Source organism: Pieris napi, chromosome 11 (assembly GCF_905475465.1).
Source record: "Pieris napi chromosome 11, ilPieNapi1.2, whole genome shotgun sequence".
Classification (NCBI taxonomy): Eukaryota; Metazoa; Arthropoda; class Insecta; order Lepidoptera; family Pieridae; genus Pieris; species Pieris napi.
This window is the reverse complement of record NC_062244.1, coordinates 3,593,721-3,825,060: the sequence shown is the minus strand read 5'-3', so window position 1 is coordinate 3,825,060 and position 231,340 is coordinate 3,593,721. Positions and strand designations below refer to the sequence as shown.

The following is a 231,340-nucleotide window of genomic DNA, read 5'->3' as shown; positions in this document are numbered from 1 at the left end:
ATTTAGCTCTTACCACTGACCGTGCGGGTAGGGTAGGGCGGGGCTAGTTGAGCAATTTTTCACTTGCTTGGATATAGCTCTTCAATGATAAGTCTCAATGAGTTGTTATGTGTCCTGATGGATTAGTAATTTATCCCTTAACAAAAGTGTCCATAGTATTTTTTTGTAACAAGTCCAATATAATAGCTACAGATGTTTAAATGCAGAAAGTCAAGTATGCTCAATGTACCCCATAGGTGGGGTAAGTTGAGCAAGGGTATGGGGCAAGTTGAGCATAAGAATGTCTAGGCCAAACCATGGGTTCTATGTTAACTTCAGATGAAATAAAATATGTGTTAGACAGTCGGCTTTTTATTTATAGTCTTTTATTGACAGAACAACAAAATTTAAATAAATTTTCTTTGTATAATTAACCGAAACTAGAATCAACAAAACATGAGCATCCATATCAGCTATCCATTACTTCCGATAATTTCTAAAAAAGATTACCAAGGCTGGTGGGTTCTGGTTTCTTTATGGATAGCTACGATTTTTTTGTTTTTAAAACATTCTTTTCCGGAAATCTTTTTTGCAATTCAGCTTGGTGGAATTTCAGCACACTCTAAGGCAAGGCGACGGACGTCTTTTGGAGAAAAATGCCATTTGTAGCAAGAACTTTTTCAACAGTTCTCTTGTGAGAGAGGATATACTTCCCTCGGTGTTGTATAGCCCATAAATGAATCATCACCTTCATTTAATTTATTTAATTGACTTTTAATACCGAATTTTTTAGCGGCGGTATTCACACTTTTTCCCTCATCGTGGACAGCCTTTGCAGCATTATTTAAGTATTCAGTAGTGTAAGAAAATCTTGTAGTCTTCCTCTTGTAAGTCCGCATCCAAACAAAAAATAAAAGATTCATTACTCATCAGTTGTTTAAGTCGTAGAGTTAGTTGAGCTATAGTTGCTATGCTATAGTTGCTAACCTAACCTAACCTAACCTAACCCAACCCGGAATTTCAAGAGAAAAGCAGGATTGTAAATAAATGCCTAGAATTAGACCCAACACCTATTTACAAATCAAAAATACAATAATCTTCTGAAAGATTAACACTCTCCTGATTGAAAACAGAGAACATTTGACAAAGACAGACGAAAACTTGCGATAAACAATGTTTTTACTTTTTGGTCACAAAATGAACAAAACGCCGTGACACTTCACTCACTCGTCGAGGTGCCACTAGCTATCGTGCGATGATTACCTCTCCTACGACTCCTTCTTTTCGCTATTTGATACTCCCGCGTAAGGTGAATAGTTTCCGAGATATTTCGATTGCCCAACTTGCCCCTATGCTCAACTAGCCTCGCTCTACCCTATTTCACGGGCTGTTGTCGATCAATACAGGAACAAACTTTCTCAGTCGAAACTCAGCAGTCTAGGACTGGTGTCCACTAAATCTAACCCCAATTTAACCCCAAAGAGCGGCTACTTTCTTCTACTCTACCGCTTCTCTGTCCCTTAAGCCTCAAACACTTGCCTATACTATTATAAAAACCTTTATAATACATGCATGGTAGTGCAATATTTCGCTTGTGAAATCTCTGTGTATCTCCATCCTTACCCATTTATTATCACTATCTACTTAAAAATATATTTTAAATTCAAAAATATCTTTATATAAAACCAGAAAAGGTCTTTTTTTATTCATAGTAATCAAGCAAAAACAATTAAATAGCATTAAGTCGTAAATTACGAAAAAGGCAATAATCGTTTAAATAGTCATTATTTAAGATGCTCTGCCCACATGTTATTTCCTTGTTAATCTATTGATTTCTCTTTGAATAAAATTTGATAATGTTTATTGTTTAATTTGAATCAAACCGCTCAAAAAATACGTTTGTAAGTGACTTTAACCTTTATCTATGGCATCACATGTTTTTGAACGAAGTTTAATCAATCACTCGCTATAGCCAATGGAAAGTTAGACAGTAGTAAACAGCTGATTTTGTTGACTTTGTCAATATTTAAATATCTCTGTCGGAGTTTACATGTTACATGACAAACTAATGTCTAAACCTTGTGATTTTTTTAGAAATGTATTGACGGATAATGAACAACGCAAATTCTAATTACAATTTAACATAAAACACCACATATCAATCCGCCCATTCCACAAAAATGTCCACTAGTAAATTAGATGCAGTTTACCGTAGTATACTTATCACAAAATTTTTCACTAAAGGTTGGGGAAAACCAGAAAACCTTCGTAGGTAAGCTTCTTAAGCTAAGATACTTGTATGAAACTTCCTATATAGATGTTTATAGAATATACTAGACTTATCTAAAGTTAAGAATATGTTAAGGCAAAAATAATTTAAAACTTTTATTTTTAGGTTATTTGAGTTTAGAAAAGTTGTCTCCAATCGAGATGAATGCTTTAAATTGGTAGAAAAAGATTACCCTGTAACAATTACCAAGGTTTGTTTAAATATTGTGTTATATAATAAGATGAATAGTGTCAATTTAGCTTATGTTCTAAAAATTTATATATTTATAAGAAATATATTTTTTTTCACTTTCATCTTTTCTATTATATTATTAATACAATTTATTTTCAGGAACAAACCCTGTCAGATTGTCGTCTTCTGGAGGGCTACTTTGTTACTCCAATGGAAAGATATTTACCTGGTATAGTCCCAAAAATTGCACAAAAGGCACATTTTCAAATGTTATTACCTAATCATTGGCCAGAATCCTCATGCAAACCTGTCTGTTTACATCTTGCTGGTACTGGTGACCATGTAAGTATTTTTGAAGTTATTCTTTTCAACAGTGGTAAGTTCAACTTTATGAAAATAGGATAACCATTTGCTTCTGAGTTGTAATGAAGACTTATCATATTACTTATAATATACCTTATACACTACTATACTATCTTATATTAACAATTATTACAGTATTTCTGGAGAAGAAGAAATTTAATGGTCAAACCATTGCTAAAAGAAGCCGGCATTGGTGGTATCATATTAGAAAATCCATTTTATGGCCTCCGCAAACCAACTGATCAAGTGTAAGCTATAATTTTCCTTACTAGCATACTTTGTACCCTTTTTTATAAATTGTTTATTTTTATCAATTGTTTTTGTTGTATTATTTCTGTTTTCTTAATTTAATTCTAATAATACTAATATCTACTCAAAATATGGGATGTACAGTTTATTCAAGGACCAATGTAAATTAAATATTGTATTTTTGCATATATTATTATATATACTAAAATTGTGAATAAACAGAAAGGCCCACCCTTATTAGCAATATTGATTTATTATTTTGAATTCTCGTGAATTACTATGACGTCTTTACTGCTTGTATTAAGGTGTATTGTGCAAGGCATGTAAATTACACTGATACCAAAAATGAAAGAATTGAATAGTTTAGATCACTAACCCAACCAATTCACCTTTATATTATTATACTCCAGGATGATATGCCACCCACGTTGGACTTTGGTTTACCGTCTAAGCAATATAAACGTTGTGCATTGTAAAATATACCTAAACCCGAACACATAAAGACGTTATTGCAATTTATTTTACAACCAGCTAATTAATAGTAATAATCAGTGGCGCTATTACCTTTTAAGGTCTGGGCCTCAGATTTCTGTATCTGTTTCATGATTATTTGTTAATCTAATACGCAAGTAGGTGATGGTGGTGCGTCTGACGCACGCCGTCGACTTTTTGGGTCTAAGGCAAGCCGGTTTCCTTCACCGTTCGATCGAATGTTAAATGCGCACATCGAAAGCACCATTGGTGCACAACCGGGGCTAGAACCTACGACCTCAGGGATGAGAGCCAACACGCTACACGCAAGCCGCACGCTAAAGCCACTAGGCCAACACTGCTCTACTAGTACTACTACTACTACTACTAGCTAATTACATGTAGGATTTGTAGAAAAACAATGTATTGGGATTTAATTAAGTTTTTTTAATACTTCTCCTTTTCAATGTGTGACTTCCAGGCGTTCCTCCTTACATAATGTGTCGGACATTTTCGTGATGGGCGGTTGTTTAATTCTTGAGTCGTTGGTTCTTTTTCATTGGTGTGAGCGTAATGGTCTGGGCCCGCTTGGAGTCACCGGATTATCTATGGGTGGACATGTTGGTATTTCACTTATCTTAAAATTGTAATTAAATCTCTATGGTGCTGGATATTATTTTATGTTTTATTTTAATAAAACAATAACGACTAGTTAGACCTAACGAAAGTTTAAGTTTAGAGACAAAAAAAACGAGTCCAGTGGGAATCGAAATTACTCCACATATATGGCGGATAAAGTATCAATCCCGTGAGATATATATTTTCGCAATCGAAGTTGCGGAAATACAAGCTAGTATACATTATACAGGATTATTGGTAATTTGTCGAATTCCCGTAAAGAGGTGATAGGGGCGACTATTTGTGATATACATATATGCAGTATGCAAAAGTGAACCATTTTTGAGTTATCGTGTTTTTAGTTTTTCTCGAAATTTATAAAAAATGTAACATAAAATTTATTTCAATTAAAATATTAATTTAAATCTAATTTTGGTTTAATAATTTATTATATAATTAACGAGAGAGTATAAATCGCGCTTAGGCGCTCTCGTCATTAAAAAGTCGCACGCATTTGTTTCTACAGGTATTTACAGTTTTGTTATTGATTTCTGTACAATTTCAGATGGCCTCTCTGGCTGCTACAAATTGGCCGAAACCACTAGTATTAGTTCCTTGTTTATCGTGGTCTACCGCCTCTGCTGTGTTTTTACAGGTTTGAAATCTAAATGAATATAACAGATAATAATGATTGATTTTGACTTTGGATTCACAAGAACTGTATTAATGCTCAATACGCCATTTTTCATTAAAATGTTTAATATCTTGCTTAGACCGGTACAACCATAGTGCAGCAAAGATAATGATAGTAAATCTTTTATCTACAAATAAAATAGGCATGTAAATGTCATATTAATTAACATTATCGTCATCATATTAGTAAGAACAGTTAAGTTATTTATAATTTTTGATAAAACTTATGGTTTAAATACTGTCCTACAATATAAAGACATCTTGCCTTTAAATATTTAATGACCTCCCCCTTGAAAGCATCACACGGCAGTGATCTATAACTTCTAGGAATGTGATTGAATAGTTTGATAGGTATGGCGTAACAAATTTTTAAATACAAGAATTAATTGTTTCGTTCACTATTTTGCTATATTTCCTTCAATTCAGGGTGTAATGTCACATTCAATTAATTGGGATTTACTCGAAGACCAATATTTATCTGATGGTACATACAGGGAAAAGCTATCAAAAATGGTTACTATTGTAGACGAGGCCTTTTTGGCGGGAAAGAAGTTTGCTCAAACATACTCACAAAGAATTGACACACAGTCAGAAGACCCAATAGTAAAAACGGTTAATCTGGACCCAAATTATCCTGTCGATATAACGTTTAAAGAAAATACCATTTCTAAAATTAAAGAAAAAAGGAAAGTGCCTATAGAAAACGAGTCTTTTGCTCAAAAAGAGAATTTAAATGAAAAGTTAAAAATATTGTTAGAAGAGGAGAAAATTAGTCAGAAACTTTATGATAAGTTGACGTCGGATGAGAAATTTGAGTTGGACTCCCAGGATATTGAGATTATAAATAAATTGACTGAAGCTAAAATAAGGGAGGTACTCTTGAAATGTAAAGTTGGTAAGTGTTATTCGTTTGTTTGATTTGGCTTATTAATAGTCACACCAACATAAGAAGAAAAAAGAAACAAATACACTACAACTAGAACTTTAGTTCCTATTATCGATAGGTGCGGACAGCGTGCACAAACATATTGCTTATAATTAATAACATAGATAAATATAAAAAAAAATTACAATATTTTCTTGAAAATCGTAACAAATGTGTTTTAATGTGTTTATCACATGAAACATTAACGGATTGAGCTACAAATGGAACGTTTTTCGATTTAATGAATTCTTCCAGCACGCAGATATATTTTTTGTTTTATGACCCGAAAACTGCTATGTATCGCTACTAGTTGAGTTGGGAAATAAATTACAAAAATAATTAATACCATTAAACAAAACGGTATTTGTCGTCATATAAAATATACTTTTTTTTTAATTTCAGAAACCAAATGCGATGTTCCTAAACCTAATTCTACAGACTCGGAAACAGAGTCAAAAATTTTAACTAGCAACACTGTATCTAAAGAAATCATAGATAAACCAAAGCCGGAGAAAAAATCATGGAACGTATCTGATCTTACCTCGGATCTATGGGTTAATCTGCCTTTCATGAAATCAAGTGGGAAAAAGATAGATATTGGAAAAATACATTGGAGGGACAGAGAGGCACTTCAATTTATGAGAGGGATAATGGATGAATGTACGCACTTAAGCAATTTCTCTGTGCCCTTTGACACTTCGCTGATTATAGGTGAGTGAAGTAAGAAACGTTTCTCTCTGTAAATGCTATCTTCTAGAACAGATTCATCATCAATGCTTATACAGACCCTTGTGGGTCTTAGCCTCTAAAGTACACTTCGCCATCGCAATCTATCCAGTGCTTCCCCCGTACAATTGCGAACCCCTTTTGTTTCGAGGTCCTTGACAACTCCATCCCACCAACGGTTGTGAGTTCAGTAAGGACCTTGGGGTTCTGTTGGTCGCCATTCGGTGCTCATGTCCCAGCCACTTGAGCCTGTTGTACATTATGAATTGGACGATGTTGGCGTCAAAGATGTTATAAAGTTCTTCGTTGTAGCGAATACGCCAAACACCGTCGTCGCAAACAGGATCAAAGATTCTTCGAATAATCTTCCGCTATGTCGCCAGGATTTCTTATTTTGAAAAAGTCACATCAATAATTAAATTTATATTATTACATTAATAGTTAAAAAGGCGTACACTACCTTTCCGTACACGTTTCAGCTGTGTGCGCAAAACACGACGCGTACGTACCGAGAGAGGACGTTGGTGCCTTAGAGGAGATCTGGCCAGGGGTGGAAGTGCGTTATGTGGACGCAGGACACGTTTCCGCCTACATCCTGCATCAATCGTTATTCAGGTAAATTATAATCTTTAATCAAGGTTTGTAAAAATTGTCTCTTAACAAAATTTGATATAAATATATATAAAGTATTTTTGACAAGTATCGCGAGGCTTTTTTACGATAAGACTGCTAACACGTAGACATAAGACTTCCGTATACTGGAACGTCAGTCAAACTTAAATCTAGTTTCAAGAGCTGTCATACTATTTTTTTCTGTAGTAATTTTGACATTTCTATGGTTTATACAAACATGACTTCCCAGAATTGCTTAAAATATTTAACTTAAATTTTCACGATTAAATTCGTCATACTCAGCGTTTGTAAATTATGGGATTTTGGTACAACCTATGCTCAAATTTAGATTGTATTGTAAATTAATGTATACGTTTGGGGATAATCCCCAAACGCGTATTTTCGAAGGATGAATAAACAAATCGAATGGATTTTTAATACATATAAAAACGCACACACCTTCACACATACACATTATCAATTATTAGTATTTAATGCTCGTGTAAAATTGAATTTAGATGTATAAATTTATAATTTATTTAAAAAGCTCTGGATTATTAATAAACTTTAAACACTTAAACAAATATCTAATAGTGATGTGTTTTCCTCAGATCATGTATACGGGAGGCATTCGAACGGTCAAAGAAGAAATGGAAAGATGGACAACATATCGAATGAGACTAAATACTAATAAAAAAAAATAGGTGCAATTTTACAGCAATAATTAGATTTTATGGGTAGTGATACTTTTGTGATTCGAACTTTCGTCAATAAGTGCCATATGGCTATCATTTTTGACAATAAAACATAATATGTTTACCCCTTTATCTGTTTCGATTTAAGTATAGTTTAGATTGGTTAAATGTTGATAGATTTCTAGTCTTGTTGCAATGCCCCTAAATTTTTCTACGTTATTTACCTGCAGTACAAAGTTCATAGTTTGTGCGTTTAGATAATGTTACCGTGTTGTTTTGTTAACGTATTTATGTAAATAAGAAATTTATCTCTATTGAGAATGTAAAGTGTATTTTTATATTTAATAAATATACATTTTTATTTTTATATGTTTTATTTAGTAACAGAAATAGTACCCAGATCCAAAGTTGACACTTGACGTACGGGATTCAGACTTCTCTTACATCAATCAAAATTAAATATAATTTCAGGCATTGTCATACCATTTCTGTAAGAAGTTTGACATTTGATAACATTCAAGACGAGATGATCAGTATAATTATAAATTCCGCCTAAAGCTATTTGGGATAAATTTTTACACACCAAGTGCAGACCATGAGTCATTCTTATACCATGCTATACAAATAAAACACGTAATTTAAAAAAGGTTTTATTCAATTCACATAGGGCCATACCAAACATTAATTAGACATGAATTATTTAGAAACAAAATTTTCTATACAAAGGATATTCTTCACGAAGAGCTTGGTACATTATATTATAACAAATAACATCGAGATTTATTTTTGAATTTCAATAAACATTTTACAATAGCTTTAAAATACAGTATACAATGCACTATGCATGTTTCAAAAATTGCTTAATACTATTTTGATTCATAATATAACTATTTACATTAAAACAAAGTTTGACGGCCATTCTATCGGCGGAAAATATATATATTATATATAGGTGGCCCATAAGTCAAGCCTCGATATCGAGTGATAGGTGAAACAAAGAAAAGTAATAAAAAGAAAATTACTTTTATAAAAGCCATTCAAAGAAGTAAAAAACATTTTATGCACCAACTATTCGACCTATTCTAACAATTCCAACTATTCGACCGTGTTAATCAGTCAATGTTGGCAAGTGAAATTAAAAGATGGCGTAATTAGTTTTGAATTCCAAAAAAAAATACACTTCAATATTTATTTGTAAGTACAAACAAAGAAAATAGATTTTTTAAATTAATTTTCTGGGGTTAATTTAGCCTCTGTCACGCCTCATCACCCGACTTTGGCTTGACGTTTTTAATGGTACACCTATAGTCAGGTAAAATCATTGACGAAAATCTGAAGATAATTAGTTAACTTGCTCAGAATTGAAGGAGATATTAGTTGATCGCACTATAGGGTGGACCTGGATTAAAATTGAAATTTGCCTTTTCAGGAAATTTTCTTGTACAGGATTTTAGGCGATGTAAGAATCGAACTATATAAAGCATATAATCTCTGGCATTTCAGCTTTGTTCCTCTGTAATTTGCTTCAAATACTAAATAATGCAGTTGGGATCGCTATTAAAAGTAACAGGCTAACCCTAACCCAAAATGCCCTATATGTATTTAGAGGGAGTCGTTTTATTTATTAATAAATCGTTCAATATATAATTTGAATACATTGTTTCGAAGACGGGTCGACTGCAATGTTTTTGGATTTTCCACTAGTTAGAGAACTTTTCAGCAGGCTGAAATGTGATTTCTGACCGTTTCAGGAGAGGGTCAATCACATATTAGAAAATTGTAATTTACAGAATGTTACCCTTGTTTTCAGGAGGCCGAAACATTTTTTCATGCAGTTTCAGAACAAGTGTAGTCGAGTGGTACACTTTTCAGGAAACCCGTTTTCAGGCGTTTTTAGGCCTGGAAGACGGAATATTCTAGGCCGAATAATCTAGACGTGGGACACGGACGGTATGATAAGCGAGAGAGAGGGAAGATCGGAACCCTTCTCGAAGCTAGGCCTAGCACTCTACAACGCCGTACGACAGAGCAATGGGCGAAAGATATAGCGAGTACGCACGTTCTAGAATTGTGCAATCGCTACTCAGTAGCGCTCCCGCCTAGAGAGTTCGCAAACATCGTACAAGACTATTCCCAGGGATATATAAGCGAGCCAAAACGCGACCAATTAGTTCCTACCACTCTCCAGCTGTCGGGGGTACTGCACGACATCGCCTTCGCCCTAAACAAGAAGGAGGAGGCGGCTGCAGTATTCCTCGACATGGAGAAGGCCTTCGACAGGGTCTGGCCCGCTGTTGGCCTTAAGGGCCTTTACAGCTCAGCTCGGGCTGTTTTGGCGAGCGTAGCTCGGCCTGAATGGGCGATTAGCACAGGGCGTCTCCTGTGAGACTCGAACCTCGGCTTGAGCCGTCGCGGGGTGGTCAATCGCCTGAAGGGCAGGACGGAAGCTCACTGGAGTGAGCGAAGTACGCAGTAAAGGTCCTCGCCTTCCCCGGTGAAGGCGGTTTTTTACCCTAATCTGTGTCTGACAACTTTGATTATTATTATTGGCCGCGCGGGCGGCTTTTAATTTATTGTTAGCTACGGTAATTGGATCATCCGGATCCGTTAGTGTGTGTCGAGGGTCTCCTACGAGCCTTTTTGTCGGGAAGGTGAGGGCCGCACCAACCAGTTCCTGTATTTATAGCAACCAGAATTTGGAATAAACAAGTTTCGTGACATTTCTTGTACTCGTTCCACGACCGAACCCGAATCGACCACAGAGTCAAACGGCAGTCATAGCAACGAGTGTCAAAGATTTCTTTAATATTTATAGTCATTGAGTTAATATTTAAAATTATGATAAATAACGTTTAATAATAATAATGACTATCGACTTTACCATCGACCATTGAATAGTGGTTACGAAATAAACCATTCGTATTGACTTTGACGCTATTCATTTAATATGACAATAATGACAATGGCAGCTGACATTAACACCATTGATTCAACATACTATAAAATTACTACACACTGCAAATTGTCTGTTAATTTGTAGATATTAACTGATTTGACTTTGAAGTTATTAAATAATGAAAATGGCAGCTGATACCAGCGCCATTACTCCGACATAATATATAATAACGACTATAGCCTGCGCCATGGGCGAAAATTAAAAAAATATATATATATATATAATAACGATAACAATGATAGTAATAATTCCATTAAAATTAATGAAATTCTGTAAAAACTTAATCTAATAGTTGAAAGATATAATTTAACAAATAAAACACGTAATTAAAAAAAGGTTTTATTCAATTCACATAAGGCCGTACCAGACATTAGATATGAATTATTTAGAAAAAAAAATCTATACAAAGTACTGTTCACTAAAAGCTACATTATACAAATAAAATCAAGACTTATTTTTGACTTTCAATAAATTTTTTACAATAGCTTTAAAATAAAGCATACAATGCACTATGCTTGTTTCTAAAATTGCTTAATACTACTTTGACTCAAAATATAACTATTTACATTAAAACAAAGTTTGACAGCCATTCTATCGGCGGAATAAATATATATATATAGGTGACCCATAAGCCAAGCCCCGATATCGGGTGATAGGTGAAACAAAGAAAATTAATAAAAAAACTTACTTTTATAAAAGCCATTCAAAGAAGTAAAAACATATTTATGCACCATGACATGTTTTTTCTATTCCAACTATACGACCGTGTTTACGCTATTTTTCATTTTGTTGGCAAGTGAAATTAAAAGATCGCGTATTTAGTTTTGAATTTCTAAAACATAAACATACAATATTCTTTCGTAAGTACAAATTAAGAAAATATTGTTTTTTATTAATGTTCCGGGGTTAGGTTAGACCTTGTCACTCCCCATCACACGACTTTGGCTTGACGTTTATTAATGGTACACCCTGTATACACCTATAGTAAGGTAAAATCATTGGCGGGAATCTATAGATAATTAGATAACTTCCTCAGAATATTGAAGGAGCTAGATATTTTTTGAGAGAACTATACCATAAATATAATCTGTAGCATTTCAGCCTCATTACTCTGTAATTTGCGACAATTACTAAATAGTGCAGTTGGGATCGCTATTAAAAGTAACAGGCTACCGGCGCTGAAATGCTCTAATAAATGATGTATTATGTATTCAGAGGGAGCCGTTGAATGTACTAATAAATCATTCTATATATATATATATATACTTTTAATATATATAAGAATATAGCTATTTTATTGGTATTTTGCGAATTAAAACGGAATTATAATGCAGCCAGCTGACTCTAAAATACGAAAATTACTAAAATATATATACATTTTCTAAAGTAACTGTTACTTATTCTACAATATCTTTTTTAAAAACAAATCTCACTTACCACGTAATTTCAATTATTATCTCTATAAGAAAATGATCTTGATGTTTCAAACTTGAACTCAATATTGAAATTACGTAGTAGGCTTACCGTAATTTATTATTACTGTAAATAAAACTGAAGAATAAAAGTGTGTACTGTATGACAATAATACTCATTAAATCCTACAAATGTGAATGGAAAATTCAAATACAATGGTTAAACATTGCGTAGTACTTATAAATGTAATTATTGTATACCATAAAAAAAGCCACTCTATCGTTGTAATTGATGAGAAGACCCCAATAATATATTGTTTAATTTGGCTTAAATATTTAACTAACACATGAAATTATTAACCCGTTTAGACTTAAATTATTTATATGTTTTGTTTAAGTAACTTTTATGTTAATAGCTGTTAAAAAATTATTTCATATCTTAATTTCTTTGTTCTCGTATAAAAATGTCGGATTAAAATTTACCCACACTCCACCTTCTCACCCGTAACCAGATGGGGCAGGCAATTGTGTATTTTATTGGTCATTTTCAGCCAAGCCTTCGAAACCAAGCCTTACTTTCGCCAACACAGAGACAACAGCCTCTTCATTTTAATGATTATTTATTTCGGCCCAGAGAGCGAGAATAATCAATTTTTTCATAATGAATAATGCTTTTACTATATAAATCGGACAAAACTATTATTGTTCCCATCACTTTTTGAGCAGAAGATTCTTGAAGTCGTGATTAGAGAGCGGTCGTTTATCGCCATTGGCTGAGCCATTGCTATTACTTGTCGATGCCTTTAGAAGCACGCTGGGTATGAAACTGCTGAGCTGTGTCCGTCTCCTGTAAAAGATGTTTTTTGTCAAAAAATATCAGTTCAACAAAACATTTTCTAGTGAAAGAATGAATAAATACACTTTTTTTTTTTAACTTTGTGCATTTGTTTACACTTCGTTGCAAGAAATACAGTTCAATTAAATAAAAAGGAGTAAGCAATAGCGTTATCGCTTTCAAGCGATTTCTTTCTTGTAACCACTTTAAAAATTTAATTAATCCGGTCTGAAGGACCAAAAACATTAATAGTAAATATTTATGCAATAGCAATTACAATGAGAAAAACTTGTATAGTCTCATAGTCCAATGAAACAAACATCTCTATGAAGATGATCAAGAAACAACTCTATGAGTACCTAATATGTATGACTAGCTGCCCCCGCCAACTTCTCTTCTTTTTTTTTTAAAGATGTTTTACAAAAAACTTTCTCAGAGTTCAAGTAATAAATTAAAAAAAATAGTGGAATTGGTCGAGCCGCCTTCAAGTTTAGCGCTTTACAACATATGGCGATTCATTTTTATTTAAATAGATTGTGTTCTGTAAAGTCAAGTAGGTATTCCGTACCTACCAATCCCAAAACCATTGCTTCGCGAGTCAATACTACTCATATTACACACCGAGGATGCATAGATATAAATGTATAACTATGCATTTTAATGCATATTTCATCTATATCAAATAAAGATTATATAGATAAAAATACATACATTCCTCCTCCCGTATCTCGTTTGGGCAAGCCAAGACTCGCTTGTCCTGCGTCTTTCTTTGGCGGAGGTGCGCTTATAGCGACATCTATCTTCCGATCGGCGACTAGTAGACCATTTGTCTTGTCCAACGCAGTGGTTGCTGATGCCTCATCTTCATATTCTATGTATGCAAGGCCTTTGGGTTTTCCATCTCTGGAAATAAATAATATATTTTTATATCAATAACAATACACAGTCATCCATTGCTTTTAATTTACCTTATATTACTTCTGATTATAATTCAGACGAACTCATAAAATTCGCACTTGTATAATGAAAACACGTGTTTTAAATGTAGAAACTCAAAGCATGTGGATAAATATAAATACACAGTAAACAGAGGCGACGTGCGTGCCAACATTCGCCACTAACTTCATTCTGTTAATTTTGTGTCACGGTACGCGCGCATCGTAAAATTTCACTCTCATAAATTTTTCATAACGCGCCTAAAGTATAACTTCAAAAATTCTATAAATTCTTAGAAAAACCACACATGGGTGTTGGGTTATGAAAGGCAACTTTTGGATAGAATGTGTCCGTATCCTTAATAATCTGCTTTTACATATATGTACTTACTTGAAAGTGACGACTCGTACGTCCTTTAGAGCACCGTGTTTATCAAATATCTCAGTAAGAGCCTCTTTAGTGCAATGGGAAAATGGTAAATTCTTTACAAACAACTTATTCCTCTCAACATCGGTGGGATATTTGAATGTGGGTGTATTTTTCGTCGCCGTATACCGCGAAAGAAACATCGGTCTACCGTTTAACGGTACACGGTCATGTTTTACTGCTTCGTCTACTGATTCCTGTAAAATAATATCATAATTCATAATATATTTATTATTACTGAAATAATAAAAAACAGAATGTGGACCTGGTTGTCACCCGATGGAAAATCAAAAAACCAAATTGACTTTATACTGACCAACAAACATAAATTCTTTCCAAGCATAAATGTCATCAATAACCTAAATTTTAACACCAACCACCGCATGGTCAGAGCTGAGTTAAACTCATCCCAACCCAAGAACCCCAGACCAAAAATAAGTCGAGAAAATATAAAAATTAACAAACATCTGATAGGAGAAATAGCCAACTCACTAAACTCGAAACTTAAAGACTACAAATATGAAACAAAAGACGCCGACACACAGGAGAAATACAATTGGTTGGAAAATAAAATTGTAACCACTACTAAAGAACATAGCAAAAGGAAAGAGAACCTATACAACAGGATGACAGAAAAAACCGTCAACCTCCTTAACCAAAGAGCAGTGCTAATAAGTGCGAAAAATACTGGTAAAAATAGAAAAGAAATTGCAAGAATTAGTAAAGAAATAAAAGAAAACATTAGGAAAGACAGGAGACAACATCGTATGGAAACAATAGAGAGACATATTAGACAGACAGGAGGAATAAAGAAGGCGTACAAAGAATTAACTAACAAGAAAGAATGGATTGTTAAGATGGAAGATAGAAGAGGAGCGAAGAAAATTGGTAGACAAGAAATACTCAAAATCGCTACTGACTACTACACCGAACTATACAAAAATAACACAAATAAAAGAGAAATAGACTTACCAGAGTACGAAACGGTACCTTACATCATGCAGGAAGAAACTGAAAAAGCTATTGACACACAGAAAAATTATAAAACTCCAGGGCCAGATGGCATAACCAATGAAATACTAAAGCAAACGAAGGTAGCAGTGGCACCGATACTTACAGAAATTTTCAACTACGTGATAAACACAGAAATCATCCCAAAACAGTGGACTGAATCCATCATAATCCTTATATTCAAGAAAGGGAATCACTGCGATATTGGAAACTATAGACCCATCAGTCTAATGTCTAACATTTACAAGATTTTTGCAAAGATTATTTTGGAAAGAATAGGAAGGAAATTAGATGAGCAACAACCCATTGAACAGGCAGGATTCCGTAAAGATTTCTCGGTGTTAGACCACATCCACACTGTAAGACAAATTATAGAAAAATACAATGAGTACCAGCTTGTATACTACATAGCTTTTATTGATTACAGTAAGGCTTTTGATTCTTTGATACACTTAAAAATCTGGGAAGCCTTAAAGGAACTGGGTATAGAGCACAAATATATAAGAATTATAAAAAACATTTATAAACACAGTTCGGCTTGTATCCGCCTAGAAAAAGAAGGAAATAAATTTCAAATACAAAAAGGCGTGAGACAGGGTGACCCCCTTTCACCAACACTCTTTCTGGCCGTAATAGAAATGATCTTCAGGAATCTGGAATGGAGGGACATGGGTATAACTATTAATGGCCGCGCGCTAACGCACCTACGATTCGCTGATGATATCGTATTATTTGCAAAAACACCAGCTGATCTAAACAAGATGATAAATGATCTAGCATCGGAAAGTGCAAAGGCCGGATTGAAGCTAAACCCGGAAAAAACAAAAATCATGACCAATGGCAACAAAGACCCTGTAATAGTGGAGCAGAACCAAATCTCCTACGTGGAAGAATATTTATACCTCGGTCAACTGATGTCTCCACACGATAACGGAAACAAAGAAGTCGAAAGAAGAGTTGCAAACAGCTGGAAAAAATATTGGAGCCTAAAAGAAGTGATGAAAGACAAGACCCTACACAATTCAACGAAAAGCAAATTATTTAACACATGCATCCTGCCAGTGCTGGCTTACGGGAGCGAAACATGGGCTTTAACAAAAAACGTAACAAATAAACTCTCCGTATGTCAACATGCCATGGAAAGGAGCATGACTGGGATCAAAAGAAAAGACAAAGTAAGGAGTAGCAACATCAGAGGAAAGACTAAGGTACAGGACATAACTTTGAAAATAAGAAGACAAAAGTGGAAATGGGCAGGCCACATGATCAGGGGAAAGGACAAATGGAGTAAAATAATCACACAATGGTACCCAAGAGATGGAAAGAGAAAGAGAGGTAGACCACAAAAAAGGTGGGACGACGACATTATACAAGTCGCGGGAACAACATGGGGTAGAGTGGCCATAGAAAGGCCAGAATGGAGAAGGTTGGAGGAGGCCTTTGCCATCTGGCAAACGGACAAGCAAAAGTGGAAGAAAAGTACAATATACGAAAAATAAAGAAAAATACTGGCATGTCCGAATAGAGGCTATAATAATAATAATAATAAATAAAAATATGCAGTACAATAATTTTGTGACAAAGTATTTAATTGTCACACGGGTGGTCTGGATTCAATTTCCGAAAAAGGAATAATAGTTCCGAATCGGCAAACGCTGATAACCAACTTTTGGTAGGGGAGCCCACGAGGGGATTTCGGGATTTACTAAAGCGCGGCAGATTAATATATATACCTTGTACCCGGTTAAGTACCTCCACAAAATATGAGGCCCATATATAAGGCCGCCCGTGAAGGAGACAGGATCAGATTAGTAAAAAAAAATTTACCATCAGAAATTCCCGAGCGCGTCAGATTAAGGTAGGGTGAGTTAATTACTTCCTAAAAAGTGTATATTCCACTAATCTGACAATTTGAGAGTGACGGAAAAAAAGGGGAGGGCAACAAAGTTGTAAAAAAAAACCTCATCTCGACATTCTCGAGCGTAGCTAATTTTTTTTTTATTTTGAAGGAAATAATTCAAGAATAATGAAAAATATATAATCTGACGTTTTCCGCAAGCCGAAATAATAAAAATTCGTCGATAAAGTTAAATGCGTGCAGCTGCGTGATGCCTACATTTCCTTAAACGGATCGGAATCTACTAAACAGTGTTCTAAATATTTCCCTCAAAATTACATTTCCTGTGAATTTGAACCGATTCGGACCGATAGATTTTGAGAAATTTTGAAAAATCTTAAAAAAATAAGAAATATTTTTTTTAAAGTGGTTTCTTTATCGATCAACTTCAAAAACTAATCCGTCTTTGAGCTTGAAAAACCACGTCGATCGCCACCAAGCTGGTCAAAAGCGGTTGATTCGTTCGAGAGATATCGTGAACGAAAGAAACCCGAAAAAGTGTTTTTTCCGGATTACTCCGAAATTTGTGGTTTGATCAATTAAAATTGCAAAATTACTTATGAGGATGATAAAACTGCGTCGAATGCCGCCAACCGTGTGAAAATTGCTTGATCCATTCAAAAGTTATTGCGGTTTGAAAATTCCAAAAATAGTGTTCTATGAAACTTTTATCAGACTTTCGAGCTGGGAGAGCTCAAATGCATAGAAATGTTATTTCTTTGAACTCAGCGAGCTCAAAATATCAATTTTAAGCGCCCAGGAATGGAATTAGCGGGAAGTTGCAGGGATGGCCCTTTAGGTGAACCGTTATTCTAAAAAAAAATTGTCAGATCAGGCGAATCCCTCTAGATAATCGTCAGATTATGAGACAGTACGTTTAGAACATAAAGATGAACCACATATACCTTAATCTGACGCGCTTGAGTATTTCAAAATTGCGATTTTTTTTTTGCAAATTATCAAAATGGCCGTGGGTTTGCGTCCCATCGAAATCGTCAGATTAGTGAATGAGAGCTTTTTTTTGGTGCACTTAACACTCCCTTAGAAAATCTGACGCGCTCGATAATTTTTATTTTTTTTTCATTTTCAACCCTTAAATACAACCACCCGCATCATGCAAACGATCAGATTAACATACGTACATTATTAAAAATACGTAGGGCATTGATGCTATCAATATCTGACGCGCTCGAGGATGTCCATGCAACAGTTGTTTTTTACATATTTAACAATCTATAGCCGCTTCCCCCACCGATGAAAAGGTATATATCATTTAACATTTTTTTCTTCTTATTATCTAAGCTTTGCATCCCAATAGGTCTCTACGACGCTCGAGTAAATCCCCATTTAGCATCGTGGGCTCCCCTACCATTACTTATAAATACAGACGAAGAACCATCTTTTCCCAAGTCCAAGTTTTTAAAGCAAAAAGTCCCCAATTGACTTTTTGCTTTAAAAAAAAGGTTTAAACATTCTCGACGGACTTTTTTAATTACATACTAGACTTTTTATACTTTTACACTTAAACATATATAAAATAATAAATATTTTATATGAAAGGAAAAATTAAACTAATTAACTCACCGGTGTCTCATACTGGCAGTAACATATAGATCCACCGAAAGCTTTGACTCCAGCTCTTACCCTCATTGACACAATTTTACCAAACTCAGATAACTTTTCACGTAGGATTTTTTCGTCTACCCTACAACAGAGTAATATATTATTAAATTATTTTAGAGAAAAAAGTAGCGTAGAATTCACGACTTAGAACTGATATTTAAAAATTACACAAATCAAGTGTAGAAATTATACAATTTAACATTTGAAACTGCGAACTATACAGTAGTGAATTTATTTCAAATTATTATAGATTTCATTGATTAGCAAGACTTTTCAGAAAAATATACATATTCAAAAAGCCAGACAAATTCAAATTTTGCTTACGAAAACAGCAAAACAAATATTCCTTCAATATTAAAACATAAAAATTTAATTTTATAATTTTGAAATTAAATTAAATGCTACCGTTAGATTAATAACTAATAATTAATGTATTTTTAATTCTTCTCTAAAATGAATGCAAAAAAATTTACGATAATTTTTGCCTGAAATTATACTTGTACGTACTTGAACTCGAGATTGCTAACAAATAGAGTACAAGCCTCTCTCGTACCAAACCGGTTCGTCTCGCTCGTACTTTCTTTACGTTGACGTTTATTATCACCTGCAAATAAATATATTTTTTAATAATATTTCTGTCTTTTTTATACTCTGGTAAAAGTATTAAAATAAATTGATGATTGAATTACGAATTACTGTAGTTCAATTATAATACAGTCATGTTTTACAATACCACCTGTATTATATGTTTAATGCTTTCAAAGTTTTGTGTAATTAGGGGACTCGACTCTCGACCTCGAGGTCATGGGTTCGAACTCCGATGTAATTAATGGATTATGCTATATACAACTGTTTGTCCATACAATGAAATAAGAAACCAGGTTGCAACACACAAAATAATGTACTACCTTCATCTTCATCATCGTGACGTCTTTTCGTCCCGCTCCCCCTATCTTTATTTCCTTCGCTCACTTCCACTTCCATATCTCCTTCTCTTTTCCTCTTCACGTCACTACCCTCAGGTGTTTCCCCTGACTTTCTTTTGCCTTGAGCGTTGGTCTGCTTTCTTTTGTCTATCTTTCCTTTTTTGTTTTGTGCCTGTTTTCCTTTTTGTTTTTGACCTGTCATTTTTTCTTTCATCGCTTGATAGTTGTCCCGCCATTCTTTAACTTTAGCCTGCAACAATTTCGTCATAGATTGAGTTAAATAAATTTTATTTCCCGTCTATATCAAAAATATTTAAACGTCTTTGAAATATTTATTTTCTATACAGACAGACACACTCGCTACCACTGTCAGAGAGAAGATAGTATATTTTATGTTACATTAAAAATTAGGTACTGTAAAAAAAAATATTATGTAAATACTGCTTAAGTATTACGTAAGGGGGGAGAGGGGGTGTTTGATTTTCTTATTTGGTGATTACGTCAACAGTAATTATTTACTTTTTTTATACATATTACCCACACATTTTCTATGCTTGAAAACGAAATGCATTTTTGAAGACTCATACAAAAAATTCATATGTATATGTACTATTATTTTTGAGAGGTTTGCTTACTTTTGCTGACAAGAAGGGGGGAATAAATTGCAGTAAATCTGCTCACGTACATAGACGGGAAAACACCTTTGACACAAATATATTAAATGTTGACACATAATAAACAGCCATGGGTATCCATCGGCTGCGGTAATTGCTTTTTATATTTAGTGTCTTTTAAAAAAAGGATTAAATATTCACAGATATTACCTGACACAGCTCAGAGCATTCTAACATAGTCTGTAGCTCGCCAATATCCCTTTCAAAGTCTGTCCACAGACGAACCAGAGTCGGTGGATAATCTGTGACACTTCGTAACGCTCGCCGATGTAATTCGCGCAACCTTCTCTCGTTGGCCGGGGGCTCTCGGCACTTTTCCAAGTGAATTAACGCTTCCCAATATTTGGATAGGGTTTTATTTTCACCATACTCTGGAAAAGAAAATACTAGAGTCAAATACTTATTCATTCATAACAATTGTTTAAATCTATCGGTAATAATGCTGCTTGCTTATAGAAACTATTTATGTATCATAATGCAGTCAATATGATTCCGAATAAATTAAAAATCTTATAAACAACTTTAAATATGAAAAAATTGCAATTCCTTAACCATACTTAGATTTATACAAAATATTATAAATAAAAAGCTGTAAAGACCTCGAAACGTCTTTATAATTCTAAACACTTGTTAAATAGTGACTTTATTAATGACAATACTCACTAAATATTTCTTCAAATATCTCCTTCCCTTGCTTTGGGTCTTTCATTCTCTTGTATTCGAGTCTAGCCCAGAACAATGGTATTTCACAATCATTGGCTTCATCGCCCCAAGCCTAAAAATATATAAATTTGATTTGTTGGTCATTTGTCACTTTGACAATTTACTCTATAAATAGACAGTCACTCTTGATGAAAAGATCATTTTTACGAAACTAATTTAAAAAAAGAATATTTAAAGTTCGAATTAAAACACGATGATTATAAGTGGAAAAATAGGGGCCTCATAGCCTAGCGGTCTTATTAAGTGGCAGCGAGGGTAAGTTTTAATTTAATTTAAATTTGTTCTCGGCCTTTTTTTTTTATAGAACGGGGGGCAAACGGGCAGGAGGCTCACCCGATGTAAAGTGATACCGCCGCCCATGGACACTCTCAATGCCAGAGGGCTCGCGAGTGCGTTGCCGGCCTTTTAAGAATTGGTACGCTCTTTTCTTGAAGGACCCTAAGTCGAATTGGTTCGGAAATACTTCAGTGGGCAGCTGGTTCGACATAGTGGTGGTGCGCGGCAAAAACTGCCTTGAAAAACGCTCAGTTGTGGAACGGCGGACGGCCTTTGGGAGGGTTGTGCGGTACCGGGCGAGTGCCTAAACCGTACATGGAGGACACGGTCTAATTTCTAAAGACAAGCACGAATTATAAAAAATCCTATACTTGACGCTGGCTAATGCACAAATCGTGCCAGAGACATAAAAGAAAAAAAAAGTGGAAAAATTACACAAACACATGAAAATGTTCTTTCAAAAATATAACCAATTAAACTGTCAATTGTCAGTTTTAACAACCACCTGTCAATATTCGAGTTACTTCTACTAGTATCACCTCATACCTCAGCCAATGAATCCCAGGCGAGTCGAAACGTAGACCTTAGTTTTTCTACTTCCGGTTCATTGTCGAAGGCAGTCTTCCGCCGTGTATATTCGCAGTAACTTAACCATAGGGACTCAGCTTGTTTGTACGAATCCATTCCTTTTGATAAAGCCGTTTCGAATATAGTTTTTACCTAAGAAAATTAATTATATTTATGATGAACAATATAGTAATGAGGGGTATAAAATCAAACACGCCACTGTCCAGACATTGTATCTAGGTCATTCAGAGAAATGTTGGCTAGGCAACATTGTATTAGGTTATGTATTAAAATGTTTGTTTTTAATATTAAGGAGGGTATTTTAAACTAAAATCAATAAGTAATCTCTATGCTCAACTAATATAAATTCGATAAAAACTCCATAAACCAATATGACAGTGGCGACTTTGCATCTCACATCGGACAGTGGTGAATCTGCATCAAACTTATATAGGACAGTGGTGAATCTGCGTCTAAGGGAAAGGACATTAGCATATTTGCTTCTAAGCATGTTATTAACCGGTATAATGTACAGTGAAGAAAAAAAACAAAGGTGATAAGAGTAAAAAGTCACTATAATTATCTAAAAGTTAAATTCGTAAGTCAGATTCGGGCACTGCCACTTCACAGACTTCTTCACCCTCTTCGGTTTCATTGCTCTCATTTTCTGCTCGTATGATCACCTGTTTGTAAAAATTTAAATCATCCCTAGACTTCCAATTCTCGCCACAATGTTTTTTTAGTAGAGCGTCAACATCTTTGATTTTATCTTTCTTTACTACAACTTTGTTTTTTTCTATGGAATCCGGGTTTAAATCAATAAATGTTTTTCCTCTCTTCAGAACTGACTTATAACTTCCAATATCAGCGCAGTAGTTGGGCTCACCTTTTACATAAACATCATTGCTTCTGTTTCGTTTTAAGAAAAATCTTTTACATTGATTGAATTGGAAATGCCAGTTTCCTGGTGGACGAATTACATTTCCGAGAGCTGTTTTCCAATCTTTTACATTGTTTAATAACATAACAGTTCCATATTTTTCAAATACTTCTACATATTCCACAGGTTTTAAAATAGTCTCCATACGTTTAATTTCTTTTTCAATAAGACCGAAAACTCTATCTGGTGGAATGAATGAATGACCGGGAATGGGGAAAACTAGCTCGACAGTTTTAATATGGAGCGGTGCCTGAGTCAACCATTTAGCGCACATACCAATCATAATGCTGTTTTTGTTCTGTGCCCCACATCCATCAGCCACCAATCTAATTGTTTTAACATTTTCATTGTACACTGTATTTTGAAGCGTATTGTAGACTGCCGACGCTATTTCATTTGCGCCTTTACGGTATTCATCTTCGGTCCAGGTATACAGCGTAACATTGTTCCTGTTTAAGGTATTTTCCGGCACCGACTTGACTATTCCAAAATTATAAATGTATAATTGGCGACTGTAATACGCCACTTGATCTGATAATTTAGGTAATACTTGATTTTTCTGGCAATCAAAAGAAAACGTAACTAAATCATCTCTTTTTTCTTTTAGTAGTCGATAAAATGCTCTGGCCTTCAGCATGTGAACCCTTTTCTCAGTCATTAAGTTTACTTTTTCACTTGGATCTGTTGATTTTTTTATGCGTTCAAGTAGCTCATTGCATTTAGAACATGTATCTGTTCGGGGACTTCCAAATCCAAGATTGTAGAACCTATTGAAAATTGATCTAAAGTAACATTCACGTACTTGGAGTTCATTGATCTCATTATACATTCTCCACATTTTCCGTATGTTTAGAGTTGATGGCAGATACTTTCTTAAAACGGTAGATCTGCAATAATGTGATTCCAAACACTTAAACGATTCTATGAATCTTTTAACTGCACTCAATTTCTGAGTATTTTTCGCTGATGTATGATCTCCACCCCTTTTTTCTTGAACTACGGATCCTGTGCGGACAAATGTTCGAGATACTTTTCGTATTCTGTGCTCGGTAATTCCCAAAATTTTAATAAAAGCTTTTTGGCAAACTCTTATTAACTGCACTGAATTTCTCTTTCGTACACATAATTTTGTTATGTGTTGCGTCGGCTGCCGTTGTCCAACTCTTGGCCGGCGTCTCTTGACCTTTGACACACGGCAGTGTTTTAATAAAAATGCATCCTGGTCCTTTTTACTCTTTGACCTATAAAATTCTTCATGGAATTTATGTATATCCAACATCGTTAATTTGCAACACTTAAATTGTTTGTTTTCGGCATCATGATTACAGCGAGGCTGACTCGGGGGCATTTTTGCAGAGTACCTACAAAAATAAAGAACTGATACACAAGTGTATTCTCAACATTAACTTCTATCAAAGATACCTTAATACCTATTCATTAAATACACTACATGATGGGGTTAAGTGAAAAAAAGTTATTTACTTTTAAGTACAAAAATATAAAAACAGCAAATTCGAGCCGGAATCGCGCACGAAGCTTAAAACATACAAGACCTAAGATTTCTCATGTTAGCTAAACACCAACCAACTAAAAAAACAAATCTAGTCAATATTTTATCGAAACATCTTTTTGCGCTGATTGTACAATCATGTGTAAAGTTGCCGTTGTAAGGATTCAAAATGCTTACCTTTCAACCTTCACCCTGGCTCGTTTCCACGTCTCTGGTGCTCTTTTCTTCTTCCTAGCGCGTTCTGGAGTCACTTCCACTACATTTTCTTCCATGTTTAATAAGTTTTATTTAAATATTCACTTTTAAAACGCAAAATAGTTAGACGCAGATTCACAAAGAAATCACAGCAACAGCCATCTTGATGGCGGATTTTAGCGGTCTGTGATTGGCTAAAATGGACAATGGCGCGTTTGAACTTGATTAGTTTGGGACAATGGTGTTTTTGCTTCTTAGCTCAATTTTAAAACGCTATTTTATATGGGACAGTGGGAACATTGCGTCTAAACTGGAACGCGTACTGAATTAGTTTCAACAAGTTCTACTATATGGCATTCATACTTAAGTTTTCATACAAAATGGACAGTGGCGGATTTGCTTTTATACCCCTAAGTTAAGGTAAACCAATAATTTTGGTTTTACGGAAGTCGAAAATCGAGTAAAAAGTTACATAAATTTTTGATTTTTTCGAACATATATATATGTTTATTGACGGAATATATGAACTTCCTAATCACAATTAACCTACCTCATCAAACTCCTTATTCTCATGTTCAGCCTGCTGCATCTTTAGCACCCAGAAGGTTGATTTCCGAGGACATCTCCGCGTGCACGAGTCTAGCACGCGATGTATCGTATCACGTGACGATGTACGTTGCACGTGACGTGCGTACGCGAGTAGCAGATCGTGTGATTGAGACGACGTAAGGCATTCTGTAGTCGCGCGATCGTATAACACCTAATGAAAAAGATTCGTAATAAGACTCTTACATTAAATTTTTAGGTGTTAAGTTAAATAAAGCAAAATCGACGGCATTACGGCGACAAATATACGTCATAATTATAATCGAAATAGAAATTAGTCTATAATAATAAAACTTCCCACAATATCTAATATATAAAAGAAAGTCGTGTTAGTTACACTATTTATATAACTTAAGAACGGCTAAACCGATTTGGCTAAAAATTAGGGAGGAATCTGGGAGGTTACTTTTTATCCTGTTAGGACGTAACACAAAACGTGGTATAACAAAACGCAACAAACAGAAAAACTAAAAATGTATAAGTTAAAACATCAGTCTAGCAGCCACTTAAAATGGTATACCGTATAACAAAACGCAACAGACAACTAAACGTAATGTTATCTTTTACTTTTGGTTAAGTATGATTAAAAATTTGGTAATTAGAAGTATCGAAGTTGATCGGTTGATGCGTTTATTTCGACTTTTTTAGCGTATCGTGCCGATATTATCATTCACAATACCCAATACGATCGAATCTTTCCCGACAAAGCCGTAATGCAATAAATGGGTGAACCGATTTTGATGAGTGTTTAAGTGGATTCGAGAATAGTTCCTAGTATATATATACAATTAGATATTTTTTGTTTGTGTTTTTATTTTGAAATTTTGTATTTAAGATGTGTGTACAGGACAAACTCTGTCCTGCTAGTTAATATACACAAATTCTAAAATAAAATTTTACGGGTAGGTTTAAATTAAGAAGTATTTATTTAAATCTGTTTTCGAAAATTAATAGTAAATTCCCATTAATTTTGATATAAATATAATATATATTTTAAAATTTGCAATCAGCTAGCAGTCGAACCGGTTATAATTATTGTGTCGTGCGACTCTAAGGACTCCAATAGATTTTTCTTTTTATGAACGCATATAACAATTGTTTTTTTGATAATGGTCATCAGTATAAATATATATTTTTAGTTCTGTTGTATACAATACCAACCTTAAGTATACCGTTACTGTCGCATTCCGAATACTTTTCGTTTTGAGCCAAGTCCTTCACTGTATCTATGTACTCCTGGTACATTTTGTATTTTTCTTCAACATCCCTAGAATTTTTTTTAGTTTTTATTAGGAATAATAATATGTTTTATTAAAAAATATAATTCGAATCGAAACATACTTTATTCTGATGATAAAATAAAAATAATTTAATGATTAGGTACCATAGAATCTAACGAAGCTACTTTGTCTTATATTAATTCATTAATTATTTCTAAAAACTAAATCAGTTTAACTTTCAGGCAGCACTGGAATTTTTTACACAGACACTTTTTGGGTCACCGAGCCACAGCCACATAGCAGAGCAAGTGAGTGAAATCAGTTTAATTGTACTCTGATATGATAAGTGTACTTTAGTTAAAAAACACTGATTTAATTTTTAAAAGATAGGGGTAGGCAACAACTCAAAGCACAATTTTTCTTGCATTTACATAGTAGTAAAAATACATCAACTTACTCAATAACCAATAATTTATCTTCAAATCCACTTATTTTCTGCAAATATTCAACAGCCACTTCGTGGTTCTTTTTTATCTGAAATAAAACTATGTTAATAAAAATGCAATTAGTAATTAAGGCAAAAGGTAAATATTCTTAAATATACTACAAACCAATAGATTAAACAATAAATAAAATAATAATTAAATAACTTTTATTCACAAAACATTTATCATATTATTTATTTATGAATATTATCCTTAGTTTGTGTTATTTAGTCTATAATAAGTCAGTATGTTAATAGTCTGATGGCATTTATGATGCTGGAATAAAGGAATTCAGTTCATAATTTTTTCCTGGCACTTCATTTTGTTAATATAACCTTCTGTCCTGACTTGGTACCGACAACCTGGCAGTTTATAATGTGTTTTGCTTTATCATAAATTCTAATTCTGACAAAACAATAGTTCAATTAGGTTAGGAAACACAGACAACTAATCATCTATGATAAAACACAATCAATGGTCACAGATGATTTTAAAGATATGTATTAGGTACTGTACTGTAAAGTTAAAACAACAGCAATTCATAAGACTACCTATAATATTGAGGGATATAAGTATATGAAGTGATGCTTGTACAACTCACTCCTTATAAAAATTTAAAATCTATAAGAAAATGACAAAAACTCCAACAATTGAATCAATTGTGCATACAAAATAATGGAATAGATATTATTGACGCAAATAATATGAGAATGTTTATACCTTATCCACATACTCCTGATCGTATAATTGTAGTGCTAGTTCTTCCATTGTCTGCAACACTTCCTCTCCTCTGATAAGTGGTCGCGACAATATCTCTTCCAAGCACCATAGTACACGCTTCTTTTGTGTTTCATACTCTGAATCATCTTCACTGCACACAAACATACACTTTATTCCTCACAAATATATAATAATTTGTTTACATTAGAGAAGGTTTGAAAATGCAAGTCCTTTAATTGTAACAAATTCACCTTGGAAATGGTCAAGCAAATACAATATTAAGCTTTTAAATTAAAAGTTAGTTATGATAATAGGCTTAGAATGTGATAAAATAATGACATACTTGTTTTACTATGAAGCTAGTTACTAAATATGTACTTTAAATTAGCTTACCTCATGGCTTCAAGTTGTGCTTTTTCCATCTCATACCGGGCATCCCAAAAGGCTTTGCCTGAAAGTGGATCAGCACCTGCACGTCGTAACACTTCTTCAAGTTGCCCGCGCACTTCTGTTACGTCATTAATGCTTAATGACCATGAGTACCATTCACTTAAAATAGATATAGCTGAAACAGTTTTAAATAGTTTTCTTAATTGTCCTAAAAACATGTTTGAACTATCAGTATACTTTAGTAGTGATAAAATGACTTGTAGAAATTAGATGTCTTTCTAATAAAATAAATTTTACAGATCAAATAAACTTTTTCTCCAATACTTAATACTGAAGTAATTTTTATTATTTGATTATATTGTAAGTGTTCTAATTTAAACTTGTTTCAATGTAGAGTTAATATGAATGTGACTACTTACAATAACAATCAAGGGTAGCTAGTTTGAAAAGATTAACTATTTCTGCCTGAGCTTCACTTGTATGGGCTAGTGATTCCTCTGTTTGAATTCTCAGAAGCCAATGTTCTGGTCGAAGCACTAAAGTATTTTGAAGTCTATCAAATGCAGCTCTCCAACGATCTAAGTCTGATAGGCGCCTGTTAATAAATTTGTCAACATTTACTGTCATGAAATTATATTTTCAACAGCATGACTGTATTCAAAAAAATAACTTTTTATAAAAGTATTATCATTTATCATTAAACTGCATACCATAATGCCTGTATTAAACTTATGTGGTCATCATAATTATAATGGTCTTCTTCTATTCTCCTTTCCAATTCATTTACTTTCTCCATTGCATCTTCAACTTCATCATCATCGTCATCCTACAAAAACATGAGTAATGACTGCACTGGACAGTTTGAGAGGTCTCTAAATAAATAACAGTTACAGATATATTAAATTGTTGTTTATCAAACATAATAGATAGACAACTACAAGGCAGATCACCTTTATATAAATATATTTAAAAGGGTTAGTACATAGCGATTAGATTCCTAAATATATAACAAAGACTGAATCGAATAGGAATTACTCAGGACCAAAATCACTTATTAATAATTTACCAAAGAATTATTTAAATGTATAAAAAGATAATAAGAAATGCTTACGTCTGAGTCGTCAGAATCTTGGTCACCGTCTTCTTCTTCGACAACCACTTCAATTTCATCCTCTCCTTCTGATCCATTACGAACTTCATCTTCTACAATTGCCATATTTCCTAGGAGTTAAATTTTAATGAATGAGTTTGTTATTTTGATAACACACTAAAATTACAAAATGTTTTCGTTATGGCATGCTATGGCGGCGGAAGTGTTAACCACAGATAATACGCACAGATCTAGTGCCGTAATACATTGCACAACGCACAGATATCTAATATCACAACTAATATAACAATCGAATATCTTGGGGTCTGGGGATTGCACGCCAAAATTTAGGAGGAAACCAAATGTTTTTTAAGGGGGTTAAGAACCAGGATTTTTTTAAGGGGATGGATTTATTTACAGAGTTTTTTAGGGCTACTTTTTTCAGACTTTTTTTTTGAAACGCACTTTTCTATACACTTTCTATTAAGCCTCGAACATAACCAACAAACTATACTCCAAGCGTGGCTAAATCTAAATTTAAAAAAAGAAAAGATTAGCATATTAGTATATGAAATAAGACAAAACCTAAAGAATATAAGGTTTTAATAAGCTAAATTAACAGTAAAATATTTTGGTTACATTTTGATACATTGACAAAAGTTAGTGTCTAAACAGATTGACAATGTCATCAGTTTATAATAGTATCATGTAAGAAGTTTACAACAAAGAAGTTTACAATTTACATCAGTATATTTATTAGGTCATTAATTATTATATGTAAATGTGTAAAATGCAAGAACAGTACTCCATGTGGAGCCAGATTTGTAATTTATAGTTTAAGTGATGGCCCGAAGTATTTCACTTCGGCTACTTTTATACCTAAACATTTCATCTGGAATGCCACAGAGGGAGAAAGATATTATAAGTTTGATGGTTTTGGAACTGTGCCCTTATCCGTCACATTTTTAGCTATAATCCATTTCAGCTGCTCAAATCTGTCATAGCTTTGGTTGGACTGGTGTTATGGCAGTCGCAGTTCGGACTAAGTCTCAACTCTTATAACCTTACTCCTCAATTGGGCAGGCATGTTCATATGGACATGATATGCTTTCTACAGAACAGCAACAGAGAAGAGCAGCCTTTATGTCCTATAATTCCAGCACAAGGGTTGGGCGTAAATAAAATAAACAATTTTCAATATATTTTTACTATAAAAAATATGATTACATACGTAGTTTTACATTATATTTCATTATTAATAATCATTACAATTTTTACTATATTGTTATGTATTGTGACATTAATTTTTCGTTGATATTCATCGATCTAAGAATTTTATAACTTTGGCACCAATTACGTCTAAGATTTATCTGAACATTCTCTATGTATAAGTCTATAGATCATATTATATAAAACAGCATTAACAAACATCAGAGGCTATACCATGGCCACTATTGGCCCTATCAAGGTGTGTATATCAATGTACAAAGTCAAGTATTCAGGCCGTATTCAACAACGTCAATCTCGAAATTCAAGAGCTCTAGTTTTCAAGTGACTCTATTTTTTCTCCATGAAATTTGACATGTTTGACACCACCCAAGACGAGATGCGACTAAATTACGAATTAATTAGAATAGGGTCATTTTTCTTGACGTTGTTCTTAATAAATGATAAACAGAGTCAAGTCCTAAGTTCTATAAATGCACCACATGGAAAACTATTAATAATCCTAAAATATTACTAATGTAGAATACAAATATTATACTATGCCTGCTCTGTGTCACATTATTCGCCAAAAGTTAAGTACCTACAATTAGATCCCAAAAAAAAAAATCATTCAGACTTCTCAATTCTCTTTAAGCGTGACACGTTGAACGACACGTAAAATTTAGAAATAATCTGGGACAATACACACATTCAGTCAAATAGTTAAAATACAATAAAATAATACTTGAATAAATCATACTGAGATAGATAGATGGCACTAAAATGAGAATAAAAACATTTCGAGAAAATTCTTCGGAGTCAGATCAAATATTTCCTGTAAAATTAAATCTGTTTTTACATGACATTAAGAAACCAGACGTCGTCTGTCGCTAATAAAACCTTAATCTAAAGTATGTAATACACTATTTAATACGTATAAACACAAAGGTGCAATATAATTTCTTATAATTAGGAACCTATTTTTGAGGCTAGAATAACAAAATTATATGTATGTAAATAAAGTTTATAAGTGTAAGTAAGGTACGGGAGTGTTCAAGAATTACGTGCGAATTTTGGGGGGTCCATTTGTAAAACGTTACGATACGGGGCGGGGATTGAATTACGCGTTATTGTTAATATTATTTTCGACATTACAGTACTTTACACCATATAATGGTAAACTTTTAGGTTAAAGAGTCACTAGGTGGTCACGAAACGTGCATGTAATATGGGGGGGATCAATAATCTCCAAAAATTGCGTGACGTAATTGAACGCTCCTTAACTTTCCGTAGAAAATTATTCCTTTTTCAATTGAATTATGTTTCTTGTTTCATTCTAATATGAAATCATAATTTGTATGTGAAGAATGACTATTATTTATAATAATTATAACTTTTATATAGTCATCATCAAAGTTTACATAAATTTTTTTTTTCAAAAATCATATTAATTTGTTGATGCGTTTTTAAAGAGTAGAAAAAGAAGTCGTATATAATATATTTTTGGCATTCTAACCTCGCTTATCTATAAATCTCTAATATATTTATTGATTTATATTCAAAGTTAAGTGGAGGTTACACAGTACGGGATGGCGCGTAATATTGAATTGACGACGTCACACGAATCAATCAGCCGGACAGCCATACCATTGTCCAACTAGAAATTAGAAAACTTACTAGAAAAAATATAAGACTTACTTATTTAAATTGTTAGCATCCTTGACAATATTATGATAAACATATTATCATACAATTAAAGTTAATCTAAATAAAAATATTTTATTTTTGATCATTATAATTTTGTGTGTTTCATTAGTAGTAAATGTTACGTCTATGTCTAAATTACCACACTTAGTTTTACCCAATGTAAAGACCAACGTCAAACTTCAATTGTGTCTGACAAGCTGTCAAGCAAATTTTCTATTTGAAGTTTGACAGTGACCAATCACAAGTATGACTTTAGATATCCATCAAAATAAGGGCCTAAACTATCAACCGAATCAGTTCGAAAAAAGCCAGCCGCGTTCCATTTTCAACAAAAATTAAACTAGAGAATTTAATGTCTATGGATTCTTTGTCTATGTTTATGGACGATATCTATACCTGTGCGTGGAGCGTGCACTATGCAGTTGTCGTACTGGCAGCTTGCAGTTGCATTTGACGCTGCATTTGATCAAGCATCTCTTGCATTCGACGCAACTCCGCTTCCTAAACAGCCATAAGCAACAAACATGATTTTCATGTGAATATGTTTATATTTATATACAAATGACACGATGTACTGTATGTACATAATGTATGTCTAAAATGTTAATATGTGCACAAGCTCAAATATGCTACAATATTGTTTTATTTGTATGTGCTGTTAGGATGCCATTGAATACAAAAAAATATGAAATCATTTAACACCCGCTATTTAAAAGTTTTGTTATCAAATATTTTTTATTAGTTACATATGTATATAAATTTAACTCCATTCAAAAATTGCTAGAAACAATGAGTAAATGATAAGAAAATAATATTTTAAGTATTAAAATTTGTATTTTTAAATATTTCAGATTCAAGGAAAATACTACTCTTTTAATAATACTACTTTGAAATCCTTTAAAAAAATTGAGCTTTTTACCTTTTCACGGAGTACTTTGTCGCGTCCAGAACCATCATCAGTTGAACCATTTGCCAAGTCGTTTGAGTTGTCGCTAAGTCCACTCTCGGTTGATCTATAATCAGTTATTAGTAAATAACGCTCATATTATAAATGAACCCAAAGGGTTTTTGTATTTTTATATATAACCAGACCATAAAGTCAAAACTATATTTCTATTAGTCGCGGACAGAAGACTGGTCCATGCCATACAAAAAGGACTATCTTGCTAAAAAATTGCCAATAAAACAGACACATATACAGAGTAAACTCTTTATAACGTCATTCGTTATATATATTTTTTATTATAGAACAGGGGGCAAACGGGTAGAAGGCTCATCTGATGTTAAGTGATGCCGCCGCCCATGGACACTCAATACCATAGGGCTCGCGGGTGCGTTGCCGGCCTTTTAAGAATTGGTACGCTCTTTTCTTGAAGGTCCCTAAGTCTACTTGGTTCGGTTATAACAAAAAATTACGTAAAAATTAGTTAAATTTATTTGATTTAATCCAATACCCATACCTTCCTTCCCTATAACGAACCCTCTCTATACCGAATAAAAAAGGTCGTTCCCTTGAAATTCGTTATAAAGAGTTGACACTGTTTGTCTCATGCCCATGTTAGACAACTTTTGCTATTTATACAAAAATTCATTGCAGTATAGGATTTACCAACCCCCGTTACTATATACAAGCAGTGTATATTTTTAGAGTACCTTGTTTGACAGTTGCCTTTTTGACATAATTTTTTTTAGTATTATATGCGTATAACTTACGTATGTCTTTTTGGTACTTGTCCGTTCCTGGCCAACCTCTCTGAGCGATAGTTCTCGTAATGAACCTCTTGAGTTACTTCTTGCAAGTCTTGCATATGGGTTCTGTAAATATAAGTATGTATTGGTTTAAAAGCACGAAAACGTAATTGAAAAAGAAAATCCTCAGTTACAGATCCGACAAAAAGGTATCATAGACAATTTGTAATCTTTGCGCTTAGTCTGTAAATAAAGTATGTTAAGCGCATAACTTCCGAACGACTACTTTGTCAAAACAAGGTTTGTAAGACAATATTTTTTTGATATAAATATTTTATTAATACTTCTTTATCAATAAGTGAGTAAGTGAATAAGGCAGAAGACAGAGATTTTCAATATATTAACAAAATAGTGGATTTAACGCCCACCTAAAACCATATTTTTTTTATAAATTTGATCAGTATATTGCCATTTTTTTTTTAAAATATCATGTCTTTGTTACCAGCTTACATAAGCATAGTCCGTAGTTTGATGAAGTCGCAATGTTCCGGGTTCTCAACTTCGACCACGCCCCACGGGTAGAGACGGCCTCTAACACGGCGTCCGCGTACTTCCAGTTGCTGTCCAGCGCCGCATACAGCGAACGGAACAGCCGCTTTAAGCTGACGAACCTACACACAGTATGAATGAAAATAATATAGAAAATCAATATAAATATTTAACAATATAAAACACTTTAAAAAACGCAATTTTTTAGTTTTAGACTATTTTCTAGTTTACTTAATCAACAAAAAATAATTTATGTATATTGATAACTGTGTACAATGTCAACATTAAAAGAAAATAGAAAGTCTAGTTTTACATTTACTGTAAATTAATAAATTATAAGTAGATATTATAGACGTTGTCCTGTAAAAAATATCAAACTTAAAAAAAAAAACAATTAAAAAACATCTAATTGTAAATAATTGTAACTATTTTCGAATCCTCTTAAACACTCATCAAAATCGGTTCACCAATTTATTGCATTACGGCTTTGTCGGGAAGGGTTCGATCGTATTGGTTGCGGCATTGATAATATCAGCATTATAGCGAAAAGAACTGGCAAATAACACTCCATCGCGGTTTTTAATCTAAAGTACTACACATAAATTTAACGTATGCAAACAAGAATTTAATATATAATTTACATAACTTTCAAATGCACAAAACGCCGAGTTATGTTAATAACGTAATAAATTGCGTTTATATCCGTTAAAAAAGATATATATTTTATTTAAATTGTTCATTCAAATACACAAAAACTTAAACCTACATCGTCGAGGTACGAACAAAGATATTAGCAGTATTGCGTTTATTGTACAGTCTGCTCTCGATCTGAAACTCGTTAATGTGAATCTCTCGATAATTTGTAATTTACTTCCGGTCCCTAGAAAAATACTCGATAAATTGAATAAAATCAATTTTAATTGGTCCTCTTGGTAATTTGAAGTTGAAAAAATTGTATCTTGCTTGCTACTATAATTTAAAGTCCCGGCTCTGTTTTTTTAAATTCTTTGGACGAAGATAGACTGAAGTCGCTAACTCGAAAAAACGGACTTCTTTTCGAAATAAAAAATTGTCAATTATTTTATTTAATTTTTCTAAATTATTGTAAATAATAATAAAATATAAATCACGAATTTTGATCAAACTTTTATTCACTTGAATCCCCCTCCCCCTCGTAGTTATTTAAACGCTTGTACTGTTGGTAATTTAAGTTTATCTCTGGTTTTGAGTTTCAAATTATCGAGAGTCGACTTTATCTGTTTAATATTGTTTAACTACCCACAAGATTTAAGTTTTACCTGCTCTTTGTAATCTTCATCTTCATCGCTATCGCAATCTGGCAAAGGATATATCTTAATACCCTCTCTTTCTATTTCCTCCATCACCTGTTGAAAGAAATATAAATGCACCCTTTCCGTCTCGACACGCTTAGTATTAAGTCAAACTACCGAAAATATCATTCTTATATGTAACAGATATTATTAAGTGTTGATGAAAAAAGTTTTTAGTCAAAGTAAATTTTTTCACCTTATAAAATTTGCCTACAACTAAACCATTCTTGAAATTTCTTTTGAAGCTATTATAGTACATTATTGACAAATCAAAAACATGTTAATAGATATAATTTTGCTTAACGCAAGAACTGAAAGATTTGCATAATATATTTTAATTTCTTACATTGTTTAAAAGAAAATGATACACCTTGTTTAACTTAGCTTATACATATATAAAGAGATAATAATGGGATAGGATTTTAATTATTAAAGTCATTGCAGTAACATTTTCCTATAGAAAATATAAAGTCTACTAGTATTCTGTGAAACAATAACATTAATTAATTTTTACCCTGGACTTAAGCCTCTGAACTTCTTTCTTAGTAAGACAATCTGCCTTTGCAATCACGGGTACAATGTTCACCTTGTTATGCAATTGTTTCATAAATTCAATGTCCAACGGTTTCAGTCTGAAAATAATTAAGGTATGTACAAAACTATGGTACTTTTTAAAAACAGTTTTTTTTTCCCATTTTAACGATTTTATTTTAATGAGCATATTAAAAGTCAAAAATCATGTATTCATGTAGGTAACACAATGTACACTTATGAACGTCAAAAAAGAAATATATACATATTAAATTTTACATTTACTTTATTTTTAAGCATAGTGATTATATTAAGATAAATTAATTGCTACTAAGTTTACAGTTGTTATTATTACTATTTTTTTTTTAAATTAATATTCCTCATTATTACAATAATTTAATGTTTTTAAATTTTTTATTAAGGTGTTGATCTTATGACCCATCAATTAACACAAATTATTGTTATTTGATCCATTGAGGTGCATTTTATAATCAATTCAACCTTGACTACCTTTAATTGCAACATTAATTAATTTTAAATTGAATATAAGAACTGTTTGACATGCATATCTTGTTACTGTCTAAACAATTTACACTAAATTGAAGTCTCAATTATTGAACACTAATATAATATAAATATATGATATGCATTACCCATGTCCGAATGGAGATATAAAGTAGAAACAACAATGAATTCTGTTGTCTACAATGTTACGTCGATTGAGACCGCTCTCATCACGAAGGAACCTCTCAAATTGCTCATCAATGTATTGTATAATTGACTGTAAAGATGCACTTGAATTAGTTTTGTTCAGCAATATACCTAATTAAAATATTATTTAGAGAATCTTTAATGTAAACATTTTCTTTTTATGAAAACTGACAAATTAGCTCCCTCTTTTAAACATTTATAAGTGTTATATATTTTCCTTACATCATAATAATAGTATATCTTTTTAAAGTTTGGAAAAAGTTGTGTCTGACTTAGGATGTTTTTTTTTTACATTTTAATTGTTAATTAAAGTTATAATTTATTTAAACAGCATTTTAGCTAATTGTATGTCTAAACCATTCTGGTTTCCACTGGAACGCAAAAAAGGATCATCAAAATAGGTCCTGCTGTTTAGGATAAGTTTAATTACAAATAAAACTTACTTTGAAGCAGTCTGTATTATCAATGGCATCTCCATATCCTGGAGTATCAACAACAGTCAATCGCAGTTTCACACCACGCTCTTCAATCTCAACTGTAGATGCATCAAGTTTTACAGTCTGATTCAATTTCTCTGCAAAAGATATATTTAAAAAATAAAATAATGCTTAATTATTGTTGTAAGATAGGCTGTTTCTGTTCTCAGCTTGAGTAGATTAGCTTATATAAACAGAAAAATCATTATAGTAAATATGTTACATGTTTTGATTATGATTAGCTATAATTTGAATCATCAATGAGTATTTTATTTTAAATAACTGTGGACAATCAGGTAATAATTCTGTTGGATAAAAAACATAATGAAAGGGCAATAGAATAATCTTTTATTACATAAAATTCTTTAAAAAATCATGCAATGTTTATGTAATGGAATGTTCTTATGCAACAATAATTCTTGTTACAAGTTGATTTAACAGAAAAAACATGTTTTAACTATAGTTACAAAACGATAAACATCTTAACATGCATTCCTACCAATACTTGGATTTTAATCTCATAGCAGTTCATGGACCAAAGTTTTTATTGTATATTTAAGTTCCTATAAACTTATCCTGGCATAACAAGTGTAAAATCTCTGTATCATGTTTGGTATTACACTACTTAGCCTTAAGCTAAAGGTGTGCTAAGTTTTGTAAAACCCTAAGCTAAGCTAAGTTATGCAATAGTAGTAGAGGTAAGAAGCTTAGCTATGTAATTTAGTTTACTTTATAAATCATATGTTAAAAGATTTAATATTTTATGAATTTGTTGTACAGTGGTACCTCGACATACAAGTTTAATTTGTTCCGTAAACCTTAGGATGCAAAGTTATAAAAATAAATGCGATAATCTTTTGTAAATGTACAAAAAGCAAAAAACACGAATTTAACATATCAAAAATGCTTCAAAACCATGAAAGCAAAGAAGCAGACTGAGGTAAGAGAAACTGCTAGTGTAGTGTGAGATTCCTCGTTTCTCAAATCTGGCTCTCATCTCAAAGTAAAATATTGCTTGTTCGCCGGCTTGTATATCAAAACACCTGTATATTGAGGTACCACAATACTTATGTCCATTAGTGAAAAACTAATTGCTGGTACATAAAATAGTGTACTAAATGTAATAACAATTGTCCACAAAATATATTTAAGTCCATAACATCATTAGAAACACTGTTAATGGTATTATTATAAGATATTGTTATTATCTTCTATTTGTATTTTAACAATACCATCACTGTTAATTAGTTAACTTAAACAGTTTTTCTGTTATTAAGGGTGAAATTCCAAATTGAGACTTAGTAGTAAATGACTCCAAAAATTATTGGATTTGACAAACAGGAGTCATATTTACCACTAACTATTAACGCTGAATCTCACCCTCAGAGAAAAAGTAAATGCTGTTCACATGCAAAGCCTGTACCTGTAGCATCTGGAATAACTCTCTCGGGATATAGGTCAGTTAAAAACAGAGAGTTCACAAGAGTTGATTTTCCCAACCCACTCTCCCCTACAACCATCAGTGTGAACTCAAAACCTTTTTTTACAGATTTCCGATGGACCTGATTAGGCAAATTGGCAAATCCAACATACCCAGGAGTCTCAAGGTTTGAAAACTGTAAAAATATTAATTGTTAAAAAACTATAAACATAAATAAGCAAAAAATAAAGAGAAATAGTGTAAAAAACCAGACGTGGTATAACAGGAAATAATTAAAACTTTAGAGTACATTACCAGGACTGATAAGCCCTTCATACAATGGAATAACTAGTGATAATGGGAGTTAGTTCAGTTAATCAAACTGAGACAATAAAATTATTGTCATACTATAAATATTCAGTTGGTACGCGTAAACATTTGACACACATCCGCTAACTGTATCGAGATCCATTTCACCAGTGGCATGCATATTATAGTTACGTATAGTACTAGTTACTTGGTCAATGAGTATTAAGTAGGTAAGTAGCAAACAACAGTGAGTCATACATATCGATGTTAACAACACTTTTAAACAAAATTATATAAAACCCTAATTTTCTACGTAATATGAACAATGCAGTAACACAATATTGTTATGAAAATAAAAGTTAAAAAACAAAATCACAATGACTTACATTCTTCGCCGTATCACTCGACATATTTAAATAAGTCCACTTCCTTTTTAAATCAATTTGACCTTACTATAAAGTAGCCCGTGAATTAATAAGAATACTTAAATTATTCATATGCTATGCTTTACAAGATTAACAAAACAAGCGGATTCGGCAACCCACAACTACAATCCGCAGCCGATTACAATTCACAACCGATTTACATGGGATGGACGACAGACGAGTGACGACAGCAGTCAGCGTTGAACGGAGTGCGGGCACAGATTTTGTTTAAACTTTGAATATAAATTTTAGTTTTTGTATATCAATACATCTGTATTTTGTCTGTGGATTAATTAAATCTGTCACTCTATGCATTCGGCCACTATTCGATCCAGTGATGCCAGCTTGGGGGTTTTCCTTCCAAAATTAAGGGAATCAAGGGGTATTTAGGAAGTACATTAATTAAAAAAAAAATTTTTTTTAAATGTCACATTTCTATACAATTTATATAAAACCTCAAACTTAAGCAATTATACAATCCAAGCGTGGCTATAACTTAAATATCAAAAAGACCTTCGAATTTGGCGGGCGCAGTTTTTGTTTGAATTTGTTGTAAAATAATATTTTTAATCAATTAGGTGATCAGAATAGTTCAAACTTGTATATATTTGTAGTTTGTATTATTATTTATATTTTCTTCTACTTTCTTCGAGTTGGGGTAAGCTTTTCGGATTTTTATGAACGAGCCTCCGGACCCGGGGGGCACGGCGCCCCCCGCGGTTGCATTTATCACGATTTCTAACGAATCCGGTATGGATTCTGACTGCTCTTTGGTTTCTAAAAGGAAGCTGAAGCGCAGCCATCTCCACAAAGTTTGTAAACATTGCAACAAAAAAAAACGAAAAAGTAGTACTGAAAGTAGTAAACACTCAGACTGTCAATGTAAAGATGTATTTCCTGAGAGCACTGTTAATTTGCCTGCTATTCCTTGCACTGATACTACTTCAATGCCTGTTCCTCCCACCAGCAATTCTCCTAAAACCCCCACACAAATTGGTAGGGCTAGTTATGATGCCAATGACCATGGCCCGTTTGTGGTACATGTGCAGAAAATACAACGTGATGATAATGATAGTACAACTTTACACCCAGTTGTGTTTGGCAGATTTTTAAAAAATTATCTTTTTAAAAATATTGTAAATGGAAGCTTAAAACGTATTGGTAGAAATAAAATGACACTATCTTTTCATAATTACACAGACGCTAACAGCTTTATCACTTCAAACTGCTTACCTGCTAACAACATGAAGGCTTTTATCCCAACTTTTAATATTACAAGGATGGGTTTAGTTAAGGGAGTCCCAACCGAGTGGTCTCCTGAGGATATTATGGAGAACACTAACGTACCCATTGGGTGTGGAGAAATTCTGAAACTCAGGCGACTTAACTATAAAGTCATGGTAAACAACACACCTACATGGAAACCTTCGCAAACAGTTGTGTTTACATTTGATGGACAAGTTTTGCCTAAACGTGTATTTATGTGTTACAACTCTATGCCCGTTAATTTATATATATATCCGACTATTCAATGTTTTAATTGCTGCCGCTTTGGGCACACTAAGGTCCAATGCAGGTCAAAGCCTAGGTGTTACAAGTGTGGTCAGGGCCACACTGGAAATACTTGTAATGTGGAGGAAGACCACGGTTCTTGCTGCTCATGCTCTGGGCTGCACTTTGCTTCAAGCAAAAAGTGCCCAGAGTATGTGAGACAAACCAACATTAAACTATCAATGGCAGAGAATAGCCTGTCCTATGTTGAAGCATCAAAACTACATCCCCCCATATCTAAGTCATTTGCAGATATAGTATCCTCTATCCCAAATAAATCTCTTCCTGGTGGAAATACAGTTTTGCCTGGTTCACCACCTACACGTACACTATCTTACAAAAAAACTTTTTTTACTAAACCTAGAACCCCTCCTCAACAAAGTAAAGGTTACGATCATGTTGCACATGAGTCTCTTGTAAGAGACTATAATATGCCAGAGCCATCTAATGGTTGTGCATATCCATCATCCTCTAATGTAAACTCACAGACAATAGCAGAGCTAATTACTACATTAATCAAATTACTTTCACAACCCAATTTATCTATACCGTCCCACGCTGCTAATTTAATTCATACCTACACTCATATTAATAATGGCCAACATGGACAGGCTAGTTCAATGGAACTGCCGCAGTATAATTAACAAAAAACATGAAATTATACATATTATAAATACTTTTAATCCTTTTATTTTTTCTCTATCTGAAACCTGGTTAAAGCCAGATCATGTATTTAAAATCCCTGGTTATTTATGCTTAAGAGAAGACAGGGCTGATGGGTATGGTGGTGTATGCCTGCTCATCAGAAACTCTAGCACCTTTTCTTCCTTCCCTCTTCCTTCACATAGTGACAGCTTTTCTATTATTGCAGCTATTGTTGATGATATCTGTTTTGTCTCTATCTATGTCCCTCACCCCTCCTTGCAAATTTTCAATGAAATTAAAAACTTAATTTCAGTGCTTCCTCAGCCTTTCATGATTCTGGGTGATTTCAACTCTCATCACACATCTTGGGGTAGCTCGGTTTCTAATAGTTATGGGTATGCATTATTGGATATCTTAGACATGTATAACCTGTGCATTTTAAACTCGGGTTCTCCTACTCGCCTCACAAAACCTGGTGAAGCAATTAGTGCCATTGACCTGTCCATTTGTACTCCCAATTTAGCATCTTCTCTATCTTGGTCTACTTTGTGTTCATCTTACAATAGTGATCATTATCCAATAATCATTTCATTTCCCTGTAAAAAAAATAGTAACATGTTTATTCATAACTCTCGCCTCAAACACAAAATCATTGACTCTAAATGGAGTCAATACACTTTATTAGTAGAAGAGAAAATTAATACTTGCTCAGAAATTAATGTCACAGATAGTAATTATTTCAAAACTATTTTATTAGAATCAGCTGATAATGTTTTTCCAAAGAAAAAGCCGCGTAGTAATAAGTTGCCATCTCCACCATGGTGGGATGAAGAGTGTACCACAAGTATTAAAAAACGCAAGGCAGCTGAGTATAATTATCGCAATGATATGTCTATGGAAAACTACGAGACCTTAATGAATGTGATGAAAGAAGTTAAAAAGCTATTTAAAAAAAAGAAATCTGAGGGGTGGAGGAAATATTGTAGCACCTTATCACCTGGAACACATTCAACTGTCATTTGGCGAAATATCAAAAGATTTAGGTCAGCTGTCAATCCTTCTAACACGTCGTTACTTCCTATAGAGTTAGCTGATCAATTCCTTGATCGCTTGGCTCCTCCTTCTGCTCCACTTAGAGATTTTATCCACTCTTCTAAACAAAATAACTCTGATGCCGCCCCTTCCTCTCTAAATCTACCTTTCACGTTAGTGGAATTAAAAGGTGTATTAAATTACGTCAGTGACAGTGCACCTGGGGAAGATGGGATCCCATATTCATTTCTGTCTCACCTTGGTGAAAATGGATTAAATTTCTTTTTAAATTTAATAAATAAAGTTCTATTGACAAATGACATACCGCCATCTTGGCGAAGTCAAATAGTGCTGCCATTTTTAAAACCGTCTAAGGTACGATCTGATATTAAATCATATCGTCCGATTGTCTTGTCATCGGTGATAACAAAAGTTGTTGAACATTTAATTAAAAATCGGCTTGAATGGTATATAGAAAATAACGAATATCTGTCCCCAACTCAGTTTGGATTTCGAAAAGGTAAAAGTGTATGTGACAATTTAGGCATATTAGTTACGGACATTCGTAATGCTTTCACAGATAAAAAGTCAGTAGTCGCTGCTTTCTTGGATATTAATTCGGCTTATGATAACGTTTTGTTACATATTCTTAAAAGTAAATTAAATAAATTAAAGGTTCCTTATTTTTTAACTAATTTCATTGTAAATCTTCTTTCGGAGAGGAAAATTATTTTAGATGTTGGCGGCCCTTATATGCCTAGTAGGCTGGTATGGAGGGGCTTGCCACAAGGGTCTGTTCTGAGCCCTTTATTGTACAATATTTATACATATGACCTAGAAGATTCAATTGGAGATTCAGTTAGTTTATTACAATATGCCGATGACTTAGTTATTTATGCCTCTGATATGTGTGTAAGTATTGCTGAACAACATGTTTCCTCCTCTTTATCTTTGCTAAAATCCTGGATGGATGCAAATGGCCTAGATCTGTCTCCCTCAAAAAGTTCCGTTGTACTTTTCACTAAATCCCGTTCTCCTCGCTCACCTACTATAACATATGATCGTCATATATTACCAGTTTATAATCAAGTAAAGTTCTTAGGAGTTATACTTGATTCTAAACTAACAGGTCAACCACACTGCGAATTTGTAGTTGGTAAATGTGAGCGACACTTGAACATGCTGAGATGTCTCAGTGGAGTTTGGTGGGGTGCTCACCCAGCCACATTGAGGTTGGTGTATAATGCTGTTATTAGAAGTGTACTGGATTTTGGGACCTTTTTCTTAGATCCAGGTAATGTAGCTGGCTTTAGAAAACTAGACCTCATACAGTCTAGGGCTTTAAGGATTGTTTCTGGTGCCATGAAATCAAGCCCGGTTAATGCTTTGCAAATAGAATGTTGTGACCCTCCATTAAACTTAAGACGTCAATATCTGTCAGATAGATTCATTTTTAGAATTGTCCAGTTCCATCATCCCCTCATCTCCAAACTGGAGTCTCTTTCTCTAAAATTACCCTCTTCACATAAACCTATACCTTGTCTATTAAAAAGCTTCCTGAAATTCAAACAATTACAAGCCCCAACTCATTCCTTTAATGTACTTCCTCTATTTAGCTCTTCTTATGATTCTCTTCTTCTTTCTCCAGAGATTTGCTTTTCTCTTGGCATTGAAAAATCTGATTTTAATGCCAATGCAATTTTTAATTGCAATGTCAATAGCAAATGGCCTAACTGGCATCAAATGTACACAGATTCATCTAAACACTCCAATGGGTGTGTTGGTGTTGGAGTGTTTCACAAACAATACAACATAGTTCAGAAAATTAAATTACCTCCGGAATCATCGGTCTTTACCGGTGAATGTTTTGGACTACTAAAAGCTCTTGAATATGTGTTGTGTTTCAAACTCAAAAAAACCGTTATATTTACCGATTCCTTAAGTGCTTTACAGAGCTTAGCAAAATTTTCACTAAAACTTAACCCATTTTTTCATGTAATATTTGAATGTAAGAGAAAGCTGTTGCACTGCCAATTACACAACTATTTAGTTTCATTCTGTTGGATACCTAGTCACTGTGGTATCTCTGGAAATGTAAAAGCTGACAGTTTGGCTAACAGTGCTACTGAGACCGGTGACGTACACCCGTACAAGAATTTTGGCCATGATCTTGCTGCTTTGCCCGGCATATATCTCCACAAATCGTGGAATATGTGTTGGGAAGAGAAAGGCCGGATTAAGGGTCGTTTCTTGTATGCTATACAGTCTTCCGTTCCCAGGAAGCCATGGTTTGCCAAATTGTCGCTTGGTAAAACCACCACTTCTACTATAATCCGTATGCGTCTGGGACATAACAGCCTTCCAGTTCATTTGCACAAACTTGGTATCGTAACTAGTACCGCCTGTGAGTGTGGCGAGAGCTATTCTGACCTGAATCATGTTTTCTTTTCTTGTCCTAAATATGACCATTCTTCCTTATACACTTCTTTAGTATCTCTCTCTGTTCCCCTTCCTACCAATATTTCTTTACTTCTTCGAGATTTAAATCCCCTTGTATATAGTATTATAAGTATATTTATTGTAAATAATAACATTAAACTATAATTTTGATTAATTTTTCCCCTTATGTAACTATTCTGATTTTGTTGTAAATTTAATGCGTTTTCAATCATCTATGTTATGTCGCGATTAGTTTCCTTCGTTTTTTATTATTCATAAACTGTAAATAATTAAAACAGCGACTTATAAAAATCTTATACCTACTTGACACTGGCTAATGCACAAACCGTGCCAGAGCCATAAAGGAAAAAAAAAAAAAAAAAAAAAAATATCAAAAGGAAAAAGCGCGGGAAACTTCGTTCATGGTAGACGTATTTTTCACGGTGTTGAATATTTTATTTAATTTTACTAGTTAAAACGCAGAGGATAAGCTGGTAGTTTTAATTTTTGTATTATATGTAATCTTTATATCATATTTGTGTATAGTGTCATCGTGTAGTCGGTAAGTTTTTGTAATTTCTGTAAATATTGTATGAACAAGCCCCCCGATCTAGGTCGGGGGGATGATGGCCTTGTTGGCTTGAATCTCCCTGTGGGATCAAATGTATCTGTTGGTTCACAAGATGAATTTGACAAAATGGATACCGATTGTTCGGTATCATCTCAAACAGGTGAAGGAAGTCGTAAACGAACACGTTATTTGCGCCTTTGTCGGCAATGTACGAAAATTAAGAAAAAGAAAGGTAGTAGTTCTAGCGGTGATTACTGTCAGTGCGAAAGCTTATGCAATGTAGAAGATGAGTCAATTTTAATTAAAAAGGTTACTTCAAAACCTATATCTCAATCCACGTCATCTCCACACTTGCAAAATAATAATAATTCACATAGCACACCCTCTCGACCATCAACATCTTACACGGAAAATTCAAATATCTCTCAAGACTCTAACGCGGGAAATTCAAACAACACCACAACTTCAGTAACCAATACGGACCCCCGTTCGATTGGCCGTACTGAATATGTTTCTACCGATGTTTCCCCTTATTTTATACATGTTCAACGTATTCAAAGTTCACCTGACGACGGGACCATTCTCCATCCAATAACATTTGGCAATTTTTTAAAGCAGAACAAATTTAATAATATTATTCCCGGAAGTGTAAAGCGTATAGGAAGAAACAGGTGCGTAGTTGGCTTTTCCGATTATAAAGACGCCAATAATTTTCTTAACTGCAATCTTTTGGAAACGAAAAAGTTAAAAGCCTTCATTCCCACTTTCAGCGTAACAAGAATGGGTCTAGTTCGCGGGGTCCCAGTAGATTGGAGTGTAGAGGAAGTTCAACAAAATGTATCCGTACCTATAGGCTGCGGCAAAATACTTAAAATAAGACGTTTGAATCGCAAGGTAAAAATTAATGACTCGGTTTCTTGGAAACCCTCTGAATCAGTTGTAATAACATTTGATGGGCAAGTTTTACCAAAAAGGGTTTTCATGTGCTATAATGCTCTTCCAGTAGAAATATATATTTATCCTACCATACAATGCTATAAATGCTGCCGTTATGGTCATACCAAAGTTCAATGTCGTTCTAAGACTCCAATATGTTATAAATGTGGAGGTCAACATGCAGGTGTATCATGTGACAGGTCAGATAAAGATCCTCTGTACTGTGTAATGTGTGAAGTCGAAGGGTCCCATTCAGCGATAGATAAGTCATGTCCAGAATTTGTGAGACAGACAGAAATCAAAGTTAAAATGGCTCAGAGCTGCATGTCTTATGCCGAAGCCAGTAAATATTTTTCTTCTATTAAGCCTTCATACGCAGATGCATTAAGTTCAACAATTCCGGAAGTACCAAAACCCGTATCTTCCGCAGCGAAGTCTGTATCTCGTAATAATTATACTAATGCCTCAAATAAAAAGACAATATTCTTAAAACCTCGCTCTCCTCGTAAACCACAACATGGTTATGATCGTGTTGCTCATTATAATGTTTTAAAAGATTTCCAAGTTCCAGAGCCTAAAAATGGCAGTGCTCTGGTTGGACACAAAAATAAAGAAGAAGAAAAATCTGATGTATTAGAAATGATACTAGCATTATTAACTAGTTTAATAAACTCAAACTTATTGAAACCGTCCCACGTTGCCTCTATTAATGAAAAAATTAAATCAGTTAATGTTATTAAAAATAATGGATTCCAAGATAATTCAATGGAATTGCAGGAGTGTTGTTCCAAAGAAACATGATTTGATATACTTGATAAATAAACATTCTCCCGTTGTTGTTGCGTTATCTGAAACGTGGTTGAAGCCAGGGTACCTATTAAGGATCCCAGGATATACCTGCTTGCGTGATGATAGATTTGATGGCCATGGTGGCGTAGCGTTACTTGTCAGGAACTCAATTAATTTTTCTGAAATAGCGTTTTCTTCATTAATCTCTAATGATGCCATTAATATTGTCGGCATAAAAATTGATAATATTTCTATAGTTTCCATTTACCTAGCTCGTTCCTCTTTTGTTATTCTCAATAGCGTTAATAATTTACTTTCTTCACTTAGTCGTCCATTCCTTCTATTGGGTGACTTTAACTCTCATCACCAAATGTTTGGTTGTGGCACTACTGACTCCAATGGTGTACGTTTAGTTGAAATATTAGATTTACATAATTTGTGTTTACTTAATACTGGCTCACCAACCAGACGTACAAAGCCTAATGAAAAGCTTAGCGCGGTTGACTTATCAATTTGTACTCCAGATCTTGCTTCTTCTCGTTCTTGGTACACTTCATCATCTGCTTTTGGCAGTGATCATTTCCCGATTATCATATCCTCACCTATTAGACGCTCTCCTTATCAAAAACGACAACCTCGTGTGAAATATAAATTAAATAATGCTGATTGGCTTGCATTTAAAATCCTTGTCGAATCTAAAATAAATGATTTGCCTGAATTAGTTAGCGGTGGTGAGACCAATTCCTCCAAAGCTTTGGCTACATGTTTAATAGAATCTGCCGATCAGATTTTTTCTGTCAAACGAAATCCGTCTAATAAGATTCCTTTTCCTCCATGGTGGGATAGAGAATGTATGGTTGCTGTAAGCAGAAGAAAGGAAGCTGAGAGAGTCTATGCTGAGGACATGTCCAATGAAAATTTAGATATTCTCAATGAAGTTATTAGTACCACACGTAAATTCCTCAGAGATAAAAAGCAGGCAGGCTGGAAAAATTTTTGTACTTCTTTATCTCCTTCTACGTGCCCTTCAGAAGTTTGGACAAGTATTAAACGTTTTCGATCTGCTTTCAAAGAATCTTTATCATCGTCTTCACTTCCCCCTTTTTTAACAAATGCCTTTTTAGACAGATTAGCTCCTCCATCAGCTGCTGAATCGATCTACTTTCCTTTGGAATCGTCTTTGATAGATGACACTTCCTCTTTAAACTCTCCTTTTTCATTACATGAATTGAAAGGTGTGCTTTCACATGTTAAAGATTCATCTCCTGGTCAGGATGGTATTATGTACTCATTTTTATCTCATCTTGGTGATACTGCCTTAATGTATTTTTTAAATTTAATAAACTCCGTCATGGTCACAGGTAATATTCCTGAAACATGGAAGTCTCAAGAAGTTATAGCGATTAAAAAACCTAACAAACCTACCAATGATGTTGCCTCATATAGGCCTATTGCGTTGTCCTCCGTTTTAACTAAAATTGCTGAACATCTTGTGAAGAATCGTTTGGAATGGTTTATAGAAAACAATAATTTAATAGCCAATAGTCAATACGGTTTTCGGAAGTCAAAATCTACAATAGACAATTTAGCTATATTGACCACAGATATTCGCATAGCTTTTTCGCGTGATGAAGATATTGTTGCTGCCTTTTTGGACATCTCTGCCGCCTATGATAATGTGAACATTTCTATTCTACAACGCAAGTTATTAGAGCTACAGGTTCCTACGTTATTAATACGTTTTATCATCAATTTACTATCATGTAGATACATATCATTAATCGTTCAGAAATATGATAATATTACCGAGTTAAAGCGTACAGTTTTTAAAGGCCTTCCCCAAGGTTCGGTACTAAGCCCACTTTTATATAATATTTACACGTATGATTTAGAATTATCTATAAATTCCCATATAAATGTGCTACAATATGCAGATGATCTTCTTTTTTATTCCGTTGATAAATCTGTGGTTAAGGCTTGCAATTCCATGTCTAGTTCACTTAATTGTCTTAATATCTGGTTAGTTAAAAATGGCCTAGATCTATCAGTTTCCAAAAGTTCTATAGTCGTATTTTCCAAAAAACGCACAACTCCTATAATAAATGTGACCTTCAATGGTCAATCTTTGCCACTCCAAACAAAAATTAAATTTTTAGGAGTTATATTGGATTCAAAATTGTCTGGACTTGCCCATTATGAACATGTTGTTATGAAATGTGCACAGCTGCTTAACATCATGAAATGCCTTTCAGGTGTATGGTGGGGTGCTCATCCGTTTTCTATGAAACTTGTGTATAACGCTCTTATAAGATCTGTTTTAGATTATGGCACATTTCTCTTAGATGGAGGAAGTGTCTTGGGAAGTAAAAAACTTGATGTCATTCAGTCAAAAGCTTTGAGAATTGTGACAGGAGTAATGAAATCAAGCCCATCCAATGCTTTACAAGTAGAATGCTGCGATCCTCCTTTAAAATTAAGAAGGCAATTTTTAAGTGATCGATTCTTGTTCAAATCTATGCAGTTTTCTAACCACCCTCTATATGGAAGGCTGCATGAATTGAACAATATTATTTATACATCCCGTTACTGGCGTCACAAATCATTACCATGTCTAATAATAAGCTTTCGTAAATTTTTAACATTACACAGCCGCATTCATCGATCTCCATCATTACCCATATTTATGACACAATTCAATTCTTTAATTCTTGATCCGGATATAAGATATAATATAGGCGTCCGTAAGCAAGATATTCTGGAAACAAATATTCGTTTCATGAGTAGCGTTGAGGAACAAAATTGGGAAGGTTGGGATTATATTTTTACAGATGCCTCTAAAATCTCTGTTGATAATTGTGTTGGAGTTGGTCTAATTCATTGGCAACATAAAATAATTCAAAAGATTAAACTTCCTCCTGAATCCTCGGTTTTTACTGGAGAGTGTTTTGCTCTTTTAAAAGCTTTAGAACTAGTTATTTTATTAAAATCTAAAAGTACAATCATATTTTCAGACTCAAAAAGTGCACTACAATCTCTTGAAAAATTTCCTTTCCAAATGAAACTTTGTTATCCTATTATTTGCGAAATACGTGATAAGCTTTTAATATGTTCTCAAAGAAATTACACCGTTATCTTTGCATGGATTCCAAGTCACAGTGGAATTAAAGGAAACGAGAAAGCCGATGAGCTTGCTAAAGAAGCTATAAAGGATGGAGACATAGTCCCATACATTAATTATTGTCATGATTTAGCTGCTCTTCCGAAAACCCATCTTTGGAAGTCATGGAATGATGTTTGGTTGAGAAGCAGCAAGTTCAAAGGCAAACATTATGCTGAAATTCAACCCAGGATCCCCAGTAGACCATGGTTCTTTGAGGTTAAAAGTTCTAAAACTGTCACTTCTATCATTTCCAGAATGCGTTTAGGACATGTTTGTACACCTCATCATTTAGCAAGGCTTCGTATTATTGATAGTAATATTTGTGAGTGTGGAGAAGATATTGGTGACCTTGACCATATTTTCTTCTCTTGTTCCCAATATGACCGTACCTCCTTTCTGAATTCTTTACAATCACTTCATGTTCCGTTTCCGACTAAAATCTCCTGCCTTTTGCTTTATCCTTTATTGTATTATAATGTATTAGCTTCTTTCATAATCTATAATAATATTAAGATGTAATATGTTTATGTACATATTTTATTTTTAACCAGCTTATCCCTTTATTTCCTTCTGATGTCTTTGTTTATTTTTTTTCGCGTGTAGTTTCCCAACCTTTTACTTGAAACTGGCATAAAGTTGAAGCTGTTGCCATAATATAAAAAAAAAAAAAAAAAAAATATCAAAAGACTAGCCATAATCTACCTATATGCGCGGCGCCTGTCTATAGGTGGAACAGTACTCCATGTGTAACTTGCACGTTTTGAGACATAAATGCGTGGCGTAATAAAAACCTTTGTTTCGGCAAATAATAAATATTTATGAGTGCTAAAACATTTCAAAAACTTGTGTACATGTTATAAGGGCTGTTCTTTTTTCTATGGTTAGTATCTTTAGTTGGTCTGTGATATAGAGTCTGTCTGTCTTTAATCTTTACTTTTGCCTTTGATAGTCTGATAACTGATCTTTCATCTTACATCTTTGTCAAAATATACTTCCTTAGTTGTAAATAAAAAAATATTTTGAATATTCTTATTGAATTCAAGAATTTTAAACGTACTTTTTATTTTTTTAATATTAATGCCTTAACCATGGCTACCTCTAGCGATACTTCTGAACATAATGTTAAATCTAGACGTCCTGCAGGTAGGTAACAAAAATGATAGACACACCTTACCCTTGGCGTTATTGATCAGATTTTTGATAGTTAAACTTCTTTATAGAGTCCGCATTTAAGCAGCAACGTCTACCGGCTTGGCAACCAATTTTAACAGCCGGGACTGTTTTGCCAACTTTCTTTGTTATTGGAATAGCCTTTATCCCAGTGGGAATTGGATTACTTTACTTTTCTGATGAGGTAAGCTATATAAATAAAGTAATTGCTTTAAATGTTTATATTCAATCTTCAGGCTATTTCTTTCATCTTGTATACTGCTTTGTTGTTTGTTTTACAGGTTGATGATAAACATTAATATTACTGTATCTTTTGAACTATTTTATTATGTTTAGGTTAAAGAACATGTAATTGATTATACATATTGTATGAAAGAAGATGCTGTCAACGAAACCTGCGCTAAATTTATCAAAGACACTAAAATGTTGGAACCGTGTGTATGTCAAATAAATTTTAATCTTACTGAAGATTTTAAGGGAGATGTCTACTTTTATTATGGACTAAGTAACTACTACCAAAACCATAGAAGATATGTCAAATCTAGGTTTGTAAACTTTTCTATGTATATTAATGTAGCTGTTCAATGTTACTCATTACTCATGTAGATCATCCACGCAAAGTCCCTGCTTACTTTCACAGACAACATAAGTGACGAACTGGTTATTTCTTCGGAGCAAGCAATTATCAATACCTATATTTGTAACTAATTAAATGTAATATTTATATGTGGGGTTAATATATTATTCAAAATTTAATACCATAAAAATGGTTTATCTATACTTAACAGAGATGATAGCCAACTTCTGGGCCACCTAGCACTGACACCATCCTCCGACTGTGACCCTTTTTCATATGCAGAAGAAGAAGGTAAAATGAAACCGATAGCACCTTGTGGAGCTATAGCAAATTCTTTATTTAATGGTAAGTAGTAAATTCTGTTGCCATCATGGTTTAATGCTGTGTTTTTCCAAAAAGGTCCTGGATTCAATTTCTGGAGAAACAAACTATTTTAGGTTGAATAAAGCCATACACAATGTGAATATTGTATTAACTTTTATGTTTTGTCCATATGGTAAATGATTATCTTATACTTAAAAGTGAAACATGATCAAACAAGTAATATTAGTTTTTTTTTGCTCATATTGCTTGCTGTCAAAACATTGTACAGTACTGTAAAAATATGCTAAGTTAGAACAAAGGGTAATTCAATTAGGGTCCATGTTAAATAAGATACAGTATAATTAATTCTCTGGACAAGCATAATATTATCATAATCATTATTCAACTCATATATAAACAGCACAGCACAGCTGTGATTCACATGACCTCAGTTGGGTCAGGTTGAGAGTCGTAAAGTTAAGCCCCTAGGCCAATACTGCCCTTTCATTAAACCTATGTAATTTCAGATAGTCTACGAGTGTATTCTCAGGAGATAAATAAGATGGTTGAAGTGCCAGTCTTAAACACGGGTATAGCATGGACATCAGACAAGGACATCAAGTTTAGAAATCCATCAGGAGATCTTAAAACAGGTTTATTACCAACTAAATCAATCAAATGCAATTGAAATGAAAAACCGCAATTACACATTAAATAAACCTGCATTAACAGAAATAATCATTTCTTGCATTTCCCCTTGCCGTAATTGATCACTATTTTGTTGCGGTGTTCTTTTTAACTAATGATGTTTAATTAATTTACTTTTTGTTGTGTAAAAGTTGCTGACATTACAATAGATTTTGAGACAGTTAAATTTCAAAATTGCATGTAAGTAAGGAAATGTTCACATATAAATTGCCTAGAAAACCTTTAACTCTTTTTCTAGCTTTCGCCAACTTCACAAAGCCAGTTAACTGGCGGAAACCAGTCTGGATGTTGGATCCCAACAACACAGATAATAATGGATTCCAGGTTAGAACCTTTTTCATTAATAGCCTTAATATGTCATAGTATTTTTAAAACATAAATGTATGTTTGCTTCAAAATCCAATATATATATATATATATATATCAATAACAAAATGGTTTTTAAATGTATTGAAAAATGGTTAATATAAAATCAATCAATCTCATTGCACTTTTAACTAATTAACGTCCCTTTCTGTCAAATTGTGTTAATGCTGTTATGAGAAGTGACATAGATGACTAATTCATTATTTTTAAGACTTAATTGGCATTTATAGTATACTAGCTAAAAAACCCCGGCTTCGCCCGGGAGTTGATATGAGATGACGTGGTAGAGTCGAAATAAAAAAAATAAACTATGACGTAAAAAGTAAAAAAAAAAAGTTTATTGAAAACGTTTTCTCATTATTTACAATACTTGTTTATAAACAACATTTTTCATTTTATTGTCCGGAGTATATATACATAAATTTTTCGGATTTCCTACTCTTGAGCAAGCTACATATAGCTGACCGTGAGAGAACCAGGATTCTTTGAGGTTAATGCCACAATATTTTAAAGTTTGTCCTTGCGCTTTGTTAATTGTAAAACTAAAGGCTAATTTTATTGGAAACTGCAGTCTTTTAAATTGAAATGGCAATTCCGAAGAGATCAGAGGTATTCTAGGTATAAATACTGTCTGTCCTTTGGTCTTTCCAGAAATAAGTTCAGCTTCAATGATATTATTCGATAGCTGTTTTACGATCATTCTAGTTCCATTACATAATTTTGGGGAGTTGAGATTTCTGAGTAGTATGATTGGAGTTCCAATTTTCAGACGAAGGCAGTGTAATGGCATTCCTGGTACTTGTAAAGAGTTTAGAAATTCAGTGGGGAAGTTGACACTTTCTTCAATGGATACCATCGTGTCGATCGATTTATATATTTTCTCTTCACCAGGTATTTTCTTTAGAATATTAAAATTGATATCGTCAACAATATTATTTTTAGTGGCCAAAGTTGCTCTTTGAAATAACCACTCTGCATTAGTATAGTTCTGAATAATATTTGGATAAATTTTGTCGATTAGTTCGTCTTCAGTAGTGGCTATATTACAGAAATCACTATTAAGTTCAATGAGGCCGGTCGTTTGGTCAGTAGGATATGTACCTTCGCCGATTTGTAAAAGTATTTTAGCAAATTGTGCTGTTGTTTCATCTCTTGATAATTCAACTCTCATGTTTTTTGTTAATTGCAGTATTTGTACTTGTGGCCAGAGATGTGATTTTTTCAAGCATGCATTGATCTCGTCTGCTGATGTTGACTTGGGAATAACTGGAAGTGTTTGTCGAAAATCTCCTGAGAGTATGAGTAGAGCTCTTCCCATTATTTCAGAGTTTTTTCGCAATTCTTGTTCCTTATATCTTTAGAAACACGCCCTTTAGATTAAAACGGGAACTTTATAGCTTCTGTAGCGGTAGCGTATGTAGTAAAAGCGCGAAATTTAAAAACCTAAATTTTTAAATATTTTGAGAACTAATTTGGATAACTAAAATTATGTCGCTTTAACTCCAAAATATAAGTTAGCTAATGACGTATAAATACACAAAATTTAATAACTTTTTTATAGCAACAAATTAAATTTAAGACTTTATTGAAATTGGAATTTTAAATTTCGTGTCACTACTACACATGCTACAATTGCTCGCAACGCTTTTGGAAATGCAACCCAAACAATCGTTGTCCTGAATGAAGTTCAAATATTCGATAACAGATGGCGCCACTATACTTAATTTCCAAGTTGTAGGGTTGGAAAGTTCCTTATATCTTTAGAAACACGCCCTTTAGATTAAAACGGGAACTTTCTAGCTTCTGTAGCGGTAGCGTATGTAGTAAAGGCGCGAAATTTAAAAACCTAAATTTTTAAATATTTTGAGAACTAATTTGGATAACTAAAATTATGTCGCTTTAACTCCAAAATATACGTTAAATAATGACGTATAAATACACAAAATTTAACAAATTTATTATAGTAACAAATGAAATTTAAGATTTTATTGAAATTGGAATTTTAAATTTCGCGCCACTACTACACATGCTGCAATGGCTCACAACTATGGAGACTATACACTATGACTATTGGAGTGTATAGTCTCCATAGTTGTCTTGAACGAAGTTCAAATATTCGATAACAGATGGCGCCACTGCACTTAATTTCCAAGTTGAAGGGTCGGAAAGTCCCTTATATCTTTAAAAACATGCCCTTTAGATTAAAACGGGAACTTTCTTGTTCGAGGGGGGATAAAGGGCTATCACACCACATAAGTCCCTTTATCGTGTCGGGACTCCTTTTTAAGTTTTATCGGCACGCACATTTTATCGACTTAGTTTTATTATATATATATATATATAGATATAGTATATAGAAAGTACGACAGTTTGTTACGATGGTAATAATGTTATTCCATTTAAAAAAATGGTAACCATGGTAACAGATATACTATTTTATATCCACACTTTATAATAAGGGCGTATATAATAATAATTTATAGACTCCTGATGTTTTGAGAATTTCAGGAGCCTGTGATTTCCTAGTTACTGTATTGCTATATTTAAATATGATTTTTTATTTAAAATGTGCATTCTTATACAAGTTCAAGTAATTAGCAATTTCGTTAAATAACAATACGTGGTCAAACCACAAATTAATATAAAAGATATTTGTTTGAGACATTTTGTTAGAGCTTAGTACTACTACTACTAACTAGTAGCAGTAATTTTATTGAGCAGTGTTGGCCTAGTGGCTTTAGCGTGCGACTCTCATCCCTGAGGTCGTAAGTTCGATCCCCGGCTGAGCACCAATGGACTTTCTTTCTATGTGCGCATTTAACATTCGCTCGAACGGTGAAGGAAAACATCGTGACGAAACCAACATGTCTTAGACCCAAAAAGTGTGTCTCAGGAAAAGGAGGTTGATCACCTACTTGCCTATTAGATTGAAAAATGTTCATGAAACAGATTCAGAAATCTGAGGCCGAGACCTAAAGAGGTTGTAGCGTCACTGATTTATTTTAGTAGTAGTAATTATTTATTATATTATAGAATGAAGACTTGATAGTTTGGATGCGAACCGCGGCCTTACCAACATTCAGAAAACTCTACCGACGCGTTGATCATACTCGGGCTGGCTTTATTATTGGACTGGCTAAAGGACCATATACGCTGCAAATTGATTACAGTAAGTAATTTATTAATCTATTATTTTAATAATATTTTTTAAATAATAATAAACTTTATTCACAAATAAATATGGTTGCGACAAAATTGTTCTGTCGCTAGTCCTCACACTTGTTAGTGCCTTGATAGATTACAGCTATTTCGTGGTATATATTTTTGTTTTGTTTATAAGTGTACCTAATACTGTAATCAATTTTGATGGGATTTAAAAAAAATCCAATGTTCTACATGAATTCCATTTATTTCTTTCATAGTTTATAGACTAGTAGGTGATCAGCCTGACATATCGATTTTTGAGTCTATTTCGATATTTTTATGGAATTGAAAATGCTTGTTATTAATTAACTATTGATTACTTAAGATGTCATGTGGAAGGTGTAACGGTTGCAGCTCCTTACAAACATTGTGTAAAACAAAAAACTTGGCGATTAAAAATAGTGGCGTAGAGTTTATTGGCAGTTCTTCTCTTCCGTTCTACGTCTTTGATTTAAGAACTGGCAGTGAATGTAAAATTAGAAGCATTTAATTTATAAGTGTACATTGTGTTACTTATATGAATATACATGTTTAAATTTTTTAATTTTTGTAGTATTATCATCAATTGGGGCTAAAGATCACCTTATCTATAAAACAAATCTGACACCAATCTTAGGCCAAGATCAAACGCTGTAATTTTATTAAAAAACTAAAAAAAAGATGTTTCACTAAAATGTTTATAATACATTTTCACTTATTAATTTCAGATTATCCAGTAACAGATTTCGATGGAACAAAAACATTTATAATATCGACGACCTCTCTCCTTGGTGGCAAGAATCCTTTCCTTGGTGTCGCGTATGTTGTGGTCGGCTCTTTGTGTCTTCTGCTGGGAATTGTTCTGCTGGTTATTCACGTTCGCTGTTCTAAGAGGTAAGTTAAACCATATTTTGAGTACTGTCAAACTATTAAAATTTTAAAGAAAAAACTTTTTAACCGGATTAAAGTTATGTGTTATTATAAATTTACCATTATTTAACATAATTTTAAATTTAACCGACGTTTTGCGTGCATTACAGCGTGCGTGGTCAAAAGGTGTTGCATGTCAAAAAGTATCACGGCTGTAGAAAAAGTTGCATTATCTATATTTATTTCCCCGGAGTTGGAGGGTTTTCTGCCAAAACCATCTTTTAGTCGATACCATAACTTTAATCCGGTTAAAAAGTTTTTTTTTAAATGTGTAAAGGTTATGTCAATAAAAGACAATACTATGTACTAAAATTTTGCAAAATTCTATGGAATCAATTCTGTGATTGTACAATATATATTACTACATTCCTTTACAGTTGAAATATAATTGCCTTTAATGTTGCTTAACTTCGAGTTCAATATAGAGTATCCCTAACGCAATATAATATTTAGTCTAAATTAATTAACTTAAAAAGCAGTGTTGGCCTATTGGCTTCGGGATGCGACTCTCATCCCTGAGGTCGTAGGTTCATGAACCGATAGACTTTATGTCCATCTAAACCTCGCTTGTGAAGGAAAATATCGTGTGACAGAAGGCTGATCACCTACTTATGTATGAAATAAAAATGATCAAAGAAACCAATGCAATCTGTGATTGGGTTGGATTATTATTACAATAACTATTGGCAAACGTTTCTTGTTGAAGGCATTCACAATATCTTAATACATTATTAGATATATAAAATAAATATTAACGATTGTAAATAAACGAAAATATCTTTTTTCGCTTAGCTCTTTTTAACTTAAATTCTGTGGAATAAACACTTAAATAAATAAAATGAATAATACAATTATACTGTGTTAGTTTGAAGCGAAATTTGGACTGAAAATATCTATTTTCGCTAAAACATTTATTTAGCTATATCGCAGAGAACTAGAATTACTTGAAGTCTTAATTGATAAGATTGAATTAATTTTAAATTTACGATATATGTATGTTAAAAAATGAAGACTTTCTAGTTTGGAGTTTAAAATTCTATATTATTTGCATTTTCATTTCAACATGTTCGATGACGCTCACTTTTGACAAAAATTCTGACCTACATTTTCAGACTTAACTAACTCTTTAAACATTCACCTTAAGGCCGATTTACATTATCTTAGTGTTTAGGAGAGTGCTTTAGGATAGTACTTTAGTTGAAACATGTAAACGCTACGCTAAAGAACTTGCCTTTCAAGTTGTATTATATGAAGATGTGTATTTCGGTTACGAAGCTTATTCTCTGATTGGTTAATGATTGAATTAAGGAACGTAAAGAATCAAATGAATTACTCTGAGTACTACTACACTTCCAATTTATTTATTAAATCCAAACAGGGCAATTTTCGCATGCCCCCAAAAGTGGGGAGTAGGGGAGACCCACATGACTGGCCCCACACCAAAATCTCTGCTATTCAGAGTAGACAAAACCCACTAAAACCACCAAGGGTGGTTTCTAATAGGCCGCGTTAGGCTCTGGGGTCGTTCTCCTTATACCGGACCCAGGCCCAACGATCTGGGAAATAATTTATTTTGAATATGTGTAATCATACAGATATCCACAATCATTTTCTCAAACTTACTATGTGGAAGCTGGACCGTCTTTGCAAAATCCAGGTCTGACGTCGTAAGTCCCAAAACGTCCATTTAGTATGATTCTATTATAGAGGTATTTAAGTAAAAAAAAGGGTGCGTGTACTTATGTACGCGCGTAAGAAGTTATACTTCTTTGGCATTATTCAAAATAGTTTTTGATTGCATGCAAATAATTAATTACAATTCAAAAATCTAAGACTGGAAAAGGAGTCATTATAGTCAATAAAGTTCAGTTTACATTTGAAAAATTAAATAAATAAATATTTATTATTATTCTCTTACATTCAGTGTAACATAAATTCTATTATTATTCGAATGTTTTTTTTTTAATTATGTCCAATGCCGTAGCATCTTCCGTGGGCAACTTCATTCTATTAATTTTGTGTCACGGTGCGCGCGCATCGTAGAATTTCACTCTCATAAATTTTTCATAACGCGCCTAAAGAAGTATAACTTCAAAAAATATTTGTAGGAGGTAGAATTTGAGAAAAGTTGTCCATTTATTAAAAGTATTGCAAGAGCGATAATGATAATAGTTAATCTAATTAGATGTTATTTCTGATTAACGCGAGTATATCCATTTCAAACTAGCTTGTTTCACGGATATGTCAAAACAAACTACGGGTGAGATATTTAAATAATATTACGTTTATTTATTTGTTAAAAAGGTTTTGTCAAATTAAAAAACCCTCAAACATTAACTCCCTCATTAATAATTTACTAAAATTGCACCATTTTAAAGAAGGTACTCGGTCTCACTATCTATCTCTTTTAATCTTAACGTAAATACACTTTGACAAAACTATAAGTGAAATAAGACTTATAGTTTTTATGATTAACGAGGTTAGTAAAGCTTGGATATGCTCGCGTGTTCCATGGAACTCTTTATTACTGACATTACGTAGCATTCAAGTATTACGTTACGCAATTTTTGGAGATTATTGACACACCCCCCATGTAACGCGCCGTAACGTTTACGTACAGTACTGTACCCAAGTAGTAAAACGTTTCGTGACCACCTAGTGACTCTTTATACCTAAAAGTTACCATTATGTGGTGTAAAGTACTGGAAGGTCGATAATTATATAAACGATAACGCGTAATTCAATCCCCAGCATCGTAACGTTTTACAAGAGGAACACCACACACACACACACACACATACACCCCCCCCCCCCCCCCCCCCCCCAAATTCGTTACATAATACTTAAACGCTCCCTTAAGTGTATTTTAGCTTATATAGATATAATTAAGTAAAGTTAACGTAATATTTATTAGTGTTAATTCATAATGGTTTTCGCAAAGCAGTATCTTGCAGTTATTTTACTTAAAGTTATTAATAAATTCTATACACTAGTTACATTAATAGTAGCTTTAATTACTTAATACCATTTGGTTTGATCACTTTTAACATCACTTCCATATTATTTTAATAAAATTATTTATAATATTTATCAGTTTATTTTTTTTTTCAGTACCACGGAGATGATCAACGTAAACCCAAGAACACCTTACTCTTAATTTAATACAAGTATGCAATAAACAGTTAAAATGTATACTTTTTATTAAAATTATAGAGCATTAGAGGCTTGACAATTACTATTCAAGTCCTAGAGGTTAGCGGTCATATTATTTACTATCATTGTAGCTCTATATATTATCATGTATCTTTTATACTAGACGCGCCTTACCTTTCGAAAAATACATCGTTGTCGTCGAGTGGGTTGCAAAGTATGTTACTCATTTCTATCTTGATGAGCCTATTAAAAATTCCGACGACAAAATATGTGAATTAATTGTCTTGTCAACAAAAAGTTTTTATCTCACAGCTCGCAATGATACTGGCGACCTATAAAAAAAAAGAACTAAAGAAAATTATTGCGTCATTTTTAATTAATTCATTTTTATATTACTTGTATGTATACACTATGCAGAAGAAAGTGCGATTTCAAAATATAATAAACTTTCCTTTGGTGGAATTGATCGCTTTCTCCCCTTGTACGATGAATTATTTTTGATAGAACAATGAAAACATCGTGAATTTATTCCTACAAATGACTTCAATAGGTAAATAGGAAAGGTCTACAGTTTTTTCTGTTTAGAGATATTGAATTAACTTGATATATTTATTGGCAAAGATTATTCTTACATATATTGCACAGTAGAGGCACCTTAGTACTAGTGCAATGTATAACATTAAGCTAAATAAAAAAAATATTCACTATTTGCTTCATTCACATTGTTTTTAGCTCCCTCTATGTAAGAATCCTAAAAATTAAAGATTATATAATAAATGCACCTCTCAGATATTATCTCACTTTACATTTTGAATAATTTAGTCAAAATCTGGTCATCTCAAGGTGTCGGTTTTGTGTTAGTACCACGATGTCATTCTAAAATGCTCGTTTTCCTATGTTCCCCTTCTTTTCGTTGTCCCTCAAAGCTAAAAGGTAACACGAAATTATTTTTTAGAGGTTTAAAATATTAGCCTTTAGCTTATCGGCTTGAGACACGTCATACTTCAAACAGTTTATGGTACGAAAATAGGACAGTTAAATATTTACTTCAATTGACCAAGTAAGACAATTTACTCCAAATTGGCAGATTATTGGATCGGAAAGAGAAAATAAAATACTCGCATTTAAACTCGTTTAATAATGTTGACTTAAACTTTCTAAAACAATGAAAACCCTTAATATAGGTATACAGGCAGTCCTCGACTTCGTCGTTTTTATTTACGTCGAACAATGTTTTGACACTATTCCTCGGGCATACGTCATTTGTTTCGATTTCCGGCATAGGAGAATTCACTTGTCTTGTGCAATTTTGGAGAATGCCATGAAAATGTTTGAAGAAAATGATCCTAATTTTGAGAGAACTTTCAACGTTAATAACACAATTTGTGCAGCCTATCGGCTATCAATGTTACCAGGATCTGTATGATAGCAAGAAGAAAGAAACAATCTAGAATTGATAGTTTCTTTAAGCCAAAAGTTTGTTATAAAGTTTTTTTTTTCGAGTCCGTGTGGCACCTAACTCTTGCGTTTTACATGTAAACATACGAAAAATATGTCTCGACTTACGTCGTTTCGATTTACGTCGCGTATTTCGAGAACCTAACATGCCGAAAGTACTAGGACTGCCTGTACTTTCATAAACATATTTTTGTTTTAGATATGAATCTGTCTGAAAATAATCAATGTTAATAGGCGATAATTTGACATGTAAAATAACTCAGAATAACGTTGATTATTAATATTAACATGATAATTAATAACTAGCTCTTATGGTTTTAAGTCTATGTTGTCTTCAATAGTATTCATAAATAAATTATTTATTAAAACTTATATTAGTTAAGTTGTCGAACTATTACGGATATGATTTTTATTCTAAAACTGTTACGTTTTAATTTGTTTTGTTATTAATTTTTATTATTAGGTTAAGTTTCTGTATTACGTTTCAGTTGTTTCTCTGGAGCCGAATTCAGGATTGTCTATTAATTGTGATTACTCTATTATATTATCTCTGTTTTAATGTTCTTAGCTGAATGGTACATAATGAACATACCTAAACATGTTTTTAAATTGTTTCGGTAGTTAGCACATTCAATTAATTCCCTTATAAAGATGACTGAAATGTTCTTTCAACTAAATTATGTACTTATCATGCGCTGGTTACACGGGCTATTTTAGTAGATGTAATAGAATTAATGTTTACTATGAAATGAACATGAATATATTGAATAAAGAAAATATCGGTATGCGGAATTTTGGTACTCTCTTTTGTGCATTTAAAAACACGCCTTAACTCAATCTAATAAGGACAAATGCATTATCAGCTATAGATATTTAAAACATTATTATTACAAAAATTCTTAGTGATATTTCGTATATGAAACCTATGAAGTGCCTTATATTTAGCTAAGCATTTAAAAACAGTATTCAAAAGTTTTAGGTTATTCTTGAATTGTATGATAAATCAGAAACATGTCGCAAATTTGTCAATGTCAAAATACTTAAGAACAAATTGGATTGACAGATGCTAAGAATACGTTTGATGATGGCAGTCAATCATAGACACAATAATATTTCTGCCATTTTGCCATATTGGGTTGAAAGGGGTTCAAGTATTACGTAAACACTATAGGGGGAGGGGGGTGTTTGCATTTCTTATTTGGTGATTACGTCAACAGTATTTATTTACTTTTTTACACATATTACACACACTGTCTATGCTTGAAAAAGAAATGCATTTTCGAGGAATCCTACAAAAAAATAATACGTTTATGTACTATTATTTTTGAGAGCTTTGCTTACTTTTGCTGACAAGAGGGGAGAGGGGGGGGGGGATTGCAGTAAATCTGCTTACGTAATACTTGAAAGGGGAATACCTCAAACGGGAGTTTCATAAGTACTAATAGCTTATAAAAACTTACTACCCGCCCGTCTTTACTTTAACTATGATTTTTCTATGAGAATGTATTGATGATTTACTAATATAGAATTTTATCACAAGTATTAATGTAATCTTTTGCACGCCTTTTAATATTTCATAAAGTTGCGTTGATCGATGTTTAGATAAGAATGTTATCTTCATTTGTTTGTTGGCAGAATGTAACATTCCAATTTGTTCATTTATTTTTTAACAGTCATTATTTGTGTAATTGTGATTAGAACTTTAATAAATGTATTAGAACTAACATTGTTTTTTTTAACATCCACTATAGGGTTTTTAGATAAGAGCCATCTAGTAACGACATATGACAAAAATTATTATGTACGTTATATGAAACATTATGGTTTTTGTCCTGGGAGACATTTAGGACTACATGAATAAGGTTTTCGATACCAATTCGACTACACCAAATCCCTAATAATACCGGTCACCTACTCGACCGTGGGTTCACGGACCCAGTTCTACTTTAGTTCATCAGCTCTACGGATGTCTCCATTACGAGTAAAGAGACATAGTGTTGAACAGGATGTGTCTACGTAACATCAATAAAACTTAGAGCGATAACAATTACATTTTCTTTGAAAAACAGTTGGTGTATGGCATTTCATGTTTTACGGAATTCGAATTGGATTCGATTGATTCAAACGACATGCTTTATTCTTCATCTATTGTGAAGTTTTTCTTTATATTGATGATGATTTAATTGTGTATAATTTGATTCTATATTTAATTGTGTTTTTAAAACCCTCTGTATTGGATATTAAAATAATTATTGTGAAATTGGAATGTTCATGCAACGCACATCAAAGTTTGCGGTCTCGGCTCATTAAAGATGGTAATTATCTTTGATAACACTGATTTACAGCTTAAGATATATAATTGACGTAGCTTATTTGTCCGATTCACTTCTGCAAAACCATACAATAACAGTATGATAAAATTTCGTAGTTATAGTTATGTAACTTACGTAGATACATTTTCTCGGCATTTATGAAAGTTTTCAAGGATTAGGATTTTTTATAATTCGTGCTTGTCTTTAGAAATTCGACCGTGTCCTCCATGTACGGTTTAAGCACTCGCCCGGTACCGCACAACCCTCCCAAAGGCCGAGAACAAATTTAAATTAAATTAAAACTTGCCCTCGAACCGGGAATCGAACCCGGTACCCCTCACCTAGCTTCCACTTAATAACACCGCTAGGCTATGAGGCCCCTACACTGATTTTCAAGTGACCTACACTATCTCGGAGTAAAGTATAGATATTTTCTAAAATTGAGAATAATGATCCCTTATTTTACAAAATAATCCGCTATCTTCATACTCGGTTTTTAGGATTACCTAAAACGACATATTCTGCATTGTATTGTCAAGAGTTACATCTATAATACAAATACCTTTTTAAATCAATGCCAATATTACAGAAGCATGGTAATTATATAGCTACAATTTATCTTGCCAACTCGAGTCTGACGTATCGATGTAGGATTTTAAAGTCGGGAATTAATAGTTATAAAAAGAAAAAAATCATCATTATTATTAAAGCCTCATCATTATCATCAACATCATTACTTTAATCTAAATAGACCCAATTTACAACAACTTTAAGTTGCTGGCACCAACTACACTGATTTTCAAGTGACCTACACTATCTTGGAGTGTAGTATAAGTATCTTCTAAAATTGAGAAGAATGATTGAAGTCAAAAGCAAGGGCAGGTCCAGGTGGTCTCGGTCACTAATTTTCATTTAATACTGATAAAATAATAAAGTCTACCCCCCTAATTCATCGTAAGTTTTTCTTAAATTTTACTTGAAACGTATTACGTAAGGCACGAATAGACTTAAAATAGTTTAGGTGAAGTCAACATTCAATCTGCAGTTAGTGAAAACAATATATGCCTGAAGTATATCTAATATAAAAAAAATCGGTTGTCTGTAAAGTCGATTTACTGACGATAGTTGAACGTGACAACGTCATAAAAAAATATTGATGCATGGTTGCATTTTTTTTTAAATTAAATTTTATTTGTTTGATAGGTATTTTGTAAGGATATAGAGAAGGAGGTAAATGGAAATAACAATTGAATTGATCAAGTTATATTTATTTGTACGCATAAATACAATTATGTCAATTTTAAATGGAACGCCTCAGAGCGAGGTAACGCCTCAGAGCGAGGTAACGCCTCAGAGCAAGGTAACGCCGCATGAGTCATGTTTTTTCGTGCGTGCAGCCGGCTCCATCGATTTATAAGACGTTGTCACGTCAAAAACTAATAAAAAATAAATTAATAATTATAAGGAAATAGCTAAAAAGTCACATCACAGGAGACCGAAGAGCTGGCAGCTACGTCGGACAAAGAATTAGTCAAGCTATTCAAAGTGGGAACGCTGCCAGTATCTTCGAAACCTTGCCTAAATGGACTCCTTTTAATAATATATTTTATATATGATATAACATCTTGAACAAATGTCCTTGCGCAGGCAAGGCGAATTTTAGGTATAAGGGGGAGTGGGACGGGGGGGCGAGAGAGTGACGTGTCGATCGCGTGATTGGGTCCCGCGCTGCGCATACTTTCCCCCACTCCCTTGTTTAATGCTCAAGAAGTTTGCCGGTATCTGTATTATATTATATTTTGTAAGGTTTTTAATTTTAGATTCAAAGAATGATATTTTAGAAATGTCATGAACAGGTAACGTAATTATTATTTGATAATTTATCTGATTAAATTTATTAGGTTACGCAGATACGATAACATTAATAAAAACGACATTGAAGAGTCATAAATCGATATGTTAATCTTGCTATTGGAATTATAAGTAATCAACCATTTTTAAGAAGTTGGTACTATGGGCTGCTGGGCTGTGCTGTTTTTAGTGGTAGTACCAGTCTTTGGACAAAATGACTTGTATAAACTAAATATCATTCATTACAATGATTTTCACGCACAGTAAGTATATTTTTTTATATGTATTATAATCATCATTATTTTCAACTATAGAATAAATAATTAATATCATTACAATTATATTGGCTCGATATATTATATACGCTAATCTGTACATTTGTACTATTTAAAAGGGGTTTAAAAGTGTAAATATGTTAAAATCAATGTGTACGTTGTTCGAAAAAAATATTATTTATTTTCTTAGTTTCGTGAGGAATCGAATTCGGTTCAAAGATACTTTATTTATCAAAATATTACCGAGAAAATTTAGGGTCCTAGGTTAGTTATGTACATCGGATTATGAAATTATTTAAAAATAAACTAAATAAAATAAATTCTAGCAATATGTACAATATTTTTTATTAATCCAAATATATCAAATATAGGTAGTTCGTTATTGGTTTTTAGGCCCATATTTTGAAATAAACAACAGTCTAAACTGACAAACTCCAGAAAATGCCCTTAAGGTTTGATTAAATTTAAGTTCAAATAACTAAGTAGTCGTAAAGCAATCTTTATAGGTAAACTCAAACTCAAAATAACTTTATTCATATAGGTAACTAAGTACACTTATGAACGTCAACAGAAAAGATAAATTGATTCTAAATTTACATTTAGTACCAGTTCGCAAGTTAAGGGCGTAGAGCGGCAAGAAGAACTGCCCTGCGATTCTGTAACTCACTTCACGAACTCACACAGCGGTTTTCGCATCGGTGGTCGCTCTCAAATCAGTCATGAAGCAGTCATTTTATGATTTGCCATTTTGATAAACAATAAACTACAAGCTCCCACCTTTTCAGAATGCCAAATCATAAAATGACTGTTTCACGACTGATTTGAGAGCGACCGCCGATGCGAAATCCGCTGTGTGAGTTCGTGAAGTGAGTTACAGAATGACAGGGCTGGGCATGAAACTCTCCGCCACTGTTTTCAATCGTCAAATTTTGAGTCATACAAATTGTTTGAACTGGACTAAATCAATCCCAAGGATTAGGATCATTTAATTAATCGTCAAATTTATAAAAAGCTTTATTGATTAATTTACGTTTAAAGAGAGTTTTGATTTTAATCAGTGATAATTATCTAATTTTGAGTATGTTGTAAAAACGAATACAATTTCCATATAAGGAGTGGTTTATCTTCTGGAGCCTGGTCGGTTGCTTAGATTAGTTCTGTTTTCGAGTATTATACTGGTAAAAGTCACCATTTGTTTTAAAATCGTTTATATTTTTTTGTACATACAACAGGCTTCAAGAGTATAATATGGGTTTAAATGTTGTTTCCAGCTTTGATGAAATATCCCAATCAGGTGGAACTTGCAATGCTGCAGCACCATGCTTGGGCGGGATTTCTCGACTTGCCACAGCTATAAAGCAAGCTCTGGAAGATGAACCTGACTCTCTGGTACTTAATGGAGGAGACACCTTTCAAGGGACCGTATGGTACAATATTATGAGATGGAACGCTTCGCAACACTTCATGAATTTACTACCTAAACATGATGCACACGTGAGTTCATTGCATTTTTGCACGTTTTTGTTTAGACACTCCAAAATCGAGTACACAAAAATGTGGTTGAAAAGATTTTCAACTTTTTGATGGTGTCTTCACGACCTAATATCATTTAGGGGATTTTTTGTATCTTAAAAGTGACGTTGGACCGTGTTGTATGAAAAAAAATCAAATTTACCCGTTTAGATGTTACAATTGTGTTTGTTATTATAAATTACATTGGTAAAAGGAAAAAAAGTTGGAAAGTAGTTGAAGTTTAAAAAAAATATGTTAACGGTCTCCGAGATGGATGAGGTTTCGGTGGTTGTTCGACCAAGTTTTGACGAATACCCTGGACAAGTGATAAATAAAAAATAGCCGAAAAAAGATGGCTGCGTTTGGACTTGGTCTCCAATTTTTATACAACACGATTTGCCTTGTAAAAACGGTAGACGTTAGAATCTCTGTTGGGATGGTATGTTAAGATATATAAGTTTTGTAACAAATCAGTGTAGGTATGTTTGAATCAGTACAAAATAACGATAACCCTTTTGTAACAGAATCTGTCGCACAACACATCCTTTTCGGTATTCTAGCACTCTCTAGCAATCTCCTCTAATATTTTTGATCCATCAAACGTTGGACTTTGATTTTAAGACTATGACGGGCACAAATTTCCAGGTTTTAGGTAATCACGAATTCGACCATGGCATAGAAGGATTGCTGCCATATTTGGAGCGTTTAGAATCAGATATGTTGGGCGCCAACGTTAACACAACGTTGGAGCCAGAGTTGGGGCAATACGTGAAGAACTATGTCATCGTAGAAAGGAATAATCGCAAAATTGGTATCATCGGTGTTTTATTGACTGCTGTAAGTTAAAAAATTTGTCAATTGTAATAAGATATTACGGTCTTTGTGTTGGTACTGTGTGAATGATAAGGGACAGCTAATTTTGGATTTAACGGTGTGAATATTTTGGTCCCATACAATTGTGTAATAATATAAAATATTACGAAATATTTTATTTTTTCGATTATCACTAGTATTTCGAACCCCAGCTGTGTGCAACTCTTGCACTTAGGTGGTGTTCAAGTATAACGTTAGAAGATTTACTTACTTACTATTTAACCCCCCCTTCCTCTTGTCAGGAAAAGTAAGCAAAGCACTCAAAAATAATAGTACATAAACGTATTGATTTTTGTAGGAATCCTTGAAAATGCATTTCGTTTTCAATCATAATTCATAGACAATGTGTGGGTAATATGACGTAAAAAAGTTAAGAAAGAAAGAAAGAATAAAAAAGAAAGAAAATCAAAGACCCCCTCCCCCTATAGTGCTTACATAATATTAATTTAACAGCCCCTTACGGTACAGAAGCTTTTTGTGTCTGACTGGGTCTAAGACTGCGGTTTCCTTACAATGTTTACCTTCACGGTAGGAGGAAGTGTTTTTTGGTCACATAGGAAGAAAAACTATTGAACGCATGACTGAAGAGAGAATCGCACACTCAAGTTTCGCCCATAACTTCTCTCATACTAACTACGAGCTTTGTTTCTAGAGCTAACTAATTAAATTATAGTACTAACTTTTATATCTTTACAGTTTACAGCTGATACTGGTAGGGTGGTAGTAGAAGATGAACTAGAAGCGATAAACCGAGAAGCAGCGATCCTGGCGGAACAAAATGTTGATATTATTATTGTTCTTTCTCATATGGGATATTCCATGGATCAGTAAGTTTTTTGCTTATAACGAAGCGTATTAATCGCAAAATTATCTAATCTTAATCATTATTTCGTGCATATCAACGCAATGATGCGTTTAAAATAATTACTTGATAATATTATGTATTAAAATATATATTCTGCCGATAATTATCTTGAGGGCCGAGTGAAGGTCCGTAGGAGTATGAGGAGGAAGAGGAGGTTTCGGAGGTTCTATATAGGGACCGTAATTAAAAATAAATCAGATTCAATTTTTCGGTAGATCACGAAGTTCAGTTAATGTTCTCCGCCTCAGTATGTCCTGGATAAAAATTTCACTGCCAAGTCGGAGATTGATGTTCCGCTTCAGCTATTAATTTATCGCTACATAGGTCCTCTGGTTTGGGTCTCCTTAGGGCCCTTAGAGGAGTGAGCGGGCTTATACATTTGTTAGCGTTAAATTTATGTATATAGTTAATGAATCTTTAACCCGTTTATTCTAGGGAACTAGCGGCTAAGATGTCACCAGAAGTGGATGTAATAGTGGGAGCTCATAGTCACACACTTTTATTTACCGGTGACGCTCCCTTTGGTACACCTGGCGGAGATTATCCTACTGTCGTCACGCAGGATAGCGGACATCAGGTATAGAAGTATGCTCATAGAAATGTGCGCAGGAAGCCATCATGTTCACCAGCATATCTTAGACCCAAAACTCGACAACAAGGCATCAGCCGTTAGGCCTAGTTATTTAAATTAAAAATCCTGTTACGGACATGGAATAAAAACACATTTAAAGAACTCATTCATTATATTTTTTGCCAACTTGAAAAAAATTATTGGATGATAAAGAACCACGATATAAAAATATGTATAGATACATAAAGATATTGTGTTGCAGATACTTATAGTGCAAGCGTCTGCCTATACGCGCTACTTGGGTGACATAACGCTTTTCTTCAATGATCAAGGAAAAATTGTCTCTTGGAATGGTCAACCTATATACTTGGGGACTTCCATTATTAAGGGTTAGACAATAATACTTACAATGCCTTTATTATATCTGATTGCTTCTAATGTTCCAAAATGGTCAACATAATACTATGTTTTGTAATTTTTCTGGTAAATTTTATGATTTCTCTTCCTCTTTAGTAATATAATAAATAATCTCTTAAATAGTACGGAATCAATATCGTTAAAAATCACGTCAGTTTACCAACGAAGTTAAAAGCTTCGCCACTAGATGGCACTGAATTCAAAATTACATTACTACTGAATTTTTATATGGTTCCTTATTATGTTTCCAGATGCCCGCATGGAAGCAGAATTAGACAAGTGGCGATCTGAGTTGTATCCGATTAGTAGGGAAGTCTTGGGGCGATCTCTGGTTCCTCTTCGACGCAACTCGTGCTACGGGGGAGAGTGCAACCTCGGCAGTTGGGTCTGCGATGCCTTTTTAGACCAGGTATTTTACTTGTACATGGTTTTCAATATATATATAATAAAAATGGTCTTCGTTTGAGGCTCCTTCACGCCTAAATCACTGATCGTATCGACGTGAAACTACTGCCATTCGATGCGAAATTTTTCCTCGATGGTTTTTTTATTGCTGTTTTACTTTTATGAAAATTTATACATACGGACTTCACCGCGGAAACATTCGGGGAGGCTTCCTAGAACCTCAAAACGTCAACATCTGTTAAAAACTCGATTTTCGAAAATTTTCAATTTTCTTAGCGGGAAGTTAAAAAGTAGACTAATAAAAATATGAAAAGAATAATAATAATGAAACATACAAACACAGCAAAACGTTCGGAAACGGCTAGTTATGTACAATAATAAAACAGTTTAAGTATTAAAAATGCTGAATACTCTAAAATAAAACTCAAACTCTATCAATTATAAAACATGGGCACCACTTAAGGTGACGAGAACAGTTTTAACGTCATCTAGGCTATTAAGATATGCCAAAATCAATATTGTTTTGGAAATAATATACTTATTTTAAAGTTTTTTGAGAAAAAAATTTTTTTAACTGATACGCACAAAAACCACTGGTACCGTGTCAAAGTTGTTCAGGATCCTTTGGTAGAATTCTCATTTTATTTATTTCATAATATTATTTTAATTGAACGCGTAAAGATTCGTATTCAGGGTGCTATTAAATAAAAAGCTTCAATGTAGCAAATTAGAAATGTATTTATGGCCCAAGACACCGACAGGCTTAGACAAGATCCTAAATTAGGTATATATACATATTATATATTTTTGTCTTCACTAAGATATCATTAAAAATTACAATCGAGCCTAGTATAAAACTATTAAGTAATTTACATAAGAATATTTAAGCCAAAGCTTCAAATAACAGTCAAACTTACAGTCTAGTGAGGCGAAGGCACTACCACTGTTTTATAGCACTTACCACTAACGTGCACTAAAGGCCGATTTACGTTATCTTAGTGTTTAGGAGAGTGCTTTAGGATAGTACTTTAGTTGAAACATGTAAACGCTACTTGCTTTAGTAAACGCTACGCTAAAGAACTTGCCTTTCAAGTTGTACTAAAGCACTCTCCTAAACACTAAGATAATGTAAATCGGCCTTAACACTGATTCAAATAGTCTTTTCCTTTTCAACCTTCTGATGAGGCCAGTGGTGCTAGAAGTTGAATATCCTCGATATTAATAGAGCTCAAGCAATATTTTTAATAATTCTGTCGACGCTACGAAATTAATGACTTTATCGTAAAATACAATTATAAACTTCAAATTAGTTATTATCTGGAAAAATAAATTCGATATACAAGTAGTACGTTTAGAATTAAATTATATATAATGATATATACAACATTAATATAATGATTCTTTATCAGATGTTGCCGCTTGCGCAAGGTGCAAATTGGAACTTCGCGCATCTCTGCTTGCTATCTTCCGGAGGTCTTAGAGCGAACATAAACTCTGGAGGTATTTCTTTATCGTATCAGCATCTTTAGCGGTGACGTTAATCCGTAAATATTAACAATCTTATAATGTAATATATCACGTGTTTTAATGTAATATATTTTCGTAGATGTCACCACTGAGGGACTCCTCATGGCGTTGCCTTTTGAAAACAAATTACAATCGTTTGAGCTGAAAGGGAAATACTTGTTAGAGGCCTTGGAATACTCTGTATCCGCTGTACAAACGAACCCTAATAGTTTTTACAGCTATAGAATGCTACAGATTGGTGGTAAGACATATAACACATATGTTGAGAGTAAACCGCGGGTCAGTATATTTAATTAAATACTAATACAGTGGCGATACAACCTTATATGAGTGTTAAGATAACTCATGTTTGATAATTATTCAGCGTCTTGTGTCTGGCTCGTGGTAAAGTTAGTTTCTCGATGTTCTTTCACAGCGTGAGCAAGAATTAATTGCGCACATACAAAAATCCAATCATAATCATTCACCTTAGGTTTGCGAAATACATTCAACGCATCAGCACCAAGTGGTTCTCGTCTGATATCCTCAAGAGTTCGTTGTATAAACTGTGAGGTTCCGAAGTATAGTCCAGTCGACCCTGAAGCCACTTACCGAGTGATAACTCAAGACTACCTTGGTAACGGTGGCGGTGGATATTCAGTAAGTATTTTTTATATAACAGACTTACTTAGACTATTTGGCCAACCGAATAAATAATATATAAATCGCATTACTTGTTCATAACAATAAAGTATAAGCCTGAAGGAAGAAGAAAAGAAAATAAACTTTATAATAGCTGTTCTGCCCGCTTTACTCAAACTTAATATCTTTATTCATATAGGTCAAACAAGTACACTTATGAAGGTAAAAAAGGAGTTAAATTAATAATTGTAAATTTACATTTACTACCAGCCCTGCGATTCTGTAACTCACTTTTCGAACTCACACAGCGGTTTACGCATCGGCGGTCGCTCTCAAACCAGTCGTGAAGCAGTCATTTTATGATTTGGCATTCTAATAAACAATAAACTACAAGCTCTCACCTTTTCAGAATGCCAAATCATAAAATGACTGCTTCACGACTGATTTGAGAGCGACCGCCGATGCGAAAACCGCTGTGTGAGTTCGAAGTCAAGGGCGTAGAGCGGGCAAGAAGAACTGGCAAGAAACTTTTCGCCACTGTTTTTAGTCGCTAAGTTTTGTGTCATACAAATTGTTTGAACTGGAGCAAAATCCCAAGAATTAGGATCATACTGTATCTTTAATCAAACGTCACTAAAATATAATGACTCGAGGTTAAAATCCGTTCATTTAAAACGGTGTATATTAATAATTTTATCCCTTCAGGCAATAACCAACAACAGAGAAAATATAGAGGATTATGGTTACGACTATGTCGCTCTACAGGATTTCATTCGAAAAACGAAAATTTTCTTCCAAGGTAACGACGAGCGAATAAAAATGATTTATAATAATTAATATTGTAATTGATATTTATGTGTACATTAAAATATGTCAAATATATTAATAAGCTAACTTTAGTTATACAGAAGCAATAATAAATATAATAATAAAAGATGACTTTAGTGTTTTATTTTTCCCAATTACAATCTACCCTACTATAAAAGGCAATGAAAGTATTTCATCGAAGTGCTTACCTAGTGGAATTCCTATGCTAGAGGAATTTCACGATAAATGCCATATGAGAGAACCGATCGTTTGGTAGGGTCCTCTGCCACGAGGCGTAAAACAAATTAAATTATAATATTGTAGGTGATTAGTTTACGTGTCGTAATGAAACAGTGATGTGTTCTGACAAGAACAGGTCAAGAGTTATAGACAGAGTCGTGTGTTCTGAAAAGAACAGTTTTCATCGTTGTCGTAAGATACGATAATGTGTTCTGAAAATAACAGTTTATTAGCGTTATCGAAAGACTACGATATCGAAGTGTTCTGAGAAGAACACGTTCGTACGCTTCGACGGCTGCGCGCAGAAAAGGTTCAACTTTTTGCCGCGCCGCGTTTTTATCGCCTGCCCTGTACCTGCGCAACCCTCCGCATTTTGGCACCAATGTTAATACTAGTAGTAAGTGTAGGATAATTTTTGGGTATAAATGAATATAGTTTTGAAAATAAAATATCATTCCATCTTCACCTCTTCTCTACAAACAATTAGGGAGTTTTATTTTAACACAACCAAATAACTCTAAAGTAACATCCCTAAAATATCATCTGTCTTGTTATCGTTACTGTCTATTAGTAAAACGGTAACAGTGTTGAATACCACCGCACTTTTTTGACGATACTAATTATTTAGGAGTCTCCGGGGACCTTCATTGGAACACCTCCAAGTGAGTTTTGCTACGGAAACGCGTCTAAAACATTCACGTGAAAATAAAAAAGAAACGGATTTCTAAAGGAACTTTTGCACTGTAAAACTGTTTACACACTAGTCTAGCAAAATTCACATTCAAAATGGCCGTTTACGTTTATAAAATAAATAGGGATGTGAAAAATAATCGATTTCTTTCAAAGTGAAAATCGATTTTTGTATTCGATTTTAATATTAAAAATAATTTAAAATCAATCATAGTTGATCAGTTTCAGTTGAACAGTTATTTTAAAAATAAATATTAATATACTAACCTAACCTAACCGATCTAAATAATAATTGGGTTTTTGGACAGCTCCGGCGCTACGGGAAATGCAGCCCCTCCACCCTTGCGTACCAAAGCACAGGGATTTTATTCAAGCCTCCGATTATTTATATACACTCTAGGGGTAAGGCAGACAAGACCACGTGGATAGTGGGGTGCTCTGATTCGGTTTTGGGTACTTTTTGGATATCAAAGTAAACACTTTATTCTAGTAAAAATTAAATAACACAGAAAGTTGCAAACAATGAAATACAAGTACTAATTATAATCTATCAACACGAAATTAGGTTAATTTCAATGTTGATTATTCTATAACTTTAAATTTCAAAAATGAGGAAATAATCGATAAATAAATAAAACGATTATTAACAATCGATAAATTAAAAACACGATTTTTTTAAGTGAACGTCACATCACTTATAACGGATTGTTTACAAATTTTAATACATTACACAAAACTTTAAATTTTTTATAAAAATATTTAGCCGCGTTTCCGTAGCAAAACTCACTTGGAGGTGTTCCAATGAAGGTCCCCAGACACTCCTAGATAATTAGTATCGTCAAAAAAGTGCGGTGGTATTCAACACCCAACCCAAAATGTATCTAAATTGTGATTTTATTAATTTATATTGTAGTGTTTGTCTGTTAGACATTTTTTTTTGCATGCTGTACTCCATATTTCAATTAGATATATGAAATGTGGCTTGACTAAACAATTATAAATTAAATGACGTACAGATTGCGGAATGCATTTTGATATTGACCAAAATCTGCCTACAAGTGATTTTAGTTTGGTAATTATGTGTGATATATGAAAGTTCCACTTTAAATATGTATCCATTCTAAGACCAAGATATTTCTCCCATTTTTGTTAGTGATTTCAATTTAAATGAGATAAACACCAGTACTTAATTAATCGTTTGTTATCTATGTTATAGAAAAAATAAGAACCAAATCTTTATGACAATTAGTGCTTTTATAAGAACTAAAGTAAATTAAGGTGTCGCGTGGCAACGTCAGTTAAAGGTTAAATTACATTTTAAGTGGACTATATGTGTATAGTATGAAATATATACCAAATATATAAATACAATTTAGATACCCGGTTCTGCAGCAACCTATGTGGTGCCACGACACTTGTAAGCAATCTCCATTCTGGCTTGGCATTCCCTCCACAAGACGTGTAAAATAAAAAACAAGAAAATGTTTTCAAAATTTTTATTTATTCCAATAATACAATAATATAATATTTTTACAACACTTATTAACTAACAGATTACTGTCCGTAAAGAGCAGGCACGAAGGTTTCGAAAATGTATCTAAAGTTAAAGTCGAAGTTGGCATATGCGTTTGCAACAGCCTGGAAAGTTCTGTTTTCCCAAAGGTCGTTGTACATTTTCTTTCCTTCGGCACTTTTCAACGAATTAACAGCGGTTGAGAATACAGTGTTTTCTGACATTTTCTTCGTGTATAAAGCCGCCAATTCCGATTTTGGTAGAATATCGACAACATCAGCAAGGAAGTCGGCCAGGGTGGTGCCACTCGGTGTGACATCTTGACGGGTACTTGCAGACTGCTTCTTAATTTCAAGATCTCCGACTGCGGTCACGTTTGTGTTTAAAAGATCTGCAAGAAAGGATTTTTTTGTATTTCGAACGACGCAGTTCACCAAGTCATTATGTGAAAATGTTTTTCCATTAACAGATAAAGACAAAGAGAATTGAAGTAAATAAAAATATGATATTTAATATAGGATACATACGTGTCAGATATTCGAATCTGTCAATGTAGTAGGGAACATAGACGTCGTGTCTCTTCCAGTAGGCATCAAGCTGAAAATATATACATAGTGTTGTTAAGAAAATACTTCTTGGGTTATAAGTTTTAAGATCCAATACTACACAGATGAAGTTACTCTTAATTATTATATTAATGCATACTAACTGTTTGGAAAACTTGAAGCTTGCGCAAGTCTTGGTAGAGCTGGATGAAAACTGTGTTGTCAAGGGTGTCCAAGCTAGTCTTGAAAGCATTGTTTTGTTTGTAGGCCTCAAGTAAGCCGTTGATAGTGTCTCCTGCCTTTGCAATGACGATTTCAAAAAATTCGTCAAATTGAGTTTGGAATGATGTGTACAGTGGTACGTTTTGTCCATACAGAGCAGGCGCTAGTTCTTCAATAACGTATTTAAGATCAAAGTCATATTTGGTCCTTAGTTCATCGACGAGGTTCAACCACTCGGTGTCGGTCCAGAGAGCATTATACACTTCTTTGAAGTCATCACTTCTCAGACCTTCAATGGCGTTTTTGAATATTGCGTTGTTTTCCATTTTTTCGTTGAAGAGAGATTGAAGCTGTCTGATTGGGAGAAGACTGACGGTGTCAGCCAAAAATGTGTGCATGGTTCTTCCTGTCATTGGGTGACGACGGGATCTGTGGGATTCTTCGGTTGGAATAATCTCATTACAGCCAATAGCGTGGTCGTTCTTAGCGAAGAATTCTGAAATTTACCAAAATACCATTAATTCACCATACTACAAACACAAAATAAAGTAAATGTAAATTTTGAGTTGAATCAAAAGGCGGATCAGAAATGGCTTGAGCAATATTTTCTTGGAGCAAGTCTGAAATCTATAAATGATTGTTTGCTATAAAGTTTTAATTCATAGACGAGACCAAATCTCTCTTGATATAAAATGATCTCTTAATATACTGATGTTAAGTTTATAACACTAACACTTTGTAGTAGGTACTTACCCGTGAGGAAGTCAGTACGATCAGCCCAGTATGCAACAAAGATGCCATGTCTTTTCAAGAATCTATCAACCTGGAAGAAGATTCGTAAATTAATAAGTAAATAGAGAAATATATTAATATTATTACTTTATATATAAGTATTAAAAGGTAAGCTAACGACTACTATTTAACTTATGACGCAACTCACCTTTGCAAAAGCAGGACTAGCCGCGTTCATTCTTGGGTAGTGGTCAATTAGCTTAGTCTTTGACAAGGCATCTAAGCTTTTCCTGAATTCAGGGAATGACTTGTAACCCCCAAGTTGACGCAGCCAGTGTGGTGATTCCATGTTAACAATGATGTCTACGAATTCGTCAAATTGAATTTGGAATGTCACCTGGATAGGGTCGTTTTGACCAAGTAGAGATAAAGCCAACTCTTCAAATACATATTTTAGGTCAAAATGATAATCAGCCAAAGTATCGCTAACTTTAAGGAATGCTTGGTTCTTCCAGAGAGCCTTGTAGAGTGTCAAAAAACGATCGCTTTTGAGTCCTTCGATGGCAGTTCTGAATAATTCGTTCTTGGCCATTTTTTCGTTGAAAGCAGCACGGAGTTGTCTAATAGGAAGCATGCTCACGGTATCCGCAAGGGCTGTTTTCATTGTGGTGCCTGTCATGGGGTGACGACGAATTCTGTGGTGGAAATCCACACCGGGGATACCGGCTGTGTCGTTTGCGTGCAACTTTTCTAAAAATTAAAAAACCACTAATGTTCAGTTTCGCTCAAACTCAAAGATCTCGTAAAGCTTAAAAATTTAATAAAAATTATATTACTTGATATGCTGGCTACGGAACATTTATACACGATGACGTTATTATGTGTAAATAAATTAATAAAATATTGAGTAGGAACTTACGGATTATCCATTGTAAATTATCGACATAGTAGTCAACGTCGATCGTGAGGGTGTCTAAATATTCAATAATCTGCAAGAAGTATTCAAGTTATATTATAACATGGTAATAGGTACTTGTGCATATATATATTTTATTCTTTCCACACACATATATTTATACACAAGACTCACTATCGGTGATTTTACAGTCTCCTTTACTGCTTGGAGCTATGGCGTGTTATTTATAAGAATTAGAAAAACGGTAACGGTCTTCTTTTGACTGACATTTTAAATTTGGAGGTTGAAAGGAGTTGTGCAATGTCCAAATCGAATCAGTTATACTTAAAAATATTTATTTCAAACAATTTTGAGGATAGTATATTATATATGTAGAAGGTACTCACGTCTTGTACTTCGGACTCCTTTTTTAAATCAGCGAACATCTGTTTCAAGTCCAGCTCACCCAAATTGTTCAACATTTCGATGTATTCTGGGTTAGGAGTGTATCCCTGACCCTGTTGTCGTCTCCAATGGGCACCTTCCAAAGCATTGCTAATGTCCATAAAGTGTTTAAAGTGGTCTTGGAACGTCTCAAAAAGACGAGGCTTAGCGCTCCCCAAAGCCGCGAGGGCTAATAAGACTACAATAGCTTTCATTTTTTGGTCTTAATTGATGTTTGCCCACTAGTGTCGAGTTTATATATTCATAAGTTATCAATAAAACAATCAGATCTTATCATTTTCAAATCATTAATTAGTATTTTTGCGCGATATTTCTATGACTTATCATGGCAAGCCATGACTTATCATATTTATTAAAAGTCATCTTAACTACCTTATTTTGTTGATTAATTGTTATTGTATCGAAACGCTATTATAAGATCTTAATGATAAGGTAGGTGTTAAAAATAGATGTTTTTCTTATGATGAAGCTGTCCATTCGGTTACCGTTTTAGAACATCTGTCATCTGTCGTATGCTACGTGCCCAGCCCATCTTCATTTAAGTGGTAGGGCATGCTGCTCAGCATACATTATTTTTGTTTTTCTGCAGATACATTCACTGTTCTGTTTGTCTCTATCGCTCGCGAACGTATTTGCCGTTCGTTTTGTTTTGGAAAATCCAATTTTGTGCCTCATATGTGAGGCAAGACAGCAAGCACGAATCCACCACCTTTTTCTTTAGTTTAACTTACCTTTGACTCATTCGAGGATTTCTTTTAAGCTCCAAAACTTCTACCAAGTTAGTCCTTTATCATTTTTTGTGATTTGGCGTTACAGAAAATAATACTATAAGGTCTTGAAAACTTAGATAGTCTTTTTGGATTCCTTTCCTTTCCCACTCTAGTTTTTTCATAATAACGGACGGCTTTAAATATCTTGGGCGATAAGGGAACTCCTTGTTTTACTCCTGTCCTGATACGAAATTTTGGTCCAAGTCTATCTAGTTTACTTTACTGGTACTCTTCTCATATATAATATGTATTACACGGTACGGTACCTATTAGAAATCCTTTTTTTCTAATAGGTACCGTGTAATAGCCCTCCTATTACATATTCCGTTAGATATTGCAGATGTTTTAGAGAGGTTGGGGCTGCGAGTACCAATTAACCGTATAGCATCTATATAATCTAATCTATATTAGATATCTGCCGCGAGCCTATATCTCTATCACACTTAATAATTTTGCAGTGGAGACATATTCAGTTTAACACCGACCGAGTTCACAACAGTGGCATTTCCCATTATTTGTATTACTTTACTGACTTACTGTCCTATAACCGATAGAGGGGGCAGAGAGCTTCCACAGCGAGTCTCTATCGCGTTCGGTGTTGTGCCTCGTACTTCCCCTCGCTCCAAGTATTTTCGGCTCTCTGTGCCTCATATGCAACTGTACAACGCTGGATTGCTGGGGGCGGCCACGATTCCGCTTTCCTGCGGGTTCCAATCAAGTGCTTGTGGATATGATGTTCCCTTCGGAGTGTATGGAATATCCATTTCGCAAATTCGCAATGAAAAAGGAGTGGCGAGAGTAAACAGACTTGACGTAATCATCGTTCTGTTTGTAGGTTTCAACTAAGCCGTTGAGAGTGTCTCCCGCGTTAGCAATGTTAATTTCAAAAATTCGTCAAACTGGGTTTGAAATGATGTGTACAGTGGTACGTTTAGTTCATACAGAGCAGGAGCTAGGTCTTCAATAACGTATTTAAGATCAAAGTCATATTTGGTCTTCAGTTCATCGACGAGGTTCAACCACTCGGTGTCGGTCCAGAGAGCATTCTACAATTCTTTGAAGTCATTACTTCTCAGACCTTCAATGGCGTTTTAAATATTGTGTTGTTTTCCATTTATGTATTTTGATTTTGTGATAAGATACACATTACACCTAGTCATTAATTATTATCGATACTCACCACACCTGTTGAGTGCGAATTTCCTTACATGTCTTATATTTCTTTTATGTTTATTAGGAGTTACTGATAACACATGGTTTGTTTATGATTCTGATTACTACGAGAACAAACTTTATTAGATAAAAGCTTTTTTTTTTTCATTATTTAGAATCTAAATCAGCACAACATCACTTAGACTCAAAAATGGGTTTTCTTTCGATAATTATTTACATATAGGTTTGTGCTTATGGATGGTTAACATACAATAATAATAATAATAAAAACTTTATTTATGACAAAAGGGTTGTGACAGAATTCATATATCTTTAGTCCCCACAACGAGATTAAGTGGCAGTAGTATCATAAACAAAAAGTCCCTGTAATAATGATGACTGCGATATTTATCGTACGGAAAAAAAACATAATCAAACGATTATATCGTCAGATACCTTTTTAATCGGGCCAATCCGTGGTAAGATTTATCTCCCTACATAGTGTCATTTGTTTTATTAGATGTAATAATTACCTTGATAAATTTTATTTCAGATTTTAATTTGTCATTATCAACTAATTATCTTAAAGCGCATTAATATCAGATGTGATAATATTTTGGACACATATGGGCAGACTTGATATCCTTGGCAGACTTGATCCTATATATAAGTTGTCCCAAACGTGCTAATATATTTAAACTATACTCTTTAGATACATTGAAAAAAACTAAAAAATCTTAAAGAAGACGATGTTTTGTAGCACTAGCTTATAAATTACACATTTTACGATTTGGCATCCTGATAAACAATAAACTACAAACTCCCTCCTTGTCTGAATGCCAAATCGTAAAATGACTGCTTTACGACTGATTTGAGCGCGACCGCCGCCTTGAAAACCGCTGTGGGAGTTCGAAAAGTGAGTTACAGAATCGCAAGGCTGGCCCGAATATCCAAACGTCAACTATGGGAGCTATGCAATAAAACACGGTACCAAGAATTTTTGGGAAAAAATGTAAATGCGAATGCAAGAACTGAATTTTTAAAGACATATTGCATCCAAGTAGATGACTCGACAGAAGCAGTTCTTCTATCGGGTAGGTTACATGTGTTATTTATCAGGCTTTTTTATTGCCAAGAAATATGTAAAAGATTTACATATGCATTGGTAGGTTCTTGTTTCATTCTAAATACATGTACCAACGTTTACAAATACAGCTGTGGCAACTATAAGAAAACAATACTAGTGCAAACAAATAATGCTATTGTGTCGAAATTAGACACGCAATCTGAATTCTAACTACATATTTTGATTTAACGTATCCATATGTATGTATGCAGTGGCGTAGCTACCTAGGGGCTAGGCGGGGCAGTGCCCCGGGGCCCTCAAGCTCAGGGGGCCCTCGAATCCTCACCAGAAATCTCGATCGTTCTGAACTTTTGGAAATTTCTCCCACTTTCAAAATAAATATGACAGGTTGCAACCCCACTTTAATCAAGACATTAATTTCAGAGAAATTCAAAAGTTATACCTAGGAAATTCCCCTTAATTCTTTCTCTAGGTTGGCAGTGTTTTCAATTTGACGGATAGTGATATGTGCATTTTATTATTCATCGATGTGCGTTTCATTGTGAATTGGAGGTAATGGTAGGGGAGCCCACGATGCTAAATGAGGATTTACTCGAGCGTCGTAGAGACCTATTGGGATGCAAAGCTTAGATAATAAGAAGAAAAAAATGTTATATCATATATACCTTTTCATCGGTGGGGGAAGCGGCTATAGATTGTTAAATATGTAAAAAAAAACTGTTGCATGGACATCCTCGAGCGCGTCAGATATTGATAGCATCAATGCCCTACGTATTTTTAATAATGTACGTATGTTAATCTGATCGTTTGCATGATACGGGTGGTTGTATTTAAGGGTTGAAAATGAAAAAAAAATAAAAATTATCGAGCGCGTCAGATTTTCTAAGGGAGTGTTAAGTGCGCCAAAAAAAAGCTCTCATGCACTAATCTGACGATTTCGATGGGACGCAAACCCACGGCCATCTTCATAATTTGCAAAAAAAAAATCCCAATTTTGAAATACTCAAGCGCGTCAGATTAAGATATATGTGGTTCATCTTTATGTTCTAAACGTACTGTCTCATAATCTGACGATTATCTAGAAGGATTCGCCTGATCTGACAAAAAAAATTTAGAAAAACGGTTCACCTAAAGGGCCATCCCTGCAACTTCCCGCTAATTCCATTCCTGGGCGCTTAAAATTGATATTTTGAGCTCGCTGAGTTCAAAGAAATAATATTTCTATGCATTTGAGCTCTCCCAGCTCGAAAGTCTGATAGAAGTTTCATAGAACACTATTTTTGGAATTTTCAAACCGCAATAACTTTTGAATGGATCAAGCAATTTTCACGCGGTTGGCGGCATTCGACGCAGTTTTATCATCCTCATAAGTAATTTTCACAAATTTCGGAGTAATCACGAAAAAACACTTTTTCGGGTTTCTTTCGTTCATGATATCTCTCGTACGAATCAACCGCTTTTGACCAGCTTGGTGGCGATCGACGTGGTTTTTCAAGCTCAAAGGCGGATTAGTTTTTGAAGTTGATCGATAAAGAAACCACTTAAAAAAAAAATATTTCTTATTTTTTTTAAATTTTACAAAATTTCTCAAAATCTATCGGTCCGAATCGGTTCAAATTCACAGGAAATGTAATTTTGAGGGAAATATTTAGAACGCCGTTTAGTAGATTCCGATCGGTTTAAGGAAATGTAGGCATCACGCAGCTGCTCGCATTTAACTTTATCGACGCTTTTTTGTTATTTCGGCTTGCGGAAATCGTCAGATTATATATTTTTCATTATTCTTGAATTATTTCCTTCAAAATAAAAAAAAAATTAGCTACGCTCGAGAATGTCGAGATGACGTTATTTTTTTACAACTTTGTTGCCCTCCCCTTTTTTTACATCACTCTCAAATTGTCAGATTAGTGGAATATACACTTTTTAGGATGTAATTAACTCACCCTACCTTAATCTGACGCGCTCGGGAATTTCTGATGGTCAATTTTTTTTTACTAATCTGATCCTGTCTCCTTCACGGGCGGCCTTATATATGGGCCTCATATTTTGTGGAGGTACTTAACCGGGTACAAGGTCCCCCTATATATTAATCTGCCGCGCTTTAGTAAATCCCGAAATCCCCTCTTGGGCTCCCCTACCATAAGATTTTTTTTGAGAACGGTTAAAACATTCATGCTGTATCAGGAGTAAGTAAGCTAATGTCAATAAACTTTTTTGTACTGGTTAATATAGTGGATCAATTTTATTTGATTTTACCACGCATATTGATGTCCGTTAAAGTCAATAAATCGTGTCAAATCTAAACATTTCGGCTATATACAGCTCATTGTATAACGCGAATTAGATAACAATTGAAAACAAAACCGCATCAAGCCTGGATTTAATCGAAGTCATTGATACTTTTGCGAAAACTAAAGCTAGGAAAAAATTGGAAAATATAATTGTTATTTAGTCAGTTGGTAGGCCCGACCTTTATATAATAAACCCTTGAATCTTCTCTATTTCCTTTTATTCGCCAAAAATACACCAATAATTAATTGTAATTTATTTTGTTACTGTTTAATATTTTTATTACCTGCCCTGCACAAATAGAGCTTAAGTAGCTTAGCATTTTTAAAGTATTTGTATATTTCACATTTTTGTTTGATAAAACCTAATCAGTTAACATAGCAGTGGGGCCCCATTTTTTAATTTGCCCCAGGGCCCTTGGTCACCTAGCTACGCCACTGTATGTATGTCCACCAGTATATTATGTTTCTATTAAAATCAGTATTTGACAGACAGGTAAATGGTCCACACTGTTGCATAAGAAATGTCTCCGAACGAAAAATTTTACGGAAAACGCACTGGCACTCGCGATTATATAAAATTTAAGCATAACGCACTCTTTGATTAAGCACAACGATTAGGATACAACTAATATATAATTAGTATACACGCGCACTTAACTGACGTCACTCAGACTCCGCTGTCGTCCTTGTCTGCTGCCGGTATTTGACGTCTGTATAAAGACATCCTTAAGGCATTCTGGTGCCTTGGTTAATCCTCTGATGGTGGCACTTCTTGTAGGCTAATCCACTGATGGTGGCACTTCTTGTAGGCCAATAATCAATGCAATAAGCATTACGATGATGCTTATGGTGCTCAAATGGTATCGAACCTCTTCCACCGACGCTTGGTTTACGCCTCACTAGGACGTCTGGGCGATCACAATCTCCTAAGATTTGGTTGAGCTAGATCCCACGTTTATGATATAATTTTAAATTCACTAAAGTGTCTGCATGATATAGATTCTTCAGTTAGACTACACATTTTTACTCACTAATTAAGCATGCCTATCATTTTCAATATTCCCTATTCCATATTAGGAATGGCACGCGACGCGACTCGACGGTTTGCACCGAGCAATTTTATCGGTTTCTTATTACGATACCGTTCTTTATATTACCACTTAAACACTTTTGGCATGGTCGGCATGTAAGGTTCAGGGATATGAGTAATTAAACAAACGAATGCTCGAATAATACTGACTATATATTCGAGTAAATGTTCCTTAAATACTAGATACAGATCTATTGACTATAGATTATGTAGAGCTGACACCACATGACATCGAAGTTTCAGATTTGTTAATGAAATTGAAACTTATTCTTGTTTTATGCTGTATCAAAAAGCAACCGTTTGTTATATACCCAAAGTGAATTACAGTCAATAACGACCGCAGAAGAAATGTCATGAACGACTAGGCTCTGCAGTATCTTAACATTCAACGGTTTAAATCATTTGAAGTAAATTAAGTTTCTTTATCAGCAATGCCAACTTTAAATGCATATAACATGATGCATATAGGTTTACTTATTCCTCCTTAAAACCTAAACTTGCGAATGCTTGCTTCCTTTTTTATTTTAAATCTCTAAGCAAAAAAAATTAAATAATATTAATACCTCAAAATTTACAGTCTCGTTGTTCTATAGGGTCATCTTACCAGGTCGTCTTTATCACCTTTGCAACCTTGCTCACTTATCACAAATACCATCAGCACCCATGACTGAAGTAATCTAATTGATTATAAATTTGCTGTAGAGGACTCGTTTGTTGTTCTTATGTTAAGATATAGAAATCGAAGCAAAATCAATTATATTTTAACGGGCAAAATGCACAGACTAGGACAGTGCACAAATGACCAGTCCTTCAGTTCTGGATATTTATTTTTTTACCGTTCCCAGTTTGATAAAGGCCGTATTACGACCTGTCGCTTAGCTTTATCTTAATTTCTGTACATGTTTTAAAAGCAATCCCTGAACTTATTTGAATAATCCAGCAACAAAATATAGGTATCTATATTTTCATTCCATTTCATTATTAATGGTAATCATTAATAGATTTACAAATAAACGACTATTCAACAGTCACATAGCAATTTCACTGTTAATAATAATATTAAATGCATTTCACTATGTCAAAGTGCCAAATGGCGCCAATGTCGGCTGCCATTATCACCATGTCGCATTGCTCACAACATCAAATTGAGTGGTAAAAAAAATTGACCTACAAATCAACGACTATTTGAAGCATTTTATTATTACTTCAATACCCATGAAACTGAAAGATTTTAAACTCACAACATCATTTGAGTCACTCGCTGCCACAACCGCCGTTCGAACCTACTTCTGATTTGTAAGGGCTATTTGATCTAGTTCTTAGGGTAGGAAATTAAACACTCCAATGATGACTTGATTCACTATAATTCACACACTGATTTTACGTAAACTGTATGACTTGAAACTTGAATAAAGGAATTGCCCGTGCGCATGCAACCTCTTTTATAAGCTATTCCCTACTCCGACCCGACCACCCTACTTCGGGCGTGACTAACTATTGCACATGCGCACTTGTAGCAAGATTCTTAAGAATATGTTTCATAAAAATGTTTAGAATTAAATTATATAAATATTAAAAGCTAACACTTGTAAGCAATCTCCATTCTTGGCTTGGCATTCCCTCCACAAGACGTGTAAAATAAACAAACAAGAAAATGTTTTTAAAAAATTTATTTATTCCAATAATACAATATTTTTACAACACTTATTAACTAACAGATTACTGTCCGTAAAGAGCAGGCACGAAGGTTTCGAAAATGTATCTAAAGTTAAAGTCGAAGTTGGCGTATGCGTTTGCAACAGCCTGGAAAGTTCTGTTTTCCCAAAGGTCGTTGTACATTTTCTTTCCTTCGGCACTTTTCAACGAATTAACAGCGGTCGAGAATACAGTGTTTTCTGACATTTTCTTCGTGTATAAAGCCGCCAATTCCGATTTTGGTAGAATATCGACAACATCAGCAAGGAAGTCGGCCAGGGTGGTGCCACTCGGTGTGACATCTTGACGGGTACTTGCAGACTGCTTCTTAATTTCAAGATCTCCGACTGCGGTCACGTTTGTGTTTAAACGATCTGCAAGAAAGGATTTTTAGTACTTCGAACAACGCAGTTCACCAAGTCATTATGTGAAAATGTTTTTCCATTAACAGATAAAGACAAAGAGAATTGAAGTAAATAAAAATATGGTATTTAATATAAGATACATACATGTCAGATATTCGAATCTGTCGATGTAGTAGGGAACATAGACGTCGTTGCGCTTCAAGTAGGCATCAAGCTGAAAATATATACATAGTGTTATTAAGAAAATACTTCTTGGGTTATATGTTTTAGGATCCAATGCTACACAAATGAAGTAACTCTTAATTATTACATTAACGCATACTAACTGTTTCGAAAACTTGAAGCTTGCGCAAGTCTTGGTAGAGCTGGATGAAAACTGTGTTGTCAAGGGTGTCCAAGCTAGTCTTGAAGGCACCGTTTTGTTTGTAGGCCTCAAGTAAGCCGTTGATAGTGTCTCCTGCCTTTGCAATGACGATTTCAAAAAATTCGTCAAATTGAGTTTGGAATGATGTGTACAGTGGTACGTTTTGTCCATACAGAGCAGGCGCCAGTTCTTCAATAACGTATTTAAGATCAAAGTCATATTTGGTCCTCAGCTCATCGACGAGGTTCAACCACTCGGTGTCGCTCCAGAGAGCATTATACACTTCTTTGAAGTCATCACTTCTCAGACCTTCAATGGCTTTTTTGAATATTGCGTTGTTTTCCATTTTTTCGTTGAAGAGAGATTGAAGCTGTCTGATTGGGAGAAGACTGACGGTGTCAGCCAAAAATGTGTGCATGGTTGTTCCTGTCAATGGGTGACGGCGGGATCTGTGGGATTCTTGGGTTGGAATAATCTCATTACAGCCAATAGCGTGGTCGTTCTTAGCGAAGTATTCTGAAATTTACAAAAATACCATTAATTCACCATACTACAAACACAAAATAAAGTAAATGTAAGTTTTGAGTTTAATCAAAAGGCGGATCAGAAATGGCTTGAGCAATATTTTCTTAGAAATGATTGTTTGCTATGAAGTTTTAATTCTTAGTCGAGACTTACCAAATCTCTCTTGATATAAAACAAATTATCTCTTAATATATTAATGGTAAGTTTAAAACACTAACACTTTGTAGCACTTACCCGTGAGGAAATCAGTACGATCAGCCCAGTATGCAACAAAGATGCCATGTCTTTTCAAGAATCTATCAACCTGGAAGAAGATTCGTAAATTAATAAGTAAATAGAGCAATATATTAATATTATTACTTTATATATAAGTATTAAAAGGTAAGCTAACGACTACTATTTAACTTATGACGCAACTCACCTTTGCAAAAGCAGGACTAGCCGCGTTCATTCTTGGGTAGTGGTCAATTAGCTTAGTCTTTGACAAGGCATCTAAGCTTTTCCTGAATTCAGGGAATGACTTGTAACCCCCAAGTTGACGCAGCCAGTGTGGTGATTCCATGTTAACAATGATGTCTACGAATTCGTCAAATTGAATTTGGAATGTCACCTGGATAGGGTCGTTTTGGCCAAGTAGAGATAAAGCCAACTCTTCAAATACATATTTTAGGTCAAAATGATAATCAGCCAAAGTATCGCTAACTTTAAGGAATGCTTGGTTCTTCCAGAGAGCCTTGTAGAGTGACAAAAAACGATCGCTTTTGAGTCCTTCGATGGCAGTTCTGAATAATTCGTTCTTGGCCATTTTTTCGTTGAAAGTAGCACGGAGTTGTCTAATAGGAAGCATGCTCACGGTATCCGCAAGGGATGTTATCATTGTGGTGCCTGTCATGGGGTGACGACGAGTTCTGTGGTGGAAATCCACACCGGGGATACCGGCTGTGTCGTTTGCGTGCAACTTTTCTAGAAATTAAAAAAAATCATTAATGTTCAGTTTCACTCAAACTCAAATATCTCGTAAAGCTTAAAAAACTTAATAAAAATTATATTACTTGATATGCTGGCCACGGAACATTTATACACGATGACGTTATCATGCTTAAATAAATTAATAAAATATTGAGTAGGAACTTACGGATAATCCATTGTAAATTATCGACGTAGTAGTCAACGTCGATCGTGAGGTTGTCTAAATATTCAATGATCTGTAAGTATTCAGTTATATTATAACATGGTAATATCAAAGAAATATTTTGTAAATTTGACCTGTGCATATATATTTTATTTGTGAACTCCTTTCCACACACATACGAGCCCATTACGTTATGGTAATCAATCAAAATCAAAATACGTTTATTCAATTTAGATGCGTCTTAGGGCATGCTTATGAATGTCAAAAAAATTACAAAATTCGTGAAAGAGCAAGACTACGCCATCCGTTCGCAAAACTACCAGGAGGCCTTGTTCTGAGAAGAACGGGCAAGAAACTCTAACTCTAGGTAAGTAAGTTTAGTTTAGTTTAGTTAAGTTTAGTTTAGTTTAAGTTTAGTGATACACAAGACTCACTATCGGTTATTCTACAGTAATATATTCGGTGATTCTACAGTCTCCTTTGCTGCTTGGAGCTATGGCGTGTTATTTATAAGAATTAGAAAAACGGTAACTGAACCGTCTTCTTTTGACTGTCATTTTAAATTTGGAGGTTGAAAGGAGTTGTGCAATGTCCAAATCAAATCAGTTATACTTAAAAAATATTTATTGCAAACAATTTTGAGGATAATATATATATGTAGAAGGTACTCACGTCTTGTACTTCGGACTCCTTTTTTAAATCAGCGAACATCTGTTTGAAGTCCACCTCACCCAACTTGTTCAACATTTCGATGTATTCTGGGTTAGGAGTGTATCCCTGACCCTGTTGTCGTCTCCAATGGGCACCTTCCAAAGCATTGTTTATGTCCATAAAGTGTTTAAAGTGGTCTTGGAACGTCTCAAAAAGACGAGGCTTAGCGCTCCCCAAAGCCGCAAGGGCTAATAAGACTACAATAGCTTTCATTTTTTGGTCTTAATTGATGTTTGCCCACTAGTGTCGAGTTTATATATTCAAAAGTTATCAAAAAACAATCAGATCTTATCATTTTCAAATCATTAATTAGTATTTTTGCGCGATATTTCTATGACTTATCATGGCAAGCCATGACGTTTCATATTTATTAAAAGTCATCTTAACTACCTTATTTTGTTGATTAATTGTTATTTTATCGAAACGCTATAATCCATTCGGTTACCGTTTAAGACCATCTGTCATCTGTCCGTATAATGAGCCCATTTCCATTTAAGTGGTAGGGCATGCTGCTCAGCATACATTATTTTTATTTTTTCTGCAGATATATTCACTGTTCTGTTTGTCGCGTTATTTAATTCCAAGTATACTTCTCTCTATCGCTCGCTGGCACGAACGTATTTGCCGTTCGTTTTGTTTTGGAAAATCCAATTTAGTGCTCCATATGGAAGGCCAGACAGCAAGCACGAATCCACCACCTTTTCCTTTAGTTGACCTTTACTCATTCGAGGATTTCTTTTAAGCTCCAATACTTCTTCCAGGTTAGTCCTATAACATTTCTTGTGATTTGTCTGTTACTGTAAATCTCAATGGTCTTGAAAACGTAGGTATAGTTTTTTTGTATTCCTTTCCTTTCCCGCTCTAGTTCTTTTATAGTAACGGACGGCTATAGATATCTTGGGCGATAAGGGAACTCCTTGTCTTACTCCTGCCCTAATACATAATTTTGGTCCAAGTCCATCTAGTTTTTCATTACTGGAACTCTTCTCATATTTTTGAATGAATATGCTGCTTCAATATGCTCATTAAATTACTGTCGTCTTCATCCGGTGCGTCACATATGTACATAGACTTGAATAATTATTGATATATATTATAATTTAAACATTTCAGAATTATGAGATACATGAGTGTGTGTTCAATCTGTTACTATATCCCTATATAATTTTCAATTTGTTTTATACATCTTTTTGATTAGAAACCCTACCCTGAAATGACCCTTTATCTTCCCTGTGTAGCATAGGATTTGATCTTCCATCATCTCCTGTCCATCCCGCTGGTTTCACAGATAACCCTATAATATTATAATTAATATTGGATGATGAGTGTTTTAATAGTTAATAGATCCGTTATTAATAGTGTTTTAATAACGTATCAAACGTTGTGGTGAAAATTATGATTTGCGTTGTAGTCAGTTTATAGTCATTTTTGTCGCAGTGGCTAGCCTTGTTGTGAGAGGTGGATAAGGGCGTAATTGTTATTTTGCAATGTTTTGAACTAAATTTGTATGAAAATTACAGTTCCTGACGACAGTCGGTAGCCTAGGCCCAAAAGGCGTGAGTCGGGAATGTATCATATTTCAAACCCCAGCTGGGTATCGATAGATTTACCCTCGTATGGCATCTTTAGGAAATTTCACCCCCTTAATCATAGTACGCATGATAAGATACACAAGCTAAGTTTTAGATTGCCAATACTTTACTCAGCTCCCTAGCTGGACAAGGAGGGCTATTACACGGTACCTATTAGAAATCCTTGCGGTAAGGTTACAAATTGCTGATGTGTTAAAGAGGTTGGGTATGCGAGTACCGATTAACAGTATGGCATCTTTAACCCAATATCTATAATCTAATCTACATGTAATGATTTAAGAATAAGTTAAAACTCTCAATGAATGTCTTAAGCCTTGTATATTCCTTGTTTTTTATAGCTACAAGTTTGTTTGTCGTTCTCCTAATTTATAAATTTTGTGCTGTCATGTTTTGTTTTGTCTTTTTTATCAGTGAAACTATTTATGGATATGTCCAATGTGTTTATTTTATGTTTTACTTTTATTTTATTTTTACTATATAGAGATGTATTTGTTTAGTTTCCTTAATAAATAAATAATCTATATTAGATATCTGCCGCGGGCCTATATCTCTATCACGCTTAATAATTTTACAGTGAAGACATATTCAGTTTAACACTGACTGAGTTCACAAGAGTGGCATTTCCCATTATTTGTATTACTTCACTGACTTAGTGACCCATAGATGAGGCAGAGGGCGTCCACAGCGAGTCTCTATCGCGTTCGGTCTTGTGCCTCGTACTTCCCCTTGCTTCAAGTATTTCCGGCTCTCTGTGCCTCATATGCAACGGTGCAACGCCAGGATTGCTGGGGGCGGCCACGATTCCGCTTTCCTTGCGGGTTCCAATCAAGCGCTTGAGGAGATGATGTTCCCTTCGGAGTGTATGGAATATCCATTTCGCAAATTCGCAATGAAAAAGCAGTGGCGAGAGTAAACAGACTTGACGTAATCATCGTTCTGTTTGTAGGTCTCAACTAAGCCATTGAGAGTGTCTCCTGCGTTAGCAATGATAATTTCAAAAATTCGTCAAACTGAGTTTGAATATGATGTGTACAGTGGTACGTTTTGTTCATACAGAGCAGGCGCTAGTTCTTCAATAACGTATTTAAGATCAAAGTTACATTCAGTCTTCAGTTCATCGACGAGGTTTATCCACTCGGTGTCGGTCCAGAGAGCATTCTACGATTCTTTGAAGTCGTTACTTCTCAGACCTTCAATGGCGTTTTAAATATTGTGTTGTTTTCCATTTATGTATTTTGATTTTGTGATAAGATACACATTACACCTAGTCATTAATTATTATCGATACTCATCACACCTGTTGAGTGCGAATTTCGTTACATGTCTTATATTTCTTATATGTTTATTAGGAGTTACTGATAACACATGGTTTGTTTATGATTCTGATTGCTACGAGAACAAACTTTATTAGATAAAAGCTTTTTTTTTTCATTATTTAGAATCTAAATCAGCACAACATCACTTAGACTCAAAAATGGGTTAACTTGTGATAATTATTTACCATTTAGGTTTGTGCCTATGGATGGTTAACATACAATAATAATAATAAAAACTTTATTTATGATAAAAGGGTTGTGACAGAATTCATATATCTCTAGTCCCCACAACGAGATTAAGTGGCAGTAGTATCATAAACAAAAAGTCCCTGTAATAATGATGACTGCGATATTTATCGTACGGAAAAAAAACATAATCAAACGATTATATCGTCAGATACCTTTTTAATCGGGCCAATCCGTGGTAAGATTTATCTCCCTACATAGTGTCATTTGTTTTATCAGATGTAATAATTACCTTGATAAATTTTATTTCAGATTTTAATTTGTGATTATCAACTAATTATTTTGGACACATCTGGGCAGACTTGATATCCTTGGCAGACTTGATCCTATATATAAGTTGTCCCAACGTGCAAAATATTTAAACTATACTCTTTAGACACATTGAAAAAAACTAAAAAATCTTAAAGAAGACGATGTTTTGCAGCACTAGCTTATAAAATACACATTTTACGATTTGGCATTCTGATAAACAATAAACTACAACTGCCTTGGTTAATCCTCTGATGGTGGCACTTCTTGTAGCCTAATCCACTGATGGTGGCACTTCTTGTAGGCTAATCCACTAATGGTGGCACTTCTTGTAGGCGCCGTAAAGTATTTTTAATAGCCCCAAAACAATAATCAATGCAATAAGCATTACGATGATGCTTATGGTGCTCAAATGGAATCGCACCTCTTCCACCGACGCTTGGTTTACGCCTCACTAGGACGTCTGGGCGATCACAATCTCCTAAGATTTGGTTGAGCTAGATCCCACGTTTATGATATAATTTTAAATTCACTAAAGTATCTGCACGATATAGATTCTTCAGTTAGACTACACATTTTTACTCACTAATTAAGCATGCCTATCATTTTCAATATTCCCTATTCCATATTAGGAATGGCACGCGACGCGACTCGACGGTTTGCACCGAGCAATTTTATCGGTTTCTTATTACGATACCGTTCTTTATATTACCACTTAAACACTTTTGGCATGGTCGCCATGTAAAGTTCGGGGAGATGAGTAATTAAACAAACGAATGCTCGAATAATACTGACTATATATTTGAGTAAATGTTCCTTAAATATTAGATACAGATCTATAGACTATAGATTATTTAGAGCTGACACCACATGACATCGAAGTTTCAGATTTGTTAATGATATTGAAACTTATTCTTGTTTTATGCTGTATCAAAAAGCAACCGTTTGTTATATACCCAAAGTGAATTACAGTCAATAACGACCGCAGAAGAAATGTCATGAACGCGAAGTTCTGATAAACATTAAACTACAAGCTCCCACCTTTTCAGAATGCCAAATCATAAAATGACTGCTTCACGACTGATTTGAGAGCGACCGCCGATGCGAAAACCGCTGTGTGAGTTCGAAAAGTGAGGTATAGAATCGCAAGGCTGTATCTTAACATTCAGCAGAGTTTAATTCATTTGAGTAAATTAAGTATCTTAATCAGCAATGCCAACTTTAAATGCTCCCATAAAACATAATGCATATAAAATTAAACTACGGTTTACTTATTCCTACATAAAACTTAACTTGCGAATGCTTGCTTCCTTTTTTATTTTAAATCTCTAAGCAAAAAAAATTAAATAATATTAATACCTCTAAATTTACAGTCTCGTTGTTCTATAGGGTCATCTTACCAGGTCATCTTTATCACCTTTGCAACCTTGCTCACTTATCACAAATACCATCAGCACCCATGACTGAAGTAATCTAATCTACTATATAAAAATAAGTCGGGTTTTCCTGCCTGACGCTATAACTCCAGAACGCAGGAACCGATTTCCACGGTTTTGCATTCGTTGGAAAGGTCTCGGGCTCCGTGAGGTCTTATAGCAAAGAAAATTCAGGGAAAATTTCAACAGAAAAGCGGGATAACCAAACGAAATGTTACATAAAACGAAGCCATCTGGTGGCGAAACGGAGTTCGCCGAGTTTGCTAGTTGATTATAAATTTGCTGTAGAGGACTCGTTTGTTGTTCTTATGTTAAGATATAGAAAATCAAAGCAAAATCAATTATATTTTAACGGGCAAAATGCACAGCCTAGGACAGTGCACAAATGACCAGTCCTACAGTTCTGGATATTTATTTTTTTACCGTTCCCAGTTTGATAAAGGCCGTATTACGACCTGTCGCTTAGCTTTATCTTAATTTCTGTACATGTTTTAAAAGCAATCCCTGAACTTATTTGAATAATACAGCAACAAAATATAGGTATCTATATTTTCATTCCATTCCATTATTAATGTTAATCATTAATAGATTTACAAATATACGACTATTCATAGCAAATTCACTGTTAATAATAATATTCAATGCATTTCACTATGTCAAAGTGCCAAATGGCGCCAAAGTCGGCTGCCATTATCACCATGTCGCATTGCTCACAACATAAAATTCATAACTATTAATACCTGCGGTTTATACGAGTGGTAAAAAAAATTGACCTACAAATCAACGACTATTTGAAGCATTTTATTATTACTTCAATACCCATGAAACTGAAAGATTTTAAACTCTTCTTCTCCTTCTTCACTTTAATTAATCAATGTTAAACTCATCATTTAACACTCGCTGCCACAACCGCCGTTCGAACCTACTTCTGATTTGTAAGGGCTATTTGATCTAGTTCTTAGGGTAGGAAATTAAACACTCCAATGATGACTTGATTCACTATAATTCACACACTGATTTTACGTAAACTGTATGACTTGAAACTTGAATAAAGGAATTGCCCGTGCGCATGCAACCTCTTTTATAAGCTACTAGCCGTTTCGCGCCCGCTTTGCTGGACGAATTAAAATAAATTTTATGTTTCATTATTTTATTTTTTTTCATATTTTTATTATTCTTCTTTTTAACTTCCCGCTAAGAAAATTGAAATATTTCGAAAATCGAGTTTTTAACAGATGTTGACGTTTAGAGGTTCTAGGAAGCCTCTTTTGTTTTTATTAGCGGGAAAAATTTTCATCAAAGTAAAACAGAAATAAAAAAATGAAGGAACGTTGGAATTAATTAATAATTATTAATTAATAAATAGCCATAAACCATCTAGGAAAAATTTCGCATCGAATGGTGGTAGTTTCATGTCGATACGATCAGTGGTTTAGGCGTGATTGAGCCTCAAACGAAGACCATTTTCATTATATATATATAAGATTCCCTACTCCGACCCGACCACCCTACTTCGGGCAGTTGTTCGAGTCAATTCGTAAACAACCGAAAGAGTCAAATGAGTAACTATTGCACATGCGCACTTGTAGCAAGATTCTTAAGAATATGTTTCATAAAAATGTTTAGAATTAAATTATATAAATATTAAAAGCTAACACTTGTAAGCAATCTCCATTCTGGCTTGGCATTCCCTCCACAAGACGTGTAAAATAAACAAACAAGAAAATGTTTTCAAAATTTTTATTTATTCCAATATTACAATATTTTTACAACACTTATTAACTAACAGATTACTGTCCGTAAAGAGCAGGCACGAAGGTTTCGAAAATGTATCTAAAGTTAAAGTCGAAGTTGGCGTATGCGTTTGCAACAGCCTGGAAAGTTCTGTTTTCCCAAAGGTCGTTGTACATTTTCTTTCCTTCGGCACTTGTCAACGAATTAACAGCGTTCGAGAATACAGTGTTTTCTGACATTTTCTTCGTGTATAAAGCCGCCAATTCCGATTTTGGTAGAATATCGACAACGTCAGCAAGGAAGTCTGCCAGGGTGGTGCCACTCGGTGTGACATCTTGACGGGTACTTGCAGACTGCTTCTTAATTTCAAGATCTCCGACTGCGGTCACGTTTGTGTTTAAACGATCTGCAAGAAAGGATTTTTAGTACTTCGAACAACGCAGTTCACCAAGTCATTATGTGAAAATGTTTTTCCATTAACAGATAAAGACAAAGAGAATTGAAGTAAATAAAAATATGGTATTTAATATAAGATACATACATGTCAGATATTCGAATCTGTCGATGTAGTAGGGAACATAGACGTCGTTGCGCTTCAAGTAGGCATCAAGCTGAAAATATATACATAGTGTTATTAAGAAAATACTTCTTGGGTTATATGTCTTAGGATCCAATGCTACACAAATGAAGTAACTCTTAATTATTATATTAACGCATACTAACTGTTTCGAAAACTAGAAGCTTGCGCAAGTCTTGGTAGAGCTGGATGAAAACTGTGTTGTCAAGGGTGTCCAAGCTAGTCTTGAAGGCACCGTTTTGTTTGTAGGCCTCAAGTAAGCCGTTGATAGTGTCTCCTGCCTTTGCAATGACGATTTCAAAAAATTCGTCAAATTGAGTTTGGAATGATGTGTACAGTGGTACGTTTTGTCCATACAGAGCAGGAGCTAGTTCTTCAATAACGTATTTAAGATCAAAGTCATATTTGGTCCTCAGCTCATCGACGAGGTTCAACCACTCGGTGTCGCTCCAGAGAGCATTATACACTTCTTTGAAGTCATCACTTCTCAGACCTTCAATGGCTTTTTTGAATATTGCGTTGTTTTCCATTTTTTCGTTGAAGAGAGATTGAAGCTGTCTGATTGGGAGAAGACTGACGGTGTCAGCCAAAAATGTGTGCATGGTTGTTCCTGTCAATGGGTGACGGCGGGATCTGTGGGATTCTTGGGTTGGAATAATCTCATTACAGCCAATAGCGTGGTCGTTCTTAGCGAAGTATTCTGAAATTTACAAAAATACCATTAATTCACCATACTACAAACACAAAATAAAGTAAATGTAAGTTTTGAGTTTAATCAAAAGGCGGATCAGAAATGGCTTGAGCAATATTTTCTTAGAAATGATTGTTTGCTATGAAGTTTTAATTCATAGTCGAGACTTACCAAATCTCTCTTGATATAAAACAAATTATCTCTTAATATATTAATGGTAAGTTTAAAACACTAACACTTTGTAGCACTTACCCGTGAGGAAATCAGTACGATCAGCCCAGTATGCAACAAAGATGCCATGTCTTTTCAAGAATCTATCAACCTGGAAGAAGATTCGTAAATTAATAAGTAAATAGAGAAATATATTAATATTATTACTTTATATATAAGTATTAAAAGGTAAGCTAACGACTACTATTTAACTTATGACGCAACTCACCTTTGCAAAAGCAGGACTAGCCGCGTTCATTCTTGGGTAGTGGTCAATTAGCTTAGTCTTTGACAAGGCATCTAAGCTTTTCCTGAATTCAGGGAATGACTTGTAACCCCCAAGTTGACGCAGCCAGTGTGGTGATTCCATGTTAACAATGATGTCTACGAATTCGTCAAATTGAATTTGGAATGTCACCTGGATAGGGTCGTTTTGACCAAGTAGAGATAAAGCCAACTCTTCAAATACATATTTTAGGTCAAAATGATAATCAGCCAAAGTATCGCTAACTTTAAGGAATGCTTGGTTCTTCCAGAGAGCCTTGTAGAGTGTCAAAAAACGATCGCTTTTGAGTCCTTCGATGGCAGTTCTGAATAATTCGTTCTTGGCCATTTTTTCGTTGAAAGTAGCACGGAGTTGTCTAATAGGAAGCATGCTCACGGTATCCGCAAGGGATGTTATCATTGTGGTGCCTGTCATGGGGTGACGACGAGTTCTGTGGTGGAAATCCACACCGGGGATACCGGCTGTGTCGTTTGCGTGCAACTTTTCTAGAAATTAAAAAATATCATTAATGTTCAGTTTCACTCAAACTCAAATATCTCGTAAAGCTTAAAAAACTTAATAAAAATTATATTACTTGATATGCTGGCCACGGAACATTTATACACGATGACGTTATCATGCGTAAATAAATTAATAAAATATTGAGTAGGAACTTACGGATAATCCATTGTAAATTATCGACGTAGTAGTCAACGTCGATCGTGAGGTTGTCTAAATATTCAATGATCTGTAAGTATTCAGTTATATTATAACATGGTAATATCAAAGAAATATTTTGTAAATTTGACCTGTGCATATATATTTTATTTGTGAACTCCTTTCCACACACATACGAGCCCATTACGTTATGGTAATCAATCAAAATCAAAATCAAAATACGTTTATTCAATTTAGATGCGTCTTAGGGCATGCTTATGAATGTCAAAAAAATTACAAAATTCGCGAAAGAGCAAGACTACGCCATCCGTTCGCAAAACTACCAGGAGGCCTTGTTCTGAGAAGAACGGGCAAGAAACTCTAACTCTAGGTAAGTAAGTTTAGTTTAGTTAAGTTTAGTTTAAGTTTAGTGATACACAAGACTCACTATCGGTTATTCTACAGTAATATATTCGGTGATTCTACAGTCTCCTTTGCTGCTTGGAGCTATGGCGTGTTATTTATAAGAATTAGAAAAACGGTAACTGAACCGTCTTCTTTTGACTGTCATTTTAAATTTGGAGGTTGAAAGGAGTTGTGCAATGTCCAAATCAAATCAGTTATACTTAAAAAATATTTATTGCAAACAATTTTGAGGATAATATATATATATGTAGAAGGTACTCACGTCTTGTACTTCGGACTCCTTTTTTAAATCAGCGAACATCTGTTTGAAGTCCACCTCACCCAACTTGTTCAACATTTCGATGTATTCTGGGTTAGGAGTGTATCCCTGACCCTGTTGTCGTCTCCAATGGGCACCTTCCAAAGCATTGTTTATGTCCATAAAGTGTTTAAAGTGGTCTTGGAATGTCTCAAAAAGACGAGGCTTAGCGCTCCCCAAAGCCGCGAGGGCTAATAAGACTACAATAGCTTTCATTTTTTGGTCTTAATTGATGTTTGCCCACTAGTGTCGAGTTTATATATTCAAAAGTTATCAAAAAAACAATCAGATCTTATCATTTTCAAATCATTAATTAGTATTTTTGCGCGATATTTCTATGACTTATCATGGTAAGCCATGACGTTTCATATTTATTAAAAGTCATCTTAACTACCTTATTTTGTTGATTAATTGTTATTTTATCGAAACGCTATTATCCATTCGGTTACCGTTTAAGACCATCTGGCATCTGTCCGTATAATGAGCCCATTTCCATTTAAGTGGTAGGGCATGCGCGTTTTGTTTTGGAAAATCCAATTTGTGCTCCATATGTAAGGCAAGCGCGAATCCACCACCTTTTTCTTTAGTTGACCTTTACTCATTCGAGGATTTCTTTTAAGCTCCAATACTTCTTCCAGGTTAGTCCTATAACATTTCTTGTGATTTGTCTGTTACTGTAACTAATACTATATGGTCTTGTAAACGTAGGTATGTTTTTTTGTATTCCTTTCCTTTCCCACTCTAGTTCTTTCATAGTAACGGACGGCTATAAATATATTTTCGATTCACCCCAAAATTTGGGATTTCTTGCTTTTCTTATATATAGTTGAATAATTTGGTTATGAAGCTTATAATATGATATTTATTCAAATTTTTAAGACTTAATTCAATCAATTTTTGTTTTATAGTGCTTTTCATGAAAGAAGTCCCGCGGTGATTTTTGGAACTAAATTTGACAGGTCGGCAATGTTGTCATTCGTCGATGTTATCAAGTTCGTTTGTTGTGGTAGATTTTTGTGAATTTTTAACTAGCTTAGTGCATTTTAAAGATTGATTACTATGCCAAAAGTTGTAAAAAGTTCGGCTCGAGAAATTATATTAAAGGTAAAAGAGTTCTGTGAAGCGGAACATAAGAATCAAGGTGTTTTAATACCACTAAACAATGTTCGGAAGAGAGTTGCCGCCATAACAGATTCTTTTTAGAGTTGCCATTTAATAATTTTTTGCTGTATTGATGGGACATTTATGATATAAATTCGGTTTGGCGACAAAATTGAATAAATACATAACGTGATGAAACTAGGTAACTGAAATTAAAACATATATTACATATTACATAAGCATTATAAACTTAAAGTTACTATTATTTTTAATTGTTCATAATTTAATTGCAGGTGTGTCAGAGAAAACTGTAACAAAAATTACAACGAAGGTATAATAGCGGCGTGTACTTCGAAAAAAATTGTAACCCAACAATTTTGCAATAAAACTGAATAAAAAATTGTATTGCTTTTCTTTACCCTATTTTCTCATCTTTTCCCTGTAAGTAGTTGGAACACCGCTAATATAAGTAAATAAAAATATACTTTTACATAACAGAAATATTGTTTCATCGAAGTATGCAGAAAATAATATTATATTTTGATAAATTACATCTGCTAAATGTAAATAAAATTGGTAAATTTTTTACTCATAAATGGCAACATTACATTATGCGATTGCAGCGCCGCGTCTGGGGGACTTCTTTCATGAAAAGGACTATATACATCTTTTTGATTACCTACCCTGAAATGACCCTTTATCTTCCCTGTGTAGCATAGGATTTGATTTTTATCTTCCATCATCTCCTGTCCATCCTGCTGGTTTCACAGATAACCCTGTAATATTATAATTAATATTGGATGATGAGTGTTTTAATAGTTAATAGATCCGTTATTAATAGTGTTTTAATAACGAATCAGACGTTGTGGTGAAAATTATGATTTGCGTTGTAGTCAGTTTATAGTCATTTTTTGTCGCAGTGGCTAGCCTTGTTGTGAGAGGTGGATAAGGGCGTAATTGTTATTTTGCAATGTTTTGAACTAAATATGTATGAAAATTACAGTTCCTGACGACAGTCGGTAGCCTAGGCCCAAAAGGCGTGAGTCATGAATGTATCATATTTCAAACCCCAGCTGGGTATCGATAGATTTACCCTCGTATGGCATCTTTAGGAAATTTCACCCCCTTAATCATAGTACGCATGATAAGATACACAAGCTAAGTTTTAGATTGCCAATACTTTACTCAGCTCCCTAGCTGGACAAGGAGGGCTATTACACGGTACCTATTAGAAATCCTTGCGGTAAGGTTACAAATTGCTGATGTGTTAAAGAGGTTGGGTATGCGAGTACCGATTAACAGTATGGCATCTTTAACCTAATATCTATAATCTAATCTACATGTAATCATTTAAGAATAAGTTAAAACTCTCAATGAATGTCTTAAGACTTGTATATTCCTTGTTTTTTATAGCTACAAGTTTGTTTGTCGTTCTCCTAATTTATAAATTTTGTGCTGTCATGTTTTGTTTTGTCTTTTTTATCAGTGAAACTATTTATGGATAGGTATGTCCAATGTGTTTATTTTATGTTTTACTTTTATTTATTTTTACTATATAGAGATGTATTTGTTTAGTTTCCTTAATAAATAAATAATCTATATTAGATATCTGCCGCGGGCTATATCTCTATCACGCTTAATAATTTTACAGTGAAGACATATTCAGTTTAACACTGCCTGAGTTCACAAGAGTGGCATTTCCCATTATTTGTATTACTTCACTGACTTAATGACCCATAGGGGAAAAGCCGGATAGTTGCCCCACTTTTCGAAAAAGCTTTATATTTTTTAAATATGAACATGCTGAAAATTAATTAGTATGTATCTCGCAAGTTAGGTCTTTTATCTTCTATAAAAGCCTATTTTTGTATACATAATTAACAATGGTTCTGAATAAATACTGTTTTATTTCACCTCTCAGAAAAGGGATAGTTGCCTACTGTGGCGGATAGTAGCCTAGCGTAGAAAATGCTTCGGGGGATACTTGCCTCGTGCGTTTTTATTTTGGATAGCAATAAATTTATATCAATTAGAGCAATCTTTATTATTTATTTAACAGTCTTTATAATTTACTGAGATCTTTTATTAAGTACAATTTGAAATATTAAGAAACAATAGTAATTTTTCTCCTTTTTCACTGGAAGTAACTGATTTAACTGCTTTAGCACCGTTCTTAGCTAATACTTTACCAATTTTATTATTGAGTTGAACACCGCTTTCATCCATGTTAAATATTTTATCTGGGTTGTCCAGCAAATTATTCTCAGTTAAAATAGTTGTCAAGGGTTTGAAAAAAATTTGCAACTTCTGTTCTGTTGAGACCCTTCGCTCTTTCAATTGATAAACCCTCAGCTTGTCTCAAAGTTATATCAGGATTTTAGCCATTGAGGTCCAGCCATTTTACTCTCATTAATAAAGTTGTGCTTTCATCCCAACTTTGTCTCAATTTTTCGAAGGCAAGTGCTAAGCTTTTTTCTGTCCAGTTGATGTTGATGAGGCATTTTGCTTATCTATAATAAATATATAAAACTGTGAAGTAGATATTTATTTAATTTACAACAAGTTCGAGACAAAGTAAATTCGAATAAACATCAAAAAAATAAAATCCGTCTTTGCTTGTTAAGAAATTTTTAGTCACTCTAGGGGCAACTATCCGCGACAGTAAGTAGGGCGACTATCCTTTTTGATGCGGATACCTGCCCTTTTTATTTGCGAAATGAATAAAAATTATTTAGCAATAAAACATGATAAACAGTGTAATTTAAACTCTAATGCATCCAAAGAAACAAAAACTTGACTGAAACCACGATCAGTAATAAAAATATTAAATAGAAATTACTTACCAATATAAATATAATGCCCGTCAAAGTTTCGCCGCGGAAGATTTTTGCTTACAGGGACAAAACACTTGGGCCTATTCCGATGGCTTACTTGGCATTTAGGCCTGAGAGGCAGTCACTACTTATTGTAGTAAAGCGCCAATACAAATTATAATCTTAACATAGTTTTTTAAACACCGGGGCATGTATCCGACCGAGGCAACTATCCGGCTTTTACCCTTGATGGGGCAGGGGGCTTCCACAGCGAGTCTCTATCGCGTTCGGTCTTGTGCCTCGTACTTCCCCTTGCTTCAAGTATTTCCGGCTCTCTGTGCCTCATATGCAACGGTGCAACGCCAGGATTGCTGGAGGCGGCCACGATTCCGCTTTCCTTGCGGGTTCCAATCAAGCGCTTGAGGATATGATGTTCCCTTCGGAGTGTATGGAATATCCATTTCGCAAATTCGCAATGAAAAAGCAGTGGCGAGAGGAAACAGATTTGACGTAATCATCGTTCTGTTTGTAGGTCTTAGCAATGATAATTTAAAAAATTCGTCAAACTGAGTTTGGATATGATGTGTACAGTGGTACGTTTTGTTCATACAGAGCAAGAGCTATACATAACTAATCTAAATCAGCACAACATCACTTAGACTCAAAAATTTGTTTACTTGTGATAATTTGCATTTAGGTAAATTTGGATGGTTAACATAAAATAATGACTTTATATCCACGAATCATTTCAGGGCCACAAAATTCACAATATTTAGTTGTTGCGAGAAGGGAATGCAATCGCGAGATTTCAATCCCGCGAGATCTTGAACCATATTTTGCGATATCAATCCCCAAGCTTAATATGACGATCTCGTAGGATTAACGAAATTAAGTAGCAGTAGTAACAAAAATCCCTGTAATAATGATGACTGGGAACATTTGAAAGGTGATATTTATCGTACGGAAAAAATTAAAATATAATGAAACGATTATTTCTTCAGATACCCTTTTAATCGGGCCAATCTGTGGTAAAATATAATATCTTCCTCTACATAGTGTCATTTGTTTTATCAGATGTAATAATTACCGTGATAAATTTTACTTAAGATTTTAATTTGTGATTATCAACTAATAAAAAACCGAAATATCTCTTGAGATATGATAATACCTGATAATATTATGGACACATATGGGCAAACTTTATAGCTATATAAGTTGTCCCAAATATGCTTATATATATTTCAACTATACTCTTAAGACACATTGAAAAAAAAACAAAAAAAACTTTAAGAAGACGATGTTTTCCATAAGCACTAGCTTATAAATTACATATATTTCTTTTTAATTTATCGTCGACGATATTACTTTAAGTAGGTAGTATTAAAATTTCTATATTAACCATGACAAAAATAAACTAACTGACCTAGTTAAAAAATAAATTGCAGTTTTATTAAAATTTAGTAATGATTTGCTTTACCTAGTCAAAATTGGGGGATAACAAAAAGTCTAAGTGAAACTGTACCTGATAGTGTGATATCGGCGTTATTTTAGGGTTTGTAAAGGTAACTGTTACCTTTAAAAAAACTCAAAGAGAAGAAGGTCATTGACAAGTTAAACTTTGTTCTTTTAATATAGGTATAGCACATAAATATTAATACAGCTGTATTAATATTTATGTTAAAAAAAACACCATTTCATGAAAAAGTGGGCCACTTGATGAAAGAATAATTTATAAATAGAAAATGACGAAACAACAACTCTAGGCTTTCGTGAACCGAGGCCTTCATAAATCCTCGGCATATTCTGGCCTGAATCTCCAAACCTCAACTATGGGAGCTATGCAATAAGATGCCAATTGACAGGCCTATAAAACGACGAAAGTGGGTGGGCCGGGCCATACGCTCCGGATAGTTCTGTTATACGAGTTCTTGGATTCAAGTTTTAAAAAAAACTTAAACAGATCAAAGTCGCAATGCCAGGCAAGCTTTCGACCGGAAACCTCAAGGCAAAGAAACGTGGCCGCCCAAAGCAGACCTGGCAACGTAGCATCATTGCGAAGGAGGCTGTAATGGCGTGGAGTGAAGTAGCATTGCTGTAGTCCACTTGCTGCTATATATTTTTGCCATAGTTGCAATGTCTTAGTGAAATCTAGCAACATGCTCATCAGCATTGCCCTATATTCGCATCGTCCAGGCACGACCTGGAGCAACAAATGCAGATGACTGTAGACCGTAACGGCCTACAGGACATGTTAATAAAGCACAGATCGTGCCTGGAACGGTTCTGCGAAAAAATTGTTAAATATATTAAGGCGGCAAACAAAACTGAAAGAACGGGTCTCGCGAGGAATTGCGCCCCGGCTCGCCCATGAATCTTGTAAACAAAAATATTACAGATGTAGCCGGGGCGTATTTCGCGAAACGTGTGATGTGAAGTTTAGAGATAGAAAAAGTCCCTGGACACTGTGGCAGGGGAGTAGAATAGGTATTATGTATTTAAAAAAAAATATACAAATATATTGAAAAAGTTAAAAAAAAAAACATGCTCATCAGACACGGCACTAAGATTTTTTGGGAAAAAAATGTAAATGCAAATGCAAGAACGGAATTTTAAAGACATTGCATCCAAGTAGATGATTCGACAAAAGCAGTTCTTCTATCAGCTAGGTATGTGTTATTTATCAGGCTTTTTATTGCCAAAAAAATGTAAAAGATTTTCATATGCATTGGTAGCTTCTTGTTTCTTTCTAAATACATGTTGGTACATTTACAAATACCGCTGTGGCAACTATAAGAAAACAATTCTAGTGCAAACAAAAAATGCTATTGTGTCGAATTGGACATGCAATCTGAATTCTAACTACATATTTGGATTTAACGTCCGTATGTATGTATTGGACATACCACCATCATATTATATTTGTATTAAAATCAGTCTTTGACGAAATTAAACTCACACAGTATTAGGGTACGCAAAGACATTATTTACAAGCATGCTCCCAACCTTACTTACACATTCTTAAAAGGCAGGCAAAACACTTTAGAGCCTTCTGGCAATGTGAGTGTCCATGGGCGTATCGTATGTTGAGTATCACTTAAAATCCGACGAGCCGCCTGCCCGTGTCCCCGTTATATAAAAATGCTACGGCATCGGCGATTCGACTAGTCTGTGACTGTTTTATTTCACGTGCCAATTAATGATTATTTATAAGTTATTTTACCATCACTCTTTTAAAAGCCATGTTTCATACGGATTTAACTCAACAACACTGTATTTTTCATACTGTCAAATGCTGATATCCTAAGAGCCCAGGGCTCTTTGCTTAGGCCAGACCTTCGTCATTTTATAAAAGCTGAAAGTTCTTCTGTGCGTGTCCCCTATACAGGTAAGAACGACCAGAGACTTCAGAGTTTGGGTAGTGGTTACTTTGGCAGATAACAGGTAGTAAAGGTGTATAAAATAGTACCTTAAATCCCTTAAAGTATAAAGCTCAATTTTTTTTATATTTTATTAGGGATAACTTTATAAACATCGTCATACATTGCCGGACACTTATGACAGTTGCTTCCCCCTGCCAGACACCCCTAAACATTAATTAATTATAATTATACTTTCGTTAGAGTATAAAAGCTAAATTTTATATATGTTACCTGCCGGACAGTTTCAATGGTTTTTACACCCTGCCAGACACATTGTAAGTCCAGTAGGTCCGAGCGCGAGCGCTTAGTCTTTACTACCTGTTATCTGCCAAAGTATCCACTACCCAAACTCTATAGTCTCTGGTCGTTCTGACCTGTATAGGGGACACGCACAGAAGAACTTTCAGCTTTTATAAAATGACGAAGGTCTGGCAGTCCTGGGCTCTTGATCTATAAGTTTTTTCAGGCAGACCAGTGGCTAAGCTTCGGCATTTCGATTTGCATTAGGGTTAAATTGTAAATTTAAACACACCTACAATATTTAATCTAAATACTGTTGTGGATTTTGTATCGTCATGTTTGTTACAATGATAATAAAACTAAAGTTGTGATATCGCTTCCTAATTAAATAATACAAGATAGTAATTTGTAAATTTTTTATTCAACAAAACATAATATATATAGAAAGAACATCATATTTAGTAGTCAAGTAACTAAATATAATTTATCAGACACACTAATAGAAATACCAAACTTATTTAAATAAGATTTTCACCACAAGTGACGTCACTGACAGCTGTCAAACTTCCCGGTTGATATTTCTGATGCAGACGCTCTGATATTTTAAGTACGTAAATTACATAACAAAACAAAAAACTTAATAGCGTAATGTACGAAGAATCGATGTCTATATTTCATCATTAATTATAAATATATTTGTTTTATGATTGCTATATGAAAATGGAATTGTGTTAGTACTCAGAGGACATAATATTCCTGAAGGTATCTTTAGAGATGTTACAAATTCATGTATCGGGAACCAGGAACTATTAAACTTTGGCGGAATCCATTTCAATATTATACAGCTCTTGTAACTAGATTTGAGTATGAGTGACGAACAAGAATACGTTCTTTCCGAGTTATAGTCAAGACGTCGTTATACTCCCGTGCGTCAAAAACCATAGACAACCTTATTTGTCCATAGACTTCGGGCCAACGACAACACACACAATTTTTCTTACCAAAACTTAACATACTGTCTTCCAAAAATCTATGCACACTATTTTATAATACTCTATGGAGGAATTCGTGATTATGCCTTTGGATATTTACTGTATACAATATTGGGATATTCATCTATATTCGATAACGGTATTTTTCTAATATATGAAGATTTATTAAAGGCCTCTCTATATATTCTTATTAACAATTTAAGGCAAGCAAGTCTCGTTATTCATTAATTATTGCACTCTACATTACTAATTACTTCGCATACAAGTACGCAATTGTATATCTCATTTAGGCTGTAGTTTTAATTGATACAGGACTATACATATATATATATTGTATAGTATAGTTATAATAATTTGTATAGTAACGTTCCTATCTACACAAAAACAATAGCTAAATATAAACATACATTCCCAGTTCCCAGATTTTTATGTTAGCATTGCGCTAATTCTACTCTCTGTACCGGAACAAAAGGCAGGTGTTGGTTAAATTCGTGAATATCCGTTATAAATTCTGTGTCATTCTCCGATGTGTCACCGACCGGTTGTGACGCATCTAAGTATTCCAGGGTACTCTCCTTGACATTACTTTCAGTAATATTACCGTCTTTGTTGGGGAGATGGCCCATTACCTGTAAATGATAATTTTGTACACCTCTGTATAGTATTGCGACATAATACGTAAGAACCTTGTCTGTTACCATGGTGACCATTTTTAAGGAGAAACAACCTCGATAAGTTATGTTTAGGTCAATTTTCTAATTCACGACTGACTTTCTCTAGAAAATTCTTAATTAAAATAATAAGTGGCTTTTTGTATTAATTCTTATATAATACAAAAATATGAGTTTCAAATTAATTTGATATCGTATCGTATCATCGCCCTGATTACAATTTATTTTTAAACTCTTTACAGATGATGAATTGATATGTAGATGTAGAGATATAAGGTTTTATACAAAATACTCACAAAAATCCACATTTCCTTTATAAAGATAAACATTTGATTTAACACATTAGGTTGGAATCATAGTAAAATGTAGCATATATCGAGTGATATGTTCGACACAGAATTTAACTAAGTTTTTTTTTTAAATAAAATACAAACGAGCCTATGGGACGCCCAAAGTCATCGCACCCATTTCATAGGCACCCATTTTTAGTGGGTGTGTTGACGGCCTTTGAGAGAGTATATAAATTACAGAAACGGAGCGATTTAACCTAAGATTTACTTTTCTTTAAATAAAATATCGGCAAGAACTCACTTGAACAGACAACTTTCTAAATTGTGATCGGTTGCCCGTTGAGAAATTGTTTTCGATCCAGCTCTTGATATCCGATACCTTGACTTTCTCGATGGCGTCAGCCTGTGAATCAAGGATTAGATAAATCTTGGGATAATCTTCAATTCGAGGATTATTTGACAGATTATGGAAGTTTCATCTCAATTTTAGTTGAAATGTTGATCTATCACTAACAATTTAAACATTACCTAAGCCTAGCTTAAACTTCTCACAAATTTTATCGTAAGTAAATAAATTAGTTGTAAGAATTTACATCTCTCAGCGAAATCTCTTCTACTTTTATCGTAAACAAAGACGGAATTATCTGACTCAGTCTAAATTTTTTGCTAATTTTAATGTTTAATCGTTTCATAAGATTGCAAGTATATATATACTAGCCGTTTCGCGCCCGCTTTGCTGGACGATTTTATTTTTTTTCATATTTTTATTATTCTTCTTTTTAACTTCCCGCTAAGAAAATTGAAATATTTCGAAAATCGAGTTTTTAACAGATGTTGACGTTTTGCGGTTCTAGGAAGCCTCTTTTGTTTTTATTAGCGGGAAAAATTTTCATAAAAGTAAAACAGAAATAAAAAAATGAAGGAACGTTGGAATTAAAAAAATAAATAGCCATAAACCATCTAGGAAAAATTTCGCATCGAATGGTGGTAGTTTCATGTCGATACGATCAGTGGTTTAAGCGTGAAAGAGCCTCAAACGAACACCATTTTCTTTTTATATATATAGATTAAGTTTTAGAAGCTCAAAGAGGCGACATTACTAGGATAAATGTGACAAGTCTAATCATATTAGGGCGGAAATCATACTTTTAGCAACTCAATGTAAACCAGAGATTAGCTTGTTCGAGAAACAATCGGCCTTGATCGGCTTTACAAAAACACACATTTTTTTTTAATTTATAAAAAAAATTATTTTCACTTATTCTGATTACACTATAATATGCTTATAAAACCAGTAGTTTTTAAAGCAGCAAAAAAGAAAGCTGACTCCGTTTTTATCGAACAATTCCTGAATCGAATTTATTGCATTTATTATTACGTACACGTATACGTATACGTGCTTACTTGACGCACACACTACGAAATTTTTATAGAAAAAAAGCGCCATACTTAATTCCCGTGATTATATCGCTGAAACAATAAGGCAATATATTACAGACATTCATATAAAACTTACCTCACTAAATAATCGCTGAAACCGGTATTCACCGCCAATGATTTCTCTCCAATTCCTTTCCACCTAAAATTAATGTTAAATATACTTAAAATACATTTAATTTCTACATATTATCATAAATCAATTTTATTTTTTTTTAAACGCGGCAACTGTTATGACTACAAGCCTTAAATCAAGAATCTACGTATATAGAAATATATACATAACGCTGTACTAGACTATTAATGAATTAAATATCAAAACTTTTTATTATTTAATTTAAATCATGAGATTTAAATATAAAATTTGAAATAAAAGGTCTACAACGCACTTGCGAGCCTTCTGGCAATGTGTGTGTCGATGGAGGTATCACTTATCAGGTGAGTGTCCCTGCCGTTTGCCCCGTTATTTAAAAATATATATTTTACCTCCTCCTTGAGTTCGTAGTCAGTCGTATGTTTGAGTTGGACCAGCGATTGTTTGACAGCGGACAGTGTCTTATCGCTTAACTTCCTCATGTCTCGGCTGAATTTCTTGAGGAACACCTCTACCCGAGTGTCAACGTGTGCCACACTGCCATATATATAAATAAGTAATGTTAAGAATATCTGAACACCAATGAACTTGAGCTCCCATGCTTGGAAGAAATACGTCTTCATATTCAAAGATTATACAATTGCAAAAATATCACATATATATATATATATAAAGAATCTAAACGGACACTATATTTTTTGATTTATTTAAAATAAAAAAAAAAAACAATATAACAAATACACCTATGTGTATAACGGATGTGCTAATAATATTGAAAGGTGCAATGAAAAATTAAATAATTCCACATTTGTCAAATATTAGCGTGTGCTTGTGTACCTGAATTTATCCCTCTGCGCATTGACTGTGACGGAGTAGCCAAGAACTCCGAAAGTGTACCGCAACATGCAGAACACGCTGTAACCCAACTGCTCTTTTGTGCGTAGGACATCGAAAACCGGCTCTTCCATCAGCATCTAACCAAAATAATTTAATGACTATAACGTATAATTATTCAGGTATGTAATAAAAATTAACTATTTTATTTTTGAAGTTATACTTCTTTAGGCGCGTTATGAAAAATTTATGAGAGTGTAATTTTACGATGCGCGCGCACCGTGACACAAAATTAACAGAATGAAGTTGCCCACGGAAGATGCTACTGCATTGGACATAATTTAAAAACAACATTCGAATAATAATAGAATTTATGTTACACATAATGTAAGAGAATAATAATAAATATTTATTTATTAAATTTTTCAAAAGTAAACTGAACTTTATTGACTATAATGACTCCTTTTCCAGTCTTTGATTATTTAATTGTAATTAATTATTTGCATGCAATCAAAAACTATTTTTAATAATGCTAAAGAAGTATAACTTCTTACGCGCGTACATAAGTACACGCACCCTTTTTTTTATACAAATTCACGACCACAACCGTTGAATGGCATCTGAAATGTCCATATAAAAATAATAAATACTTCTTCATCGCAAAGCTTAATTTTCTGCATGTATTTGTATCTGTACGTACGTACGCAACGTACAACATACCTCAATTAGTAAAAATGTTTTGACACGTTCATACGTTTGTAAGGTGACATTAGAGGAATAAGGACAAAATATTGATAGATATTTGAGAGACGTTACCATAAGCACTTCAAGCGTGGCAGTATCTTTGATGTTAGCCGCAGCACCCTGGTAGTAATTAGTTACTATACTATTGGTAGAGGCCGGATTTAGACTCATCACTCGGATCACTCGCTCGCCGAGTGGTAATTCGTGGACTTTAATCTGAAAAAACAAATTGTATATTGTAAAAGGAAAAATAATAATAAATTTCTATAATTTTTTTAATAGCCTTCCAACCACGCGACAAGGCAGATCTGTCACCGTGCAGCTAAAAAAATTTTTTTAATATATAATAGGGGGGCAAACAAGCTTGCGGGACGACCAAAAAGGGCAGTCTACGCAGCCCATAGACACCCATTTTTAGTGGGTGCGTTGCCGGCCTTTGAGGGAGGAATAGATTGGCTTTTTGAACATTTGGAGGTCGTATTTCTGAGGGAAGACGGGGGGTCTTCCCTCAGTCTTCCCTCAAGAAGGAGTCGATTCCACAGTTCGTTAGTTCGCAAAAGAAAATGCCTTGTGAAACGGACTGTGGAAGACCTCCAACCATCAACATTGTGTCTATTCTCTCTTTTCTTAAAAAGGGACTCTGTTCCTTAGACTTACATTGAAGTTTTATATACATCAATAGAAATGTTTTACTTAAAATCAACTAGTTACAATTTAAAGAAGAGTTTTGTAATGAGGCAAGGTCGAGAACTGATTCCAGGAAATCTGAATTTAACTAAAAAAGTCAGTGTTCCCTATATACTACAGGCTAAGATTTGCGACTTCTAAACAGGTCCTAGGAAAATACCTTGGAGTACTTTTTTTATGTTTGTACCGAGAAAAAAAGTTAGTTGGAAGCCTTCTAATGAAACGGGGTCTAATGTACAGTGTTTGTTTTCAAAGATACAATGTTATTTCTGAATAAAAAGAATAATAATAACTTCAGTCCATGTATGTACTGTATGAGTCTTAGATCTTAGTAAAGAAGACGTAAAAAACTAAAACTTACTTCTGGTAGTTCTTTTTGGGGCAGACCCTCCCATTTTATATTTTGAAGAACATTTTCCGATATTTTAATAGCATCGGTCCACGCCAAATTACCTTGCATTAGCACCTGAAACGAAATGTACATATTATATATTTTTTATTATTTCATATTCATCACAGTAAGGGAGCGTTCAAGTATTACGTAACGAATTTTGGGAGGGGGGGTCACCTTTTGTAAAACGTTACGATGCGGCGCGGGGATTGAATTGCGCGTTATTGTTAATATTACTTTCGACGTTCCAGTACTTGACAGCACATAATGGTAGCTATAAAGAGTCACTTTACTATTGGGTACAGAAAAACGTTACGGCGCGTTACACGGGTTCAATAATCTCCAAAAATTGCGTAACATAATACTTGAACGTTCCCTAAGTACACTTATGAATATCAAAAAAACAAATTTTCTAAATTTAAATTTTCCAGTTCTAAAATCAATTTACAAGGGCGTAGAACGGACGAGAAGAACTGGCAAGAAACTCTCCGTTACTTTTTTTACAAGATACTTAAATCATAATCCTCTAGTCCGTCGTTAATCTGACAAACATAATAAATACCTGTACGTATAACTTGTCTAGCAACCTATCAGTGAAGTCTTTAAGGTCATCCAAGGTTATATTTTGTATGACGATTGCCTTCTCCCGTGGTGAGACGTATGGTTCCAACAACACGTTCATTCTAACGTCCCTAAAACAACGTATATTTTTGAAGTGAAACTTCTTTATCGGCGTTGGAAAAAAAATTACACACATTTGTCACATTTTTCGGTTACGCGCCATCTTTTTCTTGTCCCTACCACGGTTGATCCGAAGAGATTCGAAGCCATTAGTAACAAAAATATATAATAACGATAACAATGATAGTAATACTAATAATTCTATCACAATTAATGAAATTCTGTAATAATCTTAGTACTACATAGTAGTACAGTAATAAGTTAAAATGAAATAATTGTATTTGTATTCATGTCTATGATAATAAAAGACTTTTGTTAAACTTTATCTAATTTAACTTTGTTTAACCAATTTCTGTAAAGTTGCATATAGTAGATCATTTTTCGAAAAATAAGGTCATAAAGAAGTTTCACTTCTTACGTGTGTACATCTAGTACACGCACACATTTTTTTTTCTCTTTCTATCTCTATGAAATACAACAGGCTACTAAAGATGGAATAAATAAGGATTATTTGAAACTGCAAATGTTCTTAAACAATATTACTTCTTAAATTTTACATATGTATATAGGGAATAGTGATAGTATATACTAGTTTTTGTAAAAAAACTCAAAAGCGACAGCCCAAAGACCCTTATATGCTATAAAAAATAAACGTTTTATTATCTATTTATAAATAAAACTTACTTTGCCAACTTGTGAGGTTTAATGAGTACGTTGTGATACGTACGCGCACGTACTTCACGCACGGCCTCGAACAACTCTAACGTTAAATTATTCGTATTCGTACGCATTTCACGAGTCACTAGTTCGACGAGAAGCTAGAATATTTCGAAAAAATATATAATAAGCCGAATTAAGTAAATTGCATTGACCTTTGCTTGTTGCTACCTTTATGGATTTTTAAATAAATCGTGTATAATACTTACATGTAAATTCTGACTGTAACCATTGACTTTTAGCATTAGGCCTTTGTCTCCAACATATAAGGAATGGGAGAGATCCGCCATGTTGGCAGGGTACACTTCTTCCTGTTAAATTTAAAATTACCAACTCATGAAAGTATTTTAGGCAAAGCTGTTAAAAATAAAGAAGTGCAAGGGTGCGACAATAGTACATATATACCATAACAATAATTTTAAAAAAAATTTTCTTTCATTGAAACGTTTTTTAAATACTTGTCGTTTTTATAAGGGGTTAGTCTTTTAATAAAGCCCCTTTTATATGAAAAAAAATACATTATATGTATGTGTATACTTTTAATAGTAACATAGGCATAAGACATATAATTTTCTTACCTTAAGGCCTTGTTGCAAAACATCAGTCCAAAGATCTAGAAGGCACGATCTGGAATTAATTCACTAAAAGGTTTTAATGTCGCCTCATTTTTTTTTTATTTTTTTATTTATTAACATTTCGTTGCAGAAACATAATTATATGAAAAGGAGGGCAACTGGCAGCCTTATCGCTTTCGAGCGATCTCTTCCAGGCAACCACTATGTTTTTTTTTATTATTTTACATTCTATTTATTTTAATATGTACCGCTAATCTATATCAATCGCTGAAATTTTCTAACTAAGACATTCCATGACTACAAACTAAACTAATGTAACTCATAAATTGATACATATTGTTAGCTTTTAATACTTTTTTAATTAAATTGGAATCATTTTTAGTTTTAGTTGTTATTACACATGCGCACGGGCAATTCCTTTGTTCAAGTTTGATGTTATAGAGTTTACGTAAAATCAATGAAGTGAATTATAGTGAATCAAGTCATCGTTGGAGTGTTTAATTTCCTACCCTAAGAACTAGATCAAATACAACAATATATACTAAGAATAAGTCATGAATTTTTTTTAATTTAAAAAACGAAAACAATGTTTATTTTCCAAAAATCATCAGCCTACCCAACGACTCTTCCCAAGGTTTTAGATATCCTTAATGTGTAAATTTAAATGAATAAATAGATGAATAAACTCACTCCCTCGGCGACTTCAAGCTGAGTGGCGTAATAAAGTAGAAATAGAGAAGTGCAGTCGGAAACCGGAACTTGAAATCCGGTTTGTACCATAACTCCATATGTCTGTTTTTACGTATTAAGTTGGGCTGGTCCAATCTGAAAGATATTAAACAATTAATTATTAATTAAATTTTTGATGTTATACTTCTTTAGTTGCGTTATGAAAAATTTATGAGAGTGAAATTTTACGATGCGCGCGCACCGGGACACAAAATTAACAGAATGAAGTTGCCCACGGAAGATGCTACGGCATTGGACAAAATTTAAAAACAATATTCGAATAATAATAGAATTTATGTAACACTTAATGTAAGGGAATAATAATAAATATTTAATTTTTCAAATGTAAACTGAACTTTATTGACTTTAATGACTCCTTTTCCAGTCTTTGATTATTTAATTGTAATTAATTATTTGCATGCAATCAAAAACTATTTTTAATAATGCCAAAGAAGTATACTTCTTACGCGCGTACATAAGTACACGCACCCTTTTTTTTATTAATAATTAATTAATCTTAATGCGCCTTTTAAAATTAAAATATATTTTGTATCATATTGTTATGGTTGGTGGAGTCAGTTTCCGCACTAGTACATAATCGGTCCGTTGTGCGTATTTTTACGTTTTACATAGATTTAAAAAATTTGATATTTGAATTTTAAATTAAGTTTTATTATTTCATAATTTTCTCTTTACTTCAAAATACCTCTTAACGTGCGTTGCAAGAGAGCGTACATGTGCTTTATGTTTGTAAGTTTTTCTTGTATATTTTGCAAGTACCAAAAACTTATTTATTTACAGAACTAACGTAACATCTAATAGCCATGCGATTATAATTATAGTATATCTTATTATATCACATATAAAGCACTTCCTGAACTTCTTAATCTGTGTGAATAAATACCAAATAAATTCAAAAGTATCGTAAATTACCTAAACTCCTGTACAGTAGCTATCAGATCACCTTCCTTAAGAATTTTAGAAGTTGTCGTAGTGGCTTCTATCTTCTTATTTATATCCTTTATGGAGCTTGTCATCAAATTAATTCCTAATCGTTCAGCTTCTTCTAAATAAGGCAACGCTGGCGGTACTAAGTTAAAGTTGTTAGTTATGTAAATGTTTTTATCGGGCAGATGGAACTGCTTAAACGGCTTAACTGTTTGCCATCGGTGCATCCAGGTTGATGGGATTTCTGAAATTGATTAAACAGTGTCCTATAGGTAAACAAACTAATTAAAAAAAAAAACGCGTGGCACTCGGGGACTACCGCGGTAAAGCTATTGCATAGCATTTTTTATCAAATTTAGCAATTATAGTTATTTATTTATGCAGTATTTTTTTTCTTAGATATTAATTCAATCTACCACTCCACCAGACTCAGACTAACACGCCTATATAGTCTGTCCCGCTCTAACGCGTACCGGCTGCACCAGCCGCGCTTAAGCTACATCACCGATCTCTTTAGAGAGATGTGAATACGCAGTATGCTTTCTGTCCCGCTCTAATGCGTATTGGCCGCACCTGTATTTTGCATCGTGTGTTAGGTTTATTTTCGTTACGGAATTTCTTGATTCGGTCGCCGCGATAAAAGCTATGCAATAGCTTTAAAGACACCTACATTGCCACCATCTTGGCGAAAGTGGTGATATTGACTTTAAAAAAACTGAAATTCAGTATTTATTTTATTTACTTTAAAATATGAAGTAAACAAGTAAAACATCTGAATCTTTGTAAGGTATCAAAAGATAGTCTAAGTAAAAAAAACATATTGAGGCGAAACGAAGTTGGAGAGGCCATTAGAATAATATTATAGTAACGTAAGCTTGTCTAAAATCTAAGAAGCATCTGTTGTCGCCATTACACGCAAATTATTAATTACATTAGTAAATTAGCAAATTATAAACTTACCTTTCCTTTTATATTCCGTGCCGAACCACTTCTCTTTGGCATCGTATGGAATGGGTGTCGAGTGTTTGTTCGACAAAATCATTACATTAGCTTTGTCCGGTGTCATACATTCCAATAATTCTGTTATACCCTAAAAATCAATTAAAATCTGTATTTTCGTACTACACCATTAATTTTGTGTCGAGCAAACATACAAATTAATACTTCAGTAGATCAAACAACATTAGAAATGCATATTTAACCCGTAGGCCCTTCTCCCATTACGATACTTGTAGGGTACGATACTCGAGTATAATACTAGTTGGATACATGTTCGCTACGCGACGCTCGCATATTATGCTACTGAAAAATTACTAAATTCATCATTTGTGCAAACTTGTTTTTTGTAGACGGACGTTATGTCGAGCGACTCCAGTGACGAAGAAGCTCTTGCAGTTTTTCTGTTTTATAGAAATAGAAGACGTCAACGCAAGAGTAGAAAATACTGGATTCATCCATATATTGAAAGAAACATAAATTGTAGAGTTTTTGTAGCCGCACAAGAACTACAACATGATGATAAGAAATTTTTATCTTTCTACCGAATGACTAAAGAGACCTACTTGCATCTTGTTAGATTATTAAAACCAGCTATACATCAACGAAATACTAAATTTAGAGAATGTGTCAGTGCGGAAGAAAGGATTTTGATAACCCTAAGGTAAATAATACTTCATTGTGACATATGTAGGTAATTAAATGTTTATTAAATTTTAATATGTAAGTACTTTATAATTATTACTTATTCTTCATCTTCCTGTGATAATAACATAGGTATTGATTCATAATAAAGACTGGCAGTATTTGATTGTACTACATTCAGACTTTCGTTTATGGTAATTGGCGTACTTATTACCTCGGCAGCACTCATCGGTGAAGGAGTAGAATAAAGTGTGATGGGACTATTCATATTTTCACTACTTTGGTCCATTATATCGTCTATCAATGCAAGCACTCTTCTCTTAAACAGTCTTCTTTGACTATCAGTCATTTTGTTCACGTCCGATAGTAAACTCAGTAAGAACATTTTGTTTGAATTTTCAGTACTGTCACAGTTTTCTAGAATTTTAGATTGTTTAAATTTAAAATAAGCTGAAATGTCTTGCTCGGCTTGAGTTTCTTCCAGCTTCTTCCGTTTTTTTTTATTATTTGTTGATGGTGGTGGTAATTGCTGTTGCGAGATTGGTTGAGTGCTTGTACTAGTAGAAGGAAGAGATGATTGCTGTTGCGAGATTGGTTGAGTGTTTGTACTAGTAGAAGGAAGAGATGATTGCTGTTGCGAGATTGGTTGAGTGTTTGTACTAGTAGAAGGAAGAGATGATTGCTGTTGCGAGATTGGTTGAGTGCTTGTACTAGTAGAAGGAAGAGATGATTGCTGTTGCGAGATTGGTTGAGTGTTTGTACTAGTAGAAGGAAGAGATGATTGCTGTTGCGAGATTGGTTGAGTGCTTGTAGGTACATTTTCTGTGAACTGTGTTTGTTCACATAGTTCAAGATCAGGTGTCTGTGGTTCTATCGTCTCTTTCAAATTTCCTGATGGTTTTCCTGCTGTTTTTATGAAGGGTACAGTAAATTGCATATAGTCTGCTAAGTAGTATGGTTTTTTTTGTGCAGTACCTGCTCCACTTTTGGCCGGTTTCAAGTGGCGAACAAAAACACTACGTAGATTTTTCCACTTTTCTTTAGCTTCTGATCCTGAAAATAACCTTAATATTAATTGTTTTTCAGATATTTGGGGTCAGGTTGTACGTTTGTAAGCCTAGGATTGTATTTTGCAAGAGGAGATAATACAATTTGCAAGGTCATAGCTGAAATGACAGTTATAATATGGGAGATATTAAATGGAGACTATATGCCATTACCAGATGTGCAACATTGGAAAGACATTGCTGCTCGTTTTGATCGCCTCTGGAATTTACCCAACTGCTTAGGGGCATGTGATGGTAAACACATCAGAATAGAAAAATTACCTGATTCAGGATCAAGTAATTTTAATTACAAATCCTACCATTCGATAGTATTAATGGCATGTTGTGATTCCGATGGATTATTTACTGTTATCGAGACTGGCTATGCGGGTAGGAACAGCGACGGTGGAATTTTCAGTGCTTCCAGGATCAAACGTTGGATAGAACATGGACGTCTTAATATTCCTTTACCTTCCAAACTTCCTAATGACCAATCTAACTATGAATTTCCATACTATTTTATTGGGGATGAGGCATTTCCCCTTCTATCTTACTTGATGAGACCATATCCCCAAAGAACCTTGAATGACTTGAGAAGGGTATTTAACTACAGACTAAGCCGAGGGAGGAATACAATTGAATGTGCTTTTGGGATGATGGCTGAAAAATTTCAAGTATTAAGTACTGCTATAAGATGTCATACAATAGAAAAAGTATCAAATATAATAAAAGCAGTGTGTATTTTACACAACTATGTTCGAAAACGTGAGGGTATTCTATATAGTCCAAGGGAGTTTATACAAAACAGATCGGTCACTATTCCCGTTACAACGACAATACAACCTCATAATATAGAAATAACGGCAAATATGTCACCACATAATCAACGAAATTATTTAGCAAACTACTTTATATCTGAGCAAGGTTCATTGCCTTGGCAATACCAATCCTGTTTGCAGAATACAATGTAACATTGATAATAATAAACTATGTATGTGTACAAAAAAATCCAACCTGTTATTTGAAATTTGTTCCCAATTTCTGCCCAAGTCTTGTCTATTATATTTTTTCGCATGTATTCAGGTAGTTTATAGTTATATAAACAAGCATGTTTTTCAATTTCTTGTACAAACTTAATATTTGTTTCTTGCTCCGCCGCCATCTTGTCGAAACGCGCGAGACGCGACGCACAAGCGACCAACACGGCGGGTATCGCGAGACTAGTCGCGAACGCGTAGAATACCAGTATCGTAATGTGAGAGTGTCCATATAAATGTATGTGAGATACTTCGCGGCGACTAGTCTCCGAGACTAGAGTCCCGCGGGCGTATCGTAATGGGAGAAGGGCCTTAGATCAACATCTTAATATTTAATTAATATATTTTTTTGTCCTAAATCAAACACAGAACGAAACAAGAAGTAAAGAAGGAGCCATAGGATTAAGTATCATCCCATGCTATGCTACACCATGATATGCTAATTATACTAAAATAAATATCTTTATACAAAAAATCTTATATTTTAAATAACATACCTTTGGATCATATTTATAGTAGAGGCGGTCTCCAGTAATATAGTGTTTTGGGGGTAGATTCTGCATATTTTCAGCCAGGGATTCCACATATTCCGCCGGTTGCGATTCCTCTTCAAAACGGAAACTTGTCTCTTCTATAGTCTGTAAATCGCATTGAAAAGTTATATTCACTCGCTTAACTTACTAGAATAATAAATGGTAAATGCAGAAATTTTGGAACAATACAGGAAAAATGGATTTTATTCTAAGCAATTTAATTTGTTTTCATCGCTGCATACTTAACGTATGCACCTCCTTACTGCGAGATGTACTTTAAATCATGAATAGACATGTGTATTATATTGTAATGATGTATGGCCAACATAAGCGGAAGTCCGTAGGCTATTTGGGAACGAAACGAAGGCACGAAGAAATTATCGTGGAGTTTGTAGCAAGAGTACAAAGTGTAAGACAATTTTTTTTATTGGCATAATAACTCTTCTCAAATACTACATAACCATTATGAAGCGTCGAACTGAATAATTTGATATCCGACTGGGTCGCTTGTTTGATAAATAACACACATTTTAACAATGGCGGTCGTAATAACATATTTTGCAATTTGATAAACATACCTTAATTTCTTCAAATATCCGTTCCGAAGGACCAATTTTTCTAATCATGTTTATATAAGAGAATATTGCTTCTAAAACCTGCAAAACGTCAAAACATATTTAAATAAATAAAATTACCCTCGTTTAGAACATTATACATATTAAATACGTATCTACAAATAAAAATATTTCCTCGAATTAAATTGCACCTACACTTAAGATTGCATATCTAACGAATAGACGTCTTCGAATAAAAATGAGTCTATTTGCCATGAAAGCGGTGGAATAGAAAATATGATTTCAAAGACAGCATCCTCTTAATGTCAACATATGTTAAAAAATATAAAATTTATAACATTTGCCTATTAATTTTTACGTATAAATTAATAATTATATAAAGCAGAATAACGTACTTCGTCAATATGATCTAATCCATCCTTCGTTAGAATAACTTGAGTTGAAAACAGACTGTATATTGAAGTATAGTCTATGCCACTTTCAGAGTTGCCAGTGTAAATACCCAAAGCCCAAACTCTGTAAAAAAATATTGGGTCAAATTAAATTTTACCTTTTATTCATAAAAATCGTGCATCGTTTTAAAAGTAGTCTGTCTCTTTTCATCACAGCGCGAACAAAGTATGAAATAATGTGTCATTTCAGTTAAAGCTTGGAAATTTATAGTTAAAAATAAATATAATTAAAATAACATTAGAATATTTTTTATTCTGTCGTAACAAGCTGTAGATAAACAACCGTTAGCCGAGAGTGACTATATATTATGTACTAGCTATTCATATGGTATCGATTTGTAATAACAGATTATAAAAAAGGAAATATTTTTTAATGTTAGTTTAGTATGAGGTATGAGGACTTACTTTTTTCTAAGATACGACAGTAAACTCCCTTTCCCCTCGTGTCCTAAAAGATATGAAATATACTGATGCGGTTTCGATTCGTATTCCGTTATTAAAGATCGCATTAACCATGTCAATTGTACCTGTAATATAATTTACTTAGATAAGTACCTACTTACAATACATTCAATATTATGTAATAAAAATTAACTTAATTTATTACAGCGTAAACTCTTTATAACGTCCTTCCTTATAACGAAAAACTCTATTAAATTTGTTTGGTTAAACACAGAACCCATACATTAATTCCTTCTTTATAACGCGACAGCCATTCTATGAAAGTGTAATTGTTTTTATAATCAGCTTACAAAACTTAACTTGTAAGGTGCCGAAATTTCTAAAAAGGCCACCTGAGGTCATTAACAGCCGTTTCGCCTTTGTACTGTTAATTGCATTAACCCGTGTACCATTACTTACTGTCTATAGGAAATTTTGGTTGCTAATTTATTATTTTTTATTTGGATATAAACAAAAGCAAAAAAGCGGTGATGACGGAATTAACCACAGCGGTTTTCTAATGTAATTTATTTTGATTGTATTATATTCTTTTTGTAAAATAAAGAAATTAAAAAAATATATTTATAAAAGTGCTCTTACCTCAGTTGTATCACTAACGGGTTTCACATAGTATATACTAGTAAAATCACTAGTGATATTACGGGGATTAAACAAGTGCTCCTTAAAATTATCTGAAGGTAGATTATTGGTCGGAATTTGTCCAAACGTCTTTGCCACGAGTCCCTCTAGGGATGAGAGGTCCATACGAGCCTAAAATAATATATCGTCATAAGTAAAACTCATCAAACCAGGTTTAGTTTTAAACGCGAATGTACCGCTGGCATATTGAATTTAGAAAGTTACACACAAGTATGTGATGGAAGGTGCTAGAGTCTGGCTAATGAAAGAAGATAATTGAATTATTTGAAAACTTTCGGATGGCAACACAGAATGTCATTGAATTTCTTAGTTTAGTATGATTTATTGTCTTGATACTTCATGCAATTACTCATTTTTATTTCTATTACATATTTTTTCCGAATAGTTAACAGGTTAAACTTTGTTTTATTTGATAGAATATTTCGTTTCTTTCGCAGGATTTGATTATTCCGAATAAAGTTTTATAATAAATATAGTTTTAGTTTTCCATGCAATGCTAGTCATTTTAATATCAATAGTAAAAGACTAAATACGTATAATATTTAATTTCATAGAAATACAGTTTAAATAAATATTTTAAAAAAAATCAAGTATCAAGTAAGTTTAATCCACGAGTATATCAAACTTTTAGGGATACCATACTATTTTTTTTTTAATTTGCCGCGCGTTTTCGTTATCTTATTTCATTAGCCAGACTCTACCTCCAAGCTAAATGACGAATTCTCGACCAGTCTTACCACTGACTGGCCGGCCTATGCTCCTCAGTGATTAAGGTTATCTATTAGCTTAGCTTAGCGAATTAGAATAACTTAGTAAGCGCGTCTAGGATATGATGTCATTAATTGTAGCCGTAGATTGCGCTACAAGTGTTGAGGATAATTATTGTTTCACGAGATTTTACCCCAGGCACTTAAAGGCCGGCAACGCAATACAATGGATGTCCATGGGCGGGTGCGTTTTGCCCCCTATCCTATATAAAAAAGCTTGTTTCTAATTAGTTATAGACAACCATCTTTATACCATAAACAAGATAGATTACATGGAATACTTAACGGTTAGTAAAAATTACGATTAGTATATTTAAATTGGAAAACGGAGGTAATACTAACTTGTACAGTAACAGTCATTCTATGCGCGCTGTAATGACGTCTTCGGAACTCGTGCGCAGCCTGATAAAGCTTGTCGTCATCAGGTATATCCTCCTTCAGGCTTCGAAGGTTTCCCCAAGTGAAGGTCCTTGCTGGGTGACCCTCAGGAAACATACTCGACAGCAATTGGTCTTTACGATTGGAGTCGGATGGTGAAGCTATCGCAAATTCTGTAAAAATTATATAAATGTATTAATAAGGTATGTGATTTTCTTCCTTTGAAAGGTGTAATTTCGTTTAATAAGTTCATTTAAAACCGATCTACTTAAAACTGACCGTGTCTTAGTGGTATTCACGCTTGCTCTATTCAAGAATGAAGACTTAGGAAAATTAATTTAATCATATTTTTTGTTATAATCATCAAAACCTAAAATAATATATAAATTTTATAACAAAATATTTTTTAACGGCTCGTTGGCGCGTTCATATTGCAAAATCATAACGTCTTATTCGAATCACTGTTATAAGCATGGCTAGTAACTCGGTAGATATCGATTTTAAAAAATTACAAAATGTTACATGTAATTATAATAATCAATTACAGAATTTTAATTATTATAATTATATTATTGATAATAAAACATTGGTGCCTGAGAAAAACTGTATTCTAAAAGCGTTGACAGTAACATGTGATCTCAAATAAACAATAAAATAATGATTTGAAATTCTAATTTGTATTTTCTCCTACTTACCAGATTCAATGGCCTCTCTTTCCCTCTGCATGGCCTCTTTCAACATCAGAGGACTGACAAAGAACTGGCTAAACATATCCATCGCACTCGAAAGATGCTTCTCAGATATTTCAAAATAGAAGGTTGTAACTTCGCAGTCAGTTGACGCGTTGTCGGAACCACCCTTTTTCTGAAATTGTTTATTAAATTGATTAACCATAAGTATAACCGTTATTGGAGCGCGAATTTTGACTTTATTTAAAATAATATAAATTTCTAGGTTGCTATTTTATTTTACGGTTAATCGACAAATTAGATTTAAGACCGATGTATCATTAGTTTAGATGATTTATGTTATACTAGCTGTCACCAATGTAATAATAATAATCGCCATGCAATAAAAAAATCAATTCGAAACAGTACTGAGAATGCATTCCAACCAACAAATATCTAAGTGTAGCTATATATTACCTTAATAAAGGCATCAAATTCATTTTCTTTTGGATACTTTTCACTTCCCATAAACACCATATGCTCGACGAAGTGCGCCAATCCTTGTATTTCTGCAGGATCACTGTAACTCCCCACACCCACGCAGAGAGCACAGGCAGCCTGAAAAACATTAGCCTTTAGAGTAAATAACACGAGAGTAACATCAACAACTCCTCTCATTATTGTGTTGAGCAAACATACTCTACACTTAATACAAAATTAATAATTCTGATTGTTTCTACGTATGAAAGGACTCTGTTACTGATTGACAACTCGAATGTACAAATTCTTTAACGTTATTTTATTAATTTTAACGGCATTATTTAATTCTATGATAATTATTAGTATTATATGTATCAACTATTTTTACACGCTTTATATTAGCTTCACCTGTATGTATGTATGTATGTATGTAACCGACTCCTTCGGACTCGATTTTGACCCACTTTTAACGGACAGATTTAATTCAAACTTTGCGCACCTGTCAAAGATCGATGACAATGCAATAATTCGAAAAAAAAATAGTTTAAAAAAACTAAAAAACACGCTTTTAAAGCACATCAAACTAAAAAGTGAAAAATAATTCCTAATTTAGGCTGAAAATGGTAATGAACAAAAAATTGTGAAAAAGCGTGGGGCGCTCTGTGCCATATTTTTCGTCTATCGAGCAACCCACGCAACAATTCCCTCTAACCCAGGACCTCTATACACGTCATAGCGTATTCAATAAATATACAGATCCTCCGTTCTACTTTTTTAACATAGTTTAATAACATATAACGTAAGTGATACGTGACATAAATCATTACAAGTTTGATAATCTAGGCAAAGCTGCATACGTGACAATTAATAAAACACTTTTAAATTATTATACCTACATATGACCTACTCTACATATGGACACAACTGATATACTGCTAATCTATTTTATACACTAACTGGTTCACATAAGGGTTATTATTCCAAATAATTTTACAAAAGCCATTGGCATACCGTGTCAAGTGAAAGTTGTGTATAGAATATCTTGCAGTGCTTTCTAGATCGATATATTTTCTCATATGCTTTCTTCATATATTTAAATACGTTGTGTTTACAACCAGGTCTGGCCTAAATAAAAACGAAATAATGTATAATAGTAAAAATAAATGTTACGAGTTGGTTACATAATGGCTAATAAGAACTTTGGCACCAAACATACTTCAATTGGACAACATCAAATTTATTGTTAACCTAACGATTAAGCGTGTGTTTGTAACCATTGTTTTTTCTTTGTATTCGCGCAATTAACACGAGTGATCAGTGAAAGAGATCTCATTAAAATATTACTATACATAATTGTTTACAAAATTTGTACCCATAACTATTAAAGTTGATAGGGTGAAGTTCAAAAACAAGTCGACGTATGTGAACACGTCGACGTCGACGAACTATGAGAGCTGCCCTGCGATTCTGTAACTCACTTTTCGAACTCACACAGCGGTTTTCGCATCGGCGGTCGCTCTGAAATCAGTCGTGAAGCAGTCATTTTATGATTTGGCATTCTGAAAAGGTGAGAGCTTGTAGTTTATTGTTTATTAGAATGCCAAATCATAAAATGACTGCTTCACGACTGATTTCAGAGCGACCGCCGATGCGAAAACCGCTGTGTGAGTTACAGAATCGCAGGGCTGTACGTCAAAATCCAGTACGTTTTTGGCATACGGGCTTATACGCGTTAAACTTCGACTCTAGTGGCGTAACAATAGGGTGGTAGGGCTGGCAAAATTCCACGGGCCCCCGACCCAAGAGGGCCCCAGTCCAAGAGATATTATATTCTATAGATGAACATTCCCTCTCGCCTAAGAGAGGAGGCCTATGGCCATTAGTGGGACATATTCAACGTGTAATTGAGTACGCTGTAAATCTCGAAGTTTAGATATTAAAATTAAACTGAGTACAACGTGACGATTTTTACTGATAGGGCCCCATCATATGACTTTGCCACGGGCCCCAGATGGTAAAGTTACGCCACTGCTCGACTTTGTATCTTACGATATGGATTGTTGTAACATACGTAATAATTTATCAGTTGTGTCTTAGAAGAGAAGCCACTAATTAATTATAAATGCAGGTTAATTTATAATGGTGCTATAAAATCTAAAGCTTAAATTTAAAAAAAATACTTATTAGCCTATGCCCACAATTGTATTTAATAAAAATACTTATGTGCAAACAACAGAGGAGAAAACGCTTAAACATTTTTTTAATAGGATATTAGAAATACCAATAATTATAAGTATAAAAATAAATCAGTTTCATGATCATTTGTGATACTAATAGGCAAGTGGGTGATCGGCCTCCTGTGCTTGACACACGCCGTCGACTTTTTGGGTCTAAGGCAAGCCGGTTTCCTCACGATGTTTTCCTTCGTTCGAGCGAATGTTAGATGCGCACATAGACAGAAAGTCCATTGATGCACAGCAGGGGATCGAACCTACGACCTCAGGGATGAGAGTCAAAAGCTGAAGCCACTAGGCCAACACTGCTATAATTATACAGAATTAAATATCAACTGCCAAAATGTACATTTTCTATGATTTATGGTCTGCGTTTGTAAATCAGGATAGAATCTAATTCTCTATCTAGTCTAATTAAATGTTTGCACGAGAGTAATAAGAACAAAACATTTGAAACCTATTTAAAGCTCTATAGTAAGTCTATGATTGAGAAAAGAAGATAGATTAAATGTAATTTTTGATTGTATTTCGTTTAACCAAATATTTTAAAGCAAATACCGGGTAAGCCTAGTGGTTAGGCGCGCCACTATTAATGCTAAGACCGTGGTCACTGACTTTTTCTCCAAGTAAATGTATTTATCAAAATTCATCTAGCTTAAGAATGTAGACGTGAGCAATGAGGCGTTATTATTATGTCGTCAGCACTTTGTTAAATAATCGTTTCGGACCAATTCACTTATAGGTTCATAAACACGTAATACATTTTCAGTCACGTTGCTTTTTATAACGCAAGCCACAAACTATAGCTCCATTAGATTATACAATCATTTCGTCGCTCCTTTCATGGCGTAATGGTTAACGCAAATGTATAGCCCGAAAATCTTGGAGAAATTCCCTCCCTTTTGAGATACCAACAAAAAAGATTTGCATCTGACCTATACTTTATTAGGTGTATTCAGTGCTTTATACAGATAACATAATAATCTATAACTGTCATATTGTTGGAATACCAAAGTTAAAAAAAAAATGTTTTTAAGCGTTGGTATCATTTGGTTGGCATCAAGTATCATTTAGTGCAACATCAATCATCACAAAAGCTTTCAGAACTATATGCATAATTTGTATATACTTTATATCAAATACTCTTCTAGGGTTAGGCAAAGGCAGGCATAAACGCAAGTGACATTTCAAGGTTTTCAAATTCTACCTCTAAATGATCTACAACCGAAATGAAATTAATATGTTGTCATGTATTAAATTTTTTTATTATTGTAGAATACTGTAACCATAAACATTTATAGTAACAGATCATGTTAAGAAGTGAAAGTTGCTAGTAGCCTGTTTAATTATTGCTAATAAACTTTAGCTTTAAATTGAAAATGTTTTGAGGAATCTGTTGGGTAGTTAAACCCAAAACATATAATAATAAATAACTATAAACCTGTGGTTAAGCATATTCAGAAAGCTAAAAATTTGTTATACTAACTGCATTTAAAAATCATTACATGAACACATGTATGTGTGGAATTGCCAGTAGGCAGCAATTTTGCAATTCTAACAAAAGGCAAGGTCAGATCAAATACCACAAGATTTAACAATTCACAATAATAATACAGTCAAGCAGTGTTTAGCAATAATCATCCAACCATTTAATGCCGTGATAAAAATTGCATGTTGAAGTTTGCAATAATTTTTGTTTAATCTAACAAAGCCTACAAGGTCTTACAGTCTATTCTTTTCAGAATCAATTTCATAAATTCAATTACAATTGCGTTTTCTAGACTACAAAGTAACAAGCTAACTTAATTAATTTCCTAGCTTAATTGTTTACATCTGTTAAGTGTACTCAAAATAATTAATCAAAACTATTAAGTAAATTAATATGATTAGTGGTACAATTTTTCCTATTAAAAAACATGCATACATCACACTTCTTGGATGATGCAGGCTAAGTTAGGTCATGTCGAATAAATGCCCATTCTCCATTTTATGAAAAAATACTATATGACTCTGCTGCAATACTGCCTTAGCATTAAAACAATGCTGCTAGTTTCATATATAGGGTGAAGTTCTTACCAATTTTTCTTCATCAAATTCGCTACGTCTCTTAGTGTTATGTTGATCACTAGCTACAGACTGCACAGACTGGGCCCCATCACTATCAGAACCAGTTCCATCTGATTCGCTAGTCTCTTCTTCACTTGAACTGGTCTCATTATCAATAACTTTACTCGGATCTGATATAAGTAGTGCAGTTAAACCATTCTCAAGCCGAATTGTTCTAAAAAATATTATATGGTTATTTTGATATAATGAAAAAAAGCCTATGTTTTCTCTCAAATATATAATAGTAAAAATTGGCTTACTTGTAAAGCTTTTTGTCGGACACAGATTTAATTGGTTCAGAGAGAACCTCAACTTTCTCCATGTTGGGTATAAATCCCGGTTTTGATTTATTTCGAGGAACCTTTATATCGGATCGTATCCGATGAATTTTGTTGTAAATATTTCTTTTAGACATGTCTATAAAAATACGATTAGTCTGAAGAAAAATCGGTGTGTTTTGAACTAAATCAACGAATCTATACAGAAATTTTGACATTAGCACGACATTTCTTCTTTTAAATTACTTGACACATGAAAGTTGAAACCTTTTTGTTAACTGTTATCGAAAAATGACAGGTTTAGAGACGTATTGCCAACTACAAAAATATATTTTACTTACAGTGGTTTTTTTCTAATCGAATACGATTGTGTGTTAATTATTTGTATTTGGTTACCTTTAAATTTTGGTCTTACTACAAAACAAAAGTGGAGGAAAAAGTTCTAATAGCGTCCGGTAACTGTCTCCATTTGGAACAAGAGGTAAAGACTACTTTTTAGGTATAAATAGCTTTACATAATTTTTTTCTTTCACCATATTTTATAAATTAACTAAGGAATTGTATTATAATATGTAAAAGTCTATGGTGTGATCCATGTCTATTTGATATAAAACCTAGAGAAGGTAGACTGGTCTAGTCGACACTAATTAAAGATATATTTTTTACCTACTTATAAGACATTAGGCTATACATTAGTGAAACTGGCAACATTTATTTTTTCAGATTATTGTCATTTGCCACTGAACATTAAATTAATGACACTTGACTTTGTTATGTTTGTATACTTTTGTTGGTACATTGCATTTCAAAGTAAAGTTGTAACAGATTTTAGAATCCTCATTTCAGTTTCGGAAACAAAAATTATAACGCTTGGTTAACAAACTATGATTAAATCCATAGTTTAAAATATTTTCTGTACCATCCGAAAAGTATTAAAAATGGACAATTCGTACTCCGAAAGCGATGTTTCCCTGTCACCATCGCAAATATTTGAAAAATTAGATATGCTACGACAGCTTCAAATAATGCAGCGCGGGAAACTATTAAAACAACGGTTAGACTACCAAAATTCACCTGAGATTTCTTCAAGTATAACCGAAATTGTAAGTCATTTTAGTAACAGCACCACATACAATACATTTAAAAGTTTATTACAATCTCCGCGCGATAGATCTAATGACGCAACTCCTGTTCCTGGAGTAACTTGCACAAACTCTGACCCGCGTGGTGGCCAAAATGTACAAAATCTAATTGACGGTGTGTCAGTGCTTAACTTATCACATGAATCAGAAAACACTACTAAATCCCCTACTTCAAGTCAAGCATTAAATCCCTCAAAGCTAAGAGACTCCAGTGAAAATGTAGATAAGGATGATAGAATATCTTCTAACAATAAAAAACATATATCTCTTGATGAAATGCCTATTTTGTCACCAAAAAAGAACTTTGAAGAGTTAATTGTAGATACTTTAAAAAATGACCAACAACAACATAAACAACATCTCAAAGAAAATGTCACAACCAAAACAAAAAAACAATATTTGAAGAGAGGAGAGGGAATGGCTCGTTTTGGGATTAAGAAGAATAATCTTATCATTCAAAATACAAAATCATTACCTTGGAGACTAAAAGCTGGGTCTAATAAAATGCAAAAAATTCCATCCAGTGAAATAAGACATAAAACTAACAAAGAAGCAGAAATGTTAGTCCATGTTCCTTCAAGTTTAACATTACCCAACCAAGAAGTTTCTATTGAAAAAGTTCATAGTCAACAAGAATTATCTAATAGTAAAAAAAATTATGTTAAACCGTCTACTTCTAATTTACAAATGAATAACATTAGTAATTTGACACTAAAAGTACCAATACCAAAACACCCTATTCACACCAATAAAGGAAAAAATTGGGCTGCTGTATTAACAAAAGAGCAAGACGATTTTCTTAGAAAGTTAAAACAAAGCGAATATTATAAAAACTTTTCTTCTCTAAATAAAAGTGTTGAATCAGACATTAGTAGTTGTGAAAGTTCAAAGGTGATTCAGAATAAAGAAATAGCAGAACAAAATTTATTTGATTTAATTGAAAAAAAAGTTTCTCGTGATAGTTTCAATATAAACAACTCATTCTTTGATAAATTTATTAGAAGTAAATTTGAATGCTCGGGTGAAAGTACTCCTTTAATAATGCAAAAATGTTTAACAGAAAATCCAGGCTTAATGCATTTAAACTCAAACTTAAGAAAAAATAAAATAAACAACGTTTCTGTTAGTGAAGATGAGTCTTGCATAAGCGAGTGTACGGATTGTAGTGAATGTTGCTCAGTATCCACTTGCTGTTCATGCCAAACCGAGGCACAAAGTAACCAACCAAAAATAATGGCACAAAATAATAAGATAATGAAAGGTAATGCAAAATTGTCACAAATACAAGAAGTACACAATGGGAGAGATGTGTCACAAGATCAATGTCAAAATGGAAATGACAAATCTGATATAGACAAAGTTAATTCTAATATAGCAGAAATGAATGCCAAATTAATTGCTACAAGTGATACATTAAAGCTAAGGTTACAGGAGTTGGAGGATGAAATTGAAACATTTCGAAAAGAAAATGCCAATATTACAAAAATGCGAGAAGAAATTGACTTAGAGCGCCAAAAATTCTATGAAGAAAAGTCTGCATTTGAACAAAAATTCAATGAAGAGAAGATTCTCTCAGAATATTATTTAGCAGAAGAAAAGGAGAAACTAATGAAGCAAAAACAAATATATGAACGATATGTTCGGGATATGAGAGGAAGGCTTAACAAAAAAGAGAAAGATGAAGTAGCCAATTTAAAAAAAGAGATTTCTGTTTTAAAAGATGATATTAGAGTTAAAGATGCTAAATCAACATCTACTATTGCAAGATTAAGGAATCAATTAAAACTTATGGAAAAAGATAAGAAAAATTTGGAAGAGGACATTGAAAAGTTAAAAAAAGAAAATAAAAGGATTCAACATAGCAATGAGGTGACTAGAAGATTGACTAATATTAAATATTTAGAACAAATAAATAGAAAACTTTCAACAATGGCTGCTCGAGAGACTAAATCAGAAATTGACTTAGATCCAGATATTAAATATAAGGCGTTTGAAATAGAGAAACAAAGTAAACTTATGACAAAAGGAATAAGAACTAGAGCCAAAAGTGTACCCAATTTAAATGTGACTTCAAAATATGCTAAATATTTTAGCCAAAAAGATTCAGTAAGTGATAAAGGTAAAAATACCTTAGTCACAACATATGTGTATACATCTGATAATGACGTAGACAATGAATCAATTGGTGAAGATTCTAATGGGGAACTTCCACAGAGCCTTTCAGAAAATGATGATAATTATTTAGAAAAAATTTACAATGAAAGATTTAAATCAAATTCACCTTCTAGCAAAAGATCTAGTGGAACAAACTCTCCACCTTATCATAATACCCGAGGAGATACAAGTAGTTTCTTTTTACAGAAATCAAATTCAGTGCCGTCGAACAAAAAGGCTAAATCACCTATACATAATATAACACCGAACAGCTCTAGTTCAAATATCTCAAAATCGCCACCAATAAGTGAAAGATTGCACCATACATTTAACCAACAACCTGTTAAAGAATCAAAAAATTGTTTACACAATAAATCAATATCTCCATTATCAGTTATTAGCAACCAATCGACAAATAGTCAAAAGCCTATGACTGTAATATACAATGAATCTATGTATAATGATGACCGACTAATGCCTTCTCCGGAACCAACATCTTCCACAAGTGTAACTAAAACAAATTTAAATCCTATTGAAACATTAAAACCTAATGGGACAAGAGAATTGCGATTTCCTAATGGCAATTTAAAAATAATGTCTGCTGATGGCAAATACAGTAAATTTATATATTACAATGGAGACATTAAAGAAAACTTTTACAATAAGGGTATAATAAAATACTTCTATTCTGAGTCGAAAACTTATCACACTACACACTTGGATGGTTTAGAAGTTCTTGAGTTTCCTGAGTAAGTATTCATGTAATTATTTAAAATAACAACTTACAAAACTAAGTGTGTAAAGTGCAAAGATATTTGCTGATCTGCAATCATTAAAGGTAATTTTTTTTGTTTCTCAGTGGCCAAGTAGAAAAACGTTATCGAGATGGTTCTTCTGAAATCAGGTTACCAAATGGAATGGTGAGATATTTTGACCCAAATAGTGATGCTGTTCGAGAAGAGTGGCGGTATCCAGATGGCACTGCACTGTCAGTATCATCAGATGGTGAACAGCACATAACTTTTCCAAATGGTCAAATTGAAGTTCACACAAAAGACCATAAGGTATATAATTTATTAAAAAGTTCCATTCTATTATAGTTGTGTTGATTACAAATGATTACTGTGCCATATAGACTCATTTCTGCTTGTTTTATTTATATTTTTTAAAACTGTTACATACATTAAAGGCTTAAGACATTCTTGTCTCAATTAAAATTAAACCCAAGACTTCTAGAGGTCTTACGCCATGTACATTATCACATACCCAAAGAGACAATTTGATTGAGAAAATTATAGAGATAAATTGTAATTAAAAACTTTGTACTGCATACTATGGTTTCATTATTTAAAATGCATATCATTGAGTTGTTTGATACTTAGGAAAGCAATTTATCTTTCAGCGCCGAGAGTTTCCAGATGGTAGTGTAAAGCTGGTCTACAGTGATGGGACATCAGAAACTAGGTATGCTTCTGGACGTATTCGTATAAAAGACAAACATGGTAATCTGATTATGGATTCATCTTTAAAGAAAAACCATACCATGCGATAATTTTTCATTTTCTTGCTTGTATAACTTGCTGGGCAAGCTATTAATATATAATGTATATCTATCTTTAACTATATCTTATTCTAGTCCAATTACTGTTTCAATCAAATGACTGATTTCTCTTCATCGCAATGTAAACACAATTTTAAAGAAAGATTTTAGTGATTTAGTAAAAACAGTGTTATCAAACTGATTTTATGAATAAGTTTTTGATCTAATTTCTACTCTACTAACTGATATACATTTCCTGCTGATTAGTTCCTATAATATGAAATCTGCCTGTAGACAACGATTAAATATTAAGTTTTATAAGGAGAATTTACTAAAATCTAGGATTTAAAACTGTGATATTTAAGTTTATTCACTGTTATAAATGCACTAGAAATTTCTTGTAAAAAAATAATCTATAATTGATGTGTGTTAATTCCTATGAAATGTATTGTTATTTTTAATGTTTATTATAGGAATGTAAAATTAAAGTTTTTATATAGAACTATGTATTTTTCTATTACATCATATGTTTATATTACAAACTAAGTACCTTATTCAAAGTTACCACTAAGAAAACATCATTATTTAACTTGATCCTATTTGGTGTTGAGATCTAGAACTGTCCTTGGGTATAATTTGCAAGTTGAAATTAATGGGATGCATATTTTCTTCAGTTCCAAATAGCTTTTTTAATGCTTCCCTAGCAGCCATCTCTTTAGCCACAGAAATTGACTCTCCAAAACCTTGAATTAATAACACTTTTACACTTACACTTCTACTACATTCAAGTCATACTTTTACTTTAGTAAAATCATATTGATAAAAGTAAGGGTAGGTGATGTCAGCAAGAATATTCTCAAATTATTGATAAAATATTTTCAATAATGTTATTCATAAACAAATCACAAATACATACTTATGTTAAGTGATGAAATTAATAATGTTTAGAAATACCTACAATATACATCTGTTGCTATAATTTTGAGCTTATTTTTTTGAATTATTTATAGCTTTGTTATAAAGAGTAGTAAATTAGTTTAATTTCTCACCTGCAGAAAGCATATTTTTATCAATATAGAGTCCTACTCTGTAACAAGCTAGTAATGTTCCTTTGCCAACTTCACCAATGAGTCTTGGTTCAATAGAAGCTCCAGTTTTGTTAATAAGATCTGTAAGCATTGTCCAAGGATCTTCAATTTGCCAGAATTCATTTACATCTTGACCTGAAAATTAAGTTATAGTAATTAAAATTTCTATCTTGTCAGCAACTGTTAACAGGAATCTATTTTATGGATCAGTATTGAAAATACTTGAAAACAAAGAAATTCATCCAAACTGCATACCTTGTAGCTGCGTGATAACAAAATCTCTAACAAAATGAGCTGTTTTATCTTCACCAGATGACTGATGTAAGGCTCCCACTAGTGCCTTAAATGTATTTGCCAATGTATAGTTGTCGACTGGATACTCCTTTAAAGACAGCAAAGTTCAACAACAAAATTTTAAACTTGCTAAACTTAGATGATCAATTGCAAAAGTAAAACAAGTAATATATACATACAGCAGCTAATATAATGTCTTTTGTTCCTAAATGAAGAGATATATTTGCCAACACATTTTCACTTAAAAGATGCTTCTTAACACTGATTATTCCCTCTTTAGGAAATTTGGGCAATACAGCTTCTAAGTACAATTGCACATATTCGTCCATGAACTTCATTCCTGTAAATTAATGAAGTGTTTATTTTTATTTAGATAATTCAAAATCAACATTAATGTAGTAGCTGAAACTCTTGCCTTCATCAGATAGCTCTCTATTGTCCTTCATTTTAACCGCGAACTCCATTTCCTTCTGTTTCATTTCTTCCTTAATTACATATGAACGGTCGGTAAAAGCTTGTAGAAGTAAGCTGGAGTCGAAATCCTCACCCAAACGTTTTCCAAATGCAAATAATTCAGCTTCTAAATTCCACTCAAGAAAGGTATTCCGAGGATTTGTTATTTTACCGCCTTGTTTTTTTTCTCGCCTTTTAAATTCCATTAGTGTAGGGGCGACCCAACGATGTATACTTTTCTCTACAACAACGTGTTTCTTAAATATAACATTCTTTATAACTTTTTATCCAAAAACTATTTTGATTTATTTACCTTGATTGGCTAATGGAATATGGTTTACGCCTTTTATTAAAAGGGGCAAACACCTTCTAATAAAAGCCATTTTCATATATTTACGGTAAGTTTCGCTTCATATATCAATTATAATGGCTAAAAATAAAATATAAATGTGAAAAGGCTAAATTGTAAACAGATTATTATTTATTAGGTTATAAATATTTTATTTAGATTTTTTTAAATTTGTTATGTGATCGGTGATCCTAGATACAAGTATTTTAATCAATCAGTATTTTATTCAGTCACAACTTACAGTAGTGTTGCCAAAAAAAAATTCCATATTCTCTATTGTCTATGCTAATATCACCATGTTTCACACCTCGAAAAGCCTTACATTGCCGAATTTAACCTAAGGGATAGAGTAGTAGTAGTTTTGAGGAGTAACCTAATGATGTATTACAAGAAATATTTGAACAAAAATTGTTTTTTTGTGGCGTTGGGTCGTGACGACACCATTGCCCATTGAAATAATAAGTGACAGAGATTATTTCACCAGCATAATTAGTCAAACCCTTTCTAGTGGAAGTTGCTTTCGGACTTCAGCCAAATGTAGAGACTTTAATGTAAATTTTCTTGACAACTGTAGTTCAAGTAAGCGTATGCTTAATCTGTTTAAAACATATAATTTAATTAATAATTTTATTGTACCTACTAGGGTAACAGCCACCACGGCAACATTTATTGACAATATCTATAGTAATATAGTTCCTCTCAACGCCTGTATTATGAACAAACATACATCTGACCACTCTGGTCAATATTGTTTGAATTACAAATACTTAAATGTAAAGATCCAAAAAGAGGCTAAAATTATATGAATTGTATAATGAAAAACAGTATAATGAGAGTGAAGAATTTAAAACTCTTGTTAGGATATTCTCAAAAAGTTTTAGGTAAGGGTGTAGAATCGCTAAGGCGAAACACTTAAGTCTTAAAATAAACAACAGCTCTGATAAGATAAAGGCTATTTGGAAAAATAAATATAAATATACTAATAATAACATAATTACAAGAATCAGTATCAAATAAAACGAGTGAATGCTATCCTAAATAAACACTAAGAAACTTAAATCAGTTCAAATAATGCACCACTAGATGGCGCTGACGTACTTATAAAAAGCGCTATCGTTGTTATTTTTAAATAGCGGCAACTATACAGAACTAACTAACTATAAGCGTTACTTCCGTCAGAAAAAAATCTGAGTTACTCCCTAGTCGCGCCTAAAGAAGTTTTACTTCAAAAAACATCAACACTATGGCATTGGCGAAAAAGCGCTAAATCGAATAATCAAAAAAATGTGCGTGTACTAGTGTACACACGTTAGTAGTGAAACTTCTTTATGACCTTATTTTTCGAAAAATTATCTATAATATGCAACTTTACAGAAATTGGTTAAATAAAGTTAAATTAGATAAAGTTTAACAAAAGGCTTTTAATATCACAGACTTGAATACAAATAATAAAATTATTTCATTTTACCTTATTACCACTAAGATTATTACAGAATTTCATAAATTGTAATAGAATTTTTAGTATCATTGTTATCGTTATTATACATTTTTGTTATTAATGGTTTAGAATCTCTTTGAATCAACCCTGGTAGGGACAAGAAAAAGACGCGCGTAACGGTCAAATGTGACGTAACCGAAACATGTGACGCGTAACCGAAAAATGTGACGCGTAACGAAAAAATGTTACACAAATTTTTTTCCAACACCGATAAAGAAGTTTCACTTCAAAAATAATCTTAAGCTAAACGAGTAGAAGACAAAATGCATTTTAACTTATTACTGTACTACTATGTAGTACTAAGATTATTACAGAATTTAATTAATTGTAATAGAATTATTAGTATTACTATCATTGTTATCGTTATTATATATTTTTGTTACTAATGGCTTCGAATCTCTTCGGATCAACCGTGGTAGGGACAAGAAAAAGATGGCGCGTAACCGAAAAATGTGACAAATGTGTGTAATTTTTTTTCCAACGCCGATAAAGAAGTTTCACTTCAAAAGATGGCGCGTAACGGAAAAATGTGACGCGTAACGCAAAAATGTTACACTACATTTTTTTCCAACCCCGATAAAGAAGTTTCACTTCAAAAATGTATTAAATTTGTAACTGCAAATGTAAAAATTAGTCATTTTTAAATACATAATAATTAAAGATGAGGAAATAGACTTTGTTGATAAGTAATGCAGTGTTCTTGGAAATTTAGATAGTAAAATCCAGTGGGGCCGACACAGAAGGTCTTTCGAATAGGATATGGTTTAATAATAATTAAAAAAAAGGTAAAACAACGATTACAAACTTTCGGTTATTTTCATTTCATGTCAGGCGCTGAACTTAAGATGGCGTTACATCCAATTTAGCTTAATTTTCTCTATTTCTAAAATATATGGCCACATTAATATAATGTTTATATTTAAGTACCCAAATTTATGCGCGGTTGCGTTTAAATAATATAAGTTGAGAGGGACCATGATGCCCTTGTAATACGTGTAAGAAGTAAGAACTAAAAATACTAAAAACAATATAGCATTGTATACCTGTCATATGTTTAAAAAATAATATATTCCAATAATATAAGTACAGCTGTTATATCTTTAAAGAGAAATTGCGATTTGCGATCAGTATTTAAAGTCACTTACAGTTTACACACTTGCTTTTGTTGTGTATACTACCACGGCGAATTTAAAGTTGTATATTAAAGTCGTAATGTATTTAATATTTGAATGACCTCATCCTGGAATTGCGAGTAATTTAAAATTTTCCACCCACACTATAAAACTGAATGCAAGGTTTAAGCAAGGCGAGCATACCAAATAAAGTCATATTTTGTTGAGGTACCTTGTATCTTGGACAACGGTAAATTATTGATCACACGATTATTCACTGCTATATTCTTAAAAACAATTCGTTTTTTCGTTAAAATTTCAAACAAGTTTTTATAATTTTGTTGCAGAATATAAACGTATCTTTTAAGGAGATGTCGAGACCACGGCCCCAGTGGCAGCTGCAAGCAATTGCAGCTCGAAAACGAGACAATGAACTTCGTAAGGCTGACGAGCTAAGAAAAGTTGCTTCTTATTTTGAAAAGAATACCCATAAGTCAAGGCATCATGAGAACTGGACAACAGAAGATTATTACGAAAAAGCTAAGAAAGAAGCTGATATGTTGAGTGAAAAAAAGATTCGAGCTGTGTAAGTCTTATGATTAGTTTCTTAAACTGTAATTTCAAACAGTCTTTATTGTTGAAGATATAATTTTATCAATACATAAAATGGTATTGGTAATACATAAAATGATCAAAACTTCCAGACAATTAGAAGAAAGGCGAAAGAAGTTAGAGTTAATGTTATTTCAAGAGAATATGCAGTATCAACAAGAGATTAAGGCATTGGCAGCACAACCCAAGTTTTATAAAAATGGGTGAGTGTTTACAACTATCTCAGATATAGGCCAGACAAAATGTCTGAATAAAATAAAACTATCTTGACTTAAATACAATATGATTTATATTTTGTGCATTTTTGATTGTCTAAATAAAGTAGCTCAAATCAGTCTTCTATGCAGATGCAGTCTTTGGGTCTTATGTCAGTTTCCTCATAATGTATACCTTCACTATACAAATAAGTGACAATCACTAAATTATGTAAAAACCCCATAGGGGCAGGTACAACATGAACCCACAAACTTATGTTTGAGAGATACATACTTAAACCACTTGACCAACTCACTGTTCCTATTTTAATTGTCTGTTATAATGAATTAATATAATTCAATAATTTGTAATATAATACACAAAACTCCCAGATCTTACCTCAACAAAGTTCCCACATCAACCCTGCAAGACATCAACCAAGGTATCATAGAAAAAGAGGAACATTTGAGACGGCAAGAAGCTGAATTAAAGTTACATCATGCATGGCGACTTCGTCAGCCGGAATTGAAAGCAGCCTGCTCTTATATTGCTAATGGAAAACTTAAATCGGCTTGGTAATACACAAAATAATCTTAAATATTTTATTATAGGAAATATTTAAGCACTTTAGAACACAAAGGTTTCAGTGTAGAAATTTTCTTTTTATAATTAATTGTCTTTATAATATGATGAAAGACAGGGATTTAGTTAAATTGTAATCAGATTTCATTGCTAGTGACGTGTAGTCTTGAATAAAGGGATTTAAGCCATTTTACAGTTATAATTTATTAGTTTTCCTTGTATATTTTATTTATCGTTCTTTAAATATTTGCAAGCAATATTGTAACAGAAAGTATTCATGACAAAATATTTTATATTCTGTCCAAGCAGAAGTTAAAGAAATCTAGGTTTAAGTTAAAATTGGGACAAGCTGCTAGTTGGGTGTAATACGTTTGACGTGTTGATTTATTTAGTATTTCAATTACAGGTTGGAGCAAATAGTAGAAAAAGAAATGCAAAAGAAGAAGGATGAAGAAGAGACTCGTAAGATCCTCCAAGAAAGAGATGAGGCCCTACAAAAGCAAATACTGATAGAAGAAGAAAGACTTAAAGAGAAAGAGCTAAAAATGAGGGTAGGTAATACTCTTAAGATATTTAAATATCTATAATCTAAGGCTACCATCAGTACTATAATGTCATATCCTTATCTTTCATTAAGTATATATATGAAATCGGAGGCCTCCGGGCTAGTTAGGGGTCAGATAATCCTCCTACTATTCGATTGGACTACATTTTCTTCTTTCATGGATATTGTGGTTGAAAATTCTGTAGTTTATAAAATAAATATTCTATAAAAATTCCAAATTAATAAGTCTACACACATTTGCTTCCCCTTTAAAGTCTATTGTTGATGCAAGCAATCCAACCATCTTGACTAGATTGATTTCCCTGTGAATGCAGTTCGGACCTAATGTAGTTGTGATTGAAATTTTATATTTTATTTATAAGGTCACCTCCAAGCATAATAAGTATAAGAATAGGTAGCCTTCTATGCCAAATATTATTATTGCTATTTCGATTTTTTTTTTTTTTTTATTCTATATCATTATTCTATCTTTACAGTTATTAGTTCGATAGAACGAATTGAATATGTTCCTTCAGTTATACGCCTTTGTGTTGAACCATTGCAGTGTGTGTATGTCATAAAACAACATTTAATAAACATTTTAATTTTGAACAGGAGCTCAGAAGTAGCCTAGAGGGCCAAATATCGGAGTTGAGTGAGAAAGAGACAGCTGTGAAAAAGCTTCGTAAAATGGAGGAGCGAGAGAGAATGATATTAGAAGAGCTACAGTTCATTTCGAAGGAAAGAGAAAGAGAGCACGCGAAACTGGTGGCAGAAAGAGACGCAAATATTGTGAATATGGGTTTGCACAAATTTAAGTTGAAGAAGAAAGTTGTGTCCGTTTTGAATGAAATTAGCTTGGATTTGAAAATGTTGCAAAAGGTCAAAGAAGCTGTTGTGAAGGTGAGTTTTGTAATGTCTTACAGAACAACTAAACAATTTTTTTTTAATTTGTATTTTCACAGAAACATTTATCTAATTTTTTTGTAATTACTAGACGAAAGAAAGAAATACTTTATTACACATGATAAAGGATTGCTGTGCAAATGAGAAAGTGCATTAGCTCCAATTATTCAAAGAAAGGGCTCAAAGAAAGTGATTTTTTTGGGATGTTGATTTAAATATTATTATTATCAAAAACAATCATATTGATTGCTACGGCTCATGAATAGTCACAATTATAAAAAGAATAGTTGATCGTTCCGTGTTGATTCTACATATCATGAATATTTATTATGTTCATTGTAAAACACATCTTAAAACCAAAAAAAAAGCATTAATCACAACTTAAAGTAATAGACAATCTAAAGACATTCAGATCTTTCTAGATAAAGAATAAATACAAAATTTACTTTAAAAAAGTGCGTGCGTCCAAAGTACACACTACACATGTCAGAAGGGAAACTTCTTTGGCAAACTAATTTTTAAGTCTTGTTTATAAATAAATATAAATGTTAAACTTTAGATTTCCGAGACTTAGAGGGCGGGAAAAAGGAAGATATGCTAGGAATTTAATTGTCATTAAAATATTAAAAGTGTCGAAAATTCATACAAAGTATAAATTTAATTTTTTAAATTTATTTATAAAACACGTGGCATTTAAATTAACAATTCGTCAAGGTAATTCACCCTTCTCACTCTCTCTCAATCGATCTCAATCGCTCTCTCCCTTTTCTTCGACAAAAACGAAGACATCTTCGTGACGCTAATATTATTATTATTGCGTTTCATCCGTAAAAAATCCTCATGCGCCTAAAGAAGTTTCACTTCAAAAATTCATGTAACATCTCAACGTATTTTTCTAGGACTATGAATCTGAAAAAGAGAAAAAAATAACTTACAAACGACTACTTGACGCGGCACTACTTGAGTTAGAAGAGCACAGAGAGAGGGACCGACAGAGACAGAAGAACATTGAGACGATGTATGACGGTGAAGCGAGACAGCTTAATGAGAAACAAGATAAGGTAGTTATTAGATAGGGACATTTTTTAATGTTTTAACAATATGTAATGTACAGAATATATAGTAAATGTCAAATTAAATACATTTAAATGCGAACTTATTACATATACAAAAATCGTGGTCAGAAACATAAGTAATGCATTCATAATTATGTCTAATGAAATGTTTTTCGTAAAAACTAAAGACAATATATTATTTAAATTAAGTTTGATAAAATAAAATCCTTTTATTTTCTTATTTAAAAAATAAAATATTACACAATTTAAAATTTGTATTTTTGAGGCCGGCCTTTTAAGGCACGCTCTTTTATTGATGGACTTTTCGAATATTTTGCCTTAATTAAGCTTAGAAATCGGTCCAGCAGTTTTTAAGTTTATTCGTTATAAACATGTCTTTCTTTATATTTTGAATAAGATATGGGCGAAAGAACGCGAAGCACGTGGTATTCTTATGAAAGAAGTTATTGCTACGTTAAAAAAGCAAGTAGAAGAGAAGATCCAGTTGAATATAGAACAGCAGAGGGCGAATGTTCTCGATCGGGAGAAGATTCTAGAACATATGGACAGCTTCCACCAGGAAGTCAGATCTCGGGAGAGGGATACTCAGGTGAGTTTTACTTCAGAGTAAGATTCAAAATCGAGACTTAGTGCTAAGTATGACGAATTATTTATTTAAGATAATTTCTGAATAGTATGTTGTAACATATCTTTTATTAACGAAACACATAAAATAATAATAATAATTAAAAAAGATAAATAACAAAAATTATCGAAAGGTACATGTTAAAATTATCTTAAATAATTAATATTCTACCATAAAGTAACAATTTACAGAGCTATAATCATAATTGTAGTTTCTCCTATTACTAATCAAAATCATGAAATAAATAAAATAATATTAATTGGTGTAATAAACTATAATGAATAATAATCCAATGGCGCTACAACCCTAAATAAGTCTAAGATAATTTTTATATCATAGACAAATTATCAGCCGTCTCAGTGGTCTTTGATTTTTGGGTGTGGTTTGGTGATGGTTTCCTTCGCCGTAGAGCAAGTGTTAATAGCGCACCTAGAAAGGTTCCATTGGAGCACAGCCATGATTCGATTGACTTGAGGGATGAGATTACCACGGCTAAAATCATATAATTATCTTAATATATATAAATTACGCGTCACGTTGTTTGTCCGCTATGGACCCCTTAACTACCGAACCGATATCAATCAAATTTGCACACCGTGTGTAGTTTGATCCAACTTAAAAGATAGGATAGCTTACATCTCAATTTATACCCGCAATATTATTTTATTGCAAAATATTTGTGTATTATTTGATAGTCACAATTCTAACAGATGGCGCTGTGTTGAAAGTACCAACGTTTCATATAAGCTACAATTTAATGGCATAACCACCAATAAAGCAAGGTGGTCCCCATGACTGGTGTTCTCCTACCGTTTCTCTTGAATAGTTTACTACTATGTAATATAACAAAAACCTTAGCCACAGCAACGCTTGGCCGGTCTGGTACTGGCTTATAAAAACACAAAGCTATTTTTCTTAACTTATTTCAGAACTTTAATCTAACTAAAAAATTTGCAGAACAGAATAAGACATTATCAATTAATTAATTAATTAATTTTTTGATTTCCAGTTAAAAAACACATCATATTCATCAATAAACGCTCTTCAATCCCAATTGAATAGCCTGAAAGTACAAAAAGAGAAGATAGATGCAGTAGCACAAAGAGAGTCGGAAATAAAAGAGGCGATTTTCAACGAAAGAAGTGTTCGACAAGAGATTGCGCGAGCGCAGAGGGCAGGGAATACTCAGGCTTGGGCTTAAATATGATTTTTCATCAAAAACCTATTTTAAATTTAATATATGAATTTAAAGTTAAAAAACCCCTACACTATATAATAAAAATTAGTAACAGTCTTTTTAACTATGTATGGGTTACAGGCAAGATTTGTTTGTAATGAATAAACGCTAAAACTACAGCCTTGCGATTCTGTAACTCACTTTTCGAACTGACACAGCGGTTTTAACAATAAACTACAAGTTCCCTCCTTATCAGAATGCCAAATCGTAAAATGACAGCTTCACGACTGATTTGAGCGCGACCGCCGCTGCGAAAACCGCTGTGTGAGTTCGAAAAGTGAGTTACAAAATCGCAAGACAGGACTTATTTCAAATTTTTTAACTATTAGAATCCTACGGAGAAACATGTCCATCATGCTAGTAGCTATAGCAGTTTTGTCAAAATATAATTCAATTTAACCATTTTAACGCGGCCAACAGTTTTATATATTAGATATATTATGGTAAAGTTACCATATATCATATTTAATAGAATTTTAGAAGTTTGGTTTCCTTCAATTATGTAAAACGTTACGATGCGGGGCGGGGATGGAATTACACGTTGTTAATATTATTTTCGACTTACACCACATAATAGTAACTAAAGAGTCACTAGGTGGTCACGAAACGTTTTACTATACTTGGGTATAGTACTGTACTTGGGTACTGAAAAACGTTACGGTGAGTTACATAGGGGAGGGGGGGTCAATAATCTCCAAAAATTGCGTTATGTAATACTTGAACTTGTTAACTTCAGAAAATATATTTTTATAGTGTTCTTTATATATTCTTATACATATTATTCGTGTAAGGAGCAAATATATGTTTTAGAGGTACTAAGTCATTAACTTGCTATTACTAATAATATGAATTGTATATCCAAAAGCGTCAGAGAGCATAGTTTGACATATTTGATATCGCTTAAGACGAGATTGTCTTGTGATACGAATTAGAATATGGATCTAAGAAAAACGCACATATTTGACTCTTCTAAACAGTACTATTAAAAATGTTATAGAAACTGATTTTTCTGAACTTACGAGGGGAGAGCTATTTTGCCCAGAAATTTGTTTGCGTCTGCAAAAAAGATGTCAAAGACTGATTGTAGTTTAAGAGTGGCAAAATAGTTGTCATATTTTGTGATAAAAGAGATTTTGTATTTTTGGATTGTGTGAATAAAATGTATTGAAAAACGTATTTTCGTTTTATTTATCCCTATATCATCGAGTGTGTGACCAATGTGATATCTTTTTTTTGCCGATATTTTTGCTTATCTTTGAGATAACACGATGGTAAAAATTACCTATTGTAGTAAACGTATCTGTATTTAAGTAAAAAAGATCCTTAAATAAATCTTTTGATAATCTTCAGTAATTTTTTTATAGTTTCTAACGCCCTCTAGTGGTGAATTAGGTAACTATAGCAATGTTTGTTACTAATGCAATTGCTTAAAACGCCCTCTATGTATGCACTAGGTAACTATGGCAAAGTATGTTACCAAAGACGTCACTATCTGAATAGTAATGGTTAGTTTTCATAGATGGCGCTATCACGGTAAGAACGTTTTCATATATTTTTTTGCTTATTGGAGAACTTAGAAATATGTTGTAGAACATAACAATCTGCTTAGTATAAGCATATATGTGTTTTTAAGCTACTAATATGTTACAGAAAACTAGGTTAAATTGTATAGTTAATTGTACCTAGGTAGGTATGCATAGGTACTATTCTTGAAATGATATCTACTACCTCGTACTTGCCTAGCTTGTTATGGTTGTATAAAGGTAAATTCTCAATTTTGTTCATAAATTCCAGCAGTGGCAGAGTTGGCCTAGTGGTTTCAGCTCCAACCTTATTACTTGACGAACCCCGGCTGTGCATCAATGGACTTTCTGTATTTGTACGCTTACCTATGTATAACACTCGCTCGTACTGTGAAGGAAATCATCGTGAGCCCTCAGTTGATTTTATATCATGAAACAAACAATTTAAATAATGTAGACCAATAAAAACTTAGCTAATCAAGTACGGGAAGAACTAAATCTCCGTAAGGCGTAAGTACATAATTGAGAGCTACATTACTTAACGACGAAGTACTTATCGATATCAATAAAACTAATGTAATTAATGCTATTAATTGTAAAAATTGTCATAAAATATTTTGTCGTAGTAGCATTTATTCAATGACATTTCCATTAAAAAAAGTTCGATTTCAGTTGTGTGTGTTAGGCTCACTCTATTATACCATTAATTTATTTTATTTTACCACCTATAAAATAAAATAAATTAATGGCGTTACAACCTTTTTAGGTCAGCTCCTCAGATTCCTAAATCTGTTTCATGATTATTTTTCAATCTAATAGGCAAGTAGGTCTAGCCTCCTGTGCCTGACACACGCTGTCTACTTTTTGGGTCTAAGACATGTCGGTTTCCTCACGATGTTTTCCTTCACCGTTCGAGCGAATGTTAAATGCGCACATAGGAAGAAAGTCCATTGGTGCACGGCCGGGGATCGAACCTACGACCTCAGAATTGCGAGTTGCACGCTGAAGCCACGAGGTCAACAACTGCTGTTTCTTAAATACCCATAAAATTATCATGGTTGCATTTGCGACTAGTTACCTGAAGGCTCACTTTAGAATATTTTTGTGGCATAAGAGCAGGTTACTTATAGTACCTAAGGGTTTCCCGCTTATGGACACCCGCAACACCAGGCATACATGTGCGTTGCCACCCTTTAAGGTACAGTCTTCTGTTGGAAATCCCTAAGTCGTAACAAGTCGGTAACTAATACCTGCAATGGCAGCTGGTTCCAAAAAGTGGTGGTGCGCGGCGAGTGTCTCAAAAAGCGCTTTGTCGTGAAATACCAGACATCAAGATGGAAAGAGATTATTGCCATTTCTTCTCTTCCGTTCTACGCCCTTTATTTGAGAACTGGCAGTAGGTAAATGTCAAATTAGAAGCTTTTAATGAATATTTCTTTTTTGACGTTTATAAGTGTACATTGTGTTACCTATAGGTACTTAAATGATTTTTTACTGAAAATGTGAAATTTTGATAATGATGAAATTTAGCCGCAAGTATTAATCCTAAGAGTTTTCGGATCACTGCCCATGATATTTACGATGAAAGAGATAGAGAGCCTTAGATTTTCTAAAATTCTTATGCCCCCCCCCCTATGTAACACACATAATTTCGGCGTGTGTCAGGCACAGGAGGTCGATCACTTGCCTATTAAATTGACAAATGATCATGAAACAGATACAGAAATCTAAGTCCCAAATCTAAAAAGGTTGTAGCTCCACTGGTTTATTTATTTTATAATAAATGATAAATAAAAACTAAATAATTGTATAGTAAACAAGCCATACCTACTAAGGGACTAATAGAAAAGCTAAATCAATTGAGCTTTTTCTAGCTGCGTATCAATATTGAGGATCGACAGCTTTACGAGAGGTTAACAAATAATCTCTCTAACTTAGAGCTAGGAAGTATTTTTATTGGGGATTCCGGACGGACTTGATGCTCAGTCGCAGATGGACATAGCCCCTTAAATATTGGGGTAATTTCTATAAGTGCGATCCTGTAAAAACCTACAAATTTTTTAAAGATTTCGTAAAGTTACTTTTAGTCAAGCAGTAATTTAAAAATAAATACTTCAGGTGTAGCGCGAATATTCCCAAATTTATAAGTATCATTTACAATTTTTTTAGAGTTTATTGGATTTCATAGATATATATAGACATCGACATAACAATTATTATTATCAAAAAACACACACAAATAAACACACAAAATTACGATAATCAAAGAAAAAAATATATTAATAAATATAATGATTTTTTTTTCCCTGTTTCCATTCGGTTCGTTTCAAGGGTGTAATTCGTGTGTGCTATGGGATGTAATTGGCCCTGGCTCAGCATTATGCTGAGGAGCAGACTGTTCCATATATATTTGTTATTTCTATAGGCGCATTTAACATTTGCTTGAATGGTAAAGGAAACCATCGTGAGGAAACCGGCTTGCCTTAGACCCAAAAAGTCGACGGCGGGTGTCAAGCACAGGAGGTTGATAACTTGCCTAATAGATTGACAGATGATGATCATGAAACAGATACAGAAATCTGAGACCCAGACCTAAAAAGTTATTGCGCCACGTTTTTTGCTATTAATACCTACGATAATTTATATTTACTTTGGTTGGTCATGTGTGATTTTATTTTGTAAAATGAGTATATTCGACAAAATTCTCTTAATTACGCATAAATGTATGACTGATTAGTAATAACATTAAACTGTCTTTTATTTGAAGTTTCTTTATTAGGTATATTTCATTGGTATTCCATGGTATTATCAATATAAATTCTATAAAATATATATAAATTCAAAGCACTCGTTAAACGGAAATTAATCAATAAAGCTTTTTATAACTTTTAGGAATACCTAAATGATCCTAATCCTTGGGATTGATTTGCTCCAGTTCAAACAATTTGTATGACAATACCTGGCGATTAAAAAGAGTGGCGGAAAGTTTCTTGCCAGTTCTTCTTACCCGCTCTACGCCCTTGACTTGCGAACTGGTAGTAAATGTAAATTTACAATTAATTTAACTTGACAATTCATAAGTGTTTACCTAAATGATATTTTGAGTTTGAGTTTATTCCATATTTGGTGACTTTCCTCTACTCTCATTCACCACGACTTCAAGATTTCTGCACAAGAAACGTCAAATTATGTAAATAATGAAATTAAGTCTCGTCTATGCCAGTTTAATAACTTTTATTAACGTGTTATCAGGTAAAGCAAATACGAAGGAAATATAATCAATAATATGAGTAAAATATCTAAAAATATGCTGAGAAATATTAACTGTTGATATAAACTTGATCGAATCTTGAGGTAGGTCGGAACCCTTTAACTATTTAGGTACCATAAATTATAGAAATAAGCGGGAAACACAAAGTAAAACTCTAAACGAACGAATCCATTACATTACTAGAATATTTTTTTAATTAAATTAATGATATATTTCCAGTGTATGTTAGTTTATGGTATGGATATGTACTATTATTTTGTGAATATTTAGGTATAGGTTGTTTATTTGGAATACCGAATTTGGAAATTTGGAAAAAATCCAAATTTTACAAAAAACTATTGATTATCTAGATAACTAGTTAATCCATAAAGTTTATAAATTAGAAACCTATTTTCCAAGTAAAAGTGTAATCTACTGTCAAAGAAAAATGTGAATATAATTTGGAATGCTATGTATTAAAAATTAATCCATGTCAAATGACGTTTTTGGAGTTCTTTTGCTTGACAGGCATTTTGATAAAGTTTTTGGTTTTTGTTACATTTGGTTATTCTCGTTATTAAAGTTTAATAACTTGTCAATAATTTCATGTAGTTTTTACTGAGCTATCCCGTTTATCCTTAAATTTATCCTCCAAAAACAAACTACTATTCCAAATATGTTGCAGTTCCCTTATTATTATTGTAAAAATTCAAACAAAAATAGTCACTATAAAATATAATCCTATAGGGTACTGACATGAAATAGCTACTATAAGGCAAAACTAGATATTTCCGTCGAAGGCCCGTAGATGAAAGAAATAAAGGATAAGCAAGGCGTTCATAAACTTTCACGCCCCCAGTCAAAACATCCTCAGAAACCAGAATCATAAAGGCTAGAACCGAAAAACCCTATAATTACGCCGGCTACCCGATACCGGCGAGCCAATTTAAATTTACTGCGAACGAAGCACGTGTCCCACAAAATGATCCCACTACCGCACAGAATCACGCACGAAAAAAAACTAGGAAAATGGTAGGTGGCGCCACCCCCTCGACGCTAGTGGTCGGCCACTGAAACCACGCCCTGTCTCAGGGCTTTTCTGTTTCAGTCTAGCACGTGCGGTTATTGTATGGTGCTCTCTTTTCAATTGAGCCAGGGCGACGGTAGCAGTCTGTTGACATTGTAGCGCTTAAGCGCTGTGTAATGGTTTTTGAGTATTCCAATAGTGATACATTCGAATATCATGTTGCTTGACGAAGTTGTTAATTGTAGTTTTAGTAATATGATCCATTTCAAACTATATAAAATTATCTTAGACTAAACAGAACTAAACTGATCTGCAAAATTTTGCCTTGACAAACTTTTAAAACTATACTTCTTTGAGATATAAAAAAAACATTCGTTTAGATGATAAATCCAGGACATACTTAGTATGTACAGTAGCAAATACAGTCGAGCGCTTTACAGTCATCGTTAGAAGTAACGGGCAAATTCAAGCGCTTTAATCCTCGAAGAGTGAGTATTCACGCCGTAGCTTTTTGAGATTTTGGTCAGTACGCGTTTAGTCGCCGCGCGTAACGGTGTCGCTGGACTTTACGCGGTCCCGCGTTGTTTTTAGTGCAGTGTCGTGAGGGTGCCGAAGTGGCGGGCTTCCTAGCCGCAGGTAGGGGGGGTCATGCCCCCTTCCACCAGCACCATATTGGTAAAAGTCAGTGTCCTGTGTTTCAATATTCAGACTAATTTTTTTTCACAAGTTTATAACGAACATTGAATGTGATCTAGCATCAGTGATGCCAACATACGGAGGTTATTTTGTTATTTTTATATTTAATTGAGTTCCTTTCCAATCCTTTTTCAATTTAACTACATATGTAACTCTAGGTGTCTATTGTGAGATGTGTTTGCGTCGTGATAAAAAACACTTTCACAATATCTTCTAAATACACTTTATTCTAAGTTCACTTCACCTATAATTAAGCCTACTAATATTCCGCATACAAATATAACATATCTAGCAATTGACCTACCCTACATTTAATAAAAAATATCGAGATACACTTGAAACAAACACTTCTTACGAGAGGAATCTAAATAAATTACAAATATTCTCTTAATCGTGAAATCATGAGAAAATACATACAATTTGTGGAAACTTTAGGCCTAATTAGGTCTTTGATCTTAGCTTGTTATACGGAAGCTGGTAACACATACTTATTATAACTATAAACCTCAATTAGCTATTCAATGTTTTGTCCTTATCACACTGTAAATAACTATAACTTACTAGTAGGTACCTAATTATATCTAACAGACTTCAAATTAAATTCTTCTTATACCATTTAACATTGATTCGTATTAAGAAAAATCACATACACAAATTTGTTGAAATATTTTATAATTTTGTTCACATATAAAATTTCTCTTTAATCTATCTATCGCATATATGATGGCATCATTCAGTAGTTTTTCATATATAAAATATATCACCAATATTTTGTTTCTAATAATATAACATTAAATCATAGATCCATCCACAATTTTGCCTTATCTCATACTACAGGTTGCGATGGTTTAATATATCCTGAAAAGGTTTATAATTCCCAGCTCTGCACGGACATTATAACATCTTAGAAATAAATCTAGTCTATGTATAATCAATCCTCGAGAACAGTGTTGATTCAGCACTTCTCTCATCCCTGACGATAAAACCCTGCTTCAATGGACTTTCTCTGTGAGCATTTAAACAAATAAACATCGTGAGGAAAGGCATACCTAGGACCTAAATAGTCGACTGCGCGTGTTAAGCACAGAAGGCCTATTAAGCCTATTAAAGAAAACAAATGATCACAAAACAGAAGATATCCGATGCCAGGATTTTAGCATAGCATTAGAATGCTAGATAATCAGCATTCCAATGCTATATGGGTTTATGGAATCGGCCCAATGGTTATTGACAAAAATCAAATCTTTTTCCCTTCTTCACAAAAACATTAACTACGAAAAATCGTATGTACCAAAATCATGATTGAAACATATTCATATTATAAAAGAAAACATTTAGACAATATACAAAGCCAAAACAGATTACATTGATAAACAAAATGTACAAAACAGAAAACATAAGTCAATTAAGTATTATATATTAAAAATTAGATAAAAATAAATCTACAAAATAATATTTTAAATAAAAACAAATCGTTACTCCTAAAACAAGTTAAATATGTCCCGCTTTTTAAAATGTTCACACACCAAAGAGGTTATAATAAGTTTGTCATGGTGGATTATCATCACAGATTTAGGCTTAAACAAAATGCAGTCCTTGCAACACAGCTGAAGAGACCGTAGTACCTGACTGTTCAATAATGCTACAATATGTAAACCGAACAAATTACTAATATAAACATAATAGAAACTTTAAAGAAATAACGCTGAACAAAAATTTAAGAGACCTTTCTAACATTGCTGTTAACTTTTTGAATCGCGTTCTGGTGGTGTTGCATATATTCTCCCATTTACCCGTCTTCGGCAAGTCTAATAATATTAATGGCCATAGGCCTCCTCTCTTAGGCGAGTGGGAATGGTCTGTAGTCCCCACGCTAGCCCAATGCGTATTGGAGACTTCACATTCATCCATAGAACATAATATGTCTTGGGCAGGGGCCTTCTTAGGTTGCCCTTGGCTTTTTGCCAGCCCTGCCACCCTATTGTTACTGACCTGGTCTGTCCTACAAGCTTTTCCAAGTTGTCGGGACCTCTGCGTGCTATAGTCCAAAGCTCGGGATCCATTGCTACCACTACCGCTGTAAATACAAAAAGTTAACAGAAATAAGTAGTACTGAATCATACACAAATGTTATTTTGTACCGACGAGAATATAGTAGGAATTAGAGAAAGATAGTAGATATGAAATAATAATACATTTGTTATTAAATAATTAATTTGATATACTTCGTAAGTATTAACAAATAAATGGTTAATACCTATTTATGTACAAACATGCTTATTGACATGTTTTACTGCGATAAAACTTTTTTATAATAGATACTAATATAAACTTAAACTTTTAAAATCTTTATATCTTAATCACAAATATCCAGTATTTATAATTTATTTAACCTACATAGTAATAATAATTAAAAATTAATAAATAGATTTTTTTTTAAGTTTGGTCCCTGTGGCATTGTACCTTTAACGCTGGCAGCATTTCCTCGCTGTATTGCGATACTTATTCGTTGAGCGAGGAAAGCACCAGCTCTGGGATTACTGGTACTATCTACCAGGCACCAAGATAAATCTTTATCTAGCGCCTGTGCACTTGAACCCCACGATCCATTTAAGTATAACTTAATTATTATATATATCTTATTAATTATATCCTATAAGCATTACGAATAACAGCTATTTTAAGATTTATCAAGGTATGCCTATTTGAACAATACAGACAAACTAATCTCTTTTTAGTATTTTTGACAAGGAATGTTAACAAAAACAGATAAAATATCAATAGTCTAGTGACAAAAAGTATCTTACAGTTTATCGGCTTAACAGTTAACGGCTCGTAGGTTTTACCCATAGTTAATGCGGATTATAACATCTTTTTAACAAGTTCTTACAATATGGTAATCTTTTTAGGAAACGCCTCGTAAAAAACGGTACTTGAAGTTATTTAAAAAATGATTTTTTCAACAACTCTGTGTGTTAAGAAATCAAGATCTGTCAGAATACAAAATAGTTAAAATAAATTAACTAATAGAGTATTTTTTGTTTGTTTGTTTAAAGGAGCTTATCTGGCTTACTGGTTTAAATTGTAATATTATTTTTGTATCTCACACGAATACCGTGAAATACAATATAGGTAAACGTGGCTGAATATTTTAATTGCACAGATAAATAATAAAACTAATTACATGTCATATTTATAATGTTTTTTTTAAATTTAATAACAAATTAAAGCCTAAATTGATTGTAACCTATTCTTTAATTAAAAATCTGAAATACAGCTGATATCTACGGGTTAATTTACTTTACATGTACGAATTTTTCCTTAACTTTGAACTAATTACTAAGTATTGTTGACAAGAGAACGCTGTAATGTTTATCAAGACCCGGATCCTATGTAGATATGATTGTAGGTATAGTTCACCCTTCAGGTTTAAAAATGGCGCGTTTTTTAATATGTTTAGGATTAAGATTAATTAATAAAAAAAAGTTGTTAGTTATGCAACCTTCTTGCTGAGCTTATGTTGACAGATTTCACAGATTACTAGAAGCATTCGAATACAGAGATTTTACGAAAAATTTAAATTTAGAATATATACACAAAAACTTGTAAGGTTGAAATCACAGGTCACATTTTAAAGATACGACCGGCGATTTCTGAATGCTCTAATGGTGCGCGACCAATCGGACAGTTTTGAATTTGGAATAAACGATGCGACCTTCATAAATTCAAACAATAAATGTCAGATATTTAAAAATTCAATTTTTTTTTCTTTTTGTGTAAGTTGTTGTACATCGATCTACCGATCTTTATGAAATAATTCAGTATTGAAATTTGTTTCATCTAACACTACTATTTTTCCTCGTTAGTATGCAAATAACTTCTACAAATTCAAAATCAAAAACAAAATGTCCACTTATGAACGTCAAAAAATAAATATATATGAAATGCTTCTAATTTTTACATTTACTGCCAGTTCTCAAATCAAGGGCGTAGAACGGAAGAGAAGAACTTGCAATAAACAACTGTACAAAACCTTCCAATTGCTTTGTTTTACTATGCCTATTACAAAGAAGGACTTGTATATTTTTATGTTTGCAGCGAATAACTCAAAACCGACCGGACCTTTTTCTATTTATTTCATTAGAATGCTATTTTTTTCCTTGCGAGGTCTTCAGATAAGTCGCAATACGTTCAGGTATATAATAATTTCTTATACTATTTGTTTGCATTGCGCAGAATATGTAAAATATATACCTAGATTGTATGCTATGCTTTATCGATCGTAAAACCCAATCCTATTACGTTTAGCAATGCACAGCTAACTATTCATGATTGTTATGAAAACTTTAATAACATATTATCGCATTTATAACATAAACACCGGAATGAAACGAGGTAATTTTTTGAAAAAGCAATTTAGTCTTTATTTTAATGCAATGCGTAAAAGATAGTAAAATTACAGAAAAAATAATTTTAAATTAAATATGTCAAAGAACATATAAATGAGTCATATAAGTGAGAAAATAGAAATACAATATTGAATTAAAAACTAACAAAACGGAAAAACCGAAATCTTAAAAAGAAAACAAAAAGTCCATAAACCATTAATTGGTTTGGCTTTGAATTATAAAAAAAAACAAATGCTTATGACTACGTCTTATATTATTTGCAAACCTGTACAGATTATCTAAAGCCCCTCTACTCTCTATTATACATAAATAATTCTATTGGGTATCTTGTCTATACCCCGACCAAAGTTGAATACATTATAGTTTAAAAAAAGAAAAGCTTGGTTCTTTTATTCCTAGGTGTCAACTTCACTAGGTATTTTTTTTAATAAGTTTTTTCATAATCATGGATACAAGTCCTTTAGCCGGTTCTTTATTTGAAATCGAATTGTAAACTTTGCTTTTTTATATCGGTTAATAGTAACGAATAGATATGCTGAAACTAGAAAGATATAATACAGAATACTACAGAGATTTAATGTTTTAAGGCAAGATTCAAAGACAGGAATCAGTGTGAATTCCGTATATTACGTTTCTGACATACGGGACTCGTACTTAGCGCTAAGTCTCGAAGAATCTTATCCTGAGCGCTGTGTATTATTAGTATTTTGAGTAGCTTATATTAGCGTGGCGTAGAAAAATCTACTAAAGATATTGACTATTTAATATCAACATTTCCATCATACATGTGTAACTCTAGCGGTTTTGGCAGCGCTCAACAGAATAGCTCGTAGATGGTAGATTTTTTCCTACTTACTTCCTATTTAGGACAATTTAAACAATATCTATCTAAATTGTAGAGTATGTGTTATTCTGATGTATAAGCTACATTATTGTTATAAGTTTCATTAAAATCCATTCAGTAGTTTTTACGTGATAGAGTAACAAACATACTCATACACTTTCGCGTTTATAATATTAGTAGGGTATGACGTCATTTGACAATTAGATCAAAACCTACGTCAATGCTTTAACTTTTTAATTATCTCACGGATATTTAAAAACAGCTATCGCATTCTTTGTCATTTAATTTTTGTTGATTACTTTCGTTTTACGTTTGGGCCTTAAGTGCATATAACTCGGAGTTTCTGAATTCCGCTTTAATGTAAATAACAAGAAAATAGGCAATTTTTAATTTAACTAATGGATATTGCCCCGCGTAGAGGAAGCCTGTTTAAAAAGTGCACAGATATCGGGAACGGCTCAAGCTCAACAACTCCCGTACCTATCTCTCTTTGTTAAGGCAGTTCGTAAGAAACGTTTTTTCTCCGACTTGCAAATCCAACTGCCACGAAAAATATTTTTAATTTTCTACTACTACTAGTAACTATATAGTGTCACAGACAGATGATAAGCATAAATGGTAGCTTGCTACTGGTAAAATAATGTCAAAATCGGTTTAGCAGATCCAGAGATTACCGCTTACAAGCTCCGCTGAAACCACTGAAAAGTTCGTAGGCTAACATAGAAAATAAACTTTTTTGACGTGATAACGTCTTTAAAATCGTTTTAGTCGGGTGACATGTTCAGAAACTTGTGTCACACCAAAACCTCACGAGCGCGATCGCAGGTATAACGAGAGAGAGACGGACCGATCTCCCGTCTCATCTCGAGCGCTGCCAGTCATTCCGTGAATGTATGAAGAAAAATGTATATCATAGTCGAATAAGTAAACTTGTCATTTTACACCCGAAATTTATCATCAAAAGTGTGAATAAAACGATAGATGTAATTTAAAATTTGAAAAAATTGTTATCTTCATTAATTCCTTACTTCCCAAAAACTTATATCACCAATAAGACTTTATCACGTAAACATCTCGATCGTAAACCTACTTTACAAACAACCAATATTTTTATAGATGTTTATTTGGTTTTCGAGAGTGATACAACGATTATTGCAGTCATACAATTTTTCGATACCATTTTTATAGTAAGCGCATCCCAAAATATTGATGCCATAACCTTGCCAGTCGACTTTTGCGTCTTTCTACGCTTTGAGTCTGTTCATAACGTTCATCAATATTTCATAAATTCTTTACGAAATGTAATTTTAAAAATAGAATTTTCATAAGTTAATTCGCCTTTCTCACTCTCTCTCAATCGGTCTCAATAGCTCTCTCCCTTTCCTTCGACAAAAACGCTGCACAGCTTCGTGACGCTAATATTATTATAATTGCGTTTCATCCGTGAAAATCATACCCTCATGCGCCTAAAGAAGTTTCACTTCAAAAAATATTAATAACAAACTTTTTGATTATGTCAAATATGTTATGTTAGATATTTTATGTTAAAGATTCATCCATTAAGAATAAATTTCTCTACAAACATGCTTAATGTATGTTATTTGTCTACAGGAAGAGGTGAGGCGGGCGGTGCCATGGCCTGCGCCGGCTGCGAGAAGCCGATTTTGGATAAATTTCTACTTCACGTATTGGAGCGGGCGTGGCACGCGGCCTGCGTAAGATGCGCGGACTGCCGAGCGCCCCTCGCCGACAAATGCTATTCCAGAGATAACAAACTGTTTTGCAGGAATGATTTCTTCAGGTAAGATTAATTAAAAAAAAATGTTTATTATAGAACATAAGATACAGGTATCACTTATTCCACGTCATTAAATTTGAATTTGTAGGCATCACATCGGCAAAGATACAGAGGGTGTAGGCCGAGAGAAAAAGCCGGGGTAAAAAACTCTCGGTACTCTTTTAAAATAGCAAATCATCAAACAACACTTAATTTAAAACAAATATCGCAAATTAATTAGAAGTAGCCTGTCTAGCACTAGTCCCAGGCCCTTTTATTATACCAGTATCATATTATAGTTACCTAATAAACTGTAGTACTTCTATCACTTTCTAGTTTAGGTCGGTTCCCTAACGCATTTGATAATATTCTATAGCCTATGTTGATTAGGGATTATCTATAATGGTGAAAGAAATTTTCAGTAATCAGCATATTCAATGCAAGTAGTAAAATCTTTCCTCTTTATTATTTATATAGATAGATTCTTACCAATAGATATCTTAAATGTCATGAAACATGTAAAATAAAGATGAAACCCTCCATACAACATTGCCATTAAATATCTACTCAAAAATATGAACATAATCTGTGTTCCGTATTAGTATGATTAATGATGTTTCTGTCATTAATGCATCATTGATAAAAACTTCATGACAATATTGCATTGTTCTTTAATTGTATTATAATTCTAAAATTGAATATAATATTAGACATCTTACTACGACATCGGTGACTTGTCGACTCTAGGTATTTCAAAACTTAATAAAATTTGTTTCTGGATTTTTCGTTAAGATTATATTTAAACGAAAAACAGTTATGCTTAAAACTTCGTTTACTATGTGGGCACTAAAAAAACGCTTCATAAAAATACTAGTAGGTAATAGATATATATAAACTTCACTTTAACTTGTATAAAAATGTCTATAAACGTACATTTTGTATAATGTAAAAGTTATCCACTAACTAAAAGTTTAATATTAGGTTAGATATCGATATAATTATTATTACACTATGGCCCTCTACATTATTGCTTAATCGTAGGCGCCAAATTGTCAAAAAAATTGTCTGTGGTTACCGCAGCGCAGCGGAAAACGGTTCACTTACGACTTCCGCCGGCCATTTTGATGCTTTTTTAACTTTAGTTTCGAGTAGTCTTAAAGATTCAAACGAGGGGCCTATGTTTATTTGTTTTGGCAGTTTTTTGTGTTTGTTACTAAAAGTGTTGAAATTATGCATATTATATTCATAACAATCTTATCATAAGTTTATCATAGCGAGCCTGATTTTTATATTGTTGTTGAATTTGTTTATTCGAGCATTTGTATCGAGCATAGATATATATTTTTTCTTAATTCCAGCCTGTGGAAGATTTAACTCCTAATCTATAGAATCAAACAGAATTATTGTCTTAGTTATAAATAATTCTTAGTAAAGTAAATAATTATTTTGATGAGTTCATTGTTGACATTTCCTAAACCTAAGTGATGTCATTTCCGTTTCTTGACACGCAGCCATTATCGTGAGCTTTAATTGTTTTTACTGGTTTTGTTATTCATATTAAAAAGTGTTAAAATCACATTGTTTATAAATTTAGTTATGTTTATGTAGCTTGCTCATGTAGGTATTTATAGTCTAAGGGAGGAAAATGTAAATACAAAAAGTTCTCACTATATCCCTACCAATTTCTGAAATGTCATTAGATTTAGGCGGCAACTTTCAAAAATGTATATTATCTTATTATTCTTAAAAAATAAAATTGCACCGTTTTCTTAAGTAGATACTCTGTACACTCTACGTAGTATCTGTATTTTTTCATCACAGCGTAAATATACTTCATAAAAGAGACGAAAGAGTTTAAAAAATAAAGGGGCCTTGGTCAAGATGCCTTAACAGTAGTGTATGTAGAAAGTCGAAAACTAAATATGTATGGAAATGACAGTTCGTGTCGAAAAGTTTTCATACAAATTTAGTTTTGACTTTCTACATACACTACTGTTAAGGCATCTTGACTAAGGCCCCAGGTCGAAACTCGAATTAAAACTCGATTAAAAAGAGTAGGTTACAACAAGGGGATTAAATTTTTCATAAATTTATGTCAATAAAAGGTTTCTGTTAATTGTTTTGCATACACTGAAAAATATGTCGATTGAAGTAAGTCCTTCATTAATCAAAACTATCAAGACGTAACATGGTACGGGGGAGACAAAACGCATTTGTTTGCCCCGTACCTCATCTTGGGGTACGGTACTTTTAAGTGAGAACTCCATTTAGTCTAAATAATTCGATAGATCTCATGAAATATGGCCGATTGCCAGCAACTGATGTTTTATTCATGTGACCTCCTCGTTTATGCAAATCACCTGCTAATAACTCAAAGTGATGATAAAATAATAAAAAGCGGAATTTATGCTGTATTCGTTATTGTCATAAATTGAAACAATTATCACATTTCGTAAAACATTATTTTTATTATACACTTATAGCAAAGTGGATATTAAGATTATGAATAAAAAATTGCAAGTTATTGATTACAATTAGTTTAATTCAGTTAAAAGAACAGTGTTGGATTAGTGGCTTCAACGCGCGACTCAAATCCCTGAGGTCGATCCCCGGCTGTGCACCAATGGACTTCCTATGTGTGCACTTAACATTCGCTCGAACGGTGAAGGAAACCATCGTGAGGAAACCGGCTTGCCTTAGACCCAAAAATTTACAGCGTGTGTGAGACACAGGAGGCTGATCAGCTACTTGTCTATTATATTGACAAATTATGATGAAACAGATTGAGAAATCTGAGACCAAGACCTAATAAGGTTTAAACGGCATACCGCAAAATGGCGGTATGTACGTTATAAGGGAACCAAAATTATTAAAAAGATATAATATCTTAAAAATAAACAAAAGTATCTATAATAATAATTATTTATTCAAGCAGACAATCATAAGTCCATATGGTTATTATTGTCTTTAAAGTATATTCTATCATAAAATTATTAAGGGCACTAGCAGTCTATTGCAATGACCCATGTAAGAGCAATCCTGCCTTCCCGATATTACCGCGTATTATCTATAGTTTTATTCACTAAAACTAAATCAGTCATTATTTTAACTACAGTCCCTTCCTCTAATTTTGACAGGCGGTGACGTTCTATTTAAAGCAAGAATAGTTTAGTTATCCAGGTTTAACACTGTTTTCTCAACTTACAATTTAGTCATGAACTGTGCATATTCCCACAGACTATCGCACTACAACGTTACAGATTAGGTTTCATATAATAAATGTCATATCTACTGAATAATTATTATATATTAAAACCTCAAGAAGGAACGGTAGTGTAGGTGCCGCAGGCGTACCTAAAGAGTGCAGTGTGATTAAAAGATCCTATCTATTTATATTACTTTGTTTAAAATTAAAAAAAAACCTTTCTAGTGTCTTATAACATTCCTAAATAATCGCGTGCGTCCTAAGACATCTTTCATCAATTAAATATTCAATGCATTGGCGGAATAGTTTCTTTGATATTGACCTAAAAATCAGCCAGTTATTATAACACCATGTTTATTGCTCATATTTCTGATACTGCTTTATTGCTTCCGGTATTAGGTATTCTAATTAAGGTTTAAAATTCATTTATTGTTAATATTATATTGATATTTTGTAAAACTGTCGATATTAATTAAATCAAATGTCAAAGATACAACTCCAATATAATCACGATATTAAGTTTTTTACGCTGAATCTATTTTCGTAATATTTTTTATCTGTGTCACAATTTATAGATACTCTGTGGCATCTTATATTCTAACACAGAGTATGGCATAGACAAACACAACGTCCCTGACTTACATGTGCTCAGCGGTCAACCTTACGTTCGAAATTATCAAAATCCGATTTTAAATTATCTTCGGTCATTACGAGCTAACGACCCAACATCGATTTATTGATATTCCGATGTATTTGGGAAGCGATGTCTAAATTATGTTTATGATTCATATTTTATACGAAAGATTCGGCAATTTATGCTATTTTTAATCTAGATATTTTTATGGTTGAATAAATCATCGGTGCAATCTTAAATTGTAATAACGGATAGATATCTACTTCTTTTGTTATATTTATATATAAAGTACATTTGGTTGTCACTTACTCTTTAATTTATGAAATGTAGTGCAAAATAAAGTCACTTCGCCGTCTGTAGGTATGCTTAGGTTAGTTCAGAGTCGAGTCAAAGCGGGAACTATGATATCCCATATGTCAAAATCCAATTAGTTTTTGAGATATGTTCCTCTTAGACTTAAATCTTTTAAAATAGTCAGTTTCTAAGCAAAATTACGAGTGTTGCCCTAGTCTACGCGCGCATCAGAGATCGTTCGAACCACGGCTGTACTATTGATGTGTCCGCCGGTTGTCACTGTCATTGTCATTTGTCTCCGTACTGGTGAAGTTAATCGTGAAGAATTAGAATTAGAAGGCTTTAGAATCAGCGGCGTGAGTCAGATAAAAAAGATGACAGTCGCCGCTGATAAACAGAAATCTGACCTGCCTTGCGATTCTGTAACTCACTTTTAGGCTGATCGGATGATCAAGAAGTCGCGTGGTTACAATATACTAGAATATGATAGAATAACATGGTTTTTTATGCGTTATGTAATTACTTTCTTTTAGATCATAGTAAGGCCAACATTAGCATAGAAATTAGTTTTAAACAATGAGTTTTAATTACTTTTTATTTCCTACATATGCTTTGTTATTCAAAGTACCAAGGTCGCCTATTTAAGTGTACTGTGGTAAAATTTAGTTACTTATTACGTTTGTGAGCTGTGAGGAGAAATATGTGCGAACACGACGAGAAATTTGATTTATATTTTGTGTAAGTTTTTATATAAAATTAGTTTTAATCTTTTTTGACATTTTAATATAAAACTAGTTTTAATCTTTTTTTATTGTCTTTACTCTTTAGCATAGTTAGTGTGCCTTCGAAGTTTGTCTGCTATTGTATTTTCTTTTGCTATTTTTTTCTATAGAACGGGCAGAAGGCTCATTTGATCTTAAGTGTAAAGTGTGTAGTGCGGTATCCCGCCGCCCATGGACACTCAATGCCGAAGGGGCTGGCGAGTGCGTTGCCGGCCTTTTAAGAATTCGTACGCTCTTTTCCTTATAATTTTTTTATTTTCATTTACGTAATCCCTTAAAAGTTCTATCTTTTTATTATTTACTTAATATATTAATATTTTCTACAGACGTTACGGTACGAAATGCAGTGGCTGTGGTCACGGTATCTCACCATCAGACCTGGTGAGGAAAGCCCGGGAGAAGGTGTTCCACCTCAACTGCTTCACCTGCTTGGTCTGCCGGAAGCAGTTGTCCACTGGAGAAGAGCTATATGTCCTGGACGACAATAAGTTTATATGCAAGGAAGATTATCTTGCGGGAAAGGCGCCGACGCATTGTAAGTAACATTTTATTTAATTTAGTGAATGTGTTCTATAGGTAATAGGTATATATATAATTATATATAATTAATATATATAAATAATATATATAAATAATATATATATAATAATAATATATATCATTATATATAATTAAATTTTTAAAACCCGATAAACAGTGAATTAAAGCATTTATAGACGCCATTTTTTGAGTTATTTTAAAAAATTTGGCTCGTTCATAAAGGTTATTTAAACTACAAATACTATATATAATAGCCGTTGTGAGTTTTTTTCTTTGTTACACAATTTATTCAGGATTTATATTTTCATGAAGAAGACCGTTTTTACTAACCTTTTTAGTAAAGGATTCAATTTGTGCTTACTACGTACTACACATTTTCTACGCAAAAACTATTCGTAAATAATAGTAAAAACCGTATCAAAATCGAGGCTCAGAAGTCTGATAAACAAAAAGGAACTATGTTTTGTACTATTTCGAAAGAAACTAGATATTAAAATTTTTCCTAGAGGCTGTTGTCAATATATTAAAAGATGAAGTTTTTTCCTAGTCTAGAATATAGTAGGTGAATATAAAGAGAATTTTGTGATATTTTTAAGGTGAGAAAAATCTCCGTTGCCAAATGTTAATTAATTATGAAAAAGTGGCAACCTTGGTAACACGGTATCTTTTGTCTAAATATGTATTTAAATAACGGTTTTATTAACTAAAAAAAATATCTCTAAAGTCGATACTTTGACACATTCCAACCATGTATTACTATATGTTTGCCGTAGATATTGTATGAATTCAATGTGAATAACAAAGATTCCTGATACAAATATAATGCCTAGAAATAATTAGTTTTTCGTTGAATTTCGAACGTGACATGTTATTGCCTTTAAAATCATTTTATTGTTCATGAACGTATCACGACGGCTATAAAAACCGAGAACCCACTTTGAAATCGAATTTTTCGATCAATACAAACCGTAACTGAAACGGTGAAAAAAGAAAATAAAAAGCGCGGGACAAAAAGCCAACCGCATTACACATTAGCTACGTCTACGTGGTATAGTCTGTAGTTCTTTTTGACTTAAAAGATTTGGGATGTAGACTACAATCGAATAGATAAATTATTATTTTTGCATAGACACGTAATTTTGAGTGCCAGTTTATATTCTGTAATTTTACATACACAGAATAAAAAATGTTAAGGTTTCATAGCTAATTAAAAACAGAGTTAACTATTAGCTGACAGCTACAAAAAGAACTGTCTTTACTTTTTATTGCCTCGGATTATATTAAAACTCGGGATGTACATTTCTGTCAAAATTATAACGAAACTGGTTTTAGACGGCATATCAATGTATTCTGTTTGAGCTACTGTAGAAATGATGTCGTCGTGTTTAATTTAATAATTGGAGATTACTCTATGCTATTTAGAATTGACAGTGTGTTTGGATAGTTCCGCCAAACACACTGTCAATATTAAAAATAAGTCGGTGACAATTGACAATTTCTGTCAAATTTAAACAGATTATATACAACACGGCTGTGGTATTTCTATTGCCGTAAAACATTTGTAAAATAAGTTTTTGTCATTAATAGCGATTCTGATAACAGCAATAACGACTACACATATAGCCTAAAGCCTAAAATCCTATCCAATAGGTTTATGCTATCCGCAACATGTGTTCGCCTGCGGCGTTTCGCGTGTTTGCTCGTTGTAATTGTGTTTAGATATTGTTAGCTGGGCGGGTAAACAAAGGGAAATAGGGCGTATAGTTTTTTAAGTTGTCTTTCGATTCTACTCTTGTAGGATGGATCATTATGGTGAAAACAGAATATTTGGTGCTTATGTTTAGCCTTAATGCAAAAAATATAAAATTAATATGCTTACTTTTTAAGTAGGTACAATGTGAAACATTCTGAGTATATTAGGTTAAAAAGTTATTTTTAAATAAATATCCAAAGGTACACCGAGCTATTAGCAATATTAAAGCTCTCGTAAACTCTAACACGAAATTATAAATAAATTTAAAAAAAATAATTCTGAGGCAAAGTCCCGTCAAAATAACATTATTTGTAGTTATTATAATTATCTACCTCAAAATAACTTTTTACTGGCTTTATGAAATGAGTTTTAAAATTGTATTAATCTATTATTAAATATAAAAATTTGACTCCAAAACAACTCATGCAAAATACATGTAAAAACAACTACGATTTTTTAAACTGCTATATTTTTTTAAATACAACAAAAAAACAGGCAAGAGAACCCGGTGTTAAGTGATTTGGCCCATGGGCACTCACATTGCAGAAGGCTCGCGATTGCGTTGCCGGCCATTTAAGAATTGGTACGCTCTTTATATGTATGCCCTTGCTGATGTTAATATTGATAATAAATAGGAAATCGTTTCCACTGGTATGGTTATGAGATTAGTCTGCCCCAACGTGAGGGTAAGGGGCTTAGGGATATTATGCGAGGATATCAATTCCAAATAAAGTACTTTTAGTTTGAGAGGCCTAGATTAAGTCCGCGTTCAAATATATATTAAAAACAAAAAGAATGTATCACAATATCTTTTGTATGCCCCAACAATCTAGACTTTTAGGTAAATCTTTGTAAAACTAAGACTAGCAATTACGACCAGTACTTTAGTTACTCTGTACGTTAGTAAAAGTCTCAAGTTTAGTAAGGTTTTATGATTAAAATTACCCCTTGCGAGTAGTGGGACGTCAAGAAGCGTCAGAGCGTGCCCATTTCAAACAAAAACAACCTCCCTATATCGGTTGCAGTACAAATAGCTTGGAGCTCGAAAATGTTTGTGCAAGGGGTGCAACCCTATTGAGATAAGAATGAAAACGTAAGCAGTAGATTTTTATTGTTAATTTATGTTTTAAATTCCCGCTTTAATTTTGAGTATATTTTTATTCTGTAAAATTTTAAATTTCGAACATACGCCGTATGAATTATCTGTGGATTTTTTGATACATCACGAAGATGTCAAACTATGACTGGGCCACGGTTATTTGAAAATGGAACACCGGTAAAACGTCAACGTTATTTCGACACAACTGGTTTTAGGATTACAGAAGCTTAATGTCTGATATTCGTTGAGTAAAATAAAACAATTAGGTACTCCGTAGACGAGGAACATTACTTATTCTTAGCTGATATGCAGGATGACATCCTCCGCAACCTTATAAAAAACGTGCAAAAATGGCGACTCATTTCCCGCGCGTGTGCCTGACGGATAGACTTTATCGCACCGCGACCGGTCGGGATCCTCTAGGGTTGCCAAGCGCAACTAAAAAATGTAACAAAATTTACAACCATAATTTTTAATAAAAGTCTAGATTTTTATTTCGGTAAACATTTAAAATTTCGAATGATATATAAAAAATATGTTTATTTTGTGCTTAATACAAATAAAACCTATTTTTCATATAATACTAATAATTGATATTTCTACTACGTATAATGATTTATGACCAAATATAAAATTGGGTATGTAATAAATAAATAAAGTTGGTAAATACAAAAATTTAATATTAATATACCTGCCGTTTTAAAAGTTTATATGAAATGTAAAAAAATCTGTTTTTACGTCAGTCTAAATAAAAATTGACACCTGACAGCCCTAGTTATCGTTGCGGCCAGACTCCCTTAGTCTGGTACAGATTAGCGCAGCTCAGCGTATACCAGAGAATTTAATACGACATCAAGAACACACTTCACGCATATTGGTTATATGATTAACTTGTTTCGTTAAGATGTCATTTTAGAAGACTTTTTAATCTATTACTCGTGCTCTGTGGTATTATCTGTGCCAATTCGGTCTCTTAATGGACAAAAGTTTCTAATTGTTTGAACTTTAAACACGTTCCACTACAAGCTTTAAAGTTTTAGTGTAGATAGTTATCAGTGTGTTGCCATTTCCTTAACATCAGGTGAGCTTCCTGCCCGTTTGCCCCTGGTTCTATAAAAAAAACATATGTTCTTAAGTCATACCATAATTTATTTCATCATATTAAATCTTATCAACGTCAATATTGAAAAAGAAAATTAAACTACCAATTCCCAAATCAAGGGGGTCCAGCGCGAACAATGTTTTTTTTATAAATTGTATCTGCAAAAAGACATTTTCTTTACAATCTAGCCAAACTTAAGACTTATAAGTAATTTAAAAGTATACATAAAGCATATTTCACGTAAGTGTCAAATAACACTACTTCCAGCACATTAGGGAAGACACTCTGTTCTTGTGTTCTATTTTAACACTTACCAATATTTAGCACTTAAGAACGTATACACTAATTTGGTTAATGTACAAATTTGAAAAGTCATGCCAAATATCAACATCCATCAGAATCCATGATAATGATAAAAAAAAAACAATTTCATTATAAAATGTCAATAAATTTGTTAAGTGGCAACCCTGCGATAGAGCCTTGTAAGGTATACTATAGCTATATTCACGAACAGCGTGGAATGGAGGAATACGATGAAATCCCATTTGGGATCCCCTTTCGTTGGGGACGCTGTGGAGTTCGTCAATCCCGAATTGTATGTTTTCATTTACATAGGTACTTACGTGAAAACAATATATATTTATTATTATTATATATTAAGGATACGTTCCTTAAGTATAGAACTAGTTATTAATTAATGTATCTAGTACATAACACAAAAAAATGAGATTACCTATAAAGCAACGTAAATGATAAAAAAAAAAATTCTTAGCAATATTTTTGCGGCAAACATTTTACTTTGAACCTTTAATTCAAATCTTTCTTTATCTGTTTTTCGTTTCATATGAAAAACAATCTGTAAAAACGAATTATTTAATGCATTCTGTGTTGTGATGCGTTAATTGAAATATACTTTTTTTTTGTTTATGGCCTATTAAAGCAGACCATAGATTAGATGAAAAATTCGTTCAGTAGGATACAAAATCTAGGCTACAGATTAGAGCAACAATGTTGTTCTGCGTTTACTGTTAGCAGACGGAATTTCAGATTCACTTTTCACTATAAAGTTTATCGTAAATAAATTCGCGTAAGCATAGTTTTTAGATTCTTTTATCTCTGATCGAATATTCCAAACAGTAGAAACTAAAGTGAAAATATGGTCTATATGAGAAATATCTAAAAATTACGACTCTCTCTATTCGATCCGAGGTCTGAATACAATTCAGTAGTTACGAAAAATATATTTTCGTCTGGAATCTATGGACCTCTAGAGTCTATGGTCATAATGACGTAAAAATTACTTGATATTTTTATTTAATCGGATGTTTTTGTGTAAGTTTAATGCACCTGCATTCACAGCTTACGTATATACAGGAATATAAAGTTTCGTATGAGATTTATTTCGAGTTCTCATAGTCGATTGCGCGCTATGTTCGACCATTAATTTTTATTTATCGACAAAACGATCGATAGGTAGCGGGCTCGTAAAATCGCCGCACTAAACGTTTATGTGTGAAGTTTATGATGCTTTAATGTAGCGTTTTTGAAAGGTACCAAGTTTCTATTTTATATGGAATAGAATTATTGGTAGTAAAATGCTTGGATGTTGTAACGGTACAGTTTGTTCGTACGGCAATGAAAGACAACTAGCGATGTGTGCCGGATTTGCCCGGCTTTTTTATACTTTTGGGTGAAGCATAAACATTTAGTATGTAAGTATGTAACCAACGACAAAACCGCACACAAACATACTTAAAAACAAGACATACCTATATATTTCCTATAAATACTTTACTAATTTTAAAATTAATTTATAGTCTTTAAAAAAAGTCACGATAAATTAATAGTGAACTATTCGAGCTGTCAAAAATGACATTTTCGAATTCTTAACAGAACCATAGACTAATGGTACAGTTAACTAATGTCGTTTTTAGACAACCCAATACAGTGAAGACATCATAGAATATAGATGACGATATCCAAGGCATTTTTAAAGCCGAACGTTGCTGCTGGCAGTATAGGTTGCGAACCATAGGCCTTTAACTGCGACTTAAGGACCATCAAATTCCCTTACATGATCCCCGTAAGTCTCTTAACATTGCAGGTGTTCTTGGGCCGCGGTAGGCACTTCATTCTAAGCGACTGTCCTTTAAAAAAATTATCACCCGAAATTGCGATGTATAGATTTATAGTTTTGTGGTAAATCATTTGAGATGACTAAAAAGGTTTAGTTAAACCGAGCACAGACTAGCTTAGAATGTTATTATACGTTATTTACGACCTTTTTAGGATTTTGCAAGAACAATAAGTTTGTAGTAATGGAATCGTGCGACGGGTGATGGGTGAAACCGACGTCCATTACATTTATATGTTTGCAATTAGTTTTCATGTTGAAGTTGATGACACCATGAATTGTAATTATAGGATTTAACAAAGGCCGTGCTTTTCAATAATTAACTTCAATAGTGTATTAGGAGAGTCGTAAAATGAGAGAATTCATTTGCAAATTGCAATTGTAACTATATTTATACGTGATATTTTAGAAGTTTTTTTATAAATTTTAAATTTAAAGAGGTTGCAACGTTTTTAAAAATTTAAACACATTTATGAAGATTTAATTTCTCATTCCATTTTTAAAAATCGATTATTTTGAAGATTTTGAAAATAGAATTAACGATTCATGGAAGCTAGAGTTAATTCCAATTTTAAAATTGCATATTCACAGAATCGTATCAGAAATTCACGGATATGGATGCAAACAAAAACATCGATAAAAACCTAATCGTTGGACAATTTACAACGTCGGGAGCGTACCCCGAGGTAAATTATCGATAATCGAGCGACTAACCAAATAGCCGGTGTCGATACAAGTTATCGACAATAATCGTTATAATCGCTAGTGCTGCGCGATTGTTACCAGTCACCATTAGGAGACGTGCTCGGCGTATTAAATCACAACCATTACGCTTGACCCATTATCATCAACAATTATCCACTAAACCCCCAAGATTTTACGAGCGGCCGGGGCTCTACTTAAAGTGGCGGCGTGGGTTCACTTTTTGTACGCTTATTATTAAAATTATTATTTATTAACTATAATTGTCAGCGACGATTTGAGGGTTAAGAGCGTTTAGCGTAATTTGGTCGGTTTCGAGGGTTTATTAGTAATTATTAGTTTTGGTACTTGCGGGCTTCGTAATCACGGTGATAAATTTTGTGATGCAATTTTTGGGCTGTTTGATGTACCTACGCGTTGGAGAGTTTTAAATATTAAAAAAGTGTCCTAGTTTTAAAGAACCTACTAGATCTTAGTCATTTAAATACATATATTATTTAGTTGGCATTGTTGCTAGGAAATTAAAAAGTATATGAATCAGTGTCTACAACCTTTTTAGTTCTGGGCCTCAGATTTCTGTATCTGTTCCATGATCATCTGTCAATCTAATGGGCAAGTAGGTGCTAAGTCTCCTGTGCCTGACACACGCTGCTGACTTATTGGGTCTAAGGCAAGCCGGTTTACTCTCGATGCTTCCTTCACCGTTCGAGCGAAAGTAAAATGCCACAAAGAAAGAAAATCCAGTGGTGGTATCTGGGGATCGAACCTACGACCTCAGGGATGAGAGTCGCACGCCGAAGCCACTAGGCCAAAATCAGTCTGTGTTCATAAAAAAATATACCCGGAACAAACTCCTGACGAACACTCACAGATTTGCGGACTTTTTATTTTTTATCTATACAGCCAGCGTCTACAAAGGTTGTATACTTTTGAGTTGGAAGTGCGTTGAGGCTGGCAGTAAAGAGTCGAGTTAGCTTTTTAATTTTTTCGTATTATTTTTTCTTTTCGCGCGCGAGTATTGTGCGCAGTTAAATGGCGTGAAATTAGCGGTCACCGAGTATTTGTTGACCGTTTTTGATCCGTATACCACCTGTCTGTTTGGAATGTACTTACAATGTAGAATAAAATAATCTTTTTAAATACCCGTAGATTTATATTTTATAGCCTCATACCTTATTAATACTTAGAGTCGCCGTGAATCGTCTATTTATTAATTACGCGATATTCCACTCTTCCTATCTCGTATGAAATTTCTATGTATTTTATAAAACTACTTACTTATCCTACTTGATTTATTAATTACACACCCTAAACATATAATATTTATGTTTATGATATTTGCGTCTGTTACTTTATTATTATGACATTTTGTGTCAATGTGTCAAAGTGAAGCGTCATTCAAAAACTTGGCGATTAAAAAGAGCGGGGAATTTCTTGCCAGCTCTTCTCGCTCTACACTATTGATTTGGGAACTGGTAATGTAAAATTATATCTTATTTATTTTTATTAACGTTAATAAGTGTACCAATATGATTAAATCAATTTTGGTTTGATAGTTACCATAAACTCAATCCATAATCAATAACTAATGCCCAGCTAAAACTTTGACATTCCATTTTCAAAACCGAAATCTTTTGTCTATGTCTGAATCAATATATCTACATCACAGGGAGGGTAATATTATTTCTTATCTCCCCCTTGCAAGTCCCCCGGAGGGGTTTAGAGTTCAAAGGTCATTTCCGAACGGCTTTAAGATGACAGTTTCACAACTTGTATTACGGAGAGGAAAAATGGTAGGACTCTCTTGGGAATGTTTTTGTTGTATAAATATTAAGTAATGTTTAAGTAAGAATGTGTCCATTCATTTTGATTTTATAGTAAGAATTCAGATCCTATCATTGTTTTTACAGTTTTTGAAGGGAAACTTCTTTAGGCGCATGAGGGTAAAATTTTTACGGAACGTCACGAATATGTGCAGCGTTTTTGTCGTAGAAAAGGGAAAGCGTGAGAAGGGCGAATTGCCTTATAGAAATTATATTCTTAAAATTAAAATTTCGTAAAGAGAATTTATGAAATATTAGTATTTTATGTAAAATAATTTATTGAAAATTCAAATGACGCAAAATAATTTATTGAAATTTCAAATGACGCAAAATATTATATTGAAATTTTAAATGACGAATTGTAAATTAAAATACCACGTGTTTTTAATATCGAAGAAATAAATTAAAAAAAATTAAATTTATTATTTGTATAAATTTTCGACACTCTTAATACTTTAATGACAATAAAATTCATTAACATATCTTCGTTGTTCCCTCCTCTAAATCTCGGAAATCTAAAGTTTTAGATTTGTATAAATATGAACAAGAGTTAAAAAATTAGTTTGCCAAAGAAGTTTCACTTCTGACATGTGTACCTACTTTGTACGCACGCACTTTTTTTTAATACACAGGTACAAAAAGTATTTAATAACTATATTTCCTACTTTTTAAACTAAGGCAATGACCCCTCGCAAATCGTTCGAAGAATCGCATAACTCAACTATACAGCGTAATGACATCCGACACTTAATTCATCTGTTGTTCAAAACAGCCCACTCATACTAAAACATATGCTAACAAACCGACCGTGGCCATTCAAGCCAACCTTTAATTGCCTGGATCGGGAATCGAACCCGAAACGGCTCATTTCAACCAGCTTCCTCACTTACGCGTAAGGGAAATAAAGTCTTATTAACAAAGAATTCGATTCATTTTTCTAAAACAATTTCCGACACGAATAATTGACTGCGTCGGTACGTAAAATCCTATGTACGCGGCCTTTCGAAGAAAAATCAACTTAATTAATGGCCAATAGAGTGTTTAATTACATTCAGGCTTCGAAATGCAATCTGTAAAATGAGTCATGAGTGAAATGGCAATTCATTACATTATAATCGGATCGAAAGCGGAGCCAAAAATTACAGAGTTCGCACACTTCAACTAGGATTTATTGTTGTTGTCAAGTGTCAACTGTCATGACTTAGAAAGTGAAGACGTAAAAAGGCGTACAAAAAGGCGGTCTTTTTTTCTGGACCTAACCATAGATAATAAATAAATATATTTAAGTTGATAAGTAGTATTGTGGAGCTTGTTTGTAGGCCTAATTTTTTTTTTCATATAAAAGAGTCGGACAGACTTAAACGTACAATAGTATAGGTAAATAAAATAATATACTTTCCAGCCAAATTCACATGCTACCGAATACCGATATGGACCTCCGCGTTTTAGTGTTTTCAAAATTTTACGAGCGCTCTATAAATCATATTATTTTGTGCGTGAAACTTTTATTTTTTATATCTATATCGAGTTCTTGGAAGTTATAATTTTATTACGGCCATGCTTTTAAATCAAGCATGTAGATAAAATATTAATTTTATTTAATTACGCCATTAATATTTTGAGACAGAGTATACGTATGCTTTCTTATTGAACACTATTGATAGTGTGTTGAACACAGTACGTAAAAGCGTTGATTACTTTTGCAAAAAAAAGCAAAACTAAAAATCGAACAGCATAGACAATCGAATCTATAAACAATAAAGAAAAAAAGCGGGAACAAACCTGTCGACGCCATGTTGTGTGGCACTCGGCCTTCACGCCTCAGCCGCCGAAGATTATCTTTGGAAAAAGAACAGGAGGCTTGTGTCTGACAGCTGAAGTCATACACGCAAATGCGGACCGTGCTATTTCAATCTTTCCGACTACCGTATAAGGCTTATTATCGTGTGGTCAGAGAGGTATTTAATACGTTTTTTACTAAAGACGTCGGTGAAAAGAAAGAGTCTAGTCACTGTGCGCCTGCGTTGATGACCTGTCAATTCCAGTTCCAAAAAAAAGCGACATTAGCTTTGTCTATTATTTTGACTTTAAGTGGGGAGATGTTTTTGAGATTGATCGTGTTTGGCTCAACCCTTTTAATTACAACGCATTCATTCTTTGTGTTGCTTCTACCGTTTGAGAGATTGTTAATGGGGATGTTTAATAGTAAGTAGTTCTAACGCCGCCTTTTTATAAAATCACTTGTGGATTCTTAATATCAAATAGATTTTTAATCTACTTTCCTAATAGTATTTGTTTTTAAGTTATAGTTAAGTCAATAACCTAACTATAACCTGTTTTGACGAGTTTGAAAGTAGGTATTCTGTATTATATCTACTTTTTATTTAATAAATTTAGCCCCGCAAACTTCGTTTCACTTCAATATGATTTTTTACTTAGCCTACCTTTTTAGTAGCTACATATCAACATATAGAGCATATTGCTATGCTACCCCATAGAGAATCGCTTTTCCGGTACTAAATAAAACTATTTTTTTCAATTTATTTTATAATTTTTCAATTTTCTCGCCATAAAACCCTCCCTTAAGGAATTAATGAAAATAATACTTGCTTTGGTGCAGCCGTCTTCTAGTTTTGCGCTTAGCAACATATTTTGCGATTTCTTTTTTATGAAATAATTATTAATTTTTACATATTTTAATTACTCTTCTTTAACAGATAAACAATGTTAATATTAAATCTAGTTTTATTGCGGAATAGCTTGAATAAGTTGCATAAGTGATATTGGCATCCTTTGCCGATTGGACACAGTGCGCTCGCGCATGCTCATTGAGCGATTTTGTATGCTCACTACGCCACCTGTCATTAGTGTCAAACATGTCATTACATGACAACTTGTTCTCAGGTGTTTTATTTATTTTGCGATTATCCTCATTCGATGGGAACTTTTTGTATTCATTATCATTATCATTTTGATGGTGATCTTGCAATCATTAATGCAAAATTTATCAGTAAATCATTTTTTTGTTTTAGTTTTTTGTTGTATAAATTTTAAACCATATCAAATCAAATCAAAATACGTTTATTCAGTTTAGATGCGTCTTAGGCCATGCTTATGAATGTCAAAAACGTTTAGAAAATTCGCGAAAGAGCAAGACTACGCTATCCGTTCGCAAAACTACCAGGAGGCCTTGTTCTGAGAAGAACGGGCAAGAAACTCAGCAAGTGTATCGCTTCTTCTATGTATATAAAATTAATTGCTGTTTGTCTCGATAAAACTCGCGAATGGCTGGTTTAGCTAAATATGATGTTGAAATATTTGTGGAAATTTAAAGGTTTAAATAGTGCGAAACATAAATAAGAAAGTAAGAAAAATTCTAAGAACAACAATTGAATTTTCCTATACAACTGTTCTGAGATGATGTCCTTTGTGTTTTAAGAAATAAAAAATTATCACTTGATTGATATTTAATAGCTGTATTAATCCGATCTCTTTGGTCTGTTTTAATTCGTTTTAAATTTTGCAAATATATTTTACAAAGTTTGCTGGGTCTAGTTAATGATAATGGAGGATAAAAAAGATATCCTGTCATTCATAAATATAGATTCATTAACATTATTTAATATCTAAAGGAGCATTATAAAAAAACAGTGGCGCTACCTTTTTAGATCTGGGCCTCAGATTTCTATATCTCTTTCACGATCATTTGTCAATATAATAGGCAAGAAGGTGATCAGTCTCCTGTGCCTGACCCACGCCGTCAACTTAATGGTTCTAAGGCAAGCCGGTTTCCTCGCGATGTTTTCCTTTATCATTCGAACGAATGTTAAATGCGCACATAGACATAAAGTCCATGGTGCCCAGCCGGGAATCGAACCTACGACCTCAGGCCACTAGGCCAACACTGCACTAAGACAAGCATTACATATGTGTATGTATCTTAAAACAGATTAATACCTACAAAATTTCTACTTAAACAATAATAAGTAAACGCATCGGAAATACACAACTTAATTTATCTCTTCATTTATTATACTATTCATATTTATTTGATTTACATTTCAGCAAATACAATAAAATAAACGCACGCGCAATCTTGGCGGGCACGATCTGTGGTCAGTGGTCACGAGACGCCCACTCCGAGATCTTGAGAATCATTGTGTTATACTATTTTATACAGTAAAAGTTTTAATAAGTGTACATTACAATTATAAAAGAGTAATAAAATTAAAATTTTGTTTTTAAGCTTAAGAACAGAACTTGAATAAGTTGCATATCACTTATGCAACTTATTCAAGCTATTCCGCAATAAAACTAGATTTAATAATAACATTGTTTATCTTTAAGAAGATTAATCGAAATATCTAGAACAATAACTCATTTTAATTAATTATTAAATAAAAATAAATCGCGAAATTATTTAAGCGCAAAACTAAAAGACGGCTGCACTAATGAGTGTATTATTTTTATTAATTATAACGAAGGGTTTTATGCATAGAAAATTGGAAAACTAAAATAAATTGAAAGAAATTTTATTTAGTACCGGAAAAGCGATTCTCTATGGGGTAGCATAGCAAAATGCTCTATATGTTGGTATGTAGCTACTAAAAAGGTAGGCTAAGTAAAAAAATCATATTAATTGGACACACATCTTTAGCTATAATATAGCATTCAATCCAGTTCTGTACTGGAAAGACGAAGATAAGTGAGAAGTTCCTAGAAGAACTCCTTTGCTGCTTATAAGAATGACGAACCTTATCGTGCAGTGCTGGGTATGTCTATGTAGAAAAACTGGGTTGCCAGTATCTATATAAATCACTAATCACGTATAAAACAACAAAGCGTTTCGTTCATTAAGAGAAACGAGAAAGAATTCAATAATTTAAAAATGATATACAGCTTAAGGTCATCGAACACGACCTGGGTGCCATAAAACATCCACGCATAAACAAAGAAAAAACATAACGGTGGGGAGTAGGGTTGCCAGGATTTTTGTTAGAATTGGTACGGAGTTTCTTCATATTCAAAAATCATTTATTTATTTAGGTACACTTATAAACGTCAATAAAGAAATACATATTTAATGCTTCTAATGTTACATTAATTGCCAGTTCTCAAATCAAGGGCGTAGAACGGACGAGAAGAACTGGCATTAAACTCTCCGCCATTTTTTTTAAATCGCCAATTTTTTTGTTTTACACAATGTTTGTAAGGAGCTGCAACCATTACACCATGTTCCACCTTACATCCTTAGTAATTAATTAATAATAAAAAATACGCAATGACGGCAGTATTTTGTAACTATAACTATGGTTTAACTAAGACTTAGTAAAATAACTTTCATTTAAGAAAAAGTTATTTTACCGAAGGTTTAGTGACCACTGTCTCCACTTACGGTCTTGACATATCTCTTTTAACTCTTCTACTTTTAACTTTCTCCAGTACGTCCTGGATAAAGTCCAGGTATGTACGTCAAAGACTACCCAACGTGACTACACCTTTTTTTAAGAAAAAGTATTTATAGTAATTTAATTAATAGTAGAAGTTTTGATTTAAGTAGTAAATTTTTGGTAGAAAAACCTTTGCGTTGGCAACCCTGGCGTAAGGGTAATATGTCAGCGTCTAACCATTATATTTATATGGAACAATACGCGTACGGAGCCGTTAGAAAAATTGGTAGCTAATTCATCAAATGGCTGTGAAAAATTGGTGTTAAATTATTTTTTTATCTGCCGCGGCGAATGATACGACCTCGTAACGATCTTAACCTATGTTTGGTTAACTTAACTTTAAAGTTTCTATTATTGCAACTGAGTAATTAGAAAAGGTTCAATCATAATGCTATATTAACGCTGGAGTTACAATTGATAATATGTATATCTAAAAGAAACGTCATAATACTTTATTTTTATTTTTAAATTTTTAAACAGTAGGACATTCTTTTCTCCTGTAAGAAATAATAAATTGCTAACTAAAAACAATTTCCACATTATAATACGAACGGAGCTATATCTTACAAATGATAATAATATATCTAAAAGATACATCGCCATAAACTGTATTTTTAATTTTTAAATAAACAATTCTAGAACATTCTCTAAATAATAAATTGGTAACTAAAAAACAATTTGCACTTTATAGTAGCATAAACGGAACAAAGTGCATAGTTCTTGAACGCTGCAAGTCAGAAAAATCAACTCGTGGACCCATTGTGCTGCCGGGAAGATGTGGACGAAACATTCCTTCCTTTTCAGATGATACATATGTGTACTAGGAATATACATTTAGTGCTTTAAGCACGAATAGATAAAATCTAATATGAATTATAGATTTTTCTATGGAAAAGAAGGGGCCGCATAGGTATATGAATACGTCTTGATGAAAGCTAAAGTCCGTGCCGTTAGTAACCATTATTTTTCTATTAAATCTTAAAATATAATTTATAAACCTGTCCCATTTATAAAAAAACTAAACACGTCTCTTTTATTTAAAGGTACAACAATTCGGATAAGACAAATATGCCTCAAAATATAAGCTTAAAAGTATATTTCAATTTCGTTAGACAATTGTATGGCTGCTAGTAGGTATTTTGTTGCTGAACGTAAACGCAAATTGAAAAATTCGAAGCGTCGAAATTTGATTTCAATAAAAAGCCCCATTGAAAAACAACAAAGAGCTTTCCCGCAGACGTCGGATGGAAATGACATTTTAAAAACGGCCCTCAGCTATAGACGATTTTACGTACATATAGCGGCGTTTCGCACGCACGTTCGCGGCGCAACGTCGATAAAACTGGGCGTGGCGCGGCTCCGGCGTCGACCAATCAGATAGCGCAGATGTAAGTGTGCGTATAGGGCCCCTGTACGTGTAGCGACGGATGCGGCAGGGTGCGTGCACCGCGTCCCATATATGGGCGGTGTATATAGGTATATGCCGCTACCGGCACCACAAAGAAATCCCGTATCTTTTATATTCTTAGATCTTTATCGTGCTTTCTTATTTTACATTTAAGATGGTGGTCTTGAATTAACGTCGGTCCCATAAACACGCTATAACAAACTTTAATATGCCTGTAATAGGAAATAATCTGTGATTTTTATAGCTTACACTCGGCTAATAGGTTGTTATAGATTTCCAGATAGTGGTCATTACAATTTTAGGAAAACTATTCGTGATCTTGATTGAATTTCTAATTGTTACTAATCGTTCAATGTTGTAGATCGAATAATATTATTTTAAGTTTTTAATTTTAAACTTATACTATTTTTTTATATAAATTGTCTGCACAAAGACACAATTTAACATTACGATCTAGTTAGATATTTACAAAAAAGGATATTTAACATAAGAAAGGGTCCAATAACACTTCTTACAGTCTATATTAAGGGAATACACTTTTGTGAACTTATAATCTTAATGCTAATCTAAGAGACTTCTGGTACTGAGAGTGTCCATGGGCGGTATTACCCCCTGTTGTAAAAAAAAAAGTTATGCTCAGTTGATAAGTTTCTAAAAAGGTTCTTAGGTGTTCGTTTTCATCCAACAGTAGAAAAAAACACGGAAGAAATGTCAAATAGGTAATATTTAGAGTTAAGATTATAACTGTCATATGTAAAACACGTATTGGATTTCAACTTTTAATCCTATCGAAATTTGAAATACATATAAATAAAACTATGTATGTATAGTTTTTCAATAATTTGGCAAGCCTATATAAAATTTATTAACAGTCAACCAAAAGGTTGTGATCAGAGGGCTCTGATACGGGATACCCCATGCATCCCACCATCCTATTTGGCCCTCCTTTCAGAAGAACGCGTTTGGTCCAAAACCCACCGTTAGGTATCCAAATTGAGCATTCTAATAAACGAGCTAGGTCTGGATATCCATAGTTGCTCTCCGCACACTATTAATTCTATTTTCCTTTAGTTTATATATTTTTTTTATCTCTTCTTGATTGTGCTGCCTTTAAGAGCTTGTCACATTAAATCGTGAATGTTTTCTTAAATAACAATCTATTAGTATGCCGAGCGTTTGCAAGCTTTTGTAAATATAAATGAGGCACAGGATAACTCAAATTAAATTTTCAAATAGGGAAGGTATTGTAATATGGAAATCTTATAAACGGCGGTTGGAATGTTTCGTTTAGTGAGCTTAATTTCAAGTGATTCAGTGCCTTTCGTATGCTTTGTTATCATAAAGAGAAATGGTCCTAAAAGCTAAGCATGAACTGAAATATTTCTACAAACTAATTTACCGCCAAAGTTCCACTTAATAGAGCCAATGAGTTGGCCAAGGGACTTGACTCCTATTAATCTTTTTTACCCCTGACTTGCACTTTCCCCTGCAAGTCATTGTTGGGGAATCTACCGAACTTTCTTTGATGTGTTTGATACTTCAGGTATATATACTACTAGCAGACCGGCCAAGCGTTGCTGTGGTTAAGGTTTTTGTAATATTACATAGTAGTCAAATATTCAAGGGAAACGGTAGGATAACTAATTTGAAAGGTAGATAGCTTATGTGACACGTTGGTACTTTTAACACACCGCCATCTGTTAGAATTGTATCAAATAATAAACAAATATTTGCAATAAAATAATATTGCGGTTATAAATTGAGGTGAAAGCTATCCTATCTTTTAAGTTGGATCAAACTACACACGGTGTGCAAATTTGATTGATATCGGTTCCGTAGTTTAGAAGTCCATAGCGGACAAACAACGTGACACGTAATTTATATATATTAAGATTACCTACTTCGATATTTCTACATTATTACTTGTGGTGAGAATGATGGCTTAAATTGATATATTATTTTAATATATCATATAATAAAATAATATATCAATTGGAATATATTAAATGGAAAACTGTTACGTTGTCTAGATGCTGATGAAGAAATTGGAAAATTCTTTGGAATTTTAGTTTCGTCTCTGGTTATGTTGCCATTGTTAATACCACTTCTGTTATTATTTAGAATGAACAACTACAATTATTTTATTTTACTTTATGGTTTATTTCATGCCAATAAATATCTTCATCTAGAAGGATTTTTAGTCTATAGTAGATTGGACACCATCAAACAACACAGAACCTATTAGGTATCACTTAGTTAAATGTATTTATTATATATTTCGATTTGCTCCTTTCGTAAATATTTTGTACCCTTTTGTTATTATGTACTCCATCTTTGGCTATATATTTAGTATAATTTACGCATTACGAAATAAAAAGTAACAGGCTACCATAGACAAAACAAAAAACAATTATCTAAACACTGATCGTTGTAGGGCCGTACAGAAGTTCAAACTTATCGGGTCTTTCAAAGGAAATGTAAATATTTACGAGCGTTTACCAACATTATCTCTTCAAAGCACTCAACTGTGGAGCAGTTGTCGAGTGTTGACCAAACATATAAAACAAGGGGAACTTGTCTATGGACGTTTTATTTTCAAGTGTTTGGGAACGATTCGAAAATAATCTACTCATAATGTCAGAGCGTTTTTAAGAGGAATACTTTACGGAAAATCTTATGTTAGTTAAAACTATTCGTTATATTAAAGCCCGAATAAAGTGTTTACTGTTTAATATGCTGTTGTCCGATAAGGCACGTCCTATGTTTTTATGATTACCTAATGGAAGCTCCCAAAAATATTAATTTTTATAATTACTTGTTAAAAGAAGTGACCATTATTAATTTTTATAATTTCCTTGGAATGAATTCTCCCAAAAATTATTAATTTTTATAATTTGCTTAGAATGGTAGCCTTCGAGTTGATAATGCCTTAAACTAACGAAATACAAATTCGTATTTTGCTTTTATATATCCTTATAAATTTATTTTTTTACATAATATCTGAATAAAATTAACTAAGTTAAACACCAGCCCAGATGTGTGTATGTTTGTCTCCGGTTCCCCTCAATACGATTAATCAATGCATCATAAAAAACCTTTAATCTAACAACCATTTTATTCTACCACTGTAACCACATTTTTGGTCATTTAATGACAAAATGTACTGTAATTCTTAAATTAATACCTAAGTATCACGAAAAGATTTATTACAAATAATTACAAAACTATTCCACTTCAAAAGGACCGTCCAAAGTTGTACATTCGCCTTTCACATTTGAAACTATTGTTTATTCATAAATTCTTGCGGAACATAATAATCCAGTGCTATAATCCAGACAGGGGACTTCTCACCTTCTCAACTGTAATCTTATGTTTTGTTATTTATTTATTTATTTTATTTTGTAAACAAACAGTTACATTAAAAATATAGCCAAATATGGAATACATAATAATACATTTAACTACAAAATGGTTCAAGAATTTATAAAAGGAAACAAACAAATAAAAACTATTCAATACGTTTATCTAAGTGGTACCTAATTTGGTTGTGTTGTATGATGGTGTAAAAGTGAGGGTAAGTACGTGAAGGTGTGTATGTGATTACATTTAGTATATTGTTGCAAATGTTATATGAGAGAACCTAAATTATTAGGTATTATTATCTTAAACGTTTGTCGATGTTATTGCTTAGAGCGCGTCTCGCAAAATATTTCATAGGAGGGTCGTAATTGTTTTTGCGGCTAATTCTCTTCTCCCTCGAGGGGACTTGAAATTAGATTTTTATATAGTTAAGAGGGCAGAGGGAGTACGATTGCTTTTTGATAAGTCAATTTAAACCATTAAACGAAGTTTTACAAGAATTAAATACGTAGATGACCAGGCTGGGACAGTTTAATAATTTAACATAAAAAAAATACCTACGTAATACCTTTCAGCTCGTGGTAACAGACTGGCTTTTTAGGTCTGGACCTCAGATTTCTGTATCTGTTTCATGATCATTTGTCAATCTAATAGGCAAGTAGGTGATCAGCCTCCTGTGCGTGACACACGCCGTCGACTATGTGTCTAAGGCAAGCAACGATGTTTTCCTTCACCGTTCGAGCGAATGTTAATTTCGTAAATAGGCAGAAAGGCATTGGTGAACCGGGGATCGAACCTAAGACCTTAAGGATGTGAATCACACGCTGAAGCCATTAGGCCAACACTACTCTTACATACTCTTACATACCTAAAGAACACTGTTTGAAAATCGTCAAGTATTTAACACATTATAATAATTTGAATACATGTTTTAAACTTCTTTATTATTTTATTTTCTTACTGACTCTTTGATAAGATTAATGAATGCAAGTCATTTATATTTCGTTTACTGTAATCTTCTTTTTAATTACAGCAGATTCCCTGCTCGGTTCAGGGTCGGATGAGGAAGAGGATGAAGAATCAAGAACAGCGAACAACTCGAGTAGTCCTGCGCATGCGACACACCCGGCTTTACATTCAGAACTATCACACAATGGTGACACAAAACCACACGAGGATTCGGAAGACCAGGTTGGTTAATAATAATAATACCGTGCGATAGGCAACCTTTTAATAGTAGATACATATTTTTTTAATTTTTTGCCGCTCACCACCACTATGTGGAACCAGCAGCCCACTGAAGTATTTCCGAACCAATTCGACTTAGAGTCCTCCAAGAAAAGAGCGTAGCAATTCTTAAAAGGCCGGCAACGCGCTTGCGAGCCTCCTGGCAATGTGAGTGGGTGTCCATGGGCGGTATCACATAACATCAGATGAGCCTCTTGTCCGTTTGCCTCCTATTACATAAAAAAAATTGATGAACAATAACATATGTCGAAAATGTACGGTTCTTGGGTTAAAGGGATGCTGTCAATAATAGAAAATATTATTTTCACTCTATATTAGTGCTATGAATTGAAATGCTATGCTATGCTTATAATGCTGAAGCTGATAGTATTCTCGGGGCGCTTATAAAACTAAGAAAGCCTTGGCTCATACAATCTGATTAAATTTTTGACATGTTTAAAAAAAAAATGTTTGGAACAATACAATATTTAGAGTAAATACTTTGCATTAACGTATCGGGTATCTATACTTAGCAATAACTTGCGATTAAATCTATCCCATAAAACATATGAAGAGAAAACGTATTAAACCATCTCGTCACTATACTAAAATACTTATACCAGCATATATTTATTATATCTGGTTAATAAATTATATTACATATATATTTATAGCAAAAAGACCCCGAAAGATATTTACGGTAATTTCACAGCTCACATAGATTCCCAGGATCCAAATTAATGACAATAGGTACAACTTGAATATATGAATACAACTTATATGCAAACATTACAACCACAGACGTATAACACTTGCTTTCTACGCGGAAATGGTGGAGTGGATCTCTTCTCTTGTCGATCTCTTCTTCATAGAAAGGCATTTCCTGCAATGACAATCCCATATAACGTGCATGGGAGCTGACCACATAGTCGCATTCAGTTTTTTCTCTTCCCCTCCCAGGGATCATTGGATGGAGACGCCGAGACCCGAGACTCGCAGGCCGAGAACAAGTCACCCGATGACGGGAATGGGGGATCAAAGCGCCGGGGACCCCGCACCACGATCAAAGCAAAGCAGTTGGAGATTCTGAAGTCAGCATTCTCGCAAACACCGAAACCGACCAGGCACATACGAGAACAGTTGGCGAAGGAGACAGGTCTACCTATGAGAGTGATACAGGTACGTCCTATATCAAAAAGTTATATATTAAAATGTTTCTAATATTTCCTAAGTTTTCAAGTATTTTTTACGTGACTTTGCTTCCATTATGTGACAAATTCGAAACTGTCGTAAAAACCTTCACTCTCCAATGTCCATTATTCGTTATAATTGTATTTTACAATAACGAATTTAACGGAATAACGCCGTTGGCCAATGCTAACGAATTTCACTTTCTTTATCGTAGTATTGGAATAAAAAGAAGCAATTACGAATTTCGTTATAGTTTTATTTTAACGGCACAATAACGACAGAATTACATCGTAACGCGAGCAATTCTCTTACAATGCAACCTTTAAATATAATAGGAATATTTTATTAAAGGTTAAGAGTGTTTACTTTAGATTTTGGGCGTCCTAAATCATGAAAAGAATTACATTTTTGTATAACAAAATGGCCGAACTAAGGTAAAACTTGAATTACCCTTGAGGAATAGTCATCAAGGATTATTTTTAGGACTGAAATAGGCTTTTAACCTCTCAACGCCGAGGCTTAAATTCTCAATAAACAATTCTAAAACAGTACTTCCTGCCAATACTCTTTATTCATTCGGTTACCATGGTTACCAGCAAATGGCCGATACTCAATCATGACGGAGAGCTGCGTGCCGATGTTCGAAAATTGAATTTCGCGTGCATCCGTTCAGAAACAACTATGACGAGACAAATATCCTTTCAAAGCATTGAGTATTATAAATTGTCAGCTTATGGTTTTTATTTAAATAAATCCTTTAGTTTTATTAAATATTAATATATGTATACATAAATACATATAATTGTAACGTGCGAATAGATTTCAAAACGTTTACGATCATAACCAAAAATTTGTTGGTCGACTTTTATTTTACTACAGCAGATGACATTTAATTTCCTTACCTAAAATTAATTACGTTTTCATAGAGAATATTTTTCCTTTTTTCGTCTAGTTTAATTTTACGGATGACGCCTCGTTATTTAAATTCACCACGGCTACTTTAGCGATTATAAATGTAATATCGGCATTTCTGTAAGATGGAGCGTAAAAATTGTCACGGTGTTAGTAATCTTAAATTTTGCTCTTATTTTACTTAACACATGGTCCTTCACACCATCGACAGATGTCAGTCACGCTTTTTGCGTTTCCGAACGGTACTCGCCGAATAAAAAATGTTACAGATTATAGTAAGATTTTGTCTGTGGTTTGTTTACTGCCTGATATAGTGTAAAAGTCGGATCAATTCACTTCTAATTATATAATCTATGCCGTGCCGTATAATCTATTTTCGTAGATTTTACTGACATATTTGACTAATTGCCTACTGTTGCGAAAGCGTTGAATATACTTCAAGCGAAACTGGTCTCAAGAGAGAGAGAGACGCCTCGTCAATTTATTTCTACCCAAAAACGCATATTTTAATTCTATTAGTACGGAGATCTAGGATAGCAATAGTAAACCAATAAATACATCTATAATAACCAATAGGTACTATGACATCGACGTATTGACATTAAAACCGACATCCATCACAGTAGGCGGACCATAGACAAATATTTTTACACTCAAGTGTTATGTAATATTCGTTTAACAACGTCAAATATGTTAAGTGGATCCATAAACAAGATTTTTTGTCGCCATCCGTCGAGAGGTTGATCGCGCGTGTCAAATAAACCACATGTGGCGTGCATACAATTGTACAAGGATCTTTTTGCAGTTGAAAGAGGGGGCGTAATGTGGTACACCAGTAATTACACAGACTATAATGAACCTTTGATACTTAGAAATAGAGTCCAAAATCTTATTATCGTTAAATGAGTGGTAGCTAGATCCGATTTCTTTCACGTGCCAAAATAATGTTGTCTTCTAACTGTATTTGTAGTTTTTCAAATATTCCGGATTTAAGTAGTTAACACCGGTTCGTGTGAACCTATAGAGCTTTGAAGTTGCCGCTATAAGCCGTAGTAATTTATATGTTAATAATAATTGGGACTTCTCGATGATAACTCGATTGCAGGTCTTAATTAGTAAAATTTTATTGCTGCCTCCTTTTCAAAGTTTTGGTTATTTGACTATCTTTGATTTTAGTATAAGAACTAAAGTTTGTCTATGAAAAGAAAAATTGTTACTGGCATTTTTTAACTTTTTTATTTTACTCTGATCCAAAGATTATTATCATACAAGTTAAAACTGAATATATGAAAACTTTTTGCCGTAGAGGGAAATTTAAATATAGAACGATCAATAAAAAGTAATTTTAAATCAAAATACAGAACTGTATTTCGGAAGTAAAAATAAAGTGAAGCGTGTAACGAGATGTCATTTCGTTTCACAAAAAGTTTGTGATATTTTAATAAGCTCATATATAATTTCCAAAGCGTGACAGCCCCGTCGTCGCGTCACCGTGCCCTTATTGCCTCATATTTTATCACGTCATGTGTTCTAACCTAAATTTGTCTTACGTCGCTATTTGAGTAAAATCATTATTCGAGAAACGTCCGAAAAAAACCTATGTTTCTAGAAAAACATTTTTTTTATAATTTAATTAATTTATTTTAATATTAAACTATAAGAATGTTTATCCATATCAAATATGTATTACATTAGCTATATTCTTCTAATAGAAGAAACTTCATTAAGCTACTAGCAATCAATAAATAGATATGCTTGAGTATTGACAGTTAACTTACATCTGTTATTATCTATGGTTCTATAGACTCTATGACGACCACATTTAAATAGAACGAAACGTCCAGTGAAAATTTTGCCTAATTAATAAACTCACGTTTACCTATATTAAATTTTAAATCTTAATTAAACTTATTAACTATATTAAATTTAGTTAATTTTAAATACAAACTCTATAAAATAAATTAATTCACACCTATTTATTACATCTTCGGACAATGTCATCGCAGTGTTACAAGTAACAAATTACCTTATTACACAGAGCAACACTGGTTACAATAAGCAAATTAACAATTCAAAATGATCGTTAATCATTATTAATTAGCGGCTAAACATACCACGTTTATTTAAACTTATGATAGTTATGTGTTAATGTCATTTGAGTTTGGGTAATTAATTCCTTTTAAAGATAAACCGCCGTAAATGTTAAACTTCACTTTTAGAGTTTTGGAGATCTACGTAGAGATTCCACCGTTTTTGAAGTCGGTAAAAGGTATTCACACGGAAGCTAGTGCCATTTGATTGATAGCTATAAAAACATGTTATTATGTCACTGGCAACACTGACGCGGACTGATTAATGTCGTGTGTGCCTTAATGTGCTCTCTTGTTTATGGCTTGTCTGTGGTCAGTGGACATTAGGAAATAGGAGAATAAGACGTTTTTATGATTTAATGTTTCTTGAAAGGTTAAACTTATTTGAGAAATATCTTACTAATAACAATGGACCTTAAATTGTATGAGCATATAATATGTACGTTTCCACTTAAAGTTCTGACTCATTTTAATTTAAGTTAAATTTTTAAACCGGTGTTGAATGTACGATAATTTTAAAAAAAAACAAATGTATATCTTACCAAAAGTTCAAATGTCTTCTACGAGACCCCCAATAAAGGTAAAAACCACAGCTTTTAGTCAATCAGGCGTCTTATTTAAGGAAACTATAGGTGAATGAGTTGGTCGGTCGCCATATCTCTTTTTTTAATGCCCGTCGGCGGCTTTGACTTGCCCCGAATACTATAACTTTCACAAGTTATGAGATAAACCGGCCTTTGACCACAGAAAATACCAAAGGACCGCTTTGTATATTGTGAGAATTATTCTTTTTAAGTTTTATTTTTCGAATATTTTCCATGAAGGTTTTATTCCTATATTTTTTATTTCGTCCCAATTGTTATAGTTACTGGTCACTTATAATTTCGAAAAGATTCAAAGAGCGTTGACATTAACTATTTTTTTAAATTTCGAATTTCCAGTTTTAAAGGTACCTACGTGCCAAAACAACGTTTTGCGCAATATCGGTACATCATAGTAAAATCGCGGTCAACACGCGAATGACATTTACATCAACACACGTCCAATAAAACCGCATAAAACCGTGAAATATGTTACCCAAAAACCTTGTAAAAGCCGTTTGGACACGATTATTTCGATGTCATCGCTCGTGAAATGTTTCTGATCGCCATTTTAGCGGTAACCGTCATCGACACAACACTTTATCTAAAAGCGTGTGTGTTATGATAATAAATTTGTAATTTTAATCGACATTAAAACAACGGGATGTCGAATGAACAGTAAAATAGACATTTTACGTATCGACAGCTCTCGTAAAATCGTCCAATGTATTGTGAGTGCCGGATTTGCATCAAAATGTGACGTTTACGCGCGAATTGTATGCTTGACACGAATTGGGCTTAATTCGCTTGAAATATTCATGATATTAAAGCACTGTCGAATTTAACTTCTATATTCTTTTTAAGCCTGTTAGACTTTAAACTATATGGAAAAGACTAAGGGAAAGAAGAGGGTGACCTAAAAAAAGGTGGATAGAAGATATTAATTAGCGTTAGCAATAAGTGAATGGGGAAAGAAAACCATGGATATTTGGAAAACGATGTAGGAGAGCTTTTACCCATGAAAGGGTTCCGATCCGTACCTACTAAAAGAAGTTAGGGTATTAAAAATGTAAATAACAAATCTAAAAAACGAAACTATATATTCTACATTTGTAAAGTTTAAAAATAAACGCGCTTATTATTATACACCTACGATGAAAAAAAAATCTAATAAAAAACGTGAAAAGTTTTACGTCTTCAATGTATAAAGTATAAATAGCTTTTTCTCTGTCTGTAATGTTTTCATTTAGTTTTTTGTATTAATTGTTTTTTTTTTCTCTTTAGTTAAGGAATTTAATTGTAGTGCGTTGTAGCCCTTTAGGCATAGGTTAAATTCCTTAGAGGTCTTTTGGTGTTTTCTTCTACTCTCAGTTTATTTATAATATATTAAGCAATAATAAAAATCATCATCAATTTCCAATAATTACAAATGTAGAATGTATAGCTTAGATTTTTTTTCTTGTCATCCTAATATCCTAGCTTCCTTCTGTACCTTTGATCGGAAGCCCTTCAAGGGTAAAGGGGTCAAGCTTTTTCCAAATATCCATAGCTTTCTTTCTCTCTCCTGCGCTTCTATTTAGTAATTGGCCGATATATTATTGAAACTAAAAAATCGCGTAAACAATGATTTATGATTTATACGAAGACAGAAGCACCTTGCATTGCGGTGCCACAAAGGCATGAAAGTAATAAATTATTAATTATGATGAAAAGCGAAATACAAAAATCGTGTTTGCAAAAAAGTGCGGCGCCTAGCTTTTGTCTACGGCGTCCCGTGTAGCGTCGGACAAAGGTACAGCGAGCGGCGACCGGGACAAAGGGCTCCCCGCGTCGAGAGAAAAAAATGACATCATTTATTTTATTGCCGTGGGTGAGAATGTGCTACATTAATATCGTAGGCCTTAATGTTGGATCGCCCTAGGCACACCATCCGTCTGCGTCGATGTTCCTTGTAAATTTCATCTGGTGTTCGGATTATTGAGTTGGTTTGTACACGTGGTTTCAGCGTGCGACTCTCATCCCTGATTCCTGGTGCACCGATAGACTTTCTTTCTAAGTGCGCATTTAGCATTCGCTCGAACCGATATGTCTTAGACCCAAAAAGTCGACGGCGTGTGTCAGGCACTGGAGGCTGATAACCTACTTGCCAATTAGATTGAAAAATGATCATGAAATGGATTCAGGAATCAGAGGACCTAAAGAGGTAGCGCCACAATTTTTTTTTGAAAACTGAAAAATGTATACAATTAATAGGCTAGAACATGTTTTTTTATAGAACAGGGGGCAAGGCAGGCCCACCTGATGATAAATGATACTGTCCATAGACACTCTCTAGTGGGCGCTCAAATGCCGGCGTTAAGATTTGGTACGCTCTTTTCTTGATAGATCCTAAGTCGAATTGGTTTAGAAATATTTCAGTGGTAGTATGAACTCGAAAGGATAAAGTACAAAAATACGATACGATATGAAAATTGCTTATGGTTTGAATTGTCAGCAGAGCACCGCCAAACAACCCGTGCCGGAATATAGCCCCAATTAAAAAACATCACGTGTTAATAGCAAGTAAAAATAATTAACTCTTCCTTTTAAGACAAATTTGCAAATGTGTGGCAGGGTTTAGAAATACCTACTTCAGTGGTAGTATGTACTCGATAGGATAAAGTAAATAAATACGATATGAAAATCGGCAGCGGTTTGAATTATCAGCAGAGCAACTCCAAACAACCCGTGCTGGAAAATACCCCAATTAATAAACATCACGTGTTAATAGCAAGTAAAAATAATTAACTTCTATTCTTCCTTTTAAGACAAATTTACACGCCGTTGTGTGGCAAAATATGCGAACTTTAGATTGTACTACCATAGCATTTTTGTACCATATTCTTGAAAATATATTATTATTTCTATTAAATTTCCTATGCGTATTGCGTTTTCTATTATGTAAGTTCGTCCATTGCACTATGCTTTTCTATATTATTTTTTGCTTATATTGTGTGTGTACCTACTCATAAATTTCTATTTTCATTTGTTAATAGTATTATACCCTTTTTTTAATATTTATCAAAAATATTCTATATTTATCATGGTCAAATGGTATCCCATACAGGTATATTTGCTCCAGGCTGTAACGGGTGCTTAAAACAGTCTCCGAAAACATCTAAATTTTCTAAGCGTACTCAAAAGCGACATTGAATGTTCTGTTACATATAAATTATGTTGTAAATAGCATATGCCTATTACTCTTTTTATAATTGTTAAGATACGCCATGACATTAATGGAAATAAATATATACTTAAGGGTCCCCAAATCTAAAAAACCTTAGCACATACAACGAACGAATAGATTTATATTGTCAGTCAACAACGCAACCACGTACTGTATGGTCATTATGTCATATTTATTATATATCGTTTCAAAATCATATTGTCTATTGTTTGCTTGACCTTATTTCTTAGCAATAAAGTATTTATCAACCTGTTAAACACACCGTCGATTACATGACACGTCTGTGATGAGAATACATAATTATACGTGTACATAATTACGTAAAATGTCGGTAGCAATATAAGTCTGCAAACGCGTGCATCCATCATGCTCACATATTTACAATGATTTATTATGCCTATAGTGAATTAATTGTCTATGGAATAGCTTCTACTTGGCTTTTTGCTATAATATACATTCGCGGACTACTGGTCACCATGTACTGGAGGGAATAACCCTGACAATCATACCATCCAGTGGATAAAAGAACACAGTGGATCTCTTGGCAATGCCGACGAGCTGATAGAGAGGATCAGGAATGCCTTGCCCTTCTCGCAAGACTATCTAAAGTTAGTAATTCTTTTTTGGGAAAAGCGATACTTTTCTTGAATAAAATCCCAGAGGCTCTTTTATCTCTGCCTTTTAATCAATTTAAGAAATATAAAGAAAAGCTGAGTAAAAAGGCTTACTGTAAAGTTAACGATTATCTAGTTGAAATGGCCTGGGAATGTGCTAGACAGGCTACTTCTAATTAATATGCGAAATTTGTTTTAAAATAAGTGTTGTTTGATGATTTGCTATTTTAAAACAGTAGTTAGAGAGTTTTTTACGCCGGCTTTTTCTCTCGGCCTACACCCTCTGTCTTCTTGTGCACACACGTTTTATTGATTATGAAAGAAGTATTATCTTCTTCATATACAATTTTTATATATATAATTCTTCTGTGAGTGTGTATGTCACTGAACTTCTCTCAAACGACTGGACCGATTTTGATGAAATTTTTTGTGTGTGTTCAAGGGGATCTGGGAATGGTTTAGATTCACAAAACAGCCCGGCAGGTGGCGCTGCAGTCGGTACTTTCATACTTTAATATCCTAATAGCTTGAAATATCATGCAGGACAACGTCTGTGGGGTCCACTAGTAAAGTATAAAGCAAAAAGCGGGAGATTTTAGTTGGAAACGGAACATGTAGTAATTGTAAGGAATCGATATTATTTGTTTTAAGAAAAAGTTCGTTGACCAATTTTAAAGATTCTATTTCGCAGGCACGTTCACGCTTCACGCCGCTAGTGACGTGACTATATCGATGTCGATGGACCGTTTTATCGAGCTTTATTGAATTTTGTGGTTTTTAAGTGTTGGTTTATGGTTTGACCTGTTTTAGTCACGTCGCTCTGGGGTGATTGTTTTTGCACGGTCAATGTTTTCTTATAGCGGTTTATTTTTCTTCATACAGATAAAATATTTATCTGCAATTTAAATATGTACCAACATACTAATACTGAAAACATACGAATCAATTTGATAACTCATTGTTTTGAAGTAAGTAAGCAAATTCAAACAGATTTTTTCAATATTTGTGATTTAATGGCGTGTTACCTGGAGGTCCTGACTTCGAATCTCGGGGAAGGAATTTCAGTTGTTTATACAACTTATGTCCTAAATTAATTCTTACTGAAAAGTAAGAACTAATTAGTGATTTGATACAATTACATTCTGAGGGAATATTTTTTTTAATGGAACATTGGGCAAACGGGCAGGAGGCTCATCTGATGTTAAGTGATTCCTCCGCCCATGGAGTATCCAATACCAGAGGGCTCGCGAGTGCGTTGCCGGCCTTTAAAACTTAGTAACAATTTGTTAGGTATTGTAGTTGAGGTCTCTCAAAAAATATTTAGGTAAGTACAACTACCGTAAACTATAATTAATTATGTAATTACGTAAATTATAGTAAATTCGCATCACTATGGTCAGTTGTCACGGTCGGCGTGCGAGGCCACCGGTCGTGTCAACACCTACTCAAGCTGAACGCTTCCTACTCGTCCCTTCCGTAAGGGCTGCTAAATAGCTGCTATTAATAAATAGCTGCTATTGCTAAATCGCTGCTATAACTAGTATTGACATTAAAGAAAGAAAAAACTTTATTGTAATATATCAAAAAATGGATGTTTAGTTAAAAAGAACGTGCGCTAGCCCCTACTAGATTTCCCTTTGTCAGGCAGCTAGTCTTTTCCTTTTGACATGTTAACAGTACTTGACAATAATTTCTACATAACACTTACATTTTACAATTAAACAATAGTTTAATTGTAAAATGTATGTAAAAAGGAATTTCGTTTCAGCATAGGGCAGTTTTATTGTTAAATGTTAATCTCTGTTATAAAATTTTTTTGTATCTTTACATTTTTCTAGTAGCTCTTTTGCCTGGTTTTTTGGTAATAAGACATGCTTCATGCGTACCCTTTGACCGAAGCAGTAAGTGTTAATTGTGGACGTAGTGAAATAAGCAAAGTCCGATCGTATGACTGCGTTGAGAGTTTACTTAACTGCTATATAATTAGATATACAGGTCATAAACATACAGATGACATTTGAGGATGGTTAGCTGTTATTTATAACAGCTATTTATGTTACAAATAACAGTTTAATTATTATATCAACTCTTAACAGTTAACACGGATCTATTGGATGTTATATACTTGTAAATTAATTAAATGAGAAATATTACTCGGATTTTTATATAAAACATTATGTATTCAATCAATGCATAACCAATGTAAATTTTCACCGAATAATTGTTACAATATTTCTGATGCTGAGAAATTGCTACTTGTTCTATTTCTCATGTTTTAGTTGTAAAAACAATTGAATTTTGCATAAACAATTTTATCGAAACCATACTATGATAACACTATCTTAAGCCATAAAACGTAAATAAAACTAGTAGTTCGAAATTCAAACAAACGTCAGCCATATTGAAAAGCGTGACCAATGGCTGTGTAGAACTTTATCAGTGTGTGATAAGAATTCGATTTTTGAATACTGTATGCTGATTGGCGGGAGAGTTCTTATCAGACTTTAAAATAAAACCTTGTTAATGTTTGAAATGGAACGTGAATTATTGTTTGTTTTATATGAACTTCGTTCTTAGATAAGACTCGGAGATAACGTCACCATTACTATGCAAATACATAGTAAATGTTTTTTGTATGTACGTCAATTTATTTGTTTATATCATGAGTTTGTCCTAATTTTGTGGTCCAAATAAAAGAAAAAGAGAGAAAAAATAAAACTATAGTCTGTTTTTTATTAGATCTTTATTAATTCAGTCTTTGGATCTAGGAGTATCTAGCTCAAATCCAAGCCGGAGATCGCGAATGTCATGTCTAATGAGTTATGGAATATGGCCAAATTGGTCTGGCCAACTTTGGATATACTCGAGACGTCCCATATAATTTGATGATGACATAAGATTTAAGTTATAATTGTCCCATCTGTCTTTTATTTTTGTTTTTTTTTGTGTTGCCAGTTTTATTAATATAACGAAATTTTAGAAAATATTTTGATACAATAATTTCGTTTAGCTAAGTACATATATATATTTTATTACGACAGTGTTAGATTCCTGTATGTTCGTACCTACTGAGGTATATATTTTTTGGTATTTGTATAAGTGTATATGTGAATTGTAATTTTACTTTTGCTACTACTTCTAATATTTCTTTGTCCTTACTAGGGTTGCCTGGAAGAGATCGCTTGTTAGTGATTGCCTCCATTGCTTCCTTTATATCTCATTTATAAATTATATCTCTGTCGTTTCGAAGCGTTTATTTCTTTAATAATTATGAGGAGAAGCGTTGCGGAGAAAATGAAATGAGTAGTGACGGTTAATTTAGTTTTATATGATGAGAGCGACTGCGTCTTTAAATATACTTTAAATAACTTTTGCTAAAGTATTACATCCATGTCCACTAGGTATAGATATAATAGCTAGTAGGTAACTAAATAAGTACTAGGACTATTGACGCCTTGTTGTAAAACTTCCATTCCATAGACAAATAAAAGCATAAATGCTCTTAAGTTGGTCAAAGACAAAAAAAAGAAATGTTCTTTATTTAAGCGTCATACTTCACTGAAACGGAAATAATCCCTATCACTTATTTATGTACTCTGTGGACCGGTACATGTGAAGCCTATATTGAGCTATCAAGGAACATCGAACTCACATAAACATTATACAGTTGAAGCAAATCCAGTAATAATTTACTTTTTACCTTTCGCTACGCCAATTGATTGCATATGGCGCATGGAGCGCGCAGTGTGGTCGCTCTTTCAGCGCCATCTTGTTCCTTTTTTGAATTTAATGATTCCATTTTCAAACATTTGTTTTTGATTTGCGCGAGTTTTATTTAAACTAGATTCTATATTTAAATTAAATGTTTACCGTTTGTTATTTACTGTATAAAAAATATTAATTTGAATACAATTTCTATTAAGTATTAAGATTATATATTTATTTTACGTTAAAAAAATACAAATGTTTAGCATTTAATTTTATCATTATCTGTTCAGCGGTTTAAGGTGTAGGAATCCTTCGGATCGTTAACAAATTTTAAATGATACTAGTTAAAATCGCATCTGGTGTATAACATAAGTTTACGGTTCAAACAAAAAGTTCCGAACAACTGTACAGTGTTTAAGAGTTAGGTATTGTGTTCCGCGCAGCGGGGGTTCGATTCCCCGCTGTTTCACTCTGATCCCAAATTACTAGTTCACCTCGCTCACCTTCACGAACGAAAACTAGCTATTAAATTGCATTGTAATATGCTTAATATCCAAAAAATTACTAATGTTGGTCAATATATGTATTAAAACAAAAATTTTAACTCTTTGGCTGTCGAAATAAAACATACCTACGATAAATCATCAGTCATAAATAATAAGTATAATAAATAAATTATGATTTTATTTTCATTGTCTTACTGAATTTTCGTTACTGTCAAGTCATCTACAATCACAGATAAAAATAATATTAGCAAAATACGCCACAATCCCTAAAGAAAGAGTTCCAAATTCAAATTTTATTTACATTAGAAATGGAAATCTACGGACGGCTTGAACAAATCAGCTCATTACAGAGGCGCAGGTAAAGGCCATAGAGAACAATGTCCTTATTAATCACCTCTGTGGGTGTTTAATGTCTATGGTCTGATGATTCTACGATAATCGTTGGTTTTTGTGAGAGCTTTTGAAATTTTGCCGGCTCTTGTAAGATCTGTGGTGAAATATATTGTCTATGCACAGATAGATATTATTTGCTTACTTATGCGATGATATATATCAAGTATATTATGTTACAGTTATAGTGAAGTTTTCTAAGACTTTTTGAAATCGGTCTAGTAGCTTTTAAGTTAATTCGTTATAAACATATAAAAATACAAATAATATAATAACTGCGTGATTATAACTTTTTAATTGTAACTTTGAGACGTCTTTTTCTATTATATAATTATAGAAAAGGACAACTATACCGTAGTAAGGTACAAGTCTTAATCATATGTAAATTAATGACACATTAATTTGTTACTTTATTTCCTAATCATAACACACTTTAAGATACTTGTTAAATTTAACCCACTTTTACATTGTAATAAACTCGTAAAATGACATGTTTAACTAAATCTACATTCTAACAATATAATAAAACTTTATCTTAGCAACATAGTATGGTAGACATATTAAAATGAAACGAGCTATTTTTTGGTCACGAATTCTACACAAAAAACTACTGCTTTTCAATACAAAGATTTTTGTATTGAAAAGCCTCCAAAGGCTGATTAGAAAAATTCTTTCGCCATTAGAATCCCACATTATCCCTTATGAACATAGGCTATAGAATATTTTCAAAAATATTAGTGATGCGAATGAATATTTCGATAAGGTAACCTTTATTAGGTTACCTTATCGAAATATTCAAAAACCCTTATTTGCGGCAACTATTGACAATAGAACAAAGTGATGTACCACAGTTTATAGAAGACATCAATATTTTCGTATGGATTTACTCAGGAATAAAAGAGTTAATACGGCTGGAACCGCAGTGCAGAGGATATTTTAGTTAAAATATTTGTTGAAAATAAGAGTTTGATGATTCCTTACCAACCTTCAGAGTCGAGGCTTAGCGATATTTCCGTCGAATTTAATTAGCAATACTTAGAGCTGGAGCTAACTCTGAATCTTATCCTAAGGGTCAAGTGATCAGTATCTTTCTGGAAAGTTCTAAATTTTTCAAAAAGAATGACGTAATACATTGGCCCATTTGTTTCTAACTGATGTAATTTTTACGTACTTTTAGTTCTAGCCTAAAACTCTAAATACCAAAAACAAAGTAATAACTAAAAAGTAGGTAGGTACTGTTTATTTCCAGAATCATAGTTTTTTTAATTATTTTTTTGATACTCACACAATATGTGAATGTTTTGATTTAACACCAAAAAGGAAACGAAACAACAACATCTTCTGTCCTTTTCATACATAAAATGATGTCCAGGAATAACTAAAGAGAATATGCGAATAAAAGATAGATAAGCGTGAAACCCCGTTTCGAATAATTTAAAGGGAGAATCATAGACTATTTCCTAAGGTTATTTGTAAATAAATAATATTTTAAAACCTCCATAACAGGTCAATGCCTTATGATTTTATTTTATGTGCAACTATCTTTTAGTAGATACATGTGAACAAGAAAATATAAGAGATGAAAAAACTCCCTGGTCAAGGGAGATCACAAAAAAAAACCAGGTCAATGCCCTTAAGTGACGATCCGGTAAAAACGCGCGGTGTCTCCCCAGGACGTCTTTACACGTAAACTGGTGTTAAATGCTATATTTCATAACCACGAACATTCGTTGCGCCTCGGGTTTTTATAGAAATCATAAAATCTCCACTTTACTAAGGTAATACGAAACGAGCGAAATTTTTGACATTTCTGCCTGTCCCATCTTCGCACGGTTTGACATTTATTCATTATTAGATATAGTTGCCACTTATATACCTCAAAAGACTTAATTGAAACCCGCACCAAGACTCGTGGTTTGATGCTGTATTAAAGAAGTATTTTAAAATATTGTTTGAAAACCGTTCATAAACTTATTATATAATTATTTAAATGTTTACGAGTATAAATATATAATATATAACAGTGTATATAGCCGTTATTCGAAGATAGTATGAGTCAACCGATAATCAGTGTTGCTAGTGACAGCAACTGAAAGCTGAGTTGAGCCCATTTTTGATTAAAGTAATTGTGTTTGTATAAAGGTGGGAACTGACCAACGTTACGAGGTGTAATGTAACATGTAATGTAATGTTACACAGCGAGCATTCGTGCAGTCAGTACGTCGTGTTACGGGGAAACCAGCGAGCAACGAGCCGCTCGTTGCTCGCTTTGAGTGCTCCACCCGGCTGTCGGTTTTTTGGCGAATCCTTTGACTGTTACGCGGTTCAGTTAGTACGCGTTGCACGTCGCGAGTGATCATGATTATGATTTTCTATAAATTGTGCCGTTTTTAAGTACTTTTCGTCCAATTAAATTCAACAGTTCTTCAAAATGGAGACCTGCGTACAAAGTTTTTATACTGTCCAGTAATCATTTGGTTTTTAATATTGCAATCAATAACAAACCACCTCATACGACTGTGTTTTTAAATAAGTTTTATGTCCAGTAAAATTTTTTCTTCTCCTTAATTTGGATGAAACAATAATTAAATAGAATGAAAGATATCAACATTATCACTATGACATCTCGTGAACACTGGCGGCGAAAGTGGAGCACAGAGTTTTGACGAGCATGTTACGCCGATTTTAGAACACAGCGTAACATGCTCGATGCGTAACACGCTCGATGCGAATGCTACATTACACCTCGTAACTTTGGTCAGTTCCCACCTTTACTTATATACTATATATTATATTTTCATTATTTCTGTCAATTAAAAACTATGTAGGATGGTAAACAAATAGATATATCAAATCGTAACCTTACTCCTAAACGAAGAAAAACCATTCATTAAATAGTTAAATTGTGTTTTAATCGCGTGTGAAATACGCCATCTTGTTTACAATCCTTTAGCCATAGATTATGATATAGATTATATTTGATTCGAATCGATTTGAAAGGAGGATATTATGTAAACCTTGACTGTTTAGTAAAAAACAAAACGTAGTCAAATATTCCTTTATATTGAATAATAATTGTTGGCTATCTGAGATTCTGACGTATTGAACAAATGTTTAGAATAGGTAGGTAATAATAGTTAATTTTGTGACCAGTTCATATGGATAACTAAAATAAATCATTGGCGCTACAATCTCTTTAGGTCTTGGCCTCAGATTTCTGAATCTGTTTCATGATCATTTTTAAACCTAATAGGCAAGTACTTGATCAGCCTCCAGTGCCGCAGTTAATAATAAATGTTAACTATGGTAAAATAAGAAACTATTAGTATTCTTATTAAGATTGTACTGCGTACGCGCAGCCTTAAGAGTGACATGTCAATAAGCAATTTCTATGCATGTGGAAGACCTTGTTTTTATGTAAACTGTATTTACCATGACCTACAAAGTATGCAAAAATGTCACTGTCAAGCTTTAAAAGCATAAGAGGCGAAACTAAACGTAATGGTCCTAACACACGAGACACTCGTTAGAGATTAGGTGCGCGCACGCCACGCGCATAACGCGCCGTGAACGCACAACGCTCTGCGCGTGATTCTGTAATTTAGGAATTCGTTTTATAGCTTTTTGAATTGGCAAGGATCTGTGGATAGTGAAAGATTATTAACGTTTTCTTATATAGGTGTTAACATTACATAATAAACTAGTGGACCCGACAGACGTTGTCCTGCATGATATTTCAAGCAATTAGTAAAGCAAAGTATGAAAGTACCGACTGCAGCGCCATCTGCCGGGCTGATTTGTGAATCTAAACCATTCCCAGATCCCCTTGAACACACAAAAAATTGCATCAAAATCGGTCCAGTCGTTTGAGAGAAGTTCAGTGACATACACACTCACAGAAGAATTATATATATAAAGATCAGTGGCGCTACTGATTGCATCCGTTTCTTTGATTTTATTTCATAGACAAGTTGATGATCAGCCGTCTGACATATGTCATCTACTTGGATTTGACACATGCAGGTTTTTATCACGATGTTTTATGCGCATACAGACAAAAAGTCCCCGGCCCCTGAGGTCATCGAATGACCTCAGGCTATGACCTCAGGGATGAGAGTCGCACGCTGAAGTTACTAAGCCAATATTACTTTTACATACATAAATACTATTTTTTTCGTAGCAAAAGGAAATATAAGTAGTACTTCACATCTTGAATGTCGTAATTTTGATTGAAGATATTTTAAACTGGGATTCAATTTGACAATTGAAAAGAAATTCGCTGTCTTTTTCTAATATATACGTAAATAAGATTAGGCTTATCAATTAATAATGGTTCCAAGACCTTATTTATTTATTTCTTAAGTAAAGAAAAATGCGGTTTGTAAGCAGACATCTTGTCATAGACAAAACACCCACATAAAAAACGTCCCGCCCTTGTAATACAATGTACGAACATAATGTTATTACAGAAAAACATGGTTTCATAAACCTGCGGTTTCTATATTACATATTACGAGCAAACATTTACCAACCACAGTCTCACGCAGACTCGTAAATTAAAAAAAAAATGTTTTGCAATACCGACAAAGTGATATGTTTTCACATTTTTAGGGTTGCCAACATAATCATGCAAAAGTATTAATCACTGAACATACATCAATGACGTGTTTCGTATGCAGTTTTTAGCAGTGTTGGCCTAGTGGATTAGGCGTGCGACTCTCATCCCTGATGTCGCAAGTTCGATCCCCGGCTCTGCACCAATGGACTTTGTCTATATGTGCATTTAACGTTGACTCGAACGGTGATGGAAATCATCGTGAGGAAACCGGTTTACCTTAGAACCAAAAAATCGACGGCGGGTGTCAGTCACAGGAGGCTGATCACCTATCAGTATCTATATTGACAAATGATCATGAAACAGTTACAGATATCTGAGGCCCAGACCTAAAAAGCTAGGTCAGAGGCCGTAGTGCCCAGTTGTGATACCTGCTCGAACCATGTTGGGCTGAATCCTTGGTATCTTTTTCTCTTCTTCCGTCTTCCCGTCCATGCTATTAAATTATAAAAGCCCGGAAAAAGAGCTTTGTGAAGAGAGTGTTTTTGGACAACCTTTATAACTAAGTTTCCCAGCGGTTTCATTTAATTTAAAAATAGCTTTTGCACCGTAATAGGTTATTACATAGTTAACAATGTAAATGAGCTTATTTTCAATTTTACTTTAAATATATAATGTGTAAAAGTTACGTGATTACTTAAGTCCAATGTAGTGTCGACAACTAGTATCTGATTTGTGTAAACCACATGTATTGCGAACTTTGTACTATATGTATAGTCCTATTTACTAAAAGGTTTGCGGTTTGACATAATAATAATAAGAAAAAGGAGTTATACTAAATACGGCAAGAATAAAGTGTACATTTCTATTAGATACCATAAAAAAAACTGTGTTCACTTGGCTTAGGCCCGTCTTCATCAGTGTACCAGGATACCTGAAGATTGAAGTAATAAAGCCTCTTCCAGGTTAAGGAAATGTAAGGAATGTTTAAAGAACTTTATTTCTCATTACAAAAAAAAATTTATTTACATGAGAAACTTAATATTAGGTATACGAACGAGATACACGTCGCCGTCAGCTAGGCTCATTCTGATATGTATCTTTAATGCCTTTTTGAATTGGTTAAACACGCTAATATTACGAATTTTAGACGGTAATCAATTAAATAATTGCAAACCCTCATACTTAAAAGACTTCTTCAAATAAATTGTACACGGCTTTGGCAAGATAAGCAAAAAGTGTAAAAGTAAATTTCTAATAAAACAAACAGTGTATCTGGATGATGTATCGATCCTGAGCTATTGAAACAGTTACCAGACAATAATAATAATAAAGCAATTTTAATTACAGATTACCTATTGACATACATTACTATATACCTGCGTACGCGCATATACATAGTTTTAATAACGATAAGTGTTTAGTTTAAACTAACGATTTTTCTTTGTTGCAGGTGTGGTTTCAAAATAAGCGTTCAAAAGAACGACGCCTAAAGCAGTTGACTTCAATGGGTCGGGGCCCATTTTTCGGGTCGTCTCGCAAGATGCGCGGCTTCCCCATGAACCTCTCACCGGGAGGGCTGGAGGAGGGGCCTCCGGGGTTCCCATACTTCGCGACAGCAGATGGCAAGTTCGAGTTTGGCTATGGCCCGCCGTTCCACCATGATGCACCGTTCTTCCATCCACCGCCGTCTATGCCATTTAACCAGCCAGGTATGTAGACTTCTGCATAGATTTTAGTCGTAATTTGTATGAAATCTGACCTATGATTTAAGACTTTTCCCTTTCTATTTAGTTCTTAAAGGTAATTTATGTACAAACTTCTCTGATACAAAAACTTAATATTAATACATTGTATTAAGTAGGGTTGTTATCAGTAAAGAGATAAGATATGACGCAAAGACACCGTTACATATTAGGTACTTGTTTTTCAAAACTATTCAAGGAGTCTAACAAGAGTAGGTCGTTTTGCAGGTGGAATGGAGTCACTCCAGGGGGGCGAGTTTCCTGAGCAATTTCCCCCTCCGGACCACCTAGTGCTGCCGCGGCCGTCATCTCCCGAGTTCACTTTTGGGGACGCCCCACCACCTCTCCACCCCGAGGGTCTCGTCTGGTAGCTGAAGCCGGAGCCGCGTGACTACCACGATTGATGCGGCTCGATTGGCTTTACCGTGGACTAAGTGACGCTAAATATTCGGCTCAGTGACATTTGACAAGTGACATTCGGCTAAGTGACGTTTGGCTAAGTGACAGTTTGAGGCATAACCTCTTTAGTTTAATGGATGCAATAGTAGCATATAACATATTGACATATTTGTGTTTTTAAGAGGATTTTTGTAAGTTATTATTTTGGTTTTTTTGAAAGGTTAAATAGAGATCAATCATTTTAATTCGATTAGCATCTATAGGATATTTTTGCTTACGAATTCCAGCTGTAAATAATGATTGTCTATTATGAGTAATGTGACTAAATTGTGAATATTGTACAGAAATTTTATATAAAAATAAAGATAATTTATTTAATAGATCTACAATTTTGGTTCCTATTTTAAGATTTCGTGTATTTATTTTTTTAATATTAGGAACTTGTAGTAAGATTAGTTGTAATGTACATTCAATTAAGATTTATTTCAAATTTAATTGTAAAAATGTAAGATATTTATTATGTAAGTACATTGTAAAAGTAGCTTTTCTTTGCAATTCCATAGGGAACATTAAATATAGTTAGCGACCTTTTTATGTATTAAATTATCATAATTTATTCATTCTTTCTTTAACATCTGGCTTATTGTTTTATTTGTTTAAAAACAACGGATAACGCATTTAATTCTCACAATTATTTATTTTCAATTGAAAATTTTGGTGTTAATTCAACATGATTGTTGCATGATTACAAGTTTTTAATTAAAAATATAAAATTGTGATTGATGTATTACTGTAAATAAACACGATATTGCGGTTATATTATCGTATAATATATTAAAACAAAAACATTTAAATGTAGATATACACCAGTCTTATAAGCATAGACGTGTGTAGGCTGAATGTTGGGCTGTGCCCCATTATGGTCCACCCTAGGATGTCATGTAACTGATTCTAGGCTTCTAGGCTTGACCCCTACAATCCCCTATGAACCCTAGACACGCCAATGCTTATAGGACCAGAGCTTAATGCCATATAAGGGGTATTTTACTACATAAAAAGGTCGCGTTTAAAACAGGACGATATAGATGTATGTATGTTTGTACTTTAATATAGATAAGTGTTAATACAAGTACTTACTGTCTGTATTTAGTAAATTAATAAATATAATGGAATTGTCTGTAAGAATAAAATCTATTCGATTAATTTTTGATATTCTTTCATTTCACAATATCCAATTATTAATATACACTGTACATCAAAGAAGCTTAGATTTCATCTAATCTTTATTTATTTATAAGTAATCTTACAGGCACACATATACATATTATAAAAAAGAAAACACATAAACAAAAGCCAAAACAGATTACATTGTTAAACAAAATATAAGAAACAGAACACATAAGTTAATTAAGTACATGGATAGAACTGGAACATGGAGAAAACTGAAAAAAAAAAGATGAAACAAACTAAAATTTAAAATTTTTAAGAAAAAAGAAATTGTTACTGCTAAATAAAGTCAAATTCTTCCCGCTTCTTAAAATATTTCCTCACACAATTGGTAAGGTGGAAAATGGCAACATCTTCATAAATTGTATTACAGCTAAAACCCGATACATTGGCGAAAAAATTTAACACATGGAACCATTGCAATATATTGTCGCATACGGGGGAAGAGTTCTTACAGGAATTAATTTCAGAAAAAAGGGTTTATATATCCAGGTAATATAAACAGAAACACTCTAGGCATTCTTTTACATATGGTCCTGTACCCTGTACTAGATAACACCGTTTCAACGGCGTGTGTCAACGGTGTTGCAAATGTGCCGTGCGTTCGATTCACACTCGTACCGTGAAGGAAAAAAATCTAAAGGAAACTGGCTTACCTTAGACAAAAAGATATCATATAACAGATACAGTAATCAGAGTCCAAGACCTGAAGGTAGCGCCATTGTTTTTGTTTTTTTTTTATATATTATAATAATACTTGAATTTATTTAAGCAGACAATCATTTGTTATTATTAGTTCATATGTTATTATTAGTTATAATATTGTTCGAAATATTATAATATAGCTTTCATATATTTAAACACAAAAATTAAAAATTAATTAAAATTACACACACAGTTTTTTTACCATGTAGGCATATTCACTAACGATTCATAACTTTATATGTTCACTAACAATCCTTAACAACATCTTCTCCATCTGTCCTATGCTGACTATGTTTTCTTCCTTCTTTCTTTTTATCAAACTATAAAGCAACGAGAACCTTTAAGGAAAACTTTAATTTGATATGGTGCAAAACTAATTAAGATATATAATAAACTAGCAGACCGGCCAAGCGTTGCTGTGGCTAAGGTTTTAGTTATATTAAATAGTAGTAATCTATTCAAGGGAAACGGTAGGAGAACACCAGTCATGGAGACCACCATGCTTTTTTGGTGGTAATGCCATTAAATTGTAGCTTATTTGAAACGTTGGTACTTTCAGCACAACACAACTTAGAATTGTGTCAAATAATAAACAAATAATTTGCAATAAAATTACATTGCGGGTATAAATTGAGATGTAAGCTATCCTATATTTTAAGTTGGATCAAACTACACACGGTGTGCAAATTTGATTGATATCGGTTCGGTAGTTTAGGAGTTCATAGCGGACAAACAACGTGACACGTAATTTATATATATTAAGATTAAACGTAAAGAAACAAATTTAGTTAAAATAGGACAGGGATACAGTACCTACCTGTAAGTTTTATACGTTTACGAACTCTGCAAACCCCAAAACCGAAACTAAACTTTGTATTATAGCAAAAACATGAAACCACCCTCGTGGTTACATCAAATGTGTGAGGGCAGACTAGCACATGCCAATTCACACGTTCAAATTAACTACGATCGTTTCTTATAATTGGAAATATACGCCTGTATGTGGTAAATAAATACCAGTTTTTGTTTGTTTGTTTTGACTACTTAGGTGACATTCAGAGCACAAATGACGCTATCACCTCATTCAGAAACAAAGACAAACTTGTTAGTCTGAGGCTGGTTCCAAATGGTTTCATGGTTATTCTTCTTTTAGTGCCTCTCCATTACTGGAGGTTGGCTGTCAGTCTCTTGCCTGTGTCTTGTTCTGTGCCAGATGCAGAAACTCTTCCGCAGTTGCAATACCCGTCTACTCCCTAACGTCGCGAAGCCATGATTTCTTCCTTGAAGAGCTGGAATACGCAGGTATTTTTTTGCTTAAAAGGGTAAAGGTAATATCGTTTGTATAGGAATAAACATATTATAATTTTTATACTAAAACAAAATAAAACTTAGCGAAGATGGACAAGAACAATGTTTCTGAATACCATTATCTAAACTTAAGCCCGGACTCCAATCGACTTACAAAAGTCTGTCTGAGATTCGGAACTACCTAAGCTACTGTATGTTTAATAAAGCATATAATTACATTTACGCCTATGGTCTTGAGAGAGAGATAGACGACCAGGACTACTGTAAATGTTAAAATTTTTAATTAAGAAAGATTTAGTAGAAATAAAGAGAGAAATAAACACAGGTGAATTTTTGCTTCTTTTTTTATTATTATTTGCTGACCCGACAGACGATGTCCTGTCTTAACTATGAATATTAAATTCTAATTGTTATAATTAATAACAATAAATCTACGATCTGTGGTAAACAATATTTGCAGCGCAGCGTCAATCGCTGACAGTTATTTCAGACAACTGACAGTTATTTAAAATTAATAATGTCGCTCTTAAACTTTCCGCTCATCTTTCTCTTTAGAACAACCTCCTGACAATTATTATAAACAACAAAAAATAATAAGCGCAATAGAGATAAATTTATAGATTATATATATATATTCAGCATAATAATTATATTAATATGTAATGTAATATTCCAACTACATGTCGTAAAAATAATAATATAGGCGCCCATTCAAAAAATATATGGCAATATAAAAAAAAATGTGAATAAAACTGACGCCACAAATTACGATACCTATTGTAATTATTAGCTTATAATTGTAACCATCATGGAAATATCGAACAAATCTTAGTTAATTGGCTAAAAATTGGGGAGACACCTGAGGAAATAATCGGAATATGTTTGTATGGAGGAGAGCATGAGAGCAAGAGATGGGTCGAATCTTGTGAATAAACTAAGAAATGGGCGTCAATATGCATGAAAGAAGATTTAATTTTCATATAGATTGTTACTTGTAGGCTTCAGCGACGATAAACTTGGAGAAACATGATTGGAAAAGCAGCATTGGAGATTATCTTGGTTTTTTTGGTTAAGCTGGGTGGTGGTGCAATTCAAATCCAAGGTAAAATAAGTATGGTAAAATATCCCGTTACAAAACGGATAGTCTTAATAAAATAATAGAATAAGAATAGACTTAGAAGATCTTCAAAACTTAGAATAGTCATGCGACCATGAAGCGCAAGGAGAGTATTTTAACTAAAAAAGCCTTAATAAAAAAATATTATTACTATGACATGTTTCAATTCCGTAAATTCTCTTTTATAGGTTACATTTCCAGTTTGCGAGAAGATTTTCAATCAATCAGCATTGGTCACGCTCCCTGAGTGACGTGACGTCATTAGTCCCGCGCCAGTAAAAATACGGTCGTCCATTGAAATCGTTTATAATATAGACTAGTTGTCTTTTAAATAGAGATAAAAGTTATGATCTTCTGGATAACAAAGTTGTATGATACAAAATACAGAGTAGGCCGCCTAAAATGTCAAAATTTATCAAATTTGCTCTGCCTTTTATTTCCATATAACGAGAAAAACGCGCATTCCATACGTTAATATTTGAATTCCGAACTTCAAAACTATTATGACACAGATTATAGGAAAAAAAACATAATTGCTCGACAGAAATAATAAATTTTCATTACTATACATGTTCAGTGTCATCACGAAATCTTTCTACCAAAAATTGTCTTTGATACCAAAGAGTTATTAATATTATTTGGCGCGTAAATGTTTGTACTCGATAACATAACATTATTACATTATTTTATTTAAATTTTTGAGATTAGATCTGGTTCTCATATAGGTATTAAAATAGTATAACTCACTCACAATACAGGTACTGATTGTGTTACAAAGAATTTGTTTGTATTAATTCTGTTTTAAGTGATTAAACTTTATCGTAATGTTTTTCAATCTTTTGTCAATTATTGTGAAAGTACTATAAATAGTAAATAAACACGAAAATTCCCTTCAAGTGCATTAATTAGAGCAATTGTTGTGTGTGGGGTGATCGCAACACCTCTGAACTAAGGAAACATTTATAGAGTTGATGCAACGAAGAAATAAAATATATTTATTATGACGTTTAGTAATTTTTGAATTTTTCAGTATGTGCCTGCGAAAGCGATATTATTTATGGAAATTCGACGCAGGGTCGTTAAATTATTTGTGTTATTAATTACAAAAGAATATATACCCTGTCTATAGTCATTCCATTAATAACGTTCAGTTAAATAGGGTTTTTTCTGACGTTCATAAGTGTACAATTACCTATATATGAACAAATGATTTTTGACTTTGTTTAATTACTACAAGATTTAAAATATAGTTAAACCCAAAAAGAAAAAAAACAAATATTTACAGCTAATGCATAATTCTATATTTAAAAAAAATAATTTGTAGCTCTATACAATTACCCAAGTCGCACGTGTTAAGTTTGACATTTGCGTGCACGCACCCTATTGGTCAATTTCGTGTGATCTTTGCCGAAACACGCGTGTTCGTGAAATTACATTATTTATCGTTCAGTTTGGAAAGGACACTTGACTCATCACAACAATTTATTTTACATTTGTAGAATCATTCTCATAACAAACAAGGCAGCAAGACAAATTAATATTGTAAAGAAGATTATGTAATCGGGGATTAATATACAATATTAATAATATAGCCTTTGTATTCCGAAACTCTGTGATCTGTGATCTTTATATATTTTCACTACAGTATATCTCGGAGTTCGGTGTGCCTCTTGGTAAAGGCCTCCTCTAACGCTTTCCACTGTTCTCTATCCTCTGGGACTCTTCTCCAGTTGTAGCCTGCTGTTAGTTTGAGTTCGTCCTCCCATCTTATGCGTTGTTGGCCTATTCTTCGTATCGGTATCTACCATTCCGTCAATATTTTGCTCCATTATTCATGGGAGCTCCGTAGCATATGGCCCGTCCATTTCTATTTCATTTGGTCTATCTTAGTCTGTCACACTTTTACTAACTCTTATATCTGTGTTTCTTTCCTTGTTTAATTTTCTTCGGAGATTAATATATCTACAGACAATTTAAGTTTGTCTTAATTATTATAATTTTTGCTTTGCTTGTGACTTAAACGATTGCCAATTTCCATCACTATTAAATAGAAAAATACAATAAATGTAGTTTGACTTGGCTTCAAATTAAACTAATCAAATTTTTTTTATATTTTCTAAAGTACTTTCGACGTATCTTAAAAAAATCACGTCAAAAAGCCTCCTCCTCCTTCTAGTGGTTAAGTCGATAAAAATCATGTCAAAAACAGCGGCAAGTAATTATTATAGACCAGTGCTGATAATTTTTGAAACCAAAAAAAATTACAGTAGGATGAAACCCATTAGAAAAGCAGGGGAATATGATTAAAATGAAAGGAAAAATAAATTACGGTCGATCTGAGGTCGGGAATGGGTAGGGGGGGGAGTTTTAAGGGTAAAAAACGGTTTATCTCGATTTCCGGCAAACCTAAAAGTCCTAGCGAAGAAAGTTAAATGGCAAAGTTGTAGGCAATAAAAAGATCTACAACTTTTGGATTTGCAGATTTTTCACATAACATAAAGAAGAAGGAGAAGGAAGAGAAGAAGAACAAGAGAAAGCAGAAGTTAATGATGATTTAGATTCAGACGGATACATTTTCTTATTTTTTGAAATTTACACCCCTTTCATCATTTTCAACATTTTCAACCCTTGTCAATATCTACAGTTATTCAATAGTTTCAAATTAAACAGAATCATATAAGATCAGTGGAATAGGCCTACCGGGGAAACCACATTAAAAAAAGCGCTAAGTACACTACCTCAAAGGTGGCGTAGAAACGTGTGCATATTATGACGATTACAACTCTTTCAACTTTTTGAATCGTTATATCTCAAAAACGGTGGCTCTTAGGAAAAAAAGTATTTAGACATTTTTTATAGATAATTATCTGATCTACTAACTAATTTTATGATAAAACTTACCATTTTGCTGAAAATCGCGAAAAACCCATTTTTGTGATCTTTGACCCGGAGTAAATTTTTTTGCACGTGCCGGATCGATGAGGACTTTTCACATTTCCTTTATAATAGTGTATTGAGCAATCCTACCAATATTCAGCCAAGTGCGAATTAGTGTAACCTTGGATGTCTAAATTGACCGGACTAAGAAGTTTAACATTGCACACATATGTAGAACTAACAAATTTCCTTATTTATCTTTTGTATGAAATGTCAACAAGCGCGCCAAAATTAATATAATATAGATGATACTAAAGTTTCTATTTTAAAAACCAAACAATAATAACTCTTGCAAGTAGTCAGCTGTCAAAAAACCTATATCCATCCGCCCCAAACGCCACAGACTAAATTATTGTTTTTTATCTGCCCTTCGAGAATGTTATAGCAGAAATTATTTGGTCTTTAGCCGCCAGAGGGCGTGGTAGGTTGTGATTAATATATTTCTATGAAAAAACATTAATGAGATCGCCGGCCACTGAGGCTTGTTTTTTAAAGCTAAGAACGTATAGTTAAAATATTGCGATAAAAGCCATGCCATGAACACTATAAACAATTATTATTCTATATCAGTTTGATTAATTGAAATTTAAAATGTGTTTATGCAATGCACAAAATATAATTCTTAGTACTCCAGTACTCTGTAAGACTCAATAGCGATAGTTTTTGTTCCGCGTGATTCCAAGATAGCGATTTTAGCGCTACGGATATTAAACTACTTATAAAGTGGGAACAAAAACGTCGTATCGTTATCGCTATAGGAAGTTACCGCTGTGCTTTATACAAATAATATCCCATTATACACTACGACAATTATGACGCATATTTATCAAAATATCATAAAATAATGCAATTTTTATCGTATAAACTAACATAATTATTAAATTTTACAATTATTTATTTTATATTTCTTATAATAAGTGCGTCCCAGGTACTTTAAAAAAACCTTATTACACACCTTAAAAAAAATAACTCGATCAATTCAAGTACAAAATTCGTATATATAAAAGTGTTTATACAAATTATTTTGAATATAGTTTATAAGAAATAAAATGACTTTTTTCAGAAAACAAGATAGCAGCCTTCTTTTTGCGGTGCTCATCCGCAGCCACGCCCACGTTTCCCAGGAATTTGCATTTAATCTCATTTGTCATTGTCTGCCCTCACAAAATATATTAACAACACGTCTAGGCTTCTAATCGCTTCAGGTTTTATGAGAAATAACAATATTTTAAAAGGAAGATTCTATAATATGACCTAAAACGATAGCTTCTTATAGCTAAAACCAATTCATAAATATATTATCCTATTGTACCGTTTTAACGCTTTAACCTTTTAGCTCTGGGCCTCAGATTTCTGTATACGTTTCGTGATAATTTGTTTTATCTAATAGGCAAGTAGGTGATCAGCCTTCTGTGCCTGACTGTCGACTTTTTGTGTCTAAATCTTCACGATTTCCTTCACCGTAGCGAGTGTTAAACTCAAACTCAAACTCAAAATATCTTTATTCAAGTGGATAACCAAGTACATTATTGAATTGTCAAGTTAAATTAATTGTAAATTTGCATTTACTACCAGTTCAGTTAAATGCGCACATGGACCGAAAGTCCAGGCTTACCTAACCTCAGAGTCGCACAATTTAAATTAAATAAATACATAAAATACTGCATATATATACAGTAGATTCTAGAAGGCCCCTCAGACACCTCAGTCGGTAGCTCATGTCTGAGGGTCGTGGTCAGCATGGAAACACCTGGAGCGGACAATGTGTGTTCACCGGTTTCTGTCCAGCTGTTACAGTATATAGTTTTGAGGACGATGAGTCTCACCTGATCGGTCCATGGTTTTTTTATATAGGAAATAAATAAATAAATAAATAAATAAATAGACAGTGGGCAAACGGGCAGACCTGATGTTCAGTGATACCGCTGGCCATAGACACTCATATTGCCAGAAGGCCGCAAGTACCGGCCTTTTAAAAATTGGTACACTCATTTCTTGAACAACCCTAAGTCGAATTGGTTCGGAAATACTTCAGTGGGCTGGTTTCCCATAGTGGTGGTGCGCCGCGCTGCATCCGAACAACTGTCGTGGTATCGCATGGCTAAACCAATTTTAAAATATTTTAGAAATAAAATATAGCATATGTTTCTCAGGGATCGCAGCTTTTAAATAATAATATAAAAAAAAAAGTGCCGCTACAACCTTTTTAGGTCTGGGTCTCAGATTTCTGTATCTGTTTCAGCTTCCTGTGCCTGACACACACCGACACGTCGACTTTTTGGGTCTAAGACATGTCGGTTACCTCACAATGTTTACCTTCACCGTTCGAGCGAATTTTAAATGCACACATAAAAAATCCATTGGTGCTCAACATCGAACCTACGACCTTAGGGATGAGAGTCGCACGCTGAAGCCACTAGACCTATGTTTAACTAATAAACATACAAATATATCTTAATTACGATAGTATAGATAGATATATATTTATGTCAAAATCTCTACCACAATCTTTTACTAATCTTATAAAGAGCAACAAACATTCAAAAATATAGCGTAATAAATTTAAAATGTATTTCACTAAGTTACAATACATAATTCAGAAAAAGAATTCGCTTTCATTTCCCGAGGCACTTTTCAATGTTTAGCCAAATTAAAAAGTAATTTTTCCCGAGAGGGCGTTAACATGGAATGCCCACAATGCCCATGGGCAGATAACCGGGTATTTATAAGGAAGCGGCGACCGCCCAACCCTCTAGCGATCGCTACCTTACCGAGTTAATTGCGTTTTCGTATTTAGAAACTTTTGTATGGGAAAAATGTTACTCTCCAAAAGTATTTTAATTAATATGAACCCCGCAATCCATTGAATCGTTATAATATATTTAGTAAAATTAAATCAGTATTGCTGCAACCTCTTTAGGTCTTGGCCTCAGTTTTCTGAATCTGTTTCATGATAATTTTTAAAATCTAATAGGCAAGTAGGTGATCAGTCACCAGTGCCTGACATACGCCGTCGACTTTTTGGTTCTAAGACATGTCGGTCACGATGTTTTCCTTCACCGTTCGAGCAAATGTTAAATGCATACATATAGAAAGAAAGTCCATTGGTGCACACGACCTCAGGTATGAGAGTAGCACACTGAAGCCACTAGGCCAACACTGCTCTAATAAATAATACATTTAGAATAATTAATTATTTTGCGTTAACTCCTTAAATAGCAGAACTCTAGAGAGAAAAGTTTGTAAATCTAAATTTCAAGATTTTTTTTAATTTAATTTTTTACGACATCATCTGTTGGGCCCGCTAGTTATATAAGCTTTAGGTATTAGTAACTATATGTTCATGTATTAACTCCCTGTGGCTATTTTTTTAGGAATGTAGTCTCGCTGTTGGCCTTTACAGCTCAGCTCGGGCTATTTTGGCTAGCATAGTTTTTTCCCGCTACTATCGCAAGGGTATCTCCTAAGTAGAGACTCGGATGTTGGCTTCGGCCATCGCGAGGAAGTTCTTTCTTGGTGGTTTTGAAGTTATACTTCTTTTGGTGCGTTAGGGAAAAATGATCAGTTTACGACACCGTCACAAAAAGTCGACACCCTGAAGTTAGCTATAGTCAACACTTTAGTTTTTTCTATTCTTAGTGTATTTTTTTCTACAAACGTAGAATAAAATGTTTGAAAAGATTTTTATCTTGTTACGCCAAAGAAGTATAACTTCTAACGCGTGTACATAAGTACACACACGTTTTTTGGAACGAAGTTCCTTATCGCGTGTTGTGAAACGGGGCTAGACGGAAAAAATTCTTAAGAAAAGTTGTCACGACACTTTTTTGCTATTTGCTATTGTAATACACCGGTTCTCGTCCGATCACCGAAGTTAAGCAACGTCGGGCGAGGTCAGTACTTGGATGGGTGACCGCCTGGGAACACCTAGTGATGTTGGCTTTTTTTTTCGTCGTAAGATTGGTGTCGAGAAAATCTATCATACTGTTATGATACCAATTAACATATAAATTAATCGAAAGGAATTTCGTTCCAAAGGTGTCCCTTGACACCTCTAAAGTTTTTTATTTATCCTAGACTGATTTTAATATTGAATTAGATGAAGTAAGGAATGTTTCAGACGCATTTGTTCCTTACTGTAACAAACGTAACAAAAACCGCCACACCGTATTTTTAAACTTGATATGGAGTTCTTTATGCGCTGGTCGTTTCTTTTACATTATAAATACAAGATGTTTTTATTTTGTTATAATTTCGCGAAGACGCCGCGGGCGAAGTAATATGAATATTAAGAAATTTTTTGTGCTTGATGTGTTTCCACTGTAATCAGTATTATTCATTTTCATACAAACTGTTTTTATAATCCCTTTCACTGTCTACATATGTTTGAATTGTTTTATTTTGTTACATTTTTTTGTCTAATTTTATGTTTTATGTAGTTTTGCTCTTGCACTCACCTTATCTACATTTTGTCTCATAGTGGTGGAAGAGGTCGCCAGTCCTACTTTTTATTTAATTTGTACCGTATTTCTGTAATATATTGGACTATGACATCTAAAACATTAATTATCAAAGCTTGCTTTCATTCAAACAACCTCTGTATAAAATACAATAAAATATCATTAGTATTACTGGTTTATTTCTAAAGAATCTAGAAAATGTTGTTGCTTGACTTGCTGGTTTTATTTCTATATACAGTAATATTTGTGACTAATCTTTTTCAATTTTAAAGGTATTATTGTACGGTTCCCATTTTATCGGGGATTCGCGTACGACAATACAATGTATTTAATAATTAAATGCTTATTGCTATGAAACGATTGTAATGTAAAAGTTGAAGAGTGCCAGTGTCTGGCTATACTCTCGGGGCGTAACTCCGACGATTGTGGTAATCGCCCGGCTTTTAAAACTAAGAAAGCCGGAATGAGCAAACTGTCCACTCTTAGCTCCTACAATTATGTTAGTATCAAAAAGCAAGTGACAAAAAACGTTACCAAAAATTATGAGGACATATTTTGTTTGTAAATTTATCGAAAATTTTATTAACAATGGAAACAGACTAACGGTCTAGTCTGAGTGATGGGTGACTAAAATTTATGGCCGACGAACGAATTAATAGTAATTGTATGACGAAATAGCTTAGATGAACCCGAAAAGTATTTTTGACGTTTTCGATAAATTCACAAGATTTTAATGCGTTATGTAAAACATGTTATACCTGTTTATTTATTTTTATTTAACTGTTTATTGACAACAAACAGCTTATTTTTGGGATAAATCAGTGGCGCTACAACCTTTTTAGGTCTGGGCCTCAGATTTCTGTGTGTTTCATAATAATTTGGGCAAGGCAAGCCGGTTTCCTCACGATATTTTCCTTCACCGTTCCGAGTGACTGTTAAAGCGTACCTACATATAAAGAAAGTCCATAAGTGCACAGCCGGAGATCGAACCTACGACCTAAGGATTAGAGTCGCACATTGAAGCCACTAGGCCAACATTGGTAAGATAATATTAACAAATTTTAAATTAATTTGAAAATAAAATAGCTAAGGTGCCACAGGGACCAAACTTTTTAAATTTATTTTAATTTTCTGTTTATCAATTATTTTTTTATTATAATTACTATGTAGGTTAAGAATATTGTAAATACTGTATATTTGTTGGAAATAAATGGTTGAGGTGTGTGTGGGAATGTGTGATATGTACGTGTGTCAGTGTGCGTTTTCCTTAAACTTATACTTTATAAGTACATGCATTTGAATAATAATTAAAGGCGTTTTTTATTTTATTTAAATACTGTATTTTTGTACGCTGACCGTAGATTTGTCCTTTAACTTTATCCTTGATTCGACTGATGATATTGATTGCGTTGAAAACTTAAAAGCTCGCCTAAAGCGCGGGCGTGTGCGCTACTTTGTAAGTGGTCACGCTCGCCGCCGGCATTTCACAATGTTATATTTTATAGGATTCATAGTTACTATTTTAATTAATAGGTCGTTATTACGTTAGCAACGTTGGTATTCCATCAACTAATTTCATTCATTATCATTATCATTTCCTGTTCCGGCCATACAATGCGTATGACTTTGAGAAGGTGTTCGTCTTTCTGTTCTGAATGCTACTCTATTGACATTTGGAGATAAGTCATCTTCAAAGAGAGCGCGCAATTACCACCGAACACAGTAGGTAATATGTCTTAACTCCAATAAATCTACGTTTCAGGTATGTAAGTATGTTAAACAATAATCGGTAAGTACCAAACACAATCTTATTTCCGATAGTTGACATATTATTCTTTATTTATTTTATTTATTTACACTTTGTTGCAAATAAAAGAAACACAATACATAAAAATTATAAGGGATGCAACGGGCGGCCTTATCGCTAATAAGAAATCTCTTCCAGGCAACCCTAGTTAAGAGAAAAACTAAAAAAAAAAGAAACATGATGCGTGCGAGAAGTGCATTCTGCACTTAATCTTAATCTAAAGTAATACAAAAAAAAATATTAATAACAAACTAAAAACTTAAAAGCTAATCTTACAAATACCTACATGAACAGCGAATAGTGATGTAAAAGGAAACATAAGAATTATACAAGTCACGATTGATGAGGATAGTATAAGGTTAAGAAATGATTATACAGAAGAGTTTTAAAACATGACAGAGAGGTAGCCAATCGTACGGAGTCGGGCAGCGTATTCCACAACTTAATGGCGGAGATCGTGAATGAATTGCCTAAGAAGGATGAAGTGTGAGATGGAATTTCCAATAAAGATCTATTAGAAGAGCGTAACATATAGTTAGATTAAAAGAGTTTAATTAAAATACTTATTTTTACTTTAAATACTGCCAGCAATAAATGTACACTCACACAGGTCACAGTGACCAAATTTTTAAATTTGTTTTAATTTTCTATTAATCAATTTTTAATTATTATAATTATAACTATGTAGGTTAAGAATATTGTAAATACTGTATATGTGTATGTTGAAAATTAATTATTTTCCCTATCATTAAATAGATATGATTTAGATTTTGTTTATGTGTGCATGGCGGGTTTGTGAACCTTACTTCGTAATGATTCAGAAATTGAATTCTCTCTTCAGTCGGTAGGTCATGTCTGAGCGTCCTGGTCAGCGAGGAAACATGGAGCGGACTATGTGTCTCCAGCAGGTTTTGGTCCAGCATCTCTCTTATGTATAGTTTTGGCGATGACTGTAGATAACAAGATCAGTTTCTCCAAGTTCTCAACGCTCTTCCGAATTCCTTTTTTTATATTATAGGGGGAAAACGGACAGGAGGCTCATCTGATGTTAAGTGATACCGCCACTACACTCACATTGCCAGAAGGCGCAAGTGCGTTGCCAGCCTTTTAAGAATTGGTACGCTCTGTTCTTGAAGGTCCCTAAGTCGAATTGGTTCGGAAATACATCAGTGGGCAGCTGGTTCCACATAGTGTTGGTGCGCGCCAAAAACTGCGTTAAAACGCTCAGTTGTGGAACAACGGACGTCGAGGTGATACGGGTGGATTTTCGTATTCTATCTTGACGTCCGATGATGAAACTCAGCTGCAGTTATTAATCCGAACAACTCTAAACACTCTCCATGGTAAATGCTGTAAAAGATGCAGAGAGACCCCACTCTCTTCGCAACGCCAAGGGATCAGCGGTTTTGAAAGTGACTTACAAATAAAAAGAAGCGAAAAGTGTAAAACGAATGACTCAAATGATTGAATAGGAAGACTTTCGTGTAGCTATACACTCTTAAACCTCTACATAAACTAAACAGAATCAATTTATACGGACAAATGAAATTGGACTTTCTACAAAAAGAAACTCAGATACATAGCTACCATTTAATGTTGCCCAACCTACATGTTTTTTTTTTCTTTCCCACAGTGTACGCCCAGTAAGAAATGCCTCGTCATTGTGCTTTTTATTTCATACAAATGACCCGCCCCGACTGCGTTATAACGCTGAACAAAAACTATTTTAATATGAGTTTTATAGATGTAAGAGTATTCCGATTTGCCAGGTATAATTACTTTCGGAAGGCCTACGGAACTGCAATTGAAAATTAAATAGGCAGCCCATGGGCACTCAGATGTATGCTCTTTTTCGACGCTTTATATTAGCTTCACCTGTATGTATGTATGTATGTAACCGACTCCTTCGGACTCGATTTTGACCCACTTTTAACGGACAGATTTAATTCAAACTTTGCGCACCTGTCAAAGATCGATGACAATGCAATAATCCGAAATAAAAATGAAAAAAATAAAAAAAAAATAACTAAAAAATAAAAAATAAATAATAGTTTAAAAAAACACGCTTTTAAAGCACATCAAACTAAAAAGTGAAAAATAATTCCTAATTTAGGCTGAAAATGGTAATGAACAAAAAATACTGGTATTATTGTGAAAAAGCGTGGGGCGCTCTGTGCCATATTTTTCGTCTATCGAGTTACCCACGCTCATTTAAATTAGGAATTATTTTTCACTTTTTAGTTTGATGTGCTTTAAAAGCGTGTTTTTTTTATTTTTTTATCTATTATTTATTTTAAATAGTTGGTGGTCTTCCAGGAAGGACCAATAGCAGTCCATTCCACAGCTCGCTAGTTCATAAAACTAAACTATGTCACTTTTCATTACAGCATAAACACAATTTGACAGAAAGAGACGACATATTAACTTAAAAAAATTGACTGATTTAGTTAAAAGGTATATAATTAGCAAAACAGATACAGAGATCTCTGTATAATATCTCGTTGGAGGAGGACTTCGAACAATAAAGTATTGTATATAGTTGTATGGCAATAAATTAACAAAATAATTAAAAGATGTGAAATAATTTGTTTTTGAACATACAAAAAATTCTTCGTAACATACCGTAAATTTTACCGTGAATTTTTACATTTGAATAGTATTCGAAATCTTATTGATATAGAACAAAATTAACTATTGTAGTAACCATTGTCAAATCTTGACTTTAAATATACGTAGAATATAAATTTAAAAGTAAAAGCCTTTATTACAACAATCCATTAAGGTACCACGGCATCGCCAGCCCGTACGTGAATTACTTATACGTAAACAAAATCAAAAGGATTTTTATAACGTAGATCGGGAAAAGAGGAGAATTCATTTTAGTTGATACAACCTATATGTTATTTAAAATGATAATTTAACAATTTATAAAATATAGTGAATACAATATCAAACATTTTGGTTTATATTTGAAGAATACACTAGTAACATTTTATAAGATTTTATATAAGACAAGCGTACGTACGACGTGTACATGACATTGTACACACGTCTTACATATAAAAAATCTAATAAGGTAAATCATTCTCGACTCCACTTGAACACATAAAATTTCATCAAAATCTGTCCAGCCATTTAGGAGTTTAATTAACACATGCACAGAAGATGATATAAACCAGCTGTTTATTATCTGTATATGTAAATAACCTAGATATCGGCTGCAGCGCCATCTTTCGGGTAGATTTGTGAATTTAAACCATCCAGGGCACCACCCAAATTCATTCAAATCGGTCCAGCCGTTTAAGAGGAGTTCACGTCTTTTTATTTATATCTACTTTAGGTGTTCTCGGTACATTTCATTGTTTTCTATACTTGTATACCATTCTGTTGAATGACAAAAAAGGTAATACGAAATACTGAACCTGTCTGGAAATTGTGAGATTTTCGAGATTACTATAACTTCTTATACTGCAATATACCCGACTGAGATTATCATTACTGCGAGGTAAAGGTGCGGTCATAATACCATTGTTTTATAATAATAAAAATTACCCATTGGCGCTACAACCTCTTTAGGTCGGGACCTCAAATTTCTGTAATTGTTTCATGATCATTTGTCAATCTAATAGGCAAGTAGGTACCTACACACGCCGTCGACATTTTGGGTCTAAAGGCCGATTTACATTATCTTAGTGTTTAGGAGAGTGCTTTAGGATAGTACTTTAGTTGAAACATGTAAACGCTACTTGCTTTAGTAAACGCAATGCTAAAGAACTTGCCTTTCAAGTTGTGCTAAAGCTTCTCCTAAACACTAAGATAATGTAAATCGGCCTTTAGACATGTCGGTTTCCTCACGAAGTTTCCCTTCACTGTTCGAGCGAATGTTATGTGCACACAGAAAGTCCATTGGTGCAGCCGGGGATCGAACCTACGATCTCAGGGATGAGAGTTATATAACTTATATTACAAGAACTTAACATAACTTTGGATTTTGGTTGCTTTAGATTCTGCCACACTCACAGACTGTAAACACAAGTCAAGTTTTCTCGTGTAATTTCCGAACATCTGCATAGATTTGGTTTCAATAGCTTCGCGAAGGGATAGGTAGAATTTAGTAACTACCCGAGATACGGGACCAGTATATATGACCTGGGAACAAAGGCCCGAGTACTGCTCACTGTTACCAACAACTGCGGTGATAGAGTTTCTACAGACCCAAGATATACTTCAAGCCGAAATGGTATCAAATATGCTTGAATAAATAACTGCTGGCTTGTTTCATAGGATTGGTATTAGTGAAAGACAAAAAAACACTTTTAATATAGCATCTTTTAAGTTCCAGAATAACGGACATGATGACATATTGCGTTCTGAAATATGGCCTCTAATATCTAGAATGATTTTGACAAAATATAATGAATTACCTATACTTATTACTTATTTTTTAACAAACATGTAGGATGCGCATCTGATGTTAAGTGATTCCGCCATCCATGAACACTTTCAATGCCAGAGGTCTCGCGAGTGCGTTGACGGCCTTTAAGTTATTGGTACGCTGTTATCTTGAGAATCAATTTCAAAATATAATAGCATTGAATATAAATCATTGCTGCATTTTCTAAGCATTATGCTTATGGCTTTATGTAGTTATCTTTAATTTCGAAGCATAGACTACACCGAGGCAAGAAGCCGCGCATGCGCGCTACCCCGTAATTAAGGCTGCTGCGCGCGCGCCGCCCATCAGACTCCCATAGACATTCTTTTATTTTTATTAATGTTATGTACGCTGAAATAAATAAAAGTTTATTTTCAAATATAAAACTGGATTTCGACGAGAACTGATCTTGACCACGTCGGGATTTTGTTAAAAATGTATTTTCAAGGTGTAATATAAAAAAATCTAAAATTGTGTATTATTACTATTAAAGCAGTGTTGTGTTGGCCTAGTGGCTTAAACGTGCGACTGTCATCCTTTAGGTCGTAGGTTCGATTCCCGACTGTGCACCAATGAATTTTCTGTGCGTATTTTTCATTCGTTCAAACGGTGAAGGATACAGAAGGAACATTGTAAGGAGATCGGCTTGCCTTAGATCCAAAAAGTCGACGGTGTGCGACAAGCTCGGAAGGTTAATCACCTACTTGTCAATGAGATTGACAAATTATCATGAAACAGATACAGAAGTCTGAGGCCCAGACCTAAAAAGGTTGTAGCACCACTGATTTATTTATTTATTTGTATCTATAGATAACGTTTAATTTAACAACACATATATACTGCTATATTATAATATAAGTTTTTACAATAACTTTTTAATAGTATTGACCTCCGAAGTCATATCTTCGACTTATATCTCATCATGGCTACTATTTTCAAAATTTTCCAAGCTATCTTTTGTTTCATCTTTCCAAATTTCTGGTGGAAGACGTTTTAATGAAAATAAAATCTTTCCCAAAGTTCCATAATCTATCAACGAAATATCAATTCTCTCCAAAACGTATAAAACAATTTTCCTTTCATTAAAAGCTCAACATTAAACCCGACACAATTAAAAAAACTTGAATGAGCTTCCCATGTATTAAGGTATCCAGACATGATTTATGTTTCGGGATCCGCCTTTTTTACGATAGATTAGTTTTAACCACGAATTATTAAGTTTATTTTTACTCGTTAGCTGGACTGTGATTTGTATGGTAATGTCTTCTATTTATAGACACAGTTGACACGCGAAAGGGTTTGTTTGTTGTCTATGGTCTAGGAAACGAAGGTTCTTAGCATAAACACTTTCTGTTTTGTTGGTAAGAATGCATTTTCTATGCAAAACTCAAGTAAAGAATTGTTGTCACAGAGAAAGATTGAATAAAAAACACTGTTTTTTTAATAATTAATTTGTCCAAACAAATATTAACATGTTTTTTTCATAGTTTCCTCATTTGAAATCAAAATAAGTTATTATATTTGTTAAGTCCATATTACTAGTTGAATGAATGTAACCAGATTTGAAAATTTTTACATTAAACAATTATACAGAAAACATAATTTTCTCTTATAATAAAACGTGTAGTAAAAATCTGTCTTATTGGTTCATAATATTTGCGTCGGCGCAGGCAACAAAGCGCGGTGTCTGCGGTCACCACATCAAAATAATATAAAAGTTTGCGGTTGAAGGTATCATTGTTCTCACAAAATATTGTGTTTGGCGGTTTGTGTTTCAAAGTAAAGAATATATTTGAGAATTATTTTCTAACTGGGCCTGGACTTTATCTTGCGATTTTCTTACTATGTGCATGGGAAATTTGCTCGTACGTGGGTGGACCTAGTAAGTCTACGACCTGCCCTGCGATTCTGTAACTATAAGAATAAACAATAAACTACAAGCTCCCACCTTTTCAGAATTCCAAATCATAAAATGACTGCTTCACGACTGATTTGAGAGCGACCGCCGATGCGAAAACCGCTGTGTGAGTTCGAAAAGTGAGTTACAGAATCGCAAGGCTGAACATCGAAGACCTGTGACAGCTAGAAGATTGATGATTTCTTGTGAAGGAAAATTATTTATTAAATAGGTGAACAAGGAATGAAGCGCCACTGGTTGATATCTAATATATAAAATTCTCGTGTCACAATGTTCGTTCCCATACTCCTCCGAAACGGCTCGACCGATTCTTATAATTTTTTTTATGCATAATAATAAGTCTGAGACTCGGCATCTATCTATCTATTAAACTCCTAAGTGATAATCGGTGTCCACCCCAAAAAAAAATTATTTAAAAAAATATTGTTTTTATTTTTTTATGATACACCATATTTCATAGAAATAATATACATGGTAAAACACAACGTTTGCCGGGTCAGCTAGTATTGTTATATATTTAAGTAACAAAGATAGAAACATTTGAGCCAATGCCTTGTCGGTACTGCGCATGCCCTCTTGATGCTCCAGTCATGTCTAAATAATATACATATTATTAATTATTGTTGATAAACATACCTATAATGGAGTGTTGTCGTCGCTAATCGAAAGACGAGATTTTACTTGCAACCGTCTTACTTTGGACGCGTTTATCTGCGCACATAGGTACAGATTAGCGGTCTCCAAATTATCTCGGATAACATTGTATCAATTATATATGATTGTTTGATCACATGATTTTTATGCGTCTTCGTTTTCGCCAAGACGTATTTGTGTCCAAAGCAGTATCAGAAAGTCAAAATAAAAACGTACCACATAATTTTAATGGGTCACAATTTTGACCTCACAATTTAAGCTACCTCAAATGCAAAATGTATTATCAACAAACAAGTGTTTAAGGTAGTTACGTCATTATAGCTGGAGAGTAAAGTTACAAATTGTTAAGCAAGAGAATCTATTGTTTCGGTCGATCGACGATAATGATATAATGGGTCGCGGGTTCGATCCAGTGCAATTACGTGGCACACGATCCATTATTGTGATCAATACAGGGGGTTAGACGGCGGTTTGCTGCCAATTTTGTTTTTTTCAATAATTTTCCTACAAATAATGCGGTTGAAACATTTCATCGATATCAGACATATGGCGGTATCGTTTATCGAATCGATAATATTCGCCCTCAAAATGCGTGCGCGCTTGTTTTAAAGTCGTTTAAGTTATCTTGTCTTGGACCGGAACGTCTTTTTGTATTTATGATTCAAATAAAAAACTCAAAGAGTACCTGGCGTTAGAGGCAAAACCAGTCTAAACAGTTAAAAACAAATAATGTTTCATAAAACTCTAAGAAAATAGAAAAAAAATACACATGGAATCATAAAACTCCAAGCTTTTCGTCTGATACTTATACGATTTAAGGGCCTTTTATTTTAAGGAGGCCTAAATGCAGGTCCGGACCATGGATGTCTCACCACGCAGGTGGAGGTGGTGGGGCTAGGTCTACACTCAAATCCCTGTGCTTTTCAGCGGGTAACGAAACCCACTAAAAACACCACAGCCCTCCACACGCCCTTAAGGTGGGTCTCCGGGGTTTGCCAAGGTATATATAGGTATATATATTTGATAAGTAAGTTAGTTATGTTAATCTTTCTCAATATATATATATATTTCTTTTTAAACAAGTGTCTACTAAGACATAATGGAAATTACGATCTAACCTTTTTTTTATGTAATAGGAGGCAAACGAGCAGGACCTGATGTTAAGTGATACCGCCGCCCATGGACACTCACATTGCCAAAAGAATCGCAAGTGCGTTAACCGGCCTTTTAAGAATTGGTACGCTCTTTAACTTAAGACTAATAAGTTTTACCTTAATTACTAATAAAGATATTTAACATAAGAAAGTGTCCAATAACACTACTGGCAGTCTCTAATAAGTGGAAGACACTCTTAATTTCTTATATTTAATAAATAAAATAAAATATCAATTGATATTATTACAAAACAGCATTTGTAATGGTATTTCCAAAATGGACACTGTCATTCAGAAAGATCTTCAACAGTCTGCAACATTCTAGATCTATCGATCCATCGATAAAATCAATACACCACTACGTTGATCGGTTCGATAATTTTGTAAATTGTCCGGCGATTAGCAGACGATTACGAGTATTATGGACAGACACCCGGCTCTATTATAATAATCGGTAACCGATATCTGTGCTTCTTTTTATAATCTCCGTTTAGGACCGTGCGACCTTCCTAACTTAATTATACCAATTACGAACTTGACTTTCAAAGCGTTTGGATGTTGAAAGAATTGGCTAGGTTAAGCTAAGATAAGCCAAGCTAGGAACTCAGTTCCTTGATCTAGTATTGTATGCAATTAATTATACATTTGATATTCATAAAAACGCGCGTCTCAGACCCATATTTGTAGACGTCACAGAGAAGACTACAGAACAGAAACAGATACAGAAGGAAGAACTGACGGTTGTACCGCCAGTGTTGAAGATTACCGTGAAGTTTGACGATAGTTTTTGCTTGCTAAACAGCTAACACACACACAGTAAAGATACGCTACTTGTATGGTACTAATGAGTAGATAACGTATCAGCCAGTGGATTTAGCGACTCTCGTCTCTGAAGGAAAGACCCCGTGCACACATGGATTTTGGATATGTGCATTTAACACTCGCTTGTACGGTGAGGCTACTGGCATAAGATCAAGTCCACACAGAAGACTGATAACCTTAGAAAAAACAAATGAATACGACACAGATACAAAATCTGGAGACCAGAAGGTTGTAGTGCCACACACTCATAAAGTTCAAAAAGGTTAGTCGACATCACAGGAGATCGAAGATCTGGCAGCTACCTCGGACAAAGACTTAGTCAAGCTATTAAAAGGGGAAACGCTGCCAGTATCTTCGGAACCTTGCCTAAAGGGACTCCTTTTAATAATATATTTTAGTTATTATATGTTATGGTTATTTATTAATTAGAACCCTCTAATTAAATTTAATTCAGTTTGTAAGCATAATGTATATCCAATATTATAATTAAAGTAGGTTAAAAATATTTTACATACTGTATATTTGTGTGTTGAATAAAGTACTAAGTTCAAAGATGATTTTATGTCAATCTGACAGGTACGAGATGTTTCTAACGAGATCTGCTGAAAATAATATTTACGATTATTATTATTATTATTTTTAGGCAATTATCGTCAAAGTAGGTTACATAATAATGGTATTCAATCAAGAGGTATTGAAGGAAGTTCTTTTGAAGAACTGATTTCTAAATGTTACATATAATGTATGTTCCAATTACCAGGAATACAAAGCTAGTCCCAAATTGAAGTGGTTTTGCGGTGTTCTTGCCTTCTGTATCATTGTGACGTGTTCCAGGACGGTAGCACTGCGAGCGAATTCTATTTACCTGTGTATCTATTCTGTCTCCTTTCATCAAAGGGGAAATACTATTCGAAAGAAAGAGACGGATTTAGTTTTTATGGACATAAATAAAAATGATTCACATGTAAAACATCATATTTATTTCCTAAACATCGTTAGAATTCAGAATATAAGATGTGCCAGGCTTAGAAGGCAGATTAAGCATTTCTTAGTCAAAAGAAAATATCCTTAGAAGTTTTAATTCTATACGAAAGGCACCACTTTTGATTAAATAAAAACAAAAAATATAATTAATTAATTATTAATTAAGTAATTTTGTAAGTCAAACATTTTGAAATTTATTCAGACTTGTTCTACGATACTTTATTCACTAATTTCAAACAATCTGTGTACTAGTATAAAAATAATTTATTCCCGTAATACTACATACTACACTTTCACATATCCGATGAACATGTTTATTTCAAGAAAATAAACACAATACTTAATAAAATATCGACATGTTCAATCATGTTGAAAATTAACAAGAATTTGTTCAACAAGACATAATCGCCTCATTTACATGTAAATAACAGTGCAATTTATTAATTTTTCAACGCATTAAAAGTGAAGCTCACCGCTCAAACTCACCCACAACTTACTCCGAACTCATTTCAGGGTTGAGTGAACATACGAAGCACCCTATCTTAACCGCTACTATCTGTTTTAGTTCAAAGAAACGCCTATAATCTTTGTTTTTCACCATTTTTAGAACAAGAACTGTATATATGTTTTAATATACCTCAACCCCAGTGTATTGCTGTGTGCGTAATTAAAGCTTACGTTATGGTGAAGGTCGTGAGGAAACCGGCATATCTCAGAAGTCTGATCACGTGACTATAAAAGGCACAAAAATCAAGTGCCATCCATGAGACTTTTAACTGGTGGTAGAAGAGATCGCTCGAAAGCCGCCAGTTGCCCTCAATTTTATTTAATTATATAATTTTTTTAAATAAAAATTACTTTATTTGACGCAAAAACATACATAACAGACATAACATTTATTACTAACAAAACACACAGATATACTAATAATACAAAATAATAATAATAAAAAAATAATGTGAGATAACATTTTTTATCCTTTAAGTAATATGTATAAGTAATGCGTGTGTGCTGTGGTTGTTATTGGCCCTGGCTCAGCATTATGCTGAGGAGCAGACTGATCCACAGCGATGGTCATTCTGCCAGGGACCACGGCAGCTAGATTGCGGCTAAGTCGCAAAAAAAATGTAATAATACATTTTGTACTTACATTCTAAAGGTTGTAAACATATAATAAGCAACGAATCGTTGAGATATTCTATTCATTTTGTTTGTTTTAATTGTACTGTATTTCTATATTAATGCAACGAAGTGTATAATAACTGTTTTTTTTACGACTTAACATTGACGAAAACATATAGTACCAAACAGTCGGTTTGTAGCTCGAAGTTATCAGCTAAACAGCAAACGTTGTGGTAACTTGACAAAAGTTTTTTAATAGAGGAACATGTAGTCGACCACAAAATTACATAATGCAATTTTCTTCTTTACATAACCATGTACTCTGTGACGTGAAGTAATCACTGTTATATATAAACGGGAAATTAACAACTTGCCGATAAAAATGTTCACTTTAATTGCAACACAAATAATAAATAAATACAGTACAAAGACAAAAGTTTTACCTTAACTATACCTATTTAGCCCTCTGTATTAAACATATGGCTTATCCTGTTGTTTTACACTCAATCATCCCGAAACTCCCTTAACATTGTCGACGTCATGTTGAAACTTCAATTTCGCTACAAATTTCGCAACTTTTAAAACCACGGGATACAATTATAGATCTACCTATAACTTTAAAAACTATTAACAGCAGTCTAACCTCTACTACTAAAGAATAAAGCTGCGTTTCCTTTGAATGGTTTAGCTCCACAGTTGTTCGATTGGTCGTGGGTTGTACAAGGGTAGATGGCGCCCTGCGGAGACCCTGACGTGCGCATATGGCGGATCTATTCATGTTTGAAAACGAAATTTTAATCGTCCAACGATTACTAGGGCCCTTTGTTGTTTTTCCTAATCTCATTTCTGTTAAGGACTGTCAAAGACATTTCGAGAGGTTGCGAAATTGAAGTGAATTTCAATTTTCATAAGTTGT

At 33.5% G+C, this 231,340-nt stretch overlaps 14 protein-coding genes and 1 long non-coding RNA gene across 22 annotated transcripts; 7 read left to right on the top strand and 8 right to left on the bottom strand.

Moving 5' to 3' along the window:
- The first annotated feature begins 1,988 nt into the window (after positions 1-1,988).
- LOC125054136 (protein ABHD18) lies at positions 1,989-8,155 on the top strand. Of its 3 annotated transcripts, XM_047655858.1 has the most exons (10): positions 1,992-2,251; positions 2,375-2,459; positions 2,600-2,782; positions 2,939-3,051; positions 4,005-4,143; positions 4,707-4,796; positions 5,261-5,729; positions 6,162-6,470; positions 6,965-7,100; positions 7,709-8,155. In XM_047655858.1, the coding sequence occupies exons 1-10, from the start codon at positions 2,160-2,162 to the stop codon at positions 7,773-7,775; spliced, it is 1,683 nt and encodes a 560-aa protein (XP_047511814.1). In that variant the 5' UTR covers positions 1,992-2,159; the 3' UTR covers positions 7,776-8,155. The 3 variants fall into 3 exon arrangements, with proteins under 3 accessions (XP_047511815.1, XP_047511816.1, XP_047511814.1); XM_047655859.1 differs by lacking the exon at positions 7,709-8,155 and having other exon boundaries at positions 1,989-2,251; positions 6,162-6,479; positions 6,965-7,094; XM_047655860.1 differs by lacking the exon at positions 2,375-2,459 and having other exon boundaries at positions 1,991-2,251.
- Positions 8,156-11,640: 3,485 nt separating this feature from the next.
- LOC125054135 (squamous cell carcinoma antigen recognized by T-cells 3) lies at positions 11,641-29,459 on the bottom strand. Its single transcript, XM_047655857.1, has 17 exons — positions 29,232-29,459; positions 28,831-28,946; positions 28,540-28,715; positions 28,124-28,295; positions 27,731-27,881; positions 26,983-27,059; positions 26,467-26,572; positions 25,250-25,459; positions 22,034-22,207; positions 21,152-21,263; positions 20,639-20,859; positions 19,797-20,064; positions 19,396-19,492; positions 18,850-18,970; positions 14,322-14,554; positions 13,707-13,898; positions 11,641-13,007 (listed from the first exon to the last, which is right to left on the bottom strand). Exons 1-17 carry the CDS (start codon positions 29,334-29,336, stop codon positions 12,872-12,874), a joined length of 2,667 nt encoding a protein of 888 aa, XP_047511813.1. The 5' UTR covers positions 29,337-29,459; the 3' UTR covers positions 11,641-12,871.
- Positions 29,460-30,401: 942 nt separating this feature from the next.
- LOC125053835 (septin-1) lies at positions 30,402-39,759 on the bottom strand. Of its 2 annotated transcripts, none has more exons than XM_047655414.1 (11): positions 39,526-39,759; positions 38,834-39,026; positions 37,378-37,508; positions 36,877-37,004; positions 36,207-36,324; positions 35,660-35,746; positions 34,323-34,483; positions 33,837-33,938; positions 33,043-33,136; positions 32,520-32,624; positions 30,402-32,073 (listed from the first exon to the last, which is right to left on the bottom strand). In XM_047655414.1, exons 1-10 carry the CDS (start codon positions 39,547-39,549, stop codon positions 32,538-32,540), a joined length of 1,125 nt encoding a protein of 374 aa, XP_047511370.1. In that variant the 5' UTR covers positions 39,550-39,759; the 3' UTR covers positions 30,402-32,073; positions 32,520-32,537. The 2 variants fall into 2 exon arrangements, with proteins under 2 accessions (XP_047511370.1, XP_047511371.1); XM_047655415.1 differs by lacking the exon at positions 39,526-39,759 and adding an exon at positions 39,146-39,181.
- Positions 39,760-51,643: 11,884 nt separating this feature from the next.
- On the top strand, positions 51,644-61,116 carry LOC125053605 (cell cycle control protein 50A). The gene is made up of 9 exons (XM_047655031.1): positions 51,644-51,830; positions 51,908-52,041; positions 52,194-52,402; positions 52,646-52,779; positions 53,265-53,390; positions 53,684-53,769; positions 56,845-56,980; positions 57,723-57,888; positions 61,036-61,116. The coding sequence occupies exons 1-9, from the start codon at positions 51,776-51,778 to the stop codon at positions 61,079-61,081; spliced, it is 1,092 nt and encodes a 363-aa protein (XP_047510987.1). The 5' UTR covers positions 51,644-51,775; the 3' UTR covers positions 61,082-61,116.
- Positions 61,117-66,789: 5,673 nt separating this feature from the next.
- On the top strand, positions 66,790-74,668 carry LOC125053925 (apyrase-like). The gene is made up of 11 exons (XM_047655548.1): positions 66,790-66,961; positions 68,245-68,467; positions 69,131-69,322; positions 70,055-70,185; positions 70,659-70,800; positions 71,057-71,183; positions 71,463-71,620; positions 73,026-73,116; positions 73,223-73,384; positions 73,616-73,782; positions 74,470-74,668. The coding sequence occupies exons 1-11, from the start codon at positions 66,861-66,863 to the stop codon at positions 74,599-74,601; spliced, it is 1,626 nt and encodes a 541-aa protein (XP_047511504.1). The 5' UTR covers positions 66,790-66,860; the 3' UTR covers positions 74,602-74,668.
- Positions 74,669-77,015: 2,347 nt separating this feature from the next.
- On the bottom strand, positions 77,016-80,099 carry LOC125054068. Its single transcript, XM_047655744.1, has 7 exons — positions 79,816-80,099; positions 79,433-79,502; positions 78,722-79,263; positions 78,535-78,604; positions 77,724-78,277; positions 77,542-77,611; positions 77,016-77,405 (listed from the first exon to the last, which is right to left on the bottom strand). Exons 1-7 carry the CDS (start codon positions 80,065-80,067, stop codon positions 77,056-77,058), a joined length of 1,908 nt encoding a protein of 635 aa, XP_047511700.1. The 5' UTR covers positions 80,068-80,099; the 3' UTR covers positions 77,016-77,055.
- A 7,819-nt stretch (positions 80,100-87,918) lies between these two features.
- Positions 87,919-91,284, bottom strand: LOC125054067. Its single transcript, XM_047655743.1, has 7 exons — positions 91,017-91,284; positions 90,348-90,417; positions 89,634-90,175; positions 89,447-89,516; positions 88,650-89,203; positions 88,468-88,537; positions 87,919-88,332 (listed from the first exon to the last, which is right to left on the bottom strand). The coding sequence occupies exons 1-7, from the start codon at positions 91,266-91,268 to the stop codon at positions 87,983-87,985; spliced, it is 1,908 nt and encodes a 635-aa protein (XP_047511699.1). The 5' UTR covers positions 91,269-91,284; the 3' UTR covers positions 87,919-87,982.
- A 6,336-nt stretch (positions 91,285-97,620) lies between these two features.
- On the bottom strand, positions 97,621-100,985 carry LOC125054172. The gene is made up of 7 exons (XM_047655908.1): positions 100,717-100,985; positions 100,050-100,119; positions 99,336-99,877; positions 99,149-99,218; positions 98,352-98,905; positions 98,170-98,239; positions 97,621-98,034 (listed from the first exon to the last, which is right to left on the bottom strand). The coding sequence occupies exons 1-7, from the start codon at positions 100,966-100,968 to the stop codon at positions 97,685-97,687; spliced, it is 1,908 nt and encodes a 635-aa protein (XP_047511864.1). The 5' UTR covers positions 100,969-100,985; the 3' UTR covers positions 97,621-97,684.
- A 7,742-nt stretch (positions 100,986-108,727) lies between these two features.
- Positions 108,728-131,715, bottom strand: LOC125053566 (nardilysin-like). Its single transcript, XM_047654964.1, has 24 exons — positions 131,394-131,715; positions 131,104-131,308; positions 126,791-126,931; positions 126,341-126,509; positions 125,610-125,818; positions 124,441-124,611; positions 123,805-123,926; positions 123,343-123,463; positions 122,951-123,028; positions 122,337-122,477; positions 119,076-119,205; positions 118,101-118,359; positions 117,129-117,263; positions 116,442-116,490; positions 116,073-116,174; positions 115,831-115,964; positions 115,028-115,157; positions 114,436-114,540; positions 113,460-113,603; positions 112,647-112,783; positions 112,202-112,346; positions 111,795-111,857; positions 110,580-110,681; positions 108,728-109,946 (listed from the first exon to the last, which is right to left on the bottom strand). The coding sequence occupies exons 1-24, from the start codon at positions 131,627-131,629 to the stop codon at positions 109,749-109,751; spliced, it is 3,426 nt and encodes a 1,141-aa protein (XP_047510920.1). The 5' UTR covers positions 131,630-131,715; the 3' UTR covers positions 108,728-109,748.
- Positions 119,328-121,810, top strand: LOC125053569. Its single transcript, XR_007117595.1, has 2 exons — positions 119,328-119,775; positions 120,843-121,810. It is a non-coding gene; the product is annotated as an uncharacterized LOC125053569 (long non-coding RNA).
- LOC125053567 (cell wall protein DAN4-like) lies at positions 119,794-122,115 on the bottom strand. The gene is made up of 2 exons (XM_047654965.1): positions 121,817-122,115; positions 119,794-120,809 (listed from the first exon to the last, which is right to left on the bottom strand). Exons 1-2 carry the CDS (start codon positions 121,962-121,964, stop codon positions 119,857-119,859), a joined length of 1,101 nt encoding a protein of 366 aa, XP_047510921.1. The 5' UTR covers positions 121,965-122,115; the 3' UTR covers positions 119,794-119,856.
- Positions 131,716-132,255: 540 nt separating the features above from the next.
- Positions 132,256-136,680, top strand: LOC125053565 (centromere protein J). The gene is made up of 3 exons (XM_047654963.1): positions 132,256-135,456; positions 135,567-135,771; positions 136,110-136,680. Exons 1-3 carry the CDS (start codon positions 132,350-132,352, stop codon positions 136,257-136,259), a joined length of 3,462 nt encoding a protein of 1,153 aa, XP_047510919.1. The 5' UTR covers positions 132,256-132,349; the 3' UTR covers positions 136,260-136,680.
- A 56-nt stretch (positions 136,681-136,736) lies between these two features.
- Positions 136,737-138,630, bottom strand: LOC125053568 (39S ribosomal protein L44, mitochondrial). The gene is made up of 6 exons (XM_047654966.1): positions 138,396-138,630; positions 138,045-138,323; positions 137,809-137,969; positions 137,591-137,717; positions 137,297-137,470; positions 136,737-136,990 (listed from the first exon to the last, which is right to left on the bottom strand). The coding sequence occupies exons 1-6, from the start codon at positions 138,469-138,471 to the stop codon at positions 136,833-136,835; spliced, it is 975 nt and encodes a 324-aa protein (XP_047510922.1). The 5' UTR covers positions 138,472-138,630; the 3' UTR covers positions 136,737-136,832.
- A 2,176-nt stretch (positions 138,631-140,806) lies between these two features.
- Positions 140,807-147,032, top strand: LOC125054109 (trichoplein keratin filament-binding protein). 2 transcript variants are annotated; one of them, XM_047655797.1, is made up of 9 exons: positions 140,807-140,931; positions 141,389-141,627; positions 141,746-141,856; positions 142,241-142,423; positions 142,837-142,981; positions 143,590-143,877; positions 144,780-144,941; positions 145,354-145,545; positions 146,591-147,032. In XM_047655797.1, the coding sequence occupies exons 2-9, from the start codon at positions 141,413-141,415 to the stop codon at positions 146,780-146,782; spliced, it is 1,488 nt and encodes a 495-aa protein (XP_047511753.1). In that variant the 5' UTR covers positions 140,807-140,931; positions 141,389-141,412; the 3' UTR covers positions 146,783-147,032. The 2 variants fall into 2 exon arrangements, with proteins under 2 accessions (XP_047511753.1, XP_047511752.1); XM_047655796.1 differs by lacking the exon at positions 140,807-140,931 and adding an exon at positions 141,050-141,291.
- A 6,123-nt stretch (positions 147,033-153,155) lies between these two features.
- On the top strand, positions 153,156-206,977 carry LOC125054059 (LIM/homeobox protein Lhx1). Of its 4 annotated transcripts, none has more exons than XM_047655734.1 (7): positions 153,156-153,299; positions 160,179-160,368; positions 165,586-165,794; positions 185,664-185,821; positions 186,818-187,036; positions 205,084-205,342; positions 205,592-206,977. In XM_047655734.1, the coding sequence occupies exons 2-7, from the start codon at positions 160,202-160,204 to the stop codon at positions 205,744-205,746; spliced, it is 1,167 nt and encodes a 388-aa protein (XP_047511690.1). In that variant the 5' UTR covers positions 153,156-153,299; positions 160,179-160,201; the 3' UTR covers positions 205,747-206,977. The 4 variants fall into 4 exon arrangements, with proteins under 4 accessions (XP_047511690.1, XP_047511688.1, XP_047511689.1 ...); XM_047655732.1 differs by having other exon boundaries at positions 153,156-153,397; positions 185,667-185,821; XM_047655733.1 differs by having other exon boundaries at positions 153,156-153,397; positions 205,604-206,977.
- The last annotated feature ends 24,363 nt before the right edge of the window (positions 206,978-231,340 follow it).

Bases quoted from the DNA above. Each gene is read 5' to 3' on its own strand.
- LOC125054136 (XM_047655858.1), top strand. From the start codon at position 2,160: ATGTCCACTAGTAAATTAGATGCAGTTTACCGTAGTATACTTATCACA. The intron at 4,144-4,706 runs GTTGGTATTTCA...GTACAATTTCAG, and splicing joins GATTATCTATGGGTGGACAT to ATGGCCTCTCTGGCTGCTAC. The intron at 5,730-6,161 runs GTAAGTGTTATT...TTTTAATTTCAG, and splicing joins ACTCTTGAAATGTAAAGTTG to AAACCAAATGCGATGTTCCT.
- LOC125054135 (XM_047655857.1), bottom strand. From the start codon at position 29,336: ATGGCAATTGTAGAAGATGAAGTTCGTAATGGATCAGAAGGAGAGGAT. The intron at 20,065-20,638 runs GTAATATCTGTG...AAATTGTTGCAG, and splicing joins AATGCTCTGAGCTGTGTCAG to GCTAAAGTTAAAGAATGGCG. The intron at 19,493-19,796 runs GTAGTACATTAT...ATTTATTTGCAG, and splicing joins TCACGATGATGAAGATGAAG to GTGATAATAAACGTCAACGT.
- LOC125053835 (XM_047655414.1), bottom strand. From the start codon at position 39,549: ATGTCGAGTGATACGGCGAAGAAT. The intron at 37,005-37,377 runs GTAAGTTTTATT...GCATCTTTACAG, and splicing joins ATAATACAGACTGCTTCAAA to TCAATTATACAATACATTGA. The intron at 36,325-36,876 runs GTAATGCATATC...AATTATTTTCAG, and splicing joins ATATCTCCATTCGGACATGG to ACTGAAACCGTTGGACATTG.
- LOC125053605 (XM_047655031.1), top strand. From the start codon at position 51,776: ATGGCTACCTCTAGCGATACTTCTGAACATAATGTTAAATCTAGACGT. The intron at 52,780-53,264 runs GTAAGTAGTAAA...ATGTAATTTCAG, and splicing joins AGCAAATTCTTTATTTAATG to ATAGTCTACGAGTGTATTCT. The intron at 53,391-53,683 runs GTTTATTACCAA...CTCTTTTTCTAG, and splicing joins ATCAGGAGATCTTAAAACAG to CTTTCGCCAACTTCACAAAG.
- LOC125053925 (XM_047655548.1), top strand. From the start codon at position 66,861: ATGGGCTGCTGGGCTGTGCTGTTTTTAGTGGTAGTACCAGTCTTTGGA. The intron at 70,801-71,056 runs GTATAGAAGTAT...ATTGTGTTGCAG, and splicing joins CGCAGGATAGCGGACATCAG to ATACTTATAGTGCAAGCGTC. The intron at 71,184-71,462 runs GTTAGACAATAA...TTATGTTTCCAG, and splicing joins GGGGACTTCCATTATTAAGG to ATGCCCGCATGGAAGCAGAA.
- LOC125054068 (XM_047655744.1), bottom strand. From the start codon at position 80,067: ATGAAAGCTATTGTAGTCTTATTAGCCCTCGCGGCTTTGGGGAGCGCT. The intron at 79,503-79,815 runs GTGAGTACCTTC...TACTTCTTGCAG, and splicing joins AGGAGTCCGAAGTACAAGAC to ATTATTGAATATTTAGACAC. The intron at 79,264-79,432 runs GTAAGTTCCTAC...TTTAATTTTTAG, and splicing joins TAATTTACAATGGATAATCC to AAAAGTTGCACGCAAACGAC.
- LOC125054067 (XM_047655743.1), bottom strand. From the start codon at position 91,268: ATGAAAGCTATTGTAGTCTTATTAGCCCTTGCGGCTTTGGGGAGCGCT. The intron at 88,538-88,649 runs GTTAGTATGCGT...ATATATTTTCAG, and splicing joins AGCTTCAAGTTTTCGAAACA to CTTGATGCCTACTTGAAGCG. The intron at 88,333-88,467 runs GTATGTATCTTA...CCTTTCTTGCAG, and splicing joins CAGATTCGAATATCTGACAT to ATCGTTTAAACACAAACGTG.
- LOC125054172 (XM_047655908.1), bottom strand. From the start codon at position 100,968: ATGAAAGCTATTGTAGTCTTATTAGCCCTCGCGGCTTTGGGGAGCGCT. The intron at 98,240-98,351 runs GTTAGTATGCGT...ATATATTTTCAG, and splicing joins AGCTTCTAGTTTTCGAAACA to CTTGATGCCTACTTGAAGCG. The intron at 98,035-98,169 runs GTATGTATCTTA...CCTTTCTTGCAG, and splicing joins CAGATTCGAATATCTGACAT to ATCGTTTAAACACAAACGTG.
- LOC125053567 (XM_047654965.1), bottom strand. From the start codon at position 121,964: ATGGCGGCGGAGCAAGAAACAAATATTAAGTTTGTACAAGAAATTGAA. The intron at 120,810-121,816 runs GTTGGATTTTTT...GGTTATTTTCAG, and splicing joins GAACAAATTTCAAATAACAG to GATCAGAAGCTAAAGAAAAG.
- LOC125053566 (XM_047654964.1), bottom strand. From the start codon at position 131,629: ATGTCAAAATTTCTGTATAGATTCGTTGATTTAGTTCAAAACACACCG. The intron at 123,927-124,440 runs GTAAGAGCACTT...ATTATATTACAG, and splicing joins CCGTTAGTGATACAACTGAG to GTACAATTGACATGGTTAAT. The intron at 112,784-113,459 runs GTAACGTCTCTC...TATTTTGGTTAG, and splicing joins CCACGCTTGAAGTGCTTATG to ATGCTGATGGAAGAGCCGGT.
- LOC125053565 (XM_047654963.1), top strand. From the start codon at position 132,350: ATGGACAATTCGTACTCCGAAAGCGATGTTTCCCTGTCACCATCGCAA. The intron at 135,457-135,566 runs GTAAGTATTCAT...TTTGTTTCTCAG, and splicing joins GAAGTTCTTGAGTTTCCTGA to TGGCCAAGTAGAAAAACGTT. The intron at 135,772-136,109 runs GTATATAATTTA...TTTATCTTTCAG, and splicing joins TTCACACAAAAGACCATAAG to CGCCGAGAGTTTCCAGATGG.
- LOC125053568 (XM_047654966.1), bottom strand. From the start codon at position 138,471: ATGAAAATGGCTTTTATTAGAAGGTGTTTGCCCCTTTTAATAAAAGGC. The intron at 138,324-138,395 runs GTAAATAAATCA...ACGTTGTTGTAG, and splicing joins TATTCCATTAGCCAATCAAG to AGAAAAGTATACATCGTTGG. The intron at 137,718-137,808 runs GTATGTATATAT...CTGTCTTTAAAG, and splicing joins AAGACATTATATTAGCTGCT to GAGTATCCAGTCGACAACTA.
- LOC125054109 (XM_047655797.1), top strand. From the start codon at position 141,413: ATGTCGAGACCACGGCCCCAGTGGCAGCTGCAAGCAATTGCAGCTCGA. The intron at 143,878-144,779 runs GTGAGTTTTGTA...GTATTTTTCTAG, and splicing joins TCAAAGAAGCTGTTGTGAAG to GACTATGAATCTGAAAAAGA. The intron at 144,942-145,353 runs GTAGTTATTAGA...ATTTTGAATAAG, and splicing joins TTAATGAGAAACAAGATAAG to ATATGGGCGAAAGAACGCGA.
- LOC125054059 (XM_047655731.1), top strand. The intron at 185,822-186,817 runs GTTGGTTAATAA...TTCCCCTCCCAG, and splicing joins ACGAGGATTCGGAAGACCAG to GGATCATTGGATGGAGACGC. The intron at 187,037-205,083 runs GTACGTCCTATA...TCTTTGTTGCAG, and splicing joins TACCTATGAGAGTGATACAG to GTGTGGTTTCAAAATAAGCG.